The sequence below is a fragment of the Melospiza melodia genome, chromosome 1, assembly GCF_035770615.1.
Source record: "Melospiza melodia melodia isolate bMelMel2 chromosome 1, bMelMel2.pri, whole genome shotgun sequence".
NCBI lineage: Eukaryota > Metazoa > Chordata > Aves > Passeriformes > Passerellidae > Melospiza > Melospiza melodia.
This window is the reverse complement of record NC_086194.1, coordinates 2,326,085-2,569,156: the sequence shown is the minus strand read 5'-3', so window position 1 is coordinate 2,569,156 and position 243,072 is coordinate 2,326,085. Positions and strand designations below refer to the sequence as shown.

Below are 243,072 nucleotides of genomic sequence, written 5' to 3'. Positions count from 1 at the left end.
TAGGGAGAAGCAATCAGATAATTATTGTTTTCATTCTTTTCTGAGGCTTCTCAGCTTCCCAGGAGAAGAAATCCTGGCAAAGGGATTTTTCAGAAAATATCACAGCGACAGTAGAGCTCCTTTCAGAGGCAAAGGCGACTCTTATCATCTTCTCCTCTTCAAGTCTCCCTGACTCACAGACCAGCTGAGCCCCTTCCTCACAGGGTTTGTGTTCCCAGCCCCTCTGGATGTGCTCAGTGTCCCCAGGCCCTTCCCAAGCTGAGGGGCCAGAGCTGGGCACAGCCCTCGAGGTGTGACCCCAGCAGTGCCCAGGGCAGGGGCACAATGAGCTCCCTGGGCTGTAGGAGTCTTCTCCTCCTGTTTGGTGGCTTCAGCAGAGTGGAAGACGTTGGTTTGGGATGTGCCACCTGGAATTTCTTTGGCTGTTAAGTGCTCAATTCCAGCCTCTGGTGCCCTGAAAGGCTTTTCTCCTTGGGTGCAGACTTCTGGTGAGGGAAAGTCCCCTCTGGCCACACAGGAGCAGCTGTTGATCCATGAATTCCCGAGTCTGAGTCACCCTTGAAGCTTCTCCACCCCTCTGGCTCCTGCTCCAGCTCTCACTGACTCCAGCTCAACCTCTCAGGAGGAGTCTGGGCCCAAATCCTCATTTTCCAAGGAACAAGCTACAGCAGAGACTTTCCTTGGCTGAAAATCCCTCCAGCAGCTGCTCCAAGAGGTCCTTGGAGCTTTCCAGAACATTTCCTAAACCAGGAACCATCATCATGAATTTTCTGATTGTAGCCCACAAAGATCCCAAATCCAGCTTTGAGATCCAATCTTGTTTGCAGGGAATTGAAAGATGTGCTGGGATGATTTTGGCTGCTCCCCTCATTTTAGGGAGATCATAAACATTTTTTATGTCCTTGGTCCAGCCCCAGCTGCTCTTTGCATTAGAACAGGACAAGAGCAGGACTTGCTCTTCTCTGAGAACCTTTTTGTAGTTTCATTTCTCCTTCTCCTTCTCCTTCTCCTTCTCCTTCTCCTTCTCCTTCTCCTTCTCCTTCTCCTTCTCCTCCTCCTCTTTCTCCTTCTCCTTCTCCTTCTCCTCCTCCTCCTCCTTCTTTCTTGTATTCCCTTTCCAAATGGTATGAAAGCAAAAACAAAACTCTCTGGATTAAATTTAAATTTGGGGGTCAAAGAACACCTGGCAGCTCTTTGCAAGGGCACATCCTGGTCCCAGCTGGCTTGAGATCAAGTAGGAAACCATGGACAATTTGGGGGCAAAAAGGAAAACAAATGGGCAGTTAAGAAAAAAAAAAAGAAATTCAAATTGGAATGTTCTGACCACTCTTCTCCAGTAAGAAACAGCACCAAGCGTGGTCTTTTTCTGCTCTTTTTGTTTTCCATGAGTTACAGCCTCACAAAGGGAGGATTTGTCCCATTGAAAAGTATTTCCTCCTGGAGGGGGAATGATGATATTTGATTTGATATTTGGCTCAGGGATGTGGCTCAGGGATGTCACTCGGGGATGGGGCTCAGGGGACATGGCTTAGGGAAGTGGCTCAGCCCTTCTCCAGGTTCATTTCTGCCAGAATCAATTGATATTTCAGGACAGCTGCTCTTTGTGGGGTCAGGGAGCTGATGTCTGAGCATGACCCGCTCCTGGAGACAAGAGGGTGGGAGAAAGGGACACTGCCCAGTCCCATTCCCTGTGAGTACAAACCAGATAATGGCTGTAAAAAAATGATTAATTCCCCCCCCCCCCCCCTTAACATATATTTCCATGGATTTACATGCACAGGTTTGCATGCCTGAGCTGGCAAACGCCTCTGCAGCTGATGCACGAGCACAGAAGTGGGGAAGAGGTGGCAAAGAGGGGGTGGCTGCCTCTGTGCACCCCTAAAATCAAATCCCTCCATCCCCAGCCTTTGCTCAAGCCCCATAGCGACCACAACCTCCCTTCGTGCACGTGTGGGATGAAGGAGGAGTCAGAACTCTTCTATTCTTGTTCTCAAGATTGTTTATTGTTTCTTATCTATAAAATTCTTTCTCTGACCCACCGAGGTCTGTCCGGCAGGTCAGACAGAGGCACTCTGACCACCTTGGGGTGTTGTTAGCTTTTTATAACAAAAACTACGTGTACATTCTTTACCATAACTTCCCAATACCCATCACCCATGTTAGACAGTGAACTCCTACTCTAAACCAATCTAAAAGTGCCAACATCACCCAAAAGATGGAGGCCAAGAAGAAGGAGGAAAAAGGACAAGGCATGCCCAAATTCCTCCATCATGGGACCCCGAGCCCCCAATCTAAAATCCTCAAAAATCTATTTTTTACCCTGTGATAAATTCACTAAAATTCTACTTAAAATGTCATGGCTTGTAATTCTCCATATAAGGTTGGTAATTGTTTTTCCCAAGCGCTCAATCAAAGGCACAGGGGGGGCTTGGGCTCTGTGCCAGGGTCTCTGAGCCCCCTGGGCAGGGGCTCGAGCCCTCCAGGGCAGCCAGAGGAATTTCCTGGGTTCCAATACCCCACGGGGGAGGTGGAGCAGTACAACAACCCCTGTGGTGTTCATATTATATTATATTATACATTATATATTACATATTATATATTACATATTATATATTACATATAATATATTATATATTATATATTATATATTATATATTATATATTATATATTATATATTACATATAATATATTACATAATACATATTATATATTATATATTATATATTATATATTATATATTATATATTATATATTATATATTATATATTATATATTATATATTATATATTATATATTATATATTGTATATTATGTTAAAACTATACTAAAAGAACAGAAGAAAGGATTTCATCAGAAGGCTGGCTAAGGAAGGAAAAGAATGGTAATAAAATCTTGTGACTCACCAGAGAGGCCGAGCCAGCTGGGCTGTGATTGGCCATTAATTAGCAACAACCACATGAGACCAATCCCAGATGCACCTGTTGCATCCCACAGCAGCAGATAATCAATGTTTCCATTTTGTTCCTGAGGCCTCTCAGCTTCTCAGGAGGAAAAATCCTAAGGAAAGGATTTTTCATAAAATATGTCTGTGACACAGGGGTGTGGTTATTAGTTGTTGTGGTGTTGTGGGTCCCTGAGATGAGGGAAGAGATGAGAATTTGACTCCATGTTTCAGAAGGGTGATTTATTGTTTTATTATATATATTATATTAAAAGAAATTATATACTAAAACTACACTAAAGAAAGAGAAAGGAGATATCAGAAGGTTAGAAAGGAATGAATAATAAAAACTTGTGACAGACTCAGAGAGCCTGACACAGCTGGACTGGGATTGGTCATTAATTAAAAACAATTCACATGGAACCAATCAAAGATGCACCTGCTGGTGAGCAACCTCCAGACCACATTCCAAGCAATCAGATAATTATTGCTTACATTTCTTTTCTGAGGCTTCTCAGGAGAAAAATTTTAGCAAAAAAGATTTTTCACAAAATATGTCTGTGACAACAACCCTTTGTGCACGTGTGGGATGCTCTGGGGTTCCAGCTGCATCCCTGCATCCCAGACTGGGGCACCAGAGAAGCAGGGTCCCTTCCCAACAGGGAAGGATGTCACTCAGGGATGTTGCTATGGGGAGGAGGAGTAGCACAACACCCCTTTCTGTTCTGCACGTGTGGGATGCTCTGGGGCTCAGAGCTGCATCCCAAACTGAGGGGGACCAGAGCAGCAGGGTCCCTCCCCGCGGGGAAGGAGGAACGAGCATAACATCCTTTTCTGCACGTGTGGGATGCTCCAAGGCTCCTTCCTGCATCCCTGCATCCCAAAATGGTGGGGGGGGACAGAGCAGCACGAGGGAGGAGGAGCAGCACAACATCCCTTTCTGTTCTGCACGTGTGGGATGCTCTGGGGCTTCGAGCGGCATCCCTGCACGCCAAACTGGAGGAGCAGAGAAGCAGGGTCCGTCCCCACAAGGAGGGATGGCACTCAGGGATGTGGCTCAGGGATGTCACTTAGGGGAGGAGGAGGAGTAGCACAGCATCCCTTTCTGTTCTGCACGTGTGGGATGCTCTGGGGCTCCTTCCTGCATCCCAAACTGGGGGGACCAGAGCAGCACGGGGGGAGGGGGAGCAGCACAACATCCCTTTCTGTTCCGCTCGTGTGGGATGCTCCACCCTGCATCCCTGCATCCCAAACCGGGTCCAGAGCACCAGGGTCCCTCCCCACAGCCCGGCTCAGCTCTGCCCCAGCTGCAGGGCCCGGTGCCTTTGTCCCGCCGCTCCTGGGTGGTCCCCCCGGCACTGCTGAGTGCAAAGGGCTCTCTCTGAATCGCTGCCTTGCTCTATGGCAATGACTGCAGGGAGCGCATTCTGCCCAGAATTAAGCCCATGACTGCTGGAAGGGCGTTAAGGTAGCTCCAATTATCTCGGCCCCCCTTGGAACAAAACAGCAGATTGTGCTGGCGGACAAAAGGGGTTCTCTGGGTAACTTCTTGTCTGGGAGCATTCAGAGTGTGTAATTCCAGCAGAAATACCCCAGGGCTGGGCCAGCTCATGTCCTGGGCAAGCCTTCCATTCAAAAGAACCATTTGCTGGGAAATTGCATTCAGGGGGGAGCCAAAAGAGCATTCAGCTCCTCCTGGTACATCCCTGGCTTTAAGGTATGAGCTGATTAAACTCCCTGGTGGTGCTGGGACATGGCATGGGCAGAGGGGCTTGTGCTCCCTTCCAGCTCCTGTTCCTGCAGCTTTCCTCCCTTTCTCGAGCTGCACCAAGAGAAATTTAGGCTGGATATCAGGAAAAAGTTTTTTACAGAAAGAGTGATAAAGTTCTGGGGATGGAAGGCAATGAGGCTGGAGAGGGGCTGGGAGCACAAACCCTGTGAGGAGCCCCCGAGGGAGCTGGGGGTGCTCAGCCTGGAGAAAAGGAGACTCAGGGCTGCCCCCATCACTCTGCACAGCTCCTGAAAGGTGCCTGTGCTCAGCTGGGGCTGGGCTCTGTCTGCAGCAGCACTGACACACCCAGAGCACACAGCCTCGAGCTGCACCAAGGCAAGTTTAGGTTGGTGTGGAAACCCAGGGCACTGGGAATATTTCTGTGTCTGCTCTGGGGTGCCCTGACCCCCAGGGCAGCACTGACTCTGACCCTCATCCATGGAGAAAGTTTCCCAGACTTCAAGATAGACTGGAATCCACAAAAGTGTGCAATAGATTATAGAGAGCAGTGTGGGTGTGTCACTGGGTGAGAAATTGAGGGTTTGGGGTTTTTAGTGTGTTGTGGATGGCAGCAAGATGGAGGGCACAGGGTGTCATCCTGGGTTTCTTCTTCATGCTGCTTCTTCCTCCTTCTCCATGGGTTTGAGTGGCATTTTGTAATTGGGCAGAAAAGTCCCCATGGCAGCTCTGTTGGATCAGTTATTGGGTTAAAAGGGAAAATACTCCAGGTGTCAGTTCTGAATTGGATAGTTTAGTCTGAAAAGCCCTTGGAACAAGAGATTGTTGGCCATTTTGTGCCTTCTGCTGAAAAGCTGCTGAACTCCCAGCAGTGAGACTGTTTCACTGATAAGAAATAATAAACACCTGAGTGTGAACATGAACTGCTGTCTCTGGTGCCTTCAGTCCAGACCCAGAGAAACCCACAGCTGGAACCATCACAGGTTGGATATCAGGAAAAAGTTTTTACAGAAAGAGTGATAAAGTTCTGGAATGGCTGCCCGGGGAGGTGGTGCAGTCCCCATCCCTGGGTGTGTTTAACACAGCCTGGATGTGGCACTGGGTGCCAGGGTTGAGTTGAGCTGTTGGGGCTGGGTTGGACTCGATGGCCTTGAAGGTCTCTTCCAACCTGGTCATTCTGGGAATTCTGTGATTTCTAGAGTGAAAAGTGATATTCAAACCCCTGGATCCCAAAATCCCTTCCCCACCATGGCTGGTCACCACCTGCCCTGTGACAGCAATTCCTCCATCCTCATTCCCTCACTGGCATCAGGAATAAAGCAAAGGGCAGAGTGAGCCTGAAGGGCCCTCCTGGGTGATTTTGCCCCTCTTGGTCTGGCCCAATCCCTTGTGTTTGGGGTCAGAGATTGCCCTGGAGCCCCTCTGAGGTTCCCTTCCCACCTGAGCCACCCCACAGCCCTCAGACATGAGGCATCTCTGCTCCTGTCCTGTCTGACCCTGGGTTTGGGGCTCTTCTTGTTCCTGTGGTGGCTGGAGGGGCTCACCAAAGGCAGGAGCTGAGCTCCTGGGTCTGTCCTGGCACCTGGGGGTTCTGAAGGCGTCAAGATCTCTAGCTTATCAGAGTGACCCCGAGATGTGTTAGAAAGTCTCTTTTCCCAGCCTGGCGGTCGAAGAAGGAGTCAGAACTCTTCATTTCTCAGTCTCAAGGTTGTTTATTGCTTCTTATCTATAAAATTATTTCTCCTCTCCAGCTGAGGTCCATCCAGCAAGACAGTTCCAGGCACTCTGCCTTCCCCCCAGGGCAGTGTTATGTCTTCATATTAAAAACCACATGTACAATATTTACCATTACTTCCCAATACCCATCACCTATGTCAGACAGTGAGCTTCTACTCTAAACCAATCTGTAAGTGCCACCATCACAGCAGAAGATGGAGGCCAAGAAGAAGAAGGAGAAAGGCTGGACACACCCAGATCCCTCCATCTTGCCCTCTGAACCCCCATACCAAAAACCCCAAAATCTACTTTTCCACCCCGTGATAACTTCACTATTATTCTACCTAAACTGTTGTGCCTTGCAGATCTTCATACAAGGTTGGTAATTTGCTCCACGGGTCATAATCAAACCCACAGGGGCATCCTGGGCTCTGTGCCAGGGTCTCTGAGCCCCCTGGCAGGGGTCTTGGCAATCCAGGACAGCCAGAGGGATGTCCTGGGTTCCCACATGAAGGAGAATCCCAGAATGGTTTGGGTTGGAAGGGACATTAAAAATCATCCCATTCCACCCCTGCCATGGCAGGGACACCTTCCACTGTCCCAGGTTGCTCCAAGCCCTGTCCAGCCTGGCCTTGGGCACTGCCAGGGATCCAGGGGCAGCCACAGCTGCTCTGGGCACTGTGCCAGGGCCTCAGCACCCTCACAGGAAAGGATTTATTCCAAAATCTCACCTTTTTTAGTTTAAAACTATTCCCCCTTGTACTGTCACTGCCTGCCTATGTAAAACTCACAGTCCCTCTTTTTTTTAAGCCTCCTTTCAGTACTGCAAGGCTCTGCCAAGGTCCTGCAGGTTCTATTCTGGCATCAACCCAGATCCATGTGTGGTGCTTCCTAAACAACTAAAACTTCTCTCCCACTCCAGCATTTTAAAAATTTCACTTAAAAATGAAAATTCACTTAAAAAATATGAAAATTCACTTAAAAATTTCAGACATTTAATCAGACATTTCATCGAAACAATTTGGAAGCAACCAGTGTTGTTTGCAAGCTAGGGGAAAAAAGTGCATTTTATTTTGGGAGCATGACTGTTTCAGATAATTATTTGTGGGGAGGAGGCTGGGTTTTATTTTTTATATTATTTTTTAGAAATGCTTCAATAGTATCATTTGTATCCAGAGATTTCAAACCAGAGCTGCACCCAGAGTTGCCCCAACAGAGCCCATCTCACTCTGCTGACAGGAAAAGGCATTTTTGGTTCCCCACATCAGCTCTGCAGTTTGGGTGCCCCCATGGTGTGACCTGACCCTGCTTCCCCAGGAGCAGCATCAAAACCCTCCAAAAAAGGCCGAAAATGAGAAAACCTGGAAATGATGGATAAGGGCCTCCTTTCCTCCCTTTCCCACAGCTTTTTGCAGGGATGGTGACCAAGGGATGGCAGAGCCAGCTGAGTCACAAATGGACATTTTGGGGTATTTTTGATAAAGGAGCCAATTTCTTCTGTTTCACCCCCAAAAATTGAGAGCATCTCGATCGCAGGCTGGTCTGAGATAAGTGCAAGGTTTACAGAGAGGCTGCAAATCATCTCTGCTGCTCAAACCCCTTGGAGAGTCACAAATGGACATTCTGGGCTATTTTTGAGAAAGCAGCCAATTTCTTCTGTATCACCCCCAAAACTTGAGAATGTCTAAATTCTCAATTCCCAGGTTGATGTGAGATAAGTGCAAGGTTTACAGAGAGGTTTCAAATCATCTCTGCTGCTCAAACCCCTTGGAGAGAGGCACAGCTGCCCTCCCAAAATGAGAAACTCTTTACTCTGAGCCCTGCTGATGGCATTTTTGGTGTCACCTATGCCAGAGGGTTTTCCTGATTTCCCCCGAGCCCAAAGCTTCATTTTGGGCTCAAAGGGTCACGTTTGAGGTCTGGGAATGAAGTGAGCATCCACACTTGAGTGCTCAGATTTGATGTGACTCTCCAGCTCCTTCCATGGCATTTTTGGAGATCACCTGGCAAAGTTTTTGGGATGTGTAAGGGAAAAGAGAGACATCCTCCTGATAATTAAAAAAACCAAAAAAACCCACCAAAAAAACAACCAGCAAACAAAACAACAAAACAAAACAAAACAAAACAAAAAACCAAAAAAAAAAAAAAAACCAACAAAAAAACCCTCCAAAACCCCCAAAAACCCAAAAAACAACAACAAAAAAACCCCCACAAAACAAAAACAGAACAAAACAAAACAAAAACCAAAATAACTCCAAAAGCAAAAAAGAAACCAACAAAAAACTCCAAGAAGCCAAACAGAATAATGTCGCTCTAGGACATTAAATAAAACTATGCAGATACTGGAGCTTCCAAGGTAAAAGAAGGGAAGTTTAATTTCTGATTTCAATATTTATAGATTTCCAAAAGTAACGGTGGATTGGAGGATGAAAGTGGACAAACCAACAATGACACTGTCCATCAAATTTCTCATCCTCCAGAAAAGAATGTAAACCAATAATTTATTGGTTTAATAAATTAAATTAATTTAATAATTAAATTAATAATTATTATTAAATTAAAGAAATTATTTACATTTTCTGTAAATAATTATTTACAGAAAAATGCATGAGAAACTTCATTACAAGAATGTAAACATCAGAAGGCTTAGAAGAACAGGGGGACAGAATAAAGTCACCAGGACTTTGCGCTCCTCCAAAAATTTTTATTTTCCAGGATTTGTCCCTTCCCGGCTGCTGGAGGGACTTTTCCAACACTAGATGGAGCAGTGGCCCCAGACATGAAGGAACAAAAATCCTGCTCGTGGTTTATCTGCTCCATCCTCACCTTCCACCTCGGCCGCGCAGGATTTGGGATGGATTTGGAAGGATTTGGGGCAGAATAGCTTTTTTCCAGCACTCAGACAGATCTTCACTCCTTGGATGCTCAGTGTTCTCTGCTGGGGGCTGTCCTGTCCCATGGGAATAAATCACATGGTGGAAAAAGCCCCTGCTTTATCCACATAAAAACTCCTTTTTATTCAGTTTTACAGATTTTGTATGGGACTCCAATTGGTCAGGAGCTTTCTTGCCAATCACTTTATTGGTTATTAACAAATTGTTATTCTGTATTGATTGACCGCTCAAACTCTCTGTGTCTGTGTGCAGGGACAGTTGTTTGTGAGACATAATTTTCATTTTTCTATTTAATAGTGTACAAACAGTTTATGCCAGGTGCAAGTTATTTTTTTACCCAGGAATATGTTATGTTAACGAGTTACTCACACCAGGATTGCTCTCACGTGTGAACCTGCAAAATGCCAGCTGTGACAAGGCCAGCCACTGATTTTAACAGAGCAGGCCTGATATGATAAAGCCTTTCTCTGTGATTTTTGTACAAATCTTCTTCTGTGACTTTTGTACAAATCTTTCTTCTTCTGCAGCCCTGCCTGGGCAGGGGGATTGGGGGACATTGGCTGCTGGGGGGACATTGCCTGTCCTGGGAGGTGGAGCAGGGGGATCAGGGGAGGTGGAGCAGGCCTCAGGGATCATTGCCCATCCTGGGAGGGGGATCAGGGGGATCAGGGGGATCAGGGGATATGGGGACATTGCCCATCCTGGGAGGTGGAGCAGAGATCAGGGGGATCAGGGGAGGTGGAGCAGGGATCGGGGATCATTGCCCATCCTGGGAGGGGATCAGAGGGATCAGGGGGATCAGGGGACGTTGTCTGTCCTGGGAGGTGGAGCAGGAATCAGGGGGATCAAGGATCAGGGGGATCAGGGGATGTTTCCCATCCTGGGAGGTGGAGCAGGGCTCAGGGGGATCAAGGATCAGGGGGATCAGGGGATGTTTCCCATCCTGGGAGGTGGAGCAGGGGGATCAGGGGAGGTGGAGCAGGCCTCAGGGATCATTGCCCATCCTGGGAGGGGGATCGGAGGGATCAGGGGGATCAGGGGACATTGCCCATCCTGGGAGGTGGAGCAGGGCTCAGGGGGATCAAGGATCAGGGGGATCAGGGGATGTTTCCCATCCTGGGAGGGGGATCGGGGGGATCAGGGGGATCAGGGGACATTGCCCATCCTGGGAGGTGGAGCAGGGCTCAGGGGGATCAAGGATCAGGGGGATCAGGGGATGTTTCCCATCCTGGGAGGGGGATCGGGGGGATCAGGGGGATCAGGGGACATTGCCCATCCTGGGAGGTGGAGCAGGAATCAGGGGGATCGAGGATCAGGGGGATCAGGGGATGTTTCCCATCCTGGGAGGTGGAGCAGAGATCAGAGGGATCAGGGGAGGTGGAGCAGGCCTCAGGGATCATTGCCCATTCTGGGAGGGGGATCGGAGGGATCAGGGGATATGGGGACATTGCCCATCCTGTGAGGTGGAGCAGGGATCAGAGGGATGAGGAGACATTGCCTGTCCTGGGAGGGGGATCAGGGGGATCAGGGAACATTTCCCATCCTGGGAAGTGGAGCAGGGCTCAGGGGGCTCAGGGGAATCAGAAGACATTGTCCATCCTGGGAGGGGGAGCAGGGCTCAGGAGGATCAGGGGGCTCACGGGGATCAGGGGAAGTGGATCAGGGCTCAGGGGGATCAAGGGGATCAGGGGAGGTGGATCAGGGGGATCAGGGGACGTTCCCCATCCTGGGAGTTGGAGCAGGGCTCAGTGCGATCAGGGCTCCGGGGGATCAGGGGAGGTGGAGCAGGGATCAGGGTGATCAAGGGGATCAGGGCTCAGGGGGATCAGGGGAGGTGGATCAGGGGGATCAGGGGACGTTTCCCATCCTGGGAGGTGGAGCAGGGATCAGGGCGATCAAGGGGATCAGGGCTCAGGGGGATCATGCTCGGGGTCATTTCCGTGCTGCCTCAGCAGGGCTGTGTTCCCTGGGCAGCGCAAAGGCAGCAGGTCACAGGGGTTGGGGATTAGGAGGGGATGGACGGACAGACGGACGCTTGGCCAGACACAGAGCGGTCACTGTGGGCTGCCCTCCTGCTCTATGGCTGCAGGGGCCTGCTGGGCTCCCTCCAGGCATGAGGGGCAGCCGTGGATCTCTCATCCTGAGGTGGCACAGGGCTGTCCTGGTGTGTCCCCACCTGCTGCAGGAGCTCTGGACAAAGCAGAGAACTCCAGAGCCCCTGGGAGTGCCCAAGGCCTGGGCTTGGAGAAACCCGGGGTGGTGGAAGGTGTCCCCTGTTTGCATGTTCCTCCTTCCCTGGTGGATTCCCCACCCCTCGTCCACGTGGGGTATCTGTGTTTGGACACAATGGGGTAGATTTATGCAAAAAGGGCTTTTTGTCAGTGATTCAAGGGGACACTCATGCTGTGCTCCCTCAGTTGTGTCTGTAGGAAATAACCTCCTGTGGCAGGTGAGCAGGAACATCCAGGATGGAGCTCCCCACAAGCTGGTGCCTCAGTTTACCTCATAACAGAATGGTTTGGGTGGGAAGGGACCTTAAGGCTCACCCAGAGATTGTGAACAGTGACAAGATTTTATTATAATTCCATTCTTTTTACTTTCCTTTCTCCTTTCTCCTTTCTCCTTTCCTTTCTCCTTTCTCCCTTCCCTTCCCTTCCCTTCCCTTCCCTTCCCTTCCCTTCCCTTCCCTTCCCTTCCCTTCCCTTCCCTTCCCTTCCCTTCCCTTCCCTTCCCTTCCCTTCCCTTCCCTTCCCTTCCCTTCCCTTCCCTTCCCTTCCCTTCCCTTCCCTTCCCTTCCCTTCCCTTCCCTTCCCTTCCCTTCCCTTCCCTTCCCTTCCCTTCCCTTCCCTTCCCTTCCCTTCCCTTCCCTTCCCTTCCCTTCCCTTCCCTTCCCTTCCCTTCCCTTCCCTTCCCTTCCCTTCCCATGAAATCCTTTCTTCTATTCTTTTAGTAGAGTTTTAATATATAATTTCCTTTTAATATAATATATATCATAAAATAATAAATCAGCCTTCTGAAACATGGAGTCAAGATTCTCATCTCTTCCCTCGTCCTGGGACCCCTGCGAACACCACCACAGTCAGGCTCAGTTTTGGATCCATCAGGTTCAGTTTTGGATCCCATCAAGCTCAGTTTTGGATTTCCCGCTCCTGGATTTCATGCCTTTGGCAGCCGTGCCTGTTTCCAGCTCCTGTTTGTGCCATTCCCTGGAATTCTGCAGCTCAGAGGGATTGTTTGGAGCCCAGAGGTGCCTGGGCTGCAGGAAATGTCCAATTCCAAATGTCCAAGCTCCTGCTCTTTGCTGGCTGCATCTGGGCATTGATGTAGCTTTGAATTATCTCCACAGAGGTAATTGTGGAGCAGTGGGCTCAGTGCAGGACCTTGTGTCCCTGTCCCACACCATCCCAAACCCAACCCTGGAGCCCCAGGACCTCCTGCCTTCCACCCCAGAAGCATCAGAGTAGCCTTAAAGGAGATGCTGCTGCTGCTGCTGTTTCACCAAGCTGGACCTGAAGGATGTGGGTCTGGTTTCTCTGTCCTGGCCCCAGCACCAAAAATCTCCCTCTGGCGTCAAGGACAGGTTGGGATCATCCCTTGCAAGCTTCTCCATCACTCCGGGACGGTGGCACAGGGAAAACCACAGCCAGGGCTGGTGGGAACCTTTGGGGACTGCCCAAGTCCCTCCCAGTGCTGGGAAGGTGACTGAGCTCAGGAATGACCAAATTCTCAAATACCTGAGGCCTGACTCAGGGCTTGGCTCAGAAATGTGTGCAAACAAGCTGCAAGCCAGGAAACCCCACCAGGTGCTGGTCAGGGGCTTGGAATTTGAGATGAGAGCAGAACAACCCAAAGGATGGGTTTGGGGTGATAATCTCAGCACCTTGGGCTGTGCTGAGAGCTGAGCCCAGGGCAGATTGAGCATGAACTGCTGAGGAAGCCCCAGGCTGCTGGAGCCACCCTGCCAGCTTTGGTTTTGGGTGAAATCTCAGCATTTCCTTTGGATTTCTGCTGGGATGGGGGGATCAAAACAGAATTCATCCCATGGGAGGTGGAAAAACTGAGGCAGAGAGCATACAGGAGCTGGCGGCTCGTGTTTGTCATGTTTCTGAGTCCTTGTGTTACCCCAATTTCTCTTGGGATCAGGAAAAATACAGCCCCAAATCTCAGCAAACAAACAGCCCCAAATGTCAGCAAAAACACAGCCCCAAAACTCAGCAAATTAACAGCCCTAAATCTCAGCAAATAAACAGCCCCAAATCTCAGCAAATAACAGCCCCAAATCTCAGCTAACAAACAGCCCCAAATTTCAGAAAATAAATAGCTCCAAATCTCAGGAAATAAACAGCCCCAAATCTCAGGAAATAAATGGCCCCAAATCTCAGGAAATAAATGGCCCCAAATCTCAGCAAAAATACAGCCCCAAATCTCAGCTAACAAACAGCCCCAAATTTCAGAAAATAAATAGCCCCAAATCTCAGCAAATAAACAGCCCCAAATCTCAGCAAATAAACAGCCCCAAATCTCAGCAAAAATACAGCCCTAAATCTCAGCAAATAAACAGCCCCAAATATCAGCAAATAAACAGCCCCAAATCTCAGCTCTCAGGGCTGGATCCCAATGGGGCTTTTCACATCAGACCCTTATGAATTCCCCCTCCAGCTTGAGGTGTGAAGGGAAAGAAATTTCTCCCAATGAAGCTGAAGAATCACCACAGGCCATTCCAGCCCATTTTCAGGCCTGGTCACTCATCCAGAGGACAAATATCATCCCGTTTCTTTTGTGCCTCAGTTTCCTCTGCAAAATGAGACCAATCAAGCCAATCCACAGGGATGATGGTTAAACTGACAAAGGAGATTTTTAATTAGTTATTAGGAGGAAATTCCTGAATATGAGAGTGATGAAGGATTGGCACAGGTGCCCAGAGCAGCTGTGGCTGCCCCTGGATCCCTGGAAGTGCCCAAGGCCAGACTGTATTGGTTTTGAGAAACCTGGGATAGTGGAAGGTGTCCCTGCCCATGGCAGGGGTTGGAATTAATGCTATTTAAAGTTCCTTCCAACCCAAACCACTGTGAGATTTGTGCTGAACATAATTCCAACATGCTGAAATTATCTCTGCCAAGTTCCCAGCAAAAAGAGAGAAAACCAAATTGGTGTTGAGATGTGGGTGGAGAAGACCTGGGGATGATGGAGAGGGGTGGAAGTCGACCATCACTTGTGGCTGTGGGGTGAACAGGTCCCGGGGCCTTTCTGGGTCACAGTGACCCCAAGATTGTTCAAAGTCTCTTTTCCCAGCCTGGCACTTGAAGAAGGAGTTGGAGCTCTTCATTTCTCGGTCTCAAGGTTGTTTATTGTTCCTTATCTATAAAAAATTTTCTCCTGCCCAGCCGAGGTCAGCTCAGCAAGACAGACAGAGGCTCTGCCTGCCCCCAGGGTGGTGTTATCTTTTTATACTAAAAACTACATGTACAATATTTACAGTTACTGCCCAATCCCTATCACCTATGTTAGACAGTGAGCTTCTACTCTAAACCAATCCAAAAGTGCCAACATCACCCAGAAGATGGAGGCCAAGAAGAAGAAGGAGAAAGGCTGGACACACCCAGTTCCCTCCATCTTGCCTCCTGAACCCCCATTCTAAAAACCCCAAAATCTAATTTTCCATCCCGTGATAACTTCACTAATATTCTACCTAAACTGTTGTGCCTTGCTGATCTTCATACAAGGTTGGTAATTTGCTCCATGGGTCATAAAAAATCCCACAGGTGTTTTGGGCTCTGTGCCAGGGTCCCTGAGCCCCCTGGCAGGGGTCTGGGCTGCTCAGGACAGACAGAGGGGTGTCCTGGGTTCCCACAAACAGGGACAACGCCGTGCTCTGGGCTGAGGCTGAGCTGTTTTCCCCCTCATTAATACTGAGTCCTTCCCACCTCTGCAGGCCCTGAACCATCAGATCCCTTCACCCAGGAGCCCAGGAGGCTGATAAAGAGCAAGCCCTGAGCCAGCAGATCCCTTCCCTTGGAATTTTGAGATTAACGGGAGGATGGCGAGTGTGTCGATTTCAAGGCCGGCCCAGGCCATAATTCAGTGGTTCCTTGAGAGAGTAATGGTTGTTCCTAGGAGTAGGCTGATGATGAAGGTGGCTGATAAAGAGCCAGAAGATCCCTTCACTCAGGTGCCTGATAAAGGGCAAGCCCTGAGCCAGCAGATCCCTTCTCCCAGGTGCCTGATAAAGAGCTGAGGAGTGATGGACACGCACCGAGCTCAGCGCTTATCTCCCTGCCGTCATTTCCCATTTTTGCTGCCAGAGCACTTCACACACAGCACAGACATTGTCCCTGTTCCACAGGGGGTGGGAAAACACCATCCCTCCCCAGGCTGCCTCTGCTCCATAAATCAAATGGATTTTGCAGCTCCTCGGTCAAGTATGGGCATTGGCGCTGCTGCAACGCGGAGTCATTCCAGTAATGTGCTCCCAGGAATGTGCTTTATCTGATTTCCCCCCCTGGGTTTTCTCTTCCCCAGCCCTGCAAACCAAGGCTCAGCCTCCCCTCAGGGCTGCCAGACCCAGACATCCCCAGGGAGCATCAGTGAGGTGCTGGTGGGATTCGCTGGAATCTGAACGTGCCCCAAAAGAGGGAACAGCCTCTGTATTTTGAACGCCAAAAAGTTTCCCCAGCCTTGACAGGAGCCATCCCATGTCCTTCAGGGAAGGGGCTGAGATGATGACAGCCCTCCCAATGGGAAAATTCAACCCCTTCCCTTCGTGTTTCAAGCCAAGGCAAGGACGGAAAAAAATCACCTTGGGAGCTCAGATAGAACCAGGTCACATCCCAAACAGATCCCCCTCAGGATTTTTGTGGATGGGGTGATTTCCATGCTGGATTTCTTTTGAAAAAAGTCTTTTTTTTCCCCTTCATGGGAGCAGGAGGGGGCCAGCAGCCAGGGGAAACACGCCTGGAATGTGACAAGCCTGTTCTCCTGCTTGTTTGTGTAAACGAGTTGGGTCTATTCCCTTCCTCTTCAAGTGCGCGTTGTTCAGCCTCCCTGCAAAGCAAATTTACTTTCAGAGCACACGGATGCCAGCACGGGGGTGAGGCGTGGTGGCTGGTGGTGATAATAATGAACAATATTGATTATTGAGGAGAATAAAATTAATATTAAAGTGATGGGCTCCATCCAACAGCAACCACCGCCTTCATGCCTGTGTCACTCCTCAGCTGTGAGAGCAGCTGGCCATCCTCGGCTGGGCATTTCCTCTGGAGATGCTTTTCCTGGTTTTTGGACATCCAGGTTGCAACCTCAGCTCCTGAGTCCCGGCTGCAGCCAAAAAATGCAGAGCAGAGCACAGAGAAACTAAAAATTCACTGTGAAATTCACCTCGAAGGCTTTGAGATGTCCCTGTGAGGCAGATCAGGGGATAAAACTCACTGGTTTTGTCTTGAGAATGTTCCTCTTCCACCCTTTCCACTGCCACCTTCAGTAAAAATTAGAGCAGTTACTGGTAGCAATATTTATTACTATTATTATTATTATTATTATTATTATTATTATTATTATTATTATTATTATTATTATTATTATTATTATTATTATTATTATTATTATTTTTAGTATTAGTATTAGTATTAGTATTAGTATTATTATTATTATTATTATTATTATTATTATTATTATTATTAGTAGTAGTAGTAGTAGTAGTATGAATATTAGTATTATTAGTATTATATTTATTTTATAAATAAATTGTTAACAATAGAGAATGCTCCTCTTCCACCCTTTCCACTGCCACCTTCAGTAATAACTTAGAGCACTTGCTGGTAGCAATATTATTATTATTATTATTATTATTATTATTATTAGTAGTAGTAGTAGTATTAGTATTAGTATTAGTATTAGTATTAGTATTAGTATTAGTATTACTATTTTTAGTTTTATTATAAATTAATAACAATAGAGAATGTTCTTCTTCCACCCCTTCCACTGCCATCTTCAGTAAAACTTAGAGCAGTTACAGGTAGCAATATTTTTACTATTATTATTATTATTAATAATAGTAATAATAATAATAAATAAATAGCAATACAAAATGCTCCTGTTCCACCCCTTCCACTGCCACCTTCAGTAATAACTTAGAGCAGTTAGCAATATTTTACCATTATTATTATTTTTAATTTTTTTTTTAATTAAATAAATAAATAAAAATTAAATAAGTAAATAAAATGGAATTATGATGGCGCTGATCTGTCTCAGCTACAACATCCCTGCAAATGCCACTCTCTGAGGAGATGCCATTAAGTGCCTGGGGACTGACCCGGACTCCAGTGATGCTCAAACCCTCCAAAACCTCCCCTCTCACCCACCACCCTGGTGACCAGGAGGGACAAGCAAATTTTTGGAGTTTTATCCACTAAAACATTCCCTGGATCAGGGAATTGGGGTTTGGAGAATGATGCTGCGTGGCATAAGGATCTGTGGACCACCCCTGCTCCTCCTTCCCCTCCTATCCGTAACATCTTTATTTCAGATAAATCCCCTGGACATCCCCGGTGCCTCCCAGGGCAGCCAGCCAGGCACATTTCTGCTCTTTCCCCGTTGTTCCTGGCTGTCAAAGCAGCTGCTGGCTGCTGGGCAGGCTGGCAAGCAGCCCTGACATCCCCTTATCACATCCTCCCGAGCAGCGTTCAGCTGGAGCTGTGCAGGTGAGGACAGATGGGAGAGAAAACTCCTCCAGCTGCTCCCAACAGAGCCAGGAGGGGGAACTGAGGATGCCAGAGGCAGCTTGGATGTGGCAGTCTGGAACAGAAGCCTCATGCCTTGTGTCCAGGCCCTGTGGACTATCCGTGGGTGTTTTCCAGGCCAGGTTAACCCTGATTCCCCCTGGGCAGGGGCTGAGCAGGGAGGGCACTTTTTCCTTCTCCCCCTTTGGATCCTGCAGATTCTGCTGGCTCCAAACTCTGCTTCAGCCTCCCTCCACGTGCTCTGTCCAGCCTTTCCCACTCCTTGAGCTATCTTTTGATAGGATCTGTGTGGAAGAGGTTTTACAGCAACTTCTGTGAGCCAGAGAGAGGTTGGATAAGAGGATCCACGTTCACCCCTGAAAGAATTTTCTACCAAGGTGGTTGACATAGAAACCAAGAAAGAAAGGAGGATAAATAAAACTGCGACTGCCTTTTCCAATGAGCACTTTGTTCGTCTCTCATGACCAATGAGTAAACTGCAAACTTATGAGCTTTATAAGAATGTATAAAAGCATTCATGCTGTAATAAAAACAGTTTGAAGCCTTCTGAAAACTGAGTGTGTTGCTTTGTGTTGTCTCCATCTCTACAACAGATGTGGAAAATACCTCTCCAAAACCACCCTGCTGATGGGATTTGTCAGCATCACAGTCCCTCTGTGTCCTGACACTGCTGGGACGGACCCAGCACAGTCCCTGGGCACTTCTGTGGTGGCCATCAGGGCTGCAAGGCCAATGGGACAGTTTGTGTCCCCTGCAAAGCCAGCTGGGACCATCCCCACCTTCCCCCCATGAAAAAAGATGACTTAGGGCTTCCTGAAGAAATTTGAATACAAGGACACTGTGAGCTGGTTATTTGGGAATATTGCTGCTTTTGTGAGGAAGGGTAAAATTCTGGCATGTTCCTCTTCAGGTGCTCAAATCCCAAAAGTTCCCTGCAAGCTGATGTTGGAGTCTCATTGTGACTTGGGCTGGGGCTCATTTTGGTCCCTGTGGGACTGCTGGGTGTGCTTGGTGTGGCCCTGGCCAGTGAGATCCTGACATAAACTTCCTTCAGTGCAATTCCCAGGCTCGAATCCATTGGGTTGGATAGCAGGGAAAAGTTTTTCACAGAAAGAGTGATAAAGTTCTGGGATGGCTGCCCGGGGAGGTGGTGCAGTCCCCATCCCTGGGTGTGTTTAACAAAGCCTGGATGTGGCACTGGGTGCCAGGGTTGAGTTGAGCTGTTGGGGCTGGGTTGGACTCGATGGCCTTGAAGGTCTCTTCCAACCTGGTCATTCTGGGAATTCTGGGCTGGGCCCTTTTCTCATGCAACATTTGGTTTCTCCACTGAAATTCCCCAGGTTTGAACAGACTCCTGTCCACTCCAGGCCTCTCCATCTCCCCAGCAATGCTGTGGAGCGTGTCAGACATTGAGTTCCATGTCGGGACACGTCCCAGGCACTGAGCTCTGAATGCCACGTGAGGACTGGGAACATTTCTGTGGCAAGCTACCACCTTCCCCCGGATCGTTTTCCTCTTGAGTGACAAAGCTGGCCCTGAAGTGCCTCTGACGCTCTGCACTGCTGTGGTTTGTCCCCAACCTGATCTAATTATGGCCCTCCCTGGGGCAAAATGGGGCAATTCCTGGCATTTCCAGCGTGCTTGTGTTCGTGTCACATGGAGCCAATCCAAGCAGATGGATAATCCCAAATCTGGTGATGCTTCAGCCTGCCTCTGTGCAAGCTGCTGATCCCCAGGTGAGAAGCAGGGAGGAGATCTGAAGGTGGTGATGCCTTAAACAGCTGGAACAGAGGCTAGACAGAGCTAAGGGGAATAAAAGGACATTTATTGAGGTGCCTTCAAAGGCCACACCCTGGCAGTACCAGAGCCATGGCTTTGGGTCTGTCCAGATGGCTCCAAAATGGAAGCAAAAGACGGGCACAAGATCTCATATTTTTATAAGTTCTGCTCCATTTGCACCTTGCAGTTCATTGTCCCATTCCAGCTTTAGCCCAGGCAGTCCCACCCTGCTTGTTTTTCTCTCTCCAGCCCACGGTGTTTGTGCTCTGGGGCTGAGATTTGGATCATTTGTCCTTGGTGCCCAGCTGGAGCAGGAATTGTTTTGTGACGGTGTTCACAGGGGTCTTAGGATGAGGGAAGAGACAGGGATCTGACTCCGTGTGTCAGAAGGCTGATTTATTATTTTATGATATATATTACATTAAAACTATACTAAGAGAATAGAAGAAAGGATTTCATCAGAAGGCTGGCTAAGAATAGAATAGCAAAGAATGATAACAAAGGTTTGTGGCTTGGGCTGAGAATCTGAGCCAGCTGACTGTGATTGGCCGTTAATTAGAAACAACCACATGAGCCCAATCCCAGATGCACCTGTTGCATCCCACAGCAGCAGATAACCATTGTTTGCATTTTGTTCCTGAGGCCTCTCAGCTTCTCAGGATAAAAAATCCTAAAGAAAGGATTTTTCATAAAAGATGTCTGGATGTTTTGTCTCCCTGCTCTGTGCACAGAGCTCACCATCCCCTGATATGAAGATCAGACCCACACACTAAAGCAGCATAAAATCAAAAAGAAGAAAAAAGGAAAAAAATAGAAAGCTAAAACCCAAGGTATCAGTAGAGCAGAGGTTTTCAACAGGTCTTTGCTCAGAAGCTCAGGTCCTTGTGGAAAAACATCTTTCAGATTGAATTATTTGAGGTTTGAGTGCCTGGATCTTCGCTCTTTCCTCTGGGAGCTCAAACACCACATGCCAAAGGAGACATTTTGCATGAACACCTCAATTTGGGGGTCTAAATTTCTCCGCTGGCTTCCATCCCTACCATCAGGTGGGATGAATTCCCCCTCAGCTGCAATTAGAAGAGATGGGACCAAGCTCCAATTCTTCACTGGAACGTCTATCCCGATTTCCCTCTCCCACTCCACGTGGGGTGGGAAACATCACACCAGCTCTGTGGTCTGGCCCTATTTCCCTTCATCTCCCTCTCAGGGCTTCAACCTCACTCCTGCAGCAGTCACTTGACACAGTCATTCAGACTTTAAACCAGTTGTTGATGTTTTTCCCCCCTCTTTTATTTTGCTTCCCCACCCCTTTTGGCCAACACACTTGGATGATTTTCTGGTGCAGATCTGCAGAATTAAGTCATGGATTAACTCATGGATTCAATGCCTCTTGAATGCCAAGAAAGAAAAGTTTTGCATTAAAATAAATAAAAAATGTGCCAGCAGATCCAGCCCTAAGTATTATTTCAGGGCTTCTGGAAAAGCTGCTCTGGCACTGGCAGGGCCACCCAGGCTCCTGCTCCTGTGTCCCCTTCTCCAGTGCCTTGGGAAGATCTTGCACAAGGAACAAAAATTTAATTTTTATTCCCATCCAGCCCAGGGCCCTGTGGGTCGAATAGGTTCCTTCCAGCTTGAACAGGGTGAGAAATTATTGCAATAATTGTATTTTTCCTGTTCCTCAGCAAGGTGAGGTCCAGGCCACCAAGAAAAGGACAAAGAGCAGCTCTGTGTGAGGATCAGCCCTTCATAAGGTCAGAAATACAAACTCAACCTTCTCCTTCCCTCTGCCTTGTCCTTATCACAAAATCCACAAGGAAGGGACGGATTGGATGGTGCAATCCCTTAATTTCTCATTAGAGTAGACAAAAACTGCTCTTTCAATATTTCTCCTTTGCTTTTAATCAGAAATTTTGGGATAAAATAATATTTCCTGACAAGGTTGGTGGGAAATGGGATGCGCCTAAGACAGTTAAATTAATTTATGAAATAAAAAATGCTCCAAAAATTGACCAACTCACTCTCAGCTGCTCTGAATAGCATTTTTGGTGGCCTAAATTGGGCGATAATTTTATCCTGGTGAGCCCAAGTGGAACAAACTAGCAAAACAGTACAAAAATATTGAAAAAGCCCTTTCACTTCTGGATTTCTGCAAGTAAGGGTTTGGTTTAGCCCATGGCAGAAATGATTCATTTGTGACCTCTGCTGGAGACTTCAGGGGGAAAATTGAGGACAAAAAGTAAAATGGAGATAGGGACTTCTTCCAAAGAAATTTTAAAGTGTGAGAGAGGAATGAGTGAAGTTTCACCTGTGGAAAATTTGGTTGCCCTCTCTGATATATGGTCAAGCCAAGGGTGAGAAATTCAGGTTGTTGTAATCATTGCTGGTAAATTACTTCATTTGAATTCAATTCTGCATTTGAAAAACAGATGCTGGTTTTAGGGCCATCACCAAAGCTGAATTTAGTGATGTCTCCCAAGGCAAGTCCAAATGAGAGCAGCCAGAGGGAGAAAAGAGGGAGGGAAAAAACCCATGACAAAAAATCCAAATTCTGTGCTCAGAAACATGATTTGATCACTCTGAGCCCCAGTTTCCCACTCACTAAAAATGCCAGGAGCAGTTTCAAAGCTCCTCAGCTATTCTGAACTGCAAAATAAATACCACTGGTTTAGAGAATACCTCAGTAGGGTTTTCTCCCTATTAATTATTTTCAGTGTTATTTCCAGATTTTTACTTTTTTATTTCCCCTTGGGAATTTGGTTTCAGCATTACCAACCTCTGTGTGATTCTTGGGGTTCCTGATGTTTCTCCTTCCACTGTTCCAACTTTTGGGCTCCTGAAATTCTGGAGAAGTCATGACTTTCCTCTTGAGGAACCAGCAGCTTTCAGCTCATGGAGAAGCACAACACACCTTGGAAAAGTTACAGATTCAGAATTCAGAGGGAAAAGGGGCCGTGCCCAAAGTCTAGGTGGCAAAAACCATTACACGTGTTTGGAATCCTCACTGATCCCAACTTTCTCATCCCTCGAGGAGCTCAAATCCTCGACAGCTGATGGATATTTGAATTTCCAGCCCATGCTGCTGGGATGTTCAAACAACACAAGTTGATAATTGTCACAGACATCTTTTATAAGAAATCCTTTCCTTAGGATTTTTCCTCCTGAGAAGCTGAGAGGCCTCAGGAACAAAATGCAAACAATGATTATCTGCTGCTGTGGAATGCAACAGGTGCATCTGGGATTGGTCTCGTGTGGTTGTTTCTAATTAATGGCCAATCACAGCTGGGTTGGACAGAGAGTCCAAGACAGAAGCTTTTGTTATCATTCTTTGCTATTCTATTCTTAGCCAGCCTTCTGATGGCTTCTTTTCTTCTATTCTTTTAGCATAGTTTTAATGTAATATATATCATAAAATAATAAATCAGCCTTCTGAAACATGGAGTCAGATCCTCATCTCTTCCCCAATATGAAAACCCCCGTGAACACAGTCACAGATAATTAGTAAAATATTATCACACTGCCAGGAAGAGGAAAAAAATTGGGAAAAACACCAGGGGTGACCGAAGCTCCCAGCTTGCGCCTGGCGCGTTTTCCCTTTGGCAGCTCATCCTGGGGCCTGGGCCCAGGCTGCCGAGTGCCCTTCATGCTCAGGACTCTAATTAGCCACTTGTGTCTCCCTGCAGGCAGCTGGATGTGCTTGCCCAGCGCCGGGCATCCCTCGGGAGGGCACGGAGGGCAGGCTGGCAGCCTCCTGCAGGATTTGCTCCGGTTCATCACAGGGAGCGGAGCTGGCCTGTCCTGCTCCTCCTCTCCCTCCCTCCCTCCCTTTGTTTGGCTTCCTGACGAGCTGCTGACTGTGCGAAGCGATGTGAATTGGTTTGATTTAATTAATCCCTTTAAGAAATACAGATCTGCTGCTGGTACACCTCCCCTCCCTCTCCCTGGACAGATTGTTGGCTCCGCGCTCCGGCGGGATTGGGATCCCCGGCTGCTGGCACCGCTGCCTCCCCTTTTCCCCCAGCCAGGAATTTATGATAGAACCCAGCTTTTCCCAGAGGTTTTTCCAGCACTGGTTTCCTGGCTTTGCACACCAGCTGTGTGTCAGCATCCTGGGTGTGCTGGAAGCCTCCATCCCAAGCCACCAGGAGAGGATGGATGAGCCAACGTGGACGTTCCATGGGAGCAGCTGGTGTGGGGAAGGAGATCACAACTGGTCTGTGAGTCAGGAAGAGTCAGCTGAAGAGGAGAAGATGGTAAAAGTCACCTTTACCCCTGAAAGGAGCTCTACCAAGGCCATTAATATGGAAATGGCGGAGAAGGAGAGAAAAATGAGGACCCTGCAGTTGGATTTTGGTAAAAAACAGTGGTGGGGACCACCCTGCGCCAATGAACATTATATTGATCTGTTGTGGCCCATGAATAGGTACAAACTTGGTGAGAGGGTATAAAAGACAGCATGGTGTCACCGTGATATTTTCTGAAAATCCTTTTGCCAGGATTTCTTCTCCTGGGAAGCTGAGAAGCCTCAGAAAAGAATGAAAACAATAATTATCTGATTGCTTCTCCTGTGTTTGGCTGCTTTGGAATGTGGTCTGGACATTGTTTACCAACAGGTGCAAGTTTGATTGGTTTCATGTGAATTGTTTTAACTTAATGACCAATCACCATCAGCTGTGTTGAACTCTGAGGAGTCAGTCACAAGTTTTTATTATTCATTCTTGTTAAACCTTCTGATGTATCCTTTTCTCTTTCTTTAGTAATATAATGTAATATAATATAATATAATATAATATAATATAATATAATATAATATAATATAATATAATATAATATAATATAATATAATATAATATAATATAATATAATATAATATAATATAATATAATATAATATATCAGCCTTCTGAGAGCATGGAGTCAGATTCCTCATCCCTCATCTCATCCTGGGGAGCCTCACAAACACCACAGCATGCTGCTAAAATAAAAGAGTGAATCCTCCTCAAACACAGGGCGTTGTGCTTGTCACAACCATCTCAACACTGACACCAGTGTGGGTCCTGGATCACTCTTCTGAATTTTCCAGGCAGGACACAGGTCAAGCACGAGAGATCTGGGTGTTCTCACTCACAAAGCAAATTATTACCCAGCTTGAGCAACTGGCACCTGCCCAAGAGGGGAAAGAGTTATCTGAGAACCTTTCTGCAGAGATTCTGCCCTGTCTGGTGCTGGGACCTTATCAGGGCTGGACGATGTTGAGGGAGGATGTTTGTGCAGCCAGACACTTTCTGCTGGAGAGATTTCTCCTCCAGCAGCCAGAAAAGCCCCCACTCATGTGGAGAGCTTCCTCCTTGGCTGTGGCAAATGCACTTGAGGCCGTGTACCTGAGCCCAGCCCTGAAAGCAGCCACTGTGCTAAAGTGTTTGCTTGGCCTCAGAAATGTGGAGAGAGGGCTTTTCTCCTTAGGAAGCCCCAAGATGTTGGTTTTGAGCTCATTCCGTGCCTGATCCAAAACTTCCTGAAGTCAGTGCAGAGTTGCTGCTCACCGGATCAGGCTCTGAGCCCACAGACCTGAGCAGCAAAACAATAGACAGCAGATATCTCCAAATGGAGAAAGAATTTGTCTCCAAAATCCCCCCCCCCCCATATCTCCAAATGGAGAAAGAACTCATCTCCAAAATCCACCCCCATATCTCCAAATGGAGAAAGAACTTGTCTCCAAAATCCCCTCCCTGAAATGCACTGGAGGGCACCAGAGGGGTCACCCTCCTGAATCTCCATCTGCATCAATGCCCAGTTTGCTCCTCAAACCCGCTGGGATCTTGTTCTCTGCTCCCCAGGGCAACCCCACACCTCAGACAAAGCCTAATTTTCAAATAATAATATTCCTTTATTATCTTTTTCCACAGGTAAATCGGTGTTTTGCCTGTTGCTATAAAGCTTTGGAAGGTTTTGTTTGAATTAATTCAAGTTCTTCTCCGTCTCTGAAGGGTATGAAGGTGGTGCAGTGCCTGGCCAGTGTGAGGGAGGTCCTGGCACAGAGGCTGGTGGAGAGCAGAGGGCTGGAGCTTGCCCTGGGCTCTGTCCAGCTCTGATGGGATTTGGTTTGACACTTCCCAACCCCAGAATTTGGTTTTCAAACTTTGTTTTTGGTATTTTTCTGGGGCAAGATCTCCCACCCCAGTTTGCAATGAAACTTAGTGAGGATTTTGTCCTTGTCCAGGTTGGAAAACTCCTGTTTGCACGTGACCAGGAGAAACAAATTAAAGAGCAAAGGCCAAATGCTGCCAGATCCCATCCTCATGGGTCACCCTCCAAGCACAGAGCCGTTGCCATGGCTGGGATGGTGCTGGGATGGTTCTGGTCAGAGTTTTTAGCTCTCCATTTCAGTGACTTCCCCTTTCAGTGGTTATAATCTATGGCTTGAGGAAGTCCCTGAGGGTAGCAAGGCTGGACAAACCCCATGGAGATATAAATCTCCTTGAAAAGGGAACTCAGACCCTGAAGAATATCACAAAATCCCAGTTTTGGCTGGAAGAGACCTTAAAGACCATCTCATTCCAGCCCTGCCATGGACAGGGATATCCAGACCAGGGTGCTCCAAGCCCCATCCAGCCTGGCCTTGGACACTTCCAGGGAAGTGGAATTATTTGGATAGAATTTCTCAAGCTCAGAATATCAGCTGCTATAGGAAATATCCCTCAATTTTGGCATTTTTGGACTGAAAGTGTTTTTTTTGGCTGAATAGACCCAGCTCTTGTCTGCAGGTATCCCAGCACACATTGGGATATTCCATCCCCCTGTGGAAAACCATCCAAAATCACATTGCTGCTGCTGCTTTCCTGAGCCCTCATGCCCCTTCTTTCCCTCTTTGAGGCTTTCTGGGATGCAGCAGCCATTCCCTGGGTGTGCTGCTCATCCCCTTGGAGCTCCCTCTCCCGCAGCATCCAACCCCACATTCCTGCAGGGCAGCCTCACACCCAGGGCTCTCACAGACCAGCAATGCAAAAGCAAAATTTTCCTCCTGGGCACGTCTGAAAGGAGGCATCAGAGAAGAATTTCCAGTGGAAAAATACCAAACTCTTGTACTTGACAGAGAAACAAAATGGATTGCAACAGTGCTTTCCTCTGGGAGAAATTTTCCTACCTGGGGGTGCTGAGGGGGGGAAAAAGGGCTTGAACAGACAGGAATGAGGTTAAAAAAATGATCAGGTCCTTTTTATTTTTGTACAAGCAAAAGGGAAGGTTGGTGGTCGAGCATCTCTCCTGCATCTGCTGGGCACCAGGGATTGTTTCCTTGGATGCCTGGTGGTGTTTTCCTGGAGAAGCTGAAGGGGTGAGCCCCATCATGAGAGAAAACTGGAATACACTGTGGGCCACCATGGTGTACATCACACATCCAGATACAGAAATTTGTTGTATATTTTTATATATACACAAATTGTGTATGCATATTTTTATATATACACAAATTGTGTATGTATATTTTTATATATGCACAAATTATTATATATATACAGATTTCTTTATATTTATATATAAAAATATATAAAAATGTGTGTATATATTTATGTATATACACAAATTTATATATATTTATTTATAAATATAAATGTATTGTATATATATACACAAATTTATTGTATATTTATATATATACACAAATTTATCATATATATACACACAAATTTACTGTATATTTATATATATATATACAAATTTGTTGTAGGTTTATATATATACACAAGTTTTATATATATTTAAATTTATTGTATATTTATATATATACACAAATTTATTGTATATTTATGTATATTCACAGCCATATTTTATTATTTGTTATGTATATTCACAGCCATATTTTATATATATATAAAATTTATTTTTATATATATACTCAAATTTATTGTATACTTATGTATATACACAAATATATATACGTACAAATGTATTGTATATTTATATATATACACAAATTTATTGCATATTTATGTATATTCACAGCCATATTTTATTATTTGTTATGTATATTCACAGCCATATTTTATATATATATAAAATTTATTTATATATATATACTCAAATTTATTGTATATTTATGTATATACACAAATATATATACATACAAATGTATTGTATATTTATATATATACGCAAATTTATTGTATATTTATTTATAGTCACAGCCATATTTTATTATTTGTTATGTATATTCACAGCCATATTTTTTATATATATATATAATTTATTTTATATATATATGCATATACACAAATTCATTGTATATGTATGTATATACAGAAATTTTTTATATATATATATATATATATATATACAAATTTATTGCATATTTATATATATACACAAATTTATTGTATATTTATGTATCTTCAGGGCCATGAGGGCGTTCCAAGGGCTGGAGCATCTCTCCTATGAGGAAAAGCAGGGAGAGCTGGGAATGTTCCCCTGGAGAGGAGAAGCTCCAGGGAGAGCTCAGAGCCCCTGGCAGGGCCTGAAGGGGCTCCAGGAGAGCTGGAGAGGGACTGGGGACAAGGATGGAGGGACAGGACACAGGGAATGGCTCCCAGTGCCAGAGGGCAGGGCTGGATGGGAGATTGGGAATTGGGAATTCCTGGCTGGGATGGAATTCCCAGAGCAGCTGTGGCTGCCCCTGGATCCCTGGCAGTGCCCAAGGCCAGGCTGGAGCACCCTGGGACAGTGGGAGGTGTCCCTGCCATGGCAGGTTTGGAATTGGATGAGTTTTGAGGTCCCTTCCAACCTAAACCATTCTGGGATTCTATGACTCTTTGAATTTGCTGCATACCATTATTTGATGTATATTTAATTTCATAGAATCATGGGAGAATTGAGGCTGGCAGAGATCTCTGGAGATCACTCTGCTCAAGTAGGGCAACCTAGAACAGCTTGTCCAGGACCATTTCCCACTGGATTTTGCCTCTCCAAGAATGGAGGCTCCACAGCCTCTCTGGGCAGCCCTGTTTGACCACCCTCACAATGAAAAAGCTGCTTCTTATTTAAATGGTACTTCTTAATTATCTCTCTCAATTTATATTATTATTTTGAAGGCTCACCAGGGTCTTTGAAAGGAGCTCCCTTTCCAGTGCTGCTTCATGTCCATGAAGGCCTAAATTTAGCTCCAAATTCAGACTCCAGCTCTCGGGGGGTGACATGGAGACCTGACCCTGCCCCAGGGATGGTCCCACCTCACCTACCCCATTTCATGGGGAGCAGGGAATAACCTGGGCCACCTTTCCAGCACTTCCCACTGCCCCAAAACCCCACCAGGCATCATTGTGTGTGGTGGGGTTTCTCTGGGTCTGCATTGAAGGCACTTGAGATGTTATTTCATGTTCACACTCAGGTTATCAGTAAAAGAGTCTCACTGCTGGGAGTTCAGCAGCTTTTCATCAGAAGGCACAAAATGGCCAACAATCTCTTGTTCCAAGGGCTTTTCAGACTAAACTCCCCAATTAAGAACTGACACCTGGATTATTTTCCCTTTTAACCCAATAACTGATCCCACAGAGCTGCCATGGGGACTTTTCTGCCCAATTACAAAATGCCACCCAAACCCATGGAGAAGGAGGAAGAAGCAGCATGAGGAAGAAACCCAGGATGACACCCTGTGCCCTCCATCTTGCTGCCATCCACAACACACTAAAAACCCCAAACCCTCAATTTCTCACCCAGTGACACACCCACACTGCTCTCTATAATCTGTTGCACACTTTGGTGGATTCCGGTCTATCTTGGAGTCTGGGAAACTTTCTCCATGGATGAGGGTCAGAGTCAGTGCTGCCCTGGGGGTCAGGGCACCCCAGAGCAGACACAGAAATATTCCCAGTGCCCTGGGTTTGCACATTTGTGCCCAAAGCACAACTGGAACACGGCCTGCAATGGTGCTAATAAGGGTTGGGGGCTCCTCTGGTGACTTCCTGGGGTCCCCTGAGCAGCAGGATCCAGCCCTGGGGCTGACAATGAGCTGCTTGTTGGGCTGAGGTGCTCAGCAGGACCCCGAGGTAAAGGGGAGACTCCCTTGTACTGCTTCTTGCTTAATAACAGGCTTGGGGATATTAATTACCTTAATTAGGGCTGGCCAAACCTGTTTGGCTTGGAGCTGGGAGTCGGTGGGACCAGCTCTCTCAGCTTTTTTCTGCTCCCAGGTCTCGTGATGCTCCCCAAAGAGAGAGACCTGTCCTATTTCAAAGGTAATTAAAAGGCTTTGCAGAGGCTCCCAAGATCCTGAGCCCTCCTTTCGTGTGGGGCTCTGCTGCATAAACAGCAAGAAAAGTGAATTTTCCTCCCCAAAATAGAGCCAGGAGTTTTCAGTAATTCAGGGAAGCACTGGGCTACTTCCCAGCCATGAGAATAAGACAGAACCAATGGAAAAAAGAAAAAAAAAAAAAAAAAAAAAAAGAAAATAAAAATCATTTTTAGGATCATAAACCGTCTCTGGAGATGTGGAGAGTGGGTTTGCAGGTGAGGAACCCAGGCCTGCTGTGAGGCTGGAGGTGGCTCAGTCACCCTTCCTGCCCCACTGTGCCTGTGATCAATGCAAAGGAAAATGTGCCACCTCCCTCCACTGACTCTGTTTTCCTTTTTATTTCTTTATTTCTTTTTCTCTTTTTCTTATTTTCTTTTTCTCTTTTTCTTTTTTCTTTTTCTCTTTTTCTTATTTTCTTTTTCTCTTTTTCTCTTTTTCTTTTTCTTCTATCTTTTACTATTTCTTTTTTTTCCCTATCTTTTACTCTTTTTCTATTTCTTTTTTCTTTTTCTTCTATCTTTGCTTTTTTCTCTTTTTCTTTTTCTTTTTCTTTTTCTTTTTCTTTTTCTTTTTCTTTTCCTTTTCCTTTTTCTTCTCCTTTTTCTTCTCCTTTTTCTCATTTTCTTTTTCTTCTAGCTTTTACTCTTTCTTTTTTCCTATCTTTTTTCTTTTTCTATTTGTTTTTATTTTTCTTCTATCTTTCTTTTTTCCTTTTTTCTTTTTTATTTTTTCTTCTTTTTCTTTTTCTTTTTCTTTTTCTTTTTTTCTTTTTTTTTCTTTTTCTTTTTTTTTCCTTCTTCTTCTTCTTCTTTTTTTTCACCTTTTTCTTCTTCTTTTTCTTCTCCTTTTTCTTCTTTCTTTTCTTCTTTTTCTTCTTCTTTTTCTACTTCTTCTTCTTTTCCTTCTTCTTCTTCACAATCTTCTTTTTCTTCTTTTTTTTTTTTCTTTTCCTTTTTCTCTTCCTTTTTTTTTTTATTTTTCCTTTTTCTTCTTCTTTTTCATTTCTGCTTGCCTCCAGCACGGGCAAAGCCTCCTTCCTCCCTTTTCCCAAATGGAGAACCTGCCACGTGTCCTGCTGCCACCTCTCCTGCCCCATGGGTGCCGTTTATCCGCGGCCTTTGGTGCCACAAGTAACCCTGGTGGCCCAATTCCTCTGATGCCACCAGAGCAGCGACTTTTGGTGAGGGTCCCCAGAGCTGTGTGGTTTCTCCTGGGTTTTTGCCGCCCCTGCCCAGAGCAGGGTTGATTCCAGCCATGATTCACCTGCAGCTCACCTGGGGCTGACCTCCAGGTGTGATTTATGCATCTGTGGGTCGCACTCTGCCCGTGGCTGAGGGAGGACACGGCTGTGGTCAGTCTGAAATTCACCTCGCAGCAAAGCAAGGCTGTCTGGGAGCAATCCAGGCAATATTTGCAGCAAGTCCCAACAGGGCTGCTGGTCCTGACACCCTTTGTAGCCCCAAAAGATGGCAGAGCCCAGCCAGATACCTCCAGAGCTCGCTGTGTTTGAGTAACAGCCTCGCCTCTCTTTCTCTTTATCCTCTGCTGTCCCATCTGTGCTCATCAGCTCCAAATCCTCCATTTCCTGCTGAAAAAGTGAGGACATGACATGGGCCAACTCCCTAAAGGTGCCACAGAGTAAATGTTGGTCAGATGGAGGCATCTCAGTGAGGTGACTGAACTCACAGAATCACAGAACTCCCAGAATGACCAGGTTGGGAGAGACCTTCAAGGGCATCCAGTCCAACCCAGCCCCAACAGCTCAACCAAACCCTGGCACCCAGTGCCACATCCAGGCTTTGTTAAACACACCCAGGGATGGGGACTGCACCACCTCCCCGGGCAGCCATTCCAGAACTTTATCACTCTTTCTGTGAAAAACTTTCTGCTGATATCCAACATAAATTTCAAACTCCAAAACCCCTTGGTGCATCTGCCTCTTGCAGAACTTGAAGAACTCCATCCAGAAGGATGTTTGGAGCTCCTTGGGTGGAGTTTTGCCCTGACTTGGCTCCCAGAGACACCTCATTTTTCCTGATAATTTTTCTTGATAATTTTTCCTGATCATTTTTCAATTCTTCTGAAGGTTCTTAAATACATTTCTTCTCTGGTTATGGCAGCTGGGATCCTTCGTGCCTCTCTGTACATGTGATCAATGCAGAGTGAGAAAGCCTAAAGAAAATTGTACCACTTCCCTCTTGTGACCTTCTTTTTCTCTTTTTCCTTTTTCTCTTTTTCTTTTTCTTTTTCTTTTTTTTCTGTTACTCTATCTTTTACTCTCTTTCTTTTTTCTTTTTCTTTTTTTCTCTTTTACTCTTTTTCTTTTTCTCTTCAACTCTTTTTCTTTTTTCCTCTTTTAATTTCTTTTTTCTTTTTCTTCTTTTACTCTTCTTCTTCTATCTTTTACTCTTTTTCTCTTTTCTTTTTCCTTTATCTTTTACTCTATTTCTTTTTCTTTTTCTTCTATCTTTTACTCCTTTTCTTTCTCTTTTTCTTTCCTTTTGTCTCTTTTTCTTCTTTTACTTTTTTTTCTTCTATCTTTTACTCTTTTTGTTTTCTTTTTCTTTTCCTTACTATTTCTTTTTTTCTTTTTCTTTCTTTTACTTTTTTTTTTTTTTTAAATTTTATCTTCATTTTTCGCCTTTCTCTTTCCTCACCACGGCTGCTGTCCTTCACTTTTGAAACCCCTGCAGGTTAATTTCTTGTCCATCCCTCTGGGAGAGCGAAAGAAAACCTGTGTACAAGCATCTTACTCAGGCACTGAGAGCCTAATTCTGTAATGTTTAGGGTCCAGCTGACACTTTGTAGGATCTCTGAAGACCAAACCAGCTGGAGATGCTCAGACCATCAGTTTTGCCTCCTCCATCATCCAGTGCCCAGCTGCTCCAGGCCCTCCATCCCTCTCCTTCCTCCCTGGCCTGGATCCAGCTCCAGGATGGTCCCAGAACGGTCCCACATCCCCAGGAATGGCTCCAGAATGGTTCCAGAATGTCCCACACCCCCAGGAATGGCTCCAGAATGTCCAACAACTCCAGGAATGGCTCCAGAATGATCCCAGAATGTCCCACATCCCAGGGATAGCTCCAGAATGGTCCCAGAATGTCAAACACCCCCAGGGATGGCTCCAGAATGGTCCCAGAATGTCCCACATCCCAGGGATAGCTCCAGAATGGTCCCAGAATGTCCAACACCCCCAGAAATGGCTCCAGAATGTCCCACATCCCCAGAAATGGCTCCAGAATGGTTCCAGAATGTCCCACACCCCCAGGAATGGCTCCAGAATGTCCAACACCCCCAGGGATGGCTCCAGAATGGTCCCAGAATGTCCCACACCCCCGGACAGGGCCTGCAGTGGGGTTTGGGGGTGTCCCTCCTGCTGCCCCCAGCTCCTCTGTCACATTTTGTCGTCAACATTGAATTAAACTCTTTCACTCCATTTTCTCAACCCACCTCGCATTTCCAACAAACTTCCCCAGCCTCTCGCTTGGGAGGAGGTCTCCCAGATCCCAAAAAATCCCAGAGCAGCTTCTCCCCCCTGTGCTGGAGGATCTCCAGCCTGATTTCTGTGATTTCTGCTCCAGGAAATGTGCCCTGCCTTTCGCCTTACCTGAGGAGCAAAAAATTGTTGCTTAAGCAGGTTTCAGGCATCCCAGCCTGTGACCTTTCTGTAACTGTTTGAATGAATGTATTGACTTGTTCTGGGAATGATAAACTCATTTAACCCTTTAGTGACTCCCCAGTGCTCGGTGAGAAGGGCTGGGATCCAGGGAATACCCAATGTGCCAAAAATCTCTTTGAGCTTATGGGAATGAGGAGCTTCATCCTTATTTCAGATCCGTTCAAAATGCCCTTTCCAGGGGCAAACCCCTAAATTTTCTTTTAGAAAATGCTTCCCCGACTCTCACTCTATGAGAAAGAAATGTGCTGTGCCTTTAATCTTAACCCTACCAAGATTTTCTCCTTTAAAAAAACACACACACAACCCAAACTGAGTGCACTCCAGCAAACACCTGTATTGCCACTGAAAGGCCTTTTGCTAATATATTTTTCCCCCCCTGTTCTTCTTGATCACACCTGTCTAGCTTTGGGCAAAATAAAATATTCACAGAGCTGCCAGAAGTGAAGTTCTTTCGTGGCTTGAGCTACTGTGTGTAAAGATCTCCAAAGAAATGTCAGATCACTTTATTGAATCCTACTGAAAACTTGTTTGACAGTAACATGCAGAAAGGATCAGGACCTCTCCATAATTGCCAGTGGGTTGAAAAGGGCGTTTGTTTGGAAGGCTTAAAAAATGTGGGGCTTTTTTCCTTTCTTTTTTTTTTCTTTCTTTTTTCTTTCTTTCTTTTTTATTTTTCTCCCCTTTTTCTTTCTTCTTTTCCTTTTTTTTTTTTTGCTTTCTTTTTTTTCTTTCTTTTTTCCTTTTATTTTCTTTTTTCTTTTTTTTTCTTTTTTCTCTTCTTTTCCTTCTTTTTTCCCTTTTTTCATTTTTCCTTCTTTTTTCTTTTTTTCTTTCCTTTTTCTTTCTTTTTTCCTTTACTTTCTTCCTTTCTTTTTTGCTTTTTTTTACTTTATTCTTTTTTCTTTTTCGCTTTCTTTTTTCTTTCTTTTTTATTTTTCTCCTTTTTTCCCTTTCTTTTTTCTTTCTTTTATTCTTTTCTTTCATTCCTTTTTTCTTTTTTTTTCTTTCTTTTTTCCTCCTTTTTTTCTCTTTCTTTTTTTCCTCCTTTTTTTCTCTTTCTTTTTTTCTTTCTTTTTTCTATTTTGTTTGCTTTTTTTTTTCCTTTTTTCCTTTCTTTCTTTCTTTCTTTCTTTCTTTCTTTCTTTCTTTCTTTCTTTCTTTCTTTCTTTCTTTCTTTCTTTCTTTCTTTCTTTCTTTCTTTCTTATTTTTCTCTTTTTTTCTTTTTTCTATTTTGCTTGCTCCTTCCTTCCTTCCTTCCTTCCTTCCTTCCTTCCTTCCTTCCTTCCTTCCTTCCTTCCTTCCTTCCTTCCTTCCTTCCTTCTTTCTTTCTTATTTTTCTCTTTTTTTCTTTCTTTTTTTCTTTTTTCTTTTTTTTTTAATTTTTAGAAAATTTTTCTCCTTTTTCCTTTCCTTTTTTCTTTCTTGTTTTTTTCCTTTTTTCTTTCCTTTTTTTTCTTTTTGTTTTTTTTTTTTTTGTGCTTTTTTGTTTTAAACTTCAAGCTGCGATGAAATCTGAATGCATTAAAAACCCCTGCCGCTGGTGCATTTGCATGGCTGCATGAACACACACTGCCTGCACACGAGCACACATGGGGAGGGAGGGCAGGTTCTGCAGCTGCAGCCCAGCCACGGGCTCAGCACATTCAAATATGCAATTTTCCAGCTGCTCTGAGCTTCACACGGGGGTAAAAAGCACCTTTAAGCACCTTTTGAGCTGCCTCAGAGAGGTGAATTCCGCCCTCTGCACCCTCTGTCTCACAGCCCTGAGTGGGAACAAGCAGCTATTGTTGCTTGGGGGGGAAATAATTAGCAGCAGGTGAAAGCCCATTTTTATTGACCCCCTGACCAAAGTGATGTTTAATTTACAACAAGGAGTCGTTGCCTCTCCAGGTCCTCGCTGTTTGCTCCCAGATGTTAATTATGGCTTGTCATTCCTGGGTCTGCTGTGTGAAATTCCTGCTCCTCTGAGCAAGACACAGTGCTGAGCTCTGCCTTGGCTTTATTCTTTAATGATTCTTTAATTTTGAAAGTAATGATTCTTCAGTTTTGAAAGGAATAACCTGGGGATTGCTGATATGATTAATTGGAACCCCCAATTCTCCATACACCTTCAATCTGAGCTAGCCTGTGTCTGCAGGCTGCCAGACCTCAAACTCTGGTTTATGGAAGTGCTTCAACCCCATTTCTGAGGTTTTTTTTTTCCCAAATCCTGTTCCTGTCAGCCCCAGATGAAGCTGCTCCCTCAGAGATGGACTCTTACTTTGAGGCCTGAGTTTTCTGCTCCTTGGGCTTCCCCAAGTCCTCAGGTGATGCCACATCTGGGGTTTTTCAGATTTAAACCACGAGCCCCTGACTTTCTGCTGTCCCAACCCTTCTGTGGATATCCATTCCCCTGGATATCAGGATTTTGGGACACCTGGAGCCGCCCTTGGCAGCAGCTCAGAGCAATCTCAGCTTGGGCTGAAGTGCAGCAGGTTTGGTGAGGATGGTGTTCACTCACCTGCCTTTGGCTGGCCACGGGGCTGGTTTGGCACTCTGGGGTGCCCACCTGCCCTGTGCTGCCCACAGAAACAAACAGGAAAGCTTTGAGGAAAGGTTCAGCCTGAAGAGACACGAGAGGAGCTGCCATCCTTCTGTGGATGTTCAAAGTTCAGAGGGTTGGACCATTCCCAAGGGCTTTGTCTCCATGTGGGCTTGGTTTTGACAGTGAACACAGCAGCTGGGCTCTGTTTGTGTTCTTAGAATTGTGGAATATCTTGGGATTGGAGGGACCATGAGGATCAGTGAGTCCAAAGCTTGGTGTAGCCAAAGTGACGGAGTGGCTGAATGTGGTGTGAATTGTACATGTTAACTAGAGTAAATTTGACATTGTCAGCTGCACCTTTGGGACTCAAATGCCCAGAACTCCCAGAATGACCAGGTTGGGAGAGACCTTCAAGGCCATCGAGTCCAACCCAGCCCCAACAGCTCAACCAAACCCTGGCACCCAGGGCCACATCCAGACTGTGTTAAACACACCCAGGGATGGGGACTGCACCACCTCCCCGGGCAGCCATTCCAGAACTTTATCACTCTTTCTGTGAAAAACTTTCCCTGCTATCCAACCTGTATTTCCCTTGGTGCAGCTTGAGGCTGTGTGCTCTGGATCTGTCAGTGCTTTTGAGGATAATCTGTCCAGTTAAGAAATGACACCTCAATTATTTTTACTTTTAACCCAATAATTAGAAACAACCACCCATGGCTGCAATGGGGACTTTTTATCCAATTACACAAAACCACCCAAAGCCATGGAGAAGAAGGTGAAGAAGAAGGAGAAGAAGGAGAAGAAGAAAAAGAAAGAAGAAGAAGAAGAAGAAGAAGAAGAAGAAGAAGAAGAAGAAGAAGAAGAAGAAGAAGAAGAAGAAGAAGAAGAAGAAGAAGAAGAAGAAGGAGCAGCCTCCACCCCAAAAGCTCCATCTTGCTTTATATCCATTACTTTATTCTAAACCCTTAAACTCTGAGTTTCCCACCCTGTGATCTCACACACTTCTATCCAAACTCCACACCCACAATCCCAGTTCTGTCATTCCATTTTGGAAGCTTCTCCACGGCCTCAGGTCAGTGCAGTATTCTCTGGGGGTCAGTGCTGGCAGCACAGAAATCTGAAATTCTCAGCAGCCAGGGCTCCAACAGATGAATCCACTTGGATAGATGGACTCTGCATCCCATGTTAGACACTCACAGCCCACCACACCTGCAGGTCCAGGTTCTGCAAGGAGAAATCAGGAAACTGAGTGGTATTTGTTTTTGTGCTACACTTGGGTAAAACTCATGCCCTGGTCTCTCCCACTTTCCTGGGACCTGGAATCACCATCCCCTTGGGAAGACAGATCTCTCCAGGTTGGTCCAAACTGCTTGTTGGGATGAGGTTTCCTCAGAAATTTCATCCTGCAGATGAAGCCTGGTGCAAAATCCATCTGACCATGTGCCTCCACAGAGTGTCTGTTCTTTAAGGAACCCAGGGGAGATCCAAGCTGGATCTACAGGGTGCTCTGTGTGACCGTGTTCACAGGGGTCAGATCCTCGTCTGACTCCATGTTTCAGAAGGCTGATTTATTATTTTATGATATATATTACATTAAAACTATACTAAAAGAATAGAAGAAAAGATTTCTTCAGAATGCTAGCTAAGAAGAGAAGAAGAAGGAATGATAACAAAGGTTTGTGGCTCGGCTCTCTGTCCAAGCCAGCTGACTGTGATTGGCCATTAATCAGAAACAACCACATGAGCCCAATCCCAGATGCACCTGTTGCATTCCACAGCAGCAGATAACCATTGTTTGCATTTTGTTCCTGAGGCTTCTCAGCTTCTCAGGAGGAAAAATCCTGAGGAAAGGATTTTCCATAAAAGATGTCTGCGACAGGTGAGGGCTTATTCTGCACAGCATCAGCTCCCAGTGCCACAGGGGCTTCATCCCAGGACAGCAAACTCTGAGGCTTTGCAGCTTCAGCACTCACTAATCACTGCTAAATAAGCAAAGGGGCAGGAAGGCCACTGAACTCATAACAGGCGTGTTTAAATCAAGGAAAGAAAAATCAGAGGCCAAAAATTAAGGTGCTTTGATCCTTGATTTTATGTCAACAGAGACGAAAGAAGAACACTAAGTCTTTTTATTTTTTACCAGCTGCTGCTTGAAACAAAATAATTGGATAATTAAAAGGCCTTGCCTTATGTCAATTTTATTTAGGTGCCTTAGATCCACTGATGGAATGTGTCACTGATAGAAGGTTTAAGAGCTCATTAGAAAAATCCTGGACATAAACCCAGGGCTCAGCCCCTTCAAAGGGCAGTGAGGGGAGCAGGGATGGAGTGTCCCAGTGGAATGGTGACACTGGGGAGAGGGAACAGCTGGGGGAAAACAGCTCAGCCCTGAGCACAGCCAGGAACACCCTGAGCCCTCCCTCGTGGCTGGTTTGGGCCTGAAGGGACATATGTGGTGTCTGTGAGGGTGTGGCATTTCTCTTATTTATATATCTAAATTTATATCTAAATAATATAATATAATATAATATAATATAATATAATATAATATAATATAATATAATATAATATAATATAATATAATATAATATAATATAATATAATATAATATAAATATAATAAATATAATAAATATAATATAATATAATATAATATAATATAATATAATATAATATAATATAATATAATATAATATAATATAATATATAAATTTATACATATATTATATATATAATATTATATAGAATAATTATATATTATATTATACATTTTATATACTATATATAATTTTATATATTATTTAATATATTATATATATTATTTTTCTATTATATTATATATATTTATTCTATATATTATTATATATATTTATATATTATATATATTATTTTAGATATATAAGATATATATAAGATATATACAATATATAAATAAGATATATAAATATATATTTATATACAACATATATTTATATAATATACATATGTATATATGTATATGCAATATATATATTGATATTCATATATATATTATATGAATATATATATTTATATTCATATATATATTCATATATATATAATATGAATTTATATATTTCTATATCTAAATTTCTCTTAGGCAAGGTGGTGAGGGTTTTGGTGTGGTGAGACCTTGAAGGCCCACCCCAGCCCAGTGGTGTTTGCAATCCCTTGCCAGGCGTGGTGTTTCCCTAAGGAAAGGCACCTTCCCACCCTCTGCTCCCCAGCCATCACCTGCCCTGCCTGGCACTGAGCACTGGCTCTTGCAATGAACACCTTGCCCTTGGCTCAGCAAGTCCCAAAATTTTATCACAAGTCCCCAGATTTTATCAGCTGTCAAGTAAATAAAGCTCAAAACCCTGCTGTCTCTTTTGAAAACACCTCCATGTTTAACATTCATATTTAATGGTGGGACTGCATAAGCCAAAGCTGGAATGGGACAATGAACTGCAAGGTGCAAATGGAGCAGAACTGATCCCAGGGAGAGACCCCGGCAGCGCTCGTGCATTTTGGGGCCATTTTGGTTCATCTTGGGTGCAGCCCTGGCTGGGCTCTGGTGCTGCCCAAGGTGCATCCATGGAGGGTTTTAATAAATCCCTGCTTTATTCTTTAGCTCTGTCCAGCCTCTGTTCCAGGGCAGCCTGCACAAGGCATCAGAAGGAGCAGCTGCCCTGGGGGCCCCACCAGCCCCTGACAGGCTGTACCTGCTGTGGGGTTTGGGGTGAGGAATGGCCCTGGACAGGCTGTACCTGCTGTGGGGTTTGGGGTGAGGGATGGCCCTGGGGTGCCGCTGTTCCCTGACCCTGGTGCCACCCTGAGCTGTGGTTGCAGGGTGTGACCCCACTGCTGTTCCCAGAGCCTGGCACGAAGAGCCCCGGGCTCGTCCCAGCCCTTCCCTCTGCTCCCCTGGGAGGGGATGGACTGTGGGAATGGAATCCTCCATGGAATCCTCCTTCCCAGTCCTCTCATGGCTGTTCCTGCCAGGAGAGTTCAGGTCCTTACTGGTAAAAGGACCTGTCTGAGGTAGGTCCTCTACAAGGAAAGCCTGAAGAAGGCAAGCTCCATGGGCAGGAGATGGGAGAAGATGGGGCATGGCAGTGGGGAGAACATTCCCTGCTCCAGAGGCCTCCCCTCCTGTAGGCTGATCTGATTCTGGTGGGCTTATTCTTCTGATAGATTTGGTCCAGAGCTGAATTCCTGTCGAGCTTCTGGATATTTATAAATATCCAGAATATATAATATTTATCCAAAAAATATTATCTATTACCTATTATCTATTATCTATTATCTATTATCTATTATCTATTATCTATTATCTATTATCTATTATCTATTATCTATCATTTTGTATTTTGTATCACTATTTATCATATATATAATGTAATTTATATTATATTATATTATATTATATTATATTATATTATATTATATTATATTATATTATATTATATTATATTATATTATATTATATTATATTATATTATATTATATTATATTATATTATATTATATTATATTATATTTATTTTTATATTATATATATTATATTTATCCAGTCAATATAATTTTTATAACTAAAATTAAATATATATTATAATATATGGTACATTGCATATAATACATTATATATTATATATTTTATTATATTTAGAATATAGAATAATATCATATAATAGCAATATTACATAATATATATAGTGTAATATATACATTATATATAATATATAGGATATATGAGATATGATATATGATATACAATATAATATATGTGATAGAATATGTATGATCTATTATGCATTTTGCATTATATAATATTAGAATTTTATTATATTATATTTATATTTTTACTAGTTCTATTTATATCTTTATATTTATAAATATAACACGGTTTCTAAGTAATACAGTAATGAAATTAAATACTCCTTAATCCAGTTACCATTGAGGGGTTTGGATTGGGGCTGCTTTAATCAATATAAGAGTCCAAAAATCAGTCTGAGCAAAGGCAGGAGATGAAATGGGGAGGCAAATGGATGTGGGTCCTCATTCCTAACAGAGGCACCAAAGCTGCCACTGGCCGTGCTGCTCTGAGAAGGTGCTGCTGTTCCATAGAATCCCAGAATGGGTTGGGTTGGAAGGGACTGTAAAGCCCTTTCAGTCCCATTCCCTGCCATGAGCATGGACACATGGACACCTTCCACCATCCCAGGCTGCTCCAAGCCCCTTCCAGCCTGGCCTTGGGCACTGCCAGGGATCCAGGGGCAGCCACAGCTGCTCTGGGCACCCTGTGCCAGGGCCTGCCCACCCTCACAGGGAAGGATTTTTTCATAATTTGTCATCTAAATCTCCCCTTTTTCCATTTTAAACCATTTTTCCCTGGAGCCTTCTCTTCTCCATGCTCAGCAATCCCAACCCTCTCAGCCTTCCCTCACAGGAGAGGTTCAGTGGAATGAGTTTAGGTGAACACACCAATGGAGAGGAGGAGTCCAAATAAATGGGAGGAATCAAAGAAAGCTTTCCCTTGACAGAAAGGATGAGAGGATTTCTGAGAATCGTGGTCTTCACAGGTGTAATTCTGTCTCCAGGCAATTCATGACAAATTCCCATGGGATGGTGTCTGTGTGGAAGCCTAATTGGGCTGGGGTGACTCATGTGCTGATCCTTCCATGGTTCTCCTCCGCATCCTCTGCCTCAGTTCAGGGAAGGAGTTTAAAAAGGAGTTTTAATGGGATTCTTCTGCCAGACTTCTTGTGTAAATAAAAGGCAGAGAAGGAAAAATCCTGGTCGAACTAGATAATAATATATTAGACATATTAGACATTATAATACATTAATGCATATTATATTAGATAAAATATCTGTCTCTTCTAAAACCTGTGTGTTGTGAATCCTCATCCCCTCTGCTGCATTTTCCCATCACACAATCAAGTTCAGGTGCTGTGTTTGGTGTTTTATTATAGCTAACTTTGCTTATTTGCATTTAAATCCCCTCCAACCTTTGTGTGTGACAGACTGAAGAGCTCTTTATTTCTGAACATCCATTCAGTGGACAATTCCTGGGCTCATAAACTACCATCCTTCTGCCCATGGAGCTGGTGGACTGAACTGCTCTAATGATTTCCACCCTTGCCTCCATTCTTGGGGCTCTCCTCCAGCTCCTCTTTGGTTTAATGGCACATTTTCATGGCTTTACCTCCTGCTATTTCAGCTGTGCCCAGTTTGCAGCCTGGGAGGCCTGGCTTCGGCACTGGGACAGGACCCCTCAGCAACCTCCTTCACCACCCCTGATATCAAGAACATCAAGAACATCTTTTGATGCTTTGACATCAAGAACATCTCCCTCCACTGCCTGCTGGACCAACCCAGGGGCATCTGAGGCTCTCACAGGAGTGTGGGGTCATGGGCACATCCCAAAAATTCAATATTTCCTCCTTCCCAGCACCTAAGAGTGCTGGAGATTTCATCAATAAACCTGCAGGTAGACTGGGCTGCATCATGGAATCCTGGAATATTCTGAGTTGGAAGAGGCCCACACGGATCCGGAGTCCAATCCAACAATCCCAGCCTGTCCCTGAGCTGTCCAAATTCTCCTGGAGCTCTGGCAGCCTTGGAGCTGTGACCATTCCCTGGGCAGTGCCCAGCACCCTCTGGGAGAAGAAAATTTCCCTGAGATCCAACCTAAACCTTGGAACAAGACCATCTTTAAGGTCCTTTCCAACCCAGACCATTGTATGGTTCTGTTGCTTTGAAAACTCTCACTTGTGTCTCCAAAGGGTTTCCAAAGTCCCTTTGGATTTTCAACTCTCTCCTTCCCATGCACACAAAATTCTTGCATTTATTCATTTATTTTACATTCCAGTCCCATTTCCTGCTGTGAGAAAAGCACCCAGGCTTTTAATCCACCCCTTCAGAGCTGGTTCCCCATTGCACAGAGTCAGCTCTGCCCTCCTCAGACAGAAATGCTGGAGCTTTACCCAGGATTGTGCTGGCGTTGGGATGGTGTCCCACTGCTGTTCTCCTCACAGGTAGGTATTGTTTGGTTGTTATCCATCCAAGGAATTGTTTGTTAAATCAGTGAAAACTCTGACACTGCTCTAGTCTTTCCCTTGGGCCCTGTCACCAGTCACAGGGAGGAGAGATCAGAGCTGCCCCTCCATTCACAGAATCACAGAATCTCAGGGTTGGGAGAGACCTTCAAGGCCATCGAGTCCAACCCAGCCCCAACAGCTCAACCCAACCCTGGCACCCAGTGCCACATCCAGGCTTTGTTAAACACACCCAGGGATGGGGACTGCACCACCTCCCCGGGCAGCCATTCCAGAACTTTGTCACTCTATGTGAAAATCTTTTTCCTGATATCCAACCTGTGGTGGTTCCAGGTGTGGGTTTCTCTGGGTCTGCATTGAAGGCACTTGAGATGTTATTTCATGTTCACACTCAGGTGTTTATTATTTCTTATCAGTAAAACACTCTCATTGCTGGGAGTTCTGCAGCTTTTCATCAGAAGGCACAAAATGGCCAACAATCTCTTGTTCCAAGGCCTTTTCAGACTAAACTATCCAATTCAGAACTGACACCTGGAGTATTTTCCCTTTTAACCCAATAATTGATCCCCCAGAGCTGCCATGGGGACTTTTCTGCCCAATTACAAAATGCCACCCAAACCCATGGAGAAGGAGGAAGAAGCAGCATGAAGAAGGAACCCAGGATGACACCCTGTGCCCTCCATCTTGCTGCCATCCACAACACACTAAAAACCCCAAAACCTCAATTTCTCACCCAGTGACACACCCACACTGCTCTCTATAATCTGTTGCACACTTTGGTGGATTCCGGTCTATCTTGAAGTCTGGGAAACTTTCTCCATGGATGAGGGTCAGAGTCAGTGCTGCCCTGGGGGTCAGGGCAGCCCAGAGCAGACACAGAAATATTCCCAGTGCCCTGGGTTTGCACACCAACCTGTATTTCCCTTGAGGCTGTGTGCTCTGGGTGTGTCAGTGCTGCTGCAGACAGAGCCCAGCCCCAGCTGAGCACAGGCACCTTTCAGGAGCTGCAGAGAGTGATGGGGGCAGCCCTGAGTCTCCTTTTCTCCAGGCTGAGCACCCCCAGCTCCCTCAGGGCTCCTCACAGGGTTTGTGTTCCCAGCCCCTCTCCATTGTCCCTCTGCATGAGCTGCAGCTCCCGTTGGGGTCTGACCTCAGTGACCAACCCAAGCCCCCTCAGCCTCTCCTCCTATGGCTGCTTGCTGTGATGCCCCAATATCTCCTGCACTGCTCCTTCCCAGGAGGGGGAACACGGCCACCTTCTCCTCCTCAGCACATCTGCCTGTACCTCTGGCCCTCACCTGCCTTCACCCCCCTGAACAAGGGACTCCTTCACCTCCACCCCACTGACCTCAACCTCTTTCCTTACCTGCTGATCCAGTAAACCTTGTGTTGTCATCAGCAATTTTTAAATTTTATTAATTTTTTTGTTCTCCCAGGACGTGGAGAAAGTGTTAAAACAGAACGGTTCCCTGTGGGACCTGGCTCAGACACACCCATCTGGCAGGGATCCCTTGTTTAGAGGAACGCTCCGAGACCTACGTTAGCTGCTCTTTAATCCCTTTAATGTGTGCCATGCTTGGGACTCCAGCTTCTTAATCAAAATATCATGCAGTACCCAGGCAGTTGCCTTGAGGAGAAATCCAAGTAAAATTACATCAGCACTCTTCCCCTTATTAACCACGCTGGTGCTGTTATCACAAAATACATCAAATTAATTTGACAAGATCTATTTTTCATAAACCCAAGTTGATTGGCAGCAATTATATTACCTTCCTTTGATTCCATAATAAACAAATCTCATATGAGCTATTCTATTATTGTTTTTTGGTTTTTTTTTTTTTTTGCTGGGATTAATGGCAGGCTGGCACTCTAGAACCCGTGTTGTCCTCTTTTAAAACACCGACAAAACACTCATTTTCTCCTGGTCCTCTAGAACTTCCCTGGGGTTCAAAGACTTTTTGAACAGGCTCCAATGCCTTCTTGGCCAGCTCTTTAAAACCTGCTGGATGTAAATGATCTGAATCTGCAGATTTATTAATGGCTAGCTGTGGGAGATGCTGATTACCATCTCCTTGCTTATGGTTAGAGCCCTGAGTGTGATCATCAGCAGAGTGTGGTAGAAGCAGCTTGTGCAGCTTTTTCTCAACGTGCAGAGCTGAGGTCTTTATTGAATACCCAGGGCTTTTCTTGGTTATTATCCATGGTTCCACCATTCCCCTGGAGTAACAAATTAATGCTCTCGTCAGGGTTTCTTTGTTGCTTGCACAAGAAAAGTGCCTTCTCTTCAACCTTGACTCTGCTGACTATAAATATTTCTTCAAGTCCTTTATTTCCCTTATTGATTTTCCCCACTCCTGAGCTCTACCTAGGACAAAAATGTCTTTTTGACTCCATCCATTATCCTGGCTTTATTTTAATACAACAGCTCGCTTGTTTTATTTCTTATCTTAAATACCTGCTTTTACTTTCCTTCTTAATCTGCCTTGAAGAAAAGCCACTGTGGTCCCTCTCCTCGTTGATAAGGGCTGTAGATTTTAAATCAGCAAGCAGAAACACTCTTGAATAGTTCACATATTGACTCATGTGAAGCCTCTCCTGTTGAAGCTGCTGCTGTTTGGGCACTTGGATCTGTTCCTCCTTTGTTGCCAGACCAGGGTTGCAGGGAATTCCTCTCCCTGGGACACAACCTGTGATGGATCAATCCTGACCATCCTTAATTTGAAATGTTAAAGGTGTTTCTCTGGTCCATTTTACACCACTCAGCTTCCACCTGTGTGTTTCCAGTGTCCTTCATGGAGCGCAAAGGAGCTGGAGGACAAGGTTGTCTTGCTCTTCACTGAAACCTGGTTGTCATTAATTAACGTTAACCCCCGACCTGCTCTTCCTTCTCGTGTGGTTGTGAAGGTTTGCTGGTCCCTTCCTTTCCACCTCTGGACCATTGTCATTGTGGCTGTGGACAGTTACCTGGTGCTGCTGTTGTGTGTTCATCCACAGCTTTCCCTTTCCAAATTATTGCCAGGGACCTTGGCAATCAGGCCATGCTTCAAAGCCACGTTGCTTCTTAGCTCTGGGCCTTGGTTTGGAATTATCTGCTTCCAGATTTTGTGTTCTGCTCCTTGAAGCAGCCTTGTCTGACCTCACAGCTGGCCTTGTTTGGAGCAGGTGGTTGGAGGAGTGATAGAGTCCCTTCCAAACTGAATTATGCTCTAAGAATATTCTTTGGTTAATCTTCCCTGTTTTTAAACAAAAAACAGCATCTGAAAACCAAAATGTTCAAATTTGGCTAAATTTCAATAATCTCTCCTCTAATTTAAATACGTTTCCAGGTAGGTTTGAGCACCAGACTTGGGCACCCACATTTAGATGCCCTCAGCTTTTAAGCTTGTGCCTGAGACTTCCCAGTGATGACAGAGATAAAGAAAGGCCTGTGAGCACTGGGATCTCTCCTGAGACGCTCAGCTGGGTTCCTCACAGGGCTTGGGGGACCCCTGCTCCCTTTTGAAGCCATGGTCAGGAGAAAATTCCTCCCCCTGAGGGTGGTTGGGCACTGCCCATGTTCCCCAGGGAATGGGCACATTCCCAACATTGCCAGAGCTCCAGGAGCATTGGGAGAATGGGGATGCCCAGGGTGGGGTTGTTGGGGTGTCCTGTGTGGAGCTGGACTTGACAATCCCTGTGGGTCCATTCCCACTGAGAATATTCCATGATTCTGAGACAGAATCATGGGGGGCCCTGACGCCCCCAACCCCTGGAAACAGCCAGCACGTGGGTGTGGGTCTGGGAATGAAGCTCTGGGTTTGCTGGACATGGAGGTTTTTGGTCAGTTGGACTTGATGGCATCAGAGATCTTTGCCAGCTTTATTGATTCCATGAATTTTAATTCCTAAGCATGAAAAAAAAACTGGAATCTGTTGCTACAGGAAGTTGTTGAGGCACATAACATAATCAGGGTCAAAAATTCATGGACACCAGGCTCAGCCATGGGTGGAGAAGCAGCAGAGGGACATCCCTGTGAGATGGAGGTGCACAAAGTGAATCTGTCCAGCATCCCTGTGAGATGGAGGTGTGTGACCGTGTTCACAGGGTCTTAGGATGAGGGAAGAGATGAGGATCTGACTCCATGTTTCAGAAGGCTTGATTTATTATTATATATATTATATTAAAACTGCACTAAAAGAATAGAAGAAAGGATTTAATCAGAAGGCTGGCTAAGAATAGAAAAAAAAGAATGATAACAAAGGTTTGTGGCTCGGTTCTCTGTCCGAGCCAGCTGGGCTGTGATTGGCCATTAATTAGAAACAACCACATGTGACCAATCCCAGATTTACCTGTTGCATTCCACAGCAGCAGATAATCAATGTTTACATTTTTTTCCTGAGGCCTCTCAGCTTCTGAGGAGGAAAAATCCTAAGGAAACGATTTTCCATAAAGATGTCTGTGACAGAGGTGCACAAAGTGCATCTCTCCAGCATCCCTGTGAGATGGAGGTGCTGCTGGGACAGCATGAGGGCAATAATTGCACAAAGTGCCCTCCCTGGAGAGCATCTCTTGTTTCTGGGGTGCCACACAGGCTCCTGAGCTACCCTTACTCCTGCTCTGACTCACTGAAGTTTTTCTTGCACTTTGATTTTCTTACAATAATTGTTGATGTGAAAACGCAACGATTATTTTTTTGTTTTTTGTACTTTTTTCATTTGAGATCCCTTTGAAATTTACCTTTTTCTCCTCTAACTGTTGAATTCTCCACAAGACTGCCAAGAATTGCTTTCTGCATGTCTCTGAACTGCTCTGGAGGACCCCAAGCCCACCGAGGAAATGTCCCACACTCTTGGCCTTTGGAGCCTTGCTGATTTACAGCCCCCCCATCCATTTAGGGGCCCAAAGCTGAGTGTCTTGGATGGTCCCTTCTCTCTGTGGGAGGTTCTGGGCTCTGCAGAGGGGATGCCTCACCAGGACTCTGATCTTGCTCCCGAGCCAGCACATTTTACAACCCGTTCTCCTCAGTGTAAACTGACATTGGCAGGAGTTTATGTCAATATGTTGGGCCAATCCCCCAAGACTCCAGATAAGAGGCAAACACTCCACTCTTGTGCTGCCTGCAGCGCTGAGAGAGAGGCCAGACTCGATCTAATCTCTCTGTTTGCATTATAAGCATGCCTAGAGGCCTTGCAGTGCTGGGTCCTACACCGAGAGACCGTTCCTGCCTTGAGTACCTGGCAGCCAGACCTGGCCACGGGCATGGAAAATGGGAATTTTTCCACAAAAATATGGGCTCACTTGGCAGCGCACGGAGTGCTGGACTCCTGGTGACCAGTTAGAGGCCTAGGACTGTTATGTGCCCCAGTTAGGGAAGCCTGACACTCTGTAATCCAAGCTCTTGTGGCTTGGCATTGAGAATTGTGAATGGTCAGCACGGACCGTTGTGAATGGTCAGCAGCAAAGCTGACCTTGGCAGTGCTCTTGAGGGAGCTGGAAACACCTCAGGGGGATGAAAGCGCAGCTTTCTTAATTAGCTAAATAAGGCCCTGGGAGCTGGGTGGTGAAAGCTCTGCTGTTTAATTGCACTCTCACATCATATCTGCTCACCCAGGTGAGCCCCACCTGCTTTAGTCATCGAGGAGAAACCAGTGAGGATGGACATTTCCCAGTCCCTGCTGGGAATGGGGTGGGAAAGGGTGATGAACTCCCCATTTCAAGCCCAACCAAGCTGTGGTGACAGGGGGTTGTAACTTCATTTTGTTGGTTTGGGTTTGGGTTGTTTTTTTTCCCTGAATAATCGCTCTTGCTGAGAAAACCAACGGGAGGTGGCTGCTGGCAAAAGGGCTGGAAGTCAGGCAGGGAGGGTCTCGGGTTGCTGTTGATAATTCCTGCCCTGAGATGTGCAGGATGTCTCTGCTTTGGCCCATGCAACTGAAGAACGAGTCTGGACTCTTCCTTTTCGGTCTTGAGGTTGTTTATTAATTCTTATCTATAAAATTTTCTTTCTGCCCAGCCAGGATCTGCTCAGCAGGGCAGCCACAGGCCCTCTGTGTTGTCCTTTTATACTACAAACTACGTATAACATATTTACACTTAATTCCCAATACCTGTCACCTATGTTAGACAGTGAACTTCTACTCTAAACCAATCCCAAAGTGCCAACATCACTGCAGAAAATGGAGAACAAGAAGAAGAAGAAGAAAGGCTGGACATGCCCAGATTCCTCCATCTTCTCCCCATAACCCCCATACCAAAAATCTTAAAATCTACATTTTCACCCTGTGATCATGTTGTTATTACACCATTCAAACCTGTGTGACTTTCACGTCCCCATACAAAGCTGGCAACTCGCTCCAAGGGTCATAATCAAATCCTGAGGTGTTCAGGGCTGCGTGCCAGGGTCTCAGAGCCCCTCAATGGGGTCCTTGGCAGCTCTGGGCACCCGGAGGGATGTGCTGAGTTCCGACAGGAGGGCGCCTGGTGCAGCCAGCCCTGCAAAGGAGCAGGGCGAGGGATGGATGTGGAAGATCCTGGCTGGGATGGGAGTCCAGCAGAGGGCACTTGCTGAATGCATCAGCACCCGGGCCACGGTTTAATTACAAACCTTGGCACCGGAGCCAGCTCATCCTCCAGAGTCCACAGTTACTCAGTGCATGGGTTTCATAAACTTGCCTGCCTGCCCTCCGTGACTCAGTTAATAATAATTAAATGATTCTTTAACAATGCTGGGGAGATTTCCAGCTATTTTTCAATAGGCATTAATAATGCTTAACGCTGGTGCACTTCCAAAATTCCTGGGGTCTGGGTTGCTGAAATATACCCACATTGATGGGTCTGATTCTCTGCTCCCTTGGGCGGTCATTTACTGGCATTTAAAATGCAAAGTAGGTGTAAGTGAGAGGAGAGTGCTGATATTGGTAGGATTTTCTCTTAATGGTTTGTGCTCGGGTTTGTGAACCTGCTCCAACAGCCCTTGGTGCTGCAGAAGGCTTCAGCAGGCTTTGGAGGGCACTGGGCACGGTTGTGCAAGGTGAGAGGCATGGGAAGTTATCCAAAACTATTCCAAAGGCCTCAACTTGCTGACTCTGTGCAATTAGGCAAGTGTCTCCTGGGAACGAGCAGGCTTCTCTCTTGCTGTGTCCTGCCACGAGGGAAAATGTTCAGATGCAAAATTCCCTGCAGCAACTGGACCCATCCCTCTCCTCTCCTCTCCTCTCCTCTCCTCTCCTCTCCTCTCCTCTCCTCTCCTCTCCTCTCCTCTCCTCTCCTCTCCTCTCCTCTCCTCTCCTCTCCTCTCCTCTCCTCTCCTCTCCTCTCCTCTCCTCTCCTCTCCTCTCCTCTCCTCTCCTCTCCTCTCCTCTCCTCTCCTCTCCTCTCCTCTCCTCTCCTCTCCTCTCCTCTCCTCTCCTCTCCTCTCCTCTCCTCTCCTCTCCTCTCCTCTCCTCCTGATTTTTGCAAATCCCACCACACATGATGCCAATTTTCCAGGCAATTCCAGACTCTGAGCTGTAAGGTTCAAGAATAAAGATTTAAACTTTTAGATCCCTAAAACTGGTGGGTAACAACACAAAGGATCTTGTGATGCATGGCATTGTACAAGACCAGCTCCTCCTGGCGAATTCATTTAAATACCAATCCAAAATTTGTCACAGGAAAAAAGGACAGAATTGGTTATACAAGGGTGTGCAGTGAGAGAATCAAGGGGAATGGCTTCCAGCTGAAAGAAAACGGGTTTAGATGGGATATTGGGGGAAATTCTTCTCTGTGAGGGTGGAGAGGCCATGACACAGCACCCAGAGCAGCTGTGGCTGCCCCTGGATCCCTGGAAATGCCCAATTTCAGGTTAGACAGGGCTTGGAGCAACCTGGGACAGTGGAAGATGTCCCTGCCATGGCAGGTATTGGAATTGCATGATCTTTAAAGTCCCTTCCAACCCAAACCATTCTGTGATTCTGTGATTTAATGAGTTTATCTCATTAACTAACAGATTAATTCCACTCCAAGTTGAAAGCTGATTATTTCTAGCCCCAACTGATTTACTGAGTCATCTGTTTAATTTTAGATATTTGCTTTAGGAAGGAATTTGCAGATCTCTGGGAAAGGTTGATGCCTACACACAAAATCTGGCTAAATACCTGGCTTAGTTGTCCATCACCCGTGGGCACCAAGGCTCAAATCCTCAAAGGAAAAGGTGAATCCAACTTTTCCACTCACCCCAATAATCTGGGAAACTTCCTGGCAAACGTTTTAGCCCCTTAAATTAAGGTTAAACCGCCTTTGAAGCTCTTCTTGACTAATTTGTTAAAGTGATGAGCAACAGCTCAAAGTCTTTAAGGACTTGAAGGATTTGGACACCTCTTCCTTGGAAAGGAATTGTATCCCAGATGATGGTGGTGATGGTGATGCTGTGATGAGCTTCTTCAGCAGAGCTCATTGGTCAGCCACTGCCAGAACTGGGACAAATCTCTAAGTTTTGGGACCAAAATTATTAAAATACTCTGGAATTCACGTTTGTTGCGCCTCCTGCAGGACAATTTTCCCCTCTGAGGATTTTCAGACCCTCAGAGCCAGAATCAAGGATGAGGTTTGGGATCTGGTTGTACTGATGGTGCTACCCAGATCTCCATGGTCCCTCAAAGGTGTCCGTGAGGGCCACAAAAAGAGCCAGAGGGTTTTATTTTGTGTTTATTTATGGTGTTTTTACTGTGTCTTCTCCAGCTTCTGTGTGAAAAGTCTTTTCTAAATTTGTGAATCCTCTATAAAGGCTGAAGTGCTCCTCAGGTGAAGGAATATTCCCCTCCAGTCATCTTTCTCCTGGGATGGAAAACACCCAAGGCACCATCTGTAGAACAGGATTTTTAAAAAATGGTAGCAAGGCACCAAACAACGTTTGCCTGTCCTCTTCCATGTTTTACTTCCTAAGTGATTTTGGCCCTGGGATGGCACAAATTGGGCTCACAATTTTCTGTGTGCCCCAGGCTCTTCAGTGCATTTGGGTTTTGATGCCAAGAAACTGCCTGGTGCCACAAGCAGAGGGTCACCCCTCCTACTTGCCAGCTCTTGGAATGAATTTTAATAGTGCTTGGAGTAAATTTTATAGGAAATGAAGTGTCTTTCCATGGAAATTAATGGATTTCCTATCAGGTCCAGAGGGGTGGCTGTATCCAACTGGGAACACAGGAGAGTGAGGTGGAGCATGTGCTGAAATACACCTATTTTAAAAGAGAACAGGTGATTCTGCTTCCAAAATGTTTGGGGACAGGCTGATGCCATGGCTGGGGCCTGGCTGTTCGTGTGGCTCCATTTGGATAAAAAGATGGGGAAGTCAAACTCCCCTTCCCTGTGCACGTCCATCTACCTTTTGTTTGTTCTTTGAAGCGACCCCTTTGAGCTCCAGGACCCAGGCACTGGATCAGCTTTGGATCAGCACCCAAACCAAAATCCAAAGGGCCAAATGCTGGGATGGGATTTTAGCTTCCTACAGAGTCAGTGGAGATGCACTGAGCTGTATCAGCTGGGTTGGCTGGAGGGATTTTAGGTGAATTTGTCTCTGTTTTCTCCAGAACGGGACACGAAGTTTCTCCAGACTTTCTCCAGGCTGAAGCAGGTCAATGTTGTAGTAGAGATGGAGACAATACAAAGCAACACACTCAGTTTTCAGAAGGCTTCAAACTGTTTTTATTGCAGCATGCAGGCTTTTTTATACATTCCTACAAAACTCATAACTTTGTACATTACTCATTGGTCAAGGAGAGACAAACAAATGCTCCTTGGAACAGGCAGTTGCAGTTTCTCTTATTTATCCTCCTTTCTTTCTTGGTTTCTATGTCAACCACCTTGGTAGAAAATTCTTTCAGGGGCGAACGTGGATCCTCTGATCCAACTTCTCTCTGGCTCACAGAATTTGCTGTAAAACCTCTTCCCCAGGTAAATGACACCTTGCAGAGAGCCCCTTTCACCTTGATGTCAGGTTTTTAATCGACCCAAGCCTTGGCTTTGCACTGTTACACACTGAAGGTGATCTAAAGGAATCATCCCTCATTATCAGACTCATCCCATTATTGAAACAGCTCCAATGGTTCCTGACAATTACAATGCCTAATTTGCCCTCTGAGCATAAATGAGATTAACACCAATGACGTGCTCAGCCCTTTTTCCACCTGCAAATGTTTTGGGTAATCATTGCAGGTGCTTCTTTATAAAGTGAAGCAACTGCCTTTAAATATTTCAATTATTTTTATTAGATTTCACTGCTTTGCAAACCTCATTGGCTGCTAGCCAGTCCTTAACCTATTCCCCTGTCTTTTAGTGGCTTAATATTGGAGAGGGCTCGCCTTGCCCTTGGACTGGATGTGTTTGTACAAGTGAGCTGCCTGCTGATAACAGCAGATGTGCAAACCCCGGATTTCTTGAATGTTTGATCCACCTGAGCCCCAAAATTGGATATTTTCTCCCCAGCTGGCAGCCTGGGGTGAGGGTTGCTGTGTAGATGTGATGGAGTTGGGTGCAGTGAGCTGGGTTTGGGTTTAAAGGTGTGATTATGGTTTGACCCTAGGGGTGTCCTTGGGTTCTCCTGTTTGCTTGAGACTGATTTCATTTAATACTGATTTCATTTAATTCAACAGCTGCAGCCCCAGCAGATTGTGTCACTTAGGGTCTGTCACCAAGCCTGCAACAAAACTGCCACCATCTTTAGGGAGAACTTTGTGGGAATCATTTTTGGAGCATTATGTGGTGTTGTGAGGTCCCCAGGATGAGGTGAGAGATGGGAATTTGACTCCATGTTCTCAGAAGGCTGATATTATATTATTATTATATTATATTATATTATATTATATTATATTATATTATATTATATTATATTATATTATATTATACTTATATACTAAAACTATACTAAAGAAAGAGAAAGGAGACATCAAAAGGCTGGAAAAGAATGAATAATAAAAACTCGTGACAGACTCAGAGAATCTGACACTTCTGGCTGTGATTGGCCATTAACTAAAAACAATTCACATGTTTGGATAAACAATTCTCCAAATCACATTCCAAAGCAGCAAAACAGGGAGAAGCTGAAGCTTCCCAGGAGAAAAAATTCTGGTGAAGGGATTTTTCATAAAATATCACCACGACAGCATTAGACACCAGAAATTACATTATGGAGTCGCACTACTCTTCCATTTTCCTCTCACTCCCTTTTTTTTCAGACAAGCATTGCTATCTTGTAAAATGGCCTGGAATATCTTTACCAGAGCTACATTTCCATGTCCTTTTTCTCACAGCAGCCACATTTCCCCCCTCTGTCCTGATTCCTCCCAGTTTGTGACTCTGAGCTGTTTCCCTCTTTTGTAGACAACAGAGGAGGCAAGAAAGACCAAAACCAACAAACAGCCCCTACTGTCTGTGAAGGATGTAAGGAATGTATTTTCCTGTAGATGTAGATGGGTTTGGGGCTGGTTGTATGGCCAATTTTTACACCCAACAGAGCCACAGAAGATTACCCTGGTCCTGTTTTCTGTGTCACACCAAATATCTGCTCTGAGCTCCACAAGCAGCTCCATCTCCCCTGCTCATCCAACCCTCTCTGAGTGCCACCAGCAGGATGGGATATGGAGCAAGGAAAGCCCTCAGCCTCCCCAGAGGGCTCCAGTGGGCCAGACTGTCTCCAGGGCTGGTGTTGGGGCTCCTGCGTGGCCCATCTGGCCCATCCCAAGCGAGGTGACACAGCCATGGAGGTGACACCGTCACCGAGGTGACACGGCCACCGCCGCCCCTTGTGGTGCCAGCAATTCCCCCCTGCACCCAGCTGCTAATTGCACTTCACAAGGAGGTGTTCGTGACACCTTCCACCACCTTTACCTTCTTGCTGGGAAAATGGGGCGCTTTATTGGCCCAGGAACAGACATCCAGACTTCAAAAGGAAAATGCTGTTTGTCTCTGGAGGAGGGGAGACCCCGCTTTGGGCTGCAGCGCTCTTCTTGCATGGATCCACTTCCATTAACAGGAGTGCTAAATTGTTGCTGGATTTAGCCAAAACTGAGCTTAAAAACTTAATGTGGGAAATGAGGGGTGTCCTATGTGGTTTAAAATCCCAAAACCCCTGCTGAGAGCCAACAGGTTGGGATGCACCCAGAGGCGCAGGATGCATTTGCTCCCACATCAGGTTTCCCAGCTCTTGGTGTTTGTGCTGGCCAGGTGGAGGGTGGTGCCCACAACTGCTGCTTTTTTGCTTCACTGGGTTCCCAGATTGCTCAGAGAACCAAAAAACGTCAAAACCGTTTTGCCTGGAGATGAGTGGAATGCTGCGGAATGGCCCATTTTGTGCTGCTTTGAAGATTTGGATTATTTCAATTACTTAATATTGGATTGTGTTTGAAGGCAAGAAACCTTCACGCCCAGTGAAAACAAAATCAAGGTTTGACTTTTTGAGATGTTCCCCCAATTCCCCAAGAGCCTTTTGTTTAAATCATCATAAATTCTCCCACAAATCGACCAAAATTGTGTTGGGTCACTGAAAACTTCTCCCCTTCAGACAGAGAAGAATTGGAGGCTTGGCTGGTGATGATATTGAGATGTTGACCCACTCCTCACCACCAGGCAGTGTCTGCATCCTCACACCTGGATTATCTCCACCATTTGGAGGTTTGTAGGGTGGTTTGGGGGGTGTGTGGTGTGATTTAGAGGTCTGCAGGGTGATTTGGGGGCTGTGAGGGGTGATTTAGGGGGTGTGAGGGGTGATTTGGAGGTTTGTAGGGTGATTTATGGTGTGTGGGGGGTATGCAGAGCTGTGGGCACAGATCCAGAGCTGTTCCCATGGAAGCTTGTGTCCCACCAAGGATGAGATCTTCTCTCCCACACCTCAAGAGTGCCTCCAAGCAGGATTCTTACAGAGTTCTGCCTGACCCATGAGCAGAGAGAGGGAATTAAAATTAAAACTGACTATCTCAAAATACCTGAACTGAATAAAAGAATTACTGGTGTTTTCAAAGGACTGTTTTTATGTCAAAGGCATTTGGGCATCTGAAATCCTTCGGCTCCATTAAAAACAAAAAACCTCCAAAAACCCTAAATAAAAGAAATCCAGCTTTGGTTTTGTCTCAATTTGCCTGGTTTTCCAGGGAAGTAGTTGGGTTACCATCCATGGAGGAGTCTGAGTCACATCCAGCTGGATGTGGCACTTGGGGACATGGGTTAGTGGTGGCTTTGGGTTGATGCTGGGACTCAATGATTTTGGAGGTGTTGGTGATTTTGGAGGTGATCCTAAACTGAATAAAAGAATTCCTGGTGTTTTTAAAGGACTGTTTTTATGTCAAAGGCATTTGGGCATCTGAAATCCTTAGGCTCCATTAAAAACAAAAAAAAAAAAAAACCCAAAAAACTCCAAAAAACCCTAAATAAAAGAAATCCAGCTTTGGTTTTGTCTGAATTTGCCTGGATTTTAAGGGAAGTGGTTGGGTCACCATCCATGGAGAGGTTTAAGTCACATCCAGCTGGATGTGGCACTTGGGGACAGGGGTTAGTGCTGGGTTTGGGTTGATGCTGGGACTCGATGGTTTTGGAGGTGTTGCTGATTCTGTGGTGGAGGAAGGGGGAAGCAGAAACTCAGCTGTTCCCTGACCCAAATGATGTCCAGGGCCTAGACCCACATAAAGGAGATTTCAGCCCCACTGCTGCTCACCCTGGAGGAAGTTGGAGTGACCATGGAAGAGCTTTTGGGCATCTTGAAGGGCTTTTCCAACATCAGTGATTCCATTCCATCATAATGGAATCATTGATGTTGGAGAAGGCCTCCAAGATGCCCAAAAGCTGTTCCATGGTCAGGTTTGGGGATTGATTTCCTAGGAAATGGAGCACTTGGCTGCTGGGTCTTTTTGGATCTAGGACGTACAAACATCGTTAATGAAGGATCCACATTTTAGGCTCTTCAAACAAAACTGAATCAAAACCAGTTTTCCACCTCCATCCCCCATAACTGCCTGGAATGGTTGCATGGTTATTTATTTTGAATTAATAAAGAAATTCAGATTTCAGTAATTGGGCAGGTGGATAACAGCAACATGGGTCTTGCCTTGACATCCAGTTGGGAGCCTCCTCATCCAAGCCCTCTGGAGCAGAGGCTCCCACCCCTGGCATCTCCTCCACCCTTGGATAAGATCTTCAGATGAGGCCAGTAAATAATGGCAAGTCCAAGCCATGAACTTGCTATTTCCTGGCTCAGCAGCACCTGGAAATGCACTTTTCTGCCCCACTTTACAGCCACAATTTATGCAATTCACAGTCCAGCCCTAATTTATACACTGAGGTTTTTTTTTAATCCCTTCGTGCCCATCGAGAATTTCCATTTCAATCTAATCAGTTGCTGCATGGGCCCATCGTTTTTGCTTGGAAATGCACAGGACGTGTCCATACAGCTCTAGAGCACTGCTCCCCTCCCTACACCCTCTCCACCCCCGCTTCCCACCTCCCCCCCCCCAAACTATGACTCATCTCAAGGCAGAAGGTTAATTTAGGTTAATTATCTTCCTGGTTAGCAGTGCATACATGTCCTGAGCAGCAATAAAGGTTTGACACCCCTCCTGCTGCTGCAAATCAATTTTCTTCCTCATTTACTGTAAATGGAAATGAGCCAGGTCCTCTGGCATCAAAGTAAACATTTCTCTGCATGAAACTCAACTTGTGAACCTGGTAATTTCAGATTTGCTTATAACATGCGCATTTGCCAAGGGAGAGGAAAAAAAAAAAAAAAAGAAAGAAAAGAAAAGAAAAGCAGCTGTTTGATGTCTCCAAAAACTAGAATTAGCCCTGTAGATCAAACATCACTTCTCCTGCTGCTTTAATAATGGCAGGATCCAGTTGCATTAAGCACGAGGATATCATTACAGCATGCACGGTGCTTACACATAAGCCAACCCCTAATTCCCCTACTTAGCAGCTAATGCATGTTATTATTATTATTTACTCCTGCAGCGAGAGGCTCTGCCATGATCCGAGTCCTGCGGGGTTGAGGCGCTCCAAAAGGAGAGAGCGAGCTCCGAGAGTCTAAATAAGACACAAAGGGAGACAACAAAGGAAGTGTTGGTGGCCCCGGGGCCGGGGAGCGAGAAGGGACACGCAGGTGGCCCAGAGCAGGTTTGCAGCACGGGCAGGAGTCAGACGCTTGTGGTCGCAGCCCTAACCCCACCAGCGGCCGCTCCTGGAGGTGGGATCAGGCAGGCAGAAGTCAGCTCAGCCCCCTGAAATTTAAGTTTTCGCTCTGAGCTGCTCGTTCCAGGTGTCTCCATGGTCAATGGAGATCGGGCAGCGCCTTGAGAGGGGGATTTTAGGGTTAACACAGAAGGCTTCTATTATGAGTGTTGTGGAACGCTGTAACAGGTTGGTGGGTGTCCCATTCGTGGGAATATTCCAGTTTGTAGAGGGCCCTGTGTGACAGTGGTCCCAAGGGTTCTTGGATGAGGGAAGAGACGAGAATGTTGACTCCATGTTCAGAAGGCTTGATTTATTGTTTTATGATATATGTTACATTAAGACTATATTAAAAAGAAATAGAAGGAAAGGTTTCCTCTCAGAAGGCTAGCTAAGAATAGAATGGAATGAAAACAAAAGCAGCTGGCTTGGACAGAGAGAGAGAGCCAGCTCTGCCATGACTGGTCACTAAATCCAAACATCTACATCAGACCAATCACAGATCCACCTGTTGCATTTCACAGCAGCAGATTACCATTGTTTACATTTTGTTCCTGAGGCCTCAGCTTCTCAGAAGGGAAAAAATCCCAAGAAAGGATTTTTAGTGAAAAGATTACTGCAACAGCCCTGAGCAGCCTGATCCTTTAGAGGTGACCCTGCCCATGGCAGGGTTTGGGTGAGATGAGCTCCAAAGGTCCCTTCCAGCCCAAACCACTCTGGGATCCATCTGATGGTTCCATCATTCTCTGCATCCTCTGTAGGTAGGATGCTTTTCCCACTGGCCACAGAGTCTGGAACCACATGGATTTGTCCAAAATGGGAGTTTTACAAAGATGAGATTTCTCCAAAATTTTGTTGGAACCCAGGACATTCCTCTGGCTGCCCTGGAGGACTTAAGACCCTGGCAGGGGGCTCAGAGACCTTGACACGGAGTCACAAACACCTGTGCCTTTGATTTTAGCCCTTGAAAACAATTACCAACTTTGTGTGGAGATGTACAAGCCATAAGAGTTTGAGTAGAATGATAGTGATTTTGTCACAGGGTGAAAAAGCAGAATTTGGGGTTTTTAGAATGGGAGTTCAGAAGCCAAGATGGAGGGATTTGCGTGTGCCTTGTCCTCCTTCCTTCTTCTTCTGCTGTGATGGTGGCACTTCTGGATTGGTTTAGAGCAGAGACACACTGTCTAACTTAGGTGATAGGTATTGGGAAATTATTGTAAATAAAGTACAGGTAGTTTTTAGTATAAAAAGTTAATACCACCCCAAGGGTGGTCACTGTGCCACGATCTGGCCTGCTGGACAGATCTCAGTGGGTTGGAGGAAGAATGTCACAGATAACAGCAAATAAACAACCTTGAAAAGCAGAACAGAAGACTCCTGACTCCTCCTTCAGCTGCTGGGCTGGGAAAAGAGACTTTCCAACACATCTCGGGGTCATCCTGACCACAGAGACCCCGAGACCCTTTGAGATACCTTGGAGGAGCTACAACAGGCAGGAAAGTTGGCAGCCTTGGTGCACCCACCAGAGACTCCAAACTGTGAATCTGGAGGGATCCAAAGGTGTCCCCATGAGCAGAGCCCTGGGTGACCAAACAGGAGCGAACATCCCAGAAAAGGAGGAGAATCCCAAACCCAGTTCCCAATCCTTGGAGCATTTCCCTCAGGGGCAATGGCAACTTTCCACGAGGTGCAGGTAGAACGTGGTGTGAGAATGGTGAGGAGAGTGGTGGCCTCATTAATCAAGGCTGAAATTGCTCACACAAGCTCCAATTTCTGTTCAAAGACAATCAGCACCCCCTTGACATCTTCTTTTCTTCTGTACAGTGGGAATGGTGATCCCTGCTTTTCCTCCAGATTCTGATGAAAGCTCCTGCTCAGGGTCAGCTCTCTTCTGACTCAGTTTTTCTATAAATTTATGGCTCAGGACAGGAAATTTTTGAATATGGCCTGATCAAAACTGATCCTGGCATTGTGGAAACAGAACATAGATTTTATAGTAAACAGGGAATATTGTTTATTATGTTAAATACTCAAGCTTAGGAAGGAGAGACTCAAGCAATGAAAAGGGAAATTTGCTTGAAAGGTTTTGAGACGGTCGGATTTCTTTGAATGTAGTAAATGGTAAAAAACACTAAGAAAGGGCACTGAAAATCTGATGGAGGTAAACCCTGGGCACTCCCAAAGAGGCAAAGGGTCTGAGAGGGGTTTGGCAGCTTTCTGCAGGACCTGGAGCCCTTTCCATCTCGTGGCCCACCAAGGATGAGATCTTTCTCTCCCACACCTCAAGAGTGCCTCCATGTAGAAACCTTACAGACCTCTGCCTGACCAAAACTAAAATTGACTCTAACTCAAAATTCCTGAACTGAATAAAAGAATTACTGGTGTTTTTAAAGGACATTTGTGACCTGATGGACTTTAAAACTAGATCTGCTCCAGGACAGCAGGACAGTTGTAACCCACAAAAGTTAAAAGTTGTAACAGTTGTAACCACAAAATATTCATTTCATCCCACTTGGAATGGAAGAAAAACCCTCACATCCTTCTGTAATTTCCTTCATCCCATTGATGACCTTTTAGTTGAAGGTTTTTAGAGGTTGGGATGCAGCACGCTCTTCTCCAAGGAAGGATGTGATGAATAGACCAAAGTGATGTCACAGAAACTGGAATTTCTGAGAGGACAATTAATTGCACAAATCTATAATTCATCATAATGAGTCACATTTCCTCTCTGACAGCAGAAGAAAAAAAGAAAAACCACCCCTTTTCATGCTGTATTGCAGAAACTGAATGACTGTGATAAGAACAAGCCAATTAGGGACATCCTTGAGGGGATTTTATATTTAAAATAGAGTTAATTTTGCTTAGAGCAGAGAGACTGAGCAGATTTCTCCAAGGTCTTCTGAGCAGGATTATCTGTGGCTGTAGAAATGTTCAGAGCTCCAAGAAGAACACAAAAAATAACTCTATGCTGTGGATTATTTACAATATATTACAATTTATACAATATGAGTTACAATATATTTGATAGGTTCTCATAATTTTACGTGCAGTTTTTTATTTTCTCAATGAGGACAAAGCTGCCCAGGCTGGAACAGATTTCCCAGGGAAATGGTCATGGAATCAATTCCAGGAGCATCAGGCACATGGTGGGAGTGTTGGAGTTGTTCTGTGCTGGGCCAGGAGTTGGCTCCAATGGTCCTTGTGGGTGCCATCCAGCTCAGGACATTGTGTGATTCTGGAACACTGCAGACACCCAAAATCTGGGTGTTTTATTGGGATTGCAAATTTTTAAAAAAATCCAAGTTGTTCATTTGACTTGGTGGCTTTATGAAACAGTGATGGCTGCAGTAAAGCGTAGAAGAGCATCAAAACTGAGTTGGGAAAGAGCAGCATTTCTGTTTTGTCATGAATTCCCCCAAACTGACACACTCGTACACAACATTATCTCACTTCCTGAAATTTTTCTTGAACAAGAATAAATAAACACAGGTTCATTTGAGCTACCCCCTAACCTTGACTGATCTTTACAGATAAACTCCCCCTCCCTTTAGCCATGTTTTCTTCTGCTTCTGAAACCCCAAACTGATAATTATTCCTGAGAAATGCTGTGTTGGTGTTGGAACACAACATGATGGTGGACCCTGGCTAAGAGGTCCATGAGCCACAGGCGATTGGAAACTGAATTATGTTGCCATTTAAAAACTTCTGTTTTATCTCAATTCTCAATGAAAGCAACTCTCCACTGTGCTTGGTTTTGTGCAGGAGCTTAAATTGTGCATTTGTGCATGGGCAAGGGGCTGGTCTTCAGTGAGGCAGGCAGCTGGAGCCACCTGGCTGGCATCAAAACTGACTTTTCCCTGAAAATAGTGCAGCTGCACCCCAAGCGCCTTCCTCAGGCTCCCAAACCGAGCCAGCCACTGGACAGGGTCATCAGTGCCAGGGGCCAGGCTAAAAATTCAATCACACATGAATAATCCTCAAATCCATGCCTTTACTGTGCTGCTGAAGAGGGGCAGTTTTAACTGAAAGAGGTTGTGATGAAGGTGATGGAGAGGGGGAGGAAGGACACAGCAGTGCCCTGAGTGCAGCTGGGCAGGCACAGATATCCCAGGAGCTGACAGGGAATTGTTTTCAGACTCATAAATGGCAGCACTGACCCCACCAAGCAGGTGGAAATAATGAAAATTAGATAAGAGCTGCAAGTTTTGAGCAAATTGCAGCTTCCCTGGGGGCTCAGAGCTCCAAAAGTGACACTTCAACCAGCAAATGACAGCAGCTGGACTATTTTAATGAAGTTTTCATCATCACAGGAACTCAGGGAGCTGAGAAAATATTCACACAACTCAAACAGCTCTGCTGCAGGGAAACAGATCCCAAATTTTGTCGCTGTATTCCCCGAGTGCTGCAATCTCTGCTTCTACATTTCTGCATTTCTGCTCCTTGTCCTCCCGTGCTGTTCAGGGTTTATCTGCCCAAGCACAACCATCTAAGATAAACCAGATAAATTATTCCCTAACTGTTATTTCTCCCTGTTGACCCGGGGAGGGCTCTGCTCCCATCTGAGGTGAGCTGCAGTGGATCCCATCCCTCTGCCTGCACCCTGCTGGCTTGTGCCAGCTTGAACACCAGGCCTGTTCAGCTCTGTGTGATTTCACTATTCCCAGGCTCCTGGAATGCACAGATCCACCTAGGAAATGAAATACAGTCCTCCTTAACTCGAGGAATCAGAGCCTGATTTGCAGGAGCATTTGTGTTGGTGGCACCAATGTCCCCTGAGCACGTGCAGCAATTCAGGAGATGCAGCTGAGCTATTTTCCTTTTTGTTTTTTTGGGGTTTTTTTTTGGCTGAGAAGGCAAGATTTGCTTCAAGGAGTACTTATGCAAACAGCTTGCTCTGTGCATGGCTATAAACACTAATTTGGAGAGCCACAGCAAGCCAAGGAGTTGTTTATGAGATGCTGATGAGGCGGAGGCCAGGGAGGTGTTTATGAGGCTGCGGCGGTGCCAAAGCCAAACTGCACCTCTGAGGCACCACTGGCACAGCCCCATCTCTCCAGGGGCTCCACAGAGGGAGATTATTGCACTCCCTGGGAATCCTGATGAGGAACTCTTCGCAATTAACCCAGAGGTGGGATGGATGGGCAAGAACTGAACCCTGCCCAGGTTCCGGCAGCTGAGCAAGAAACTCTTTGCAAAGAGGACAGAAAAGAGAAGAAGAGTGTGGCACTGATCTCCATGGATAATCAGGGTCCACAGTGTCCTTTCCTCACCATTCTGAACAGCCTGAAATCCCAGATTTTTCACTGTCCTTGTAGGAACTGCAGTGTTCTTTCAGACCTTCCCCCATGAGCTCTTCTCCTCTCGTAGTTTGAGGCCTCCTGTGCTTCCAACACTTATTTTTAAGTGTGGCATGATTTGGGTTTCTTTATCTGGGCATAAATCACGTTCTTCATTGTGCTGTGGAGATCCTACAAAGGTCTTGGTCATGGAAAGGACAGGAGTGAGAACTGTCAAGGACTTTATGGGAGAAACATTTTTTATCAATAATTGTCTTCCATCAAAAATCGAGGTGTTTGGGGCAGACACTTGTCCTCAAACCCTCTGCTGAGTGAGGGCCTCTGCTTCTCATTTACAGCCTCCTCTTTTCCAGACCAAAATCTCTTTACTCTTCCTTTTAGTCAATTTTTCCCTAGGTAAGTTAGAATTTTCCTTTCTTTACCCTTTTCCAGCTTGTCTACGCCTTAAAGTTGTGTGTCCAAAACTAAACCATTGACTCTGTTCACTTTCACGTTGCTTAATCAATAAACACTTTTAGAGTCAGGAGCTTCTCTCTTTTCTGGTTATTCTTGGCTCCAGATTTTGTAGCTCCCTGATGTCTGCACTCTCAATGAGTATCTCACAGTAATTCCCAAATTACATTAAAAGAGAATCCCTTCAAGAGGAGTCTCTGCCCTTCCTTTACAAATCCAAATTCCTTACAAATCCAGGGACTTCATAGGTTTTGTGGAACAGATTCCATGACATTTAATTTGAGAAAGGGGTCAGATATTATGATAAGAATGTTGGATAAAAATATGATTTTTTTAAATAAAAAACACCAATTGGAAAATGGGCACAGCCAAGGATAGATACCAGCTGCTACCCTGAAATAATATTGCAATTGCAATAAGAAACTCCTTTTATAATAAGAGAACATGCAAACATCAGCAGTGTGGCATCTCCTGGAGCTGTTTAGATGCTGGATGTTTATTTACACAGCAAAGAGCCACGTGGGAAGGTGTTTTGTCTGCAGAGAGTGAAACCTTGTGGCTTGATGTAGAAGAAAGACCTTTCCAAGATAAACACAGCTGGTGTTGTGGCACGGGAACGCGGGATTGGGAAAAAGGAAAAAAGAAAAAACCAAAGCAAAGATGACGAGCCAGCATCTTCTCAAGCTTGGGTTAGAGGCTGTTGGAGTCATAATTCACTCAAAGGCACAAGAACAGAACCCTAATCGTTCCCTCCCACCAGGCTGAGATGTGAAAGGGCAGGTATTGTGTCGGTCAGGGCAGGAAACGCTCTGCCAGGTGGGGAGATGGGGTTTTTGTGGGCTCTGGGAGAGGGTGGTGTGTCCATCTCTGCCCCCCGAGCTGCAGCTCCTCTGCAATTACGGGCTGCCCGTGCCCTTCATAGCACACAGGCTGGCTCATTATTCACATAATCGCCTGGAAAATGTTTTTCTCAGGCTGTATCAAAGCTTTGTTTCTATATCTCTGCCTTTTTGTCCCCCCCCCTCCCCTCCTTGCCCCGTGAAGCGACCAGGGATGCCCTGCAGTGGAGCCCTTGCCTGTGATTAACGTGCTGACCTAGCAATTATTCACATCTGGATGGGCCTTTGTTCCACTTTGAAGTCTCTCAATGACTCCTCTTTCCCCTCACCTGTCTTCATTTTCCCCTGGGTGCCCCCATCCCACCTCCTCCCTCCCCACCTTGTCTATCAGCCCTCAGAAGTGCCCAAAATGAAAACAGGGGATGGACCAGAAATTCCTCCCTAATGGGCCCAGGTGAGCTTGGGGTGGCAGAGGGAAGGTTCAGACCTTGAAGATGACCTTTCCAAAGCGCCCGAGTCAATAACAGTGTGCAGCCCTCCCCAGCCCCTCGCTTCTAATTGACAAGGTGGAGATGGACTGGGGGCTCTTTCTTCTCCCCGAGCATGTGAGATCTTTTAATCTTCACCCAAAAAGAGAAAAAAAAAAAAAGGGGGGAGAGAGGAGAAGAAGGAGCAAAGGATGATGGAGGAGATAGGCTGGGCACAGAGTGAGGCTGGGGAGCTCTGGTGGGACAATGAGGGGCGAGCAGCAGCTCCTCTCACAAATCGTCTTTTGTGCGGCACGAGGGGAGGAGGGGACGCCTCCCTCTCCCACATTCCTCCACCCAGCCCCTGGTTCAGGAGGGAGAGGAACGCTCGTGGGGCTGGGGGGAGTGGGAAGTCCCCGTGCTTTGAGGAGATTAACTTCTGGAGTAAAACACAGGGCGATAGTCTTTCGGAATTGCCTTCCAGCCGTGACAGGCGCTGCTCAGATTAATTAGATTATGGATGCTCTTTTATATCTGCCAGATGGGTTGGGACAAGGTGGGGTGGGAGGCTGGGAAGGAAATGCTTCATTATTGGGGGTTTTTTTTAATTCCATACGGTTATTTTTTGATGTTCCCCACCTGCCTCCAAGCCCTGTGGTCAGCAAAAGGCCTCCAAAGGGTCTGGGTGGCCTTTGGAAAACATGAGTGGAGCAAGAATTGCTGCAGGAGGACATGAAGAAAAGATGTCCACAGTCTCAAAGAAAGAAATTAAATGTAAGGTGTGAAGGTAACATGACCAAAATTAGATTTTTCTCCTTTAAGTAGAAGGTATAGGGGAAATGATTATGGGGAAACACAAATTTTTGGTATCCAAGGAATTGTATCCAAATGAAGCTGTGCCCATTTCTTGCACATTCAAATGAGCTGTCCTCATTTCTAGAGCATTCACATAGTTTCAGGCCTATGTTTACCTTTTTTTAATCTGCCTAACCTAGAGAACCCCTTTTTTCCTTGGATTTCTGGAAATTAGAAGTGTGTGCTTTGCTCCTATGGGCTCTGGAGTGAGCAGGGACAGAAAAATACTGACTGAGGACACAGCAAAAAAAATGTGGGGTGAAGCCACAAAAATATCAAATGTCTTGCAAAGGAAACTTGCTCTTCCAGAAACTTTGCCACAGAATAATTTTACCTGTCTTTAGCTGTCAAAACATTTAATGCCAAACAGGGCTCCTCACTCTCCTTTTATACCCAATTACTGGAAGCAGGCAACTCTAAGGATGCTTCTCTGCCCTTCAGATGGGATGAAATTCTTGGATTAATTCTCCTTAATTGAACAAGGCCAATTGACACTATTAAATCCCAAACTGCAGCTGAACAACCAGAGATTGTTTTAATTAATTTCCAACTTTTGACAAATTCAAAGATATTCCCTTCCAAAACACGTGGTCCACTTGGCAGAGGTTTTGCTGGTCTTGGTGGACCTTCCAAAATGCAAACTGCCCATGGATGATGTTTTGGTCTCCACTGCCAGTCCATGAAATTCAGCATCCAGGATCTGAGTTTCTCCAGGTGCAAAATTGATCACAATCAACGTGGAATAACTCATCCACATGCAGCAATAAAAATCCATATGGAGTAACATGGTGAGATAGGGAGCTTGAGACCCAAACAAGACCCAAATTTTAAAGAATGAGCCCTGGATACTGATCAGGATTTTTGTGACGCCGAACACAAGTGCATGGCAAGTGTGAGAACAGCTGGTGTGGCCAAAATCAGGACATGTAATACCTTGGAGCAGGGAATATTCTGGTTTTGGGGGAACTTGGGACACATTTACCAGAGAGCTGTGCCCCACAGCTGGCTCTGTGGGGAGAGTGAAGCCTGCAGGATGAGCCAACCATGAGGAAAGCAGGAGAAGGTTTCCTGGTTTAAGTCCTGTGGAGTTGGACAAACCGTGGGGAAAAACACAAGGATGGAGACACTTGTCCCTTGTGTGGGAACCTCTGCAAGGTGCAGTGGAGCCTTGTCTGGGTCATCTCTGCCACCACCACCTGCCCAGACCTCCCTGCTGGTCTCTGACACGTGGAGGGACCTCTTACAGTGATCGCTCTGGAATGGTTGTATCAGGATAATCCAACTTTCCAAAAATTCATTGTGTGCCTGCAATGACTGTTTCCTTCTGCTCTCAGAGCTTCAGGAGAACTTCAGGAGTCACTCATGGCCAGAAGGTGGATCCCACAGCACCTTGAGAGCTCTTGGAGCTTCAGGAGAACTTCAGGAATCATTCATGGCCAGAAGGTGGATCCCATAGCATTGATGAGAGCCTGCAGTGGGGAGCAACCGGGACCCAGGATGCAGCACAGCCACTGTGAACCCCCTCCTGGCTCCATCCCCAAAATCCTTGGATAGAGCCATACTTAGAACAGCTTTTGGAAGGCCCTGGCTTGTTTTGCCCCCACAGGACAGGTGGACACACCTCCCAGAAGGTCCATCCAGGTCCCTGCTGCTGGCCAGCCCTTCAGTGTCACCTCTGGAGGCTCCCAGCCAGTGCCAGGCAGATATTCCATGGTTTGGAGGTGACATCAACACAACAGCAGCTCCTTCATTTCCCCTCCAGCTCCATCTCCCCGTCCCTGTGCTCCCTGCAGGTGTAACCACAGAAGGTTTTCCCTGGTGGGACAAGGGAATGTTTGTCCACCACAGTGTCCCATCTGCCTCCTTGGAGCTTCTGAACCGTTCCTATTTCATGGAATCATGGAATTGCTGAGGCTGGAAAAGGCCTCTAAGGTCACTAAATCCAATTGTTGATCCAGCACTGCCAAGGCCACCACTAAACCATGTCCACAAGTGGGACACCCACAGGATTTTTGAACATCTCTAGGGACGGCAATTCCACCATTTCCCTGTGTGTTTCTGTGAATTGATCCCACTCAGGGCTGCATCCTTCACATGCCAACAGTTTTATCCATTCCTCTGAGCTGGGAGGTTTAGAGAGCTACATGAACATGTGCAGGGAAAGAAAATAAAGTAAAATCTGAATCCCAATGGATTTTTGTGGATGGGTGATCCTCCTACACCAGGCTCTGGTGGGAGCAGCTGATCTGATCGTGCTCATGGCTTTGTCTGAGGTCAATGAGCACCTCCCATCTCAAACTGCTGCTCAGTGCCAGCCCAAATGGCCCAAACTCAGCCCAAATGTGCTAGATTTATATTGTGCTGCTTTATTTCCCCCTGATGTCTTTATTCTTAATTTTAAACCAGTCCCATGGTGATATCCCACTCTGCTGCCTTTATCTCCCAATTATGCAGGGATTATTGCAGAGTTATAAGTCTTTTAAGGGGGAGCCTGTGCTCTGCCACAGGCCATGGAAATGAACCATTCCAGGGACTTTTTATCTCCCTTCCAACCAATGCAAAAAATCCTCTTTTCTCTTCAGCTTCCAAGCCTGCCTGTAAATAACCTGCCTTGAAACAACCTCCTGCCCTCCACACTCCTTCCCTTCAGTTCCCTTCCTGTAATAGGTCTGGAAAGGTTGAAAGGTGCTGAACTCTTGTGCAGGGAATTCAGCTTTAAAGACCCTGAACTCTCAGATTCCCTGAGGGGCACAGAGGAGGAGGAAGGAGGGGGTGTCTGGTGCTTTAGCACAGTGACCTAAATGATACATCTCATGTACATGTCATGTCAAATGTCATCTCCAGGGCTGGAATTACTCTGAATAACCTGTCTGGTCACTGGAGGTGACTGAAAATGCTTAGCTGCAAGCCATTGCTTTGAGAAAGCCTTGCCTTTTATACTTCCCTTTTTTATTTATTTATGGGCTGGGGAATTTTTTTTTTCTCCTGTCCTTGTGTGCAAGACCCACCGAGTTACTTTTGCTCTGATTGTAGGAGCAGCAAACAGCAGCTGCAAAACAGGAAGGAAACAGTAAATCCCATTAGGAGGTGGTTTTTTTGGGGTCAGAAATGAGACACTAGGCCCAGGAACGAGGGCTGGAGGCAAAAATTTGAGCAGTTCCCCTTGGCTGGGCTCAGCAGGGAGAACACCACTCAACTGGGACCCTCCAGCAGAGCCTTGGACCCCGTGTCCTGCAAAGCCAAGCAATGGTGACATTGTCATTGTCCTTGGGGTGATGGTTCCATTCCCCAAACCACCTCCTCTCTCCCACCTTTTTCTACTTCAGAGCCTCCCATCACCCTCTTTTGGGAAGCACTTGTGGATTTTTCAAAGGATGGTGTAAAATGTGCCTTGTGGAACGAGCACCGCCTGCTCAAAGGCTCTTCAATCTGCCCAAAAACAGGCAGTGGGAGATGGAAATGTGGATTAATTCACAATAGAAATAAGGCAGAGGTGCTCTTTTGGGGATCAGAAATGAGGCACCAGGCCCAGGAACGGGGGCTGGAGGCAAAAATTTGAGCAGATCCCCTTGGCTGGGCTCAGCAGGGAGAACACCACTCAACTGGGACCCTCCAGCAGAGCCTTGGACCCCGTGTCCTGCAAAGCCAAGCAATGATGACACTGTCCTTGGGGGTGACACTGTCATTGTCCTTGGGGGTGATGTCATTGTCTTTGGGGTGATGGCTCCATTCTCCAAACCACCTCTTCTTTCCCACCTTTTTTTGCTTCAGAGCCTCCCACCACCATCTTTTGGGAAGCGCTTGAGGATTTTTCAAAGGATGGAACCTTGGACCCCGTGTCCTGCAAAACCAAGCAATGATGACACTGTCATTGTCATTGGGGTGATGGCTCCATTCCCCAAACCACCTCCTCTCTCCCACCCTTTTCTGCTTCAGAGCCTCCCACCACCATCCTTCTGTGGATTTTTCAAAGGGTGGTGTAAAATGTGCCTTGGAGAATGAGCACTGCCTGCTCAAAGGCTCTTCAATCTGCCCAAAAACAGACAGTGGGAGATGGAAATGTGGATTAATTCACAATAGAAATATGACAGAGGTGCCCCAGGAGGGAAAACAAGCCCAGCTGATTGCCTCCAGCAAAGAGAAAGATTTGGGACAATCTTCTTGGCCAGGATAAATGTCCAAAATGTAAACAGGTTATGTTTGGGATGTCATTAAACAGCCAGGGAGAAGATGATGAAGCAAAGCCTGGGATCACAAACTGAGCCTTTGCATCAACAGCAAAATAAATCCATGCAAGTAAAGCTGGATAGGGGGATCAGGACCACTGAAACAGGAATAAAACCAGAGCTGGGTGTTTCCATCTTCGCACTGAGTTCTGAACCTTTGGAATGGGAAATTCAGGTCTGCACCTCAGAAAAATTATTGAGATTATTCCTTCTTCCAAATTGGCCAAAATGTTTTTTTTTCCAGGCAGTGGGAACTCAAAACTTGATGTTTGGGTAGTTGAAATTCAGCTCAAGGGCTTAAACCCCTCCAGAGGGAGAAGGTGACCAGAGCTGGTACGGTTTTGCCAATGCTCATGTGGACACATCTGAGAGGGCTTTTCCTGTACCAGCTTTTTGGAGGACAGGAAATCTCCTGCTAAACAGCATCTCATCCATGTTCCTGCACAGCAGAGGTTTCCAAGGGAAGCTTTTTCCATCTCAGAGCTGCACTTTGCCATTTTACCAGCAGGATACAGCTCGTACTCAGGATTTCAAGTGAGAAAGAAAAATCAGATTAGCCTTCCCAGCAACTCCTATTAAAATTTGTTGGTTTTCTTTTTTTTTTTTTTAACATAGATCTACACAGTGATGGAATTCCTTTGGCTTTCTGATAAATGCTTTGAACTTCCAGCTGTTCTTGTGAAGAGAAAAAAAACATCAAAGACATTTCTGCAAAGGCCATTCATGTACCTGAGCAGCTCAGGGCTCTGTTCTTCTCCTGGGGTGCCTCTAGGAGACTGAGGGGTGTGAAAGTGTGGTTTCTCCTGGGAATTCAGGAGAATTCCCTCTTTTCTGTGATTGTCTGGCCTCTTTAAAGCTTCATTAAAGATCTTTTTCAATCCATTGCTGTTCTTCAAGGACCCACAACATCTCATTGCCCCTCAGCCATGCGCTGAGATCCTCTTCCAGGTACTTCCAAAATTTGGAACGATCATGTTTCAAACTACCAAACGTCAATCAATTAATTCTATGGCATGGATGTACGGGTGAGGGACCCTCAGGTGGTGACTTGGTTATTAAAACAGGATCTGGCATTGCTCCCTTGTGGGAAATGGATTGGTAGAGAATCCTCAAAGTTTGATAGAAGGTTGATGTAGTGTGCATCTGTATGAAAACTTGAGATAGGAAATGCTGATTTAGAAATGCCATGGAATAGGACAGACATTGCTGAGAGAGAATTGGAACCAGGAATAAGTTTCAAAAGAGTGGCCTTGCAAATAAGACTGGATACTTGAAATAGAGAAATAGAACTGTGAAAGATGCATTGTAGTGAGATCCATGAGGGGTAATTTTAGATTATTGGCTTGAAGGCATTTTCAGCGTGGTGTGGCTAAAGCTGACAGGCCAGGAAACATTTCTAATGTATTGGAATTAGGAAATAGTTGGCTTCTGATTGTGATGGTGATGCCTTGTGCAGGCTGCCCTAGAACAGAGGCTGGACAGAGCTAAAGAATAAAGCAGAGATTTATTCAAAGGCCTCCATGGATGCACCTTGGGCAGCACCAGAGCCCAGCCAGGGCTGCACCCAAGATGAACCAAAATGGCCCCAAAAAGGCACAGTCAGTCCTGCAAGTGATGGTTGGAAATACCTCTAGATGTCATCTCAACCTTGGAAACAGCACATGGAAGGGGTCGGAGACAAGTTTGCCATGAAAAAAACCCCAAACAATTGGAATAAGTATTATTCAATCCTTCCAACCCAAACTATTCTGTGGTTCCGTGATTATGTGGAATATCTCCCTGCGTCCCTCAGGAGAGCATTGTGGTGGGATGGGAAATTCCATGGGAAATGTTCTCCCCTTGGGAGGGGATTTGGTGTTCCAGCCGTGGAGGTGGATGGAGCTGCCAGGGGGTGAGATGTAGGCACAGTCCTGCAGTGATGGTCGGAGATATCTCTGGATGTCATCTCAAAATTAGAAACAGCACATGGAAGGGTTCAGAGTCAAGTTTGCCACGAAAAAACACCACTGGAATAGAAAATTATTCCAGTCTGATTCTTCTCCTGCAGTGGGGTGATGCAGGAGGGGAGAGAACTCAAAGCCCTTTCAGACAAAGCCAGAGTGCAGAGCTGTGCCTCTCCATCCTTCCTTTTCCAGGCAGAAACTGAGGCAGGCAAATTTGCTCAGACAGCAGGAGAACACCCCTGACAGCTCACATTTACTCTTCTGACACCACCCTGCTCGCTGTCAAGTGAGGAAATGCTCATAAATATAATTTTTCTTTTTTTACTGTGGTGGTTGGAGAAACCAAGGTGATTCTTCCTATGTGACTTCCCTGCAACTACTTTTGCTACTTTTCCAGCAGCCACAGCTTTAAAATCTGGTTTTTAATGAGCAGAGCCCAATCCATGTCCTCTGAAGGAGAAGATCTTTGCAAAGTTGGCTGGGAAATTAGGAATTTTCTCAACACCATCCAGTAATTCCTAAAGGGAAAATGTAACAGCAAAGGATATTCACCCCAATGTTACACTGAGAGGGGAGAAAACCCTGTTCCAGACCTGGGATGTTGGAATCCAAAGAAAGTGTTGGGCCAAATTCACTGAAACAGCCTCAGATTTGGGGCTGATTTCTCCTTGCTCGTGCTGCACTGGGAGCAGAGCTCACAGCACTTTTATCCCAGTGGGAATAAAGAGCAGGATCAGCTCCATGCCAGGCTCCAAATGCTCTGGGTTTGCTGCTCTGGAGCTAAAAGGCAAACTGGGATCTCTCCAGCTCAAAGATCACCCAGGGCAGGAGGAAAAACTCAGCTCCCATCCCCTGCCAGGTTGTCCTCAGCATCTCTCAACTCACATAAAATCATTAAATTTGGAAAACACCTCTCAGGTCACCCAGTCCAGCCCTAGTCCTGCAGCATTCCTTGAGCTGCGCCACTGCAAACTGAAGGAAAATGAGAATTTCCAGCCTTTTTTTGGCTGCAGCTTCCACACCAAGGAGCCTGCCCCAAGCCTGGGTAGCTCCAGCCGCAGCCAAGCTGGGTAAAGCCCCAGGTTGACCTAAAGAAAATGGGATCTAAAGATATGGGATATAGGAATATGGGATCGTAAAGAATACGGGACTGCCACCTCCTCCTGCTACAGCCAAGCTGAGGACCCTTGTTGTGACCTGGAAAATCCTAAAGGATGTGGGACTGCCACCTCCTCCAGGTACAGCCAGGTTGGGAAAAGTCCCCGTGAGGAGCTGGAAAATCCTAAACAAAATGGGATTGCCACCTCTTCCAGCCACATCCAAACTGGGGAAAGCCCCAATTGGGAGCTGGAAAATCCTAAAGGATGTGGGACTGCCACCTCCTCCAGCTACAGCCAGGTTGGAGAAAGTCCCTGTGAGGAGCTGGAAAATCCTAAAGGATGTGGGACTGCCACCTTCCCAGCAATGTGGATTTGCCCCAGCATCCCCCAGAAGGAGCCAGCCCCGAGATAAAGGAACTTGTTGACTTTTAACACCACCTGGGAGAGGGGAGGAGGGGAAGGAAGCAGAGCAACAAACCCAGAGGAGGAGGAGGAGGAGGAGGAGGAGGAGGAGGAAAACAAGAGGTTTACAGCCTGCCTTGAAAAGCCCTATAAAAAAAAAAAAAAAAAAAAAAAAAAAAAAAAGGATAAAAAAAAGAGTGACATTCTTGGCTGCCCTCACACCTATTAGCTTAGGAAATGGTGCCCTGGGAGCTGGCTGAGACCAAAGGCAGGGACCTGTTAGCAGGTACTTGAGAGAGGGGCTGGAGCCCCGCAGCCGCTCCTTCTGCCCCCCTAATGACCATATAAAAGGCTCGGGGGGCAATCAGCGCCCCCAGCCCCGCACAAACTCCCCTGGCCGAGGCGGGGAGCATCCCGAGGGACGGAGCTCCTGCATATCCACCCCTGCCCGGCTGCTTTCCCCGGGAAAAGCGGGATGGTCGCACCCCATTGCCCTTTGATGTCTGCCAGCATCTCTGGGCAGCGGCTGCTGCTGCATCCCAGATGTGAATCCCGGCATAAAGACAACTCCATCCCGCGTGTTTTGTAGCAAAAAATTGCTCATTTTCCTCCAGAACCACAGAATGGTTTGGGTTGGAAGAGGGCTTAAAAGTCATCAGCTCCAACCTCCCCACCAGGGACAGGGATCCCACCCCTATTTCCTGGGGAAAGCGTCAGGTTTTGTGGCAGTGCGAGAGCTGTAAAAAATTGAAGTTATCAGAGAAATCTAAAGGAACGCCTTTCTGACCTGGATGAGGCAGCAAGGATTGTCTGGGCTCCCCCAAAATTTGGCTGTGTCATTCCTGGCTTTCCCAGAAGAGAAATAGGGATTTTGCTGTTGATTTCCCCTGATTTTTTGGGCTGGAAAATCCTCCAATTGTCTTCCATGCCTGTTGTGGAGGGCAGTGCAATATTTGAGGGCATGGAGCCTGGGACACGCCACTTAAAAACCTTGGAAAAATTCAGATGGGCTCCTGGAGTGTCTCTAAAATTCCATATTGAGAGGGGATGAACTGTTGGATCATTCTCTCACCCTTTTTTTGGTCATGGATTGGGTTTTAGACACACCCTGGAGGTGGTGGAGATGAATTTTTGGGCTGGAAAATCCTCCAAGTGGCTTTGATGCCTTTTGTGGAGGACAGTGCATGATTTGAGGGCATGGAGCCTGGGACAAGTCACTTAAAAACCTTGGAAAAATGCAGATGGGCTCCTGGAGTGTCTCTAAATTTCCATATTGAGAGGGGATGAAGGGTTGGATCATTCTCTCACCTTTTTTTGGTCATGGATTGGGTTTTAGGCACCACCCTGGAGGTGGTGGGGATGGATGTGGATTAGGGGTTTCTTTAGGAAGTGCAGCCTGGTGTGTTGGGGGTTAATTGTATCAGGACAAATACCTGAGGAATTAATAATGATTTGCCTCTTGAAAAATGCTACACAAGAAAAAACACGTTGGGAAATGCCAGAAAAAAATGCAGAGAAAAAAACAAATTGTGGGGGTGTGGGGGTTGGTGGTGTGGGGAAGCGGTTTGGGATCCCATTCTGGTTTAGTCCAGGGGACACACAGGAGGATTTTCCCTGCTGGATGAGGTCACCCTGAACCCCAGGGCTGCATCTGCCCTTTGCCCAACTTCCCCAAAAGGGGAGACCAAAATTTTGGGGGATTTCGTGCAGGGCACGACCTGTCTTGCTGTGGTGCTGCAGCTCCACAAAAGGAGCTGGGAGGAAAAAATTCAGTCTGCTGTGTTAGGAGAGGCAGGGCTGTGGCATGAAAGGCATTCCTGAAGAGGATGGATCACCTGGGCTCCTGTCAGAGTGCAGATCAGGGATGCAAACCCAGCACGAGCCACGAACAGCTGTGCTGCTCTGTCCCCATCTGGGCAACTCCTGGCTGTGCCATCATAAAAACGGAAAGGGGGGAGGAAATAAAGGAGAAATAAAGTGATTTACAGGAGTAAAGGAGTGCTTGTGCCTCTGGAAGCTCACAAGTGCTCATGTCCCAGGGAATAGGTGAAGCAGAGTAAGAGTTTTCTATAATTCCCCCTAATTTTGCACATTGAGGATAAACACAAAGAGCTGGCTTGGCATGGCAGCATCTCCAAATTCCTGGATTTCCTTGCTGCCATGGGACATCCCCAGAGGGATGGCAGTGCCTGGGGAGGTGGCTGAGGTGGCAGAGCCATTTGGAATGACACAGTCCAGGCCTGAGCCACATCTCCACAATGGCCCCTTGTTCCCACTCGCCCAGCTGTGCCCTGCCAGGGACGCTGGGTGTGCCAGGGTGGGCACTGGGCAGCAGGACACGATTCCTGCCCATGGTGCCCCACTGCTGGAATGGAAAATCCCATCTCCCTGGAGGATGAAACCTTTTGGTTTCTGTCATTCCCACTTTGTTTTCTCATTGATTCCCACCATGGCTTTCCCCCAGGTGGGTCTGGAGTCAGTTTGGGACCTGCTCATGGATATTCTGGCAGCAGAAGAAGAGTTGTGTGGTGGTTCCAGGTGTGGGTTTCTCTGGGTCTGGATTGAAGGCACCAGAGACAGTAGTTCATGTTCACACTCAGGTGTTTATTATTTCTTATCAGTGAAACAGTCTCACTGCTGGGAGTTCAGCAGCTTTCCATCAGAAGGCACAAAATGGCCAACAATCTCTTGTTCCAAGGCCTTTTCAGACTAAACTATCCCATTAAGAACTGACACCTGGATTATTTTCCCTTTTAACCCAATAACTGATCCCACAGAGCTGCCATGGGGACTTTTCTGCCCAATCACAAAATGCCACCCAAACCCATGGAGAAGGAGGAAGGAGAAGCATGAAGAAGAAACCCAGGATGACACCCTGTGCCCTCCATCTTGCTGCCATCCACAACACACTAAAAACCCCAAACCCTCAATTTCTCGCCCAGTGACACACCTACACTGCTCTCTATAATCTATTGCACACTTTGGTGGATTCCAGTCTATTTTAGAGTTTAGGAAACTTTCTCCATGGATGAGGGTCAGAGTCAGTGCTGCCTTGGGGGTCAGGGCAGCCCAGAGCAGACACAGAAATATTCCCAGTGCTGCCCTGGGTTTCCACAGAGTTTTGTCATGAATTTCCCTGTGGACACCAGATTAAGGCAGGGATGCCCAAAAATAGCCAGATTTAGGTGTTTTCCTCCCATTTTGGAGCCTTTTGGGATACCTATCCTCCCTATTAAGCAAACCACCAAAATCAATGCAGTCTGCTGCTCAGCTCCACTGCCAGGGAATGACACAGCTGGTTTTGGGGTCAGGATGGGTTTTTTGATCAACAAGACCTGGGAGCAGGGAGCTGCCTTGTGCCCTGACCCGGAGCCAGCTCATTGATTGATGTTGCCAAACAGCTGCTGGGCCACTTCTCAGCCACCACTGCCTCTGCCTCTTTCTGCCAGGAATAATTTCAGTCCTGAAGCTGTGGAGTCGTTGAAATGTGGAGAAGGATTTTGAGAAGAAATTTGCAGTCGTACTGTGCCCGATAAATATGGCATGGAAGGAAAATACCTGGCTGCTTCCCAGACATCTATTCCATGGAGCTGGTTGAATATTAGAATTAATTTATGAAAATCCAAGAACCTTCAGCAGCCTTTAAAATGCAGAGATTGGGTCCTGGCAGTTGGATTTTAGTTCTGATATAATCCTGCCTGAATGACTTTTCCTGAAGCTTCAGTCCCTGGGAGGAAAGCATGGGGAAAAAAAAAAAGGAAAATCAGGACAATTTGTGTCCATTTACAGATCTGTGGTTCAACACCCCAGCTCATTCTCTCCTTTCTAATTGCTGCTTTCTTCTCTTTTGTTTCTCTCTGCAAGCAGCCGCAGCTTTCAGATGTTTTAGGGTCATTCCTCCATGTGCTGCAATGCTAATTATTTCTCCTGCCCTAATTGGCTTTTCCATATCACTCCCAGGCACCCAGGACACCCAATTCACATGAGAAACCCTCCCCACAGCCACACTCAGGACAACACAAAACCAAAAAAAAAGAGACACTGGGGAGCAAACCATGGGTTGTGTCATTTCTTAATTGCGCTGTCTTAATTAGGGGGTTCCAAACCTGCTGCAGCCATGTGCCCAATTTGCCCCATTAACACTTTGGAATGATGAAAATTGCATTGATGATAGCCAAGATTCCTTTTTTTTTTTTATCCACAATATGCAAAACATTCAAATTGGAAACTACTCCAAACACTTCCCAGTTCATGAATGATTTGGGAAAATCTCTCTCTCTCTCTTCCAGACAATAATAGGAATTGGTGCTGATGTCATGGAACAGATCCCATTCAGAAAAACCATTGACAAGAGTCCAAATTCCTCCAACTGTTAAATCTCCTTTAATTTCTCCTCTTTGTGCAGATATAAGCTGTGGGGGTTTTGTTTGTTTGTTTATTTCCCCCTTGTGGAGAGTAAGTTTTAATTTAATTTGCATGTTGGGTTGCTGCTCTTTTTGTGTTGCTTTTTAATATATTCAGAGCATTTGGGGAGCCTGAGGTTTGGAGGCAGAGGAGGGGGAGATTGCTTCCGTTGATGGGATCTGGCTTTGAGAAAAGAAAGTGAAAAATTGGGAAAAATAAATTCCAAAAGAGGAAATGGATTATTTTTTTCCACACATTTTTCCCAGGAAAAATAAGCAAAACCCTAGTTTTCCTCCTTTTTTTTTTTTTTTTTTTTTTAATAGTACCTGCTTTAATAGAAATAATTGCAGCAAGAGCAAGGAAAAAAAAAATAAAAACCACTAAACAACTAGACAGGGATTAAAGTAGATAAATTCCAGAGAAAGATTAATCAGAAGGATTCATGGAGATATGCAGCCCTCACCCAAAAACAAACTGGAAAAATTAATAGAAAGAGGATTATGGAGATCTTTCCATGGACATCCTTGTGCCCTGTGTGTTCAGATGGTGTTTTGCATCCTGTCCATGAGGATGAGGATGTATGGGATGGGGATGTTTTCTCTTCTATAAAATATATAAAAATCCCTTTTTTCCCTGCCCTCCCCACTTCCCGCTTGCTCCTTTCCAAAGCGGAATTCCTAATTTCATGTTTTAGTGCCCAAAATGAGCAATTTGTTACACAGAGGAGTTTCCCTGCAGGCTGCAGGAGGTGACAATGCTGAGGACCCTTGTCTCTCCTAGAGGAAGATTTAGTACTTCTCAAGGGTTTAAAAACACCCCAAAAACAGCTGTGGGAAGGTTTGTAGAAGTAGGAATATTCTGTGCAATCTAATCAGATTTTATCACTCCAAGCTGCTGAGTTTTGCTACAGTTAAAACACAGGAGCCAAACTTGCAAAATCTCTGGTTTTTGGGATCATGCAGCCAAACCCATTTCAAAATGAAAGAGAATGGATGTGGGGATGTTTATTTTTCTCTTTTCACCCCCCAAAATGCCCATTTAGAAATGCCCCCACCCAAGGGATGCACAGCCACAGGTGACACCCAGGGATGCTGGGCCACGCTCAAACCTCTGCTTTTCCCACCCAGCGCCATCCCTGGCCCGATGTGAATTCCAGGGGACAGTGAGAGGTGTTTAAAAACACCCCAAAAGCAGCCGTGGGAAGGTTTGTAGCTGTAGGAATATGCTGAAATTAAGTGGATTTCCGAATTTCATGTCTTAGTGCCCGAAATGAGCAACTTGTTACAAAGAGGAGTTTCCCTGCAGGCTGAAGGAGGTGACAATGTTGAGGACCCTCGTCTTTCCTAGAGAAGGATTGAGTACTTCTCAAGGGTTTAAAAACACCCCAAAAGCAGCTGTGGGAAGCTGTAAAAATATTCTGTGCAATCTAATCAGATTTTACCACCCGAGCTGCTGAGATTTGCTGTGGTTAAAACACAGCACCCGGAGCCAACCGTGCAAAATCTCTGTTTTTTTGGGATCATGTGGCCAAACCCATTTCAAAATGAAAGAGAATGGTCCCTAAAGGTGACATGGGGATGTTTATTTTTCTCTCTTCACCCCCCCCAAAATGCCCATTTAGAGACACTATCCACCTAGGGATGCACCAAAGGATGCACGGCACAGCCAGAGGTGGGGACAGGTGACACCCAGGGAGGCTCGGGCAGGCTCAAACCTCTGCTTTTCCCACCCAGCCCCATCCCTGGCCCGATGTGAATTCCAGGGGACAATGAGAGCTGCCTGAGGCCCGTGAAAGGCTCCTGCCCTGCTGGGTCTTGGGGGAGATAACCCCGACCAAACCCCCGCCAGGCTCCGCTGCCGCCCTCCCCCCGGCGCTGCGTCCCCGTGCTTGCGATTCCTGTGTGTGGCACCATTAAGAATTGATATGCTCGATATGAATGGCCATACTTCAAAACCCCCTGAATAGACCCCGAGCTTGCCCCTACCACAAAAAAAAAAAAAAAAAAAAAAAAAAAGAAGAAACCCCCCCCCCCCCCCCCGAAAAAAAAAAAATTGTTGGAGGGAAAAACAAAAAAAAAAAAAAAGTCCCCTACTCAGCCTGGGAGGGAAAGTTTGTGTATCAATCTAGTTTTATAATAGTGTAATTTAGTGTCTAGGCCTGGGCTCTGGTGGTGATATTGTACTGCAATGAATGAGCCAGAGGGCTCCAGGCTGAGCAGGAGCTCGAGGACCCGGCTGCTCTATTCAGGCCAAACTAATCGGCTTCAGCTCAGCTCTCCGCCAAAGCTCCCCTCTCAGTAGTGGGTTTTTCTCTGGGTTTTTGTTACTGTTTCTTAAAGAGCTCAGCTGGCTGCTGAGGCTGAAAAGAATCAAATTATTAAAGATTTTGTGGAAAATCCAGTGAGAATGGGCCCATGCAAGAATAATAGCATTGTGCCACCGTGGGCCATTCCCAGCTTCCAGTCGGGAGAAATTGTCAACTCTGTCTTTGTTTTCTTAACCCTTTCAATGGAAACAAAATAATATTTAGCTCAGCACAAAATACCTTCTTTTTAATTTCTAATCCTTTCAGGTTCTTTTTTTTTTTTTTTTTCTCCTTCCCCCCTTCTCCTCCTCCTCCTCTTCCTCCCTCTCTTTCTCTCTCCCCCTCTCCCTCTTTTTGTTGGCTGTCCTCTGAAATACATTTATATCCCTCATACATTCCCCTTTCCCTTGCCAGTTGGCCAGAGGGGCATCTGTTATCAGGAAAGCCCCTTCTTTTTTAAACAGGATGTAAAATGGGTGATTAAATCCTTTATTAACAGTTGCCACCAGAAAAGGGAAGAGGAAAGGGAAGCGTTTTCTTTCAAGCTTCTATTTTTAACATTTAGAAGCAGTTAATAAATCATTAGTGTGTTGTTAAGAGGGCTGGTTGTAAAATGTGTCATGTTTTTAAATGTCAATGCATTTTAAATTTAGAGAAGTGTTTAATTAGCATATTGTAATGGCATTAAGGAAATGTCTGTCTGTCCATCCTCAACTCCTCAGGGAAGATACAGACAAGCAGTTTAATCACTGTCCTCTTTTATTTAGGGACTAAGTAGCTTTTCCTGTGTGATCCATCTCTTTTTCTGGGCTATTTTTCCTCTGCACACACCAATCCTGAATGCACTGGGGAGAGGCATTGTGTGAGGGATGGGAGGAAAAGGCTGCTGGGCACAGCGTGGGTGTGGAACCTCAGCTCCCTGAGGAACTGGGGCTGGGGTATGTGTAGCACCCCAACTCTCCTGGGGGGTGGATGCCCATGGTCAAAACTCCTTTTTTTTTTTGCCAACAAAGTGGCTGCCACCTTTTCCAGGCTTTCTCAGGGATGGAGCAGAAGGAGGAAAAGAGGGGGGAAAAATCAAATTGTCAAAACAAAACCTCTCTATGCCAAGAAGCCAGCAGCAGGGACACAATGCCAGATCTTGTCCTGGTGTAAAGCTGATGGCAGCAGAGCTAAGCTGGACTTAAACTGCATGAGGTTGGAACCCTCCAAGTTATGGCATTGATGGAAAGCTCAGTATCAGGGGCTGGGGGTGAAAATAAGGCAAAAAAGGGTATTTCTGTCATATTGTGGGAGGTCCCTCTAATCTGGGTACTCTCCCTCAGCTTTGCTCTGCTCTAACCTCTGATAACAAAACTGGGTCATCTCAGTGAGTGGGGTGGGTTTGGGGCCACTAATGTGTGTTTGGGGCTGGGGGGCATTGTGTGTCCTGTGTCACAGACTGGACAGTGTCACAAACTGGAGAATGTCACAAACCTGTGTCTCAAACTGGACAGTGTCACAAACTGGACAGTGCCACAGACTGGACAGTGTCACGAATTGGACAGTGTCATAAACTGGGCAGTGTCACAGACCGGACAGTGTCACAAATCCATGTCACAAACCCATGTCACAAACTGGACAGTGTCACAAACCTGTGTCACAAGCTAGACAGTATAATAAACTGGACAGTGTCACAAATCCATGTCACAAACTGGACACAGTGTCACAAATTGGACAGTGTTACAAACTGGACAATATCACAGACTGGACAGTGTCACAAACTGGACAGTGTCACAAACCCATGTCACAAACTGGACAGTGCCACAGACTGGACCGTGTCACAAACCTGTGTCAAAAACCGGACAGTGTCACAAATTGGACACAGTGTCACAAACCCATGGCACAAACTGGACAGTGCCATAAACTGGACAGTGTCACAAACTGGGCAGTGTCACGAACTGGATAGAATTACAAACCTGTGTCACAAACTGGACAGTGTTACAAACTGGACAGTGTCAAAAACTGGGCAGTGTCACAAACCCATGTCACAAACTGGGCAGTGTCACAAACCTGTATCACAGACTGGACAGTGTCAAAAACTGGGCAGTGTCACAAACCCATGTCACAAACTGGACACAGTGTCACAAACTGGACAGTGTCACAAACAGAACAGTGTCACAAACCTGTGTCACAAACCCGTGTCACAAACTGGACAGTGTCACAAACTGGACAGTGTCACAGACTGTCACAAACAGACCTTCTGTCCCCCTGTCCCCAGCAGCTGAACAAGGGGACAGCTCCTGTGTTTTCCCTGTCACAGCCAGAGGGTCCCATCCAAGGCAGCCTTGCCAGCTGGCTTTGGGACAGGGGAAGCTTATTCATGTTTTCAGAGCTCAGCCAAGCTGAGCCAGGAAGGCTGAGATGTTTTAAGCTGGGGGAAGGGCTCAGGGAGCCAGGGAGGTGCCAGCCGGGAGGAGGCAGGCGTTGCATTATCCCGGTGTGCTCTGGAGCTGAATCCCCTTTGTGTGTGCTCCCAGGGATAGAGTTGTCTCCCTGTGGGAACCCAGGACATCCCTCTGGCTGTCCTGAGCAGCCCAGACCCCTGCCAGGGGGCTCAGGGACCCTGGCACGGAGCCCAAAACACCTGTGGGTTTGATTATGACTCGTGGAGCAAATTACCAACCTTAGATGAAGATCAGCAAGCCACAACAGTTTAGGTAGAATAATAGTGAAGTTATCACGGGGTGGAAAAATAGATTTTTTGGGGTTTTTAGAATGGAGGTTCAGGAGGCAAGACGGAGGGAACTGGGTGTGTCCAGCCTTTCTCCTTCTTCTTCTTGGCCTCCATCTTCTGCTGTGTTGGTGGCACTTAACAGATTGGTTTAGAGTAGAAGCTCACTGTCTGACATAGGTGATGGGTATTGGAAAGTTATTGTACATATTGTATATATGCTTTTTAGTATAAAGACATAACACTGCCCTGGCTAGAGCTGCTGGCATCCTCCCATTGTCATAATCATGTAATGAGACTGATGCTGAAAAATAAACAGCTCAAGACACTTTCCCAGCAGCCCCGTCTCATTCGTAGTCTGTAAATAAACCCCCTTGCCAGCGCCAAAGGCAGGAGAAAATTTTTTATAGATAAGGAACAATAAACAACCTTGAGACCGAGAAATTAAGAGCTCTGAATCCTTCTTCGAGCGCTGGGCTGGGAAAAGAGACTTTCTAACACATCTCAGGGTCACTCTGAGCAGCTAAAGATCCCGACACCTCCCTAGCCCTGGCATAAAGCTGGCTTGGGAGGGGACTTTTTGTGGTTCTCCTGGCACTTGTTGAGAGGACAAATCCACCCCTGCTTGCTTGAATCACCTACAATGGCAGGAGAAGGAGGGAGGATGTGCTGCAGCGCCGTGCTGGTGCTGAGGGATTCACCAGTGAGTCAGCCCAGTGTTGGTGGGTGTTACACTGCAGCCCAAGACACTGACATGTCTGCTGATGAGGCAGACACAGAGGAGATGTTGATTATCTTCCTCTGGACAAGGTGTTTGTTGGGGAAGTTAAAACAGGAAAGCCTTACAAATATGATTGTCTGGTAAAAGATTTTGAGAATATGGAAACTATAAGTGAGATGGAAATGAAAGCTTTGAGATACCTCAGCTACTGAACAACTGGAGAAAAAATGGCGTGGCTGGCTAAAGGTAATCCCCTTTTGATGGAACAACACCCTCTGCTTGCAGACAGGCCCAAGGGTCAGAGCAGACCCTACAGCTTGGCAGAAGGGGCCCAAAGAGGAGTTTTTAGGGTTTAAAATGTAACACAGTATGGTAATGTAGTGATTCTTATAGGCTGTATGTAAATGCTATAGGATTTGTATATTATACTAGATTGGTTAGTGAGAATCAGAATATTCAACACAGAAGATGATTTATTGTATTGAAACGAGAGCTTCGCTCTCTTGCCTCTTAGCTCTTGCCTTTTACTCTCTTACCTCTTTTACTCTCTTATGCTTTTACTCTCTTACACTCTCATCCTCTCTGCCCCTCTCTTCTCTGGGACCTGCTCCGAGCTGTGGCTGCAGCTCCCAGCAGGGCCCTGCACCCAGGCCCTGTGCAATAAACCAAAAGTTCCAAGACCAGAAGAAGATTTATTGTATTGTAATGGGAACCTCACTCTCTCATCCTCTTTACCACTCTCTTTATCTCTCTCTGCCTCTCTCAGTCCTGCTCTGAGCTGTGGCTGCAGCTCCCAGCAGGGCCCTGCACCCAGGCCCTGTGCAATAAACCCCAAATCCCAGCAGGGCCCTGCACCCAGGCCCTGTGCAATAAACCCCAAGTTCCAGCCCTGGCTGCAGAGATGTCTCGTCTCTGACCGTCCCCACCATGCTACCCTCCGACACTCTTACAGTGTTTGCTCCCCATCCCACCTCAGGATGTTTCCTCTTCACTCTGCTCCGAGGAAGGAGGGAGCATCATCGTGCTTTCTGTCTGAGGTCATGGGGGAATGTCCCAGAAAAATACCTGAACCACCTTGGTGTAATGCTGCTCCTGGCCTTTTTCAAGTGTAAAAACATCCTTGGATCTTTCAGAGCAGGTGATAAGAAGAGCTTCTCCAAAGGAATCCTACCCTGGAGATCCCTCAGACATTAGCTCAGGGCCTCACATGCCTTTTCCTTGTTAGTCAAACCTCACCACCAGTACTCTGCTGTCCTGGATCCTTCTCCACCCATTCAGGAATGTCACCTATCCCTCACTGAGCGCCACATCCTGTGGATGGCAGGAGAGAACACTCAGTGTGGGAATCCATAAAATCAGAGGGTTTTGGGAAAGCTGCAAAAGGCAGCTCAGAGACAGCAGAACTGTGATTTGAGCTAAGCACTAGCCATGAGATTGGTCAGCAGAAAAATTATGTAAGAAGTAGAAAGGTAAGGACAAATAGAACAATGATTTGTGTATTAACACTTGTCTAGAATAACTCCCTAAGCTGCAGAAAAGTTTATCTAGTGAGATATTAGGAAGTTTGAAGCTTAATAATGGAGCTCTGTGCGTTGTGTTTTAAGGCTTGCCAGCAGGTATTGTATCTGAAATAAGCAAGCACTGTTTAACCAAAGGTACCTGTGCTTATAGTGGTTGGATAGAACTACTGTCAATGTGCTTTTGCTTTGTGTGATTGGTGAAAAAACTTATAAAGTTGTAACATTAAAGTTGTAACTTATAAAGTTGTAACATTGGTCTGCTGCCTGAGATGTGAGCTGCTGGCATCTTCCCTTTGTCATAACCATGGAATGAGACTGATGCTGGAAAATAAAACAGCTCAAGGCCCGTTCCACAGCAGTCCTGTCCCATTTGTGATTTGTACATAAACCCTGGCCAGAGATAACCCAGCACTATCCACTGGGCTCTCCATGACTTCCATGCTGTGATTCCCACTGCTGACCCCACAACCACTCCCCAGCACCCTTTGCTGGACACCTGGAAGGGGCTAAGCAGGGGTGACTGAGGGTGTTTGTTGGAGAAAACCTTCTCAAGGACATTCTCATCCTGGTGACACTCAGCTTTCCTCACCACAAGCTTGGAGATCAGACAAGGAGCATCACAGGAACCCTCTCAAAGTTCCCTGTCTCTTGTGGTCCTCTTTGGTCTGCTCTTGGAGATGAGTTTTGCACCTCAAGGGGCTTTTGGTTGATTCATGAGAGCTCTTCTCAAGCTGTAGGATGCTCATGGAGCTGATACAGCTCATGCTGAAGATGCTGTTATACAAGAGACAGTGTGTCCTAAACTTGGCTGTAAGCCTGGATTAGAAATTAAAGGCAAATAAGGCAACCTAAGCTCTGGAACTGCATCAAAGGCAAAGCCAGGATAATGGGAAGGATCCAATTTCACAGTTAGGTTTGTTAAACAGGTGGGTGGTGGCTGTCGGTGCTGCACACGTCCCTTTATTAACAATTTAGAAATGAAAGGTCCCTGCCCTGGAGATAGCTGGAGGAGCAGAGCTTTTTTGGGCTGATCCTTTCTCATGCAAAATTCCTGTTAAACCCAGCAGAGCTACAAGGACCATCCTGGATAAATGGAATATAGAAGCCAGGATAGTAATAAACCTTCGGCAGTCACAAATCTTCCTCTTTCTTTTTCATTTGTGGATAGATCCATGAGTAAATGAGTCCCAGTTAGAAATTATTCCTCTGTTCATTCACACAAATATGGTTTTTGTTTTGGATGGCTCCTGAATTTCCCTGGAATCAATTATACCCCTTGCACTGAGCCTCTGACTGCTTTCCCTGAGGTAGACTCTGGTTAAAGATGACAATTTGGCAAAGAGAATTTGCCAGATGATTACTTTCCTTTGGCTACAAATCTTAATGTCATAATTATTGGGTAGTCATTAAAGCCAGAGTTAGCAGAGATCTCACTGACAGCATTTTTAAATCTTTTTGCAATGTAGAAAAAAGGTTTTGTGTAACCTTAGAAAAAGTTTAACAGCTTCATTCCAAGACTCTTACATATGTTTGTTTGCATTTTTCACTGGACAAGAATTATTAAAGGTGTCTTTTCTATCTACATCAGGATCAGGATGAATAAATATGATTTTCATTTATTTTTGGGCATAACTTTGTGTAACCTCAGAAAAAGTCTAATAGCTTCATTCCTAGGCTCTCACATATGTTTGTTTGCATTTTTCACTGGACAAGAATTATTAAAGGTGTCTTTTCTATCTACATCAGGATCAGGATGAACAAATATGATTTTCATTTATTTCTGTGCATAACTTTGTGTGCCCTGTTGAATTATTGCTACTTTTTGCCTGATTTTTTTTTCTTGCTTATGGCACTTTCTGCTTCAACTACAGACCTTTTATATATCTGAACCTCTCCTCACATTTACATTCTCAGCCATGTGATAAACGGAGCTGAAAAGAAACAAAACCTCTTCCCTGGATTTCCACAAAACCATTTCTCTTGATTTTTAGCACTCAGAACCAAGTTGGAGAAATATGCACGTGAAGACTCAAAACTCAGAAAACAAACTGCATGGATCCAGCATGAATTATTTCTAAGGTGTCAGGATGTTTGAGCAGATCTGATGATTTTGGCAGAGAAATGCCTGGAGAGGTTGTTGGGCTGCTTGGCAAGGGCAGCGCTACACGAAACAAGGCTGTAAACAAAAGGAGGTAATTAAAATACATTTGCCAGAAAAGAGCCCCAGATTTCCCATGCAACGTGGAATACTCCAGGCAGCAGAGCTTTCCCTTTCTGTGCTCCCCTCGGCTCCTTGGTTTTGTCACCTCTCAGTCAGAGGCAGGCAGGACAATGGGAATTCTTTGAGGAATTCTCTACAGGGGACACGACGCCGAGGTCTGTGGTGCCAGTTTTACATCAACTTGGGACTTGTCTTCGTGGCAAATGTGACCAGAATAGCTATTTTGGAATTAGCTTTCTATGGTGTCACTACTCCAGAGGAAAGAGATTTTATTCCAGATGAATTACCCCGTTGAGGAGGGCGCTTGCTGTTTTTGCAGCCAAAACGCGTCATGGGTAGAGCAGCGCATGGAAACGCCCAGAGATATCTGACATGAGGAGGGTCAGGTGTGATAAGGCCACATTAATGCCGTGCTCAGATCATGGTCTTATCTGCAGCAGCATGTGGGAAAAATAGAGTAATTCTCCTTAAAATGTGTTTTACTAAAATACCTTTTTCAGCACGGGCTGCACACCTTGCGTCTCTTACCAGGTAAAGGGATGAGAGGCTCCTCCAGAAGGATCTCAGCTGTTTCTTCCACCCAATTCTTCCATCTTTGAGTGAAAAATTTGCTTTGTATAAAATTTTACCCCTCTTTGATTAAAAAGGAAGCCAAAATTCACAGCTTAATCTAGAACTGCAAGAGTGGTGATGAAACAAATCCTCCTTCAGGTAACCTCTCCTCTCAGACAGGACATGGGACTCATCCTGCCAGCTCAGATCAGGTACAGGTTGTGTTCTCTATGGTGAGAACACCTTGTCACAGACATGTTTTATGGAAAATCCATTCATTAGGATTTTTCCTCCTGAGAAGCTGGGAGGCCTCAGGAGCAAAATGTAAACATTGATTATCTGCTGCTGTGGAATGCAACAGGTGCATCTGTGATTGGTCTCATGCAGTTATTTCTAATTAATGGCCAATCACAGTCAGCTGGCTCAGAGAGTCCAAGCCACAAACCTTTGTTATCATTCTTTCTTTTTCTATTCTTAGCCAGCCTGCTGATGAAATCCTTTCTTCTATTCTTTTAGTATAGCTTTAATATAATATATATCATAAAATAATAAATCAGCCTTCTGAAACATGGAGTCAGATCCTCATCTCTTCCCTCATCCTCAGACCCCTGTGAACACCATCACAACACCTCAGACAAAAGCTGTTGCAGTCCCTGAGATGAACATTTAAGATGCCAGAAGGACACCTGTGGGCAAAATCTGTGCACCTGAGTTCAGTGGTGTACTTGGGTTTCTCAGAAATTGCCACCTTCCCATTAATTCCCCCATACCATTATTACCTCTTGCCAAGCATTGTCTTTTGTGTGGCTCAGGTCCCTCCACATGCATGTTCTGCCCTGGATTTAAAATGTTTTTAAGCAGTGGGAAGCTGGCCCCCAATGCTTGGCACTGCCCTGCCTGCAGAAATATCCCTTCTGTCCCTGGTGGAGGTGCTGATTGTGGATTTTTAACCATGTGTGGCCCATGGGGAGTGATAAAAACACACAGCACATGTTCAGGCAGCATCTCTGAGCCACAGAGCCTCCATATCAACTGCCCCAGAGGAGAGATGTCTGCATGGGTTCCCTCATTTTGATGGAAAATAAATATTCTTAGCTTTTTTTTTGTGGGGGGAATGTGAGGATGTTCCCCAGTCAAGTATTGTTAGGGAAATTGGTCCATCCCCTGAAAGATGCTCCATAAATTCAGGGGGAAAATCAACCCTACCAAGGATTAAGGCCACTCAAGAATTTGTGGAGAGGGTGAATATCTTTTATTGGGCCATCTGATATGGCCAGAGCAGAGAAATGTGCTTCTGGCTAGACAAGATCTCCTTCTCATCTAGATCAGCAAAAATTAGGAGAGATCAGACAAACGGAGTCGTTAGATTAGATTGTGCCCTGTGGTGGTGGAGGGTTTGCAGCCTCCCATCTGTGACGTAGGCTGAGCCTTATCTCATCAAGTTATGCTCAGAATGAACCTCAGGGGCCTTTTCCTGCTGCAATCATTTCTGCAGTCCCTGAGGATATGGATGGATGGCTCTGGAGAGCACGGGCTGCATGTCCAGTGTGTTGCAAGAGCCAATATGTGGATCAAGTATTGGCAAAAAGCAAATTACAAGGGTTGAGTTGGCCCTTGGAATGTGGGGATTCAATCCCTGCAATGCAAGTGCAACACTGGGGGAGTTATTTGCTGTGGGACCCATCTCACATTATTTACCAAAAATTGATGTCTAGTCCAAGGTAGTCTTTCACTTTCTGCTTAATTATAGAGTTCTGGTTGTCTGGAAAGAGATTTATTCCATTCATTTTGGGGGCAGAGGATGACTCTAATGCCTGGTGTGTCACATCAGCCTCACTTCAGCAGCTTTTGCAGAATGAGACATCTCCATCTGCCTCTCCAGAAGGCAGCAAGAGACTCAACTCCTCAGCTTTAGGAGACCAAAACCAAGTGAAACAAACCATATCCTGGTTTCTTTGTGCTTCTGCTCCTCACTTGTAAAATAAAGGTGAGCAGCCTCTGCTCCATCACAGAGAAGGTGTGGATGGAGATGTGATGAAGAACCTGAGGTGTGTGATGTGGTCACACAGCTGAACTTTGGCTGCTCAACCCTGGAAATGCTCCAGATCAGCTGGACAGGGCTTGGAGCACCCCAGGTTAGTGGAAAGTGTCCCTGACCATGATTTATTATCAAAAGGAAAAGTGGTGGGAAGGCATGGAGAAGGACTGTTGGCACTGGTGGGTGGTTGACGCCCAAAACTGACCTCAGAAATGTTGATCTGAAAACCTTGTCCAACACAGAGGAGCAAAGAGTCTCTGTCTCTGTGGAAGCACCTCTGGTGATGGGCACTTTACAGCCTACAACAGCCACTGAAATTCCAGGTACCTCGGCAAATCCCAGAAAAAGAAAATGAAATAAGGATAATGGAAATGCAGCACTTCAGATCTTGGGGTGTCAGGAGCAATGGGAAAACAACATAGTGTGGGGAAACAGTGCAGAATACAGCTCATTTGGGGCACTTTTTCTTCCATATTATTTTTATCCTCTGAGAGGAAAATTCCAGGTCAATTTGGAATTTTTGATCTGGAAAATCAAGATCAAATTGATCCCTGTGCTGGTGACTCTTCAGGTTTAGAGTCTGGAGGGATTTACAACCATCTAAGGTGCGTCTGGATCATCAATGCCCTGGCTCTAACACCTGGAGCTCTTGAGAAGGTTTCCTGTCATGAGAGTGGAGAATTTGGAGGAATTATTGATTCAGGATTCAATTCCAGATCCTGGTTTTAGTGCTGCAGCTCTTCTCTTCAGCCAGATTTTGTCTTGCAGGACTGCAGGGATGAATCAACCCTCTGCCCCAACTGGACCTCTGCTGCCAAGGGCAGAAGAGCTTCTTTTGAAGCCTAGTGGGAGAAACCTTCTTTTTCCCCAATATTTTATTTAGAAAAGGACAAATCAAGATGGGATTGATTATCACCCCTTGGATGCCCTCTGAGCTGAAATGAGAGAGGGCTGGGATGAGACATACAGGCTGTAAAATCCAACATTTGAGGCAACAGGAAGAGATCCATAGTATCAACAGGCACATTTTGGCACATTTTTTTGCCCCAAGGAACAGATGGAAGGTTTGCTATTGAAGAGGGAGATGTGGCAGCACACGATGGTGCTTCAGGCAAACTCAGTGGCGTCACATCTCTTAAGGGACACGTTCTTCTTGAGACATCCCCCTTCCCAAAACACCTCCCCAAACACACATCTCCTGCAATTTTCCTTGCAGGAAATCATTCAGCCACCAGATGTCTCTCCCTGCTGCCCTGGCGAGCAAGGAGGACAAAAAATGGAAGTCAAATCATATGGAAAAATGCTTATTTATGGATTTGCGCTCTCGTCCTTGTTAGACCAGATGCTTGGAGTTGGTTTTTCACCACCTCAGTGGGTACTCTGCTTCAGGGGTGGGTTTTGAGGCATCTCCATGGGTTGAAGAGGGTGGAATAAATTGTCTATGGAGCTCTTTTTGCCCATGGTGGCACTGTTGAAAAATTGGTGCCAATGAGGTCACTTTGGAGGTCAGAGGAAAATTAAGGAAGAGATGGTCTTTAATGCAGGGATTTCAAAGTGAGGAGTGTCCTAGATGGAGTGGAGTCCCCAGAGAACATCCAACCATGAATTTAGAGCATGGGGAACACACCTAGACAAGATTCAGTTCCAGTCTGGAGTGGAGTCCCCAAAGAACATCCAACCATGAATTTAGAGCGTGGAGAACACACCTAGAGAAGATTCAGTTCCAATCTCCGCTGTTTCTCCAAACTGCTGATTCCCAAGCTTTTAATCTGTCAAATATCCAAGATTCAAACTATCCAAAGTCTGAGACAACTTTTGCTTTCTGTTTGTATTGAGAAGTTTAAAGTTAAAGACCATCGTGTGATCTGGACACTTCAGAGTATTCCCAACAAATGAGGACTTTCCTATGGAATTGCACATTTCTGAGACTAAGAGGTCATGGAACTGGAATAAGTGGAAGTTCCTCTGTCCTCACAAATCATTTAATCATTTAATTCTGCTTGGTGGTCAGTCTGCAGCAGGTTAGGAATGAAATGTCCCGAATTTCCTCTCTTTTTCCATGGAAAATCCACATTTTTCTTTAAAAATAGCAGAATGGACTGAGTTTGCGGAGCTCGTGGACTTACAGCCCCTTAAATTTACTCTTCAAAATCACCCCCAATTTGGATTTAGCTCCTGAATCCAACAGAAAAATCCAACAGAAATCCTTGTGCAAGTGGAAGACGGCAGCTCTGATGACTTTGGATCTGGAAGAGGAGCCCACCCTCCACCACTGGCACACAGGGAAAGATCCAGCAAGGTGAGGGCTGGGTTTGAGCACCTCCTGCAAGGTCTGAATCTTCCTTGCAGCCACGGAGTTGAAATCCAGCTGACTCAACTCAAGCCTTTTGTGCTTCTTCAGCAGCTGTTCAGATTAATGTCATTAAGGATTTATTATTTCATAGCCTGGGCAGACACTGAGGGCATTTTTTGGTAAAGAATTGGATTTGTTTTGGTGTCTTCAGCTGCAGGTTTCTCCCTAGTTAGAGGTGGCCTTCACTCTTCAGGTCCTGTGATTATCAAGAGGTTTTCCTTCTTATGGGAGGCATTGTAGACTTCTCAGGGAGAACCATTTTTGGGCCAGGAGCCGACATGTTCAAAGGAAATTTTGATACCAAAATTTATTTAACTCATGCAAAACACTTCTGAAACATATGTGCATTTCCTTTAGTGTTTTATACTTTTTTTTTTGGATACAGTACAATCCAACATTTGAGGCAACTTTCTCTAAGTTCCGCCTCACAATGGAGAATCCTGCAAATCTGATTCATGCAATTTTGGGAAGGTTTCATCAACCCTAATTTGCACCTCTAAAAGTGAGATTCCAGGTCCAAGTCAGTCAGCCCAGGCTTGTTTTGTGGTCAGGGGAGAGGAGAGGAGAGTCACCCCAAGGGGAGATTCATCTCCTGAAACAGACACCCAGGGTTGGCCATGAAAATCCCTTGCTGGACATGTCCCGCTCTTTCCTTGGCTGTAAAGATTTGTCAGGATTTTAATCTTTTCAAAGTCAGGTGGAATGACCACTGTCTTCATTTTTTTTTCAGTCAGACTGGGAGAAGAAATCGCCTTTTTCTGAAAGCCATTCCGCCATGAAGTGTTGAAGGAATAGTAGTCTCACAGGACCTGTTTCACATTTATGTCCATGGATTTATCATCAGCTGGGCTGGATCAGGTTGTGTTGCCCCGTCTCCTGTTTCCGACACAGGCCAGGTGTAGGAAAAGGGAAGGAGAAGAGGACAAACCCATGGTGACACTTCCACCCAACTCCCATGGATTTCCCATGGAAGATTTGAATCTTTCATGTAAAACCTCCTCACGTGTCTTTCTTTGCTGAACGCTGCCCAGTTGCTTCTTAAATTCAGATAAATTTAAATACCCACACCTCCCTGTGGCAGAGATTTCTGCCATCAAACCCCATGAGCAGAAAACCTCCTTTCTGTTGCTCTCACCCTAATTACAGTGGATGTCTCCTGGGTGTAATATGATGAGAAATGGGTGTTGGATCCACATTCACCTCTCAGCACTGCTGTGTCCCAAAGCCTGGCTGCCCCGAGGATTTCTTTGGTGGATTGTGCCAGCTTGCACCACGTAACCTGTGCTTACAGAGCAGTTCCCACCTTCTCCATACCAGCAAGCTCTAACCACCTACCTGATGAGCTAGCAGAACGTTCAGATTTTTATTGGCTTGTACTAATTGCAAGCCACAAGGGGAAAAAAAGTCATTTCCTTGACATTACAGGCTTGATAAATGATGGTGAAAGGTGGACCTGACTTTTTTTCTAGTTAACCAGTCATTGTGCTGTTAATAATCTGATGTTTTGCTACATTTAGGTGACTCGCAAGACATCTTCTTGACGTGGAGAGCTGTGTGTCCACCTTGGGTACAGCTGTTTTTACAGACAAATGGCTGAGCCCACAGCAATGATTGAGAACTGGTTTTAATTATCAGCATCACTGTGGATGGAAACAGAGATAGCCCAAACCAGATCCCTGGGCCTGGAAGTTCTTTGGGGCAGGGTCCACCACCCTGTGCTGTGTTTGGGCATCACCCAGCACATGAGGGATGGTCTTAGGATGGTGATGAGCCCAGAGGCACCACCACAAAACAAGGATTATCATTGTGATGGAGGCTGTGATAGCAACAATGACACCTGGATCTCATTGTGCTCCCCAGCTATCAAAACATCCTGATTAAAGGGGAGGGAAACTAATCCATCCCAGCTGCACAGCCAGTCCTTTGGTCACATTTTATTCTGTGTTTGGAGTGCCTGCTGCCTTTTAATGAGTAACCTTTAGCTTCCCCCAGCAGGAACAACATCTGCTGCTAAGGCAAGGTGTGCCCAGCAGCCCCTGCCAGCCTGGAACAACAGCTGGGACCTGGGGAACTCACTCAGAGCTCTTGAGGACCACTCAATTATCAGCCCCTGCCAGCCTGGAACAACAGCTGGGACCTGGGGAACTCACTCAGAGCTCTTGAGGACCACTCAATTATCATTCATTAACAAGCCTAAAGGTTAGCTTCGTGTGCCAAACTCCTCCCGTGTGACTGTGGTGCTTGCAGGGTGGTGTTCCCACTCCATGGCTGGACCAGGAACGAGTTTCCTTGTTGATTTAGCTGTTCAGTGTCAGCCAAAGTCCTTCCCTTCCCCACTTCAGGACTATTTACTTGTCCTGCCCTCCCCACTTCATCACGACACCGCGTTGTCCCAAGGGACACTGAGGGAAGCACAGCAGAGAGAAATCCCCTGCAAAGTCCTGGCATGGAAATGTGGAAGGTAAAACCATCTGTAGGTGCTTGAAGGGGCTGTGTCTCATTAAATTCTGCACTCACAGTGACAATTCTTGGTCAAAAAAACTCCCCCATCTTCATCCTGATTAACCAAAGTCTCCCATGTGGTCCCTTCTGTGACCCTGGGTCTGAAAAACAAGTAGGACCCAAGCTGCTTCTTTATTTTTGATAGGCATTTTTAGAAATAAATAAATTTCTGGAATCTGGAAACACACCTGGAATCTGGGTGTGTTGCTCATGAAGGAGCAGCTTGAGGAGCAGAAATTCCACAGGAAGCATTTGTCCTCTGGAAAGCAGCAGTTTGTTGAAACTGGAATTCCTGCGGGGTTGCTCAAGACCAGGCTGGAGTTATCAGTCCCTGGTGACTCAGAGAGGGCTTCAAGCCTTTGTCTGATAGGGAGGGGAGCCCTGGACCTGGATTTCCATATGCTGCCATAAAGGCCTTGACATTCCCAGGATGAAAGGCGCTTCCTGCACAAAGCAGCTGCATTGATTAGGACAGAACAAACAGGTTCAAGGCTCTCCCTGGATTCCTGCATGAAGGAAATTCTCACTGCAGCAAAGCTGGCATTTCTTCACCACCACCTCTCTTTCCCACACACAGGATTGAGAATTATCTCACATATTCCAGGAAAAAAAAAAATAAATTACAGAGCAAGTGGATTTTTGAGAGCTCAAGGGCTTGGTGAGGTGTAGCCAACACAGCCTTGCTGTGCTTCCTGTCTGACAAAAGAGGAGATGGAATTCAGGGTTTTGGGATGTTCCTGAACCTGGAGGAATGGCACAAGGACTCAAGAGGGTCAAGCCCAGACCACAGATCTGTTCTAAATCGCCATTAAAGTGATTTAACCTTGCTGCCCTTGCACAAAACCAACTTGAGGAGGAACTGAGCTGACCTCACCCTAACACCACCACCGAGTTCATTAGTGAGCACTTCACCTGCTGACACTCCCAGGCAAATCCCAGACCGGATTGAAGCCCTGTGGAATGCAAACCTGGCTCTGTGCCTCCAAATGACTGCATGGTGGGGGGAAAAAACCCTTCCACACCTGCAAATAAAAGACATCAGTAAGCAAATTCCAGAGCCAGGCTGGGTAGCAGTGAGATGGCAGAGCTTTCAGATTCCATTGGGTCACAGAGTGTTTCTTTATGGCCTGGTGAGCTGCTGGTCAGGAGCTGCTTTCAGCTGGATTTCACAGCTTCAAAGGATGCTGGCTTGGACTGATTGCTCAAGCGGGATCCAACTTGCAGACGAAGACATCATCATTTGGGTGGCAGGATGCAAAGTGCTGCCTGCTCGTGCTCAAAGCTCTGAGCTCCTGCTGCAGCCAGTGGAGATGGGATTTTCCAGGTGCCTGACTGAACACAGGTGTCCAGAACCATCTGTGGTGTCTCACTGTCGTCCCTCTGGGTGTCCCCCTGCCAATCCAGAAGGACACAGACCTCCCAGAGGGTCTGTACATGCCAAATCCAGATTTCCAAAGGGATTTCACTGCGACGGTGTTCACAGGGCGCTCAGGATGAGGGAAGAGACGAGGATCCGACTCCATGCTTCAGAAGGCTGATTTATTATGATATATATTACATTAAAACTGTACTTAAAAATAGAAGAAAGGATTTCATCAGCAGGCTGGCTAAGAATAGAATAAGAAAGAATGATAACAAAGGTTTGTGGCTTGGGCTTTCTGTCTGAGCCAGCTGGGCTGTGATTGGCCATTAAGAAATAACAACCAACATGGACCAATCAAAGATCCACCTGTTGCATTCTACAGCAGCAGATAATCAATGTTTACATTTTGTTCCTGAGGCCTCCCAGCTTCTCAGGAGAAAAAATCCCAAGGAAAGGATTTTTCATAAAAGATGTCTGTGACAGGATACAGGCAGCACTCACCCCTCATGGTGAAATGAATCCCTGAACTCAGTGTGAACAATAACAGGAACTTGATAGTCAGACCTCAAGTTCAGGCAAATTGGGCTCAGTCACTTGGCTGGAGTGTCTAATGCCTGGTGAATATCCTGAGGGATCTGAGACATCTCCCTGGAGCTCCCAGACATGACACAGACCCATGGAGCAGCACCCAGAGGACAGGCAGAGCCTGGAGGGCATCCCCGTGCCTGTTTGTGGTTCTGCGGGCTCCTTCACTGGGCTGGGTGAATCCATGAGCTGAGCCCCACTCCATCCATGCCCCAATCCATGATCTGCAGCCCATGGAGGCTGTGGGGCAAGGCTGTGACTTCGTGGAGGTTTTGGGGGCCTTGCTCAGGATGCCTTGTGAAGGCTGGCCTAGCACAGAGACTAGATAGAGCTACAGAATAAAGTATTCATTAGTGTAAAGCATTAAAGCATAAGGTATTTATTAAAACCCTCCATGGATGCACCTTGGGCAGCACCAGAGCCCAGCCAGGGCTGCACCCAAGATGAACCAAAATGGCCCCAAAATGCACGAGCGCTCCCGGGGTCTCTCCCTGGGATCAGTTCTGCTCCATTTGCACCTTGCAGTTCATTGTCCCATTCCAGCTTTAGCCCAGGCAGTCCCACCCTGCTTGTTTTTCTCTCTCCAGCCCACGGTGTTTGTGCTCTGGGGCTGAGATTTGGGTCATTTGTCCTTGGTGCCCAGCTGGAGCAGGAATTGTTTTGTCTCCCTGCTCTGTGCACAGAGCTCACCATGCCCTGATGTGGAGCTCAGACCCACACACTAAAGCAGCACAGAATCTGGAAAATTTATAAAAGCTAAACCTGAGGCATCACTCACATTGGGAGTGGTTGGTTTCCACCAGACTGGTGCAAAGAACTCAGGTACAGAACAATCTGCATGGTTCCCGTGGATCTGGCACATCCCAGGCTGGTTTGAGGTGCTGTTTGTGCATGGAAAGCAGTCAGGAGAGGGGATGAAGTGCTGCCAGAAGGGTGAACCTGGCCATGGTTTGCTGAGGAGTATCTCAATCAGTGCTGAGGTGAAAGGCTGAGAAATCTGAGGCTGTTCAGCCTGGGGAGAAGGTCGCAGCACCTTCCAGGATCTGAAGCAGCTGCATGAAAGCTGGAGAGGGACTCCTCATCAGGAACTGTAGTGACAGGAGAATGGGAAACGTCTTCCTGCTCGAAGAGGGGGAAATTAGGTGAGATACAGCAGAAATTCTCTGCTGTGAGGGTGCTGAGGCCCTGGCACAGGGTGCCCAGAGCAGCTGTGGCTGCCCCTGGATCCCTGGAAATGTCCAAGGCCAGGCTGGACAGGGCTTGGAGCAGCCTGGGACAGTGGAAGGTGTCCCTGCCATGGCAGGGGGTTGGAATTGGATGAACTTCAAGGTCCCTTCCAACCCAAACCACTCTATTTCTAATAATTCTAATTCTAAAATTCTAATTCATTCTAATTCTAAATCTAATTCTCTTTCCAGTTCTAATTCTATGATTTTTTTTTTTTGCTGGTGACCAAGCTTCACCAGGTTCAGTGCACTGTTTCTCAAAGGAACATGGAGCTCTCAAATCTTCTGGCTGTCAGGCTCCTGGTACCTCTCTGCAGCACCTCAGTCCTTAAATTATGCCTGGGGATGAGGTTTGACTCTTGGCTCTCGTGTCAAATATCTCCTACTTGGTTGTGGAGCAGTTTTGGGTGACTTTTGTGAGCTGATTTGTCTTGAGCAAAGGCCATTGCCATGGCTAAATGTGACCATGGTTTGTGCTGCCTTCCCACGGGGGAATAATTCTACAAAAACAAAAGGAAACTCAAGAGTTTCCCTAATAATGAAAAGTCCAGGTCATGAGGCAGCAGTAAGTTAATAAGACTGTTTTATTTCATTCCTAAAATGATCTGGAGGGGCTCACAGTATCTGTAAGCTGAGAGTAACTGAGATGTCCACTCATGTCTTAGTTTTTCCTATTTAGGTTCAAAAAAAAAAAAAAAGGAAAAAAAGATTCTTGCCCAAACCTGGCAAAGCAGGCAACACAGCTTAACAAATACGCTTATCTCAAGTGCTCTTTAATAAGAATGTTTATCATTTATTTCTGGAAAATATGCTGAGCCCGGAATGCTGAAAGCTCTCTGTGGTGTTTGGCCTGTGTTGCTCAAAGCCAGGCATGGGGGGTGTTTCTGGGAGGGGGATATTCTGTCCCAGCATGCTGCCCACCTCCCTTCCCAGGAAAAAGCTGTTTTACATTTACACAATAAATTATAAATGAACACATTTATAGATGTGTTCATTTAGAGCCTCTGTAAGAAAGCAGATTTCTCCAGAAGGTGATTTATTCCAGCTCAGGTCTGTGGTTTAAATAATTGGAATAAATCTCTGGATGTGTTTAAATCCCTCTGTCAGTTATAAAGAAGTTATCAAGGTTGGTTTTAGAGCAGGTTCAAGGCTCCCAACCTAAAGTAATAACAGAGGAAGGAAGGAGTGATTAGAATTGGCAAAACCAACATGAAATTTCTTCTTCTTCCAGAGACATTGTGAAAACTCATCCCTTTGCCATGTTGGCTTTTTATTGCTCTGGGGGAAGAAGCTGGGTCCCAGAATGGTGATGTTCAGCTGAGAAACGGACTCATGGCAGTTAAAATGGATTTGTTTTATTTATATTTGTGTAGTCACCTCCCACAGGAACTGTTCACGAGTTAAATGGTGACAGTAGAAGTGACAATCTCTTCTTCCAAAGCACACAATTCCTGTCCCACAAGAGGAAGTCATATTTATTTCTTATTTCTCATAACCTTATTGTCATAACCTTATTTCTCATTTCTTATAACCCAGCTGAATTTCAGCCTGTGATATGAAATTCCATCCAGTCAGCACTAGGGAACACTGGGAAAAAGCACCCAAACGCAGAATTAATTAAAATTAATGCACTTTTTTTTTTTTTTTAGATTTTAATTATAAAGTTAACACATCTATCAAACTTAACTGGTAACAAAAAAACAGTTACAAGACATTGCTAATGTGCTGTCAGTAGAAAATGGGGTAAAAGCCAATGAGGTCACAAGCACAACAGCAGAGCAACAACACTGTCCCGATGAGTTATTTCAGCAAATATATACTCTTACTAATATATACATTTATTCATAAAATAAATAATCATAAAAAAATCATCAGACTTAACAAAATACTGAGAGGGAGGAAAAAAAAAAAAAAAAAAAAGAAAAAAAGGTGACAACTCTACTTTGTACAATAGCTTTGGAATTCCAGGTTGTATCATACATGCAATCTGTACACGGGGGTGAGGGCAGGGGTCACAGACAGTGATGGAGCTTTGAAGGAGGCGATGCAATCAGGCAGACAGTCTGTGGGAAGGGAAAGCAACAGCAAAAAAAAAACCACTCACAAGAAGAGACTTGTCCCTGAGTGCTGGACAAGCACGTTTTGTACCGTGGGGGAATCCCCTGGGGTGCTACAGGTTTTGTGTTTTGTGCCTTCCACACTGCTGGTGGGCTTGTCAGAGAGTCCAAAGCTCCAGCAGGGCTTGTTTGGGCAGGTTGGGTCCTGGGAGGGACAGAAAGTGACGCCACAAGGGACTGATGGAGTGGGATCCCACTGGGATGAGGAGGTGAAGGCTGAGCTGCCATCAGCTGGGGACAGGGACAACCAGGACTACAGCAGAGATCAGGAGGATTTTATCTGATTTTGGAGTTTTTGGGGGGCTGATCTCAAACCTCTCATGCTTTCCAAGGGGCAGCAGCAGGTGGCAAATGCTGGCAAGAAGCTCTGACACCATCCCTCAAAACCATGGGTGACACTCAGCTGCTTGCTCAGCCCGTGTCTGCAGCAGATCTGCCTTCAGGATTTTTGGTGGAGTGGAATGAATGGAGAGAAATAAATAAATACTAATAAATAATAAGAAGAAACTCGTAAAAGGAACGGAAACGGGGAAAGCTTCTCCTCACGCTTTCCCCGCTTCCATGCAGGGCTGTCCAAGACCTTCCTTGGTGTAAGTAAAGGTCCACAGAGACAGAGGAGGAGATCACAGAGGTGGAACAGACCCTTGGGGCTTCAGGAGCTTTCTCCATCTGGGTGGTGTCCAGCTAAGGGCAGGATTTTGCCTGTGGATGATTTGGTGGGACCTGTCCATTCCCTTTATGTTGCTCCTCAGCAGGAAGAGCAGAGATGCTCCCTTGGGGTCACAGCCATGATAAACCAGGCAGTAAAGTAGATTGAAACAATTATTTTTACAGAACAGGTTCACCTTCTGCTCCCCTTGAGACACTTGTGCCTGATTTTGGTTGGTTTAAGTGAGAATTGAGACCATGACCAGTTTTCCACCTCAGAGAATCTAAAGAGAGTTTGGAATCTGGAGTGAGATCCTGCTCATGGATGAAGACACACACAAGCCTGTGTCTGCATGGGATTCAGACATCTAAACACCCATCTCTGATGGAGAACCATCTGCATGGGCCTTCCAAATACGGCCTGGTATCCAAGGGAATCCCACATTCCTCCAGAGTAGCTTTCAGGAGCCCCTGGGGTACCCTGGAGCATCCCAGATGGCTCTAGACACCTATTTCAATAATTTAGTTCAGCCCTAAGCGCTGGGTTTAGGCAAATGGAGCCCATAATTTGGTTTCTATGGGGGTTTAGGCACCGAGCACACATGTGGATACCTGCCTTTAAGCATCTAACTTTGTATTCCAAATCCCACTGTAGGTGCCACTGCCTGGGAATCAACTCCTGGCCTCTTGTTCATGCTTGAGAAAAAAGTCTCCTCCTCCAAAGTGGAGATGCACCAAAGAACCCTCTGGAAAATGCAGGAAAGTGGGAAATTGGAAACTTAAGGAAACTTAACCAAGCCAGGAAGACACTGAGAGGGGCGGGAATGAGGATTAAACACTCTTTCATTGAAATGGAGGCCAGAGGAGCCCCCATTTCCCACCAAACTGAGGAATCTGCACCCCACAGCTGTTTATGGAGACCTGAACTGGGAGTGAGGAGCTGCAGAGCAGGAACTTTGCTGGAGAACACCAGGGAGGGCAGGGAACAGGAGGATGGAAGGGTTGAGGTGCGGATAAAACAATTCAGCCAGATGCCACCGCTGCTTCCAGTGAGAGAGGGGAAATCTGGAAAAAAGAGAGACTCCCATGATGAAAAGTCACAACTAAAGCAACCAAGATTTGGCTTGGAGGGAGGTAGAAAATAGGAGATTATAGGTATGAAGAAGAGATGAGGTCTTGTCCTGCCCAGCCCACCTTCTCTCCCTTCATCCAACACTCCCTGACATCCCATCCCAGCAGCTGCTGGAGCTCAGGAATGACAGATCTGAGCAGGGCACTTGGGTTTGGTGCCTTTCATGGCCCTGTTTTCATCCTCCCAAATGGATTTTGTAAAAGCATCAAGGGAAGTCTGGAGCAATTTCCACAGTGCAGACCCTGGGAGTGGATTCACAGCTCCCAGCTCCTGCAGAGTGCTCATGCTGCAACCCTGAATATCCCCAGCGACATCAAACACCAGATTTTCAGCACTGAAACCAATTTGAAGCTAAAAAAAAAAAAAAAAAAAAAAGTGACCCAAAGCTCAGAGTTTTTCTCCTGTATATTAATTTAAGGATGTGGGCATGATTAGAATATGAAGACACATAACAAATGTAATGGATTATGATCCAGGGACATTTCTGTGGCAATACCTCTGAATGCAATGAAAACACCAATAACATTTCAGTTTGAGAGGCAGAAGAAATTGTTTTCTGGGGTTTGTTAATACAGAAAATCTGCAGAGCTCAGCTTAGACGACAGCACTGCAGGGCTGACGTGGTCGGTGCTGACTCAGGGATTTCTGTGCCATATTGCATTTTGTGGTGTGGTTGTCTCTGCAATCCCCTCCAAATATTAAATCCCAACTGCTTTAGTTCTGCACGTGAAGCTTCCCATGAGGAGTGGAAGCAATTTGGGAGATTTCAAAATGCTTTGGAGAAGACTGCCAGTGCTGGGCACGACACTCAGTGAGAGAGATAACTGGGATCAAGCATCAAAAATGTTCTTCCCTCCCCATATTTTCATTTTCTCTGAGAAAGAGAAGCCCCCAAATTCTAAAACTAAACCAAACTAAGGGCAAAAAAAAAAAAAAAAAAAAAAAGAGCAAAACCCAACAAAACAACCAAACTCCTAAACTTTCCATTTCTTTCATAGAAAGAAAAGAGATGAGGCCAAATTCACCTCTCGCAGGTAACGCCACTGTCTTGAATAAGCTGGATGTGGAACTGATGGGGCCCATCTGTTCAGCTGAAGGAGAGGCTGGATAGCAGCATGGGAGAGGATGGAGTTATGGTCCTTTCTCACTTTTATTTTTCACATCTGTTCCTTTGTTGGGTGACACCTTGTCCCTTTCCCCCTTTCTGCCAGAGACACCCCTGGTACAAACCATCTGCCTGAGGACAAACCTCGCCAGGGAAGGACACCAGGGAGCACAGAGGTGAAGATGGCCAGTCCCATTTGTGGGAAATCAATGATGTTTTCCTTTTGGTTATAAACTGGAGCCCTACACCAAGGTGAGGGAGAAGGTCTGACAGAAAACCACATCCAGAGAAGCGCCCAGTTCAATTGGCTACACAAACACATCTTGGGTTATTTTGGACACCCATAGGTCTCTGCCCAGGTTTATGATCTGTGTGGGTCTTAGGCCATTGAAACAACATCTGGACCCCAATAGGACACTGTAGGGCACCTGTAAAATGTCACCAGATGTTTGTATTATTGAGTGAAATGCCAAGACCCTTCCATAAGTAGTGTCCTGCTGTTTTCACAGGAGAAGCTGAGGCAGAAGGCACCTCTGGGTGGCATTCAGACCATCTCCTGTAGGGAAGGATGGCACCTCACTCATCACTGGCTAAATTTTCTCACTGGTGCAGTGGAAACCCTGACTTGAGACACCCAGTGTGGGCAGTGGAGAGGGATCTCAGTTTTCCAAAGACATCTCCCAAATTCATGTGTAGCAGTGAGCAATGGCCCAAGCCCCCTCCTCCAAAACCATGGGCCCAGCTCCCAGAGCCCTGGCAGGATTTTTTCCCCCTCAGGGATGGGGAGTGTCACACCCAGGACTGGAACCCCCTGGGTGTGCTCAGGGTGATGAACAGAATTCACTCAGGCATTTTTCATCGACTTTAGTAGCAGCTGCTCAGCCCCTTACATTGGATCACCACAGGGATGATTAATTACATAACAAACCCAAACAAGCACCCACAGGCTTTGTTAAAATCCCCTTGGATGGGGAGGAGTCCCCAACCACTGAGCTGGTTCCAGCCTGACCCCAGCTTGGAGGGAAGGAGCACAGCTTCCAGCCCATCTCAGATGATGACCAGGTTGTAGCTTCGCCTCCTTGACTCACGGTGGATTTCACATCATCAGTCTGGACCCATGGAAGAGCTCATTATCTGCTCCGAGCTCAGCAGCTGAAGTCACAGATACACCCAGAGGGCACTTAACCAAACATAACTTAGGTACCATCCTAAACACCATGAATCACCTCTGAGTTTGTTTCTTGCCATTGATCCCAGCAGAAAATTAGATAAATAGCTTAGACCGGATGAAGTAAATCCCACTGTTGCGGTCAAAATTTGTTCACCTCTAGAGGCAATTGCTCAGCAAATGCCCAGTTTCAATTTTTTTTCCCCTCTGCTTCCCAAAAAGCTTCACCTGCTGGTGATGCTGGGCTTGCTCTGGTGCAAAAGCAGAAATGGTGGATGTGAACACGCTGTGGAAGGGCTGGGGGCAGATTCCAGCTCCCACTCATGGAAGCCAAATCCTGCAGCCCATTCCTTCACTGGTGTGATACAAAAGAAGGAGTTTGAAACCACTTGGCTTAAAAATCTTAAGGTAGAACCAGTTGTGGGTGTGACCCCGCTGAAGTCAACGGATTGAAGGGACTGTGGTGGCCTGCAGTGATTTGAATTTCCACTGCTGCGTCACCATTTATAGGCAGAAGTTCCTGGTAGGACGTGTCTGACATCTCTCATTGTGGCTGCTTGCGCTGCATCACATTAGGTAAATCAGATGTATCTTCCCTTATCCCATCCTCTCCAATTTATCAATGTCTTCCACCCCTTGTGTGGCTTTCTGGAGCATTTGCTTTCCTGACAGATTGTGTTTGAATGTTGGTTACAGGTGCAATCTCCCCCTGCAGTGGCTTCCTTCTCTATTTCCCATGATTAAGTTTTCCTTTTCTCCAAGACTGCATTATGAAAATCAGTTATACATCCCTTAATTGATCTTCATTTAAGTTTTCAGTGACCTATTGCCTTCTCCACGTGGTGTGTGGCCATTGATGATGTGCAGTGTTCACATGGACAGGTGTCACAGATTGATTTTTCTCCCCATATTTTTCTTTGCTTCTCTCGATCTCCTCTCTCCTTCTGCTCTCATTTCACTGCAGCATTTTTTTTTTTTTTTTTTGCAAAGCACTGATAGAAGTGCCTCCATCAATAAGCAAATCTTGCTTGTGCCCTTGGGCACAGCCCTGAGACAAATGGGTGATGCATAAACTGCACCAGCCTAGGAGTAGTCCCAGGAGACGCTGTGAGTCAGAGCCAGCCCTTGGAGGCATCATTTCCTCCTGTTTTCTCTCTGATGGGATTAAGCTCTGTTTGTTCCCTTCTTCTTCTGCACACTCCCTCCTTTGGTTCCTGGGAAAAGGCTGACACACACAGAGAGAGCAGCACTCTGATTTCTCTACAAAGATTTCCAGGAGTGATCCAGCCAACGGCCATGATTACCTCGCCATGAAATGGGAATTAACTCATGCCCTGTTTCCCTTCCTGTGCTGAAGAGACAGAATAAACACCCATCCATTGTCCTTTTTCCAGGATAGGAACCCAAGAGCAAGAGGCAGAGAGGACACAGGGCAAGTGCATCTGGGGCTAAAACAGGCTGTGACTGTGCTTGGTTCACCTCTCATTTATCCCAGCATTGACCAGGAATAGCCCAAGCAGGGTTCCAGTGCTGTAAACACCAAGGTGGTGGGCTGAGCTCATGCCTGATCCCCTGCAGGAATTCCTGATGCCCACGGAGGAGGTGAGACCTGTTTCTGTGAACTGTGATCCTGATTTGGAATTGGAAGCAGAGCACCATGCAAGGATGGGCACTCAGGGGTGAGCAGCAGAGATGGGCCAGCGTTGCAAAGCTGGGGTTTGGCTCCGTGTCCAAACCTACCCAAACTCTGGGCTGGCTCACACTCTGGGTTTTGTCCATTTTAATCTGTGCCACTTTCACAGGTGGGAATGGCTGTAGGAATTAGCTGTGGGACAAGGTTTGGCTTGAGTCTGAGACTGCTCCAGCTTGGTGGTGGTGGTGGGTTGCTTCACCCTCGTGTCAATTAATGGGTGGCAATGAGTCCTTCAGATCCATGCTCCCAACAGACCTGTGGGCTCAGGCTGCTGCCAAGTGCCTGGGGAGCCTGCATCAGGTGCAGAGAGTGGAAGAACAAAGTGCACTTTCCACTGCTGGTGACAGACCTGCCCAGCGAGGTGGGAAGGGTGAACACCGTCCCTTGCCATGCTTTCCCTGGGGTGCTGAGGAGAGGGATGTCCTGTGCTCAGGAGTGAGTGAACAGCCCCAGAGATTCACTGCACCACGTTTCCAAGGAAAACTCACCGGCTGAGCCACGTGCCAGGCTGGAGAGCTGGAGCAGCATTCCCAGCTGTGGGACTGTGTCCGCCTCAATGCACACAGAGTCCTCTTCACTTCACACACAAGACACTGAACTTTTCCATACTGCGCACATCACCTGTGTGCCAACAGGGAGTTTACAGGAAGTCATCAGCAGTTTTCTCTCTTTGTCTCCCTCCTCTTCTCCCTCCTTCCCTTTCTACAGATGTCACAGGATCCTATGTCCAATCTGGCAGAAGCTACTACGCTAAGAAGTTCACATCAAGAGCTTGCCCACTCTCCAGCTCTGTTAAATATTTGTAGACTTCTCTGGTTCCAAGGCAAAAGCAAAGAAGTAGTCATGTTTTTTATTTTAAAAATCCTTAATTTATCTGCTTTTATTTCTTTTGCTGCTGTTGCTCATATCACACAGTCTGGCCATTGGGGTTTGCAGAGAGATCTCTCTGAGTGCTCAGTGCTGCTGTTCAGCACAGCCTCTGCCTGGCTGAGGGAAAAGGAGATGCTTAGGAAGATGCAAGTCTTTCAAAGGACACTTAATCACACGAGTCACTTCAGGTGGGTGGGAGCAGAGCAAATCCATGCTTTTGCTAATGCTCTTCCATCCAGCTCGGTGTTGTGGGCTGGTGGAAAGAGCTGCTCTCCTTCCGGAGGCATCGGCGTCGGGGCAGAACTTGTGTGACTGCCAGATGCACCTCGGGATAGCCCAGAAGTCATTAGACCTATTCTATCCAACCAGTTTTAGCCTTTTTATTTTTTAAATTTTTTTGTCCAGTTTTTATTCTTTTTTAATATCCAAAAAAAGTAGACTTCTCTCACGGATGCAACCTCAGAGGAAGTAGGCTCAAAAAATCCATTTCTCCACTCGGAGCCCGGCCAAGGTGGGGTTTTACGCCCGATTTATTTGCACGTGTGGACATCGTAGACTCGTATGCACTCCTGGCAGCGGACGTAGCAGCACCAGTGGAAGATACAGTGACACTTCTCTTTCCTTTTCTCAGTCCTCGTGTTGTGCCCGCGGCCGCAGCACAGAAGGTCACAGCCGTCGATGCCGTGGGAGGTGACGTTGCAGATCCTGTCGCGGGTCCCGAAGGAGCCTGTCTCGGGGTTGGGCTCGCAAAAGTTTGGCGAGTTCTCGTAGTAGACCAGGTCCTTCTCAGTGGGGGCCTTGAAGAAGTTGTATTTGGGCCGCAGGGTCTCCACCCAGCCGCGGGATTCCCGGTGTTTCTCCACCACCATCTCGGACGCGCTGTCGTACTTGTCCTTGAGGTAGTCGCCGATGACCCTGAAGTCGGGCTGGGACCACCAGCAGGTCTTCACCTCGCAGCTGCCCGAGAGCCCGTGGCACTTGCACTTGAGGTGCATCAGCTCAATGATGGACTGCAAAAGAGAAGAAAGGCAAAGGAGAAGGAAGACATTAACTGCGACGGCATTCACAGGAGTCTGAGGGATGAGGGAAGAGATGAGGATCTGACTCCATGTTTCAGAAGGCTGATTTATTATTTTATGATGACTATTACATTAAAACTATGCTAAAAGAATAGAAGAAAGGATTTCCTCAGAAGGCTGGCTAAGAATAGAAAAAGAAAGAATGATAACAAAGGTTTGTGGCTTGGCTCTCTGTCCGAGCCAGGTGGGCTGTGATTGGCCATTAATTATAAACATCCAAGATGGGCCAATCAAAAATCTACTTGTTGCATTCCACAGCAGCAGATAATCAATATTTACATTTTGTTCCTGAAGTCTCTCAGCTCCTCAGGAGGAAAAATCCTAAGGAATGAATTTTCCATAAAAGATGTCTGTGACAGTTACCTGTAATTAAAACTCTTTATGACATTCTGCCACTTGGCATGATTTTCCAAGGAATTATGGATGTTTTCATAGATGTATTTATACTCTTGTGAACAAAAACCCTCCTATTTCCCCAGTCACTGCTGGGTCTAAACCATAAAACTTCTGTACTTTACGGTTTTCAGTGACTGGTTCTAACTCCCAGCTCAAATTTAAGGATTTACCAAAAACTTTCACCAAGGAGATTCATTAACTTCTGTCTTATCAATGTTCATGTGGGAATATTACAGTGCTGTCACACAGGAAAAGAATTCAAACACATGTGGGCAGAGAAGCAAAGAACACCCAAAGTTACTCAAACAATGCCCTCATAAATGAAAATAGCAGTTTTTCTGTTTGAAATAATAGGAAGATGAAGTGTCCTAACTATCTAGAACAGAACTCCATCCTTTACATATGTTTTGTGCTTACTTAAGCAAACAAGGTTCAAACCTTGCTATGGCTATATTCAGAAAAGGGATTTGTTTTTATTTTACAGCCAGGGTTATGATTTTTCTAAAATCACTTCAAAGGACAAAAAAAAAAAAAAATAAGAGCCCTACTTTTGATTTTAAAGGCTCAGGCTTCAACACAAAACACTTTCCTGGGATAAATGGGAGGGTGATTATTGATTCCAGAAGCTTTGCTACTTGTTTTTACCTCTTATATAACGAGTTTAAATAAACAGAGGTGCTGCCCTCCAGTACTCTGGGGTGGGAGACAACCTTATGCAACTTGATAATCTGCATTTCCAGAGTGATCAGCAAATTTCTGGGTACGTGAACAGGCGAGTGCCAGCCTGAGTCCATGAGATTTGCCATGAATCAGCACCTTGGTGCTCACCAGGTGTTTTCCTGTGTTATTTACCGAGTATCACCCGCCACAGAGCTGGCTGCAATTAGCGAGGAGGGAGAACCGCAGAAGGTTTTGCTCATATAATCACCCTGAGCTTAATCAAAACTCCTGGAGGAGCAGTAGGGTTGGAGTTCCTGTGGGAACTGATAGGAAACATTGCCCATGGCTCAGGTTTAGCTGGGAACACTCAGGTGTGGAGGCCTGGAAGAGCTGTCCCATGGGTGCTGGAATGGTGATGATGGAAAACACCAGTGCTTTCTAAAATACTGGGATTTCGGGTCGTGGTGTGATATCTCTGGGATTTCAGGTCATGGTCTGACACCTGTAAAATGTCCTAGAGTCAAGGAACAAAACTTAGAGTAAAAAGACCTCTGCAGGCCTGTGGTCACAGGGATGTTTGTGTCACGGACGCATTTTATGAAAAATCCTTTTGCCAAGATTTTTCCTCCTGAGAAGCCTCAGAAAAGAAATGTAAACAATGATTATCTGCTGCTGTGGAATGCAACAGGTGGATCTGTGATTGGTTTCCTGTGAATTGTTTCTACTTGATGACCAATCACAGGTCCAGCTGTGTTGCGATTCTGGTCACTCACAAGATTTTATTATTCATTCTTTTCTAGCCTTCTGATGTCTCCTTTCTCTTTCTTTAGTGTAGTTTTAACATATCATTTTCTTTTTATATAATATGTATCATAAAATAATAAATCAGCCTTCTGAAACATGGAGTCAAGATTCTCATCTCTTCCCTCATCCTGAGGACCTGCAAACACCACCACATGTTTGTTTTTTTCCAAGGATTCTCACTTTAAAACAGATTCTCACTTTAAAGGAAACCCCTCTTTTTCCCATTACATATCCCAGTAACTGCCCCATCCCTGGGGGTACCTGGGATAATTTAGGCCAGAGCCAGAAGAAACCACATCATTGCTTGTGGTCATCTCCATTGCAGACAATTTTGGTTTCTGGTGGTATTTCCCTTTCAGAAGTTGTATTCCAACAGCTCTGCTGTGGTGTGGGGTGGGATAACAGCACTGGGAATTTACAGCATCCACTTCAGGAGTTCTCTGCCTGAGGACGTGTCCCAGCACAGCAGCTGTGGTGGCTTTGGTACAGCTCAGTGCACAAATGTCCTCCTGGATATGTGCAAGACCTGAGGACAAGACCACATTAACCTGTCCTTTCTTATCTCAGAAAAGCTGTGGCATAATCTCTGTTAGAAAGGGCTTTGTGGTTCTAACAGTTCTACAAATTGTTTCCCACAAATTACATTCTTCTGGATTTATGGGCTATTCTTGAGATGGAAAAAAAAAAAGGAATATCCCCCTTTTGGGATTATTCCACCTAGGGAAAAGATTCATTGTGTATAAGGCAGATTTTGTGCCTTCTTTTCCCCAACACGTTTTGTTCCAAGATTGTTTGAAGTAAAAACAGCTTCAGGGCATGATCCAAGTTTAATCAGGAGGCACCAGAGTTCTATTGCCTCTAATTTTGTTTAAATATTTCCTGGGAAATAGAACAGAGTTGAGAAGATGGGTTGTGGGAAAAGCTCTCCTGGCCCTTCTCCTCCCTCAAGGCTGCAGAGAAGGGGAATGGACAATTGCACCAAAACTTCAGGTGCACACTCAGTGGAAGGGAACAACCACAATTAGGACATTATTAATAACTCTAATAGTGGAATAAGGGTTAATAACTCTAATAGTGGAATCACAGAATGATTTAGGTTGGAAGGGACCTTAAAAATCACTTAGTTCCAACCACCCTGGAATGGGCATGGACACCTTCTGCTAGCCCTGTCCAACCTGGCCTTGGACACTTCCAGGAACGGGGCATCCACAACTTTTGGGGGTAGATATCTTCAAAAGATGGGTTGAAATTCCATCTTCTGAGGGTAGATATCCTCCTAAGCTGGGACGAAATCCCATCTTCTGGGGGTAGGTATCCTCGCAAGATGGGAAGAAATCGCAGCCTTCACCTGCCTTGATCCATTCTCCATAAAAGAGATCTGGCAGCTGACTCCCAGGCAGGTGTTTACATCTGTGTGGGTGAATTCATGCGGAGCTTTCAAAGACCAAGCACGTAGATCTAGACCTATCATGAGACAGGTACTACCATTTTGTGACACAAATTAGCCCAGATTTCGGCCTTTTGAGCCCCCTTAATCCCCTCCCACCACTCATCCTCTCAGGCAAGAAAACACCAGCAGGAAAGGAGGAGATGAAGCGTCCTTACCGTCCTTCCAGCCTCGTTGTTGTGCCGGTTCATGGCCGAGCGCGCGTCGGGCCGGTTCTCCCGCGCGTCCGCGAACTCCCGGGACACCATGCTGCCGAACTCCACGTCCTCACTGCAGCCTCCCCACTTCCAGCCCTCGCCAGGAGAGCCCTTGTGGCGCGTGTCACACCCGCAGATGGTGGCCGAGCCCTCGGCACAGGACCTGGTGACAGCGAATGCCACCCCGGCGGAGGCGATGGCGTGGACGAAGGCCGACTCCCTGGTGGCTGCGAGAGAGAGGAAACGTCACTGGGATATTTTAGGGAAAATCCCTTCGCCAGGATTTCTTCTCCTGGCGAGATGAGGAGCCTCAGCTTCCCCATGTTTTGCTCCTCTGGAATGTGATTTAGAGAGTTGTTTATTCAAACATGTTAATTGTTTTTACTTAGTAACCAATCCAAGTCCAGCTGTGTCAGACTCTCTGGTCTGTCATGGGTTTTTATAATTCATTCTTTTTTTAGCCTTCTGATGTCTCCTTTCTCTTTCTTTTGTGTAGTTTTAGTATATCATTTTCTTTTAATATCATATCATATCATATCATATCATATCAATCATATCATATAATGTTGTAATGTAATGTAATGAATATAATATAATATAATATAATATAATATAATATAATATAATATAATATAATATAATATAATATAATATAATATAATATAATATAATATAATATAATATAATATAATATAATATAATATAATATAATATAATATAATATAATATAATATAATATAATATAATATAATATAATATAATGTAATGTAATATAATATAATATCAGGCCTTCTAAGAACTTAGAGTCAATTCTCATCTCTCACCTCGTCCTGGGGACCCTCACAACACCACAACAAGGAAGGGCCAGTGAAGCATGGATTTGGTCAGTGCTGTGAACACTTTCTCTGGAGGGCATGGCAGAAGGCCAGGGAATCCTCCTCTTCCCTGTGGTCTGGCTTGGACCTACTCCAAAGACTTTTTTTTTTTTGCTAGGAAATGAGTTTCTGCGCAGACAGGACCAGGCTTGATCCAAGGCCACTGAGGTCAGCCAAAAAGTTCTGACTGGGGTCATCCTCAGGTCTTTGGAGAGGGCCATGGCAGCAGAGACAGCTGTGCAAACCTGAATTTCAGGGGAATATTCTATCTGGTACTGTGCAGCCAATGCACCACATAGCCAGACCCTGAGCTGTGGGCTTTGGTTCAGAATTTGGATATGTTCCCAAAAAAATTAAAAATGCAGGTTTACACTTAACAACAACCTGGGACCAGCACCAGGTAAAGCTCCTCTTCCTTGACAGGGAGAGGTGCTGGTGGCTGGAAGGTAGGAAAATGCCAGGATGGTCACATCCTCAATCCTCAGGATGTGAAACAAGCCTTGTCCCCTCCCTCCATCTCTTTTCCCCAAGGCTGAGTGTTTTACTCAGTGACAGCACTCAAAATGCACCTTACACCTGCCCCAAGTTCTCCTCCCTTGCCTGACCAAGGTCCCTGCCAAGGGGACTGGAAATGAGGGAAATGAGGGAAATGAGCTTTCCCTTGTGCCCACAGCCTCAGGCTGGAGAGTGGGATCGGCACAATGATCCCACCAGAATCACCAGAAGATGTCGTGGCCAAGGACTGAGGAGTTTTAGTCTTTGTGGAGAACTTCCCTCACAGCCTTCCATGCCAGGGAGAGCTGGGCAGGGAAGGGGAGCAGGGAAGGCTTTCCTGGATGCATGAAAATGAAAACCAAACTTTTCAAACTGCTTTGCAAGTGGGGAGCACCCCAAGATATCGAATTTATTTCCCTTTCTCCTCACGGTTTTAGTTTCTTCACTCTCAAGAAATGACCCTGCAGTTCAACACCACACCTCAGAAAACACCAGAAGGGTAAAAATGGGATTTTTACCATGAACAGGGCTGCTCTCAAACCTTTGGGGCCATTCTAAGCAGGCACAAAGATTCTGATAACAGGCCTCCCTTAACCTCCTGTATTATTCCCCACTCACCCTGTGCTTATAGAGCACTTATCCTAGAAATTGTGTTGTCCCTGAAACTTTTTATATTATTCCATTGAGACATTGAAATATTAATGGATCCATAAAGTCACAAGGTCACATTTTCAGTCGATGCAACTTCACCAAAGCTTCTAATGAATTTTATATCACCTGACTGCTCAAAAACCACTTAAACCTTCCCTGCACCATATTTTGTTGATCTGAGCTTTCCTTGGGCACTTTGGCTTAATCTTTGCCTTCCAGATGCTTCCAGGCTTTGCTAATGTGAAGAAAGTTTAATGCACCAAGCCAAAAAAGCTCAACATGTTTTTGGGGAGCAATCACGACTGTGGGGCAGTCCTGGCTGGATTTTAGGCTTAAGCAAGAACTCAAGCTTTGCTTTGGGAAGGCTACCAAACACAACAATATGCAAATCCCATAATGTGCATGACCTTACAGGCTGAAGGGATGAGCAATGTCCTGGAACATGTTTGCCAGGGCACTTGGGGAGGTTATTAACTCACCGAGGGCTACAACCAAAAGAAAAAAAAAAAAGAAAAGGAAAATGCAGGAACCCTGAGGTCGCCAGTGTGATTTTGAAAAACCCTTGCCCAGCATCTGGCCAGCCTGGAGGATGCCAGCGTCCTGCAAATGATGACCATGCAGTTCTTGATTGTGAAAGCTCAGCTTGGAGCATGGACAGGAGAGCCCCGTTCACACAGGAATGGGGACTCTGCATCTGACACTTGCCTAAGTCCAGGTGGGGATCCAGAAACCAAATTTTGGGGGTGCAGTGCTTCATATGAGGTCTCCAAGAACATTTCTGACCAGCTTTGGGGTCTCTGAAGAATGAAAGGCTCCTCACAAAAGCCAGTGAGGTGAAGTGAGGGGTGGATGCCATGATAATCTCTAAATCTCTAAAAACCAGTTTCAGAAGATGGCCTTGAAAAAAGACCAGATATTTTAGAGAATTAGAACTGTGAAAGATGCATTGTAGCAAGACCACGTGGGGTAGAATAATAGGTGATTATATGTGATTAAAATAATAGGTGATTGGTGTTAGAAGTATTAGCAGCATTGGCTGGCAAAAGCTAATAGGCTGAAAAATAATTATAAGGTATATATCTGTAAAGTAATATTTATAAGGTAACCAGGAAACAGGTTGGCTTCTGATAGATTGGTGTTCAGTTTTTCATCTGTCTCACCCTTCATTGAGACTGATAATGGAATAAAATCTTTTAAAACACCTCTCAGTTGCCCTGTCTCTGTAGAGCTGGGATTTTCCAACACAGGGCCTTGCACTTGGCCTTGAGCTTCATGAGGTTTGCACAGAGCCACATCTCCATCCTTTCCCTCAGCCTGGTGTCACAAAGCTCCTGAGGGTGCCCTGGACCCCACTGTCCTTATCACCAGCAACCAGTGCCAGCCCCAAGCCCCAAGGAACACCACTGCAGTGCCACCATCCAGATAATTCCTGACCCACCAGGTGGCCCATCCATCAAACCCAGGTACCAGAGACAAGGATAGTGTGCTTTCCTAAAGTTCCTTGGTCAGGCCAGCTCTCATCTCTTGGGGATCACCCTTTCCTCTGCCCAGGAGGGATCTGGTCCAGGCCTGGGAAGGAGCTGTGGGTGCTGAAATGATGTTTGCAAACCTCCTGTGCCTTGCCAAGCTTGGACCAAAGAGAAAATGTCTACAGAGATGGTGTTTGTGCAGGAAAACTTCTCCTGGGTGGGGATGAGAGGGGTGGCCTTGGCTTGGGAGTCCATGGTTTGGATTCAGCAGGAGCCATCAGCCCAGTGGTGTTTCCCTGGGCATTGCCCTCACTACAAGAAAGATATTGAGGGGATGGAGAGTGTTCAGGGAAGGGTCTGGAGCACCAGGAGAGGCTGAGGGAGCTGGGAAGGGGCTCAGCCTGGAGCAAAGGAGGCTCAGGGGGGACCTTGTGGCTCTGCACAGCTCCTGACAGGAGGGGACAGTCAGGGGGGGATTTGGGATCTGCTCCAGGGAACGGCGACAGGAGCAGAGGGAACGGCCTCAGGCTGTGTCAAGAAGGAAAATTTGTGAAATTTTAGGGAAAATTGGATGTTTTTGTTGGATATTAGGGAAAATTTCTTCACTAAAAGGCTTGTCAGGCCCAGGGCAGTGGTGGAGTCACCTGGAGGGATTTTAAGGATATGGCACTTGGGGACACGGGATTCTGTGGCAGAGCTGGGCTCATGTCTGGGCTCGGTGACCTTGCTGGTCTTTTCCAGCCTTAAGGATTCTACAACCCAGTGATTCTGTCCAGGTGCAGAGCTCAAACCCCGGGGAGCTTCAGGCAGCACAGCCTGGAGAATTCCCATATTTGCCAGACTTGGCCACAAGCAATTCCAGGCGGACAATTTTGTCTGTAGACACCAAACCCTAAATCTCAGGTCCATCCCCTAAACTCTGCACGGTTTTTAGCCCTCATTGAAAGCCAGGAGGACATTGATGGGATTTTCCTTAAGAAGCACCAATTACAGCGAGCTCTGCTCTTCCCAGAAAGCGCCGGGTGCCTTTTACAGCCTGGGACAGGACTCAATCACTCCCCTGCTTTTGAAATGCAGCCACCACTTAAGAGCACACAACAGGAAGCAAATCGCCTTGTATCTGATGGCAACTACCTGGGGAATGCAGGCAGGCAGGCCCAAGGAGCTCAGCTCTGGCCCCGGGGCACCGAGCTGAGGAGTTTTGTCTCTTGAGAAAGTCGCAGCCAGGTCCCTTAATGACTCCACGAAATTAGGGCACTGGCTTTAACATCTCCTACCCCGCTAAGTTAAGGCAGCGGGTTCAATATTGACGCAGATGGAGCCGTGCCATGCTGTGAGTCACGTCCTGCCACCTCCCAAAAGCCATGGGACATGTCCTGCCTTCCCCCGAGCATCCCCGAGCATCCCAAAAACATCCCCGGGATGCAGCCGGGGGCGGCGCGGCTGCAGGAACGGAGCGGGAGCAGCGTGGAGATGGAGATAAGCAGGAGGAAAGCATGCACTTGTGATGGAAATGAGGGGTTATTAAGGTGCCATATAAAAATGCGAGAGATTTGGTGAAGATAGCAGGAAAGTGCCCTGTGTTTGTCAGGCCTCATTCCTCTCCGGGTGGTTCTGGTGGCAGGAGGTGGTTGGGGCTTGGAGAGCTTCTGGAAAGTCACCTGGAAGGAGGAGGTGAGCAGGGACCACAGTCTCACGGGGATGTTGACTTCAGAGCATTTTAACCGCTTTATTTTGGTCACCAAGCTCTGCCTTCAGCTCGTTTGATTCCCTGAGCTTCCCTGCAGGGCGCAGAGTTGGATATCTGCTGCTTCTCCACAATTCCCTCTCCATTCTTGAGGGACTGAATATCAGTGAAAAAATTACTTACAGAGGGCCTTAGGGGTGTCCACCAGAGCAGAGCTCTCTCTCTCTCTGGAAAGGGTTTCTAAGAAGCCCAGACTGAAATCCGAGAAAATGAACATCCCCCGAATATTCCGTGCAGAACCTCTCTGACCACTTGTCCCAGCACCAAACCCACCTCAGATGCAAAAACACTTGGCTGAGGAGTAAAATTTTGACAATCAGAGGCCTGAGGATGATGTGACCCAAGATTTGCTTTTCTGCTGTGACAGGGCTGTTTTGTGTGACTTTGGGCAAACCCTTCAGTAGCTCTGTGCTTCTCCTTCCTTATCTGTACACCTGAGGACAATCCTGCTTATCTCCCCAGGAGCCTGCAATGCTAAATTCAGTGATGTCTTCAGAATTGTAAAGAGAAGGGATTGGAGCCCAGCAGAGGGTTCTGAGATTGTGGCATGGGGAAGGCAAATGAATAACTGCATGAATATCTCAGCTGTCTGATATGTGGCAACTGCTCTCGTGTGTTCTTCTGCCCAGACAGTGACTTGTTTTCCCTGAATGATGAAATTATGAACCCCAGGTCAGGTAGGTGTCCCAGATATGTGGCAAGATGGACTGTGGTGAGGGTGAATAGAATGGTTTATTTTGCTCTGAAAATCCCTTTTTATCGCATCTATCCTGCAACACTGAGCCATTCTCCATTCTTGAAACCCTAAATCTTTCCTTTTTGAAACAGAGTCCTTGGAGTGAAGCACTGATTTTGTGCATTTTGGGCTGGATAATGTATAAACAACATGGAAAAGAACAGAAATGTCCCAGACAATGAAGGAAAGAATTCCCAGCCATGTCTGCTCTTGAGGAGAGGATCCTACTCCATTCCATGATTGGAAAGACACTGGGAATGTGTGACTATGAGCCCTGAATTTCTGACACCACAGACCTCTGGAGTGCCCTTGGGAGAGGCATTTTGCTAAAAATGGGGTGAAATAGAGGAAATGGTTTATCTGTTTAGCAGGGCTCTGGGGAGGAGTCGTGCTGGCTCCTCTGAGCTTTGTTTTTCAAAGCTAAAATTCTACAGAAAGTACCTCTAGCTCCAGCTTCTTGAAACCCCCATCTTAGAGGGGTGGAAGGTGCCAAGGCTTCCCAACATCTTTCTGGTTGGGCCGATTCCTTAGGTACACAGAGAGTGTGAGAAAGGGTTTCAATTCCCTCCTTGGCTCCAGGGGATAGAAACCCACAGCTGCCAGTTAAGATTTGCACAACAGCTGACACACTACACTGACTCTGGATCAAAAGGGAAAAAACCTGACCAAATAAACAAAATAAACCCTAAGAACTAAGAAACTGGAAATAAAGCTGGGAACAAGCTGGTGTTTGTGGTATTTGGAGCAGCACAACGCAGCCTTTTACACAATGGGCTCAGTTTTCCTGGTTCCTGTGGTCCTTCTGCACCTTTAGCATCCCAGGCATTGGAAGGTGCTGCCCAGTGGAAAAAGGTGGTGAGGAATTTGTGAGGAGCTTTGGAAGCCCAGGCTTAGACTGAGGTGGGGTGAAGCAGAAACCCTGTGAGGAGCCCCTGAGGGAGCTGGGGGTGCTCAGCCTGGAGAAAAGGAGACTCAGGGCTGCCCCCATCACTCTCACAGCTCCTGAAAGGTGCCTGTGCTCAGCTGGGGCTGGGCTCTGTCTGCAGCAGCACTGACACACCCAGAGCACACAGCCTCGAGCTGCACCAAGGGAAATACAGGTTGGACATCAGGGAAAAGTTTTTCACAGAAAGAGTGATAAAGTTGTGGAATGGCTGCCGGGGAGGTGGTGCAGTCCCCATCCCTGGGTGTGTTTAACAAAGCCTGGATGTGGCACTGGGTGCCAGGGTTGAGTTGAGCTGTTGGGACTGGGTTGGACTTGGTGATCTTGAAGGTCTCCTCCAACCTGGTCATTCTGGGAATTCTGGGAATTCTGTGAATTTGGGTTTTGACTGCACTACAAAGATCACCACCCAGCTTCTCTCAGCACGCTGTGCTCTCTTTGAATCCACCCAGAAACATCTCCATGAAGATAAACCAGCAGGCTCTGAATGAAAGCCCACACTGCATCACTTTGGATGAAAAAGAAGAATCCCAGAAAAGATTAATAGAGAAGGAGCCTGCTGATGGCTGAGGAGCTGGTGGCCCTTGGGAGAAGGAGCTCCTCTGGGCTCTGACAGCCTTGCAGGCACAGCTGCTTTCTGAACAGCAGGAGCGAAATCCAGAGGGACTAGTGAGTCAGAGCTCCCAGGATTTGCAAAAGCACATGGAGGCATCACTGCTGGCTTATACCAACACAAATGGCATTGCCTGCTGGCCCTGGGATCCACGTGCAGGAGGAGCAGTGCAGCCCAGGCTGCCCCAGATTCCAGCAGAGGATACCCCAGTCCCTCAGCACTGCTGGGCTCTGCTGAACCTGCAGCAGATCAGCACATTCCTGAGCAGCAGATCCCTGAAAGCCAAAACCTGAGAGTTCAGGATATGGGGATGGCGTCCCCCACCTCACGATGCTCTTTGGTGGCTTGCAAGAAAAATGAGGAGAGATTTCTCAGTGGAGCCTGCTGAACTAAAATAGAGGCAATGGTTTTAAACTAAAAAGATGTGGATGCAGACATAAGGAAGTCATTTTTTATGATGAGGGTGGTTGTCCAAAGAGGTGGTGGATGCCCCATCCCTGGAAGCAGCCAAGGTGAAATTAGGTGGGGCTTTGAGCAAGTTGATCCATTGGAAAAGTCTCTTCCTTCCAACCTAAACCATACTAAGAAATGAAGGTTCACATTTTCACAGGACATATTTCTCCCGAGGGAAAGGAATGAAGATGGGAAGGTGGGGAAAAAGAAAAAATGCTAGAAGTGTTTTTTTTTTTTTTTTTTTTTGAATGATCACCAAGCAGGAAATCATTTGCCAATCAGAACTATTAAATATTGGCCCAGCGCCAGGGGAAGGCAGAGAACAGGGAACTCCTTGGCACAGGCTGGCTGACAGATCCATCCACAGGCTGTGCCCAAGTGCTGGAGGGCAACAAGCTCTGTTCCCATCACAGGGGAGGAGGAGGAGGAGGAGGAGGATCACAGGGGTGTCACGGCGCTGGGACCCTGGCAGTGCTCAAGGGGAAAACACTGGGAACGTTGGAAACCAAATATTGGCACTGGGAGCCTCGGAGGCAGCTGAGCTTCAGCTTCCCCACATTCCTCTGGGTTGTACAAGAGAGGATCCCATCTCAGATAAAGCAACCAAAAGGTTTTACATAAGCCTGGCTCAGCCTCCAGCTCCCCTCAGCTTCCCTCTGTTTCCAGAGTTCCCATTTCCCTTGTCCCATCCTCACCTTCTGCAGCACCTCAGACCTCTTTAATTACCCCTTTACTCCTTAAAAAGGGGCTCCTCGTCCCACATGTGCTGTTTGCTTTCCACCCATTAGCATGGAAGATTTCCACCCTTGGATGTGCTCAGCACCAGGACTCTAAAAGGAATCAGAATTCCTGGTGGGAGGGAGATTCCTTCCACAGAGCACATTCCCAAATTCTGCAGTGTGAGCAGTGTCCATTTCATCCTGGTTGTGCTGGAAAACACCTCCCTAAGTGGAAGCTTAAGGAAGAGATCCTGAGGTTCTGAGATTTTTAAACTTTTGTTTCTTTCCTTGGGGTCCCTCCCAGCCTAAACCACCAAGTGCCCTGACCCTGATTTTCTGTCTGACCCACCAGGGAGCCCTTGTGGAGCCCTGAGGAGCCTCCAGAGGCTTTGGGAACATCAGAGCCTGTTGGCTGCACCAAGGACCTCTCTGGACAAGGGTGACTCCAAAACCCTGCCTCAGTTTCCCCATCTGCAAAGCAATGGGCAGACATCTCATGCTGCCCTCTCCAGCCTGAGCTTTGGGCACCTTTTCAGCCTGCAGCATTCCACAGGGGAGGGGAAAAGGGCAGGAATGTTCTCCTCAGCCAGTGCTGCATGATGCCTGAGCACCCCATGAGTGATGCTGGGATCACTGTTTATCCATGGAGCCTTCCAGAAGATTCTCAGCACCTGGAGCTGCCCCTGGGTTGAGTTGTGGTCACCTCATTGCAAAGGGGTGGGACTAGAGGACCTTTAAATGTCCCTTCCAACCCAAACCATTCCATTATTCCATGACATGGAGACTTTCTAGCCAGCACCTCATCTGGTTACAGATCTTGGCAGCAGCTCAGGGTGTTCCAGAGCAGCTCTGTGCTGCACAAAGGTGTGCCCAGGGTTATATAAACCCCATCAATCTTATCCTGAGGACCTTGGGAGCTTTTGAACAGGAGCAGAGCCCAAATGGCTGCCTGGGATCCCTTGGGTGCAGAAGGATCACTAATTGCATTCCTCAAAGATCTCTTTGTGACACTGCAATCAGAGAATTATAGAATCAGAATGGTTTGGATGGGAAGGGACCTCAAGATTGTTTCTTTCCAAGCCCCTGCCATGGGCCCAGGTTACTCAGAGCCCCCTCCAGCCCAGCCCTGACCATTTCCAGGGATGGGAATCCACAGCTCCAGTCTCCACACAGTTGCACAGACTGGCCTGAACGATCTGGAGTCATTCCCCAAGCTCCTGCTCCCATTGCCTTGTGTCACATCCCCTCCTCTTCAGCAGCATTCCCACGTGGGATTATCTCCAAACCAAGGGAAGCCCACTCCACCAGAGCAGCAGTTACTGAGGGCTGCAGGTAACTGAGGCTTTCCCTGGAATGGGATGAGGGTGGCTCCAAGAGCAGCTGCAGCTCTGGGAGAGCTGCAGCACCCACAGCACTGTTACCTTGGTTTTTTAAGATTTTCTAAACTTTCTGATGTTGACATTCTTGTAGTGAACTTTCTCACACACTTTCTGTAAATAACTCATTGTTTCGCATTCCTTTATGGAAGAAGAGAAAGTTGATGGTCTGTTAGTTTGACCAGTGACATTGGAGAGGTGGCACTGTCACCCTCCAACCCGCTGTCACTTTTGGAAAACTATAGATGTTGAAGTCAGAAAATAACCTTCCCTTTTTCCTTCACTTTGAGAACAGGGGTGTGATCTTGTGGTTTTTTGTGTCCTATAGTGACACAGCACAGCAGATGATGCCAACCAGGAGCTGTCCCATAGCTCTGTGTGGCACCACAGCCTGTCCCCTTCCTCACAGAGAGCTCCGTGCCCAGCTGGCTCTGCACAGTTTCTCATCAAAATCCAGCTCCAGGCTTTGCCTGGCTTCTTTAACCACTTAAAAATCAGGCCCCTAAATGCAAAGATTTATGCAAATGCGTAGTAACAAGAAGTTAACCACACTTTTGCATATCTGAAAGGAAAGGTTAGGTTTGGGTCCCATCTGTGTTTTGTACGGAGTTCTGATTGAGTTCTTGTTTCCTCTGAACCAGCTGTGCTAGTGTCAACACATCCCTGGGAAGATGAAAGGCCCTAAAAAGACATTTGATCAGATTAGCAGTGATTCAGCTCATTGGAGGGAAATTATTAAATGGGCAATTCCTGCCAGGGAACATGAAGGTGATCCAGATAAGAGGCAATGCTGGATTGAAGGAGGTTGGATTAGCGCGGTTTGTAAAATCCTGAAGGCCAAGTTCCCCCAAAACATCTGAGTGATGGGAGTCTTCCCTCATTCTTTTTCTTTTCACTTTCTCCCCGTTGGTTGCTCATGGTTCTTGTTGCACAGCAGAGCTGCAACCTCCAGTGTCGTGCTCAAACCTCCAAACTTTTCTCACACTTCCAAACCTTTCTCACACTTCCAAATGTTTTTTGCACTTCCAAACATTTTTTGCACCCCAAAACCTTTCAGGCTGTACCTGGAACAGGCAGAGCCAGCTTGCCCAAGGCCAGGCCAGCCTGCAAGCCTGGTGTCCAGGGCCGGTGCTCCCTGCTGCCCTGCCTGTGAGCCCAGGGTGGAATGCTCTCCCTAATTAGCCACTGTCAAAACAACCCCAGGTGATCTCGCAGGTAACCAGACCCCCGAGATAGGCAAATCAGCAGGACTGGTCTGGTATCAGTAACCCAAGTCAGATACCTGCAAAGCAAACACTCCCTTATCTCTCTCCCTATCGCCCTATCTCTCTGCTGATCTAATCATTGCCCTGTATGTCTCCCTGCCTACCCTGCTTAGTGCTTTATCTGTCTTTCTGTTGGCTTGGTCATGTGTGAAAGGCTCTGATCCCCCCCTCCCTCCATCCCATGAATGCCTTCTCCTGAATATTCCATCTTCCTGGAGCAGCACGGTCCTGTCCATCCGCCCCGAATTTCCCCTGGTCTCCCCAACATCCCTGGGAGGCTCCGGACAAAAGGAAGCTGTGTGTGCCAATTGGGGGTGATTAGCAGGGATACAGGGCTCTCATTGTGCCAGGACAGGGTCCTTAATGAAAGGGGAAGGAGGAAAAGGAGCAGGGAAGGACTGGGGTGAAATTCTCCAGGTTAAAGAGTCATTGGGGTCCCTCCTAGCTTTGGGAAAAAAATAAATAAGGCAAGAAAAAGAAGGCAAACCCTAAAAACCACATATAAAAACAGCCCCAACGGTCGGTAGGATACAGGGAAGCATTAAAAAAAAAACAAAAAAAAGAAGAATATAATTGTATTCCGTTATCAGAAGCAACATGGTCAAACAAAAGGATCTCCTTCGCCCACCTGAGAATGGAATGCGAGGCTCCATTTCGCTGCTCTGATCGCATTTGACAGCCCCCCTCGAGACTGCCTGGTTGGTATGGCAAATCGTCCTTATTACCTGCTGGGGGGAATGAATCCCCCTTTGTGCTGCCACTGTCACGCCGCATTAGGCTGACAATGGGCCGAGATATTTTATATGAAATTTGCCCTCACTTGTGATTAGCCAGCACCAACTAAGTCATAGCAACCTAGAACTATGCATTGGCCGGGCCCCGTTGTCGGCCGAAAGGGAAATCCCTATTCAAATGGTTTAATAAAACAATCTAAAGGGCGTGTGAATCGTGAAAAGCATTTTCACTTTTCTCTTTAGCTTAATCTCATGGTCGCTGGGATATTGTGCTCCGAGCAGACCCCAGCAGGGTGTGGGCTAAGGTCCCCCATCAACTTCTTTTACAGCCTCCTTTTCTGCGAGTTAATGATATACCGGTGTGATTGCCTCCCGCAGCAAGAAGAAACACGCATTTGATGAAAAGGATGGACCTCCTAACACATCCTAAATGGCAACAATTTCTCATCCAAAGGTCACAGGTCATAACCTGGATTTTGAATCACCACCCAGATCTTTTTCAAAGCCCTGCTAAAGCTGGGGGATTCGGCGAGGCCGTTTTACACACACACACACAGACACGGCGTTATCTCCAGAGGTTCCTGCTCTGCTTGAGACCTGAGCTTAGAGCTTGGAAACAATTGGATTTTCCCCTGGTTTGGGGGCTACAGTTTGCTGCTTTTCACATCCTCTCAGCCCCGGGGAGAGGTGGGCAATGCAGAGATGTGCGGCCCCTGAGGGTCACCCAGAGCTCAGCAGCACATGGGGTGCAAGAAACATCCTTGCTTGAACCAGCAGCTTCTCAGCAGGGCCTGCTGAACTAAAACAGGGACAATGGTTTTAAACTAAAAATATGTGGATGCAGACATAAGGAAGTCATTTTTTATGATGAGGGTGGTGAAGGACTGGAGCAGGTTGTCCAAAGAGGTGGTGGATGCCCCATCCCTGGAAGCAGCCAAGGTGAAATTAGGTGGGGCCCATTCACCCCAAACCTGTCCCACTCCTGGCCCCAAACATCACCTCCAGCAGGGCTTTGAGGTCTCAAAACTCTCCCCACCTGCTCGAAGGTGTGGAAAAGCTCCCCCAGTGCTGACCCCTCCATAGATGAGGTCTCCCACAATGGGAGAGATGCAGCCACAGAGGTTTGGAATGGGGCGGTGTCACAGACATCTTTTATGAAAAATCCTTTCCTTAGGATTTTTCCTCCTGAGAAGCTGAGAGGCCTCAGGAACAAAATGCAAACATTGATTATCTGCTGCTGTGGAATGCAACAGGTGCATCTGGGATTGGTCTCATGCAGTTGTTTCTAATTAATGGCCAATCACAGCTGGGTTGGACAGAGAGTCCAAGACAGAAGCTTTTGTTATCATTCTTTGCTATTCTATTCTTAGCCAGCCTTCTGATGGCTTCTTTTCTTCTATTCTTTTAGTATAGTTTTAATGTAATATATATCATAAAATAATAGACCAAACCTTCTGAAACATGGAGTCTGATCCTTGTTTCTTCCCTCATCCAAGAGCCCCTGTGAACACGGTCACAGGGTGGGGTGGGAGGAGGGAGAAGGAGACACACTTCTGCATTTCTGCTCCACTTCCTCACTGGGAGGAAGCAGGGTCCCTGCAAGGCTGGATCTCAGCATTTATCTAAAGCTCTGCCTCGGCAAGACAGGGCTGGAAATCCCCAGGGTAACAAGCTCCCTCACGAACCTCCCTCAGCCCAAACCAAGGGTGAAGGGGGAAAGCAGCACAGGAACCTGTTCAGTTTCCCCCACTTTTCTCCCCTCTTGATTCCCCTCACAAAGCCTTAATCCAGGTGGGGAGTTCATCTCCTGCTTGAACATCAAGATTCTCCTTTGAGGTTTTCCCACTGGAGCCCATCAGGAAGAGTGGGGCTGCACAGGCTCTCGTGAGGGACCCTCTTGCCTTCCAAAATCCACATTAACCTCTCCTAAAAGGTGCTCACGTGAGCTGTGGTGTGTTTCCACTGCAGCTCCCCACATAATTGCCAGCTATCTGGGGCAAAGAATGGTTCTGTTATTAAGTGCTTGTACACTATTTAGCACAATGGGGTCCTGATCTCTGCTTGGGGCCTCAGAGTCTACTGTAATACAAATAATTAACCATAATAGAGCTGGGAAAATATCTTAATAAAACCATGGAATCAATTTGAGGCAATTAAGCAATTTTTCGGCTTGCAGAAATTTTTGCTTTACAGGCTGCATTTTGAGAAGGGAGGGGGTCTGGGTGCTGGAGGAGCTGCTCACCTCCCTGCAGCAGGCTTGGGTAATCTGGGTTTTTGGGGCTTTTTGTTTTGGTTTTTTTGTTTGTTTTTTTTTTTTTTTTTTTGGTTTGGTTTTTGTTTTTGGTTTTTTTTGGGTTTTTTTTTTTTTTTGTGGGTTTTTTGGTGGGTTTTTTTTTTTGGTTTTTTTTTTTTTTTTTTGGTTGTTGTTTTTCTGTTGTGGTTTTGGTTTTTTGGTTCTTTTTTTTTTTTTTTCATGGGTTTCAGTTCCACCCAGTTGGGGAAGCAGAAAAATTTTGATAAAATTGCATAAAAGCCACTTTTTATAAATAGCTCATGAGAGGAAGCATGGTTTGGAGGCTGGATTTGTGGTCCCTAAGGGAAAAGGGGCTCCTACAAAACAGGACTTTCAAACAGCTCCTCTGCCCCAGCTGCCCACCTGTGAGATGGAGAGCCACCATTATCTTCCCATTTTCTAATCCCAAACACTCAAGGACAATGCTGGGGAATTTCAGATCTATTTAGAAATTAAGGAATAAGGAAATTGCAAAGCCCCAGACACAGGGTGGATGATTTACAAGCAATTTTAAGTCAGCAGATAAGCTGTGGATGACAGATATTTTGATTATAGTCGGAGGCCTTGTATAAATCTCAAGCAGAAAAGGGAGTTAAATATATTGAACACTTGTCTGAAATGTCTCCATCACTGGGGGAGTGCACGTGAGGACACTGCTGAAGGAGCTCAGCTCCTAAAGATGGGAAATCCAAAAAATCCCCTGCCTCACCCAACCAAAGCAGGAACCTCAAAAACCGAGCTACAGCTCCCTTTCCAGCAGCTCCACCTGCCATGAACACATCTGCTGGCCTGGTGGATAAAGACTCACAACTTTGTCATGCAGAGATTTGTATGGCCCTTGGAAACAAGGAAAATTTATCACAGAACCACGGAACCACAGAGGGGTTTGGGTTGGAAGGGACCTCAAAGTCAGGTTTCAACCCGTCTGCCATGGCAGGGACAGCTTCCACTGTCCCAGCTGCTCCAAATCCCATCCAACCTGGCCTTGGGCACTTCCAGGGATCCAGGGGCAGCCACAGCTTCTCTGGGCACCCTCTCCAGCCTCCCAGCCAAGAATTCCTTCCCAAAGTCCCCCCTGACCATTCCCTCTGCACCTTAAAACCATCCCCCCTGTCCTATCACAACTCGCTCTTTCACCCTGACCAACAGCTGCATTCTGAGAAATTCCCTGAAATCTTGCAATCCTAATTAGACCTAATCAAAATAATCAAAACAGGAAAAGTGGAAAAAACCAAATTTCCTCCTCATGTTGTGCATTGCCAGCATGGCTGAGAAAAGTCTATGAGCTGGTGATCAGCCTGGTACTGGTCCCAGATACGGAGAAATAAATCCTAGAGGTTAAAAATGGAGGAAAATTATCCTGACCACAATTTCAAAGTGAACTTCACCCTTTAAAGCATCATCTAATAATGTTTAATTTCACCCACCAAGAGGAGCCAGCCTGCTATTGTGTTGGGCTGAAAATGTCACTGGTTGGGTTTGGGAAGCTGAGCAAAGCACAGAAAGTGAATACATGGCCAGGGACCTCCTGGGAATCTGTCACACCCTGAATAAGACATGGGACCTTGTGTTCCTGGAGAATATAAAATCACAGAAATGTGATTTTTGGACACTCTCCATTAGCTTTACAGTTAAATCATAGACAGATGTTATATAATAATAATAATAATCATAACAGCACTAAAATAGCCAGAACTTTTATCTGCTTGTGATTTGAAACAGTGAAGCTCTCACCAATGAGAATGGGCTATTTGACCTCAAAAAACCCCCCCAAAAAATCAAATAACCTGCTGTGGAAGCAGAGGATACCAAACACCTCTGAATCTGAATAAGACATATTCATAAGACCTTGTGCTCCTGGTGAATATAAGACCATAGAAATGTGATTTGTGGTGGCTCTTCATTGGCTTCACTGTCAAATCATAGACAGATATTAAATAATGATAATGATAATGATAATGATAATGATAATGATAATGATAATGATAATGATAATGATAATAATACAGCACTAAAATAGCCAGAACTTGTATCTGCTTGTGATTTAAAACAGTGAAGCTCTCACCTTGTATTCACCAGTATGAGTGGGCTACTTGACCTCAAAAAAACTCCAAAAAATCAAATAACCTGCCGGAGAAGCAGAGGACACCAAACACCTCCAGATAATTTTCTTAATCAATCATCATTTGTATTCACAAGCCATACCAATTTCATTTATCTAATGCTTCCCTTGTTTTATCCAGGTTTCTTCAGCTCAAAGATTGACCCCTCTAATCAGAGAGATGCCCTGTGCCATGCACCGGTCAGCCCTCACATCCAGGAATCCTCTTGCTCTGGAGATGATCTCTTCCAGCCTGACCTGCACATGGATTTTGCCCTCCCAGGCAAGGAAAGCACTGGGGACCAGACTGGGAATAATCTCTGGGTTGGGATTGGGGTCTCTCTGAAGGGCAATGGGACAATGGGAAGAGCAGGGAGGTGCTCTGGGGTTTGGTTCAGGGTCAATCCCTGGCTCTGGGCTCACCCATTTTAAACCAAATGATAACAGATCCCTTGATTAACCCTTCCCTTGCTCAAGCTATGTGTCATTTCAATATATTTTCTTATTTTCTTTCACATTGTGAGTTTTTTTTTCAGAACTTTGCCAACCTGATTGCAAGAAAATTCACAATTCCAGCTTTGGCTTCTCATTCTTGTTGCTGTCAATTCACCAAATGCCTGTTTGCTCTTACATCAACCCTGCCTTCATATTTGAGGACTGGACAGGTTTTTATTCCTGATTTGACTGATTTTATTCTTATTTGAGGACTGGACATGATTTTAGTCCTGATTTGACTGATTTTATTCCTGATTTGACTGATTTTATTCCTATTTGAGGACTGGACATGATTTTATTCCCAATTTGACTGATTTTATTCCTATTTAAGGTCTGGACATGATTTTATTCCCGATTTGACTGATTTTATCTCTATTTGAGGACTGGGCATGATTTTATTCCCAATTTGACTGATTTTATTCCTATTTGAGGACTGGGCATGATTTTATTCCTATTTGAGGACTGGACATGATTTTATTCCTGATTTGACTGATTTTATTCCTATTTGAGGACTGGACATGATTTTATTCCTGATTTGTCTGATTTTATTCCTGATTTGACTGATTTTATCCCTATTTGAGGACTAGACATGATTTTATTTCTGATTTGACTGATTTTATTCCTGATTTGACATCTGATGTTCTGTTTCAGGTTCTTGAAGAGCATCCACACCCCCCAGCTCTGGGTTTGTGCTCTCCAGGGTTGGTGGGAACAACTCACGGCTCCTTATCAATGATATTAATTGGAAGGGAGGTGGTGACCTGTTCTGATTTTGGTGGTTTTCGTGGGAGGGAAAGGCACTTGTGAAGCTGCTGGAGGAACCCAGCACCTTGAGGATTTCCTGCCAGTGCACATTGCTTTCATCCCTGCCTATCTTAGAGCAACAAAATCAAAGCTCCGCATCCTGCGGTCCCCTGGGATGGGAATTGCTGAAGATTCCTCTCTTGCTGTTAAATGTGAGTTCCCTTGGTGGCAACACTGCTGCTGCCCTGTGTAATGAGTGGGGGGGAGATGACATGTGAAGTGCAAAAAAAATGGGGAAAAAAAAAAGAAAAAAAAAAAAAAAAGAACTGAACAGCCTTTGGAAATGTCTATGCAAATCAGTTAGTGAATAAATTGAATCAAGTAAAAATATATATTTTGGCCATCAGCAGAAAAACACGTGGCCTGATTCTCCTCTTGGCCTGGTGTAATTTAGATCTAATTCAGTGGAAGTGGCAGAAAAGTTTAGCCAGTGTAATTAGGAGTGCATCTTGGTGTTAAAATACTCTTTTTTTCCTAGAAAAACTTACTTGGTTTATGATACACTTTTGACTTTGCACTGGATAGACTGGCAGGGCTCAGCCTGTGCTTGCAGGAACCCAGGACATTCCTCTGGCTGCCCTGGAGGACTCAAGACCACAGGAAGGGGCTCAGAGACCTTGCCATGGCCCTGTGCCTTTGATTTAAACCCATTGAGAAAATTACCAACTTTATGTGAAGTTTTGCAAGCCTTGAGAGTTTAAGTAGAATGATAGTTAGTTTGTCACAAAGTAGAAAAGTAGAATTTTGGGGTTTTTAGGATGGGGGTTCAGAAGCCAAGATGGAGGGATTTGGGCGTGTCTTGTCCTTCTTTCTTCTTCTTGGCCTCCATCTTCTGGGTGATGGTGGCACTTTTGGATTGGTTTAGAGTAGAGACAGACTGTCTAACATAGGTGATATGTACTGGAAAATTATTGTAAATAAAGTACATGTAGGTTTTAGTATAAAAAATAACACTGCCTCTGGGGTGGTCACTGTGCCACCAACTGACTTGCTAGACAGATCTCAGCAGGTCAGAAAAAGATTATAGACAACAGAGAATAAAAACCTTGACAACCAGAGCTAAAGAATCCTGACTCCTTCTTCAATCTCGGGGCTGGGAAAAAGAGACTTTCCAACACCTCAGGGTCATCCTGACCACAGAGACCCTGAGATGTGCTCCAGAATCCCCTAAAATCCCAGATCCCAGACTTGGACCTCTCACCCTGCTGCCCAAAGGCAGGACCCAGTGTTCCTGAGCCATGCTGACAGATGTTTGTCTAACCTGTTCTCCAAAACCTCCCAGGCTGGGGTTCCCACCCTGTTGGAACTCAGCGCATCCCTTTGGATGTCCAGAGTTGCCAAGGTCCCCGTCAGGGGGCTCAGAGACCCTGGCATGCTGCCCAGAACACCTCGGGATTTGATTTTGACCCCTGGAGCAAGTTGCCAACTTTGTATGAGGATATGAAAGTCACACAGGTTTGAATGGTGTAACAATAAAATGTTTACAAGGTGAAAATGTAGATTTTAGGATTTTTTGTATGGGAGTTATGGACACAAGATAGAAGAATCTGGGCATGTCCAGCCTTTCTTCTTCTTCTACTTGTTCTCCATTTTCTGCAGTGATGTTGGGACTTTGGGATTGGTGTAGAGTAGAAGTGCACTGTCTAACACAGGTGATAGGCATTGGGAATTAAGTGTAAATATGTTATACGTAGTTTGTAGTATAAAAGGACAACACAGAGTGCCTGTGGCTGCCCTGCTGAGCAGATCTCGGCTGGGCAGAAAGAAAATTTTATAGATAAGAATTAATAAACAACCTCAAGACCAAAAAGTGAAGAGTCCAGACTCGTTCTTCAGCCGCACGGGCTGAAGCAGAGACATCCTGCACATCTTGGGGCAGCAATGATCAACAGCAACCCGAGTCCCTCCCATCCCTGCTCACACCTCGCTGCCCTCTCCCTTACTCTGCCCTTCCCAAACTCTGCCCTCCACGGGCTGGACGTGGAGAGAACTTGTCCCATTCACCTGGAGGGGGTGGGAGTGCAGGGAAGGGGAGGATGGAGCTGTGGGGTTGTGTAACAGAGCTCAGCTCCCTGGGCTCTGTGAGTTATTCCTGCGTAAGCAAGGGAGCTCCTCAATTTCTAACTCCACTGGGAACCTCGCCTTTCTCCTGGCCCTTTTTGGAATTGGTTCCCTCTCCACGCTCCTGATGCTAATTTCCCTTCGCTCTCAGCATCTCTCACATGTGCCCTCAGAGGGAGAGGCTGCTGCAACACGAGCAGTCCCTGACTGAATCATCCCTTTGCTTCTGCATGACTAACACCCCTGCTATTTGTCTAACTATTTCCACTGATGTACATTTAATATGTAAAAAGTTAATTAAAGGCTTATTCATAAAAAAATATCTGGGCCAATTTAATTTTTTTTTTATAAATACCTCAAGGTAATATTTCAATTAGGGACTAAATACCAGAAAACACTGTCAGATTCACCCCCCCACCACCACCACCTCTCCATCTCTAATCAAAGCATCAGGTTTTGATATTATAAAGGAAAAGCCACCAAAACCACAACAATATTTAGAGAAATTCTCTCTGCAGGTGCAGAGATCAATCCTGAAAGAAGCTGAGAACATCCAGCTCTCGTGGAATCCACTCTTAGGAAAACCCAGTTCCATGCCCAGAGCTCCTTCCCAAGTGGATCTGGGCTCGTGCTGGGCTTGGAGAACCTGTTGAATCTTTCTGATCACTTTGGTCCAGCAGCCTTTAATCATGCAAATAGTTCAAGTCTTCTCTGCAGCTCCAGATTCGCCAGTTAAAAGTTTGCAGGACTAAAACTGGGATTTGTCCTGGCCCAACAAAGCTGCTGATGGTTCCAGGCTGGAAAATGCATCCCAACAAGTAGATGCTTCCCCCTGGTCAGCTGGGAGGAGTGGAAATTCTGGAGACTGTTGGGATCACATGTTCCAAACAGTCTGGTCAGTTGGCAATATCATCCAGGGGCTCAGTGGATGTATTGGTGCATTGTGGAACCCCAGAATGATGGAATGGTTTGGGCTGGAGAGGAGCTGGAAGATCACTCAGTCCCACCCCTGCCATGGCAGGGACACCTTCCACTGTCCCAGGCTGCTCCAAGCCCTGTCCAACCTGGCCTTGGACACTTCCAGGGATCCAGGGGCAGACACAGCTTTCTCTGGGCACCCTGTGCCAGGGCACAGAGAACAATTTTTGCCCCAATATCCCACCTAACACTCTCCCCCTTCCGCTTAAAGCCATTGATGTTCAACCTATGAATGTCCCACCCCCTGTAGGTGACCCTAGAACAGATGGCAAAGCCACCTCCAGAATGTGAATTCTACCAAAGTCAGGAAGTTGTTTACTCAGAGAATGGTAAGGCCCTGGCAGAAGTTGCCCATCCCTGGAAGGATCCAAGGCCAGGCTGGACAAGGCTTGGAGCACTCTGGGATAGTGGAAGGTGTCCCTACCCCAGGCAGGGAGTTGGAATTGGATGATCTTTGAGGTGCCTTTCAACCTAAACCACTCCAGGAATTTGATTCTGGGAAATCTCAAAATCTGCCACACCAAAAACAAGCCCAATGAAAATGACACATGGAAGGAGCAGTCCCCAAACTCTCCAGCAAAGGCCGAACCATGAGATTCATTCTCAAGAAGATCTCCAGGCCCATTTAACCCAAGCCTTCATTTCAGGAATTTTTATGGGGTCATTCCAAAACCTCCTCCATCTGTGCCTTCAGTGGGGTACCTGGAGCAGTTGCTGGTTGGTGATTTCCCCTCATGGAGCCTTGCAGGCCACACCCAGGAACTGTCAGAAATGCTAATCTGGGAGCACAGGCCTCGACTGGAAACCTTAAAGAGGGGATTAGAACAGATGAGTCCTCACTGAGCCCTCCAGAACAACAGCAGAGATAAATCTGGCTGCTCCTTTGGAGGGTGTTAAGGCAGGATTTCCTGGGAGGTGGATCCCCTCAGTGGGGTGTTATTGTGTGGGCTGTGGGCAGGGAAGGAATGGATTAGGCCACTGGCAATGGGATGTGGGGCCTTTTCCTGTGCTGACAATGGATCTGAGCTGGGCAGGGTGGATGGAAAGCTCTCCGTGGGTGGAGAAAATCAGGGCTGGCTCCTGGCTTTGTCCTGGAGGCCACACTGCTGCTCTGGAGATGGAAATTACTGCTCAGATGTTCAGCCATGGCTCTGCTGGGCCTCCTGGTGTGGAGAGGCAGAATTTGGGTCACCACACACTGCCCAGTCCTGTCCTGCAGCAGAACAATGCCAATGCTGATAAGAAATGTTATAGATGTTATATCCTGCCCATCAATCACTCCTAGGTCCCACCATCCTCTTGACTTTCTTGAAGATGCACAAAAGAAATGTTATGAATGTTATATCCTGCCCATAAATCCCTCCCAGGTCTCACCATTCTCTTGACTTTCTTGAAGATGCACAATTTTTTTTGTGCTGTTTCTTGGATATAGTGGGAATTTTGGGATGTTTTCCTTCCAATCTCCATGTTTGTTCTGTTGTGGATAATAGTGCTTTGGGCATCACCACCAGCCTTGGTGCTAATTTTGGGGATGGGTGGAATTCCACACAGAGCTAAGGAACTGAGAGCTCAGCTGAGCAAAGCAGAGAGGGATTTTGGTGAGGAACTGCAGGGATTCTTTTAATTTCAATAATTCATTATTTGATTATTTTTTAATTGATTTTAATTAATTAATGAATTTTAATTTCAGTGCTTGCTCTTATTTTAGTGCTGAGTGCAACACGCAGCCCATGACGCTCAGAATCCTCTTGAATAAATACATTTTTTTTAACCCAAGACATAAAATCCCCACTACCTGTAGATCCCCACAGTCTCACAGAGCTGCTTAGAGGTCAAGCACTGAAATGAGGAGCTCCCAGATGGTGAATTTTACATAAGGAAGGCAAATCTTTCACCCAAGCTTGTAAACCTCACTTGGGTTAAATCACTTTTTATGGCAGGGCAGTTTGTCCACCTGCTTGGGTGAGGTTCAAGGCAGGTTTGGGTTTTATCTTGGGTGAGGAGCTGAATTCAAGCTGTGAGGGCTGGAATGACTCCCCAGCAGCAGCTCCTGGATCCCTTTGTGGCTCTGCAATATTTTGTGGATGGTTTCTGGCCTGGCTGTGGCCTGTAGGCAGCAGGGCTGTGCCCAGCAGGCTGGGTCACTCTGGGATGTGGTTTTCCTGCTCAGATCAGCTCCAGAGGAGCCACCACCACCCTCTGAGGTTCATCCCAAACTGCCTGATCCCAATCAGGACCAAGCTTATCTCCTCTGCCATTTTAAGCCTGAGCTAAGAGCACCCTCCTTATTCTGGCAACGCCAATGGAACAAATAAAAGCCTGAAGCACCACGAGTCACAACCCTCACAAAAGAAGGTGCAGCCCTGCATTTAAAAAACCAACTCCAAGCCTTTTAAATATCAGAAGACCCATCCCTACCAAGAAAAGCCCAATATACCTCCAGCTTTTAGCCAACCACAGTAGTGGTCAAGCCCATAAAATGGGTAAATGCATGTGGTGAATTGTGCTTGATGCAGTGACCTCACTGAGTTGCAGCACCAGTGATTACAGGCTTTTTTCCAGTTGGAATGATGATCCATATGGTTTTAAAATGCATCTACCCCGCTCTCCAGACTTGGAATAATTAATATTTTGTAGCCAGCACCAGTGTAAGGGGCTTGTCCAACAACTGGTGGGTGTTGGAGCAAAGTATATGTGAAAAATTAAGTTCAATATGGAAATATGTTTGGAATCCTTAAAAAAAATCAACTCACAAAACAAACACTTCACTATTTCTTAAAAAAAAAAAAAAAACAAAAAAACTTTATGGCTTTATGTCATGTTGGAGTGAGAATTTCAAGGATGTCACAGTGGCTTTAACATGTACTGGAAACATCCAAGGTGAGGTTGGGTGGGGATCTGAGCAATCTGACCCAGCCCAAGATGTCCCTGCTCACGGCAAGGCTTGGACTTGGTGACCTTTAAAGATCCCTTCCAAAAATCACCAACATTTTCATCCTTTTTTCCTCAATCTTTTCCTTTGGATCCTGACCCTTTTCCAGATGAAGGGGGAAGAGGGAAAAGCTGGGAAGAGGGAAACCCAGGAAAAGGGAAAGGCAGGAAAGATCAGGAAATTGCTCGCACTAAAAAACCACCAACATCACCTCAATTTTCCTGCATTTTTCTCAAAATTTTTATTTTTCATCCCAATCCTTCCTGACCATTTTCCAGCCAGCCTAGGTGGCTCCATAGTGGGAAGAGGGAAAGCAGGAAAAGGAAAAGCAGGAAAAGGGGAGAGCAGGAAAAAAGAAGGGCAGGAAAGAGGAAAGATCAGGACATTGTTCCCACTGAAAAACCACTGACATCACCCCCATTTTTCTCCTTTTTTCCCAAACTTTTTAGTTTTCATCCTGATGATTTCTGACCGTTTGCCAGCTGGCCTGTCTGGCTCCGGAGTGGGAAGAGGGAAAAGCTGGGAAGAGGGAAAAGCAGGAAAAGGGAAGATCAGGCAAAGGGAAAGGCAGGAAAGATCAGGAAATTATTCCCACTGAAAAAACGCTGTCATCACCCCATTTTCCTCCTTTTTTTCTCCGACTTCTTATTTTTCATCCCAGTCCTTCCTGACCATTTTCCAGCCAGCCTGGGTGGCTCCGTAGTGGGAGGAGGAAAAAAGAGGAAAAGGAAAAGCAGGAAAAGGGGAGAGCAGGAAAAAAGAAGGGCAGGAAAGAGGAAAGATCAGGAAATTACTCCCACTAATCATTCAGCCTCAATAATATAAAAACACTTCTATATTCTATAAAATACTAAAGGTGTGAGTCTACGATGGTCTAATGATTATTTTTATTTTAGCATAAGACTGCATTTAAATTAAAAAGAAATAAAATGCCTCATTTTCAATAATTCAAATTAAAATGTGCAAAAAATTTTAAAAAGGCAGGAAAAAAAAACAAAGTTGTGATTTTTTTTTTCCTGAAAATTAAGGGGAACCTGCAAAACATCTCCAGTTTGGTCCAGCTTCTTTTTCTGCTGGAAAACTGGCTCAGAAAAATAAATAAACACATTTTTTGACAAGAGACAAGATCTCCTAGGCTGAATCTGGTGTGCTTAGCCTAAGGGGTCTCCAACTTTTTCATGGCTCGGGGTGAGCAGAAACATCTCCTGGTGCCCTCCCCACCCATTCACACTCCCACAACATCCCTGTGGCAACAGCTTCCCTGGGAAAGCAGCGTGATTAGGAAAGGATAAACCATAATTATCAGCTATCATTGAATGTGATTTAGCACCTGGAAATAATGGGGAGGAGGAAATGGTGCCAGGTGCTGAGTCAGCAAACTGCAGCCTTAACCAGGGAAGTGTTGCTGCCCTGTCCATCAAACTGCAGGGGAAACGCTCATGGAGGCCAATAAAAGTGCCTGAGTTGTGTTTCAGGAGCTGCAGGGCCCTGTGTGTGACCTACTTTGGGATATCCAGGTGGCTCCATGGGAAATGGAGAGGCAGAGGAAGGAGGATCTGCTCTGCTGGATTCAGATCCAGAACCAGAACCAGAACCAGAACCAGAACCAGAACCAGAACCAGAACATCTCTTCCCTGCCTTGTTTCCCCAGAACCAGAACCTCTTTTCTCTCTTGTTCCCCACCACTGCTCCTGGCTGGGTCATTGAGTGCTTTGTAAACCGATTTTCTTCTCTGGGAAGGGTGAGATGAGTCAAATTAAAACTAAAAGTGAAAGACACTTTCTGTTTCTCCAGCCAGGACCTGCTCCCAGGGCTTGAGGGCAGCTCTGCATTTCCCAGCGTCTGGCGGCTTTCTGCATTTCTCCTTGTGTTTTCACAGCAGCATACAAATATTTGGGTTGGAAGGGACCTCAAAGCTCATCCAGTGCCACCCCTGGATGGGCAGGAACACCTTCCAGTGTTCCAGGTTGCTCCAAGCCCTGTCCAACCTGACCTTGGACATTTCCAGGGTTCCAGGGGCAGCCACAGCTGCTCTGGGCACCCTGTGCCAGGGCCCCAGCACCCTCTGAGTAAAAAAGAACATGAATTCTATTGAATTCACATTCTATAGATGGCTTTGCCATCAGATTTTAGGGTCACCTCCACCCAAAGCTCCAGAGCTTCCCTGGGGTTTACCACCTCACCTTCCACCTCCTTAAAAAGCCTGCCCAGACCAAAACCAGCCCAAAAGAGTTTCCTTCAAGCCCTTCTCTGGAGCATTTCCAGACTGTGACATATCCACATCCCTCTCTTATGGGCAGGGAGCACAGGAGGTGGGCAGGAGACACAGCACCACTCACTGCAGAGCTTCATGGCTTGGGGTCAGCTTCACACAGCCCTCAGCTGCCTCAGCTCCACCCATCTCATGCTGCTTTCCAATAAACGCCATTTCTGTGCGCCTCCTTTTCACAGGAAAACTCTTCACCTGCATCAGGTGGAGCTCTCCAACCCCTTTGCATCCCCCAAGATTTTGGAGTCCCACCAAAACCTGCTTTCCTCCTTCGTCCTCACTGCTCAGCCTCGAGTCAGCTGTGCCCCCATCATTCCTAGGAGCACATCATTCACCTGCACAGCAGAAACCCAGAGTCACACCAACCCTCCTGAGCCATTCCCTCTCCTGGTGACTCTAAACCTTGTGGATCTTCAAGTCCTCACTTTGAAGGAGATGCTCCCAGAAAGATTAGGCTGAGGAAACAAGGAGTGAGAGAGGCTGAACCATCCAGGCACAGGATTCCTCCTGCAGCAGAGCTCAGCAGGGAATGTGTTAAGCATTATCCTGCTGGGAAACTCCATGGTGCTCTCCCATTCCTCTGCCATGCAAGTCCATCACAGGAAAAACCAGGCAGGGCATCTTTATCCAGCCTGGTTTTCCTTTGTCTGCTTGAGGATGGAGAGGAGGAAAATCATTCCTGAAAATCATTCCTGTTGGGGGTTACTTGGGTGAGTCAAGAGTTTAGCGTGGTTAGGAGGATGCTTAGGGTCAGTGATAGGGCTAGTGTGAATAGGATTGTGTTTATTGCTCTTCTCTGGATTTAAACCAGATTCTAAGGATTGGAAGTCGACTGTAATTAATATCCTAGAAGAGTAAGATCCTCATCAGTAGATAGAAATGTAGAGGAATAATCATACAACATCTACAAAGTCCAGCTGATGCCTCAGGTTTTGGTTTTTATATTTTCAGATCCTGTGCTGCTTTAGTGTGTGGGTCTGAACTCCATATCAGGGCATGGTGAGCTCTGTGCACAGAGCAGGGAGACAAAACAATTCCTGCTCCAGCTGGGCACCAAGGACAAATGACCCAAATCTCAGCCCCAGAGCACAAACACCGTGGGCTGGAGAGAGAAAAACAAGCAGGGTGGGACTGCCTGGGCTAAAGCTGGAATGGGACAATGAACTGCAAGGTGCAAATGGAGCAGAACTGATCCCAGGGAGAGACCCCGGGAGCGCTCGTGCATTTTGGGGCCATTTTGGTTCATCTTGGGTGCAGCCCTGGCTGGGCTCTGGTGCTGCCCAAGGTGCATCCATTGATTAGGATTAATAAATCCCTGCTTTATTCTTTAGCTCTGTCCAGTCTCTGCTCTAGGTCAGCCTCTCAAGGCATCACCCCCAGATGATCCCACAGCCCCTTCTGCCCTCAATCCCTCCTCCACTCAGCACTGCCAGCTCCCAACGCATCTCCGGGTGAAGAAAAGCCACATTCACCAGCTTGGACCCCTCTTTGTCAGGAGGGAATAGAAGACACATTTTCCACTCCTTTTGCCTCTTTGGGACGTAGCAGACACATTTCTGTCCTCACCCAGCCAAACCCATGCAGGGCTGGTTGGTTCTGGAGCCATCCCAAAGCAGCCCCCAGCTCATCCCCCTTCCCCCAGCATCCGGGTGAAGGCGACCAAGGCTTTGCTGTCGCTGTTTGCCTGCTTGGCTCCCATCCATGAGCGTGTGTGTGTGTGTGTTTGTGCCTCCCGTGGCGAGCCAAGGGCCCGTTTGGGGCCGGGATTCTCCCGGGACAAAGGGATGCTAATTCAGCTCCCTCTGCTGTTCCCTTTTGTCTAGGGCCAGCTCCCACGCCTGGACTTGGCACTCTGGGGATGCGGCAGAGGGAGCTCCTTGTTGCGACCAACCTGAGCCCTCTGTGGGGAATGGACCCAGCGGGGAAAGGGGGAAGGAGGGCAAGGGGGGGATGGAAATAAATCCGTAATTCCGCGCATTGTGAGCGCAGCCCCGGGCTGGAGGTTCCAGTGACTCCCGCGAGAGACGGCACCGGGTTTGTAGCCACGGGCTGTCTTGGTGCTTTTCCCTTCCCTTGATCCCTTGTCTAATGGTTAAGTAGCCAGAAAAAAAACAAAACAAAACAAAACAAAACAAACAAACAAAAAAAACCCCAAAAAAACAAAAACAAAACCAAAAAAACAAAAACAACCCCCCCCCAAAAAAACAAACCAAAAAAACTCCCAAAAAACCCACCAAAACCCCCCCAAAAAAACAACACCAAAAAAAAAAACCAAACAAAAAACCCCAAAAAAACAACCAAAAAAATCCCCCCAAAACAAACGAACAAAAAAACCCAGAACCCCCAAGAAACAAACAAAAAACACCCCGAAACAAACAAAACCCACCCCAAAACAAAAAAAACCAAACAAACAAACAAAAAAACCCCCAAAACAAAAAAACAAACCTTACCAAACCCAAAACAAAAAAATAAACATCCCCCCCAAAAAACCATAAAACAAACAAAAAACACCCCAAAAAGCAAACAAAAAACAAGCAAAAAACCCCCAAAACCAAACAAAAAACCCCCAAAACCAAAAAACAAACCCGCCCCAAAAATCTGAACCAAAAAAATAAACCACTCCCCTAAAAAACCCCCAAAAACCCAAAAAAATCCAAAAACAAGCAAAATAAAGCAAGCCAAAGAAACATCACAAAAAACCAATACAAAACAAAAACAACAAAAACCCAACCAAACCGCCCAAAAAAACACCAAAAAACCAGCAAAAACCCTAAAACAATCAACCAAAAAAACCTAAAAACACCCCAAAAAGCAAACAAACAAACAAAAAATGAAAACAAAACCAAAACCCAAACCAAAGCAAGAAGCCCCTGCATGTCAGGGTTGACAGATGAGTGGGAGGTGGAGGGAGCACAGGGAGCAAACGGGATCAGCTCCTGGAATTGCTGCCATTTCCTCTTCCCCATCACTCCTCTCAGGGTTTGCAGCCTGCACCAGGTGTTGGCTCTTTCCAGCTGTTTCCAGCTGTTTCCATGGGCTGTCTCCTCTCCAGATGCACGGGAGCCAGATCTTTATCCCTTTATCACAGGGAGCTGATGAGGGCAGAGCCTCTAAGAAACCCCAAAAAGCCGAGAGCAGTGGGGATGGAGAGGCAGATGCAGCCAGGTGTGATGCTATCCACAGTCTCCTGGTGCCATCCCTGCCCAGGGCTTGTCTTTGGACACCTCAGAAGTCACCAGAGGAGGAAGTGACCCCTCTGATGGTCCCACCTGGCTCCAGCAGCAAGAGAAGGAGCTGCTCACCACCCCAGTGCACTCCTGCTCCTAAAAGCTGAATGGTAACACCTTGGCACCTTTCCTCAGCATCTCTGTTTGCTGTCCTTGCCACCCTACAGCTCTGCTACATCCCAAGGCTCAGGGGGAGCTGCAAATCCCCCACAGGACTCTGTGGGATGCAACCACAACTCCTTCAGATCTCCCCAAACTGCTTGGCCAGAGTGCAGCAGCTCCAACACGCTGGGTTAGCCACCCAAAACCCAGGTCAGGAATGCTGAAATTGGGAATTTGGGCTGGAATGGGCTCAGCAGTGCAGCATCCCCTCATCCCATGCAGTATTTCCCACTCCAAGCTCAATTTCCATGGGCTGGAATGGGCTCACCAGTGCAGTATTCCTTCACCCCATGCAGTATTCCCCACTCCAAGCTCAATTTCCACTAAACACAACTGCATCTCCTGTCTGGAGGAGCTTCAGTTGGATTTAATGGAAGCTCAATTTCCATAGGCTGGAATCTCCAAGCTCAATTTCCGTGGGCTGGAATGGGCTCAGCAATGCAGCATTCCCTCACCCCATGCAGTATTCCCCACTCAAAGCTCAATTTCCATGGGCTGGAATGGGCTCAGCAATGCAGCATTCCCTCACCCCATGCAGCAATCCCCACTCCAAGCTCAATTTAAACAGACTGGAATGGGTTCAGCAGTCCAGCATTCCCTCATCCCATGCAGCAATCCCCACTCCAAGCTCAATTTAAACAGACTGGAATGGGTTCAGCAGTCCAGCATTCCCTCATCCCATGCAGCAATCCCCACTCCAAGCTCAATTTAAACAGACTGGAATGGGTTCAACAGTGCAGTTTTCCCTCATCCCATGCAGTATTCCCCGCTTCAAGCTCAATTTCCACTAAACCAAACTGGAGCTTCTGTCTGGAGGATGTACAGTTGGATTTAGTGGAAGCTCAATTTCCACAGGCTGGAATCTCCAAGCTCAATTTCCATGGCCTGGAATGGGCTGAGCAGTGCAGCATCCCCTCACCCTGTGCATTATTCCCCACTCCAAGCTCAATTTCCACTAAACCCAACTGCAGCTCCTGTCTAGAGGCTGGCACGTCCTGCCTCTGGATTTCTGCAGGCAAACCTCTGGATTTCTGCATCCTGCTGGCTGAGAGGAGCTTGCACAGTCACATTTTCAATCCTGATCCTTCCAGTTTCCTTCCCCATAGTTACAGGGCAGAGTTTGTAGATCTCCGTTGTTGATACCAGGGCAGCTGCCCAAATTGCCATCAGCGGGGAGGGAGACGGGGTGGGGCTGGAAATCAGATCCTCTTGGGAAGAGTTTCATGAGAGAGAGAGGAGAGAGAGTACCTCCTACATGTAACAAACCTCCTGGATGGATCAGTATCTTGTGGCTTTCTGCTCATGCCTTACTTTATTGCAGAAGTGGAGAAGGCTGATCCAGAGCAGGGAAAAGGAGGAGGGGAAAGTCTCCTTTTCCCTGCTGAGATGCCAGAATGCCATCAGGAAAATAGGATGAGATCTGCTAAGTGTCTTAATTTTAAATGGTTATGAGATGTTGTTATGCCTTGAATAGCAAGGGACTGGCTGCATTCCGTGGTCCAGGAGATCCTTTCCATGTTGTTCCATTATTAAAATAAATGGAACTCCCTCTCCAGCTGGGGCTGGATGTCAGGATTGCTTTCCAACAGGAGAAATGTGAGGAGTGGGAACAATCTGCCCCCAAAATGGGCCTCTAAGGAGCACCCATGGAAGTCTGAGGCTGTAGCCCTAGGCTCCCTCTATAGTCAACGGAGAGAAATAAACATCTTGCTATGATTCATGTTATCCTGAGATAGGTGTCTGAGATAGGTCGGATGAATTGCTCCCCGGAGATGCCGGCTGCTCTCCACGGACTGCAAAGGGAGCCTGGGGTGACTGCTCAGACTCTGACAGCTAACTCTGGGAGATGGGATCAGGCCCATCAGGGAGCCTGGGCAGCCATGCTATTATGACACAGCAAGAAAAAAAAAATATGGAGGAGACTTGTGACTCCAAGGGATGATAACTGAATTTAAAAGTCTGGCTCCATTCTCACCTGATCTGGGGAAAAACTCGCATGGATTTCACCAGACATGAGATCCATGAGATCAGCTTCCTCATCCACAATGGTGAAGAGTCAACCCTTGAACACAGCTTCGTTTGGGCTTTCTTGAAAGAAAGAACACGTGGGGCTCATCCCCAGAATGTCTAGAGTCCAAACTAAACCAAACTTCACAAATGAGCCGAGCCCAAAGCCAGCCTGGCAGCAAAGGTGACAGTGCCCAGCATTCCACAAGGAACTGGATGTGATTTGAATCCCACCTCTCTCAGGAGCTAGACAGATGCCTGCTCTGCCCTTCACGCAGCCCCTGGGAGCAAGAGTCTTCTCATCCAGAGCCGGTCTCCCTGGATTCCCTCAGTGATTGATGGAGAGATGTAGAAACGTCAGGGTGTGAATAATTTAATCCAAACTGTCTGGAATACCTCAGATGAATCATGCCCTGGAGGACCCCAGCAACAACTGGAACTACCTCGACCTGTCTCGCTGTCTGGCATCAAGGACCCAAAGTTTTGCTGACCTGCAGGCCCCAGTTTTAACTTTTTAGGAAGAAGCAAAGGAAATGGTCAGCGCTAGAAGAGAAAATAGAGGGGCTGGTTGTCAACACCAGAGCAGTGGAGGAGATTTGTAAAGAGGAGGCTGTCTATCTCTTGTTGATATGTCAAGGCAAAATGTCCTTTGGGGAGGGATGTTGCAGTCAAATTCAGATTTTGGTTTCATTCCAGAAGTCTGGAGGGGAAATTCTCCAGTCTGGATCATGCAAGGAGCCTGCTTGGATAATGACAGTCACGTCAGGCCACGAACAGGCATTGTGTGCTCTGCTGTGGGAAGGAATGAGGCACTGGAAATCCAGGGATTCCAGATCCCTGCTGGTAACACACTCTCCACTGCCAGGGGACCTTCAAAGGGGTTATTTGGTGTCACATCCTGAAGGACATTGTAGGACAGTGTCATCTGCAGGAACATGGTGAGGGAAGACAACACGGAATGTTTGGGCTTTGTGGTCATTCTGGGGAAGATGACAGAGAGATCCCATCCCATCCCATCCCATCCCACCTTGATTTGAGATGGAAGTGCTGGAAGGCAAGACATCCTCCAGTTTAACAGCAAAGCAATGCAGTGGTCTGAAATATTTCATATTTCATCCCATCCTCAGCCTGGTGGGTGCCCAAACAGGAGCTGCACCAGAAAGGAGACTCAGGAGAAAAGGAGACTCAGGGCTGCCCCCATCACTCTCTGCAGCTCCTGAAAGGTGCCTGTGCTCAGCTGGGGCTGGGCTCTGTCTGCAGCAGCACTGACACACCCAGAGCACACAGCCTCAAGGTTGGATATCAGGGAAAAGTTCTTTACAGAAAGAGTGATAAAGTTCTGGAATGGCTGCCTGGGGAGGTGGTGGAGGCCCCATCCCTGGGTGTGTTTAACACAGCCTGGATGTGGCACTGGGTGCCAGGGTTGAGTTGAGCTGTTGGGGCTGGGCTGGACTCAATGACCTTGAAGGTCTCCTCCAACCTGACCATTCTGCAAGTTCTGTGAATTCCGTGGACTCCGTGAATTCCGTAAGCTCCATGAATTCCGTGAATTCTGTGAATTCAGTGAAAGGACAGGGCTTTGCTGGCCACAGACAGGATTAACCGCGGGGAACACGAGCAGAGGGTCACCCCAGCACTGCCGTGACTCTCGACATTTGCCTCGGAGCAGGCTCAGCAGCCAGCCATCATTTCCGGAATGAATTTACGCCCCTGGGCCTTGGTCACCCATCGGGCTCTCATTTGTCCGCTGGGGAATTTGCTGTGCATCCTCACAGAGCTCATCCCATGGGTGCAGAGCCACGGGACACCCCTGCCCTGGCTCCTTCCCACCTCCCTGTGCACACAGAAAGGGCAGGAGTGGCTTCCCAAGGCTGCACACGAGTGTTAAAGTCTAATAAACAAGCCCTGCCGGCCGGGGCTGAAAGAACCCGAGCCCTCTCCAACAAAGCATTTAATCCAGTTTGGCGTAACCTTTGACATTATTAGGGATCTCAGTGACCCTAATCCAATCAGATTGATTAACTAAAGAGGAGACCCCATCAGCAGACCCCCCTGTGGCCTCTGCTATTTAGCCCTGACCAAACAGTGGGAGAGACGTGCCGTATTTACACCACAATGGGTCGGCGCTGAGAACCTGTTTCATTACAGAGAGACTTAAACTCCCATTACTCCATCAATGTATCATTCTTCAATAGTTCATTAAAAGCTGCTCCTCCACAATAACTATTAACCATTTCTCAGCCCAGCTGGCAGGTTTAAAGCCCTGGCCAGTCTTTAGCAGAAGGAGGTGGGAGTGAGTGAAAGAAATAGATAGACAAGGGCTCCCTTTTTAAATTTAAACGAACAGCGGGCTTAAATAGTTGGAGGTAATTTACTTTTATTGAATGGGGGGGGTGGAGGAGAGAGAGGAAACTTTTATTTTGACTTAATTATGTGCCAAAGTCCTTTAAAGAGACAGGGCCCATGATAAGCTGTAATTGTGTTACTTCTCTTGAGATTGGTTCATATTTCTGCCCAGAGGAGTTTCAAAGGGAGCTCACGCAGCACTGAGAGACTCTAAACTCACAGCTTAAGCATGAACAGCCTCTTCAGGCCACAAAAGCTAAAATAAAGGCAAAAGGCATGATTCCCAATGCATGGCACTTCAGCTGGAGATGGAAAATGCCTGCCAGGTTGCACTGCTCACTTGCTGCTGCCAGTGACGGGGTGTCCGTCTCCTACATCCCCCAAAGTTTTGTCCTGCCTCTTTTTAGAGGCAACTCAAAAATCTCCCCTTCTCCTTGGTGAACTGAAAGATACAACAACTGCATTAAAAACTGCCAGGCCTCTCAGGCAAGTGGCTGAGCATGAGCTGCGGCTCGGTGGTCACTTCAGGTCATATGGCCATTGCCATGGTTTTCTCCACTTGATAAAATACAGGTGGAGAAAAAAATAACAGTATTTTTCTTTTCAATATTACAGTATTTTGCCTTTTGATACTACTGTCCGCAAAAGTTCAAGTGGGAGGTTCTTTCTACTGTCCGGCAGCTGAGATTTGAGCTCCTGGGAGACCAGAAATGAGTTGTAGTGTCTTTATATCAGAAATCAAAAGCAGATTAAGTTCAGGTGGAGAGAAAGAGATCAGACTCAATTCTTTCCCCATACAGAAATCCTGTTTTTTTGCATTCCAAGTAGTCCAAACTGACCAAAACTCCCATTTCCTGGGGACTTGCAAGGAAGACCCAACAGTGGCACCTCTCTGAATGCTTCTCCATGAAGCTGCACACCTGCCCATACACTCCCAAGAACACAGAGGAGGAGAAAAACCCCATTCCACAGCCCTGACCCTAAAGCTCATCTCATTACACCCCTGCCATGGGCAGGGACACATCCCACAGGCAGGGACACCTTCCACCTTCCCAAGTTGGTCCAAGCCCATCCAACCTGGCATTGGACACTCCCAGGGACAGAAAGTCCACACCTGGATAATTGAATAAATTCAATTCTGGATAATTGAATAAATAGGGTGGGATGGGGGATTTCTGCTCTTCCTCTGCCCTGGGTGACATACAAAGAGAAAAGGGGATTTACGGTTAAGTGTGGCCTTCAATAGCAGCAGGTCAGGATCCCCTGGACATCACCATTCCCTGGCAGCTGAGCTCATCAGTGCCATTCCTGTTTAATGTGTGATTTGCCCCAAAATCCCAGAATTGTTAGGGTTGGAAGGGACCTCTGGAAATCAGGCCTGGCTAAAAAAAATTATACATAAATATAGTCTTAATTAAAACATGTGGGATCTTTCTCCATAAAAAGGCTGATGGGGAAAAAGAGTCTGGTTTTAGAGGAGATATCAGAACATGGCTCTTAACAGGACCAGAGTCTGGTGACAGTTTGGCACTGCTGAATCACAGCTCAAGCCCAGTCCTGAATGAGCAATGAGCTCCCACAGCAGCAAGGGCAGCCTGGACAGTGAGATTTGGGCCTGGAAAGGATTTCCTGGAGGCATTAAAATTGATGCTTTTCAGTGAAAGGAGTGCAGATAGTGTGTGAGGCAAAGGGAGATGCTGTAGGAGCTGCTGAGGGACAATGGGATCCCCACTGACCCACACCAGAGCTGCACTCAGATCCTGGGTGCCTTAAAATCCAAGCTGCAAACCAGATTTTTGCTTCCTTGCTTTCTCTCTCTCCTTTTCCCCTTCTCTCTTTCAGGGTAAGAGCTCAAGTATGTTCCTACCCCGGGGGATCTGCCGCACAAGAATGCGACTGAGCTGTTTTTTTGAGCTGTTTTTTTTTTCTTCTCCCCCCCTCTCCTGCTGTAGGTGAAGCAAAACTGAAGGGTGGTTTGATTCTCCCTCAAGGAACAACATTCTTCAGTTATGAAATCGTCCCAGTCTCCTCTCCCTCCCTGAGCCTGGCTACCGAGAGCCTCCAGTGTGGGGCAGGGACAGACCCTGGGTGCTGGCACTGCTGGGGATATTTGGGAAGTTGGGAGATGGTGGGATTGGGGCTCCTCTGGTCAGCAGGGAGGCAAGGAGCAGTTTGTCCATGAGGATAATGTGGGGTCTAAAATCCCAGAGGGTCTGGGAGAACATTGGCCAGAGAGGTCGTAGAGTCCCCATCCCTGGAAGTCCTCAAGGCTGCGTTGGAGCAATGTGGTCTGGGGGAAGGAAATGCCAAAATTTATGATTTGGAGGGAAAACTAAAATAACAGATGGGAAGCAGTGAACACACTCCAAGGTGGATATGGATCAATTACATACACCAGGTTCCATGAAAATATTTGAGATATTCATTCATCTTTTCAATGAGAGAAGGAGGGAGGGAAGGAAAGGAAGGAAAGGAAGGGAAGGAAGGGAAGGGAGGAAGGGAGGAAGGGAGGAAGGGAGGAAGGGAGGAAGGGAGGAAGGGAGGAAGGGAGGAAGGGAGGAAGGGAGGAAGGGAGGAAGGGAGGAAGGGAGGAAGGGAGGAAGGGAGGAAGGAAGGAAGGAAGGAAGGAAGGAAGGAAGGAAGGAAGGAAGGAAGGAAGGAAGGAAGGAAGGAAGGAAGGAAGGAAGGAAGGAAGGAAGGAAGGAAGGAAGGAAGGAAGGAAGGAAGGAAGGAAGGAAGGAAGGAAGGAAGGAAGGAAGGAAGGAAGGAAGGAAGGACCCCTTTGTGCCAAACTTCTCCGAGACTTAGTGCGACCAGCAGGACCAGACTGGGTTTTAAAAGACACACGAGTTTGAAGAGGGATAAATGAGTTCTCACAGGCTCCTGCCAACTTATAAGGGAAAAGACCAAATACTTAAGCTTAGCTTAGGTCCTAAGTCTCACAAGATTCAACAACCTAGGGCAAGAAAATTCTAAGAGTTCCCACTTCTATGAAGGTGTGCAGAAAGAGTTGCCTGAATTTGCACCCTGTCCTAATTTACTGCTCACAACCAAAGAAAACAGAAGCATTAATTGATGGTGATTTCCCCAGGCCTTTGATCTTTATTGTATTTCATAATAGCATAAAAACTGCTGTTATCTGCTAAATCCAGTCCCTAGGAACCATCCCCAACAGCCCCTCTGCCCCTCTGCAATCACCTAAAGAGCTGGAATCACAGCACAGGGTCAGAAAAGGAGCCAGGTTCAGCTTAAGCACTGCAAACACAGAAACCCTCTGTGCTCATTCCCAGGGTGCAGGATCATGGATAACTCATGCTGAAAGGGACTCAGGGAGGTCTCCAGTCCAACCTCCTGCTGCCAGCTGGAGCTCAGATAACCCCACTCCTTTATCCAGCTCAAGTTCTATGTCTATACATGACATTTTACAGGATTTTTTCAGAAGGGAACGAGCTCACAGGAGGTTTTTCAAGATCTCTGCTGCCAATTCCACCACAGATCTCCCCAAACCCGTAGCTCCATGTCACAGACAACTTTTATGAAAAATCCTTTCCTCCTGAGAGGCTGAGAGGCCTCAGGAACAAAATGCAAAATGTAAACATTGATTATCTGCTGCTGTGGAATGCAACAGGTGCATCTGTGATTGATCTCATGTGGTTGTTTCTAATTAATGGCCAATCAGTCAGCTGGCTTGGATTCTCTGTCTGAGACAGAAGCTTTTGTTATCATTCCATTTTATTCTATTCTTAGCTAACCTACTGATGAAACATTTTCTTCTATTCTTTTAGTATAGTTTTACATAATATATATCATAAAATAATAAATCAGCCTTCTGAAACATGGAGTCAACATTCCCATCTCTTCCCTCATCCGGGAACCCCTGTGAACACAGCTCTTCACTCACCTTTATCCAGCACGGGCCCAAAGATGGCCAAGCTGTCGTTGACAGTGGTGCAGTTCCACCTCCTCCCTCGGAACTGGTGCTGGCACTCCTGGATGCCAATCTTCACCCCCTCTGCCACGCTGGGCATGATCTCCACATAGTTCCTGCAGAAGCGAAGCTGCTTGGGCACCAGCCCCGGGATGCTCCCACACAGGATGGGCTGGGTGCCCAGGGACGAGTACTGGTGACCAATGGCCAGGGACCTGGGCAACAGAAACAGGGGAAAAGAGATCTGTCAGGCTGGGTTTCACCTTTGTGCTTGGTGCAGAAGAATGGGGACAGGAAATCAATGTCTTTGGTTCCTCAGCATTCCTCCTGACCAGAAAACACCATTTTCATTGTTATCTGTCACCAAAACATCTCCTGAAGTTCCCTACAAGGCACCAAGGCAAAAAACTCTACTTTAAAATATCTTCCTTTCCTTTTATTTATCCTCCCAAAGCCTTAACTCATAATTGTGCTGTGAAATTTTCCCTTTCCTTTCCTTTCCTTTCCTTTCCTTTCCTTTCCTTTCCTTTCCTTTCCTTTCCTTTCCTTTCCTTTCCTTTCCTTTCCTTTCCTTTCCTTTCCTTTCCTTTCCTTTCCTTTCCTTTCCTTTCCTTTCCTTTCCTTTCCTTTCCTTTCCCTTTCCTTTTCCTTTCCTTTCCTTTCCTTTCCTTTCCTTTCCTTTCCTTTCCTTTCCTTTCCTTTCCTTTCCTTTCCTTTCCTTTCCTTTCCTTTCCTTTCCTTTCCTTTCCTTTCCTTTCCTTTCCTTTCCTTTCCTTTCCTTTCCTTTCCTTTCCTTTCCTTTCCTTTCCTTTCCTTTCCTTTCCTTTCCTTTCCTTTCCTTTTCCTTTCCTTTCCTTTCCTTTCCTTTCCTTTCCTTTCCTTCTTTCCTTTCCTTTCCTTTCCTTTCCTTTCCTTTCCTTTCCTTTCCTTTCCTTCTCCTTCTCCTTCTCCTTCTCCTTCTCCTTCTCCTTCTCCTTCTCCTTCTCCTTCTCCTTCTCCTTTCTCTTTTCCTTTCCTTCCTCCCAATAATTTCCTTTGCAACCAGGGACTCAAAGACGCATTTATTTCTTTGAGACACAAGCACACCTCTTACAAGATGTTTAATAGGAAATTTTGGCAGCTGAGTCAAAAGCACTTTTGGAGCTACCCAAAGGAATAACTCCAGCAGCTGAAACCATCGAGCTCTGAGTCTTTGGAAAGGCAGCACCAAGAATTTGGGAAGGGGAACAGAACCATTCTTGTGGGGCTTTGGTTAAAGTGAGGGGAGTGAAATTAAACCCAAACCAAACCAACAACCCCAAACCAATCCCAATTAAACTTGAGTGCAAACTCTGTGCTCAGCCCAGTAGAAGTCTTGAAAGGAGTGTCCATGAACCTTTATGTTGGTGAGGCCTTGGAGACAAACAAGTCAGCTCTGCAGGGAGATCAGCAGATATGCAGCTAATTAGATAGATTTTTAAAGTGTTTTTTACTGGTGCTTCTAATAATAACCTTGATTACTAAAACTGAAGGGATTTTTAGAGTATAATTTCCTTTTCTTCTAATTAAATCTCGTGATTGTCTTTTCTGCCCTGAATTAATGACAAAGAGGAACCTGCCTGGGCAGTGTGTATTTCTGTTTACATTCATTTTTTTGCTGTGTGGTTTTCATTTGGGAACAGCCTGGTGTGTTTAAATTACCAACAGGGCTGTCAGGGAATTAAAGCCTTCATTCTCTTTTGCTCTGACTTAAAAAATAACACAAGAATTCTATCGTTGCCAAAGAAAAATTAGCTTGACTTTAGCAGTTTTCTAGGCTAGGATAAAAATTATTTTAAAATTGATTTGTTTTAAAGAGAAGGGTCCTTGCAGCCAATTAACTCCACTCCTGGAGGGGACCTGGTCTAGAGGGGACAGAATTGAGAAGTAGGTGACATTCACATGGTCAGGAGCCACATCTCAAGGGCTTTGCCAACTGCAGATTAATCCTTACAAATCCACTCTTTCCAGGCAAATAAGGACATCCATATCTGGATCCCAAATGGCTCCAGCTAGGAGTTCAGAACCAGGATAATCAGCTCAGCCAAGAACGTGCCCTCCACTAAGTGAACTTCAGATGGACAAGGTGGAACAACCCAAGAACCCAACAACCCAACAACCCAAGCCAAGGATTTTCAGCTGATTTCCTGAACTTAGATGCCTCTTCCCACCTCTGCTGGACTTCTGGGAGATGATTAATCTCAACATTAGAGGACAATCCATCCTACCCCAGGGAGGGAGGCTGAGACAAACAGCATGAACTGCCCTCCAGAAGTGCCCCTTTTTTCCATTGCATTAAAAGGGAGGAAGGAGCTCAAAACTGTGTCCCTGTCACCCACCCTCCAACGCTTGCTGGGGTGTCTCCAGCTGACCCCAGGCTGCTTTTGCAATCAGGGAGCAGCAGACATCTCCATGCCCCTGCCCAGCTGAGCTGTGTGCTTTGGGTGAATCATGGCCTTGCCCCCACTGGCTGTGCTGGCCAGACTCAAACTCCCCCTGGGTGGCTGGGGCATGTGTGCACCCTGGGAGTCTCCAGGTGAATCACACCATCATCCCTGTCAACCAGCATGGGTAAATTCCTTGAAACTCTCCCACCCACAAAAGTTCAGCCCTGGGTTGAAGGACACGCAGAGACCTCAGCTGGAGGAAGGAGATGAGTTCCTGCAGGAACCTACAGGAGAAAGCTGAGGAAAGGACCCATTAAACTCATTTTCCTTATCTCAGTGGCTAGATATGGGGTTTTCTGAGCTTTAGATTAATTCAGGGTGCACAGCTGGCAGAAAGCCATCTGTGAAATGGAGCCCATGCCAAGTGTACGTTCTTGTTTCTCTGTTAAATATTCTACAAAGCACTGGACCAAAATTTCTGGACTAAAGACACCTTCTAAAACATTGTTTCAGTCTTCAGAAGACTTGTTGAGTGTTGCCTCTGTTGTCTTGTTGAGTTGCCTCTGTCGCCTCATTGAGTTTTAGGGTGCCACATACCCAAATTTTAATCCTCTGAACTCCCACAAGACTGGGACTTAGGAGGTATTCCCAGCTTTAGGATTGGGAGCTAAGTGGTCCTGTCTCTGTAAACCATCTGGAGAGATGCCTTCATTGAACTCTCCAGGAAAAAACATTAGACTACTTGTTCCTACTCATCCTCCAGCCATTGACTACAGAGAGTCCAAAATGTGGATGTTTTCTGGTGTCTGAGGTTGACTTTGGTGGGAACATCTGTAGAGTTTGTTTCCACATCAACTGCAGCCACCAACATCCTTCCCAAAGCTTTCCAAAGTCCCTTACCCAGTTCCCAACAAAGATAAAGCATCCATGAGTTACCGTCAACCTGTTGCAGATTGTGAAGCCAAAAGGAATTTTTTGAGCTGTATCAGTAGGACCCTGATGAAGTTTAGGATTCCAACCTCATAAACTTTAATCATATGAACAGCCAAACTCAAGCCTGTCTCTGTGTTGGGTTTTTTTGGTGGTTACTACAGTGGTAAAATGAAAATATCAGTCATAGGAAGAGGAGTTTGTACGTTGGTGACCTCAACTATTCGTTTTCATTGCTGGGAAGATTATCTAAGATTAAAAAAAAAAAAAAAAAACCCAAAAAACATATAGAAATATCTCTAATTGCTTTTCCACACTGCTCCCTGCTCGGTACAGCAGGGAAACAGTCACACCTGACTTTGATCTGAGTTACAGTCTGGAAAGTTTAATCTGCAAAAGACAATCTCCAGCGAGAGCCTTGTTCTCAAGGTGTCATCAGGCCTGGAGACGGTGAAACATAAATTTGGTGTTTCATGGGGCACTGTGGAGTCACTTGAAGGGTGGAATCTCAAAACATCTCCCCATCAGCAGTGGCTCTGCTGCTGAGCAGAGCTGAGCACCTTCCTCCTCCTCCTCCTCCTCCTCCTCCTCCTCCTCCTCCTCCTGCTCCTGGCTCGCTCACAGCTCCTGGATTGTGATAACATCTCCCCGAGCACCCTCTTTTGGTTTCTACTTTGCTTCCAGCTGTAAACACTTTCTCTCTCCTAAAAGTCAATTTATCTTTAGGAGAAACCCAGTTCTTTCAGCTCCCTGTCATTATTATTGATCATCAGGTGGGAACCTCATGAACCTTCCAACCTTCTTCTCCACCCAGAAAAGAAACCAACAACAACCCAACAACCAAACCTTTAGAAAAGATTGGGAAAGTCTATAAAGATCAGAATCTCATTTCAGTGTTGCTCAACTCTCTCGTGGCTCCCATCATTCATTTTTTTTTTCTCCTCACTGTTTCCAATGATCAAACCTGGCATTTGCATTTTTCCACTCTCCTGAGCTCTCCTCCTAAACGATCTCCTTCATGTGGGCAATTTTGTGTTGAGAAATGGGCCGAGTGTCATCTACTGTGGTCTAACCTTCAAATTCCTGAGCACCAGCACTTCCTGGATGCACTGACCCCAACCTCTCCTTTTCCATGCAGAATTCCTGAAGCTCTCAATTTTACAAACACACTCATGCCCAGAACAGGCTCTGCTCAAGTCTGAACCAGGGGAAAGGGTCAAAGAGTTGTTCCTTTCAAACCAACCAGGCTTTTCTTCCCATTAGCACAGGAGGAGCCATGAAAACACTGCTCTGTATGTCCACAGCCAAAGTTCTTAGCTTATCTCTAAGCCTTGCATGCCCTGGAGTGTTTAATTCAGCCTCCAGTGAGCATTTTTCTTTGCCAACACACCTCGAGAGCTCTTCATTTCCCTTATCTCAATCGATCTGCTCCTTCAGCAGAGCCGTTGTAAATAAGTACCTGGCCACCTTCTTAATAAATTACATGGACCCTCCCTCTTGGAATGGACACCCCAGCCAGGTTAGGAGGGAGAAATATGCAGGAAATACCTGCTCAGAGGTTTTTTTTCAGAAAAAGAGAAGGTTTCAGCTCTGCATGACCTCACTGTACAGCACCACTCTGCTGATTTTTCAAGGTCACCACCTTCTCAGAGTGTCACAAGTCCTTGACACATCAGGAGCAGAGTATGGAGACTCCTACAGCTGCCTGCTTGTCCCTGAATTCTCTAATTCCTGAGCTTTGTTTTGCTATTTATTCTGGAGAAGCTTTTTGAGAGCTTCATGCAGGGATGTCCTTCCAGGTTCCCGACACAGGGGAAAAAACTTCATTTATCGATGCTGAACAGCAAGGCTGCAACTTGCCAAATTATCCTGAAGAGGACCCTGAGGCACTTAAATCCCACCAAATGTTACAAACTGAGCACCAGGAGTGACTTTGCTCCTCTTGTCCAGCTAGTCCTGGTGAAGAAGTCAAATCAAAGAAGCTCATCTGCTCATACAGAGGGGATTTATGTTCTCTTCTAGATGCCTTCAGTGCTTCTCCCTTTGCAGGGAGCCCCCTAACAGCAAGATGCCTCCTCCAAATCCTTCCCTACAATCCATCCAGCTTTCCAGATGTTCAGCTCAGCCCCTGTTCCTTTCTAACTCATTTTGGCTGCCTCTCTGTTGTGCCACACATCCCTTAGAAGAATCTCAGCCACGTGATGAAAGAGAGGACAAATTATGAAAAGCGGTTTCTCTAAAAAGATGTATTTTCACAGCACGTCTGTGGTGTAATGATCGTAAAACACTGAAATTGAGCAGATGGCTGGAGAAGTGTCCATAGCTTGTGAAAAGCTGTAAGGAAACCCCTCCAGGCTGTCTCACCTCTCCTGGCACCAGAGGGGCTCACAGGGAAGCAGGTGAGGAGTGGGCAGCCCCACTCCATCCCACAACATCCCAAACAGACCCTGTCTCATCTCTCACCATAACCCTCCAAGCTGACCAGCATGAAATCCATGCACCTGAGGCTGCCTAAAACCACTTTTTGGGGTTTTATTTTTTTGGAGCAATGAGCAGCTGGAAGGCTGTGAAGGTTCCAAAAATGGGGGCTGCCATGCATGGTTAATGGCACTAAATGTCAAGAGGCTGTTGGGGAAGGATCTGGAGGCAATTCCCAAAATTCCTCAGCACACAGAGCTGCCACAAGACACATGGAGTGTGGTGTCCATCTAACATTTACAACTGGAAGATGGAAAGGATATCCCAGAGGCTGAGACCAGGAACAGGAGATGGAGTTGGACCAACTGTGTCTTTTCCACTCTGGACACACAAATGTCCATGAGACTCTTGGGCAGACACATGGGGAGGACATGGACCTGCTGGAGTGATCCCAAAGAGATCTGCAAAGTTGATTTGAGAGATGGACCATGGTTCCTACAAGGAAAGGCTGAGAGAATTGTATTTGTTCAGCTTGGAAAAGAGAATGATTTCAAAATGTCTTCACTGTGGCCTTCTTGGACTGAAGGGACCCACAAGACAGATGGAGAGAGACAATTTATGAGCCTGGAGTGGCAGGAGAAGGGGGAATGGCTTCAAATTGCCAGAAGGCAGGGATAGATGGGATATTGGGAAGGAATTGTTCCCTGTGAGGGTGGTGAGGCCCTGGCACAGGGTGCCCAGAGAAGCTGAGGCTGCCCCTGGATCCCTGGGAGTACCCAAGGCCAGGCTGGATGGGCTTGGAGCAGCCTGGGACAGTGGAAGGTGTCCCTGCCCGTGGCAGGGGGTGGAATGGGATGAGTTTTAAGGTCCCTCCAACTCAGGCCATTCTATGGTTTTATGGTTCTATGGTTTGAACCACCAGCCCAGAGGCCAGGCCAGTGGACAGGCAGGAAAACTTCTAATTCTACATTCACTGAAAACAACAATATTCTGGCATAGGCTTTGATTTTTTTTCCCCATTTTACTATGAAAACAAAACCTTGAAAAAATTTAGAATTAAAAGAAGTGGAACTTGTCACAGCCCATTATTTTAAATGGAAAAGGAAATCGTTCTGCTCACTAATATCCCTCCTGAATCAAAGTGGTTTTATTCTATGAGATTAAAACTATCCCAAACCCAAGCAACTACAAAATGTGGACAATAGCAACAATTTTAATTGTTGTTTTAGTTGAAAACTTGGAAACCACCTTAACACAGATCAGCAAAATGATAGGTCTGGCTCTAGAAGACATGAATCAAGTAACTGATTCCGATGAAAGATATTTTTTTCAGTTTGGGGGTTGTTTCTTTTGATTTGCATGGACCAGCAACCATCAAGCTTAGGCCTAAGCAGTCTAATTACAGAAGTGTCAGACTTTAATTCAGAAATTATGATTCTCTGCAACATTGATTGTGGTGGGGTCTTCAACATTTGGCTCTGAGCATCTCGCTGTCAAGACTAAGACATTTCAAAGAGGTTCACAGAAAGAAATCTAAGCCTATTAGACAGCACATATCCTGTCCTTCCAGATTTTTTTTCCTCCAGCCTGGGAAAGAAAAAGGCTGCAACCTGTGACCGTGTTCACAGCGTTCTTGGATGAGGGAAGAGACAAGGATCTGACTCCATGTCTCAGAAGGCTGATCTATTATTTTATGATATATATTACATTAAAACTATACTAAAAGAATAGAAGAAAGGATTTCATCAGAAGGCTGGCTAAGAATAGAAAAAGAAGGAATGATAACAAAGGCTTGTGGCTCAGACAGAGAGTCCAAGTCAGCTGACTGTGATTGGCCATTAATTACAAACATCCAACATGGGCCAATCCCAGATGCACCTGTTGCATTCCACAGCAGCAGATAATCAATGTTTACATTTTGTTCCTGAGGCCTTTCAGCTTCTCAGGAGGAAAAATCCTAAGGAAAGGATTTTTCATAAAAGATGTCTGTGACAGCAACCTACGGAGTTAACTGTTCATGCTGGATACTTCTTCATCCATCTCCAAGAACAGCACAAGGGCTATATTTAAATCTTTTTCTTTCCTCCTCTAACCCTGAAAGTATGCCCATAATTGTGTGGCCAAGTGCAACCCTGCACACACACAGAGGTTTGGAGGTGCCTTTTCTCCCACAATAACTCCCTCACCCTTGCCCTGTATGAATAACAGCGGTGGTTGATGGTGATGATGCAGCAGCCCTGGGTTTCTGCTGCACCTTTCATCAGAGCATCTCTGAGCGTGGGACTCACCTCACCCCACTGTGACCATCTCAGAGTTTGGAATCTCGGCCAAGCTCGCTGTCTACCAGGATCCATGGAGCAAGATCAGCATCTCCAGAGGGCAACTCAGCCCATCCTGGGAGAGATGCCTCAGATAGGGGGGCTGAATCACTGGAGATGCCCAGGAGGCAGCACTGGCTGTGCAAAAATGAGAGCATAAACTGGACACCTGTTTTTGGTTTTTTTTTTTTTTTTTCCCAAGCTGAAAGTAGGAATTGGGAATTTCACCCTTTTTTTTTTTTTGGCAGAATCTCAGAAATCCTTGGAGAGCTGGAAGAGGAGGCCAAGGAAGGTCCTTGCTATCTCTAACAGATTGTTTAGAGTGGTTTGAGGCTGGATTTTAAAAATAATAAGCTCAGTGGCAGCTTCAAGTAGGTGCTAAGAAAGCAAAATTCCCTGAGCTGAGGTTTGGCCAGGACAGAGAATTCCCACAGGAACTGAGGCACACCACAACACTCAGCACCTTCCACTCGCAGCGCAAGAGATGTTGCTTTGACTTTGTCTTCCCTTAGGATCTACAGAACAGAGGAGGAGAGAGAATACAAGTATTAACAGCCCAGTTCCTTGGAAAAAGTCTTTGGAACTCTTTAATTACCCAAGGCAATTAACTCCTTTGCTACACATGTCATCTGAAAAACAACCCAGGCAGTGGAATAATGGCCCCTCCAACCACGTTTTCAAGCCTGGGTCCAGCTCCCAGGGACCCTGGTGCTGCTTCCATTCCCCATCCTACATCAGGGGCTGCTCTCTGGAGGTCTCCCCACTTGAGATCTGCCTCCATTTCCCTCCTCAAATGTGCCAGGATGGCAGTGCAGGGTTTTAGAGATGCATAAGCCTTAACATTTTAATCTGCCACCTACACTGCAGTTTATGAGCGCTGTAAATCTCGTGGTTATAATGAACTCATCTAATGATATTGCTGATGGATAAATTCACCTGGGATGAGGAACAACAGTTACTTGCAAATGAAAGGGGAGTAATTTTAAAGTTTCATGTAAACACCTTTGCTGCCTTACTTCTGACTTCTCCCAGCCTAACCCCTCTCAGGGTTTCATGACAAATGGAAAGAATGTGTGTTTGTGAGGCAACCACTGGCTGGCCTGGAAAAGGACCTGCCTCCTTCTCCCCAGCACAATGCTTATATAACTTGGGCACTGGAATGAAGTTTTAGGTGAAAATAGCTCTAATTTTCTGGGTCAGGTGTGCTAAATTAGAGGAATGGAGGGAAGGGACAAAGCAACATATTAGGCAATGAAAAATGCCTACACAATGCAAAGATATTTAGACTCCTACTCTGAATTTCAATAATAATTAGGACTGTGGCTAGTCCTAATGCTCCCAGTTCCCCCCCTCCCCAGCCCTAAAGCATCCCAACTTGAACCTTTTTTAAATGCTCAGCAATATAAAGTACATCTTGTGGTTTCAAACCTCTCATTAAGGCTCATCCCCCTGCGCTGAGGTCTGGCCTGGGCTATGTCAGTGCTAAATACCTTGGAGGACTGGGCTCAAAGACCTCAGATCCCTGCAAAGATTGGATTTGGACTTCTAAATTGCTTAAGTGCTTAAGTGCTTGGGGGAATTTTATCCTGAAACTCCTCCGCCAGCAAAGCCAATTTTGAAATGAGAACCACGGATGGAGGGAATTGTCATTTTGAGGTTTTGGGTAAGAACAGCAGGATTTTCACTGTCCACTGCTCTGGTAAAGCAAATTGCTCACGTTCCTCACCCTTTCCTTGGAAGCTCTCACTTCTCACCCTTTCCTTGGAAGCTCTCATTTCTCACCCTTTCCTTGCAGAGGGTGCTGTGAATATGTATTGGGTGAGCGCACACAGACCCTCACACACACACACAGGGCTGCACAGAGTTCCTCCTCTGGCTTTCACTGACTCATCAGGCTCACCAAATGTGTGAACTCATGCTATAATGTTCTCCCAGAAAAATAACAAATTGATTTCATTTTTACAGGCTACAGCATGCTATATAATTGGAGACACTGCCTTGTCAACTCAGACCGGTCTGACCCGACCAGAGACATTGCTTACAGCTGTTTACGGAGCCATAAAGTTTCCTCCTCTTTGTTTTTCCTTCCTTTTGCACTCTCTCTCTTTTTTTTTTTTTTCTTTTCCCTCTAATGAATCTTACAACTACTTTTTGTTCTGGTCATAAAATACTCCTAAGGAAAATGCAGGAGATTTAGAGAAGCACTTCAGCCAGTGCCTCGCGTTAACACAGGGGCTTGAGCACATATTTAAAACTGAGCATCTGTTTAAGGACTTTTATTGCACCCAGACAGTCAATAAGGAACTTGTCACACTGTTAGGTGCTTTTTTTTTTTTTTTTTAATGTAATTATCGATACCAAATTAGGAGTTTGGATTGGGCAACCTCAGGGATTGTTTCCTTTGCAGACCCACAGCACAGCTCCAGTTTCATCGGGAATTTTGCCATTTCTCATTGTCACTGGGTCCAAATCTGAAACATCTGAGGAAGGGCGAACTCCTACATTATTTTATCAACTCTATTGAAACTGCCACCTAGGACTGGGCACAGTTTTTTTTTACATTACAGAAAAACACACCCTGAAATCTTCTGAGTTTGGCATATTTGCCAAGCTCTCACAATAAGCTTAATTTTTCTGACCAATGTAAAAATAGCTGTTTTGTAGAGGGTGGATTTGCAAGCAATTGTATTTTGTGTAAAAATCTTTTATGTTTATCTTTATCAGAATCTCAAAGCAAAGTGAAATGTTTTGATTTTTTTTTGGAACAAAAAAGGATTTCTGATCACATGCCTGATTTTGCTACCATGAAAAAGTTGCTTCACTTTGAACTAATGAACTGAAAAAAAAAAAAATCCCAAACCCAAAAGGGCTTTTCATCTACTTGCACTATCCATCAAAATACCTTCTAAGTACTTGGCAATAAATTATGGTTGTGCTTCCTTTCATATCACTCATTCATCATGGAACCTGCTCCTCCTTTGGCCTGAAATGTCACAATTCTCCTCTCATTCAGAGCCTCTGAACGACTCAAGGACTGATCAAGAGGGAATCAGCTGTTCCAGAGTCACAAATAGATAAAAACTCATCTTGCACCTTCTCTGAGGACCATTTCTGTCCCAGAGGAAATAATGGGAATGTTTGTCTGGATCCTGGTCCTGCCATAAGGGAAAGGAACATGAGAGGAGGTCAGGGAAGATGAACTTCTGTCCAGAAATACATTTCAGATCTGTATTCCAGCTTTTAGAAAAATGTGTAAAGCAGCAGAAGCCAGAGAGCTCCTTATCCTCTCCTTCCCTCTCTTTGGGAAAAGCTGCAGCAAAAGATGACCTGGTATTAGGCAATAAAAAACCCACATGGAGGAAGGACATGAACAACACCAGAGCCCAAAGAGAAAACAACTCTTATTTACCACTAAAACAGCAACAAGACTGCCTTGCGGCCAAAGATCCAACTTTTTTTCCTGCTTATAAACTGATTTTTTTTTTCCTCAAATGAAAGTGCAATTTCTGCTGCAACAGAACAACTGGATTTTTTTTTTTTTTTTTTTTGCAAAGAAACTGCTTTGCATGGGAAAAAATCCTCATGGCTCCTTGACATGTTTCAGCTAGATCTCAGTAAAATTAAAGAGGTACAGACTGATGAGTCGCTCAGAGGTACAGGAAAAATGCCAGTGGATGTCCTGGCATTTGTATACACCTTGAGAGGGAGAAAAATTCTCTCTCAGAGATCATGTCTCACAACAGAAAGAATAACAACCACAATAAAACCTGGTGCAGGAAAGGACGGGAAAGGTTTAATTTGCTTTACAGCACTGACTTTTAGCATTGTCTGCAGATAGCTCCTGTTTACTGAAGTGGATGTGCTGGATCACCTTCAGCCCCAAATTCATTCTGCTGTGAAGGGAGCAGCCAGGGAGGTTTCAGCCATAAGGCAGCTTCATTTTCTTGGGGTGCTAAGCAAAATCCCTCCATCTGGCAACCCCTCAACAGTGACAACGACCTAAAGTCAAGGTTTTATAATCTGTTTGGGAGAAAGGAAGCCATATATACATATATATTATATATATATATATATATGTATATATTTATATAGATTTAGACTAGGTGTTCCAAGGAATTCTTCCCTGTGAGGGTGGGCATGGGCTGGGATGGAATTCCCAGAGAAGCTGTGGCTGCCCCTGGATCCCTGGAAGTGCCCAAGGCCAGGCTGGACACTTGGAGCACCCTGGGATGGTGGAAGGTGTCCCTGCCCATGGCAGGGGTGGAATGGGATGAGCTTTAAGGTCCCTCCCAACCTCAACCATTCCATGATTTCATGACTCTCATTCGTGAGGTCACCCACTCTCCAAATCTCTTGGGTGAAAAAAGGTGATTTGTATGAAAAGTTCTTCTAGACCTGGTCTAAATTCCAAAAACACATCTAGAGCATTATGGCACCACGTGTGCAGCACCAGAGAAAGAGCCAAGCTTTCCTCCCCAGGCTCCTCTCCCTAAACCTGCTGAGGTTTGATGCTCTCACACCGGGAGCTGGGGCTCAAGGAGTTTCCTCTCCAGGTGGTTTGGCAGATGTGGTGCCCTGATGGCCCTCAGAGGAACAGAACTGCTCTCCAGGGTGGAAACTCCTTGGCTGGTGAGGCAGGGCCTGGATGGAAAACCTCTGGAAAGGGTCAGGCTGGTGAACGGCAAAGAAACTGGGGAAGGAGGAGGAATCATGAAAGAGAAACACAGAATGGCCTGGCTTGGAAGGGACCTTAAAGGGACCTTAAATCTATTTCAGCCCCCTGCCATGGGCAGGGACACCTTCCACCATCCCAGGGTGTTCCAAGCCCCATCCAACCTGGCCTTGGGCACTGCCAGGGATCCAGGGGCAGCCACAGCTGCTCTGGGCACCCTCAGCTGCTCTGGGCACCCTGTGCCAGGCCCTCAGCACCCTCACAGGGAAGAAATCCTTCTAATGATCTAATCCAACCCTATTCTCTTTCAGTGTACAGCCATTGCCCCCTGCCCAGCCCTTGTCAATGGTTTATTTCTGTCTTTCTTGTAGCTCCCTTCAGGTCCTGGCCACAATTAGATCACCCTGAACCCTTCTCTTGTCCAGGCTGAACCATCCCCATTGCAGGCAGGAGGGGAAAGATTCTGAGGAGAGAAAGTGGGTCAGGAATTGTCCTTGCAGCCGCATAAACCGCCCCAAACCTCTGACTTGGGGGATGGAACAAGATTTTGGGTGAAGAGCCAAGGACCCCTCAGTGCTGGGGGCATGGAAGGATTTGGGAACCTCTCCAGTGGCAGCAGCAGCACCTGCACACCTGAGGAGCATCCCAGCCCTAATGATTTCTGTCTGAGAGTGGCTGGGGAGCTCAGACAGGCTGCCAGGCCGTGATCAGCTCGTGGAGGGCTCATCACTGCTAGGCACAGATACCAGCTTTGACATGCAGCGAGGGAAGCGGCCAAGAATTTGGGAAAGCAATCCCAGCTTTCTGCTGCAGGCTCCCCTGCCAAGATCCCTCCTGTGTTTGCTTTAGAAACCAGAGACGAGCCCTCCTCAGCATAATAATAATAATAACAATAATAATAAAGCTTCAGGGTCACTCAGCTTAGCAGATGGATTCCTTCCAGCTTGGATTTCTGCGCAGAACTGAAGCACTTGGTGGATCTGGGGGATTATGCAATGCTCATAACTGGGTTTCACAGGAGATCTGAACGGTGACAAAACCATTCTGTGGGAAGGGAGACAAAGCAAACCCATCCATGGATCTCATGTGGGCTCTGAGAGGCCACAGGGACCTCTGCAGAAGCGACTCTGTCTCACCAAAGAGCTGCTCACTCCCTGGTTTTCAGCTTTCCATGTTCCTAAACCCTAAATGCACAATCAGAGAATCATGGAATGGCTTGGGTATGAATGGTTTGTCTGGGGATTTCAAAGCTCACCCACTCCAACCCCCTGGTCATGGTCAGGAATGTCCCCAACCAGACCAGGCTGCTCAGAGCCCCATCCAGCCTGACCATGGATGTTTGCAGGGATGGGACCCACCACCTCTCTGGCCAATTTGTGCCAGTGAAAATGCACCAGAATGTGGGAAAGGAGGGATCTAAAGGAGATATTTTGACTGGCCAGAAATAATTAACTGAACAAATCACTCAAGATTTTAGCAACTTTTTTTTTTTTCTTTAAATTAAACAATATTAAACAGGAATTTTCAACTGCCCATACTGCCTGGACAAGAGAAAGTTCAGTGTTAAAGGAATTTTACAGGAATAACATCCTACATGGTGTAGATGCTCTATAATTACTGTCTTAGAGCACAACTCTGGGGTTTATTACAATGCTGAACTAATTAATTAGTGGAACTCAGTTCCACAGATTATCACCGAGGTTCAGAGGAACAGAAGAGGATTTAGCAGCAATAGGAAGGGCTCAGTTGTTTTACACAAAGCAGGAACACCTGGAGGTTTGACAGCCCAAAGACACCAGGGCTTTAAAGGTCTCTGAGCTCTTCACCTACAGGATATCATCCCAATTATCACCAACCAGGAGGGCAGAGAGGACGCTTTCTTTGGAAGGGATTGCTCAACTGCAGGGCTGAGAACGGCAGTGGAAGCAAAGCCATGGGCACAAGGATGTGTTTACCCCTGGTGCCACCATCAGATGTTCTCTGTTCCCTTCCCTTCCCTTGTGTACCCACGCATGGACACACCTATTGACACATCCCCATGTTTGGAGGCTTGGTTGAACATTTCTCTGCTCTGGTGCACCCAAGCATCCACCAGAAACATCGAGGGTGCCCTCAAGGAACTCCTTCTTACACCTCCTTTTCCTACTAACAGTGACTAATAATGCTTGGGAATCAGAAGCTCAGGACGGGTGAAGTCTCCAAAAGCTGGTGAGATATCTCAGGACATGCCAGGGTCAGTCTGAGTGCACAGGGACACCTCCTGGGGCTCCCAAGTGCCGCAGGTTTTCTGTAGGACCCGTGCAGTGGCTTCCAGCCCTGCCTGGGTGTCTCAGGTACCACCGGGAATCTCCACCAGGATTGGGAGCCTCAATGGGGACCCTCAACTGCTGGGGGTGGCCACAACACAGAGCTGAGCCAGCCATCCCACAGGTCCCAGGTGTCCCGTGGGAGGAACTGGACACAACTAGGAGATAAGCAACCTGGCCTAGTCAGGATAGCAGTTACAACTAGGAGTTGAGTCATGGAGTTAAGTCCAGTTTAGTGCTGTAATGCTACCTCTGCATCCCTGCAAGTGTCTAAAGCCAGGTTGGACAGGGCTTGGAGCACCCTGGGACAGGGGAAGGTATCCCTGCTACAACATGGGGTGGAATGGGATGATCTCTAAGGTGCCTCCCAACCCAAACCATTCCATGATTTTGTGATTCCTCAGCTGTGAGCTACTGGCAGTGCAGGTGTCCAATGGGATGAATCCCACCTTAACCTCAGGATTATTTAGTCAGGCGAAAAACAAGAGGTTTGTGTTAACCTCTACCAAACCCTCTGGCCAAAGGTGTCCAACACGATGAATCTCACCTTGACCTCAGGATGTTTTAGGTGATGAACCAAAAGGTTTGTGTTCACCTGTACCAAACCCTCTGGCCAAAGGTGTCCAACACGATAAATCTCACCTTGACCTCAGGATTTTTAGGTGATGAACAACAGGTTTGTGTTCACCTGTACCAAACCCTTTGGCCAAAGGTGTCCAGTGGGATGAATCCCACCTCGACCTCAGGATATTTTAGGTGATGAACAACAGGTTTGTGTTCACCTGTACCAAACCCTCTGGCCAAAGGTGTCCAATGGGATGAATCCCACCTCGACCTCAGGATTATTTAGTCAGATGATGAACCAAGAGGTTTATGTTCACCTGTACCAAACCCTCTGGCCAAAGGTGTCCAGTGGGATGAATCCCACCTCAGCCTCAGGATTTTTTAGGTGATGAACCAAGAGGTTTGTGTTCATCTGTACCAAACCCTCTGGCCATAGGTCTGGCTCTGAGCTCCACAGAGACTTGCTGAGAGCAGAAGGGGGGCTGCAGTGGGGTAGAAACCCCCTGCATGGGAATTATAGCAAATGCAAGAGAAAAGCCCCAAGCCCAGCAATTCCCACTGTAGACCAAGCCAGGGGCATCCTCACCAGAACACAAAATTCTGGCATGAAGATTCAGCACTGTTCTACTCATTTGCCTCCCTGTGGGATGGTTTTTCCTCAGCTGGGGCAGGGGAGCTGGTGAGAGGCAGTCACAAAAGCTCAGGAATTCTGCCGAGCTCCCTTCCAACAACGCCGTAATCTCATGGATTCATCAACGTGTATAATTACCAAGTCAGACCACCCATTAACTCATCTCCTCTACAGCAGTGGCCTGAATCACCTCCTCCAGAGAGGTGCCCACTCTTGATGCAGAGATATCCAGAGACAGGGAATCCAGCATTTCCCCAGGGATGCGCTGACCCATCCTCCTGTGAGAGCTGCTGTAGCCACTCTCTCATGGCAGTGGTGGCAAAGAGGTTTGTGCACAAGGACTGTGGCTTTCCACACATGGCACCTGCAGGTGCTCATTTGGACTCTGCCGAAATCACCGAGACCTGAATCCTGTCTAGAACAGGAAGCAAGAAGAGGAAGACAGCCAGCCCCCCGTAATTTTTAACCTGGGCTTGGTTGACGCCCTTAAAAATAATAATTAGAGGCTTCCCCCTCTCCCTGCAAGAGATCATTTATAGCTTCTGCTGTAAAAAGGAGTTTGTGTGTGAACACATTGGAAACTCTCTGCTGTAAGTGTTTGTGCTGGGTATTCACTGTAGTGGGGCTGATCTCACCCAGTGGGTGGTGGGGAGAAGGGGAAGCTTTGGGGTTTTCAAGGGGACCTTCCTGCCCTCCTGCTTTCCCCTCTCTCCCCAGCACAGCTCACCTCCTTTTCCTTTCTGAGCAGCAAGCTGCTGCTGCTGTTATTGACACATATTTCAAACAAGCCCGTGCAAGGGACTCGAGACACATTACATTGCACATGGTGCCCCGGGCCACACATTCGCCTCCTTACACCGACAGCACGTTTTGCTTCATAAAGAATGTGCAGGCCTTCACCTGGAGCTATTTATCTGCTGTGCTCCAAAGAAAGGAGAGGGGGAGAAAGCCCCACATGCCCATGTTGGCTGTTAACCCCGAGCTCCAAGCCCCATAAGCAGCCAAACATTGACCTCTGTGGCTGTGAGGTCCGAGCCACTGTCTGCTGATGGACCTGGACAGATGCCTGCAGTCCATTCCCCAGCTTTCTGGGTGCCTGAATTTAGGAAAACTCCTTTTTTGCACCCTGACTGACCCACTCCCACAGCTCCCAGCACATGCTCCATCAGGGAACACAAGCAGAGCTCCCAGACTCCTGCATCACCCCACCCTGGAAGAGGAAGCCTATCTGGTGATTAAAAGTTGCTGATACACACCTCTTTCCAGGATCAGGGTAATCTTCCCTTGCTGTTAGCAACATTTTTTTTCCCCCTTGCTTTCTCTAAATCTTTCCATCATTGTTATTACAACGATAACAACAATAATTATTACTATTATGCCTTGAACCTGAGTCTGAGATTAGGGCTCCCATTGTGTTAAGAGCTTGGTGGAGAAGCGTCAGGGAGATGATTCCTGCAGTAAAAAGCTCACTTTCTGCACTCAGGCAGGACAGGAAGGGGTGAAAGAAGGAGAGAAGGGGCCGGGAATGAGGCAGGAGGGGAGGCAGCAGCGAGGAGAGAGCGAAGAGCAGGGAGCAGAATAGCAGCAGTCAGCACTGGTGCATTGCCCAAGCAAACCCCTCTCCTTGTCTGTGTCCACACATGTCAAATCTCGACAGGGAGAAGGGGAATGCTCCCTTCAGTTTCCCAGCTGCAGAAATGTGCATTCTGTTATTTTTCTTTTTTTTTTTTTTTTTGACACAGCAGCAGGAGAGCCTTCAGCAGCTGCTCGCAGCCATTGCCTCCTCTCTGCTAGACCCCTGCTTCAAAAATGCCAAATTCCCTGAATAAAGAATAAAAAACCCTTCCTCTGTGGCAAAATCAGGGTGGAGAACTTTCCTCCACACACACACAAAAAAAAAAACCCTGCTCTGATTTACCTTGAAAAGAAATACCTGCACTCCTGTCCTTTTGGGGGCTGGAAAGCTGCCAGGGATCCGGGGTAAGGAGTTGCTAACATCGTGCCATACTAATAATTCTTCATTTCACCCACCTTTTTTTCTGTCTCTTTAGATTAGATTCGAAGTGCTGCAGGGCAGGGACTGTCTCTTGCTATGTGCACACAGGGTGCTCAGGACAAGGAACCTTTCCACTTCCTTGGAACTGGCAACTGCTAAGGCATAATCATAAATAACAGGGAAGGTCCTGAAAGGCAAAATGACAACAGGGGGCTGGGAGGGCTCTGAAAAAGTTTTGAAAGCTTTTTTTTTTTTTTTTTTTTTGGTTTGGTGAATGATTAAAAACAAAAGGACATGTTTGCAGGTTCTAAGAAATCAGTGGTTCTACTGGGACTGGGATACAGGAGCACTACTACAGGGTAAAAGCAAAACCTGTCCAGGTAGAGCATGAGAAGTTTAAGAAAAGTGAATGCAATTCCCTAATTCATCTTTGCTCTTACAAAAAAACTAGAAAATAAATGTATTTAATGAAGTTTAAGAAAAGTGAATGCCTAATTCACCTTTGCTCTTGCAAAAAAACCCAAGAAAACAAATGTAGATGAAATCCCATGGGGTGGTTTAAAATCTCCCAGCACTGCTCATGAATCTCACTCACCCCAATTCTCAAAGATTTTCACTCAAAGACCAGGTGAGAGGAGTGGGAAATTGTGAATATAAATTAGCACACAAAAGGCAGATAAGTGATAAGGAAAGCCCATAGTGGATAATCCATGGTCAGCAGTGCTAAGAACATGAGGATGACCAATAAATAATTGTTAAATGCGTTGTTAGAGAACGTACAGAGATATTCAAACACACATTTGTAGTCCCTAATAATGTATTAACCTCCTGGAGATAAACAAGGAGATAAAGAAGGAAGCGAATCTTGGATATTTCTGGATAACTACTGTTAACATTTGTAATAAATCTCCAAGTGATGATGGAAAACAAGAGAATGCCAAATAGGTTAGGAATCCACTGAGCTGTTAAAGAGCAAATGGATAACTGTAAATCTGTTATCTGGCCCAAAAGGGAATTGGATGATACAAGAATGAACCCACAGAGGACGGAAAAATTGTAATACAATTAGTGGTAGTAACCACAGTTCTATGGAAAACTAATTTTGTGCAATTTTTAAATGAGATTGTTAAACAGAGGTGATAAAAGTGATGTTGGTACAGCATTTTTAGTCAGAATATGAAGAAAAAGAGGGAATAAAGAATTCAAAACGGTCACACTTAGGATCAGCATAGTACAAAAGAAATACTTGGGGAGGTGACAACTCTCCAGTGTCACCCTGCTGAGCAATGCCATCAAACAAAGCTGGTTTCAACTGAAACTCCTTGAGATCATCTCAGTGCTACTGAACTTTCTTACCAACAGCCCCAAAAACTCCACATCATCACTGAGAGAGCCCGAGGAACGTGGAAACATCAGAGGGGTGAGAGGGAAGGACACGGGCAGGGCAGCAGCACAAAGAGAGGGGTCAGGATGTCACCATCCAAAGCCACCTCCGTGCCCCAGGTGCCAGGCCAGGCTTGTGGCGGCGACAGGAGCCTTGGAAAATCCACAGGGGGATGTGGGGATTTGGGAACTGAGCCCCAGGATGGGAATGCTGAGCACAGCAGGGCTGGAGAGGGAGCCCAAAGGAGGAGGGACTGACCCAGAACCCAGCACAGGGGAGCACTGATGCCTCAGGTTCAGCTTTTATATTTTCAGGTTCTGTGCTGCTTTAGTGTGTGGGTCTGAGCTCCACATCAGGGCATGGTGAGCTCTGTGCACAGAGCAGGGAGACAAAACAATTCCTGCTCCAGCTGGGCACCAAGGACAAATGACCCAAATCTCAGCCCCAGAGCACAAACACCGTGGGCTGGAGAGAGAAAAACAAGCAGGGTGGGACTGCCTGGGCTAAAGCTGGAATGGGACAATGAACTGCAAGGTGCAGATGGAGCAGAACTGATCCCAGGGAGAGACCCCGGCAGCGCTCGTGCATTTTGGGGCCATTTTGGTTCATCTTGGGTGCAGCCCTGGCTGGGCTCTGGTGCTGCCCAAGGTGCATCCATGGAGGAGATCCTTTGAATAAATCCCTGCTTTATTCTTTAGCTCTGTCCAGTCTCTCTTCCAGGGCAGCCTGCACAAGGCATCAGGACAGGACCCCAAATGCCACATCCAGATGTTACTGAGCATCCAGATGTACTGAAAAGCTGCAGAAGGCCTGGAAAAGCAGAAGGACATCCAAATGACAGAGGAACGACTGATCCATACCATCTGCTACATCATCCCTTCAGATGAGGATATTGGACATGGGACTGAAGCAAGCCACACACACAGATACTTTGAGTATCACCGAACTTCTTTTTGGTGCTCAGAACCAGAGTTTTAACCTGAATTATTCCTTGACATTACAGTAGTTTGCAATAAATTCCTCTGAGGTTTAAGAATTGAGTGTGAGCCACAGGAATTTTAGGAAATGCCACCCAGGTCATCTCTTTGAATGCTCTAACTCAAACAGGGGTTGTTAGAGCTGACAAAGGAGCCACCAGGTGTAGCCCTCATGTTCCTAATGGTCCTGAAGATACAGAGTCATACCGAGATTTCCTTGGAGCTTTCCCACCCAAGTAGTGACTCAAGCCCCTCATTGTTTTCGGGCAGGAATCTGACACGATCAGGCTGAGATGCTCCACGGCTCCAGGCCACAAAGTCCCGCTATCACCGAGTGCTGTAAAACCCCCTGATCAGAGCAGCATTCCCCACGAGCCCTCAAAGGGCTGAGCACCACGTTCTGCCTCCAGACAATGGGATGCAATATATCTACAACCATATAAATAGCGAGCTGGATGAGGCTGGGATAAGATCATGGCTTTACAATGCTGCCCCTCCTGCTTTTAACCCATCCCAGCGTCGGCTGAAACCGGGGATGTGGCAAGCCTCAAAGGGATTTATGCCTTGGAATTAGCAGCCTTCTCCAGCCTTACAGGAATAAGGATGTGGATTCTCACCAGCAAATTGCTCCCACTCAGCACCGACTTTCCTCCTTGATCCTTTTAGCACCACCTTTTGTCGAGAGCATCTAATCACTTATCAGCAAGGGTCCTCAACTAAAAACCATTTGGGAACACCTCAGCCCTGGCCCTCTCATTCATTGTGCAGCAGCATCCTGCCCAACAAAGGATTTTGCACCCAGGGCTTTCCTGTAAGTGAGACTGGACCCTGGGTCCCCGGTGTTGTGAAAGACACCCTGTGCCAGCACAGGGGAAGGGATTGCCTTGCTGCAATTCCCATGCTGCTTGCTGTGACAGGACAGAAATGTCTCTTGGGTACCCAGAATTTGGTTGGCGCCAGAGCTCTGGGAACAGACTGCAAGGCGTGGGTTGTTTTTGGATGAATCATGTTTTTAATCATCAAACACTGCCAATCAGAACTGCAGCAGATTTTCCCCAGAATTTTTTTTTTTGTGTGTGTGTTATGTGTGTGTGTTTTACCTTAAGAGTGATAATTTCAATTTCAGGGTCCCAATTCTGGATTAAGCACACATAGGAGCCTCATGAGCACTGAGTAACAAAAATGCTCAGCCCTCTTGCTGGAGATGGAGAACCTTCAGCATTGACAGATTGGGTGGGTTATGAAACTGTCCCAACACTGGATTGGTGATAATAATCACCCCAGTGTGCACATGGATCAATTCTACCAGCAAATTACCTTAATTAGAAGAGAAGGTGATGTAGTTCTTAAGGTGTGAGCATGGCACTGTGGGCTGGGGGCATTTTGGTTTGCCTCAATTTCCTTCCTGTGAAGTGGGAATAATATCACCATGCCCATCCGTGGAAACAGCCATTCCATTAGGGAATTAAGGACAGAGCTGTTGACATGTGGGTGATGGATTATTAATGAATGAGTATTCATTAGTGCATTTCAGTGGTGAACTGCTGACGGATCACTGGGTGGGTGTTCTTAGAAGAGCTCCAGAGGTGCACATCCTGTCTCTGCCTACAACCAGCTATTTGTCAGTGGTTATGAAAACCTCACTTCCACTGTGGTAAGCCTATAAACACAATTTTGGGTGAGGGAGGCTTCACTTCTACTTCTATTTAGGAATCTCCCCACTTCATCAATAAATTTTATCCTTTTAATCTCTGGAACAACACCAAACGCTGTTGTTTTCTGCATTTCCACTCAAGTCTTGTCTGATCTGAGGTTTTTTTTTAAGTTTTCAACCTTTCAACTCACTCTACTAAGCAGGGCAGGTGGTGGGGGGCTGGAAATTTCCTTTTCCCCCCTCCTGGGTCAATTCCAATTGTTCCTGATTTACCCTGAGAGATGGATCAATGAGACACAAGCAAGAATGTAAAGGACAGGATGTCCCATGTGCTTAAACATGTGGTTTAAGTGTTTGGCTCAAGGAAAGTTTTCATAAGGATTAGATTTAAAGCAAGGAAAATGAGTAATCCCACGCATGACCCAGGTTTCCCTGTGTTAGATGCTTCAGCATTGGACCCTGCTTTGAAGAAATGGCTGCTCCGAGTGTTTTAAGACTTCCATGATTTAAAACCATGAAAATCTCCAAGAATTTTAATAAATAAATAAGTAAACCAGAACCAAAACCAACAAAACCCCTCTCAGGTCAAACTTCCGATAAATCCATGTTCAGCTCTACTTTACCAACCAAAATTATGCACTGAGAGATTTAATTAAAATTTTGTTTTTAATGAAAACCACTGTTTTCATATCAGTTGCTAAATTGACACAGATCTATAGGGATGCTTTAGCAGGAGCAGAAATAAAATTTGGCATGCAGAAAGAAAGCTTGATCCATAGCCTGATCCAAGATCTATTCCAGAGTAAGAGATTTTCAATAAAAAGTCCTCCAGGAAGCCTCTGCCTCTCCAGCTGGATGGAGCTGACTCCAAGGGGAGCCCAAAACAATAAACTGAGATAGGAAATGAGAGCAGGGAGGTGACACAGTTGTGTCTTTGCACAATATGTATATTTAATGTATTTTCACCCATTCTTTCTATAACTTCTTAAATGATGGCCAGCAGGAAAAATCCAGGAGAAAGCACAGGTAGGAACCCAGGGAAGACTCAGACAATTGTCTAAGATTTGGTGCTCACAAAAGTCTTGAGCAGATTTGCCTTAAGAGAATCACACAAACCTGACCCAGATCAGATTCCCTGAGCCTCACACTCACTTTACTTTTGAATTCATCCAGTAATGTACAAAGGAATTATTACTTTTACCAGCTCCCCTTCAAAACCACTTGGGAGCTTCTGTTTGTGGGGTTTTTTAGGATAGGTGGAAAAAAAAACCACTGGGGCAGCCAAGTCAAACCTCTGATTTTGGATAATGTCATTCTTCAGGTTGTTTTTTCTGCTATTTCTCCTCTTTTTCACAGAGACAGGTAAGGAATTGTGGTCAGGCTGTCCCCACCTGGAGCTCAGCTCCTGAAGATTGGAAATCAAAAAGGATTTTGCCAGTTCCCCTCATTGGAAGGGCATCACTTCAATGAGCTTGGAGTGAAATCAGTGTTTCCTGGAAAGAGCTGGCTGCAGAGGGCTTTGGATTGAGTAAATCAGGATTCTGGTCATGGTTTTACAGCCTGGGCCCTTTGCAGAGCTGCTGGCAGCTTTTGGATACCCCGAGCAGATGAGATCACCTTAGTGGGCAACCAAGATTGGGGATTTGATCCAAGGGAGGAGATAAGAAGAATCCCAAAGGGCAGCTTTATGGCTTTGTTACTGATAAGGTGGCAGAGCGGGGACCAATCTAGATACCAGCATAATTGATAATAACCTTGGAGCTTCTCAGAGCTGTTTGATGACCCAGGAATCTGGGGAATGCTGAGGCATGGCAGAGCTCCTGCCATGAGCCTGACACAGCTCCCACCTGGGGGCTGTGAGAGCAGGTATTGGGTCAAAAAAAGGGTTTCTTCAGCCCCAAATGCTGCATGCCTGAGATCTTAACTCCTCACAAACCCCCAGTCCTGAGACACCACGCCACGAAGGCGAAGAAAAACGCGCTTCTCCCTTGGATAATTCAGCACCTGGGAGACAATCCAAATCCACGGGGCCAGCTCCCATCCAGGAGCTGCGTGTCACACCTCAGCCTGGAATCAAACAGACTCCAGTAGCTATGGGAAAACATGAAAACAGTGGCTTCCAGCTGAGACAAGTTCAGCACAGCTCGGCCAACACGGGGTGGAGGCTCCATGTTTTTGAGTCACCTCATGGAGCTCCTGCCCAAGGACCACGAGGGTCCCTGTGCCACGAGGTCCAGCCAGGGCTGGGAGAAGGAGAGGGGAGATCTCTGGGTGGATCTGGCTGCCAGCTGGATGGGTGTGGGAACTCAGCACATCCCTTTGGATGTCCAGAGCTGCCAAGGACCCCATTGAGGGGCTCTGAGACCCTGGCAAGCAGCCCAGAACACCTCAGGATTTGATTTGGACCCTTGCACCGAGTTGCCAGCTTTGTATGAGGACGTGAAAGTCACACAGGTTTGAATGGTGTAATAACAAAATGATCACAAGGTGAAAATGTAGATTTTAGGATTTTTGGTATGGGGTTATGGGGACAAGATGGAGGAACTTGGGTGTGTCCAGCCTTTCTTCTTCTTCTTGTTCTCCATTTTCTGCAGTGATGTTGGCACTTTGGGATTGGTGTAGAGTAGAAGTGCACTGTCTAACATAGGTGATGGGTATTGGGAATTAAGTGTAAATGTGATATACACAATTTGTACTATAAAAGGACAACACAGAGTGCCCATGGCTGCCCTGCTGAGCAGATCCTGGCTGGGCAGAAAGAATATTTTATAGATAAGAATTAATAAACAACCTCAAGAGCGAAAAGTGAAGAGTCCAGACTCGTTCTTCAGTTGCATGGGCTGAAGCAGAGACATCCTGCACATCTTGGGGCAGCAATGATCAACAGCAACCCGAGAGATGGGGAGGGTGAGATCCTGCTGCTGAGCTTGCCTCAGCTGGATTGAGCTCAGCACAGACACAATTCACCCCTGCTCTGTCCTTTCTGTGCAAACCTCATCCCAGGGCGTTTTGGAGCAGCACAGGGTGCACCATGGCCGGGCTGCTGGAACCCAGGGATCCCTGTCAGCTCCCTGGGGACAAACAGCACTCCTGCACTTCCAGAGAGCCAGCACTCAGGTCCTTAACAGCATTTAGTGTGTCCCTAAGGATGCCAGCCCCACCTTGGCTGTGATGGCAAAACCCTTCCTCCTTCCTTCCAGCTGCACTCACACGGGGATCTGATGTAACCCCACAGCCAAGAGCACTGGGGCTCCATCACACTCATGGAGACCCCAAAAATCAGTTTGCAAATTCCATATGCCCTCCACCTACCAGTATCTTGCCAGGTCAATCAATAAACCCTGTTTGCTACATTTATGTGCATTTTTGGCCATTTTCTGTGAGGAGCCTCTTCTTAAACACCAGATCTTTGATTAAGGAACATGCTGGTTCCTTATCAGCAGGGTGCTAAAGAGAGAAGTGGCCCAGTCCTTAAAGAATGCTGATCCTGAGAGTCTTTGTGCCTCTGCTGTGGGTACAGCCCTTTCACACCCTTTAATAATGGGGAGTTGAGAAATGACCACCTCACACGCTGAGGGTGTGCCCAAAGGAGGGGAGTATCTGTGTCCTGCTCCTCTGAGTGGCACCAGCACAATTCTTCACCTCATCCCCACTCAGGAAAATCTAAAAGAGAGTTTTGGCCAGAGCTGAGGGGCTCTGACAAAGAATTCCCTGTTCCCATGCACTCAGGAGCTTCTCAAAAGCTCATTTGCAGCTCAGGTAGGACCCATCTCACCGAACATAAACCACCTAAAAATGTAATTACCTAAATGCAGCCTGACTATTCACCCACAGATCTGATGAAAGGAAAGGTTCTCACAGGCAGCAACTCAATCACAACCCAGTTATGGCAACCCAAGTGAGAGAACTCCCATTTGTGGAATCACAGAATGGTTTGGGTTGGAAGGGACAAGTTCCTGTGTCCAACCTCCCTGCCATGACCAGGGACATCTTCAAGCAGGTGGGGCTGTTCACAGCCTGTCCAGCCTGGCCCTGAATGCTCCCAGGGATGGGTTCTCCACATCTCTGGGCAACCTTGGTGCTGTCTGCTAAGGGTTCCTTCAATGCCACTGATCCGTGTCCCTGATAAGGGAATTACACAGCCCTGGACACCACACACACCCCTGAGGAACCCTGGGGGTCACTGACCTCCATGTGGACATTGAGCCACCACCCTCTGGACGTGACCATCCAACCAATTCCTGACACTGAGCAGTGCTCCCATCAAACCCACACCTCTCCAATGTTGTGGGCACTGAATACAGTGACTGATCAGGTCAGAAGATAAATTTCATTATTAACTTGAAGGCACTCAAACCTGATCCCAGTGAATTATTGCAGTCGGTGGGAAGCTATAATTGTGCAGTTTGTTATCCCTGGGACACAAAGTCACAAATTGGCAATTTCACCATTTTGTATCCAAACAAGTGAATGCCCAAGTCCTGAGGCTGAGGCACAGATAAATGCCTGGAGAGTCCATCCAGTCATATCCTGAATTCCAGCCCTTCCATCGCCTCTCCCATTTCTTTGGATTCTGCAACAGCTTCACTGAAGTCAGGGCACCTCTGGGTAATTCTCACCAGCTGAAGATAAACCCTGACTGAATTCCAGTAAAACATCACTCACTTGGTACCACCCAGCCATAAAATGGAAACTACATCACACATTCCCAAGGTCTTGCCTGGGATCACATTGAATAAATCAAACAATGATACTTTCATTATTTTAACATCACTCCTCTACACTGTCATTCTAGGTTGCACATTCTAGATTCTAGAGCATGCAGGCAAGTTGTTTTCTCTGATATTTCGCTGGTATTCCCCTTTCTTTCCTTCTCCAAGTTGTGCTCCTGGTACCCTGCAGAACGATCCCTCCTTGCTTTCCCCTACTGCATACATGTAAACCTTCCATCAAACTTTAAGAATTTTTTATAAATCCATTTCTCACACATACACCTGAAAATGCTTGAGAGCCATTATCCTCTCATTCTTTGGCCCAGATTAGCACCTAGAACCAATCTTTGCCCATCAGCATCAGTCCTTCCATCCCTCTGGCTCTTTGCCTGCCCTCCGGTTTGTCAACCCCTCCCTGGCACGGGCAGGGGATGGAGCCCTGCAGTCCAGGTGTGCTGTATCACCCCACCAGCCCCATGCTGAGCTGGGATGTGTCTCCTGTGGGTTCTGCTGGCCTGTCACCCCTCATTTCCCACTCAGCTGAAGGGGAAATTCAGCAAGTTCAGCACAGCTTGGCCATCGGGGTGGAGGTTCCATGTTTTTGACTCACCTCATGGAGCTCCTGCCCAAGGACCACGAGGGCCCCTGTGCAGTGAGCCACGAGGTCCAGCCAGGGCTGGGAGAAGGAGTGGGGAGACCTCTGGGTGGATTTGGTGCCCGTGCAGAGCCCGTTCCCTCCCGTGGGTCCGCGTGCGGGTGCACACATCGGCACGGCAGCGCTGCAGTCCAGGTGTGCTATATCACCCCACCAACCCAGTCCTGGGCTACGATGTGTCTCCTGGGGGTTCTGCTGGCCTGCCACGCCTCATTTCCCACTCAGCTGAGGGCTGTGTGCCCGTGCAGAGCTTGTTTCCTGCCATGGGTCCGTGCGCGTGTGCGCATTGGCACGGCAGCCCTGCAGTCCGGGTGTGCTGTATCACACCACTAGCTCCATGCTGGGCTGGGAACAGTCTCCTGTGGGTTCTGCTGGCCTGTCACCCCTCATTTCAGACCCAGCTGAGGGGTATGTGCCTTTTCAGAGCCCATTCCCTGCCATGGGTCTGTGCACGGGTGCACGCGTCGGCACAGCAGCCCTGCAGTCCAGGTGTGCTGTATCACCCCACCAGCCCCATGCTGAGCTGGGATGTGTCTCCTGTGGGTTCTGCTGGCCTGTCACCCCTCATTTCCCACTCAGCTGAGGGCCGTGTGCCCGTGCAGGGCCCGTTCCCTCCTGCAGGTCCGCCTGTGTGCATTGGCACGGCAGTGCTGCAGTCCAGGTGTGCTGTATCACCGTGCCAACCCCATCCTGGGCTGGGATGTCAATCCTGGCGATTCTGCTGGCCTGTCACCCCTCATTTCAGACCCAGCTGAGGGCTGTGCGCCCGTGCAGGGCCCGTTCCCTGCCCTGGATCCGCATGCGCGTGTCGGCACGGCAACGCTTTCCACAAACGCGGAGGCCGCGGCCCTGCCTGCCTCTGTTTGCTCACCAAGGTGACGAGAAGCAAGGTGCTGGCACACAGTGAATGAGATCAAGCCATTCACAAGTTGCTGCCTGCCAGCAGAGCTGCTGCAACTGTCCATGCGTGCGTGCTCCGAGCCTCCACCAAGACGGCGAGGCTTAAATCCCTTCCTTTGCCCTTGACTCTGGATTAAGCTGAGGTCATGCACAGGTGTTGCAGGGCTGTGAACGTGTCAAGCCACAGCAGCTCTGCTGCAATCAGTCATCTGAGGATGATGCATTTTTTTTTTTTGCTGCAAAGAAAGCTCAATGCTTTGATAATCTGCCTGCCTTCAGTGCAGCTGCTTCTGGTGGAAAATTGAAGATTATCCTGTGTAACGCCATGACTTATCCTTCTAGGTAAGACAAACACCTTAATTTTCCTCTCCAACAATAATCAGAGCCAGATCTAAATCAGTGCTACTCGATTACTCTTGAAAGTGAGAACTACTTAAAGTCAATTTAGGGTCAGTGGCAGGTAGTAGGCTACCAGCAGTGTCAGGAAAGTGTGGGATTCCTTCACCACCACACATCAAATGAACTTCCACTTCCCTGAACATTGGCTCAACCTGATCCAAATTAGCTGAACCAAAACACAGGGTTCATTCCTTTCTTTCATATTTTGGTCATTCTTTTCTTTCCTGTTTTCAGGTTGCCCTGGGAAGCTGTTGATGCCCCAGCCCTGGAAGTTCTCAAGGCTGGATTGGAAAGGTCTGGAGCAGCCTGGCCCTCTGGATAATCCTCCACAGCCATCCCAACCCCATGACATTCCAGAATTCCCTGGTTCTGTATTTCATCCCCCTGTCTCCCTGTGATGTCCAAGAGCTCCCTGGCCAGGCTAGCAGAGCTCTCAGCCATCATTCCCTTTACTCCCAGGATAAATCCTCACTGCTGCACAGAAGTCAGCTGGCCTCACTTCACATAACACCATTTCCAGCCAGGCAGCAGACATTCCAAAGCAAACCTCCCAGGAGCTGCCTTTTGGGAGAAATTGTACTCGCCTGCTTGAAATTCTCTGGATATTTATTTCTTTTATCCCCCTCATAGTTTATCACATGTTGAATTCTCAGGCTGGAATGCAACTGCTTGAGCACAGGTGTGTTGAGTACCATTTGAGCTGCTTTCCAGCACCCACCTGGCTCCAGCCTGGCTCCCTAAATCATGCGGATTCCTGGGGGGACACAAAGCACCCCTTTGGATGGCACTGCACAACTACAGGGAGCCTTAAACCTCCACTGACTTGGATCAATCTGGTAGAAAGCCAAATAAAAATATCTGGATCTGAAGCTCAGGAATCAATTCAATTAGTTAAATATTTCCTAAATATTTCCATGTGAAAACCCCTCTATGAGATTCTTGCACAAGACAAGATCATGAGGGACCTGTGGGAAAGCTGCACATGGACTTCAGGGAAATCTCAAATGGTTTTAATCACCTGCAGTTAACCAAATATCAAAACTCTCAGGGAGGGTTATCACTGCTCTCTTTGGAAATTCACTATTTCCACAGGACTAAAATCTTTAGTCCTCTTACCTGCTAAGCATATTAGGAATCCCAAAACTGAGATTATGGAAAAGACTATCTGTATCATGGAAAGAAACTTGGAAAAGGTTATTTATGTTAGAGAAAGGAAACTTGCAGCATTTTACAGGTTATTGAAAGATTCTGATTTGAAAGAGTAAATAAGTGCTTGGAACATTGTTTCTAAGCTCAAAGCCTGTTCATTCATCTCCTGTGCACTCAGTGCCTTGGAACTTGACCAGTTCTATGATTTTGGCTCACATGGAGGCAGGAATTGCAGCCTGCAGAGAATTCCCAGCTCTCTGAGTCATTGTGAACACCTATAAAATGTATAGAAATCACTAATGATTTACCTACATGGGACAGCATCACAGAGCAACCAGGACTGGAAGCAGATTCCTACCTGTCCCTCACAAACCCCGAAACAAAAACAGGCAGCAGCAATTGAATAATCTGCATCAGAATGCCTCAAAGTCAGCAATTCTCCTTTGAAAGCTGCTCCAGATTTAGGCCACAGATTCTGAGATATCAGCAGGTCTGACTTGGGATCTCTGGGAGACCTGAGGCCTTTTGAGAGGCACAAGGACGGCACAAGATCCTCATCATGTGTGACAAAACTGATTGATAAAATTGTAATGGGAGGTGCATTTGTCATCCATTTGTCCATTGTCACCCAGCTGATGACCTCCAGGAGGCATGGAGTGGTCTCCATCGGAGACAGCCATCCAGCTTTCCCTCTCAGCAATCAGGAGAATGAACAAACACCATTTAAGGGCACAGTTCAAGGTGTTTTCACTCTATTTTTTTTTAAAGTTCTTCAGGGTAAGAATCATGTCTCACTACAATCACCCATTTCTCCTCCTTATCAACCACAGAGGAGACAGGAAGAGATGTCTCTGCTGCAGAAGTCTGAGCGTGGATGTCCTGGAGCACATCCTGAAGGAATCACTGCTCAGACACCACAACAAATCCCACTTAGGGCTCAATCTCATGGTCAAGCAAGAGAGCAGCTCAAATTACTGCCTGGTGCTAGCTGACCCACAGCAATCCCACACATGCGAATCTCTAGCCTACAGCAAATGCTGGCGAATGTGATTTAAATTAACCCTTTTTTATTGTGGGTAAGCAAAGTCTAATTAGCTCACTAGCTGCAGGCTAGTGAGCACACAGACAGGTACCAGGGGTCAGCTGATGTGTGGTAACTTGCTGCACTGCAGAAACTCGATCGGGACTTTAATTTGCTGGGACTTCCACACGCAGGCAAACCCTGAGACCTGGATTCTAATTTCTCCCGAGGCCTCGGGCAGTACAAAACTGACTAAAAGTTGTATTTGAGGAGAGGGAGAGGTCACAGAGGTGCCCCTCCGTGCTGGGAGGTGCCACGAACAAGGTGGACTTCAGTATTGCTCCAAAGCCCTCCACTTTGTACAAATCTAACTGGTAAAAATAAAAAAAAACCCCTTAAATTCCTTAATTTTTTTCCACTTTGTACAAATCTAACAGTGGTAACAATAAAAAAACCTTTAATGTCCTTAATTTTCTCCAGCTTAAAGCATTAAAGATTCTTGTATCAAAGAGCAGCAGATTTGTTTCACCAGAGCACCCAGCATCCCTTACAACAGAGCCATGCCAAGTAGAAAACAGTAAAAAAACATCTATTTCTCACAAATAAATCAGTTTTTTATTCAGCTAAGTTGAATAAAAAGGACTAATAATAATAATAATAATAATAATAGTAAATAGGACTAAATAGGACTTCTGCTTCTGAGGCAGGAAACAATAAATGAATGTCACCAAAGTCATGAGTGCCATGATAGTCCAGTTAGATCTAAGTCACAAACTCAACCTCATTACTGTTAGAAGAGACAACTTCCAAGGTAGACGCCAAAAGTTTTGCTCTCCCATCCCACCTCTGCTCTCAGCTCCCAAGACAGGTGTGAACAGCAGCACTGTGACCATGAGCAGGGTCCTGCTCACCTCACCAGCCTGGGGCAGAGCACAGAACGCTTCATTCCAGACCTCCAGTGGTCCAGAGGGTCCATTGGATGCTGCTGGAATTATCTGCTCCAAGTACTCTTGAAATGACGAACTCCCAACCAGATACTCGGATTATACAAAGCATTTTTTCCAGTTTGGAAGGGAAATGGGAACCAGTTCACTGAAACCAGACTCAGCTCAGAAGCAGACCTGAAGTGTGGCCAAATCCCTCAAGAAAAAGGATGGATTCTCCCAACCTGTTGACATCTTCCTGATCTCAACCCATAGTTCTTCCCAAAAATGCATTTCAGCTCAACTATTTCCCCAACAGGGGAAAAATGTGGTGGAATCCTCATTGCAATCCTAAAAAATGAGCCCACAGACCTTTACATCTGAGATCCACTTTCAGATGGGTCAAACTATCAGTCAGTAATGCTGGAATTTCCTGGGATGGGACTCAGTTCACAGACTGAGACAAACACAGGGATGGATGGATGATGGATGGATGATGGATGGATGGATGGATGGATGGATGGATGGATGGATGGATGGATGGATGGATGGATGGATGGATGGATGGATGAGGAATGGATGGATGAGGGATGGATGGATGATGGATGGATGGAGATGGATGGATGGATGGATGGATGGATGGATGGATGATGGATGGATGGATGGATGGATGGATGGATGGATGGATGGATGGATGGATGATGGATGGATGATGGATGGATGGATGGATGGATGGATGGATGGATGGATGGATGGATGGATGATGGATGGATGGATGGATGGATGGATGGATGGATGGATGGATGGATGGATGATGGATGGATGATGGATGGATGGATGGATGGATGGATGGATGGATGGATGGATGAATGGATGGATGGATGGATGGATGGATGAGGAATGGATGGATGAGGGATGGATGGATGATGGATGGATGGATGGATGGATGGATGGATGGATGGATGGATGGATGGATGGATGATGGATGGATGGATGGATGGATGGATGGATGGATGGATGATGGATGGATGATGGATGGATGGATGGATGGATGGATGGATGGATGGATGGATGGATGGATGATGGATGGATGATGGATGGATGGATGATGGATGGATGGATGGATGATGGGTGGATGGATGATGGATGGATGGATGGATGGATGGATGGATGGATGGATGGATGGATGGATGATGGATGGATGGATGGATGGATGGATGGATGGATGGATGGATGGATGAGGAATGGATGGATGAGGGATGGATGATGGATGGATGGATGGATGGATGGATGGATGGATGGATGGATGGATGATGGATGGATGATGGATGGATGGATGGATGGATGGATGGATGGATGGATGGATGATGGATGGATGATGGATGGATGGATGATGGATGGATGGATGGATGATGGATGGATGATGGGTGGATGGATGGATGGATGGATGGATGGATGGATGGATGGATGGATGATGGATGATGGATGGATGGATGATGGATGGATGATGGATGGATGGATGGATGATGGATGGATGGATGGATGATGGATGGATGGATGGATGGATGGATGGATGGATGGATGGATGGATGGATGGATGGATGATGGATGATGGATGGATGGATGATGGATGGATGGATGATGGATGGATGACAGATGGATGGATGGATGATGGATGGATGGATGATGGATGGATGACAGATGGATGGATGGATGGATGATGGATGGATGATGGATGGATGGATGGATGGATGGATGGATGGATGGATGGATGGATGGATGGATGGATGGATGGATGGATGGATACAAAAATTTCCAGCAGGGCTAATTCGGCCTTTACTAAATTCACTGTACACAGAATATTTGGTGATTAAACCTCATCCATTCAGGGCTGCAGGAGACCCCAGTCAGCTGAGGGATCAAGCTGTCAGTATTTATAAGAAAGCCCTGGAAATATGGACCTGTTTTATGCTAAAGAGCTGAGCTTGCTGCTCCCACCTTCTGCTCTGACTTTCTAAACAAGGCATGGATTGGACTGCACCAACAAATGAAAGAGTTTCTTAAATCCTAGGGGACACATGATGCAAAGAACAGCAAAGCAAAGGGAAAGGTGTTCAGACATTGTGGAGCTACAAGAAAGCAGATGGATGTTTCAACTGGAGAAAAATTAGGAAAATTCTGTTTAAATTTTGCAGAGCTGAAATTTTGCACTAACTTAGAAACTCAATTGTAATCACTTTTGGCATAAAGGTAAGAATGGGGAAATCACCATAAAACCAAGTTGCCATGGAGCTCTGGAGGTCACTGGAAACCAGATGTGATGATATCCCTCAGTTGCTTAGGATTTGCTTCATTTGCTTAGGGTTTTCTGGGGAAACCTCCCTCTTTCCAGGTCAGCTCCTCCGAGCACACATCCCCAAAAGCCTGATGAAACACCCAGGCTTGCTCTTATGAAATCAGTCTGCAGACAGAGGCTTTCTCACTGGGGAGGTTCACAGCAGAGCAGGGCAAGAAGGAGGCTTCCAGAGCGCGGTTAGAAAGTTCCCTGGAGTCAGGGTTGCTGGAGGATTAGCACAATTAAGATTTTGGGAGGACGTGTAGGTACTAGCAGACTTCTCAAGCCCTGACTCTGTGCAGGCAGCAGCTCCTGCAGCTTCCCCAGCCACAAACGAGCTGAGGGTTCACCTCTGAGCTGTAACATCGTTAGTGTGACATTTGTCACCTGCTGTCCCCATCCTCCAGGCTATGGAGCTGTGCCAGTTCACACCATTCCAGCTTTAAACAGGCTCTCAAGGCTGCAGGACTTCAATAGATACTGAACAAAAAAACCTCCTCTGGATTCACCAGGACTGGAATTTCACACATGCTCATGGCAGAAACCAATGTTCAATGGAGTTCATCTAATCTCCCTGGAACACCTTGAAGTTAGGAATTCAGTTAATGGCATCACCCAAACCCTCTCTGACCTTGTAACAGAATCATCAGGGCCACAGAAGATCAGCTTGCTCTGTCCTAAGATAGATGGCTGGAATAGGTGGGTGGAATTGCCCTCTGGGGGAGTTAGTCCCTAAAAAAGGGTTCTACATGGAGATTATGGACCAGAGGTTTCATTTTGGGTGACAAAAACTGGCCAGGATGAATCTCATCCTCCTGAGCCATAGACAACGCACAAAAAAATATTCAACAGTGAGTTCAGGGGGAGAGGTTTTTAAATCAAATCTCAGGTTGGTTTTAAACTAAAAGAGAAGAGATTTAGATGAGATATTAGGAAGAAATTCTTGGCTGTGAGGTTGCCCAGAGAAGCTGTGGCTGCCCCATCCATGGAAATGTCCAAGTCCAGCTTGGAAAGGTCTGGAGCAATCTGGGATCATGGAAGGTCCCTGGCCATGGCAGGAGGGTGGAATGAGATGATTTTCAAAGTCCCTTCCAGTTAAACCCTTTCTTCCAATTAAACCCCTTCTATGCTTCTATTTTTTCTGTGATTCTGCACTTAACAAACACTGTCAGCAACTCAAAATTTCTCCAAAGCTTTGTGAAAGCTCTACCCAGCCATTGGCCAGTCACAAACAATGAGCTGCCCTCTCAAGGGTGCAGTGATGAAAAATTGCTTCTGTTTTCTCTACAAGGTCTTGGCTGCACCCATCACAGCCACAAACGGTTATGCTGGGCTGGTAACAATGGTCCAGTCCTAAAGAAAAATGTGATTTTGAGGTCAGCAACCCTTCCCTAGAGTGGCCAGAACCAGCTGCTCTAGAGAAAAAATATAAGTGCCTGCACAGGATTTTCATGGAACATCATTTCCTTGCACAAATCTTATTCTGGCCCTCATTAGCCAGATGTCACTTTAAGCCCAGAAATGAAAGTGCCAAAATACTCTTTGTTATTATCTACAACAATCCAGAATTTTTTGCAATAACTGTAAATATTGCCTGGAAAAATATATTGAAAAACACCGTGTTAAAACAAGAAGAGTTTGAAGAAGAAGAAGATTTTGGTATTTAACCTCTTTTCTCTGGGCAAAGTCAGCAAGGAAGGTCAAGGACCTGACAAACACCTCAGGTTTCTCACCAGCCTCTCTTAAAATAGGGATAAAAACCTCCCAGACACCAACTGGCATCACATCAATGACATTTGTGGGGTGCTCAGGCACCCAGTCATCCCTCCCCACTTTACCTGTCTAAAAGGGAGGTGTTTGGGCTGTTTCTGGAGTGGATAGAGAGAGATAGGCAACTCCAGACAGTGATTCACCACATCCACTCAAGAGATCCCAATCTCAGGAAGGATGAATCGCCCTCAGAGGGTGCCCAACTTTCTAAGATGGTTGGCTCAGATAGTTGAGCATTACACGGCTAAAATTAAGTGGATTTGATCCAGAGGTCTCTTAGGGAAGGTTCTGTCACCCAACAGAGCAGAGATACCACTCCTGGAGTGCTTGGAGACTCAAGGAGTGCTTGGACATCCTGAGGAAACCCCATTTTCAAACCAGAGCTGTCCCCATTTGGTGCAAGGCTTCCTGGAGGATGAATTCCATCTTCCCCATCTCACCTGAAAGGAGATGCCTCAGATAACTTGAGTCAGCCCTTGGGATCATCATGAGACAAAGTCCCAGCCCATAAGAAAGTGGGTTGTGGGTTTGGTGGGTATTTTTATTTGACTGGAACATTCAATCCAGTTCTTGGAATATTTAAAAGACATTTTCTTTTGCTCAGCCTCAGGCTCATGCACAGTTATGCTGTGTCTGCTCCCAGGCTAGGTTTCTATCTGTGCAGCACTGGAAGACTCACAGAGCACTGTTCCAAGGCCTTTCCTTCAGAAAATCCAGGTCTTTCCCTCAGAACACTTGGTGAAATTTCCCAGATCTATGGAAAGCTCTTGGAAAACACCTGGTGACCTCACGACAACCTGGGAGCACTGCTAATCCCACAACCACACCACCCTTCTCCACTGGCTAAAGAGCTTTTTATGTGCCTGAATTCATATCTCCACATGTTTAAATCTCTTCAGGGCTTGGGAGCTGGCTGTGAGAAACAGGGATTATTAATATTCTGTCAGTGCCCAGAAGGTCTCTGACTATGAGGCAACCAAAGCTGCTGTGGTGTCTGTAGATTATCTGCCCTGGCCACCAGGACCTCAATGACCTCAAGTTTCCTGCCAGAACAGGAGCAGTGGAGTCAATCTCAGCAAATCCTTTCTGGCAAACCAGGGATGAACCGAAATAATTGCAATTTGAAATGAAGAAATGGCAAAATTTGTGGTTTATGTAAAGCAGAGGAGTTGGATTTTTCTTTTTTTTTTTATTTTTTTTTTTTTTTTGGGATGGCTTCTCAAGGGTGCTGAGGTTAGAGGCACAGGCCCAAGTTACTGGGAGTCAAAAACCAGGGTGTGAGCCATGTGAACAGCCATGTGAACGTTCTTCCCCCCTGGTGAATATGAACCACCTCGTGTTTATTGCAGGGAAAGAGCATTCACACGGGCAGTTACCACAGAAAAACTGGCATCTGATGAGTTCACACCCTACCTTACCTGCTGGTAATTTGTTCAGGTGCCCATCCCCTAAGGTGCCATTCCCAAAGTGAAGGTGGAGGACGCAATGTCCCCTTAACGCTCAGAGTCAGCAACTCCGTGGTTATGGCACCAGCCCATGGGATGGGAAAATGGGCTTCACCAGCTTCCTCTGCTCCATCCCAGCAGGGTTTTGAGCCCAAGCTTCCCAAATCTCAGCAGCACACCCTTGCCAATGGATTATGCCATTCCCCAGAACAACCAAATCAATTATTCACATGGACTGAGGCTTGGCCAACGCTGGGGATTCAGCCAGGAGCCTGTGGAGCTCCCATCCCAGCTGAGAGCTGGGTGCGCAGATGGATTTTATGAGGAGGATACCAAAGCTCTGCAATTCTGCCTTTGCATGCCCCAAAACCCCATCCAGTGATGGTGGAGGACGCAATGTCCCTTTATACTCAGAGTCAGCAACTCCGTGGTTATGGCACCAACCCATGGGATGGGAAAATGAGCTTCACCAGCTTCCTCTGCTCCTTCCCAAGCAGGGTTTTGAGCCCAAGCTTCCCAAATCTCAGCAGCACACCCTTGCCAATGGATTATGCCATTCCCCAGAACAACCAAATCAATTATTCACATGGATTGAGGCTTGGCCAACGCTGAGGACTCAGCCAGGATCCTGTGGAGCTCCCAACTCCCATCCCAGCTGAGACCTGGGTGCACAAATGGATTTTGTGAGCTCTGGAGGATACCAAAGCTCTGCAATTCTGCCTTTGCATGCCCCAAAACCCCATCCAGCTCCAAGCCAAGTTTTGCTGCACGTTGTCAGATATGTACAAGCCTTAACTGGGCTTCTTCTCTGCCCTGCACTGGGATAGGGGAGATGGGACTCAGATATGCCTGTAATTTCCATATATTATTACTCTGTGTGTCCCTGATAGCAGGGGTAATAACCTGCTGTGCATCAGCCCAGCACAGGAAAACTCTCCCTGCTCCCAGGCTTCACCTCAACCCCTGCAACCCAGCCCGGTGCCCAAAATGAACAGAAAATGAACAGAAGTGCCCCAGTATTTAAGGATAAACACAAAGCAAACATGGCACTTTCCTGGCCCAGAATCAAAGGTTGAAGCAACTGGAAGGATCAGGACCTAAAGGAGCTCAAAGTCTTAAGACACGAGACAAAGGAATTGCTCCAAAGCAGAACTTTCCTGGCCCAGAATCAAGGAATGAAGCAACTTGTAGGATCCTGAAGGATCTCAGAGTCCAAGGCATGAGACAAATAGGCTGTCCCAGAGTTTGTTACAGTCAAAGGAAGATTTTCCATGACTTCCAACTGCCTTTGAAGCAGAAGGCAAAGCTAAGAAGAGGGATACGTGATCTACCTATCTATGCACATACATATAATCATATTTATATATTTGACCACCTTCCTTCAAAATAAATGCTTTTTCTCCCCACAGAACTCTCACAGAAGAGGTTCAACCTTCTGGACTTTTCTAGGACACATCACTGGGAGCTGTCAGCACCAATCCACCAGGGAAGAAGTGAGTGGCACACAACTGTGACTGGGAACCACGGACCTCCAAAGCATGGGAGTCCTTCACTCTCCTTAAACCCGATGAGGAGGTTCCTCCTCTTCATCCCTTCCTTCTCTTCATCCCTTCCTCAGCCACGCAGAGCAGTGAGGAGATTCCTGGCATGGCCCATTCTTCTCATAAATCACATCTCAGGAAGGATGGAGGGAAGGGAAGGAAAAAGAAAGGAAAGGGAAAGGGAAAGGGAAAGGGAAAGGGAAAGGGAAAGGGAAAGGGAAAGGGAAAGGGAAAGGGAAAGGGAAAGGGAAAGGGAAAGGGAAAGGGAAAGGGAAAGGGAAAGGGAAAGGGAAAGGGAAAGGGAAAGGGAAAGGGAAAGGGAAAGGGAAAGGAACTCTCTGATGATCAGAGGGCTGGAGCAACCATCCTCTGAAGATTGTTCATCCTGGAGAACTAGGAATATCTCATTGTGGCCTTACAGTAACTAAAGGGGGGTTATAAAAAAAGCGGGGGAGGGATTTTTTATGTGGGCAGACAGGGATTGGACAACAAAACCAGTTTTAACTAAATGAGAAGAGATTTAAATGAGATGTTAGGAGGAAGTTCTTTACTCGAAGGGTGGTGAAGCACTGGATCAGCTTGTGGATGCCCCATCCCTGGAAGTGTCCAAGGCCAGGCTGGATGGGGCCCTGAGGCACCTGAAGCAGTGAATGACATCCCTGCCCATCACAGGGGGCTGGAGCTGGGTGACCTCAAAGGTCCCTTCCAACACAAACCATCCTGTGGTCTGTAATTCTGTGAAACGGGGTGAATTGAAGAAAACAAAAAACAGAACAAGGAATTATTCTGTGGGCACTGAAACTGGTGAGCACTGACTGCTCTGCCTGGATTTTGGATGTCCAGGGAGCATGGATGCACACACACACACATATCCTCGCACCCTCCAGCCCCTGGAAGGACACTGCTCACGTTTCTACCCCATTTCACTGCCCATTTTGGTGAGATTTGTGGATATTTAACATTTCTCAGAACCTCTGCCAAATGAAGCTCACGGGGCCAAGAGGTTTAAATGTCATTATGGGGACAAAGAGGCAGCAGGATTGCTCAAGCCTGGGATCATGTAGAAACCAGTTCTGAGAGATGGATTAGGGCAGAAGTGGATCTGAAACCTTTCCATGAGCCCCTCCTTGCCCCCAGCCTGGATCCCTCTCCAGGGCCTGAAGGAGCCCTTTGCACAAGCAATTACAGCTTTTACTGCATAAAAAAACACATTGCAAAGACCTGAATTTCACAAAAAAATGGTCAACGTGGCTGAAAATTACACAAATTACACCCGAGATGTCTCTGTCTATTCTTTCTTAAGAAAGAATTATTATTTTCCTAATAATAAAATCTAACTCAGCACAGTAATGCCCAAGGCTGAGTTCATGCCTAACTTAGGACCCAGACAGATTTAAAACCTGTGCAGAGACCTGGAGTTTAGCCAGTTCAGAGTCCACATCACTTCCCTCACTCCCCCATTACATTGATGCCACTGTGTTCTTCTGGCTCCAAAGATGTCTTTCCCGATATCTCTAAGATCAAGGAAATTGGAGATAAACCCAACTCTTCCTCATCCACAGGAACAGAAACAGTCTGGGAATTCCAGGAGCAGACAGCACAAGGGCATGAATAAATCTGTGCAGATCTTATCAGCAAGGTCAGCAGAACCATGAAAATGTGAGGCTCAGAAGGCAGCAGGGGCTGGTGAGTCCAGCTGAAGGGATTTTGGGGATCAGAACCATGGTTGGGTTGGAGGGTGCTCTCTGCCAAGGTGAATCTACCTGGAAACAAGAATTCCCTTCCAAAAGCCCTTCTGAGAAATGGGATTTTTGCTCTTCTACACCTGTGGAACTTCAAGTGAAGAGTTTTTTAAAGGTAATTTGGTCACTAAAGATTCACATTGAAGGGTCCCCCAATGGAAATATCTCTTTTAAGCACTCCACATGTCCATGTAGAACATAAAATGCCCAGATGCACGTTCACAAGAATTCCCTTCAAAAACCCTGTCCTGGCTCTTATCCTCACCCAAAAATTGCTGGTTTTTTTTAAACAGTGACTCAAAGGTGAGTCTGGCCCAGCTTCTCCTCCTGGCTCTGCTCAGTGAGCCCACACTGTCCCTTGGGTTGGGACATGAGCAGCTGCTCCTGTAGCAAACTCTCATTTTCTGATTCTCCTCTGACCAGGACACCCAGATAATTGTCGAGGCTTGAGAAGAAATACGGCCAGAGCTGTCAAGGATGTGTTTTAGCTCCTGAAGTGCCTCGTCCCCTGGTAAATCACACAGATATTGGATAGTCAAGGTTTTGCAGGTTGCCCTGCTCTCTGGCATTGCCAAAATGGGCCCTTGCATGCCAGAATCCAACAAGAGCCTGGCCTGCCCCATTCTGGAGCCTGTCTGCAGGACAGAATTCCTCAATTCATTCTGAGTGCCAGTGCAGGGGCAGCAGGAGCCACCACCAAGGCATCCATGGCTGTAAATTTAAAGTCTATACAAATACAATACAATAAATACAACAATATATACAATAAAGCCTATACAGCCTACACAAATCCTGAATTAGTTTCTCTGTTAGAATTTGGAGATTTTCTGGCCAATTGCAGATCTAGTGGCTCTGTTAGGAGGCTGTGCTGGGAACAGCCTCTGTTAGGCTGAGCTTGACCCTCTCATCCACCAGGAAACCAGACTACACACGAGTCAGCAGGACAAATTCTGAATTAGTTTCTCTGTTCGGAGAACAGAGAATTTTCTCCAGAATTTTTTGGAGAAAAGATAATTTTTTTTGGAGGATTTTCTCCAGAAAATTCGGAGATTTTCTGGCCAATTGCAGTTTTTGTGACTCTGTTAGGAAGCTGTGCTGGGAACAGCCCGTGTTAGGCTGGGCTTGACCCTCTCATTCACCAGCAGACCAGACTACACGTGAGTCAGCAGGACAAACGGACTCGATGCTCCTCCTCGGGATCACAGACTTCCCAATTGCCTGTGGGCAGCTTCCACCAAGGGTTTCAGTGGCCACGGAATTAGCACTGCCCTGTCTGATCCCCGATCTTCTGCTAATGTGCCTTATCTCTTCCCTTTCAACCGGGCTGCTTGCCCCATCTGTCTGGGCCGTGCCCTCACCCAGACCAAACCCAGTTCCCAATTTTCTCCCAGTTGCTCTCCTGCGAGTGACTCCGAGGTTTTGCAATCAATCCACTCATATCCGTGAGCCATCCTGCTAGCAAAAAAGCAGTGATGCGCTAAGCTCCTTCCTTCCGAAGATGGTATTCCTGTTAGCAGTGACTCAGAGTGAGCTGAGCCCTCGCATCCAGGACTTCTCCGCAGTTCTGACTGAGGCAGATTTAATCCAGCCTGGAGCGCGTGAGGATGGATGAGGCGATTTCTGGATTTAACGGTGGTAGAGATGTGGTTACACCTATTTTTGCAAACCCACAGTGGGATGGAGCTCAGCTAACCCAAGGTGTCTGAGAGTCAGGCAGCCAAATCTGTGCTGCTTAAAGCCCGTTCTCTCTGTGAGAGATATTCCTTAAACCTTCCCTACAGCCTCCTTGTGTGCAGAGCAGATGCATTTTAGATAAAGCAGGACTCATACCGACCGATCCTGCGACTTTGAGAGCTGAGAAAACACATAAAAATAATGAAGATATGTGGCCAAAAAATGACAGAAAGAGCCCCCTATTCTTTGTCTAAATATCTGAACTGTTACCACATATGACACCAGCAAGAGGTGTCAGAGGTTTTAGAGGTGTCAGCAATCTGTTAAGGCATCCTTCCTCATATTCCATCAATATCCCATCTCCTTGAGCAGAGACCATAATTTTCACACCTGCCTGAAAACCTCTAGAAACTCACCAGTTTCAGTGCCCACAGAATAACTCCTTGTTCTGCTTATGGTTTTCTTCAATTCACCCTGGTTTTGTGCAAGCTCAAAATCAACACCCCACACAAAATCAATACGATGGCACACAGCATGACCTTTAGCCAATATGTTTTTATGGAAAACTCCCAGAGCAACTACTTCAGATTTGGACAATCTCCAACCATATTTCGCTGTAAGAAACACTCATACTGTAAGAATAAAAATACTCATACTGTAAGAATAAAAAAAAAATTAAAACAAAAATTAGAGAGCGATAAAAATAGCTCAGCCATGAGAGGAAATAAGCACTTTAAAAAAAGCAACAGAGCTCATCCACTTTTCCTCAGGCTCAGGATGAGCTGAGGGTGTTCGTGGAGCAGTCACTGCACCCCACTGGCAAGGGGCAGCTCAATAAAATCAGCTAATTGATCACTCTGCAGCAATGCCATTGATAAATCTGAGGTGTAAAGCACAAATTATTTGCCCAAGCAGCCCCAAACTTCCCACCCAGCCTCTTGGGATGACCCAACCACAGCAGCTCTCAGGGCCTGGAGATTGAGCTGCCAGGTCCTTTCTGTACAGATTAAAAAATCAGCACAGTTTGGGAAAGGGGATGGGCTGGGCTGAGCTTCCCAGCCCCTGAATCCTTCACTGAGGAAAAATCATAGAAGACATCAATAAAAAATAATAGAATACATCAGAAGGGTGGATGGGGCTCTGAAGCACCTGGGATGGTGGGAGGTGTCCCTGCCCATGGATGGGCTCCAAAGTCCCATCCAACCCAAACCACTCTGGGATTCTGGGATCCACAGAAGGGCCCTGCCCTCAGAGCCTTCAGGATGGCTCCTCACCACCCCAAATCCATGGGATCAGGATTTGGGATGGTTCCCAGTCCTCCTGGTCTGGATCACTAATGCAGCTTCTTCCACAGCAAATTCATCTCCATGGCTGCTCCCAGAAATTGAAAGTTCACAAGAATTGCCTTCAAAAACCCTTCAGAGAGATGGAATTTTTGCTCAATTCCTTTACACCTGTGGAGAGCAACTCCAAGACTTCAAGTGAAGAGTTTTTTAAAGGGAATTTGGTCACTAAAGATTCACATTGAAGGGTGCTCCAATGGAAACACCTCTTTTCAGCACTGCACGTGTCTGTGTAGAATATAAAATGCCCAGATGCAAGTTCACAAGAATTCCCTTCAAAAACCCTTCAGAGAGATGGGACTTTTGCACAGTTCTTCCACACCTGTGGAAAGCAACACCTGGACTTCAAGTGAAGAGTTTTTGAAGGGAATTTGGTCACTAAAGATTCACATTGAAGGGTCCCCCAATGGAAATATCTCTTGAAGGGTCCTTCAATGGAAATATCTTTTTTCACCATTCCCCATGTCTGTGTAGAATATAAAATGCCCAGATGCAAATTCACAAGAATTCCCTTAAAAAACCCTTCTGAGAGATGGATTTTTTGCTCAATTCCTCTACATCTGTGGAAAGCAACACCAGACTTTAGGTGGAGACATTTTAAAAGGTGATTTTGTCACTAAAGATTCACATTGAAGAGTCTCCCAATGGAAATATCCCCTTTCAGCATTCCATGTGTCTGTATAGAACATAAAATGCCCAGATGCAAGTTCACAAAAATTCCCTTCAAAAACCCTTCTGAAAGATGGAATTTTTGCTCAGTTCCTCTACATCTGTGGAAAGCAATGCCAGGACTTCAAGTGAAGAGTTTTTTAAAGGGAATTTGGTCACTAAAGATTCACATTGAAGGGTCCTCCAATGGAGACATCCCCTTTCATCATTCCACATGTCTATGTAGAACATAAAATGCCCAGATGCTCCTGATTTTAGGAGTGTTTCAAAGCCAAACCTGACCTGTCTAAAGGGAGATATCTTTGTCCCAGTCATCCAGAATCCTCTTCCAGGCAATGGTTGGGAATCTGGGATGGGACGGGACTCACCTCACCCCAAAGCAAATGTCTGACAGGTGTCCGATGAGCTGGATCCCATCTCTCACCACTAACTCTGAAGGAAACTTCACTGCAAAATATTCAGGAAGATCCTCCCCCCAGGAGGGACAGAAACAAATCATAGATCTCCCCAAAAAAATGCATTAACTATATTTTTGTTTCTCCCAGTAAATTTTGCGCATCTTATCTGATGCCCAGTGGGATTCTCCTGACATTCAGGGGGTTTTGGATGGACTCCTCCCTGTCCAGACTGTCCCATTTCTTCCCAGCTACAGCAGGCTCAGGGAAAAAAAGGGAATTTCCCTCGTGTCCCTCAGCCTGATGAGGATTTAGAGCTGTTTTCTGTCACAGCCCTGGCTAGCAACGGGCCCCATTGTTGTTGTCCTGGGGGCAGAGGGACAGACTGAATAGAAAGCTTGGCAAGTGTTCAAGGACCTCCATTCCCGCTTCCCACCCCTCTATTAAACATTGGAAATATCCCTATTAATCATTGGAACTATCTCTATCAGACATTGGAAATATCTCTGTCAGACATTGGATATATCTCTATTAGAAATATCTCTATTAGACATTGGAAATATTTCTATTAGACATTGAAAATATATCTGTTAGACACTAGAAATATCTCTATTAGATATTGGAAATCTCTCTATTAGACATTGGAAATATATCTGTTAGACATTGAAATATCTCTATTAGATATTAGAAATATCTCTATTAAGATGTTGGAAATATCTCTAGTAGATATCGGAAATATCTCTACTAGACATTGGGAATATCTCTATTAGATATTAGAAATATCTCTATTAGATATTGGAAATATCTCTATTAGACAATGGAAATATCTCTATTAGATATTAGAAATATGTCTATTAGATATTGGAAATATCTCTACCAGACATTGGAAATATTTCTAGTAGATATTGGAAATATCTCTATCAGACATTGGAAATATCTCTATTAGACATTGGGAATATCTCTATTAGATATTAGAAATATCTCTATTAGATATTGGAAATATCTCTATCAGACATTGGAAATATCTCTACCAGACATTGGAAATATCTCTATCAGACATTGGAAATATCTCTATTAAAAACTGGAAATATCTCTATTAGACATTGGAAATATATCTATTAAATATTATAAATATCTCTATTAGATATTATCAATATCTCTATTAGATATTATGAATATCTCTATCAGACAATGGAAATATCTCTATTAAACATTGGAAATATCTCTATTAGATATTGGAAATATCTCTATTAGATATTAGAATATTAGAAATATCTCTATCGGACAAGGTGCACCCCTCTGGAGGCACAAGGAGCTCCTGCTCTGCTCAGAGAAATTTGGATTTGTCTCCCAGGCTCAGCTGCAGCAGAGATGGGCTCTGGCTTTTCTCCCTGGTGGGAATTCTGTTGGATAAAGCTGGCTGCCCTGGAAAGATGGGTGTGCACAATTTTTTGCTATAAAACTGCATCTTCCAGCAGAAATACAAACCTGGAAAGGGAAATTAAGAGGCATGGACTGGGAAAAGGTGGAAAGGGCTTGACTTCAGTGAACTGAGAGCAAAGCAAAGTCAGAGGAATTCTTGAAATGCACAAACATCTGTGGCTGTGTCCCTTTGCCAAGATAACTGTCAGGACAGGGAAATCACTTCAAATCTCTCCTTCTTAAGAAGTTTTGAGATAAAGTTCTATCACAATCTGGAGGTGATGACTTGTGGGTGTGGCTGGGGGACTCTGGATGTGCCCAAGAGCACGAGGAGGATGCGTTTGTTCCCTGGAGTGTCCTGGAGTAAATATTTTACAGAGAAAGCTGCAAAACCCTCAAAAGCCCCAAAATATCGAGAGCCTCAATATTTTACAGAGGAAGCTGCTGAGGCTTTCAGCAGCTGGGCTGAGACAGGACAAAAGATGAATTTCCAGAGGAGAGGGGTGGTCTGGAGGTTTTCAGAACCAACCTGGATGCCATGAATGTTCCTGCACCCATTCCAATACATCAATGAGCACTGAAGAGATTATAAAATACAGAGAAATGATGGATAAAAAGTTAATTACTTGGTTTCATCTATGTGAATTTATGCCTGGCAGCAGGAATGACAGATTTTAACAATTAGGAAATGGGCAAGTGTGCAAAGACTTTTGGGTATATTCTGAGCAAATCTGGATGATGTTGGTGGAGGTACCTCTGAGCTGGTCTCCTCAATCAAGCTGGCACAGGGGGTTTCACCAGCCAGGCTCCATCAAACACCTGAGACAGGAATTGCACCAGGAGAAAGTGCCCAGTTCTCCTCAAAGAAAGGAGCCAGGAGCCCCTGGCTTGGATGGGAATTCCAGCCATGGGGTGGATAAAGTGAATTCCACCTGAGGTTTTGCCTGCAGATGGACATGGAGTGATGCTGAGATGCTCTGGGATGTCTCCAGCTGCTGCCCAGGACAGAGCAGGTCACTAATGGATTGTGTGCAACCCCTGCCAGGCCTCTGGGGATGCCCAGGATGTCACCCAACCCTTCAACCTGGCATGGGCTCCTGGTGGGAACCTGGCCATGCCCATCTGTGCCATTCCAGGGAGGCCTGTTTAAACTGGGAACACTGGGAATGGGGCCTGGAGACCAGGAAATCTCCCAAACCTGTGATGAACCCCAGGCCAGGCTGGAAATGTGAGGGTCTGAGCTTGAGGAAGAGCTGAGGCACTCTCTGACCCTTCTCCAACCCACTCTGAGCCTGCAGAACCCCATGGGAGAGGAGAAATGACCCTCCCAGACAGCTGGAACCCCTTGCAGCTCTGGTGATGGAGAAGGGAACTGACCACGTACTCTGATGTGACTTTGCTGGCAAAACCTGAGAGTGCAAAGGTGCAAAAGGAGAAAAGAATTTCACAGCATGAAGGAATATCCACCTTGGGAAAGGGCAAGAGCATCTCAGCTAATAATTATCACTGAATCCATGGAAGAATTACTGAGTGGTTTGACACCAGGTCAGAAACTGTGCTGAGGAGGAGACCAAAGGCACCTGGAGCTCCTTTGATGGCCCAGTCTCTACAAATGCAAAGCTCCCTCTGGGCAGCAGCAGCAGCACCCAGATGGGAAGGGGGCTGTGAATATGCAGGTGACAAACCAGGAAGAGGCACAAACAGCACCTTTGTGATGCAGAACAGCCTGCCCTGGCTCCCGGGCTGCCTTTAAAGCCGTGCCCTATGTTAGGAGCTGAGAACAAGGCAGTTGATGCATCAGCTCTGCTTCCTCCCCTTGGCTTTTGGGAGCTCCTGCAGAATTTGGAGTGAACTGATGGATTTTTAGAGGTTGTGCTAAGACAACAGGAGTTAAATCCTGTCCTTTTTAAAGGGACAAAAGGGAAAAGAGAATGGATGGCACAGGATGGATGGAAACAGCTGGCATGGACATTTTCATGAGTGGTTTTTCTGCAAGACCAACCCCAGACCCGATCCAGCAAAGCTTTGATGGATTCCCCATGGGAAGGCTCCTGCCTGGGTGCTCCTCCAGTTCCAGGGTTAAACCCCACTGAACCATCCAGGCTGTGTCTCTGGGTGGTGACAGCAAAGCAGAGATGGGTTCAGAGAGACCTTTTGGAATGGGGACACTCCTGCTGCAGCCCTGGCTGGGCACGGGGAGGAGACCTGTGTGCTCTGCCATTAAAGTGCTTCTAAAGACCAGTGCTTCTGCCCTGCCATTAAAGCCCCTTCCTGTCACAGAATCACAGAATTCCCAGAATCACAGAATTCCCAGAACGACCAGGTTGGAGGAGACCTTCAAGGTCATCGAGTCCAACCCAGCCCCAACAGCTCAACTCAACCCTGGCACCCAGTGCCACATCCAGGCTGTGTTAAACACACCCAGGGATGGGGACTGCACCACCTACCCGGGCAGCCATTCCAGAACTTTATCACTCTTTCTGTGAAAACTTTTTCCTGTTATCCAACCTGTATTTCCCTTGGTGCAGCTTGAGGCTGTTTTCCCCATATTCCAGTGGGTTTAACCCCAGTTTAAACTGTCTGGGCAGAAATCACAGAGCTCCACACCACCAGAACAACGTGGGTGCCTCTTCAGAGCCTTCTCCTTCCCATCCACCATCTCCAGACCTCCCTCATCCTCCTCCTCTTTTTGCAGCCACACTGTTCATCCCCACAGGGACTTCTTTAGGAGCCAGCATGACTCCAGCACTGCTCTGGGAAGGGAATTTCCCTGTGGATGGGGTGGCACCTTTCCATCCCTGCTGTAGCACGAGGCTGTCAGCCCCAGGTGTGCTGCTCCCAGGGGCTCATCCTGGTGCAGAGCTTGCAGGATTCCCCTGGTGCTGGGTGCTGTCATTACCCCAACAAAGCCCTTTGAAACTCAGCTGGGCCCTTTGAATCAGCACTCGAGGAATCCAGAGCAAGGGCACAGCCCAGGGACAGCCCCTGCTCGTCCCGGTGGGATTTTCCTGCCCTCCCATGTGGCATTCACATTCTCTGGAAAAATCCCTTTGCAGCCAGGATTTTTCTCCTGGGAAGCTGAGAAGCCTCGGAGAAAAAGGAAAACAATTCTGCTCTCATTTGCTTCTCCTGGGTTGTGCTCCTTTGGAATGTATTGGGACATTGTTTACTCACAGGTGATTGTTCCATTGGATTCTGCTGTGAGTTGTTTTCACTCTTTGGCCAATCAAGGCCAAGCTGTGTCAGAACTCTGGAGAGTCACGAGTTTTCATTATTAGCTTTTTATCATTGAGTATCTTTTCTGTATTCTTTAGTATAGTTTATTATAGTATTATAGCATATTAGAGTATTAAATATATAGCATATTATAGTAGTATATATATAATATAGTATATAAAAATATATATTATATATTATATATCTTTATATACATAATATATATAATATTTTATATGTATTATATTTCTATATGATAAATAGTATTATAGTATAGTATTCTTTAATATAATATAGCTATATACTATGGTATAGTATATATAGCATTGTGTATAGTATATGTACTATATATACTATATTATATATACTATATTATATATATACTATATTATATATAATATATTATGTATACTAGTATACTGTATACTAATATATATAGTATATTATATATACTATAATATATAGCATATTATAGTATTTTATATATCATATATATATAAAATAATATATATTCTATATATTTATAATATGTATATAATATATATATATATAATATTTTATATATATACATACATAGATAGTATTATATTTTCCATTCTTTAATATAATATAGCATCATAAAATAATAAATTACCCTTCTGAGAACATGGAGTCAGATCCATCATTCCTCCCTGCCATGGGGCACCCCACAAATACAACACTCCTGTGCATACAAAGGAAAAACATCTGCTCCTCATGAGGTCTGAGGTGGAATAATCCCCTCCTCCTGTGCCCATGCTGAGCACCAGTGGTGCAGGGATTGTTGCAGGGGCTGCAGGAGCAGCATTGTTGCTGCATGGCTGGAGCTGGGTAGGAGGGAATTGAGATGGAAGCAGGAAAGGGATCCTGCAGGGTTGGGATGGAGACACCAGGGAGTCAGCCTGACTTCCCCTGCTGCAATCAGCAAGCCTTGATTCTCAGAATCAATCCGAAATCCTTGATTTCCCTCTCTAGGAGACACCAGAGTAAAAATCAAGGCTCCTCCAGCCTTAATCTTTTAGAAGGAATGGTCAAGAAGTCTTTTTTTGGCCAACAGAAATTAGTATGATTCCCATCCCTCAGCTCCAGCTACCCTGCTTGAAGATGTCTCCGCTCCCTGCAGGACCAGATGACCTTTAACAGGTTCCCTCCAACCCAAACTATTCCAAGCACTCAAAACCTTTCCATAGAGAATTGTCAGAGAATTCTCAATTCAAATGTCTGCAAAGGACACGTTCCACCTCCAGGGTTACCTGGAAATATCTGGGGAGCAACAGGATTCACTTTTCTTTATCTGAGTTAGGAAAGGCTTTTTATTGGATGCAATTCCTTCAGCCAATGCTTTGAATATTGAGTTGCTGGTTTTCAGGTTAATTTCTCTAATAAAGTCCTCTTAAAATGGAAAGGAAAAATCAATTAATACATAGCAGAACAACACGATTTGATAAAATGAGTCTGAAAGCTGAGCAGATGAGGGATTTGGGATTTTCTATAGCACACACTGGGCTCTCTGGGGAAATCCCAGCCCTCCCCATGTTCCAAACAGGGACTTCTTGCTAAAACTTTACAAAACTTTCAGTTCCTGCTGAGAAAAAACCTCCTGGTGTGATCCTGGTTCAGTTATTAATCTCAACAGAACTGGACTATGCCAGGAAGAACACAAACACCACCAGAGTTCGTTTCTTCAGTCTCATCAGAAAAATGGAGATGGGAAATTATTTCCCTTTCCCTTTGCACACAGCATGGACAAGAACTGGTTTTTACCACTCAAATCTGCACAGAAATATCCCTGGACCCTTTTCCTTGTACCCCACTGGTGCTTGGGTGGAAAGCACCCATCCCAAATCCCAACTGGTGTCTGAGAGGGGCCTAAACCATCACTCTGTGATTAATCTCTGCCTGGAAAAACAGGGCTGGCTGAGATCCTGCTGTCGTGGCGATAACACAGGTACAAAAAGGCAACTCCAAGGTTTGGCACAGAGGTGGATGCAGAGCAATTGCACTGCTCCACTTGTTGGAATCCAAAATGCAGGGAGCTCTCAGAACTTTGGGCCTGGCAGGCAAAGCTTAGAATGAAACCCAGGAGTTGATCTGAGACCTTGGAAAAGGCTTCCAAACTGAGGTGCTAGAAGTGAGAATGTGGAGTTATAGTTAAAAGCAGAGACACTTTCAGCTAAGTAGAAGAAAGTTTAGAGACATGTTAAACTAAGTAGAAGAAAGTTTAGAGTTTAAGATACAGAAAAAAATAAATGTAGTTACAAAGGTAACAAGAAGTTTTTGTAGGTTTGTATGTCATGACATGAGTGGCTAAGAAAGCTTACACTGTAGCACGGGTACATAAGATGAAATATTTAAAGATTGGATCAAAAGCATAAATATCCTTAATGGCAGTGGTTTATTGGTCAAGAACCCCTTAAAAAGTCTTGAACTAAGGGTTTTGTGACCTTCTGAACCACGCAGCGAAGGTGTGAGCTGAGCTCGACCTTCCTGCCTATGTAGAAGACAAGAAAAATAATTTTTTTTTTTTCCATCATCAAAACCAACTGAGAGGTCCTGTCCCTAACTCAGCCCAAATTCCCACATACCCTGATGGATTTTAACATCTCCCCATGACCTGCTGCAGCAGGGGAGGAGACACAGGTGAATTCCAGCACCTGACCCCAGCCAATGGAGCAGAGGAGTGGGGAGATGCAATTCACACCTGGGAGCCCCAGAGATGGCAGCAGGAGCTGGGCTGGCCCTCAGGTGACCTCCCAGGGATGATCACCCCAAGGCAAGCAGGGCTGGGTTGGTCCTGCAGACCAGGATTGGGTTTCTCTCACTTTCAAACAGGAGCTGTTGACCCTCCTTGAGGGGGACAAACCCCAGAAAAGAGCAGAGAGCACCAGGAAGGAGCTCATCCCTGCCCTGCTGCTGCTGTGGGGATGCCACAGTGTGGTGGCTCCAGCTGTGGGTTTCTCTGGGTCTGGACTGAAGGCACTTGAGATGTTATTTCATGTTCACACTCAGGTGTTTATTGTTTCTTATCAGTAAAACAGTCTCACTGCTGGGAGTTCAGCTTTTCATTAGAAGGCACAAAATGGCCAACAATCTCTTGATCCAAGGGTTTTTAAGACTAAACTATCCCATTAAGTATCAAGCTGCGCCAAGGGAGATACAGGCTAGAATTACAGAGGAGGTTTTTCACAGAAAGAGTGGTCAAATACTGGAATCATCCACCTAGGGAGGTGGTGGAGTCACCATCCCTCGACGTGTTTAAAAAAAGACTGGATGTGGCACTTGGTGCCATGATCTAGTTGAGGTGTTGGAACATGGGTTGGACTCAATGATCTTAAAGGTCTCTTCCAGCCTAGAAATTCTGTGATTCTGTGATTAAGAGCTGACACCTGGATTATTTTCCCTTTTAACCCAATAACTGATCCCACAGAGCTGCCATGAGGACTTTTCTGCCCAATTACAAAATGCCACCCAAAACCCATGGAGAAGGAGGAAGAAGCAGCATGAAGAAGAAACCCAGGATGACACCCTGTGCCCTCCATCTTGCTGCCATCCACAACACACTAAAAACCCCAAACCCTCAATTTCTCACCCAGTGACACACCCACACTGCTCTCTATGATCTATTGCACACTTTGGTGGATTCTTGTCTACCTTGAAGTCTGGGAAACTTTCTCCATGGATGAGGGTCAGAGTCAGTGCTGCCCTGGGGGTCAGGGCAGCCCAGAGCAGACACAGAAATATTCCCAGTGCCCTGGGTTTGCACACCACAGAGCAGGGACAGGCTCAGGAGCTGCACTGAGCATTGCTGGATGATGTCCCTGCTGCTGGCAGGGCCCCCTCGACCTCACAACTCCCGAATTGCAAAAAAAAACCACAGAGGAAAGAGCTGCTGGATCCCTCTCCCCAGCCCTCGCAGAAAGGGGATCCTGCAGCACATCACATCCCGCAGGGGTGAGGAAATCCGTGGATGTGCTGAGGAATGAGAGCAAAGCCACAGTGGGGAAATGTCTGCACACACATCCCCATCCTCTTGTTCCACTGGAACTCCTCTTCCCATCCCTCTCCAGGCACAGAATTTAACCCCACACATCCCCAGGCTGCCTCACACCCAGCAGAAATGATGCCAGTTACTTTTTCCTACACCAAAGGGCTCTCCCTGTACTTCCAGCTCAGCCCAGAGAGCCTTTTTTTTCTTCTTTTCCTGCTTTCTTTTAAGTTAGTACTGTTCATTTTTTTGATTTGTTAAAAAAAAAAATTAATAATTAAAAAAAAAGAGATTGGAATGAGTGAAGGAAGGTTGAGGGAGCAGCATCCTGGGCTGCAGGAGGATAAAATTCCCAGCATGGAAGCTCTGTGTTAATTTTTATGGATTCTTTTTTTTTCCCCCCCTTCTGAATCATTTCTGCCCACTGGCTGTGTTCAGGCCAAGTCAGGCCACTTAGCACAGATTGATAAATGAAATAAATAAAATTAAAGGGTTTTAGCCCCCCAATTCCATGTGGAGTCAGTCAAGCCAGTGCAAACCAACAGGAAAAAGGTTAAATTCTGCTCATGCTGCTCCTGTGACTCCCCCCAGGACAGGGAACAGGTTACATTTAATCCTCCCTCACCCAGGAATTTTGCTTCAAAATTCCCTCAACCTTCCTTCCCCCATCCCAATCTCTTTTTTTTAATATTCTCTCTCTCTCTTTTTTTTTTTTTTTTTTTTAACAGACCAAAAAATGAACAGCACTAACTTAAAAAAAAAAAAAAGCAGCAAAACCCGAAAACCATCTGATTTTTGCAGTTAATCTGGCCCCTGGGTGTGGGAGAGCCTGTTGCTGCTCTAGGTTGAGCAGCTCAGTGCTGCACTGCTCTGGGGAAGGTCCCGTGGGGTTCCTGAGGCACAAAAAACCCCAAAACATCAATCCCAACAGCAACCAGCCCCTCTCCTTGGATTATTGTTAAACCATTATTTCCAAAGCTTCTTTTTATCCCGGTTTATAAATGAATTATTTGCTGATTTTTTGATTTTTTAAGGAACTCACAGAGCCTCCCCTCCCACCCCCAGCATCATCAGGGAGGGATCTTTTCCTTTTTTCTCCACTGAGCTTTTCCCAAAAGCTCCCAGGAATGTGGGAATCTGCTGGGTCTGGCTCCAACAGGTGCCCTGTGCCGTGCTGGGAGCAGCAAATTGAGCAGCTCAGCCTAAAAATGAGTTCTGAGAGGGCAGACAGAGCTTACAACACCTGATCCCCATGAGAAATTTACATTTTGGGGCAACATTTTAGCAAAACTCGCAGGAAAGTTTCATTTCTCAGCCATTGCTTTTTGCAGGGATTTTCTCCAAGTGTCAATATCCACAGGATGAGCTGATGCTTTAATTAGATTTAGTGGGGAGGGGGGCACAATTTGGGGCTGGTAAATGACAGATTTTCTGCTCTAAACACCCAAAATCACTGTGAGCTGATAGAAGGGAGATGCTTGGGGTGGGATGTGACCAGACTTAAAAATTCCTGATTCTCTCTTCCAAAAAATAAAAAATAGGAAAACAACAACAAAAACAACAACAAAAACAACAACAAAAACAACAACAAAACAGAAGGAGGAGCGGGACACGATGAAATGAAAATCAAATCAAGCAGCAGGGTGGATTTTGGTGAATTTGGGACCTGGCCTGGCAGAGAAGGAATTTGGGATGTGCATCCTGGGCCACCTTGCAGACCCCAAACCCCACATCCCCAGGGCTCATATCTCACTTGGGGATGAATGAAGAGGGAAATGTTGGGGATGAATGAAGAGGGAAATGTTAGGGATAAATGGAGAGGGAAAGGTTTGGGGATAAATGAAGAGGGAAAGGTTTGGGATGAATAAAGAGGGAAAGGTTTGGGATGAATAAAGAGGGAAAGGTTTGGGATAAATGAAGAGGGAAAGGTTGGGGATGAATAAAGAGGGAAATATTTGGGGATGAATGAAGAGGGAAAGGTTGGGGATGCATAAAGAGGGAAAGGTTTGGGGATGAATAAAGAGGGAAAGGTTTGGGGATGAATAAAGAGGGAAAGGTTGGGGATGAATAAAGAGGGAAAGGTTGGGGATGAATAAAGAGGGAAAGGTTGGGGATAAATAAAGAGGGAAAGGTTGGGGATGCATAAAGAGGGAAAGGTTTGGGGATGAATAAAGAGGGAAAGGTTGGGGATGAATAAAGAGGGAAAGGTTGGGGATGAATAAAGAGGGAAAGGTTGGGGATAAATAAAGAGGGAAAGGTTGGGGATGAATAAAGAGGGAAAGGTTGGGGATGAATAAAGAGGGAAAGGTTTGGGGATAAATGAAGAGGGAAAGGTTTGGGATGAATAAAGAGGGAAAGGTTTGGGATGAATAAAGAGGGAAAGGTTTGGGGATAAATGAAGAGGGAAAGGTTTGGGATGAATAAAGAGGGAAAGGTTGGGGATGAATAAAGAGGGAAAGGTTTGGGGATAAATGAAGAGGGAAAGGTTGGGGATGAATAAAGAGGGAAAGGTTTGGGAGGGCGAGGGGAATTTGGGCAGCCAATGCAGCAGCTCCGGGCCTCTCCCGCGACTCCCCCAGCCCGATCCAGCCCCGCTTTGCATTTCCATGGCCCGAGGGGGGTTTGGCCTTGCGAAAGAACCGTCTGAGAGCCCCGGGGAGCTTCGGGGGGGAGAAGCCACCCCGGAGCCCGCGGTGTCACCGGGGAGAAGCAGCAGAGCCCGCGGTGTCACCGCTGCTGTCACACCTGGGGATGCCCCGCTCGGGTGGCACCTCCTGCCCCCATGCCCACGGCATTTTCCCATCTTTTACCCATTTCCCGCAGCTCCGTGGACCGAGGGGACACGGGGGACACAGGGGGGACACAGGGGGGACAAGGGGGGCCGGGACCGCCGGGTGACAAGCGAATATTTATGTCGGTATTAGAGGAATGCGTTTCCTTCTCCAATCAGGAATGCGAGCAGAGTTTCTAATTATAAGTTAGATGGTGGCTGGCAATAAAAGATTGCTTTTTAATGACTCCCGTCCAGGTGCTCTCTCTCTCTCCTCTCGCTCTGCCTGTCTTCCCAAGCGCACATTTGCATTTTATTGCTGCTTTTTTTTCCCTCTTTTTTTTTTTTTTTTTCGTTTCTTTTTTTTTTTTTTTTCCCTCCCATCCCAACGAATTCCCTGCTTTCAGACATACCTGAAATAGTTGCAGAGGCTGCTGCCTTCACCACCCTCTCACCTCTGCACCGCCGGACAAGGGGGGGGACCGCGCATCCCGCACCCGCGGACGGGGGGGGGAGCACGGGTTAATTGATTAAAAAAATCAATTAAAAAATGAATAACAGCACGGGGATGATTTTTTGGTTGTTGTTTTTTTAAGGGGGGTGCTTGGGAGCCCCCCGGCTGAGCCCGCGGAGCCTCCCCGCGTTAGGGCTTCCCCGAGCGAGCGCAATTAGCTGCGCGGGTAATTAGAGCCGATCGTGCGCCTACATGCCTTGCCCAGCACCATTTGCTTTTCGTGGGGGAGCGAGCGAGATTTTTCTCTTAAAGGCGTAGGGTGCAGAGCGGGGGGGAAAAGGAGGAAAAGCGGCGAAACCCCCCCCAAAAAACGAGGCGCGCATCGCCGCGCTGAGGGCGCGCGGGTTCTGCGCGGATTCTGCGCGGGTTTTGCGCCGATTTTGTCTCCCCCAGCCCCGACTTTGCTGCGCCTTCCCCCAGCCCGGCTTGTGCAGCTTCACCTCCTTTTCCTTCCCCTTCCCCACCCCTATTTTTCTTTTTTTTTTTTTTAATTTACCCCTCAATATTCCTTAACGCGAAAGGAGGGGGGGGGGGGGGTAATAAAAGCAAATAAAAGCAAATAAAAGCAAATAAAAGCAAATAAAAGGCACCCAAAAGTTTTGCCGCTTTCCCCCCTTCTCCTTCCACCTGACTGGCTCGAAATCACCTTGAAATGCTCATGTCAACTTCTATCATTATCTCTTTAATTCAGGCAGCGCCTTTTGTTCTTCACAGGAGAGGATCAAAGCGCTCAGAGAGGGGAAAAAAAAAAAATAAAAACTTTCCGATCGCTCCCTCTCGCTCTCTCTCTTTTACAGTAGGAGAAGGAGAGATCAGGTATAACCCAGTCAAAATAAACAAAGTGAATGCATAAATAAAAGAGGTGAAATGCAGGTTCTAAGAACTTGCTGGCGCTGGAACAATCCCACCTCTTTAGCTGAGTGGCAACGAAAGGAGAATTTCAAGTCATCTTTAAGCGCAGGGGTTGCAGAGAAAGCAGAGGAGGGGAAAAAAATAAATGAAAATGAGCGAAAAAAAAAAAAAAAAAAGAAGAAGAATAAAAACTTACCACCAGATTGGGTAACTTGACAGAGCCTGACTCAACCCACAGAGAAACAGGAAATATCCAAAAGAGGCCATTGATGAAAAGTTGTCTTTCTTTTTTTTTTTTTTTTTTTTTTGTTAACCAGAGTTGCCAAAAATCTTCCTTTCTTCTGAGGCAGGATGATTATTTTAATAATAATAATAATAATAATGCACAATAATTTAAACCAAGGAGAAAAAAAAAAAAAAAAAAGTCAAATGAAGTGAACTCAACCCGACCAGGTAAATCCTCTCTTGCTTCCTTCTACTACTCTCAAGGAAAAAAAAAAAATCTCCGAGAGGTTAAAAAACTCTTCTCTCAGCCAAGACACTGAAGGCAAATATTAAAAAAAAAAAAAAAAAAAAAAAAAAAAAAAAAAGAAGAAGAAAAAAAAAAAAGTTTGAAGTAGCTCTCTTAAAAAGGACCCAATCAGCACTTATTGCCAAAGGGAGAATTCTGATGCTTTGGCTTGTTCTGTCAATCAGGAGCGTGAAGTCAGGAATGAGCTAATTGCGAGGAGATAGTGTTTTAATACTCATTAGGGGGCACGTTGGCCCACAAGCCAAGGGATAAAATGTAGTTTTAAAAAGGGGAAGGAAGATTTAGGGGGTTTAAATAGACAGGGGGGACCCCTGTGGATTTGGGTAGCTATAACAACCTGCCCGGATTTCACTCCCTGGGTCGAAGCTACTAAAATGCAAAAAAAAAAAAAAAAAAAAAAAAAAAAAAAAAAAAAAAGTGTGAAAGGTTGTTGGTTTTTTTTTTTTTCCTCTTCTTCTTCTTTTAAAAATTAGTATTTTCTCAATTTTCTCCTTCTTGCCATTCTGTCGTCTTCTTCTTCTTCTCAAAGCTCCATTTCCTCACGGGGACCGTTGGGATGTATTTGAAGTAAAACTTTCTAGAAACTTTCGCTTGGTCTCTTTTTTTGGGGGCTTTTTTTGCTCCTTTTTTCATGGGGAAAAAAAAACAAAACCAAAAAAAAACCCAAGAGGATTTCCACCCAGGCACGCAGCCCCTTCCCCAGCAGTCCAGGCAGCCGCAGACCCAAGAGCTCCACTGAAGACATCTGCTAAAAAATCGACTTTTTCCATGCAAATCTCCAAAGGGCTCCTTCAGCTCATCCCAATTTCCAGGAATCCCAACCCCGGACATTTGGGAAGGCGCCGCTGCAACGACTTCATCCACCAGATCCACCCCACAGGGCACCAGTAATTGAGCTCTTTTTTAATTTCTCTCTCGCCACATTGTCCCCATTTCTCTCTTTTCAGCGCCGGTGGTGGGGGGTGAATTTTGCATTTCTGCCGTACCCAAAAAATTCGGATTTTTTTTTTTTTTTTTTCCATGGGGGCAGAAAGTACCAAAAAAAAAAAAAAAAAAAAAAAAGAGGGGAATGGGGGGGAATCATCATTAATATTATTATAAAGATGTAGCTCCTGGATTCCCGGTCCGTGGTGGGATTTGCTGCTGCTCTGGAACATATTGGTGAAAGCTGGCTGGGGCTGGGAGCAAGTGTCACCCACAGCTGACAGGCGTCCCCTTCCCCTGGCTCATTTGAAAGGGGCTGGAGAGGCGAAAAGAGGGGATGGAGGCATTGCCTGGGCGAGGAGAGATTTCTCCCGATCCTCTTTTCCATGGTTTTATATATATATTTATATTTAATTTGTTTTTTGTGGTTGTATTGCTTGCCGCCCGTTTTTGGGTTTTTTTTCCCCTGCGTTTTATCACTTATTTTGTTGTTTTTTTAAAAGGATTCAGCGAGCTGGAGGAGATTTTATTATTTATTTATTTCATTTATTTCTTTCTTTATTACTATTTATTTATTAAAATAAATATTTTAATTAATTTATTTATTTTATCCGCGAATCAGAAAAACCTCTGTGGCTCGCAGGGAACAAAGCGAGGCACAATTTTTAATGACTTTGTTGGGGGAAGCCTCGCAAAACCCCGCATTAACTCAAATCAAAATGCGCTTTCATCCTCATTAAGAGCCGCATTTATATTTTCCCTGAGTAGGGAATATTTCTATTTACACGCACAGGGCTTTTACATGCATATATATTTATAAAGATATGTTTGTGTGGAGCTAGATGGGAGAGATAGATTCATTCTAGTGAAATTATACTAGAAACGCAGTTCATTCGGGGATATTTAAATTCGCCGGGAATTTTGGCAGGGGTCGGGCCCTGATTATTTTCTTTTCGGCTTGGATGACAAGCGATTGCAAATGCGAGCTCTGGCAAAGCGCTCCGAGATTTTAATCGCGGAGCGGAGCCGATCCCAGCGCCTTCCAGAGGGGGGAACGGATGCTCTGCGAGGCTGCTCTCCCCAGCAAATCCCCGCCGTGTCGATGCCGCGATTATAGCCAGGGTATTAAATTCAAATCCACCCTCCTCCTTGGGCAGCTCCCCCGAACCCCCCAAGGGGGCTGGAGGAGGGAATTTTATTGCATAAGGTGGGATTGAGGGAAAAGGAGGAGGAGTGGTGGTGGTGGTGTGGTGTGTGTGTGTGTGTGAAAAATCATCTTAAGGACTTTCCCTGTGTATTAGAGAAAATCCCATCCAATTATAGCATTACTGGAAAGAACCAAACACTGCGACTTTCAAAGGAGGGGATTTCTCCGTCTTTTCAAGTGGAATTGCTCACGCTGCAGACTGGAACACACACACACACACACTCACACACAGCCAAAGGGCAGGACGCACGGACAGACGGACGGACGGGGCAGGACACACATCCCTCCCGGCTAATCTGCCCCTCCTTTTGTTCCTGCGAACATCTCCCCAAGGCTCTGCCCCTCCCTGCAGGAAGCAGCTTTACCTGCAGGTACAAATTCAGCCACTCTCCCTTTTCTTTGCTTCCCCCCCTCTCTTGGCTCTGCAGCTGCCGCTGGCTTGGGGAGGAGGAGGATGGAGATAATCCACTTTGTCAGGGGCGGACAGACACACAGACACGGCCCGGGATGGGCCGCCTTGCCTCTCTCTGACGCCAGCAGCTTCTCATGACGCTGATCCCAAGGTTTGGGCTGGCTGAGGGTTATTCCCAGCCCCAGGAATTGGAGATCTGTCAGCAGAGTCACTTCTGGATCTCCAAGGGCCGGGTTTTGCATTAGAATCTCAAAAAAAAAAAAAAAAAAAAAAAAAAGCTACCAAGCCTTAGGGATACAGGGCAGCCTCAGGGAGGTGAGGCCAAAGCTGCAGTGTTTTCTCCCAAAGGCTGACTTAGGGCCAGGCTGGTCCCTTTTTCCTAAATATCTGCACATCATTCAGACACACGTTGGGATGGGCAGGACCTTTGGCTTCTTCTCTCTTGGATCTGCTCACCAATATCTGGGGAGTTTTTTGAGGGGAGAAAGTGCCCAGAGGATCTGGGAAATTGTGAGCACTGTGGCTGGCTCTGACACCAGCAGCTTTTAGTGATGCTGATCCCAAAGTTTGGGCTGGCTGAGGGTTATTCCCAGCCCCAGGAATGCTCCTGGGCATTGGATATCTATCAGCAGAGTTACTTCTCAACCTCCAAGGGTCGGATTTTGCATTAGAATCTCTAAAAAAAATTGCCAGGGGCCTTAGGGATGCAGGGAAGGTGGCACTGCTGGAGTTTGGCTGCCCAAAGCCTCAGAGTTTTCTCCCAAGGGATGATTTAAGGCCAAGTTGGTCCCTTTTCCCCAAATATTTGGGAATATATCAGATACACGTTGGGATGGGCAGGACGTTTGACTTCTCTCCTGGACCTGCTCATCAATATTGGGGAGTTTTCAGAGGAGAAATTGCCCAGAGAAGCTGTGACTGCCCCTGGAAGTGTCCAAGGCCAGGTTGGACGGGGCTTGGAGCACCCTGGGATGGGATGGGATGGGATGGGATGGGATGGGATGGGATGGGATGGGATGGGATGGGATGGGATGGGATGGGATGGGATTGAAGGTCCCTTCCAACCCAACCCATTCCAGGATTCTGTAACCCCTCAAGAACCTGCTGCAGGAGCAGGAGCAGGAACTGGACAACTCCAATGACCCAGCTGGGACAGGGAAAAGGGGATGGGAGGACACGTGGGGCTGGAATGTGGAGGCAGTGCTGCTTCTGTCCTGCTGACTCACCCTGGCAGCTCCAGGGGCCACCTGAGCCTGTCAGGAGAGCCGGATTTGGGGACATGAGTGATGCCCAGAGCAGGCACCACCACAGGCAGCAGCTGCTCCCACGACAGGCTCATCCAGGCTGTTCCCATCCCACAGGAAGAGATGAGGGAGCTCTGCAGCAATCCAGACTGGTCACAATTCCCAAATAACCCCTGAGTCACTGCTCCTGCTCTCCCTGTGCCTGTGCCCTCCATGGCAGAGGCTGCAGGATGGGAGGATCACCCTCATGGAGACCCCACCAGAACAAACTCCTTGTGGGGATGAAGGTTTTGTTTCATTTTAGTGGAGGACACCAGTGATTCAGCCCTTCCCTCCTTCCCATCTGAATTCCCACTGGTAAATTCTGATTTTGCTGCTTCTGCTAATTTCAGCTGGGCTGAAATTTCAAAAATTTCAGTTTTCTGGCTGGTGGTTCACCTTCCCAACTCACAATTGACCTCCTCTGTGCTCCTCTCATTGCCCTCTGCTCTCCAGGGATGGCGCAGCCACCCTGGCAGTGGGAAGATGGCACAGCCGGGTGTTCCTGCTGTGCCCAGAGGCACAAACTGGATCATGAGGGGCACTGGGAGCACCAGGAAATGCCCACGAGGCAACTCAGCAACCCTCCCTCCCCAAAAGCAGCCCTGCTGTGTAACCCTCAGAGCACGTGGGAGACACAGATATCAAAAGAAGAAGAAAAAATTATATTTATAAATATATTATAAAATAATATAAGTAGAAATATAAGCATATTTTATATAATTATATATAATATTATAAAAATACATTATATTATAAAATTATATTTATAAATATATAAAAATATAAAATATATAAAATAGATATTATATTTTTATATGTTTATATATTTATATATAAGATATATGTATAAAATATATTATACATTTTATAAATATGTTTATATTTTACATATAATATATTATAATATATGTTATATTATTTAAAATTATATATACAAATGTATATTATATATTTAAAATACAATATAATATATATGATATATTTATATAAAAAGATATAATATATATTTTTGTATATTATAGAAAAAAGTCTTTCTTTCTTTCTTTCTTTCTTTCTTTCTTTCTTTCTTTCTTTCTTTCTTTCTTTCTTTCTTTCTTTCTTTCTTTCTTTCTTTCTTTCTTTCTTTCTTTCTTTCTTTCTTTCTTTCTTTCTTTCTTTCTTTCTTCCTTCCTTCCTTCCTTCCTTCCTTCCTTCCTTTCTTTCTTTCTTTCTTTCTTTCTTTCTTCCTTCCTTTCTTTCTTTCTTTCTTCCTTCCTTTCTTCCTTTCTTTCTTCCTTTCTTCCTTCCTTCCTTCCTTCCTTCCTTCCTTCCTTCCTTCCTTCCTTCCTTCCTTCCTTCCTTCCTTCCTTCCTTCCTTCCTTCCTTCCTTCCTTCCTTCCTTCCTTCCTTCCTTCCTTCCTTCCTTCCTTCCTTCCTTCCTTCCTTCCTTCCTTCCTTCCTTCCTTCCTTCCTTCCTTCCTTCCTTCCTTCCTTCCCACCCTTATTTATTTATTTATTTATTTATTTAATTATTTATTTAAAATATATACCAAAACTTTATTTTCTTACTTTTATGAGATTATCCACATGCTAGGTGTCTGGATTCCTGTCTGCTGGAGTGAAGGATGCCAGAGTTTGTCATGGCCCTGTTGACTTGCGCCATTTTTATTCTCTCACTTTTAACGTCCCTAAAGACTGAGATCCACCTCAGCCGTGTCACTGCCACAACAGCACAAAAAGTGACAATTTGGTCACCAGAGTGGGGCAGGAGATGGCACACAGGGCTGGGGAGGTGGCTCTGGGCAGCCCTGGTGGCCATGAGGAGGGTTTGGAGCTCAGTCCCTGTCCCCTCACCAAGGCAGGCCCAGCCGCTCGGGCTGTGGCTCTCCGTGCTGGAGAGGAGTTTTTCCCCCAAATAATTCCACCTTTCCTTCCTCCTTGGTTCCCCTCAGGTTCAAGGGTGACCTGAGCAGCTCATGCAGCCCATGGAGGTGGGGTGGGCTCCTCCTGGAGCTCATTCCTGTCCTTGGGATCTGGAGCTGCCTGAGATGCCCACAGGCCCCGAGGTGGAGGCACTGATAGCACTGAGCAGATCAGGGCAAACTGGGCTGTGCTTCTCAGCTCTGCAGGCTTCAAAGAGATGTCCTCAGCTCACCAGAGTGGGACAGCACGTAGGAGATGAGGACACAGGGCTGGGGAGGTGGCTCTGGGCAGCCCTGGTGACAATGAGGAGGGTTTGGAGCTCAGTCCCTGTCCCCTCACCAAGGCAGGCCCAGCTGCTCTGGCTGTGGCTGTGCCCACCAGAGGAGGTTGCTCCCATGCTGGAGAGGAGATTTTTCCTGAAAGAATTCCACCTTTCTTTCCTCCTCGATTGCCCCTGAGCTCATGGCTGACCTGAGAAGCTCATGGAGCCCATGGAGATGGGGTGGGCTCCACCTGGAGCTTATTCCTGCCCTTGGGATCTGCTCTGCTCCCATCTCCTGAGCTGGCTGAGGTGCCCACAGGCCCCGATGAGGAGGCACTGATAGCTCTGAGCAGATCAGAGCAAACTGGGCTGTGCTTCTCAGCTCTTCAGGCTTCAAAGAGATGTCCTCAGCACGCATGAAAGGCAACAGCAAACATTGCACATTGCCCCAAATCCCCCTGGGATGTGCCTGGGTCATTCCGTGTGTAATCGGAATTTTGGCTGCTCCTGGAGTCCCATTTTAAACATTTCAGTGTAATTGTGTTATCCTCTGATCTCAGGGCTCCAGAGGGAAATGAGGGGTGTCTGGGAGTGTAAATCCAGTGCTGGAATGAGCCCAGGAGGGGTTGGAGCTATCACTGGATGGAGGCAGAGCTGCCGAAGATCTGCTCTGCTCTGTCCCAGACCTGTGGCACAGCACATCTGCCATGGGTGCTGATCCTTTGCAACTCGAGATTCAGACTTTTCTATTTCTGCTACCCAACCCAAGAGAACCCAAAATGTTCTTTTGAGAAGGTTCTCTCATGTTTTGTGTGCCTCCAATTCCCCACAGGCACCAGTGCTGCCCCTTCCTTGGATCCAGGCTCTGCCAAACGCCCTGGAGTGTCCTGAAGCACCAAGAGAGGAGTGGTGGGTGCTGCTCTTCTCTGGCCTCCTCTGTGCACGGCCACTGCTCAGGGCTGGTGCCACCAGAGCACATCTGCCACGGGTGCTGATCCTTTGCAATTCCAGATTCAGACTTTTCCATTTCTGCCACCCAACCTCTGGTGACAAAAATCTTCTTTTGAGGAGGGTTCTCTCACATTTTGTGTGCCTCCAGCTTCCCCACAGGCACCAGTGCTGACCTTTCCTTCCATTCCAGGCTCTGCCAAACTTTCTGGAGTGTCCTAAAGCAGGCAGGAGCTGCTTTGGGAGGGCAGCAGGTGACAAACACAGGGGTTGAATGGGTGGCGGTGGCTCTGCAGAGCCTTTGCCACCACTCTGTGATGTGGCTTTGTCCCTCTCCTGGGATGCACACCTCTCCTGATGGGCACAGGGAGGAACCTGGGGTTCTCTGCTACCTCTTTTTGCCCCTTCCCTCCGGCATGAGGCAGGGCCACCTGCCCCGTGTGTCCTGCGGGAGAGGTGGCACTGTCACCCGTGTGGCTTTGGCCCACCTAGTGGTGCAGAGGGAGAACAAACCTGCCCAGGGAAAAAAGGGAGGATGGAGAACAAACCCAGGGAAAGGGAGGATGGAGAACAAACCCAGGGGAAAGGGAGGATGGAGAACAAACCCAGGGGAAAGGGAGGATGGAGAACAAACCTGCCCAGGAAAAAGGGAGGATGGAGAACAAACCCAGAGGAAAGGGAGGATGGAAAACAATCTGTCCAGGGAAAAGGGAGGATGGAGAACAAACCCAGGGAAAAGGGAGGATGGAGAACAAACCCAGGGAAAAGGGAGGATGGAGAACAAACCTCACATAGGTTCTGCTCTCATTCCCCAGGGAGAACAAACCTGCCCAGGAAAAAAGTAGGTGTCCCATGGTGTCTCATGGTGTCCCAGGTGTTCCATGGTGTCCTAGGAGGTGTCCCAGGTGTCCATGGCTGGGAGGTGTCCCATGGTGTCCCAGGTGTCCCAGGTGTCCCAGGTGTCCATGGCTGGGAGGTGTCCCATGGTGTCCCATGGTGTCCCATGGTGTCCCTGGCTGGGTGGTGTCCATGGCAGGGCATAGGACAAGGGGATTTTAAAGCTTCCTTCCACTCCTTCCATGATTCTGTGGCTCTGTGATCTTCTCCAGAACTTTCCACAACCTCCTGGGGCCATGGCAAGGGGAATCAGAGCTTGGCTGGTGCTGAGGGAGATTTTTCCAGGGATCTCCACCAGCAAAGTCACTTTGTGGAGATCACCCTCTAAAAAATACGTGCCCTAGAGAATAATTTGGGGTCTTCCTTAAAAGATGAGGTTTGAGGAAAACTGATTTATTTTAAGGCAAACTGATCATTTGAAGGCACATCTGAGACCATAAGGAGCAAACCTGCTTTTCTGGCACACTAAGAACCCCAGAATCATGGAGAAAATTACCCAAAATAAGCCAAAATGGGAGCTGAGGACCCTGATCAGTGACAGTTGCCCCTAAGGAAACTCAGTAAATGTAGAAATGACCTGAGCCCCGTGTGTGTGGTCTGTGTTTGCTCCTGTGGAACTTCTCCAGGCTAAATTCAGATTAAAACCCCATTAACAGCAGTGGAAAATAACCTCTGGGGCCCCAAACCTGCTGTGAATTGTAGGAACAACCATCCCTAGGAGACTGGGTGCCACTAACTGAGGAAATGAAATCTTTCCAAGAGAATAAATTTTGAAAAATTAAGATAAAATAAAAAACAGCCTTCTTGCTTTGAGAGAAGCATTTTGGGGTCAGGTATTTTGGCTCTTGGGAGCAAATCCTGTACCCCTTTCTGGCCACATCCCTACTGCCCAATCTCAGGCTCTGAAGGGATGGAAGTTTGGTGAAAATGCACCTCCAAAGGGGTTCAGTTCCTTGGGAGTGAAGAGATTTTGGTGAGAGGACTAAAACATCCTTTGGGGATCTTTATTTTCTACCCCTCTGTCTTTATCTACTTCATTAACTACTTTTACCTAAATGCCCAAAGTCAGGAAAGCTGAAGTCCAGCATTAATTGGAATGAGATTATTTTTGACGTCCTTTTCAACAAAAAAATATTCTGTGATTTTATTGAGTTCCTCCAAATTCACACTTAGATTTTTCATGTCCCTTTCAATGAAAAATTCCAACCAAATTCTGTGATTTTATTGAGGTCCTCCAAATTCACACTTGGATTTTTCATGTCCTTTCCAACAAAAGATATTCTGCAATTTTATTAAGAATTCCTCCAAATTCACACTTAGATTTTTCATGTCCCTTCCAACCAAAAATATTCTGTGATTTTACAAAGATTTCCTCCAAATTCACACTTGGAGTAAGGGCTGGCTTTAAAAGTGCAGTTTCTTTGCTCTATCTGATTGCTCTTTATTTATTTTGAGGGTGGAGATACACACTGGATTAAGGGAAGGAAAAAGAGAGGGAAGCCAAGTGTTTGTGAGACAGAAAGAACAATAAGATGAACAGTTATTTATTAAATCATGGATGCACTGATGTTGAAATTTTCTAATCCCTTTCTAACACCCAATTCAAATCACTCCTTTTCAAAGGGCTGGCCACACTCCTGCTGCAGGTGCAAACAAAGGAAAAAACAAATTTAAAATTTAAACCAGAATTTGATCCCTTTGTGAACTCGCTCCTAACCCCCCTCTTTGAAACTCAAGTGATAGCATCGCTGAGATGAATGTTGGGATTCAGCCTCGTGTTTGCAAATCAATATGCATTTTAAACAGGGATTACTCTGGGCTGCTGACAAGCACTGGACTGAAAAACTGCCCAGACTGGAGTGTCTTCTCTTCAGCCACAGAGCAAGTTAATTAAGATACATTAAAATCACTAATAGGAACATAGGGTACAATTTGAGAGCACGGGAGCATCTGCATTATTGCCTGATATTGCACGGGTGCCTTGGTTGAGGTCTTCAAACCTGCAAATGTGGTTTAAAAGTGCAGAATGTAATTTTTTTTAGATTAGGTTTTTTCTCTTTTTATTTGCATTATGTTTGTTTTAAAACAGCTTAATTGTAAATATCCCAGTGGCAAAGTTGTGGTGCAGCCACAGGATGGGAAAGAGGAGCTTGGAGGGGGCCAGAAGTGGGGAAATGGTGAGATAAGAAATAATGAAGAATGAAATAAATAATGAATAATGAAGTAAATAATGAATAATAGAATATCTCCCCTGCACCCCAAAATCCACTGTCCCTGGTGCTTTGCTGCCGGAGAATCTGGTGCCAAGGGGAGAAGATCTCCTGCAAAATTCGTGGAAGGAAAGATCTGCCTGCACCCGGGGGAGGACGAGACCCGAAGGATTTGGCCGAGGCAGTTAAAAAAACCCACAAAACCCCACCAAGGTGCCAAAACCTCAGTCAAGGGAGGTGTTGACAAGGGATCCCAGTTGATAAATAAACAGCAAGGAGCTCTCCCTTGCAAAGCCTGAATGACAAAGAGAGAGAAGCAGGAGCTGCAGAGTGTCCCTCACCATTTTCATCACAAAAGCTGATGGTGGGGGGCAGGTTTTAACACGGCAACAAGTCTGACTTTCTCTCCCTTTCTCCCTCCTGTTTTTTTTTTTTTTTTTCCTTTTCCCCCCCTCTTCCCCTCCCTCTTATAAACAGAGAGGACAAGAGGTCATATCCCCAGGGTTTAAAGAGCCACTTCTCCCCCTTCCAGGGAGGGTGGATGTTCTTTCAGCCTGTTTACAAATTACTCCAAGTTATGATGTCTTCATGCCCTTGCAGGGTGGCCACCTGTCCCCAGCTCCCTCCTGCTGCCTCCACTCCGTGTGCTGGGGTGACACCTGCAGATGGTTTCTGGCCCAGCATCCATTTAATCCGTGAATTAAAATGGGGCAAAAAGCTACGAATCAGGTTCTTTGCTCGGGTGCCTGGAGGTGTGATGTCCGTGGGGTGATTTGGGCAAGGGATGAGTGCCCAGGCAGTGATATTGATGGACCTTATCACTCTCTACAACTTCCTGAAGGGTGGCTGTGCTGAGCTGGGGTCGGTCTCTCCTGAAGGGTGGCCATGGTGAGCTGGGGTCGGTCTCTCCTGAAGGGTGGCCATGCTGAGCTGGGGTCGGTCTCTCCTGAAGGGTGCCCATGGTGAGCTGGGGTCGGTCTCTCCTGAAGGGTGCCTGTGCTGAGCTGGGGTCGGTCTCTCCTGAAGGGTGCCCATGCTGAGCTGGGGTCAGTCTCTCCTGAAGGGTGTCTGTGCTGAGCTGGGGTCGGTCTCTCCTGAAGGGTGTCTGTGCTGAGCTGGGGTCAGTCTCTCCTGAAGGGTGCCTGTGCTGAGCTGGGGTCGGTCTCTCCTGAAGGGTGCCTGTGCTGAGCTGGGGGTCGGCCTCTTTCTCCGGGCGACAACAGATAGAACAAGAGGACACAGTCTCAAGCTGTGTCAAGGGAGATGTAAGTTAGAATTAAGAAGGAAATATTTCACAGAAAGAGTGGTCAGATACTGGAATCATTTACCCAGTGAGGTGGTGGAGTCATCATCCCTTGAAGAATTCAGAAAAAGACTGGATGTGGCACTTGCTGCCATGATCTAGTTGAACAGTTAGAACATGGGCTGGACTTGATGATCTTACAGGTCTCTTCCAGCCCTGAATTTCTGTGATTCTGTGATTTGATGCTGGTCATGGGGGAATGAATTCAAGCTGAAAGAAGGTTCAGATTTGAAATTAGGGAGAATTTTTTTTGGCTTTTGAGGGTGGTGAAGCCCTGGCACAGGGTGCCCAGAGAAGCTGAGGCTGCTCCTGAATCCCTGGAGATGCCCAGGCAGGGATGCTGATGGATTTGATGCTGGTCATTCCTATGGGGGAATGAATTCAAGCTGAAAACAGGTTTAGATTTGATATTAGAGAGATTTTTTTTTTGGCTTGTGATGATGCTGAGGCCCTGGCACAGGTGCCCAGAGCAGCTGTGGCTGCCCCTGGATCCCTGGAGATGCCCAGGCAGGGATGTTGATGGATTTGATGCTGTTCATTCCTATGGAGGAAAGAATTCAAGCTGAAAGAAGGTTTGGATTTGAAATAAGGGAGAATTTTTTCGGCTTTTGAGGGTGGTGATGCCCTGGCACAGGGTGCCCAGAGCAGCTGTGGCTGCTCCTAGATCCATGGAAGTGTCCAAGGCCGGGTTGGACATTGGGGCTTGGAGCAGCCTGGGACAGTAGAAGGTGTCCCTGCCATGGTAGGATGGTTGAAACCAGATAATCTTTAAGGTCTTTTCCAACCCAAGCTATCCTCTGATTCTACTGAGGGAATTTTGCCACAGAACTTGGAGCATTTTGGAAGCAAAAGCCAGGGCTGCACCTCTCCGGCTCGCTCTCAGCCTCATGTTTACAGGACCAAAATCAAGCCCACATCCTCCCATTCTTCCCACTCTTTTAAAAAGCTGTTTCCAAGCCCTGGGCATGAAGCAACGTGGCTTTAGCAGCAAGAAATTCAGTGGGAAACGCAGCTAATGATGCTTGGTGCACCTTCCCCCTTCCTCTGCGGGCTCCGATAAGGGCTGAGCTCCCTTTTCTCCCGGGGGAAAGGAGGCAAATGCACTAATAAGGTTTTGGTTTTTTGCTTTTTTTTTTTTTTTTTTCTCCTCCCCTACCTGTGCCCTTATTTTCATACAACTTAATCTCACTGAAACTTTTATCTCCCTGCCAGCGTGGGCTGGGATTGGCCGAGGGGGGCAGGAGTTGGAGGGGAGGAAACGAGCGGATGGAGACGCTCGCTCGACATAATCAGCTCACCCAAGTTTCCCAAGGAAACCAGACTTCAAATGCTTCACAAGGCTTGCAGGGGCTGCTTACAAATCCCAGTCATGAGCCAGAACCCCCAGTGCCAGGCACTGCACCAACATATTCCTGCACACAATCCTTTCCCCGGGCCAGGGCTCAGGAGTTGAAAACGAGGAGTTGAAGGTTGGCAAGCGCCCCCTTTTCAATATGAATGTGGAGCAACTCCCTTAATGTGGGTTGGATTTGGCTGCAGCCTGCAAAGGAGCAGAGCTGGGCTCTGCTGGGGTTGGTTTTGTTCATGGGAATGGCAAGGAAATCACAGGGCTTGATGAACTTTGCCTCTGAACAGCCCTACTTGGCTTTGATCCCGCCCAGAAATCCTCTTGGCTCCGTGCAGGAAAATCTGCAGGGCTTGGCCCCGTTGGAAGCTGTGAATTTTTTTCTTTAATTTTTTTTTTTTTTTTACAGAAAAAAAAGGATTCTACTCTTTCTCTGCAGGTAGAAAAAGTGTTTGGGTCTTCACAGGGCACTGGGTCACCCATGTGCCATTACCCTGCTGGTGTCACAGCAGGAATGAGCCTGGAAAATGCCTTTATCTACCAAGGCAAGGCTTAAATTCTGGAGCTGCTGTAGGAGCCACTAAAAAAGTTATTTCTCCTTTTAGGCCCTGGTTAAACTCCTGCAGAACTCCCCAGGAATCAGCTCCTGCAGAACTCCCCAGGAATCAGTGGACAGGAGGAGAAAGGAACTTTGTGGCAGGAAGGAACAGCAGGGTTGGGGATATTTGGGTGAGCTCAGAAGTCCTGGCTCTCCTGGGAGGGCTTGACCCATCTCTTCCCAGCCCTGTTTTTCCCCAAAAAAGGGATTGTTGTGCTCCCATCCCTGAGGCTGGTGGCATCACTGCCTGACCTGGGGCTGGATCTCCATCCAGCTGGTAGGGAAGCCCAGCAGGTGATTCATGGATGGAGTTCATCTCTGGAGCTGCACAAATTTGCACATCCTGCAAATTTGGAAGACACCCAGAAATTTGCACCCCAGACATCAGGAATCTGCTAATTTTCTTCCTTTCCTTTCCTTTCCTTTCCTTTCCTTTCCTTTCCTTTCCTTTCCTTTCCTTTCCTTTCCTTTCCTTTCCTTTCCTTTCCTTTCCTTTCCTTTCCTTTCCTTTCCTTTCCTTTCCTTTCCTTTCCTTTCCTTTCCTTTCCTTTCCTTTCCTTTCCTTTCCTTTCCTTTCCTTTCCTTCCCCCCCCCCCCCCAAATTCCACAAATTCACCCCAAAATTCCACCTGAAGTCCCCAAAATTCCACAAATGTGGAATTCCACAAATGTGGAATCCTTCTCTCAGAACCTGGAAGATTTGAAGGAATCAAATACATTTGGAGCCACGAGTTACTTTCCAGTTTGTAATTTTAAAAACAGGTGGGGAAGGTGTTTTCTGAAATGTTCTGCCCACCATGGAGCTTGATGTTTGCACAAAACAGCACAACCCAGAAGCTGTTGTGTTGTGAATAAACCCCAAAATACCGTCAAATATTGAGGTATTTGCTAAATTAATTGGGAGATACAGATATTTGAGGGAACAGTGCATAAAAAATGGTGACTGACAAGGTGGGGTTGGCAAGCTTGGTCATCAATAATGCAAATTTTCTGAAATATTTTTAGTTTTTGGAAGAAATCAGCAATTTTAAACACTCCTTGAAGCTCTTCTGAATTAGGCCATTGGGACAAGTCCAGCCCGGTTAAGGGAGGGTGTGAGGGAGCTGCTGATGAGGACAAGAAGCCACCTTGGTCCCACTGGCTTTGTGTCATGTATCCCCACCCAGGGGCTGCCTGGCACCTCCCAGAATCACAGGAGTTGGGGAGAACCTCTGAAATCACAAATTCCAAACCTCAACCCGGCTCTGCTGTGCTCACCATGAACCCTGCAGTTTTGGACATGGCAAACCCTGGAACTCTGGGAATTTTTAGGATGGGTGGAAAGTGTGACGGTGTTCACAGGGGTCTCAGGATGAGGGAAGAGATGAGGATCTGACTCCATGTTTCAGAAGGCTGATTTATTATTTTATGATATATATTACATTAAAACTAAGCTAAAAGAATAGAAGAAAGGATTTCATCAGCAGGCTGGCTAAGAATAGAATAGCAAAGAATGATAACAAAGGTTTGTGGCTCAGCTCTCTGTCCGAGCCAGCTGACTGTGATTGGCCATTAATTAGAAACAACCCCATGAGCCCAATCCCAGATGCACCTGTTGCATTCCACAGCAGCAGATAATCAATGTTTGCATTTTGTTCCTGAGGCCTCCAGCTTCTCAGGAGGAAAAATCCTCAGAAAATGATTTTCCATAAAAGATGTCTGCGACATGGAAGAAATGAACTTTCAGGAGCTTTGTAACCTCAACCACCACGGCAGAACTTTGGAGCTGGCCTTGACCTCAGGTTTTTAAGGGTTTCCTTCTCAGGGCTCTTGTCCATCCTGGGGCTCCTTGGGACACCTTCCACCATCCCAGGATGCTCCAAGCCCCATCCAGCCTGGCCTTGGACACTTCCAGGGATCCAGGGGCAGCCACAGCTTCTCTGGGCACCCTGTGCCAGGGCCTGCCCACCCTCAGAGTGAAGAATTCCTCCCTAACATCCCTCCTAATGTCCCATCTAAATCTATTCTCTTCCATTTTGAAGCCATTCCTCTTGTCCTGTTACTCCAGACCCTTGGAAATATTCCCTCTCCATCCTTCCTGTCACCTCTCTTTAGGTCCTGGAAGGCCACAGTGAGGTGACCCCAAAGCTTTTACTCTCCAGGTGTAATTATATATATATATAGAATATATACATATATATATATAAAAAAAATATATATTATATATATAAAACATATATATATTATATCATATATATTATATATAAATACATATATAAAACAATAATACATATCATATTATAAATATATTATATATTATATATATTATTAATTATATTTTTTGGAAAATTTTCTTTGTTTAGGATTTTTCTTTTCAGAATCTGAGAAGCTTCAGAGCAAAAGAAAAGAATATTATTTCATTTGCTTTTTCTTGTTTTGTTACTTTAGAATGTGGTTTAGAAATTGTTTATTTGAATTGTTTTTACTTAATGATTAATTACTGTCTGGCTGTGTGGAGATTCTAGAAGAGGTTATGAGTTATTAAGTAGTATTTTGTTAAGTTTTCTGTATCTTTTTTCTATTCTTTATTATAGTTTTAGTATAGTATTATTTTATATAATAAACTACCATAAAATAATAAATTAACCTTCTAAAACATAAAGTCAAATTCATAAATTCCTCCTTCATCCTGGAAACCCAGCAAATACCACATCCAGGCTGAACAATCCCAATTTCCTCAGCCTTAACATCAATGACATCCCTAAAAAGACACAAACCACATCTCCATAGGAGCATGGAAACATCCAACAAAGTGCAAAAAAAAAAAATTTCAAGCATTTCCAAGGTTTCTGTGTCAGCTTGGATGTACAAGTGGCATCTCGCCTCATTCAGACTGAAGTGTTACCATGGACTGTGAATATGGGATGGATTTATGGATTTCCCAGGCTTCAGGGTGATTGTGGCTCATGGAGAAACCAGCAGAATTAAAAAAAAAAAAAAAAGAAAAGCAAAACCAGCAAGAAACCCCAAAATTCTGCTGAGAGAAATGGAGAGATGAAGTGATGGGAAGAGCAGCAAAAAGGTGGAGAAGAGGGAATATCCCAGTTTCTGTTAAAGTGGAGGAAGAAGGAATCATCCAGGTCAAATTTGTTAAAAAATAGATGATGGACGTGGGAGCAAAGTGGTAAAAATGGTTTAGGCTAATTGGGGTTTAATTACCGCATTAATGACACAATGCAAATGAGGCTGATGTCACCAAGCACAGGGAGCAGCTGATGCTGCCTTTGAAGAAGCCAGGTTGGTGGGCACCAGGCAGGGATTCTGCTCCAAAAAAAAGCTGTGTCCTTGATGGACAGCTCCCTGTGCAGGGCTGATTCCCAAAAATAGAGAAATGGAGTCAGAATCCATCTGGGAGGAAAATAGGAATAATGCTGGGGGTGCCTCATGAGGTTGAAACTGTTCAGCTCCACTCAGCCTCTGTCAAAATTGGAAAGGAAGAGAAATAGAAAAGAGGAGCAGGTTAAAAATATCAGGGGTTCATTGCTGAGAGGTGGTGAGTAATTTCAGCAGAGAAATCAGTCAAGGAGCTGTAATTTGTTCTGACTCATGATCCAGCCCAATGGGATTGAAATTAAAATTGGTCAAAGCAGCCCCTTCTCCACAGATGGCTGATGATTAAACCCAGCAACTCACTGCCACAAGACAGCACGGGGTTCTAATAATAACAGAGCAAACCCAGGAGCAGGGAAACAGCACTTTCATGCTTTGATAAATCAAATCATTCCAGATTGTCTTTTGGAAAAGTTTAACAACAGCTCCAGCATGGCTTGGAGTCTCTGGGTTGGGCTTTTCACCCTTGAGGACGTCCAAGCTCAGATCTGGCCTCTGCCACCTGTGAGGCTGCTCTGAGTGATGGCACTTGGTCATCACAAAATCACAGATTAAATGGAGGTGAGCTTGCAAATAGAGAGATTTTCCTTCCCCCACACTCAATACATGAATATTCATCGACTACCAGGGGTAATATAGATTATGATTGGATATTAGAGTAAAAATTAAAAATCCACCTCCCAGATGAGCACCTGCTGTCCTGTGCTCAGCTTCAGAGAGGTTCATTCTCAGCTTCTATTAAAATCTTGTGGCCATCCCAAAAAATGCTGTAAAATTCCTCTAGCCACCACAAAAATCAACAATTAGAAAACTAACAAACTAACAAAACGAAACCAGCCAATCCTATATATATATATATATATATATATATATATATATATATATATATGTAAATAAATATATATATATATAATTTTAGACATATAAATTTTACAGATATAAATTTATATATATATAAATTTTAAAGAATTTTTCTACTTGGCAAGATTTGGGCAAGGAAATGCAACGATTGAAAATCCCATTAATATAATAAATTTTGAAAAAAAACCAATTAATTTACTCATTGTTATTGGAGCAGGCCCTCACAGTCCCAACCACCAGGACAGCCTTGCTCTGTTGGAGGTTTTTTCCAGCTCCTCTTTGGAGTCTGATGAATTTTAAAACTTTATCTCAGGTTTTTCAAGAATAAAAGGAGGATGGGAGGGATGGTCCATAACTGTGGGAAAAGCCAATTTTTAAGATGTTTTTTTGCTTTTCCAGGGCTGTCTGCAAGGCAATGACCAGCACTGTGGGCTTGCAGAGATGGGGAGTGGATCCTTCCCTCCCCCCTCCTCCTTTCCATCCCTCAGGGTGCTTCAGCCAACACAGTGGATGGAGAACATCCCTCTCTGCTCCCCAGGGATGTCCACTGGAGATCCCAGAGAAATCACCCTTGTAGAGGTGGGAAAACCAGTGCCAGGCACTGAGGACAAACCCAGGGGAGGACCTGCCATGGACACCCATCCATGCTGGGTGTCAATGTGCCTTCAGCAGCTCCAAAGGTGCCCAGGTGTGGATATCCAGGGAACGACAGGTTCCTCCATGTCCTGAGGCCCAGATTGTCACATGTGTCCCCTACAGGCATCCCAGATTCCCACATGTGTCCTTACAGGTGTCCCAGATTCCCACAGGTGTCCCCCACAGCACCTGAGCCTTTTCTCCCTCAGGAGATCTTTTTGTGAGAGTGCAAACATTGGGTCAACCATAATTGGAGTAGTTGATTACCTCCCTTAATTGCTGTCACAAATGAGGTGCAATGAAGGCTTCTCCTCGGGAGTGATCTCATGGGGGGCCACTCACACACAGCATCAATGGGCCTCTTTCTCTCCTGGAATGAGAATTTTTCTCACCTTTGTCACAAAGTTAATTTTTTATTTTGCTGGTGGTTGTTATCATGGAATCCCAGACTGGTTTGGGTTGGAATGGGTTGGGTTGGAACGGAATGGGTTGGGTTGGGTTGGAATGGGTTGGGTTGGGTTAGGTTGGAATGGGTTGGGTTGGAATGGAATGGGTTGGGCTTTAAAGCCCATCCAGTGCCACCCTTCCCATGGCAGGGACACCTTCCACTGCCCCACTCTGTTCCAAGCCCCATCCAACCTGGCCTTGGGCACTGCCAGGGATCCAAGGGCAGCCCCAGCTGCTCTGGGAATTCCATCCCAGCCTCTCACCACCCTCAGAAGGAAGAATTCCTTCCCAATATCCCACCCAAATCTCCACTCTTTCACCTTGAATTTATTCCCCTTGTCCCATCACTGCATTATCTCTCCTATGCTTTTGCAAAGAGGATAAACATGTAAATCAGTTTATTTATTGAAATAAAATATTGGCTGGGCTTTTTTTTTCCCTCTTGCAGTGAGTTCTGCAGATGGACAAGGTGTGGAGCACTGAAGTGTAGGAACACCTCACATGTGGGGTCGGGAACAGCACCGAACCTTTAGTGGTTCCCAAATTGCCAACAACAAACTCGTTCTTCTCACCTGGGCCGCTCCTCACCTGCCAGGAGCTGCCAAATGTGAACAGCCACTGCCATCTAGTGACCACGGAACAGCTCCCGAAAATTCCTTTTCTGCCTTCTTCAGGGGACGTGAGAAAGGAGATTGCTGGAATCCAAAACGCAGGGAGTTCTCAGAAGTTTGGGCCTGGCAGCCAAAGCTTAGAATTAAACCCAGGATTTGATCTGAGACCTTGGAAAGGGCTGCCAGACTGAGGTGACAGAAGTGAGAATGTGGATTTGTAGTTTAAAGCAGAGACATGTTAAGTAGAAGAAAGTTTAGAGTTTTAGAGTTTAAAATATAGAAAAAATAAAAGTAGTTACAGAGGTAAACAAGGAGTTTATAATACAATACTGTAAGCTTGTGTGTTATAACAAGATGGGCTAAGAAATTTTACACCGTAGCATGGGTCCATAAGATGAAATATTTAAGGATTGAGTCAAAAATATAAATATCCTTGTTAGAAGTATTTTATTAGTCAATAAATCGTTAAAACGTCTTATAACTAAGGGTCTTGCAACCTTCTGAACCATGCTATAATGACATGAACTGAACTCACCCTTTCTGCCTCTGTAGAAAATAAGAAAATAAACCCCACCATCTAAAAACTCAGAGGTACTCTCTCTAACTCATTCAAAATTCCTTCCAAAATCCCCATAAGAGAAGAGCACCTGGCCCCAGGTGAAGAATTCCCGATTATACGGAGTCATTTCATTGTCCATTGGTTTGACGTTTCTTGAGGAGGTGGGAAGGGAATTTTAGCTTCACCAAAGTGTCCCTAGAATTTTTAGGGTTGGAGAAGCTTTCCAAGAACATTGTCTTAGTTTTGTATGGGAGATATTTACAGAAGTAATGTAAAGCTTCTAAATATTAGAAAGTTGTGTGTACTTTTGCGAAAAACACATGTTAAAGATGACAGAAACTTAGAAACTTGATCTTTTTTTCTGGTCTGGAAGAAGGTAACAGGAAGTCCCCGTTGTGGCTAGGCCAGGCCCTGTCCATGAACACATTCTAATATAATAATTGACCAAGACTAAACTCGCCACATTCATTAATACATTAACCTAAAAATCTCAAATTAACAAACCAATACAATCATAAAATCCAGGCAGTAACCCAGCACCACTGTGTTCACCATTAACTCCTGTCCCCACATGGCTTGGAACACTTCCAGGGATGGTGACTCCACCAGTTCCTTGAGAAGATTGTTCTGGTGGTTGACTGTCACAGACATCTTTTATGAAAAATCCTTTGCTTAGGATTTTTCCTCCTGAGAGGCTGAAAGGCCTCAGGAACAAAATGTAAACATTGATTATCTGCTGCTGTGGAATGCAACAGGTGCATCTGGGATTGGGCTCATGTGGTTGTTTCTAATTAATGGCCAATCACAGTCAGCTGGCTCAGACAGAGAGCTGAGCCACAAACCTTTGTTATCATTCTTTCTTTTTCTATGAAATGAAATCTGATGAAATCCTTTCTTCTATTCTTTTAGTATAATTTTAATGCAATATATATCATAAAATAAAAAATCAGCCTTCTGAAACATGGAGTCAGATCCTCATCTCTTCCCTCATCCTAAGACCCCTGTGAACACAGTCACAGCTGACAACACTTTTGGTGAGGAAATTTTCCCTAATTTCCAACTTAAACCTCTCCTGGCCCAGCCTGAGGCCGTTCCCTCTGCTCCTGTCCCTGTTCCCTGGGATAAGATCCCAAATCCCCCCGGCTGTCCCCTCCTGTCAGGAGCTGTGCAGAGCCACAAGGTGCCCCCTGAACCTCCTTTTCTCTAAGCTGAGCCCTTCCCAGCTCCCTCAGGATTTTTTCAGCCCTTTTCCAACTCCATTCCCTGCCCTGGACACATTGCAGGTTTCTCCCTTCTCCCACATCTTGGTCTCCCCATCCTGATCCTCCTTGTGCCTCAGGAGATCTCAGTGTCCTCACTCCTCTCTCATTCCTGGCCTCACCCAACCCAGCTGTTGGAATTACACTCCTGAACTAACAACAGGAGGAAAGATCCTCTCTGGATCCTCTTATTGTCCAAAAGGGAGGAAGAGGAGGAGGACTCAGAAGAGAAGTTGTGCAGAGATGGGACAAGAAGGATGGACACAACTGGAGTGAAATAGGGACAGAGAAAGGGCGGGGGCAGATTCATCCCAAGAATAAGCCATGGAGAACCAGGAAGAGCAGAATCAGAGTGGGAGATCAAAGAACAGATGGGCAGATGCCAAAGAGGAAGAGGAACACCCATCAGGGACAAAGATGAGCTGGAAGAACCTCAGCCCATCTCCTGGCAGGGAAATCCAGACCCCACAGGATCTTTTCCCTTCAGGAGGGAAGAAAAGGGTGGGAAAAGGCTGTGGGAAGAGAGAATCCCCATCTCTGTTCCCTTCCTGGACACACTCCAGCCCCTCAATGTCCTTCTGCTCATGATGGGCCCAAACTGACCCTGGGATTGGAGATGTGACCACACCAGGGCTGAGTACAGGGGGACAATAAGACCTGAATAACTCCTGACTCTGGTCACCCCAATGACCTGCCCATATTCCCAGGAAAAGCTGTCCTGTCCATGGAAAAGGTGGTCTGGGGGATGGGATTTATCCATCTCAATCTGTTTCAATCTGCTCTGGTCCTCCCTGTGGCTCCAGCCAGAGCTGAACCACCCAGCTGCAGTAATTTCAGTTATCAGAGCATTAATTAATTGATTAAATTGATTAAATTAAGTGATTGGAGTGATTAAATTAAAGATTGCCATCTGGGAGGAACCCACAGCTCAAAGGAGGGTAATTCAGGGCTCTGCTTGCCAGCTATTCACCCTCACCTTCCCATGAGCTGAGTTACCTCACGATGGCCCCAAGCCATGTCTCAGATCCCAGATTTTAGCCTTGCTCTCAGTGGATTAGGAAAATGGGACTGGAATTAGAATTAGTCCCATGTTGGAACCCTGGCTGCTGAGAATTTCAGATTTCTGTGCTGCCAGGCACTGACCCCCAAGAGAACACTGCACTGACCTGAGGCCCTGGAGAAGCTTCCAGAATGGAATGACAGAACTGGGATTGTGGGTGTGGAGTTTGGATAGAAGTGTGTGATACCACAGGGTAGGAAACTCAGAGTTTAAGGGTTTAGAATACAGTAATGGATATAAAGCAAGATGGAGGTTTGGGGTGGAGGCTGCTTCTCCTTCTCCTTCTCCTTCTCCTTCTCCTTCTCCTTCTCCTTCTCCTCCATGGGTTTGGGTGGTTTTGTGTAATTGTGTAAAAAAGTCCCCATTGCAGCCACGGGTGGTTGGTTATTGGGTTAAAAGTGAAAATAATTTCGGTGTAATTTCTTAATGGGACAGTTGATCCTTCAAAGGCCTTGCAGAGAGAGATGGGGCTCCATGTTTAGTTTGTGAGAGTGAAGTGCTGTAGAACTCAGGGTTTGTGAGACTGTGACAGAGATAAGAACTGATAAACACCTGAGCCCCAACACAAAATTCCATCTCACATATTTAATCCCCACCTTGGCAAAATAGAAGCAAAGAATCCGCAAAGGAGGGAGTTTTGTATGGATTCCTCACATCTGGGACTGCACTAAGTTCTCCAGGAGAAAACTCCTGATGGAGGTTTTGGGGTGGAGGCTTCTCCTTCTTTTCCTTCTCTGTGGGTTTACGTGGCTCCATTCATGGTGGGGGTTGAAGTGAGCCAATGTCACTGAGCTCCATCTCCCTCTGAGAAGCCCAAACTGAGCTTGCAGAATTTTACAATTTATGGACATGGAGAAGAGGTGGATTTCCATCTCTCCCTGGACATTATTTCATCCTTCACCTGCACACAACCTTTAAAAACCCAACACAGGGCTGAGTGTGAGACAACGCAAAGTCGGGGCATCCTCTGGAGATCTCCCTGTCCAAAAAAGACCCAAAACCTGGAGCTGTGCTGGGACAGGTCTCGTTGGCCAGAAGATGGCACTGGTTCTCCATGGAACCGTCTGTGGAGCAGGTGCATCCCAACCCGTCCCAGCTGCTTCTGCTCCTCTGCTTGCCTTAAAGCCCTTCCCAGGGATCCCGCAGATTTTGGGTTTATCAGGAGCACCGGGGCAGCTTTATCTGCACCCAGAATATCCTGGAATTCACAGCTCTTCCTGCACAACAAGTGCAGAGCAGGCAGAGTGGATTCCTCGCTTGTAAATGTATGGAAAAGCCACTTTTTGGTTGTTCATTTGGGGTTTTTTTTGTTATTTTTGTTTCCTGCAGAGTTTCACTCCCTTGACTCAAAGCCTTCTTTCCAAAGAAGAAAAAGCACCTGAAATAAATAAATGTCTTCAGCTTGGCAAGGATTATTTTATTAATTGCTGGTTATCTCTACGCTGGAGATGCTCATCTGCCCATTTGAGCTCCCAGAAGGCCATGAAAATCACGGGAGAAGTGGGGAATTATGGGTTTTTATTCTGTCATAGAGGAACAATTGTGATTTTAAGGTGATCTGGAGCTCCCTGTGCTCCAGGCCAGGTTTGTGTCAGGATTTCTGTTGCATTATTCCCCAACTTCTGGCACTCTGGCTGGAGAGACACTCCCGGAGTGGTTTTGTGTCAGGAAAGAGATGCACTGGATCTTTTTGTTCTCCAAGTTCTTGTTTGTTGTTATCTTATCTAGAGTTTTGCACGCTGTCTGCACCAGGCTCAGCATCTTGGAAAAGCACCACAAAAATGGCCAACAATCTCTTGTTCCAAGGCCTTTTCAGACTAAACTATCCCATTAAGAACTGACACCTGGAGTATTTTCCCTTTTAACCCAATAACTGATCCCACAGAGCTGCCATGGGGAGTTTTCTGCCCAATTACAAAATGCCACCCAAACCCATGGAGAAGGAGGAAGAAGCAGCATGAAGAAGAAACCCAGGATGACACCCTGTGCCCTCCATCTTGCTGCCATCCACAACACACTAAAAACCCCAAACCCTCAATTTCTCACCCAGTGACACACCCACACTGCTCTCTATAATCTATTGCACACTTTGGTGGATTCCAGTCTATCTTGAAGTCTGGGAAACTTTCTCCATGGATGAGGGTCAGAGTCAGTGCTGCCCTGGGGGTCAGGGCACCCCAGAGCAGACACAGAAATATTCCCAGTGCTGCCCTGGGTTTCCAAAGGTTTGTGGCCAACAGATGGGGCCATTTCCACACCCTGCTCCTGCAGATCCCTCAGAGCAGCTTCTCCCAGTGCCCGCAGCAAGGTGGCTCCGGAGTCCCTGGAATGAAATTTCCATGGGATGTGCTGAGGAAAAGCTTTCAGGTCAGTGGAAAAGGCCAGCAGGCAGGCAGGAGCAAGTCTCCAACAAATCCTGTTCCTCTGCTTCTTTCCCGTGATAAAAGCTGCCGGTTCTGCCAATAAAACCTGAAAATCTCCCCGAGGGCAGTGGTGGTTCCTCACTCAGAGGAGCAGCAGTGCTTTGCCAGCCTGGAGAACAGCACAGATTTTCCCAACTTTTTCCATGTGCATCATCTCTGTTCCTGAGCTTTCCACTTGTAGGGATGCAGGATTTCTCTCTGCCTTGGAAAAATCCAATTTTTCATCATTTAGTGAGCCATGGCACTTCGGGAATCCTGTGATTCCTGGTGTGTATCTGACCTTCTCAGACTGGGCATCAGGGACCAGCAAAGAATCCATCAAAAAGGCAGAAAAAACATTTTTTTTCCCCAGCCCCACATCTGGAAAAGCAGAGAAACACTTGCTGCAGAAGCAAATAAGAGCCCCTCGTTTATTCCATTTTCAACACTTTTAATCCCTTGTGTGTTAAGACCTCGACCTGTAAAAAGCAAAATAAAGGCATTCAACTTTTTATTGCAGGAATCTTCCTGCTGATTAAGAATATAATAATAATGAATATTAAGAAATAAAGAAAATGTAAATAATAAAATAGAATTTAAATTACAAGAAATAATAAATAAATAATAATAAATATTGTTCAATTGCCAAATGGAAGAGAGCAGTGCTGGGATTTGCTTTGGCCTGCCAGGTTCCATCCCGTGTGTGGATTTAATTGCCTGAAACACTGAATTCTTACTCACAACCTGTGGGAAGAAAAGAAAGCCCCCAAGGCAAAGAGAAAAACCCCAAACATCAAAGGAAAGCCCAGCAAGGTGCAGTTTGAGCCCAGGACAAGGCTGAGTCACCCAGGCATGATCCAGCAGCACAGGTAAGTGCTGGTCCTGCAGTTTTACAAGGTTCCTGCCAATCACACTTGGGATCACAGAATATCCTGAGCCAGGAGGGATCCATGAGGATCAACAGGTCCAAATCCTGGTCCTGACCCCAAAATCACACTGTGGTTTAATAAGGGAGCACAAGGGAGAAAATGCAAACCCCAACTTTGCACCTGAGGGAGGCTGAGTTGCCCCATGTCCTTCACCTCCTCCCAACTGGCTCACCTAAAACCCTCTTCCCAAATTTTTAGTCTCCTCCTATTGTAGGAATGTGGTTTTTGTTGATGGGGTGACAAAACTAATTTTTGGTTTGTTTTTTTTTTTAAAGAAAGAAGTTTAGAAGTTTTTTCCTTGGATTAGGTGAAAAAGGCATTTTATAGGCTTCAAACTTAAGTATGGCTAATTGGACAGGAGCTAAAAAGTTTCACTTGGGCAATTTACTAGAAAAGGAAGAGAACAAAGGATCCATGAGGATCAACAGATCCAAATCCTGGCCCTGCCCAGGACAAGCCAAAATCACACTGTGGTTTAATAAAGGACCATAAGGGAGAAAATGCAAACCCCAATTTTGCACCTGAGGAAGACTGTTAGCCCAGTCCCCATGTCCTTCACCTCCTCCCAACTGGCTCACCCAAAATCCTCTTCCCAAATTTCAGGCTTCTCCTATTGTTCGAATGTGTTTTGTGTTGATGGAATGAAAAAAACCTATTTTTTGGGGTTTTTAAAAAGGAAAGAAGTTTAGTTTTAGAAGTTTTTTTCTTTGGTGAAAAAGGCATTTTACAGGCTTGGAGGACTTCAAACTTAAGGATACCTAATTGGACAGGGGCTAAAAAGTTTTGCTTGGGCAATTTACTAGAAAAAGAAGAGAACAAAGAAACTAATTGCTTTTGTGAGGTGTTTTAGCAAGAGCAAGAACCTCTTGCACCTAGATTGGTTTTTCTCTGTAAAGAGTTTATTATTTTGCCTTTTATTAAATCTTTTTGTTTCCAACACTGCAACAGAAGCCATCCTCATGATTTTATGCCTCCAAAAGTAGCTGAGCTATCTTGAGTGAAAAAAAGACCTCCAAGAGCTGATGAAACGTGGCTGGAGGAGGCTCCTATTGCTCCAGGCCAAGACCAGAAGCACTGACTTCCACTAGCAAGGCCACTCTCAGCCCCTAAATCTTCACTGACCATAAAAGCTGCTGCTGGAGATTCATCCCAGCCTTTTCCAGCTTTTCCAGGCATCGCTGCATCTTGCAGGAGCCTTTAAACCTTCAGTGTGGCTTTGCTTCAAGACAGGACCTGAAGGAAGCGTGGCTGAGGTCCAGCCTGTGCTGGAAGTGCCAACGAGCCTTGGCCTCCTCACACATACTTGGGAGGATTTAAAGTCAGTGCTGAAATGGGATGGGAATTGCTTTTATCTGCCCAGCAGCCCAGGCCAGCAGGAACACGCTCTTGGAAGCTGCACACCTTCTTTTTTGGCTTTTGAAGGTGCCCAGTAGAGGAAGCCAGGGCGCAGAGGATCCTCTCTTTCCTACACGTTGGAATTTCACCATGATATTTTATGAAAAATCCCTTCGCCAGGATTTTTCTCCTGAGAAGCCTCAGAAAACAAATGTAAACAATAATTATCTGATTGCTTCTCCCTGAGTTTTGCTGCTTTGGAATGTGGCAGGTGCATCTTTGATTGGTTCCATGTGAATTGTTTTTAATTAATGACCAATCCCAGTCCAGCTGTATCGGGACTCTGGTCAGTCACGAGATTTTATTTTATTTTATTTTATTTTATTTTATTTTATTTTATTTTATTTTATTTTATTTTATTTTATTTTATTTTATTTTATTTTATTTTATTTTATTTTATTCCATTCTTTTTCAACCTTCTGCCTGTATATTTTCTCTATAATTTAGTATAATTTTAATATATAATATAATATAATATAACATAATATATAGTATAATGGAATATTATAATATTAAATAGTATCATATTTATTATAATATAATATCATAAAATAATAAATCAGCCTTCTGAGAACTTACTCTGGTCAGTAATGAGATTTTTTCTTTTTTTCTTTATTTTTTTATTATTTTCTTATTTATTATTTTATTTTATTTTATTTTATTTTATTCAATTTATTTTATTTCATTATTTTATTTTTTTTTATTTTTATTGTATTCCATTCTTTTCCAGCCTTCTGTCTTTATCCTTTCTCTATATTTTAGTATGGTTTCAATATATTATATTATATTATATTATATTATATTATATTATATTATATTATATTATATTATATTATATTATATTATATTATATTATATTATATTATATTATATATAATATATATATTATATTATAGTATAGTATATTATATTATAGTATGTTATAGTATATTATATTCTGTATAATATAATATATAATTATGATATGATATTATATTATATTCTGTATAATATAATATAATAAATCAGCCTTATGAGAACTTGGTTTGGGGGTGTGGAGGTGAGACCCCTCAGGAGGGGTCTGGCTTTGGGGGGGTGGATGTGAGACCCCTCAGGAAGGCTCTGGTTTTGGGGGGATGGATGTGAGACCCCTCAGGAGGGGCCTGGTTTGGGGGGCTGGATGTGAGATACTGGTTTGGCCTGGAGCTGGATGCAGAAAAAATGTGTGAATAGAGGAAAAAAAAAAGACCTGGGCTGATAAGAAGGTTAAGAAGGGGATTAAGAGCTGCAAGGTGATCATGATGATTTCTGTGTTTTCCACCCTCACTGCTTTGCCTGGCTCAGGCTCACACCAACAAGCACAAAATCTCTCAGCAAAACACCCAAAGGAGCCCCCAGCAGATGTTCTGGGTGTCCTGTGCCTCGGCCATGCCTCACCCACACCAGTCTCAGGATTGAGAGGTGACCCTGCAGCAGCTCAGTGCTCCAGGGGCCTCTCTGCAGGAGATTTGTGTCCTTTCCATCACTCCTTTCCAGCACTTCCCATGTCTGAGGCATCTCAGTGTGGCAAGGATGCTTCTCCTGCACCCACAGAACCCCCTGAAAATGCCCTGAGCTCCCCAGAGCCTGGCACTCCCCTGCACTTGCGTGAGGAACCACCTCAGAGAGCTGGGCCTGCTCGTAAATCAGGCCTTGGTGGCAGGGGATGCTTCAGTGCTCAGCCCCTGACCTGTGGCCTGCTGTGTGTGGGTGCTGACAATGATTTACAGGCCCGCAGAGCTCTGCATGCCCACACACACTGCCAGGGGCCAAAATGCCCTTGCAAACTGCAGCTACAGCCGGCATGGAATCCCCTGGGAATGGGGCAGGGCATGGGTTCTGCTTCTCAACTCGGAGCCAGCAGAGAGAGGAGAGCAGATTGCTTCCCTTGTGCTCCTTGTAGAAGTTTGGGAACAACCAAAACAAGAGAGAGGAGGGAAAGGTGATGCCTCAGGTTTGAGCTTTTATATTTTCAGATTCTGTGCTGCTTTAGTGTGTGGGTCTGAGCTTCACATCAGGGCGTGGTGAGCTCTGTGCACAGAGCAGGGAGACAAAACAATTCCTGCTCCAGCTGGGCACCAAGGACAAATGACCCAAATCTCAGCCCCAGAGCACAAACACTGTGGGCTGGAGAGAGAAAAACAAGCAGGGTGGGACTGCCTGGGCTAAAGCTGGAATGGGACAATGAACTGCAAGGTGCAAACGGAGCAGAGCTGATCCCAGGGAGAGACCCCGGCAGCGCTCGTGCATTTTGGGGCCATTTTGGTTCATCTTGGGTGCAGCCCTGGCTGGGCTCTGGTGCTGCCCAAGGTGCATCCATGGAGGCCTTTTAATGAATCCCTGCTTTATTCTTTAGCTCTGTCCAGTCTCTGCTCTAGGGCAGCCTGCACAAGGCATCAGGGGCAGATGGGTGATGGGGACTTGGCTGCAGGAGGAACCTGGAGTGAACCTTCCCCATCAAACCTGCATCAGTTTTAGAATATCTCACTGCATTCAGAGCTCAGGTGTGCCAGGCCGGTCCCAACATTGCCTGTGGTTGTCCAAAAACCCGAGGTGTGAACCAGGATCCTGTGACACTAAATAAACCAAGCTGGAGCATGGACAAAGCCCATCCTGGCCCCTCTGTGGTGTCCCCGCTCCAAACAGGGCAGCTGCCCCAAACTGGCTACTGGGAAAATGCATTTTACCTAAAAGTACTCCAGAGATCCCATCCAAAAAAAGGTGTGTTGAAACACATCTACATACAAACATATTCTATCCCTTGCTCCATGTGTGCACAAGGTTCAGGCAACCACAAAAAGCTTGGAAAAATATTCCCAAGCCAACCACCTGACCTGGGACTCCTGCCCATGGCCCAGTGATGTGATGTGACTGTTTTGGAGGGGCATAAAGAAACCTGAGTGCTCAGCAGCTCCAATGCACACAGCAGAACATTTTCCTGCTATCGGCAGGAAATTATTCCAAAAAGCCAGAAGATGAAGGACAGTAAAAGTAACAAGGAGATAAAGTGGAAATTAGTGATCAGGTGTCTCCTAAACCTCCCTGGCAGCTGGGGAAGGAAAGATGCAAATACAGAACCACACTTGGTCTGGTTTGTGGCTCCTTCCAAGGTCAAATTCTCACTCCATGTCCAAGCTGAGGGCATCAGGCAAAGATGTGCAAGTTCTCCAGCCACTTATGGGCCTCTGGGAGCCAGAAACCTCCCAGAAACCTTCTGAATCCAGCAAATCCAGGGGAGTTTTCCTTACATTTGAGTCATTCCAAGTGGCTTGAGAAGGCCCAGACATGAGTAGGAGGAAGATCTTTCCAGGGATTGCCCACATTTGGTGATGGGATCAGATCCCCTCAGATCATAACGAAACCTCAGATTCCCTCTCACATGGAGCCCCCAAATCTCAAATCATCTGCCTCAATGTTATTGTATTTGCTGGGACCCTCGTGGCAGGAAGGAATGATGAGTCTGACTCCATGTTCTCAGAAGGCTAATTTAATATTTTATGATACTATATTATTTTAAAGGCCAATTTATTATTTTATAATACTATATTATATTAAAATAATAATATTTAATATTATATTAAAAGATAAAAAGAAAAATATACTATACTATACCATACTAAAGAATACAGAAAGGATACTTACAGAAGGCTAAAAAGATAATAATGAAAACTCCTGACTCTCTCCAGAGCCCCAACACAGCTTGGCCCTGATTGGCCAAAGAGGGAAAACAACTCACAGCAGAATCCAATGAAACAATCACCTGTGGGTAAACAATCTCCAAACACATTCCACATGTGAGCACAACACAGGAGAAGCAAATGAGAGAAGAATTGTTTTCCTTTTCTCTGAGGTTTCTTAGCTTCCCAGGAGAAAAATCCTGAGCAAAGGGATTTTTCAGAGAATGTGAATGTGACACAATGGCGGTGTTTAATGTTGTCTGAGACACTGTGGGGCACCTGGGACGTCCACCTGGAGGCCATCAAACCTTCTGGATGTCTGCATGCAGGTGGGGCAGCCCGTGGGGGATTTTAGGTGGCAGGAAGTCCCTGTGGTCAAACCTCATCGAGGTGCAGACACCAATATTTAGATATTTCAATGTGCAACCAAATCCCAATTCTTCAAGGTCTGGAGGTTAATCCAAAGGCTTCCTGTGGCCAGCAGAGCTTTAAGGGCAGCAGGGAAGAAGAAAGCAGACAAACTGGTGAATTTGTGGTCACTGGGACCTGGGGGTGCTTTTCTACCCTCTGCATCCTTTTCTTGGGCATGAACTCTGGCACCAAGAGTTTCCTAAATAGTCACAAGTTGCCCTGGGCTGCTGCCAGATTTTCCTTTGGCCACAGAGCTGAGAGCCCCAGAGCTCCGGTTTTATTGGGAAGTGATAAAATAAAACCATTTGCTGCAGGAACATTCAGAAGGGGAATCCCCCAGGATCAATGTCAAGCCTTGTACCCAAGCTGTTTTTGCAGGGAACACGTGGCCAAGAGCAATGGCTTCATAAAGGACAGGGAATTTAAACACTGAAGTTTTTATTTAGCAGAAAATTAGTGTAGCAAACAATTTAGACCTGCTGGAGAGAGAAACCTGGCTGGGGACAGAGGTTCTGGTTGCTTTTATTGGTTGGCAATGATCCGTGTTGGGCATTTTTTGGGGATCATCTCCTTTCTCTTCCCTTGCACAGGCAGGAGTTTCAGTTTCTTTTTTAGGACAATGCAAAAGGAGACAAAAAATAAAAGTTTTAAAAGAGTGAGATGGGGAAAGTGGAGAGTGGCTACAGGAAGCAGCAGAGTGATCTGCAGGGAGGAATGGTTTTGAAATGACTGATGGATGGATGAAACACTGATTTTCTGTAGCTTGTAGATGCCATTTGCAGAAAATGAGTTGGGATCTGAATTGAAACTGAATTTTATGGGTTATAGCCCTTGGAAAAGGGAAAAGTGGCCTCAAAAAGATGTAGCTGGTCAGACTGAAGAAAGTTCCTGTGATTTTCATCTGCTGCCCCATCCCTGGCAGTGTCCAAGGCCAGGCTGAGCAACCTGGGACAGTGGAAGGTGTCCTGCCCATGGCAGGGAGTTGGAACTGGAGGATCTACAAGACTTCTTCCAACCCAGACCATCCTGGGACCTTGTACCTAGGCCTGAAAATACATTTAAGCTCCTCCTCAGCCAGGTTTTTCCTGTATTGCCAGTAAAAAATAAATCAGCCTGGTAGCAAAGGTTTGAAATCAAAGCAATCAGAGCACAGCTGTCTTTCAGGGGGATGAGATCCCAAAGGATGGAGGGTTTGCTGCAATTGGATGGAGAGGAGCTGGGCTAAAACAGAGGGGACAAACAGACAGTTTATTGTGTATTTAAACAGGCAGTTTATTGTCTATTTAAAATAAACTGTGTTTATTTTGAACATGTTCATTTTCTGTGCGGGGGAGGTTTTTCTGCGTGTTATTTTGCATTTCCCTCTTGAGGACGAGGAGATATTTTCTCTTTGCTCCTTTGAGTAAAATACTCTTTGTTACTCTACCATTTGCCTTGGTGAATTTTAGCTCCCGAGTGAATTTCCTGGGCGTCCTGAGGTTGCTGGTGATTTCTGAGTGAGCCCTCCACCCCCCAGCCCTGTCCCTGCTGCTGCCAGCCAGGCCTGCAGACAGGTCACACTAATGTTTAACTCCAGCCTGTGTCACTGCATTCACAGCCTGCTTTCCCTCCCCTCTGCACAGGTTCATTCCCAGTGGATGCAGTGACCCCCTCACCTCTCGGTGTCCCCTACACCAAACAAGGCTGGCTGTGCCTCCCCTGCCCTTCACAGGGCATCTCCTGGGAGCTCCTTTCATCTCAGCTCTCCAGCTCTGACCCTCTCCAGGGGCCACATCCTTCCCTGGAGCAGCAGGAAGGGTTTGTGATGGGAGGAACAGGTGGATTCCTGTGCTGGGGGGAGGATGGGGTCCTGAGACAGGTCAGATCCAGGACTATGGGGGGAGAGGGCTCTGACTTAATGTCTCTAAGCAGAAGAAAAGCCATCCCTGGGATCCTTTGATGTCAGATTTACTTCCTTATCATTCACTTCAAGGTTGGATATTTGGTCAGGGCAGTGAGATCATGATTGATGACTATGATGTGATGATTGCAATGATGATGATGATTTTATGTTTTATTATTATCTATAGTTGGAGTTATTAGGATGACTATTATGGTTATGGTTTTATTATATATTTATTGTATTTGCTGGGTCCCCTGATGAAGGAAAGAATGATGAATCTGACTTCATGTTCTCAGGAGGCTAATTTATTATTTTATGATACTATAATATATTAAAGAATACTAAACTAAACTATACCAAAGAATACAGAAAGGATACAGACAGAAGGTTAAAAAGATAATAATGAAAACTCCTGACTCTCTCCAGAGTCCTGACACAGCTTGGCCCTGATCGGCCAAAGAGTGAAAACAACTCACAGCAGAATGCAATGGAACAATCACCTGTGGGTAAACCATCTCCAAACACATTCCAAAGCAGCAAAACACAGGAGAAGCAAATGAGAGAAGAATAATTTTCCTTTTTCTCTGAGGCTTCTCAGCTTCCCAGGAGAAAAATCCTGGGTGAAGGGATTTTTCAGAGAATGTGAGTGCCGCATACACTATTCTCATTATTGGTGTGATTATGATTGATGATTATTGATGATGATGATGATTATCATCACCACCTGCAGTACCTGTGCTGTGGGCATTGCCCCAGAAGCTCCTCCAGGAATGCAGAAACCTCTGGCACAAGGGCCCATGGAGCTGTTCCTGTCTGGACCCAGCCAAACAGATCCCTGCCAGCTCAGCCTGGCTGTGGTTACCTCACTCTAAATTTCCTTGAGGAGAAGCCTGCCCCATTCCCCCTGATTTTAGAACCCTCAGCACATTTTCCCCCTGGAGACAGGGATCAATTCCTACTGCCGACCCTCTTCTCCAGCCTGGTGGCCACGACCTGTCCCCACCATCCTGAGTGGCATCACTGCTTAACAACAGCAAAATCAGCTCCGTGACACCAGAATCCAGCCAGGCTGCGGAGCGCTCTGAGTGGGAAGGGAACCTGCACTTCAAAGCTGACTCATCCCTGCCCTGGAAGGCTGGGAGTGCTTCCCAAGTGTCCTCTGGGGAGGAACAAACACTCCAGGTGTTTGCAGACCACTCTCCTCCTGCCTCTTTCCTCCTGGGATGATGACAGAAAGTCAACGCTGCTGTTCCTGGAGTGGACTTGAAGTGTGTTGACCTTGCTGAGTCACACAGGCCCCAAGGCTGCTGAGGGTAGTCCTGTGTCTGGTCTGTCAGCCCTGAGTGGCTCAGGTGTCTCTTTTTTCCCCTCCAGGGTGTTGTTTCCTGGTCCTGGGGGGCCAGGCTGTGTGTTTTAGGAGATAGGGAAATGGTCATATCCTGCTCAGGGTGATGGGAATGGATCGAGGGAGTTATTAAGGATTGGAACCCTGGGTGCTGAGGATTTCAGATTTCTGTGCTGCCAGGCACTGACCCCCAGAGAACACTGCACTGACCCGAGGCCGTGGAGAAGCTTCCAGAATGGAATGACAGAACTGGGATTGTGGGTGTGGAGTTTGAATAGAAGTGTGTGATACCACAGGGTGGGAAACTCAGAGTTTAAGGGTTTAGAATATAGAAATAGATATAAATGTTTTTGAGCAGTAACTAGTCCTTCTTCTTCAAGGGTTTCAGGAGTATTTCAGGAGACAAAAAAAAAAAATCCACATGACGAGACACGAGTGATTGGTTATTAAGTAAAAAACAAAAAGGACATAATAAATAAATAATAAAAAATTAATAATAAATAAATTTAAAATAAACAAATAAATAAAGGACATGTTTCCAGTGTATTGGGAGTGGTGTTTCCTCCTATAAATTCCTTGTGGGAAGGGACAGATGCTCTGGAAGGACCCAGCTCAAGGGAGTGGAGTTGGATGCTTAATTATGATTATGTGTGGAATCAAACTCCTGTCAAATGAAGGTGAATCATAGAATCAGGGAATATCTTGAGCTAGAAGAGATCTACAAGGATCGTCCAGTCCAACTCCTCACCCTGCACAGACACCCCAACAACCCCACCCTGGGCATCCCTGGCAGCAGCGTCCAAACCCTCTGCAGCTCTGGCAGCCTCAGGGCTGTGCCCATTCCCTGGGCAGCCTGGGCAGTGCCAGCACCCTCTGAGGCAAGAACCTTTCCCTGATATCCAGCCTGAACCTCCCCTGGCACAGCTTCGCGCCATTCCCTGGGTCCCGTGCCTCTGTCACTGTCACAGAGAGAAAAACTCAGTGCCTGCCCCTCCACTTGGGGTGAAAATGCACATTTGTCACTGCCACACAGAGATGTTCAGGCCAGGATGCAGTAATGGAGTTTGATATTTGCTGAATACACTAAGGGAGAAAATTTGACCCA

General features: G+C 46.2%; 1 protein-coding gene across 1 annotated transcript; it reads right to left on the bottom strand.

Annotated features, from left to right (window-relative positions):
• Positions 1–104,431: 104,431 nt before the first annotated feature.
• Positions 104,432–207,796, bottom strand: WNT3A (Wnt family member 3A). The gene is made up of 4 exons (XM_063168941.1): positions 207,477–207,796; positions 149,549–149,790; positions 111,858–112,123; positions 104,432–108,323 (listed from the first exon to the last, which is right to left on the bottom strand). Exons 1-4 carry the CDS (start codon positions 207,545–207,547, stop codon positions 107,844–107,846), a joined length of 1,059 nt encoding a protein of 352 aa, XP_063025011.1. The 5' UTR covers positions 207,548–207,796; the 3' UTR covers positions 104,432–107,843.
• Positions 207,797–243,072: the final 35,276 nt, after the last annotated feature.

Excerpts from the sequence above, each read along its gene's own strand:
- WNT3A (XM_063168941.1), bottom strand. The coding sequence starts at position 207,547 with ATGGCCTCTTTTGGATATTTCCTGTTTCTCTGTGGGTTGAGTCAGGCT. Across the intron at positions 149,791-207,476 it reads TCAAGTTACCCAATCTGGTG|GTCCCTGGCCATTGGTCACC; the intron begins GTAAGTTTTTAT and ends TCTGTTGCCCAG. Across the intron at positions 112,124-149,548 it reads TGGGCCCGTGCTGGATAAAG|CCACCAGGGAGTCGGCCTTC; the intron begins GTGAGTGAAGAG and ends TCTCTCTCGCAG.